We start from the raw sequence: 288358 nt of genomic DNA, 5'->3' as shown, positions 1-288358 counted from the left end.
TGTGAGCAGTTGTTGGAAGATGTAAAGCCCATCTTGAACATCCGATGACCTGTATAGTGCACTCTATGAAGTACACTCTTAAATCCTGCTACTTATTCCTGCGTCTTTTGGGATCTTACAAAGCTTCAAACGACGCGTCGACTATTAAATCAGTCGTCGACGATTTTGATAGTCGACGTAATCGTGACTAGTCGACAAATCGTGGCAGCCCTAATCATAAGTCAGAGGTGTCAAATTCAGGTTCAGCGAGGGCCAAGCTGGGAAATGAGATCCTCACCGCGGCCCAGATAAAAGGTCTACAGGCACGATTTCACTGCAAATGTAACGTCTCAACGGCGTTTTCATACAGCTTGGTGAGGATGAAGCCCGCAGCCAGTCCACATCGAGTATTTTAGCCTGTGTGACATTTAGTCCAGGAATATAATATATTCTCACTGCAGTTCCAGAGGAGGGCTGCAGACAGTCAGCTCCCAGCAGTCTGTTTCACAGACCTTTATCCGACAGCCTCTGCTCGTTTGTGGCCTTTAATAAAACCAGAAATGTCCTGAGGTAAATGCAAAGTTTTCGATCTTGACTTTTGTCCTTGAACGTACTTCCACAGGTCTCACAGAGCCCGTGTCAGGAAGTGAGCCTGTACTATAAGATAAATACAAGTAAAGCTCGGCCTTACAGCTCCATCACTGAAACGGGGCTGATTACACATGTTGTGGCGTAGCTGCGTTCTTCTCTCTGAAACCTCCGTTCACCGCTGGTGACCCCACATCGTCGTTGCTGTGTAGCTTCAAACATCACCGTGAAGACTGTGTGGTTTGAGAACGGGAATTCTCTCACGGTAATGGGTATAAGCTCAGTGACGACGCAAGATGCTCCGCCTTCCTTCTCGGCTGAAATCATCTCTCTCCCAGTTTGTTGCTTTTTGGCTCGAAGATGCTGTGAATCGGGTCACAGGCTTTCACCATGAAGCTGCAGTTTTTTTAGGAAGTACATGTCAAAGAGGTTAAAACCAAAACCAGCTCTCACTGACTTTATTAACACGTCAGTCAGGAAGTACTCAGTGAATCACAGGCTGGCTCTCTAACCAAAACTTCTGGTTATCTTTGGACTCTCGACTTCTGGGCGTTGATAAAGCTGCTGTTGATCAGATAGTGTCCGCAGAGAGCCTTCCTGTCACTTCCTGTTATTCCAGGCGAAGCTCAGACTTGAGTTTGACTTCCATTTCCTGGGAAGGAGGAAGCATTTTTAACCCTCAGTCGATGCTTGATGGTACTCGATCGTGTCTTTTTGCCGCAAGTTGAAGCTTGTTATTCGTAGTCTGGCTGCAGTGAAATCACTGAAGTAGATGCGAGAGAGAGAGGAAGTCACATGTAATCACAGGAGAAGTCGTGGAACACGAGCGGCCGACGGCATGTGGCATCGTTAGAGGATGATAGCTCCTTTTGCCTCCTCTCTGAGTAAACCGCAGCTGTACACTTGCTATTCAGAGCTGCAGGCGAGCTGGCTTTACCGCTCCCTCGGCTGGAAGCTGCTGCGTTGCTGAGCGTCTGCTTGGGTGGAGTGTCCTTGAGAGAGACGTTAAACCTCTGTCAGATCCAGCAGCGCTGATCTGCAGCCGAGCCGGGACTCTTTAACCTCCCCGCGGGGCAGCAAAGCAAAAGAAATCGATTCAGTATCACCAGTTTTTATGAGAAATGTCTAAGATAAGATAAGATAAGATAGAACTTTATTAATCCCTCGGGTGGGTTCCTCTGGGAAATTCGACTTCCAAAAAGCACAGCAACGACCGAAGTTACAGTTACAGAATTGTTATATATATATATATATATATATATATATATACACACACACACACACACACACACACACACACACACACACACACACACACACACATATATATAAATACAGAGACAAATATAAATAAAATATACAAAGGGGATAAATAGAATAAATAGGAATAAAAATAAAAATACAAGTGAATTGCACATTTCAAGTATTGAGTCTATTGCACTGTTGACTATTTACAAAAAGTATTGCACAAAAGGTATTGTACAGTGAGGTGAAGAGGCACTACAGCTTAGTTGTTCCCCCCTCCTTTGTCCTCCTGTTTCCCCTCCCTCTCCCCTCCAGAGAGGAGTTAAACAGTCTGATGGCGTGTGGGACAAAGGAGTTTTTAAGTCTGTTCTTGTCTTGGGGAGAAGCAACCTGTCACTGAACAGACTCTTCTGGTTGTTTATGGCCGTGTGCAGAGGATGCCCAGCATTGTTCATAATGTCCATCAGTTTCTTTAATGTCCTTTTCTCTGCCACTGTCACTGTCTGAAGCAACAAGAAAAAGTTTAAAGAGAAAGTTACAGAGGGAACAGGAGACGATTGAATTGCTGGTTTCACTTAAAGTCATTTTAGATCATTTGAATACGCCTGCAGTCCAGGTAGGAGCCAATCAGACGATGGAGATGGATGCACGGCGCGCCCTGTTAGGAGCAGGGGTGGCTCTGCAGCCTCAGCAGCTACAGTGAGGCTTCTGCGCTGTCAGGGTTTGAGGTTGATCTCCCAGTGGGCCGACTCAGCCAGAAAAACACGGAGGCGAGCTTCAGAGCTTCAGAGCGGCCTTGTTTATCTGCTGCTGCATTTATCCGGCAGCACCAGGCGGCGATTACAGCCAGAAAGACGTCAGAAGAAACGCAATCCATCATCAAAATATCCCAGACTCTTCATCTGGCCTGTTTCTGCAGTGCTTGCTGGGTAATTATGAGGTGGTTTCATCTGTTAGGGAATCAAATTAACTGATTCTGAAGGAGTAATTTTAGCGCTTGATGATCCATCAGCAAAGTGGTATTTTTAATAGGAAGCTGACACATCTGCACTCTAAAAGGGCTGATATGAATTGGTAATTAACCTCTACAGAGCTGCAGCTGCACATCAGCACACGGCATGAATAAAGACCAACCTTGTGTGACTTTTAAAAAGGAGATGACTGACGTGTGAGGGATCTCAGAGGGGCCGTGACGTCCCCGAGCCTCTCAGGCGCTTTCAGAGCGCGTCGACGTTTGAAGCCTTCTCTGAGACTCGCGTTTCTTTATTCCTGCACACGCAGAAGGCTCGCTGAGACAAATCTGCCCTGAAATAAAAGTAATAAAAGGATGCCTGCTCTTTCATTAAAGTATAATATCACGAGCGGTGCCCCTTGAGGTTTGCAGAAGCTGATTCATATTCCTGCACATTATGAGGAGTCTTCAGTGCCAAATTCCCAAAAGTCTAATGCATTCAGTTTGATTTGAAGAGGCGACCCGGTGTGAAAAAACACAAACATCAAGTTAAAATACCTGCTTCTAGCTGAAAGGCAGAAGAGTCGGGTATTCGGTTTGATCCAACCAGAGCTGTGCGAACATCCTTTCATTACTAGGTAATCTGCTTTTGCAGTTTGGCTTTGTCCTTTATTAGGTCCCTGCAGCCAAGGTGAGGTTCTTGAAATGTCCAGAATGGTGAATTTAAAAAATGTGACAATAAGACAAACACGTGTCTGGGCTGTGTCATATTACAGGTGGCCCTGAAAAACATGCTCACCAGCTATTTTTGGACTCTTGACTTTCAGTATCTCAGTGTCTGTTAATCAATTCTAAACTCAAAGACTCACTCCGAGCAGAGAGCCTTTTCTGCTGTACTGAAACTGGCAGCAATTTAGCGAATAGAGCTGAATTATTTCCACCTGTTTCTAGGAGGCAAAAAGCCGGCGTTGTTACCCATATGGAAAAGATATTTATAAATCTTATAAAGTTTTTATCTGTCTTGTGTGAAACTTGTATGAAAATCATACAAGAGTGAAAACACATATAAGATCCCTTGAAAAATTATATAATGAAACTTGTATGTTTTGTATACATACTAAAAAATATATATGAAAGTAATGAGAAAGTGGCCACTTTCATGAGTAAATCATAGAAGTTTTTACTATTTCTTTTCCATATGGGTAGTTTAAACTTAAATTCTAGTGCGTGTGAAATAAGATGCAAACCAATTGACCCAAACAGTAAACAGATGTTAGAAGTTAAAGCTCGACAGAAACATCCTTCCTTGTTGAAAAGCAGCTCGTCGCGGTGTTTGAAGGTAGAGCCAGACCAGTTTATCCGTTCAGCTGTTTGTATGTATCTGCATTTGTAACGGCCGGTACATGATTACACTCTGTCGTAGGCTCGGACAGCTGGAATACTTATTATCGTTAAACTTCTTTAAGTCTGATTGAAGTCTGTTGCCTGGGACACATGCATCGCCTGTAGTAAATACAGGCGGACAGATGGACATCCTCACAGCACTCACTCACTGTCTGACGACAAAATTAACGTCACTGGGACCCAGTGTTGGTCAAGTTACTTGAAAAAAGTAATCAGTAACTAATTACTGATTACTTCCCCAAAAAAGTAATCCCGTTACTTTACTGATTACTTATTTTCAAAAGTAATTAATTACTTAGTTACTTAGTTACTTTTTAAAAACACGATTTACAACCTGAAGAGGTGATAAAGTGATAGATCTTTCAGCCCAATTCTACTTTTTCTGCATAATCATCATACAAAATGTAATCAGATGGAAAAGTCTCTTTTTAAAACTTGTTTTATTAGTTTTAATCTTTTAACTTTATGCATCAAGCAAAACATTTAATTATATGCAACATTCTCTGACTTGAATAAATTAGTTTAACATTTAAACCTATTTTCTGCACATTCCAGCACATAAAATAAAATATTTTTTGTGTTTACACTCAGTCTTTCAAATAGATGCAAGTAAAACACAGCAGAAAATAAATAAAGTCAAAGACTCAGCGGTCCTGTTGCTCTATTTTCACCTGTAAAGCAGGAGTGGGGTAGGCGGAGGTTTACCCTGGTGCAGGTGTGCCGCGGTCAGTGGAAGAATCCGCGAGTTTCTCTGAGTTTCCCATTACGTCGTAGCTACTCGGTGCTTGCTTGGAAGTTTAGGGGTTTTTTTCGTTGTAAAAAGAAGTTTTCTTCCCACGCACAGCGGACGCTAATGTTTTTGTCACTTTTTATGGAATCAAACTCAAAGTAAGGTCAGTACTTCCACGCTTTAAACGCTGCACGCTCATACTCTCTCCGCACTCGATATATGATCCACTGTTGATCTGCACACAGCTGTTGTCAAGAACGTTGCACTCGCCTACGTCACTGTCATGAGACACTCTCGCAAAAAAAAAATCACGGTTTTAGTAACGCAGTAACGCAGCGTTCCTATGGGAAAGTAACGGTAATCTAATTACCGTTTTTGCAATAGTAATCCCTTACTTTACTCGTTACTTGAAAAAAGTAATACCCATCTCTGCTGGGACCTGAGCAGACTTGACCTGGCTTATAGGAGAGACCGGAGAAACACCCTTCAACCATGTTCTGAGTGTTGACTTTGCAGAGATTTTCCACTAGAACAACTGATGTTCACTCCTGGAGGTGATATTTTGTTGTAATGTTCTCCTTGATGTGCGAAGCCCTCCAACCTGGCCCATCACTGTGCATATATTTCCTGTATTTTGATGAACTGCTTGTGGTTTGGTAAGCTCAAAGTGCAACACTAATATTCGAAACCAAAGGCTTCACCCTCACTCTGTGTTGAATAAGTGATGTGTTTAATCTTTGCCTCAACTCAACATTTCCATGCGTTTGCAAACATTAACAGCTCTGCGGTCTGCCTGCAGGAGGAAGAGGAGCGTGGGAAGCGCCAGATCCTGGTACTCGGTCTGGACGGGGCCGGGAAGAGCAGCATGCTACAGGGTTTGACCCCCGGGGATTCAGGGGCTAAGAGAGGCCGGTGCCGGCCCACCCGCGGCTTCAACTTTATGAGTCTCAACGCCCCCGCCTGTCAGCTCGACTTCCTGGAGAGTAAGGCTCCTTTTATCCGTCCTAATCAAACACTGCTCTGTGTGGAGTCTAGCGAGCATTGATGTTTTATCAAACAGCATGAAATGGAGAAATGGAAAGAGCACAACTGTTCAGTTCAGTTGGCCATTTGTTTCATAAAACTGCCTCGAATCAAACAGCTCTGCAGACATGCCGGAGACGCACTGTGGAAAACCGGATTCATAAAATGTTAGCATGAAGTTGTTTTTTTTTTCAGTCACGTTATTCAGCTCCTGCTCAAACTGCACGATTGACTCGCAGGGGTTAGAAGTTCATAGGTCACGATGCAGGTCTCACACTATACGGCCCGATGCTCTGATGCGACCTGAGTGCTCACACTGTGCCTCCATAACATGAAGGTTATAACAGAAAATCTGTCGCTCGCTCTCTGTCTTTCACTCACACAGACACACCACCACCATCAACTTTGCTAAATTGCTAATGAAAAACATGATCAGGCAGCTGTGATTGAGCAGCATGTAAATCCAACTATTTTCACGGTTGTTGTGGTCGTGATAATTTTGTGATGCCACATCGAAAAGGCTCGGATGAGCTTTTCAAAGTTCTACAGTTGTGCCTCCATCGCTTGTGTCCAGATCACACGCTGCACAGCCGTGCTGCTCCGTCTTTTTCACCGACGTTTACGTGTTTGCGCGTGAGCAGTGTGAGCGGCTGCGGCGACACCCTCACGAGCGATTGATGATCGGGAGCTGCTCGAGGTGTTAATCGCTTCTCGTTACCCCACGTATACTACACGACGCACGACGAAGGCCAAAAAACGGTCCGATCACCAAAACGGTCGCACGACTCAAAAATCGGCTCAAAATGGGCCTAAAACCGCACAGTGTGAGCCCAGCATTAGAGCAGCAATGTTTGTTCCCCTCAGAGAAAGAAAAAAAAAGGCTGCAAAAGTACAGGGAGGAATGGGAAAAGGAAAACACCTGGCTGGAAAACGTTAATATGGGCATGTGCAGTGAATATCAGCGCTATGTGGCCAGAAGTGTGATAATATCATTTATTTTGTGTAATAAACAACTGCAAGGATAGATGATTACAACAAATAGATGACTAATACATAAAAGTAATACATAGATGAATAATAATGATGAGTTATGATGCGTAATCATGGGAACAAGCGGGTTTACAAACAGGAGCAGCTGATTAGCATCAGAAAAGCTGAAATAATACCTCAGCTGAAGCCAATTGTACTAAATGCACTAAATGTGCACTGTTACAAGAATATTTTTCATTCTATTGTTTTCTATTATTTTAAGTTAAGCAGGACAGAGTTCTTTTAAAGAAAGATTTACTTATATTCTCAAAAGTTAAGCATGACAGGCTTCTGTTTAAGAAAGAGACCTGTTTTACTGTGTTAATGTTGTCATTTTGAGCTAAAACTAAATGGCTAAATGATCATTTGTTTCCCATGTGTTCATATCACAAAGAATAGAATAGGATTTAAGTAGAACATATCTACTTAAATCAACTTCAAGTCAAATGGTTAAAAAAAAGAGCTAGAAAATTCACCACACTGGGAAGGGTGAAGACAACTGGGTCGCCTGGCCCTGGCCACGAGGTGTCCCTTATTTATTTTTCAGGAAGTTGGCAACCCTATCCATCACTGCCAACACAAAGGCAATCACAAGGCAATCTCTGGCAATGGCTCTTGTTATATTGTTATTTGTTCAGCGACTGAAACGTTCAGTATCAAGGTATCACGAAAGTTGACTGTGACAAAGAAGCCTGGAAAGTGTATTTCTGTTTAATTTCACACTATGGTGGTAAAGTGAGATTGCATTACGTTTGCTGGCAGGATCAATAAATCCATCACATTAGTGCTCCACAGCACTAATAATAACCTGAATGACTTCTCTTTGCATTCAGCCAACATGCGTGGTCAGCCGTGATTGGCCGATGTATTTAGAGGAATGTGTCACGCTCACTGATCTGAACACTGCTATCGGTGGGCGCCACTAATCTTTTTCTCATCCGCGAAAGTAAGAAGAGCTCACGCCGCCACCCACACAGCACAATACTTCAGCGGGTCTGTGCATTAAATGTCTCAAGTGTCTTTGTGTCGGTGACGTTGACTCAGAGGCATGCTGACAGGTGAGACGCAGTACGATGCACGGATCTCTTTATGGAGTCCTCGGGGGAATTATAAATAAAAGAACTAACACCAGATCAGATGGAGAAGTAGTTTTAGGCTTTGAGCTGATGATGAGATTTGGTTTTGTGTAAAAGGGAAGTGAAACTGTCAGTGGTGAGGCCCTAAATCCTCAGCTTTTTCCTTCAGCATGGCATGTCCACTTTACAAGCTTTGATAAACAAATTGTGTTGCCATGTGCTGGAATTTAATCACTTAAAAAATAGTGTCCGATCAGAGGTAACAAAGGCAAAGAAGCAAAGGAACGAAGAAACGGAGAAGACGGGGCAGGCGGAAAATATGAGAGAGCAGACGAAGAAATGAAGTAAAAGCACAGGAAATGAGATTATCCAAAACAAACAGGGATGATAAAGGCAAGAAGAAGACAGAGGAAGGCGAAGGCATGGAAACTCTGGGGAGACTGAAAGAAGAATAAAATCAAAACAAACATCACAAAAACCCGAGACCGCGATACAGATACAGCGGTCTGTGATACACGTATAACAGATATATAGCTTTGAGAAGCTGGTCCGCAGACACATCACAGCAGCCCTGCCCCGCAGCCTGGATCCACACCAGTTTGCCTACAGAGCAAACCGATCCACGGAAGACGCTGTAGCCACAGCACTCCATGCTGCATTAACTCACCTGGAAGAGCATGGTAGCTATGTGCGGATGCTCTTCGTGGATTACTGCTCAGCTTTTAACACCATCCTTCCACACAAACTGGTGGCCAAGCTACAAGACCTGGGGCTTCCATACAGCACCTGCATGTGGATCAATAGCTTCCTCTCGGGCTGTAGACAGAGAGTCAGAGTTGGCCATCACACATCCTCAGCCCTGAGTCTCAGCACTGGCTCACCCCAGGGCTGTGTGCTCAGTCCACTGCTCTACTCTCTCTACACACACGACTGCACTCCTCGCCACCACAGCAACATCTTTGTGAAATTTGCAGATGACACCACAGTGGTGGGGCTCATTTCCAAGGGAGACGAGTCTACGTATAGAGACGAGGTGGAGCAGCTGACGTCATGGTGTAAGGCCAATAACCTCCTCCTCAACACTTCAAAAACCAAAGAACTCATAATAGACTTCAGAAGGAAAAAGGCAGAGATCCAACCACTATTCATAAATGGGGACTGTGTAGAAAGGGTGGCAAGCTTCCGCTTCCTGGGAGTCAATATAGAGGAGAACCTTTCCTGGAGTGTGAACACCTCCGAGCTGCTGAAAAAGGCCCAACAGAGACTGTACTTCCTGAGAATTCTCAGGAGGAATAACATCACACAGAGACTGCTGGTGTCCTTCTACAGAGCCACCATTGAGAGTGTTCTAACTTACTGCATATGCATCTGGTACACTAGCTGCACAGGGGCTCAGAGGAAAGCACTCCAAGGGATCATTAACACCGCCCAAAAGATCACTGGCTGCCCTCTCCCCACACTGGAAGTTCTACACAACGCCCACTGTTTTAAAAAGGCCCAAAACATCATAAAAGACACCTCACATCCTGGCCACTCCCTGTTCGAACTGTTGCCCTCAGGCAGACGGTACAGGGCAATCAGAGCAAGGACTAATAGACTCAAACACAGCTGTTATCCAACTGCAATAACACATCTGAATACTACAAAAAAATGTCCATCACGCCACTCTTGTGTTAATCTATGCACGGTCTGAAGCATGTGTGTGGGAATGTATGTGAATGTTTTACTGTTACATCTTATTAGTATTTTAAGTATTCTATCTATTTTATTTATTGAATTTTATTGTTTTATTTATATTTTGATATTGCTAGGGATGATGCAATGATCGGGGACCATTCTTAATTTCGTTGTTCTCATGACAATGACAATAAAGTTTCTGATTCTGATTCTGACATCCCAACATCTGAGGGAAAAAAACCCCAAAATGCTAAAAATTACCAAAATAACCAAAAAGCATTTATGGTTCTTTGCACAGTTGTGTTGTCAGTGGGTTTGTGTTTTATCATTATTACAGTGCTGTCTGCACTATCCACCATTTCCTCGTTCTTCCCCCTAAGCTTGAACTTTACGTTACCCTCGGTCATAAGCGCTGCTATGAGCGCTCATAACGTAGTCGTCATACCGACGGGGACTTTCAGCACCTGTATGGTTTGATGAAAATATTGATGGGTTTTTGTAATGGTACAAAGAGTTTAACGAGCATCACCGCACTGTCAGTATGGTTTTTTTATTCTTAGCTTTGAGCAGCTGTTTGTGAGTCAACATTTGTCCGACAATGTCATTAGAAATGCTAAAAAACCAACTTACCAACTAAATGTGTCAGAGGTCCAGTTAAATTGAATTAGTTCATGACTGGTGGCCGTTAGGACTGTGTTATTAATTTTATTCCAATTGCAATTACAACCTTACCTTCTATTAATTAAAAAAAAATAGATAATTAGGGTAATCCTCTTTTCTAATAGCTAATATTTCCTCTGCACACATCCCTGTTCTTTACTTTTGCTGCCAGATGAATTCCCAAACTAGCCATGGCATGCTCAGTTCATTTCATATATATTTATTTACTAGGTTAAATAATAGTTAAAGTTTTTGGAAATCCATTTAATAAACTCACTATTTTTCTAATGTCTGTGAGTCATTATGTAGATTTTTGACATGAACGAGGAGCCGCAGTGACAGTCAAGGTGAATGTTTGATGGTATTCATGTTCAGACAGTAAATCGGTGCTCTGCTAATTTAAATCAAGCCTAGGTCCACTAATTAGTGTTTATTTTAAAATTTACGCTACCACAGTCTACTTACTGTCCCGTGGACGTGGTGCACGCCTGTGAGAGTGAAGACAGCGGTGCAACAACGGGTCAAAATCTGGATTCAAGTCAAAGTTTTGAGTTGAACTTTGGCTGCGTTAGCAGGCATGAAGCATGCCCACGTGCATCTGTGAGGCTTTAAAGAGGCAAACTTTAAAGACCTTTTGGAGAATAACAGGTTAAAAGGTTCTGTACTTAAACACCAAGTTTTGAACTGAGATATCATGTGACAAGGTATCAACACGACGAATCTGGGTGGGACAGTCGAACTTTGGCTGTAAAATCAGGTGTAAATTCCTCGTCGGCGCTGCTGCACAGAGGCCTGCAGCTGAAGCAGTTAGGTGGGTACAGACACACGCCCACATCATTCACACCTATGTGACTCAGTGTTGACTGCGCGCACACGTGTGGGAGGGTGTTTAATAAGGTGGCCTGTAGAGCAGCAGGACCAGCATCCCTTTGAGATCGCCGTGACAATAAAACACAAGCTGCTCACGCCGCCGAGCGCCGGGTCCGGCCTCCATACTGCATCGGGTAAACAGGTATTTATTGCTGCCACATCACATCAGCTTATAGTACAGCACTCCCCAGTTTCCTAGCAACATTTCCCATTAGGTCCAGCACTAATGAATTCTTGCTACTCTCTTGGATTCAGAGGCAGTTAGGACCTAAAGTCTTACTCGCCGCTGTGAGCAGTGATTCGTTTGGCCGTCGAGCACCACTGGTTCCTGCAGCCGGAGGTCACTTCTGCTGCAGACTTTCCAAACCACTGAAGCTGGAAACTGATTTTCTAGCAAATGTGACCTGTGACTGTGTTTGGTACAAGCAGTGTTGGTACTGAAATGCTGTAGATGGCTGTTTTTATTCTTCTTACTTTGTACTTTACCTTATGAAGGGTTTTTATATTACAATTGGTCTCATTGCTCCAGGTTTAAATCACGCTGCAACAAATACAAGAATCTTGTACATCAGTAGATTTAAAAATGAGATGTGTCCCCGATTACTCTTATTACTCAGTTCCACTCAAAACAATGGAAATAAAAACAAATCAATACTGAGTTGTTTCCTCTGTGATCCCAGAAAGCAGGAAAACCAAATAAAAGGAAAACTTCATGCTCAGGTTGATGGATTACACAACGTAGCTGAGTATTCTGGTTGATTTATAGGTCTTATGGAAACAAATGGAAATCAATGACTGCCTGGGGAGTGCAGAAAAACAGCATTTTCTTACAAATGTAAAACAGATCTACAACTCTTAAGTTTTCTCATTGATTTACTGATGATATGTAAATTAATGGAAGTGAATGGCTGCTTATAACGGTTTAAAAATACAACCAAAGTCTAAAAGTGCACAGGATGCATTTAAGCATAGGAACATGTGAAATACATGTGAATGTGCGTTCATATGTAAAATCTATTAACGTTCTTAATAGATTTTTTAGATCACTAGTCATAAAAACAAGAAACACTCCCTCCCCCCCAGAAATATGTAAAGAAGAAGAAAAAGCAACCCCTAAATTGTTATTTATGAGTGAAAAAACTAACTGAATTCAGGATTTTATATTCAAGTTAGAGCCAGCAAATTATTCAAGCATAACATTCAACCACTAAAACAAAGTTTTCTGTTCAGGAAAGTAAAAAACTGTAATTTACATCTTGACCACAAAATAATGATGTCCTTAATTTTTTCTGCTGTTTTGTAAAACAGCAAATTTGAAAATTCAATAATTTTATTTAAGGATAAAAAAATATTCAGATTAGAGAGTTTTCCCATACTGGTGTATTAACCGTTACTGTACTTTAAAATGACCAACACTGGTAATTAGCTGTGGGATTAAATCACATGGATGGAGTCCAGTGAGGTCTAAACGTTTCAGAGCACAGCTAAATGTTTTCCAAAGCACTGGACATTTGGAGCTACATTTCTAGGCAACGTTTGATGTTTGTTCATTTCTATAGTTTAGTATCAATTTACGTTTATTGATTTAGATAATAATAATGGATTGCATTGATATAGCGCTTTTCGAGAACCTCAAAGCGCTTTACAATTCATTCACACACTGGTGGAGGCAGCTACAGGTGTAGCCACAGCTGCCCTGGGGCAGACTGACAGAAGCGAGGCTGCCATATCGCGCCATCGGCCCCTCTGGCCATCACCAGTAGGCGGTAGGTGAAGTGTCTCGCCCAAGGACACAACGGCCGAGACTGTCCGAGCCGGGGCTCGAACCGGCAACCTTTCGATTACAAGATGAACTGCCAACTCTTGAGCCACGATCGCCCCCAGATTGTACAGAAGTTAATGGAAGTCAGTGGTGGCCTAGTAAGAGTATTTTCACACCTGCACCTTTTAGGCCGTCCAAGTCAAACTCTGGTTCAGCCCAGTTTGGAGGACTCGATCTGGTTTGTTTATGAAGAGAATGTGATCCAACCTCAAACCGACCAAACTACCAGTTGTAAGATAGAAGTTAGAGCTGAAAGCCTTTGGGCTTGACTTGCAGTTCACTCTGTGTGCAAGGAAATCAAAGTGTGAGGAAAAGCTAAAGTTTATAGACTCATCAACTGAATCTGGTCAACGTAACTGAACTACAAGTGTTAAAATGGCCCAAAACTCCAAATTACGCCATTAAAAATGTTACACTTTGATGTTGCTCTATAACCAACCACTGACTTCCATTATTTACTGTGTAAAAATGTGAATGGATTAAACAGCCTAATCAAAATGAATCCTCACATTCCTCAATGTTTAAATCATGATGACTGAGCTGCTGCTGTTTCATGCAGCCAAACTAATCCAAGAAGCCTGCACACATTATAAATGAGATGTGTCCTCAATTATTTATAGTGTCTCTGGAAAAGAACACAAGGAAAGGAAAACAAATAAGAAAAAGTTTCAAGAAGGGGACAAAATATAAAGTTAAACCAAAACCACATCAATACTAATGTATTTCCCCCAAAACTAAGAATAAACTGAGCCTCTGGGCTGCAGGAAAACAAGAAAAACTGAATAAATTCCATGAAATAAAACCCAATTCAGACCCATTAAATGAAGAGAAATCGCTGCTGCACTGTCATATTTTACCCTGAGCCTCTTTAACATATCATGTCTGGAGGCAACAAGATGGAAAAAATGAATCAGACTAATTTGCCCAGGAGCGAACTGTGGATATAAATAATGCCTGAGTGCCGTCTCAGCCTGTTTCATCCCTCGGTGAAAATCAGATTGCATTCAGTCCGGTGCAGATGTGAAATTAATCTGTGGCCAATTTGTTTAAAGTGGGGATGCCAACAGCGCATCTAATTCTGCGTATCGATCTGTCCTTTTATTTAACCGAAAGCCTTCCTCCAGTGAAATGGCCTTGAGCATGGCGGTCAGTCGGGGTGTGTGGGGATACTGTGTTTCTTTGGCTGACAATTGTTTTGTCGTTGTTGTTGTTTTTTGGTTTTTTTGTATTAATCAATGGACAAACAGCCTCCTTTTCTCTGAACGCAGTGTTATGTGTGCTGGTACACACTTAAAAATAAACCCTTTTTATTTTGGGCAAACAGATCCCCTCTAGGGAGCGACAGTAAAACAATGTCTCGTCCTTGTTTGTTAATTATGAGAACTCCTGCTGAGGAGAATCGTGTATCGCTTCAGGAGCTGAATCCTCCACAGATACTGAAGCCTGCAGGCCGGGTGTTGCTCAACAACAACCAGTTTTTATTATGTGTTGTCCAGTAATTTCTAAAGACTAGCCAAGCTTGAAGATCACGTAGAGAAGTCCAAGTCCTGCCAACCGTCTGGTAGATGACTCGCGCACCTCAGGTGGAAAATGAGATCGCCAACGCAGTCAAAAATGTCTGCGGTGTGTTTTCTGTGCTGCAGTTGGTGGTGGTGAGGATCTGCGGCGCTACTGGTCAGATTACCTGAGACGGACTCACGTTCTGGTGTACGTGGTGGACTCGTCTGACAGAAGCCGCCTCCCTTTGGCTAAAGCTGAACTGCACCGCCTCCTGAGGGTGGAGCCCCAGCTGCCTGTGGTCGTCCTGGGAAACAAGCAGGTAAACCATAAAACAGACGTCTTTTTATGTTTTTATCATTTTAAGCAACCGTTGATTTCCATTAATGCTGTGTTGAATAAAAGATAGTAACTTATAAAGTTTTAGGGGACATGAAAATTATGGTTTCAGACATTAAACCTCAAGTTTCAAACTATATTATGTCCTTAAAAACTAAAGCAAAGACCAGTATTTAATTCAGTTTTAATTACACAGCGCCAAATCACAACAACATTCACCTCAAAGCGCTTTATATTGTGAGGTAGACCCTACAGTAATGCATAAAGAGAAGAATCCAACAATCATGTGACCCCCTATGAGCAGCACTTTGGCGACAGTGGGAAGGAAAAACTCCCTTTTAACAGGAAGAAACCTCCAGCAGAACCAGGCTCGGGGAGGGGCGGGGCCATCTGGCCGGTTGGGGAGAGAGAAGGAAAACAGGATGCTGTGGAAGAGAGACAGAGATGATCTAATTTTTTTATGGATTATATGGAAATTAATGGAAATCAATAGCAACCCAGAAGAACAAAAAAATAATCAATTAAAAATCTGTGTAGCAGACATTTATAACCAGGATGGTGCTCAAGTTATTTGACAAACTTGTTATATACAGAATATGATGCCTTTTATTTCTTTTCTTTTTTATATGTAGACACATTTTTCACATAAGTATACAAAATGTAATTCAGTTTTCTAAGTCATTTATGGATTATATGGAAATGTATAGAGATCAATGTAAAAATACCCCAGAAGGCTACGTGCACACAGACACCAGTATTCTAGAAAACTCAGCTTTTTCTATGCCTTTACACCTTTCGTCCACATGTAAACGGCGGTTTGGGTCACTGAAAACTGATATTTTTAAAAACTCCTGCCAGGGTGGAGATTTTCGAAAACTCTTTTTTTGCGTCTACGTGTGGAAGAGGAAAAGACTTAGTCATGCAACGTCAAAGGTGTGCGCCGTTTTTGACGTCACGCTGCGCGCCACGTTATTGTTTATGTCAGATGAATTTCTACAATGCCGAAAAGAGACAAAATACTGTTGCTGTTTCAAACGCAGGTACAACCAAATCCTGACGCCAACGTCATCATCGGTTTTGAATAAATTTAATCTTTTTAAAATGTAATTAATGTATGCTGTGTGCATTTTGTCCATTCCTAAGTTGTGAGTCTACACCAGTCACATTTCAGAGCGCTGCGACTTGTGATTATGAATCACTCAGACTAATGTAAAATTTTCCGTTTCTTTCTTTATCGAATAAACTTTGACCAAGAGAGCCAGTGAGGCAAAATCCAAAATACTGTCTTTAGTTATGAACATTTGAAATGATGAAGACATTAGAAAAGTAACACAAAATTAGATGCCTTTCCAGGAAAACTTAAGGTTTGGTGAGGGCACAAAACTCTGTTTACGCGTTCCCTCCCAGGCCTCTAGATTTCTGATTGGCCAACATTTCCACATGGTTAGGATGTGGCATGTTCTTCACAGCGTTTGACTTTGATTTTTGCATTTACATGTGGACGGAGATATGTTTCACTGCACGCGTGGATGGGATTTCTTTTTTTTTTTAAACAAAAACGGAAGGTGTCGGTGTGTTGGTGGTTCTTTGTGTCTGGGGGTGGGCGTCCGGGTACACACCGGCTCACTCCTTGGCGGCCGCTTGTCGGGGCCTGGGGCCTGGGGCTCGCTCGGGCCCCTTTGGAGGTGGGGTGCCCCCGGCCTCTCGGCCTGGGGCTCGGTCACTCAGGCACAGCTGGGGGCCGGCGGAGCTCACGGGCGCGTCACTGCAACTCCCCCTGACTTCTGCTCCGCGGCTGCTGGGCGAGCCCTCATCTGGGACTCTCCTCAGCTCTTACTGGGACAGTGGCGCGGCTGCCCCTCTGTTGGTCTTCCATGGTCTCTTGTGTTCTGGGGGCCTCTGGATGTCTGGAGTTTTGATCTCCTCCATACCCGCTTCACACCCTGGAGGACAGGGCTGTGGCCCCCCCACACTCCCTAGCAGATCATTACATGGAGAAACCTTTGGAATGCAAGCATGCTGATCCACACAGGTATGCACACATGGGTATTCACAGACGCGGACTAAAGCTTTCTTGGCTGCTGCCTCAAAGCACACTGTGCGCTGTCTATCTTGCGTGCTGCACAATATCGTTTATTATTTAGTAAATATTGATATCTATGGCTAGCTAGTTTATTGTGATGGTGCTTTGTTTTCTCTATTATTATGTTGCTCTTTGTTGTTTGCTGTCTCCTCTGTTTGTTTTTTTTTGTTTGTTTCTTTTTTTCTCCATACAGGTGACCCAGGAGTTCTTTTTTTTTTCTCTCTCTTCCCCCCCTTCTCACCGTCTCTTCTCCCCTTTGGTTTTCTTTCTTTCTCTCCCCCTCTTTCTCTCATTCATTCCCCCTGTCCTATTTATTTAAAAAAAAAAAAAAAATGACAAAGGATGAACTGAAGCTCTGCCATCACGTAATGTCGCATACTGCTGTTTCTGATGTCATTTAGAAAGAAAAAAAAACAAACAAACAAAAAAAAAAAAACAAAAACGGAAAATCTCAGTTCTCAAAAATCCCCGTGTACGTAATGAAACGTGAATTATTTTTTTCCTTCAAAAATAACAGTTAGCTGAACGCAGCCATGCAGAGGTTGAAATTTGCATGCAGTTAAGTTCATAACCAGAAGAAGAAGATCCATCAGAGTCCTGAAATACATTTCCTCCTCAGTTCATATTTCCTTTCACAGTGTGTGGAATTATGCATGACACCGCAGGGAAAAAGGAATATTAGTCACATTTAATGTTGGATCACTGCGGCTCGATCCTCACAGTGCTGTCAGGTTTTTTTGAGTACTAAGAAGAAAAACGTACCTGAAACCTCGCAGAGCAGCCGCAGTCCGGTTACATCAGGTCACGTCATGTTTAAAAGATCAAGAGGCTCTACAGGTGTAAAATGAGCAGACTTTTACTGCTTTCATCTGTGAAATTAATAAGGAAATTTGGATCATCAAACAGAATGGAGAATAGACCTATTAATTAACCTGTTGATACGAACGTGTACAAGAATTCAGATTTTTCATCAGGTTGAACTGCAAAGCTTTGAAGTTTTACATCAGCAAGTACAACAAATTCAACAATTCCCAGCAGTTTGGGTGATTTGCAGATCAAACGATGTGTAAGCTCCAGTTAAAAGGTTTAGTTGAATGATAAAAGGCCGTTAGATGTTTGGATGACATATAACCGTGTCATTTTCGGGAGGAGCGTGTTTCACGTGAGAATATAGCAAAGTATATTTAAAAGTCTGTACTGTTCAAATCATTCCCTGTTTTTAGAGTTAAACCACTTATGCACGATTGATTATTACCCGTGTTCGATGTTATGGCTTCATTAGTTTTCATATTCACAAATAAGGTAATATCTTATGTTACTTATCAGACACTTGGAGTGTCCATATTTATTTATTTATGTCCTAAAAATAATAACCAAATCTGTCAAAAAGTTGTTTAAGCTAAAAATGACATTGTTATTTATCATGCAGACTTTTCTCAGAAGTCAAAAATTATTCAATCAGAACTTTTTGTGTTCAGGAATATAAACTAATAAATGTAATTTATGGTCTTAATCACAAAATTAGTTTTTTTCAGGTTTTTGGTAAATGCATATTTTTAGCATTAAAGGTATTTTCATTAAAGAGCTTGTGCATACAGAAACATTAAAAGTTATTTTGGTAATTACCAATATCGTTAATTTTAGGGCAACTGTGGTGGTTTAATGCTCCTGTTGAGGTGTTTGCTAACTAAACCTTTGGCTGTACCGTGACATGGGCTACATAAAGGAGCTCTTTCTGACAGTGATACTGGCGTTCGCCCACCAAGCCTCTGTTCTCTGCCTCGGCTCTCGCTTAGTTTGAACAGCACAGAGATCGTTTCCCACAGAACTCGTGTGCTGGGAAAGACGTGGTGCCAAGAAACGAGGCGGACATCTATAGAGTCGCACCGGGGTTGAATGGTTTGTGTAGGAAGGTGGTTTTAAATTCACTCGCTGCACACGTGAGTTGTGATCACAACAGAGACAACCAGCATTTAAACAGTGTGACATGTAGTAATTTGTAATGACACACTGTGAAGATTTCTGGAAGTTAATGGGAAGGTGTTTTATTCAAATCAGCAATTTTTTTTTGTGGAGGCGAACTCGACGGTATATTTGTTGATAGATACTTTGATTGAAACCTGGGTGGATTTCTAATGTAACTGCTCAGATTTTTGGGTAAATTAGATATAATTTAAGTTTAACCATATTTTACTGGAGTGCTGCGTTAACAAACTTCATACCAGAGATGATGCTTACACAGTTAGATGTTACACAGTTCTTAATTAAAGGTGAGAAACTGGGTTCATTTGCCACAATTAGAAGGTACAAAGCAATAGTGAGATTGTAATAAAAACTCAACCTTTTTTCCCTCCTCTTCGCAGGATAAGCCGAACGCTGTGAGTGTGTCGGAGCTCCACGAAGCCTTGTCTCTGGGCTCCGTGACCGAAGACAGAAAGCTGTTTCTCTTGGCCGCCCAGCTGGACTCTGATGGAGCCCTGAGGAAGTCCTGCAAGTGCCTGGATGCAGTCCAGGACCTGCTGCTCCAGCTAGTCTGATCAAGGATCCTTCCCACAGAGCAGAAGAGTAGGCATGGAAGCAAAGGGGTGGCTTGAGGACACCCTCCTCCTCCTCCTCCTCTCTGGTTTTCTTGTTTAAGCTCAGAGGCAGAGGAGGAGGACGGCGGGAGAGTGAAAAGATGCCAAAACAGAGTGCTGTTTTTTTCAGCACCTCTTCTTCTTTTCTTCTGGTCCTTTTTTTATTAGTTGGCTTTAGAAACAGTAACTTCTCAAGCATCTTACACTTTCCCTCTAACTCATCTGTTCTTGCTCAGTGGAGAAGAGGAAGTGCAGACTGAGGAGGATGAAGACAGAAGGTGGCCCTGAAGTGACTCAGATCTTACAGAGATCACCTTCTGCTGCTGACTCAGACTCTTATTTAATGTCGGCCTGTTACAGGTTTATTTAAGCATGTAGTTTGCGTGTATATAAAATGTGTGCTGTTGGGTGTCAGGTTTGTAGAAACAGATTTTTGTCAGGTTTTCATGTTTTATGAAATGTTTTTGTGTAAAGTCAGATCAGGGCGTTGGCCGAGCAGAACGGTTGGTGTTTGGGGATTGGTTGAGTTTGCTTCAGAGGATGACTTCTGCACTGCAGCTTCTCTGAGATCTGGTGGGACATCGTGTGGAAATTCAAAGGGAAGTCCGAGACTTTAAAAAAGAGTAAAAAATGCAGCATTTTTACTTCTTGCAGGTTTTGTCATTATCAGGGGAACAAAGATTAGAGACTCCAAAGGTCGTAAGGTGAGAATAACTCCTTGCTTATTAAACAGTTTGTCGTTTCCTAGGAAACACTTTTAACAAAACGATGTACAGACACTGGGCGTTAGCTGCTTTTCATTGTTAGCTTAACAGGCTAACAAACATGAACAGCTACTCTTTTTTTCTTCTCTTTCTCTAAACTGTGGCTGAAAGCCTACGTATTCAAATGCTTCATGTTTGAGGTGTGCTGTAATTACTTTAATACAGATACTTAATGTGGCTGCTGTACTTTAAAATAAGTGAAAACAAGCAGGAGTCGTACATTTATTAGTCGGCACAACGTTAGCTAGTCTAGTTCTACTACTGGCAGCTGCAATATAAAAAACCTGTGTGCATATTAATCAGTGATAAATCCATGCACTACCAAAATAATGTCACGCTAACACCATAATGAATTACAGATGTTTATGTTTTCGGTACAAACTCAATGTCTGTCAACTTGGGAGAAGAAGAAACATTCAAAAGTCACAAATCCGTTTCTCGCAGTTCTTCCAGCTCAGTCGTACAAGAAAGTGGAAAAAGTCGCCAAAAAAAAGAGTTCATGTTAATAGGATCGAATTGTCAATTGTTTTTGAAACAGCACGACTTTGTAAGTATATTTAGTGTCTGGAGCATGAATCAGCTTTATAAGACGTGGCACCGTGACGTTTTAAACCTAACCCAGTGTTTTAAATTCAACCAATTTTACATATTTGAAATGTGACCTCTGAAATAATTAACTCTACATTCAGAACAAAGTGATGGCGGACTTTGTTGCTCTGCAAAAGTGGAAAATATGAACTATATGTACACAGATATGAGACTGGATGGGTAAAACAAAAAAGACACAGTTGGAACTTTGTGTTCAGGAAGGTGAAGAAAAACAAATCAACTTATTTGTGTTCCCAATACAGTTTAATATAATGGCTGTGAGTATTTTAAAAACTCCTGTGAAACTGCATTTAAAAAAAAAAAAAAGTGTTTATGGTCATAAAAGTCTTACTGAAGAAACAACACAATGGGCTGCTGCGACATGGTCGTGAAATACTGTTTATGTCGTGCATTTGCCTGACAAACTTGTGTCTCAGATGGGACATCACTGCTTCTGAGAAATTGGGCTTTTAGATCAATAGAGGCTCTTTGTGATTTTAGATGTCCCGTTAATTCAGAAAACAGGGCAATTGATTTTGTGAACTGAACCCATCGTGCTTCTGTAAACCCTCAAACAATTTCCCAGTTGTCTACCCTCAGATTCTCTAGTTATGGGCAGTAATAGTCAGCAGTGGCTCTAAAATCAATTCTTCGTCTTTATTTTTCCCGTGCAGTCTGGACATCATCCCATTTATAAGCTCATACTTCCAGTCCCATTTCAGTAGCTGCGTAGGAATCGGTTATCCCGTAAATACACGTCTCCGAATGTGTAAATGCAGTATTTGACTTTTAAGCTCTGTGTAAGATGAAATGGAATTAGCTAGATCTTGAAATGCTGTGTGTGTGCAGCAATGTTCGCTTCCGACGCACAGTTTTACTTTTTAATGAATGTGAAGTTTTATTCCTTGTGATGTAATTCAGAAATGTTTTCACTTTAAAGTTGAGTGGATTTGCTGTTTGAACACTGTTTTATAACCAGTCACTGCATTTCCTGTTTTATGTCTTCTGTTAGATATACATTCATGCATGTCTACATGGATTTTTATCACCAAACCTGAAGGGGACCTTTTCAGTTCATTTCCAGCTCAGTGGGTTTATTCTTGAATTCTACTAGAGTTGCTTTGCATGATTTACGGTTTAAAATAATGCTTATTAATCTAATTACTGGCTGTTAGTGCAACTTGAGAGATGTTTTAGTTCCTTTCCTATCACTTTTCAATCCAACTTTATTCTGAGAATGTGGTTCCCTGGAGAGCCAGGTGGGCGGAGCTTCTGTGCATAGCAAAAAGCTGCTTGAAGCATGCTGACTCAGTCTGAAGCCTGAACTTGTGACTCACGTGTTTAATATGCAGATCCACCTTTGTAAATGCTGTGACAAAATGTGGAGAAAGATAAAGAAGACATAATCGAGTCATCTCAAACGGAAAATTGGTTTAAGTTTGTTTTGCTTGGTTTTTTTTCCGTGTGATAAGAGTGACACAAAGTCTCATGTTTGTCAAGTATTTACTTTACTGTCTGGGTCTAAACTCCGCTGCAGGTCCATATATCAAACGATCACTATGGCATTACTGAGAGTTGAAAACTGTCTAAAGTCTTTCATCTTTAATAAAATGATCAGCGTTCTGCTCTACCAGGTGTAACAATTGAGTTTAACATCCAGGCATCCATGAAAATGGAATTTATGACATTTAACGGAGTTAGAAGTTAGCAGGAAGTTAGCTCTCTAGCTTCTATCTAAATACAATATAGCATGTCCTGACTGCGGGGTTTTAGAAACAAATTAAAACGTACAGCTCTGCTATCACTTCCAGCATAAATGAAGACAGAAAACTAAACAGCAGTGACGTTTGTAGGGTTACTGAAGTTGGGCTAGCTGGTATATAATGATGTGCTACGTGACCGCTAGCGACACAGCTATGTTAGCATAATATAAACAAGCTAACCTTTTTTCCACGGTGGTCAGGAACAAATGTAATCGCATGGCAGGATGCTGGAAAAGGACCAAACTTCAGCCAGGAGAACAACTGAGATAATCCATCCACAATACGAGGTTAGTCATTCATATACTGCTGCATGGGCTGGGCTGTAGTTACATCCTAAGGTTTTAAAAACTGAGCTTAAATAAATGATTAGCGGTAATAAAAGCCGAGGGAGGTCAACAGTGATCACTGACTGTTTTAGGAGCTTTTTGAGATCAAATAGAAGAAAATACAAAACATTAAACATGTTAACAACACAAAAGCCACATTAAACGCAGACTACTTTAGACCCGGAAGTAGGATTCGTCGCGTCATCACTTAACGACCGGATTTGCCATCCTGTGATAGTATTTCAGGGGTCAAAATGATCCTCCCTGAAATTATTGCACAACCAGCCCAGAGACATAATCTCTTCAGCATGTCCTGGATCTGCTCCAGGCCTCCATTACATGTACGAAGCACCTCACTTAGGAGGAGGTGCCCATGAGGCACCGGGGTCAGATGCTGAACCACTTCAACTGCCTCCTTTTGATGTGGAAGAATAATGGCTCTACTTTGAGCCCCTCTCAATTGAGCCTATTTCTACGGCTGAGCACAGACAACCTTCAGATGCTTCATTTCTGCTGCTGATCTTATTCTTTCTATCTATAGGTCGCGATCATAGGAGAGGGTAGGAACATAGATCAGCCAGTTAATCAACACGTGTCCTTTTACACTCAGTTCTGTCATCACCACAACAGACCAGTACAGCATCTGCATCACTGCCAGGACCACACTAATCTGTCAGTCCATCTCACGCTCCACTCTTCCCAAAATACTAAAACTCTTCCACCTGGGAGAGGACCTCATTCCCAGTCCAGCTGTTCCTGGTTGAGAACCATGGCTTCAGACTACAAGGTGCTAACTCTCATTTCAAGTGCTTCACACTTGCAAACAGCCCTGGTGCAAGCTGAAGTCAACAGAATCACATCGTCTGCATAAAGCAGGAACAAGATCCTGAGACGATCAAACCTTTCAAACTATGGCTGTGCTTGGAAATTCTGTCCATAAATATTATGAACAGAATCAGTGACAGATGGCAGACCAGCGCTCACTGAGAGCGAGCCAAGCTCTCAAGCCTCTCAGTTTGTACAGGAACCCAAAACAACTATAGCTCAACACAGTTATAGACCACAGTTTGCCTCATGCTTTGCACAGGTCGTGCATGAGGCACCGCCTCTCGCCAATGACAGGAAGAGCAAACAGTTGCTACCTTACTGTCCGTCTTGGTTTTAGCGTTGCAGGCCTCACCTCGTTCAAACAGAGTTTTAAAGCCAAGAGTTGGAAAGTGTCATCGATGGTGGAGTTTTCCTCTCCTTTGAGTATCATGGACATGATACAGATCAGATTAGCAAATCTAACCTCAATGTACAGGACGTTACTTCTAATTGGATGATTTACAAACTCATCCCGCCTTACTACACAGCTTACTTACCCATATGGAAAAGATTTATATAAATCTTATAAAGTTTTTATCTGTTTTGTGTGAAACTTGCATGAAAAGCATACAAGAGTGAAAACAGATATAAGATCCCTCAAAAAATTATATAAATGAAACTTGTATGTTTTGGATACTTACTAAAAGAATATATGAAAGTGGCCACTTTCATGAGTGAATCATATAAGCCTTCTATGATTCACTATATGAAGTAGGCCACATCTGATGCAAGTCTTTTTTTTCTATTTCTTTTCCATATGGGTAGTTCTGATTGGTTCTCATCTCTCAATATTTGTTTTGTTTTTATTTTTTTATGAAGTTGTAAATACATTTTATGACAGTTTTGTCCTGCATTACTTTTTATTAAGTAATCTTACTTTTAAAGAAAGAAAACCAAGGTCGCTGACAAAAATGCAGTTATTGAGGAGCAAACATCTTTTTTAATTTGTACCCTCAGTTGTGAAAAAGCTGATGGGGTTTTGTCGTCGCCCTGCCGTGTGGAAAGGCTGGCAGTGTGGACACCTAAGTGTGTGGGCACTGGGCACAGGGTTAATTCTTTTTATCTGTAGTTCATTTGTTTTGATTTCCCAGAAACAACCGATGGTTAAAGAATTACCAAGAGAGGATTTCATGTCATTCAAAGCCATCAAACCTTGTCGCTCGGCTTAAACAGAGATGAATCCCATGTAAATGAGTTGCTAAAGTACAAGTGGGGAAACATGCAGAGTAGACATGCCATAAACACAGGCTTGCACTCAGCTTGTAAGTATCCTGTTATATCACCCGTTGAGTGGAGCTCTGAGATATCCCCTAACAAATATCCTATTTGCTTGCTTGCCTTATCACCCTTGCGTCTGCTGTCTGAGCAATTCACTGCAAACACTGACAATACGAACCAAATCTATAAGTGTCCGGACTTGTTTCTTGGGTGAAGTTCCCCAGCCGGCAGAGCAGGACTTTTATGAATTTGCTGAGACGTCACTCTGGCTCAGTTTCACTCTGTTTTCACGGCAGACTGCTACGAGTGTGACTCAGTCAGCATAAGCCTCACAGCAGGTACGACTCAGGCATAAAACACCCCAAATGACCACTGGCTTGTAACGATACATAACATCTAAAGAATGAAGTGATTCATGAGGGAAAGAGAGAAGGCTGTGCGATATGACCAAAACCTCATATCCCGATATAAGAATTCTATCGTCCGATAACGATATAAATCACACAAATGTAACATTTTCTGTAAACTCTGTGAATCTCTGGCAGCTCGACTTGTGTGAAGTGTTTCCAGCTGCGCGTCGTGTACCTGGAGTCGAGTGTTTTAACCGATGCATGAAACGACACATTTTTAGACATAAGTTGAAACGGCCGCCGTTTTCTTTGTGAGTATTTATTACACGGCGTGCTGCGGGGAAAAGCCTGTTCTAACGTTTGAGTCTAAGGTTTATTTTTTAGCACCTGGCGGCTCTTTTTTTACTTCTCATCCGTAAATAATCTGCATCTTTCACATGATTCAGTTTATTTTGAAAAGTCTCAACAGGATCTTGAGCTTTATTGTGAAAGGTTTATGTGGAACATAAACAAGCGGACACGCGATGCTGTTACCGTCGTTGTTGCTAACGACAACGCATACACACAGGCGCTCGTCCGTCCGTAGTGTGGTTATATTACATATAAGAGAAAGAGAGAACTTTAAGACATTAATAAAGCCACGACAGTGACCATCAAAACCATGAAAAAATGTTGCCGTAAACAGTTTATTTTGCGACACCACGAAACAAACGATAGCGTAAAATGAAACGATAGATGTTTTTATATCGTCATCTGATATATATCGTTATATTGAACAGCCCTAGAAAGAGATGCACCATGGGTGAAACCTGACTTCCATGAATGTCATTTTAGTACATGACGTAACTTCCAGGAAACTGCACCTGCCAAAACAGTTATATAACAGATACAAGACTGTCCTTGCATGCTAGTGTATATACAGAATGCACAAGAATGAGTATAACGCCAAAAGAAACCCCCCAAACCTTATCAAGGTAGCCTTATCAAATCCAAGGCACAGAGTTGCTCTTATTGATTGCATTGATTGATTGCACAGGCCCAGCAGCCACCATTCCCTAACCAGTTAGCAAGTGGTTGCTGGAAGTTGCTGTCACTGGTGGTGGGCTGGTTGCAAAGAGTGTGCTCCAGTCAAAAACTTCCTTGAAATGATGTTAGTCGCCCACAGATTGCTGTGGTAGCCCAACATTCGCCATTTACTCTGAGCTGTGCTGAAACTGTGAATTTCAAAAGACAGTTTTTACTTAGAAGCCAAACGACCTCAGTTTAGTTGCAGAGTGTTTACAGGTAATCTGCGAGCTTTGGGGTCTTTCTCACCTGGTGATTTCCAGCAACCACTCGCCAACCAGCGGATGCTGGTGGTTGCAAACCGGGGAAATACAAATATTTCCTCAGCACACACTGTACACAAATATGAAGTAATGTCTTAAACCAAACTTGGTAAAAAAAAACCCCCACAAAGGTCCTGAATTTTCACGCTGAACGACTCTGTTAATAATTCACAAGCAGCGGTGTTTATTTATAAACTGAGCAATCACGCCCGACATTCCTTCAGTACGACCTCAGATAAGAACTTCCTGCTCTCACGCCAAAGATCTTTTTCTTGGCTGTAAATGATTGATGAGAGCTCAGAAGGTGAAACAGCTGATGAAGAGTTTGTCAAGATGTTGTTTAGCTGCCGTGCAGGAGATAATCTAACAACAACCAAAGACGATAAAGGTACAAACCAGATGTTACCTAGTCTATCAGTTTAACAGACGGGGTCATAAAAACTTGCCATGATTTCATAATCAGTTATTTTTTGCTGAATAAAAGGAATCACGCCAGTTTTATGCACATATATATATATATATGTGCATAAAACTGGCGTGATATATATATATGAACACAAAACGTAAGCGTTTGATCGATTCGTTCAGAAATGATCACAATAGAAACACTTTTCCTTGTTATATCTGAATTATTAGATGTTACAGCAGATCTGCCATCAGTGTTTCACACAGGGAGGGAAATGACTTGGATTCATAGGCACGTGTGGATTGAACAGGACTGATTGGTTAACATCACCTTCATGGTCCAACCAGGATGTGTCCCAATCATTTTATTTAATCTTGGATTTATTTGGTTTTGTTTCTTATCATGATAATTTGACATTTTACCATGAACTCTGGGACAGATGTTCAGTGTTCCCACAGCATGAATTTAAGATTTTAAGCGAGGGGTGTCAAACATAAGCCCCAGGAGCAGAACTCGACCCGGCAAAGACTCACAGCTTTAGAATAAGAAGGAGTGCATAGATCCTTAATTTTAACTGTATTTTCATGACTTTTACAGCTTTTCTTATTGACAAAGACCACCCAGCCACCCTTAACCACCATTTTTGCAACTCTTGGGTTGATTGTCGTGAAGAGCGAGAGGCGGGCTGTGAAACTGAGGGACGCTGAACGTTCATTGGTTAGCCAGTGAGTAAATTATTTTACCTTGGTTTATCTGCCTTTCTGACTAATGGAGACCATAATCTACATCATCAGTATCACAACGTAGTCATGAAGACAAGAAACTAGAAGCTGAGCCCTTGAACTCATCATGGCTCAGCGGGGCCATCGTCTCACAGTCGCCGCCCCCTTGTGGTCATTAAAATAACTGCGTTTTGTCTCCTTTGTTCAAACCCCCCAGCCCTGTAAAATAAAACTCTTCATGAGAGCACCTTTTAAAAAGAAATCATTAGGACGACGTGGAGGTCTGTTAATGGGATTCACTGAATACAGGCTGATTCATTAGACCTAGCCTGTCTTCAGAGGAGCTCACGGACGGGTGTTTCCCTTTCTTCAAAAGGACATCACGACCTGTCTGTTATCACGCATCTCCCGTTCGCCTCAGGGTCATCGTGTCTGTCCTCACTTCCATCTCCACTGATTAAACTGTCGTCTCCTGCAGGTTTTTCAAAGACGGTGAAGCACTTCGAGCGTCCGATTAAAACATGTTTTTAAATTTAAGACATCCTGATTCGGCTTCTCCTGCAGAATTAATCTCGTATCAAACACTCAAATTAACGTGTACGTTTATATTAAACACTTGCGTGTTCAGTAAAAGAGTAAAACCAGACTCTAATGAGGTTTCTACCTAAACACAGTGAACAAACTTCCTCTGCATTTGAACACAATTAAAGCAAAGACTGAAGCTGAACTCCACTGCAACGAGAATTTAGTTTACAATACACATTGTGCACAAAAAATAAATAAATCACAAAATATTTTTCCGGTGCGCTCCCTTATTGGTGGAATTTTTAAAGCCTTTCAACAAGTTGTTTGAATCAGCTCGAGAGCTGTTTAAAGACTTGTTTCAAATCTCCATGTTTCTACTATTGGACTCTGCTTAAGGAGCTTTGCATGATTGACAGTTTGAAATAATCCTTACGTAGTTCCCATCAGAGGTGGGACCAAGTCATTGTTTTGCAAGTCTCAAGTAAGTCTCAAGTCTTTATCCTCAAGTCTCAAGTCAAGTCTCAAGTAATGTCAGGCAAGTCAGAGTCGAGTCTCAAGTCACTGGTGTAAAAGTCCGAGTCAAGTCACAAGTCTGAAACTTTGAATTTCAAGTCCTTTCGAGTCGTTAAAAAAAACAAAAAAATAATGTTGCAGTTATGCTAAATGTAAATATTAGACCATGTAATTTTTAAATCTGTGTTTTTCTCAACACATGACAAAATAGTGAACTTAGAAAATATACACAAATTGTGAAATTGCACCTCTTTAAAATGCAGCTCAATTAAACCTAGCTCCAAGAATAATTTTCACCGACAGTTCTGAGATACGCTGCATGTTATTCTTGGATGCGGTTGTAGGACCAGCTTTAAAATCGCATGACAAAAATATCATACACATTAAAAAAAAACTGCATCACCAACGTAGCCTGGAAAACATTTGCTAGTTAGATGAAGTCAGCTATCTCATCGTAGCATATTTATATGCATATTTATAATCATACGGTTCTTGGAGTGAGTGCATACACTCATGAAGTTTAGTAACTTCAGGTCACTGCAACAAGCCCAGGTACAGTTTACCGACGGATGGGTACAGGACCTTGAAATGCACCGTGTAGAACGAAAGACCATCGTACGTATCATAAGTTTACCAGTCTCACAAATCGTCGTCATAAATACACATTCCTTAACCGTTTATTAATATAACCTTTGAGCTCAACGGTAATTAATTAGTAGTGGAAATAATTTCTGGTAGCGTCACAGAAATGTAGCAGTGACAATAATATGTATGCTGTAATCGTGATACAAAAAACCTGTTTTATCCTGTGAATAAAAGTATATGTTTTTGTCAATGTACCATAATAACAGAAGCGAAACGCAATATTGTGTCAGGACAATTTACTATTTATGCACAATAAACAAAGGAGCATAGCGCGACAATTTCTGTTCAGCGCCAGACTTGCTTGTAACCTATATCACCAGTTATGTTATGAAAATGACGCATTAACTACTAAAAAACACTGACCTTCGTGTAAATGCTTGGAGCAGACTAACCTGTGAGCTGGAGGGTTCTGGGACGTTATATTTGACCTTTGAATGGCTGCAATCCAGGCCATCCGTCGCCTCTTTGTTACTTCGGAAACATGGCTCGAACAATTTCTCTTCAACGACGTAATCCGATAACAACCGATCTCTTTACCCGTCGGCTTCCAGTGGCTGTCATGCGACCGGCTATTGCAGTTAATAATACAACGGCTTCTTGACATTTTTATCGCTGTGTGACTGATTTTAATTGAAAGCCTGCGTGCGCTAGTACCGCTTGCCACGAGTTCCCAGAATCCTTTGCGGTTCTACCCGTGAATGACGTCACATTTTCAATCTCTATATAATATGCATGTTAAATTTTATATTTGGGGTAAAATATCAAGTCTTTTCAAGTAAACCGGTTCAAGTCCAATTCAAGTCCCAAGTCATTGGTGTAAAAGTCCAAGTCAAGTCACAAGTCTTAGAACATTTTTTCAAGTCAAGTCTAAAGTCATAAAATTAATGACTCGAGTCTGACTCGAGTCCAAGTCATGTGACTCGAGTCCACACCTCTGGTTCCCATCACTTAAAGAAGAATTGCTTAAAACAGAGCTGTGCAATGTAATTTTAGGTCTTTAGAGCCACGCCAAAAGCAAGATCTGGGTCACGCTTTCACACGGCGTTAACATTTTTGTAGAGCTCTCCTCCAAATCAGCAAAAATATTTTGATCTGTCGCTTCTGGTCACATCCAGAAACTCTTTGAGCGTCCCAACAATCATCCCGACTTTTATTTCTGGCTCAAAAAACGCTCACATATTTGCTATTTATCAGTAAAAACATTCACCAACTTCTTTATTTTAGCACCTCACTTGATATTCGATCTCTGCACAGATCATTCTTGTCTCGTGGTTTCGGACTTTGGTTTGCTTGGGAATAAAAACAGAAATCAATTAACACACCAATAAAAATAGATCCATTTTTCATGATTTTACTTGGATGTTCGGGTCCTCCTGTGGTTTATGAGGATTATGGAGGAAACTGAAATGCTTTTATCCCAGAGAGGGAAAAAACCCACACCTGCTGGACGAGTTTCAAGGGGTTTAAATGATTAAAAATCTCATTTCAGTCATGTTTGACTTTCACAAGAAGGAACGAATAAATCCTGAAACAAAATGACTCAATTAAAAATACAACAGGAGAGAGAAACGTCCCAGAACATGGACGTGTTTCCTCGGCACTCGCCGACAGCTCCGGTATTTTACTCTCCGTCCAAACACTTGACCTCAGTCTGAATGTCCACAGTCCACTTCCTCAGACCCACAGCAGATCTTCTACTGGACCATCGGCTCTGGAGCTGCGAGCGAGCTGACGAAGGCCTCGTAGTGCTGCGGGTGGCAGCGTTTATACTCGCTGATTTTCCTCTTGATCTGTTTGGGCGTGTCCTGGTAGTAGTTCTTCTCGTCTCTGGCCATCGCCTGCAGAGCGGGGAAGGAAGGGACAGCAGCGTGAGAGAGCCTTCCTCTGTGAACATTAACATTTTTACTGTCAGCATCTTGCTCTTGTTTTCCACTGACTGATGGGTCTTAGTTTAAATAATGGATCCATGCTGTATTAGAAAACAAGTGGTCAGTTTAACTCTCAGCATTTCCCACCTGCTACGTGCTGATCTTTAATTTTTATTCCTCCATGATCGCCTGTAAGATAACCTTCTTGTTCAGCTAACCAGCTTGTGCTTTCAGACACCAGCTAACTTGCTGTCCAAGTTGTTTTCAACATTTTTCAGCTTCCTTTCCAGTGAGTCTCTCATCCTTTGGACCGACTCCAGCTCCCCCATCCACTCGACTACAGCTGTCAACTGAAGTCTTTCTTCTGCGGAAAATTAAAGGATCTCCCTAAAAAGATCTGCAACCAGTGGAGGACTGGTTCATGTGCAGCCCGACTGCGCCCAGGAAGGTGGAGCTGGAGTCAGTCTTTGGATGAATGACTCACTGGAGAGGCAGCCAAAAGTCCCTCCTAATGAGAATCTGTGATGAACGCCTTGTATGAAATATTATTATACAAAGAGCCGGGAGATGACTGCTGTTCTGCACCAGGACTTTTCTTTTTCAATTTTGTTTACACATAATCCCAACAAAATTCCTCTCAACGTGGTTCATACTGTAAGCCAAAGACCCTACAGCAGGGTCGGCAACCTGCGGCTCCTCAGTCCTTATAGTGCGGCTCCGCGTGGTTTGGGAAAATAAATTAGTTTTTTTAAGTATTTAACTGAAGTGCATTTTATTTATGTCAGTTCTTTTTTAACTTGTAGTTCTAAACTGGAAGATTATTGTGATATTGAAATATAAAAAGAAAATTATATTCTATTATTTTTTCATCACTCAAAATAAGCGTCACACTCGCAGAAGCCGGTGTACCCGCCGAAACGCCGTGCATTTATCGAGACTTTCAACTCCAGGTAGGCCAGTTATGGATCTTCGGATCCACATTATGTCGGCAGCTGTTCTCCACCGCGAACTATGTTAAAGACAAACACGCTCACGCCTCACAGACGACAGCTTACAGCCCTGATCTGCAGACGCTGTGCGCAGAGGTTCAGGAGCAGAAGTCCCGTTGTAAACATATCACAGCAGACCCGACGATGTTTGCATGAACTCGCTTTTCAACATCTCTTTATTGACCACTTTTCACACACGGTTGCTGTACGCACACAGCCGGCTGTAGCTTTGCAGCTCACAGCCCGACACACAACAGCACAGACGTTAAGGCGGCGAGGCGTGATTGCGGGTGCCGCTCAGGTGCGTCCGCCTCCCCTGTAGCGGCGCTGCAGACCACGCCCCGCCACACACATTAACCAGGTAAAATACATATTTATGCAGAATTCTGCAAAGATCTATTTTTCATTTTTTAGCAGCATAGTGCTTTTTTTCCAATTATTTTTTAAAAGTCAGGTGAAGGCTCCAAAAGGCGATATGAGGGTGGCAGCACAACAGTTTTTGTTTGCTGGATCATTTTCGTTCAGCTTTCCTTTTGTTATATTTCTTTAAGAGTTCAAATGTGTTCATTACATAAATAAAATGTAATTTTCTCTGTAGCACTTCATGGATTTCATAAGCAGCACACCTTAGTTGTTCACACAAAGCATAAAGGTAAAAAACAATATACAGTGTTATCTTCATTCTAGATGTCAAAAAGTATTTGCGGCTCCCAGCGTTTTCTTTGACGTTGAACCCGGGTCCAAATGGCTCTTTGGGTGTTAAAGCTTGCTGACCCCTGACCTACAGTAATACAGAGAAAACCCCAACAATCCAACAACCACCTAATGATGTAGCGCTTGATGACACCGGGAAGAAACCTCCAGCATGAGCGGTGTTAGGGGCAATGAGTGTTTCCTACATATTAATTATACCTGGGCGGTGATCAGGTGTAATAACCACCAAGTATATTCAGCACCTGATTTTAAAGTTTATTAAAAAAAGTTTCCATTACATTTTATTTTGAAAGTTCAGTCGTTCCTAGCCAGAGAGGCCTCAGCCTTCCCTTCAACCTGCTGTTGAGATGATCCTCGATGTCATTCAGCCGACTCACAGCTGGAACACAGCTAGTGACGGCTGTCAGCACCTACAGCTACAATCCAAGATGGCGGAGTCTGATGGGATCAGTGGGACGAGTGAGTCGCCGGAGAGCCAGCTGATCACATCGCTCTGACTGATGAAGTACTGCTACAGTTCAAGCAGTTATTCCATCTGCTGGTAATTCGATGGTTGACCTCGGTCTGAATGTTCTTCTGTGTTTTGATTTGTAAAATAAAAAAAGCATCACTTTGATGCGAGCAGAAGTATACACCCGGGTCTGAACTGCAATAAAACCCTTGAATCTGCCGACACGTTCTCAGTGCGAAGCTCCAGCTGACACATTCGGCTCAAAAAGTCGAGGGTGGAAAATTTCTCTGTGAAGGACGTTTCATTGTACAGAGAAAAATCCACACTCTCACAATATCCCCTCTTATTGACTGACTCTGGCTTGGCAGCGCTCCCGGCGGTGACTCAGTCTCATCTAAAGCAACTGTTGAAAATTCATTTTAATGAGTCATTTTTCTAATAAAAACTCGGTTTAAACCTCTGCCACACACTGCTCTGTTTATCCAAGTCACTTCAGGGTTATTCCAAGTATAAAAAACTACAACAATCAATGCCTCTGATCCGACCCCCTCAGAATCAGATGATTTTTCTGTGCAATAACTGCAGTATATTTAATATTTATCCTCACAACGTGATTATTTTCTGAGTTACAGGCTCATGAAACACAAAGATGACACATGCTCCGGCCTATCTCCCCCTTAAATAAGATAAAGCAGGCCCTGACGTGCTTCGAGGCTGTTACAGGTGCAGATATGGGATGCCTCTTGCAGAGACCATGGGTGACGCACATGAGTAACGGTCACTTGGGGGTTTCTGACCTTTTACTGTCAGTACCTGCTTATTTTTGTGAAACTTTCATGAATAACTCAGGAAATTGGCCGTAAAATGAAGGAGCTGTAATTTACTGTTAAATCCAGATGAAAGTCACTGTGGTCCAAGCTTGGTCGTTCTTACCTTGTAGTCCTGGTTGTGCTCTCGGATCATGTACTGAACGTATTCGATCAGGTCGGTCGATAACGTCTTGGTGTCTTTGCCGGGGAGGCTGGCCTCTGCCTCCAGCTCTGCTCACACAAACCAAAGAAGAAGAACAAAAACACTCTTCTCAGGTTTAACAGGAAGAAGGTAAATATGCAAACTGAAATAAGGTTGCCGACGCAGACGAGCGTTTCTGAGCTGCGACCTTGCCACAGGTTGGAAATAAAAACGGTGAATCTGCAGCTGCTGCTTCTATAACATCACAACAAACACACAGAAGTGAAACACGGCTTCATTTTAATTGGTTTAGTTAGGCTGCATTCACAGAGCGCGCAACGTGAAAAGACTTTTGGAAGTGAAGTGAAGAAGCCGTCATTAAAAACACTGACATGTCATTAAGCAGCAGCAGCCGAGGACGATTTATCCTGACTCCGCCCCCACCCCAGCGCCACGGTAACGGTCAACTCACCATGCTCGTGTATTTCCAAAGTGTCTGTCCGCTCAAAGTGCTTCACACTACAAGTCACATTGTTAACCATGTGCTTTATATTGTAAGGTGACGACCACAACGCTACTGAGAAATGCCAACAATCAGAAGACCCCCTATATCAGAGGGGTCCAACATAAGGCCCGTGGGCCAGGATCCGGCCCACTGGACAAACTCTCGACGTTTAACTGTTTTTCATGAACTGTACAGTTGTCCCGTTGATAAAGACCTCTCCACAGCCGCTCATACTGAAGGAATAAAAACTAGATAAACGATTAAATGGCAGTAAAGTTGTTTTTTTTCACTATTATGGAAAAATCCCCCAATCTGGACGACGAGCTAACAGAACTTTTTCTGTAATTTTACAGATTTGCTACCCACTCTGGCTGCCTCGTGGTCGAGCTCACGAGCTGAACCGGACAGACCGGTGTACGGATGAAGTGTTTGGGAATATTTGCTAAATCCTAGAAGCACAGCCTGGTTGGCATCCACGAGCAGGCTTTAAACGAGCCGTGGTGACCAGCATCCAGCCAACTCTGACCACAACAAACCCTCCTCGGGCTCTGTGCAGCGGCCGGCTCAGTGGCCTCTGTTGGGCTACGTTAGTGACGGAGACGAGCGCCGATCTACGTTCCTGCCCTCACCTGCACCTCAGAAAGGTGAATAGACTCAGACTCAGGGTGGAGACATCAGACCCTCAGACGGAGTCCAGAGTCGGGACAATAACCCTCCACATCTGAGTGAGCAGGCCGGGATGCCTCTGCTGAGGTCACCGACCTTTCTGTTGTTCTCTTATTGTCATTTATCAACCTTGGCATCGCCCTGTAAACTTACTGCTTCTCCATCGACTTATTGTCTTTATAAGATCACATCTTATTCTCACGTTGATCGGAGCCAATGAACTAGAAATCATCCCTAAATCATAGAAGTGTGACAGAAAAACATGCTGACATCATGGACACACAGCTCCTGGCTCCAGATAAAAGAAGAATAAATGAGCAGGTGGGGTTTAGTTTAGCGTTTCCTGTCACCTGCAGGATGAAGTGAAGCAGACATTCATGTACATGAGGAGGAGACACTCACGCTGTACGATGAAGGGTTTGGTGACGACAGCAGGCTTCTTGTCTTCCCGGGGGAGCTGCACACGTGGAAGAAAAACACAATGAAGGTCATCAGGCAGCCTGTTTGGACTCTGGGTTAATAAACATAATCATCCGTCTTCCACCGTAATGCGACGCGATGACAGCTGTGAAATGTGCTTTATCTCATCTGCGACGACGTTTCGGGAGACAAAACCGTTTAAGTGTCCTCGCCGCCGAGCCCGGGGGGAAGACACGAATTCATCATTTAGTCGCCGTCACAGGAGAACAAAATGAAAACGTCTGAATGTCTGAAGGCTGCTGGAAAACAAAGTGCAGCCCGCAGGCCGGCATTCACTCGGTTTAGCCCCGGGTTGAAACGGCAGCGGTGATTAATTAAAAACACGAGCAGCTGTAAAACATCAGCCGGGATAAATTCAGGAGGTAGCATCTCTGTTTCTGTCTGAAACCTGGAGCAATCAAACATCTCAGGCTGAGTGCAGACTTCATAATTAACACTCTGTCGCCCCCTTCAGGCTCAAACTAACATTTGCAGGAGGTCAACACAAACATGCTGCAAGTTTAATGTGCTGGTTGTTTTTAACATTAACAGAATTTATAGCAAAAACTTGAGGTCATTCCTTCATTTCAGGTGTTTGCAGTTGCTATAAATATGACTGATTTAATCACTTTCATCTTTAGCTCTACACTCACAGACCACTTCATTAGGTACACCACCTCAGCTGCTCGTTAACACAAATATCTAATGAGCCAAAAACCACTCATTACAGCCAAGGTAGGCGGAGGAACATCTCTGGGTGCATACTGCTTGAAGCAGATGTGCTACAGCGGCAGAAGACCACGCCGGTGCCAGTCCTGTCAGCTAAGACCTGAGGCTAATTCACACAGGCTCACCAAAACTGAATGACAGATGATTAGAAAGATTGGATAGAAGACCTGAATAAAATATAAACATTCACAACCAGAATTTATGAATAAATTCATATTTATGTTTCGAAACTGACTTTGCATCTAAAACATGTTTTTAGAGCAAATTAAGCGCAGCTAAAGAGATCCGAGACCTAAACTGTGCGCAGTCTCTTACCTTCTGCTGTTTTATGGGCAGAGAGCGGTTAGGATCAAAAGCCAGACCCATCTCCTGCAGGTTCCTGGCGACGGACTTGTTGTCGTCCCACGCATTTCGAATCTGAGATCTGACAACGACAACATGTTAGACATGAGAACAGCTCATCTACTGCAGCCTAACACGTGACCAAGAGCACAACTTTGTCTGTAGAATCGAGTCTTTAATGCACAGGAACAGTTATTCACCAGATTTATTACTAATAAATGAAACCCTTAGTCCTCCAACACAGCCTGTATTTTCTTTAAGAGGTCTTCAGGAATACTTCGCCAAGCTTTCTGAGGACATTCAAAGCTCTTCTTTTGTTCCTTTCACTTTCATGACCCCACAGTGCTTCAATAACGTCGAGGTCTTGGCTCGGGGAGGCCGATCCATGACTGATGCTGTTCTATCCAGATATGCTTTTACTGCACCGACACTGAGATCACTGTCATGCTGACAAATGCAACCGTTGCCAATCAGATGCTTTCCAGATGATTTGTGTGGTGGATCAAAATCTAATGGTACTTTTTAACGGTGTTGCCAAGATACCCAGCTCCACTGGCTGAAATGCAGCTCCAAACCATCACAGAGGCTCCTCTGATGGAGTGATGATGGGGAATAATCCCTCCATCAGATCTGCTGCCACTGATTTTCAGTCCAGTGTTTGGATAATTGGCAAACCTCAGCCCAATCTTCCTGTTTCCCTCCGTTAACAATGACTTCCTGACAGCCAGTAAACCGCAGATCCATCTCTCAGGCCCTGTGTCAGGTCTTTGCGGGATTTATTTTCCTTCCATTTCTTAAGGACATGACTTGTCCAGTTTTCTCAGCATTTTTAAAGACACCCTGCACATCTGCTGCAACATTTCAGTTGTTGGTTCACATAAAAGAGGACATTTTAGTGCCTGTCACCGTCACTAATGATCATTTCCATCCTCCGTCTGTGTATCACTCAAACAACTGCATTAAAAACAGCAGGTGAGGTTTTAGTGGGCCTCTGTACATTCATCCTCTAACATCAAACAGCTGATTTCATGACAAATATTCAGTTCACACTCAGATACTTGTGTTAAAAGTATAAAATACTCTCTTTTATGAAGACTTTATCCAAATGGAACAAATGGGACCAACAATCAACTTTCTCGGGGCACTGATATGTTTTGGCTGCAGCTTTAACAACGTGTTTTTGCATCATTCCTACTAATATTAGCACACATGCTAACACTCACTGCTCGATCCTCGGGTTCGACTTCTTCTTGTTCTTCGTCTTCACGTTCTTCCGGTTCCGGTTGTAGTCAAACTTCTTCCTCCGGGCTGACTGCTTGGCTCGCGGCATTTTAGAGATTTTCCTCCGTTTTCAGAGCCGCAAACTTTGTATTGCTCTTACTGTGGCTCAAAAAATCAGAAAGGAACAGCCAACGTGCGGGCAGCAACAGGAAGCACGTGTTTGGTTTGTGCAGGTCATGTGACGACTAGGCCACACCCCTCCAACCCAACCGCTTTTCTTTTCTCATTTTTTTCAGAATGTACAGAGTCCACCTGCAAAAACAAAACAAAATAAAATAAAAAAGAATATAGTACAGGAGAAAATAAACACATTTTAATATTTACAAAATAATGTGACATAAAAAATAAAAATATAAACGAATAAATTATTTTCTCTGCTTAAAGCAATTATTTTATAAATCAAATAATTCAAATAATTTTGCGGGAAAAACTTAAAAAATAGAAAGTTTTAAGTTTACTGTATGTTATGCCAAATTGCTAAGATATTAACAGAGGTGAGTCCAGAAGGGGACATGTGGGTCTCCCATCCCAACAAGCCGCTGGATCAGAGTATTGTTAATCTTACAGTGGTACAGTGGTACAGGTACACACCGGCTCACTCCTTGGCGGCCGCTTATCGGGGCCTGGAGCCTGGGGCTTGCTCGGGCCACTTCGGAGGTGGGGTGCCCCCGGCCTCTCGGCCTGGGGCTCGGTCACTCAGGCACGGCTGGCTGCCGGCGGAGCTCACGGGCGCGTCACTGCAACCCCCCCTGGCTTCTGCTCCGCGGCTGCTGAGTGAGCCCTCATCTGGGACTCTCCTCAGCTCTTTCTGGGACAGTGGCGCGGCTGCCCCTCTGTTGGTCTTCCTTGGTCTCTTGTGTTCTGGGGGCCTCTGGATGTCTGGAGTTTTGATCTCCTCCACACCTGCTTCACGCCCTGGAGGACGGGGCTGTGGCCCCCCCACACCCTCTAGCAGATTATTACATGAAGGAACCTTTTAAAAAACAAAAAACAAGCGCGTCCATGCTCACAGGTGTACACACGGGTGATCACACCCACAAACTACACCCTTTTTGGCTCCTACCTCAAAGCACACTGTGTTCTGTTGATCTTATGTGCTGCACAATAATGTTTAATATTTAGTATTTACTGTCATATTCCCATATATCATTGTGATGTTGTTTATTCTATTACTCTTGTTCTCTTCTGCTTGCTTTCTTTTTTCTTTCTCAGCAGGTGACCCAGGTGATTGATATATGCATTTTTTTTCTTCTTTTTTTTTTCTCTGCTCATTCTGTTGGTTTTTGGTTTTTGCCCTTCTCCCCCGTCCCTCTTCTCAGCTGTTTCTCTTTCCCTCTTTCTTTCTCCCCTTCTTCCCCCCAGTCAAGTCTGTCCCGTATTCAGTAAGTGAAAATAAAAGAAACAATAAAAGGTGAATCAAATGGACCATTACGGCAAGGCTGGGATGGTCAATTTGGTAAAGTAAATCCGTTGGGCATCTTTCTTTGCCTTTAGACAACAATTCTGATGGCAAAAGAGCCAAACGGGACAGGCAAAAAAAAAAAAAAAAAAGTACAGTGGATGAGAGCAGAAAGAAGGTACAACCATTCACTCACTGTAACATTGTAACATATTCCCATGTTATGCTGTTTTCTTCTACTCTCCTGTATGTTGGATGCAAATAATGCATCATTTATTTGAAACCTTTATCTTATCTTGCAGATAAATTGCATTAGCAAGCTACCCAACAACAATATACGTCATGAATATATCAAAGGCTTCAGCATTAAATTGGTTTACACGTCGATCAATCTATAATTTTCATCCATGTCATGTATGTGACTGTGAACATGCCATGAATAATTCATTCATGAATACTTTGATTATAAATCAGAATTACAACTTCCAGCTTTTTTATCCACTGCTAAAAGTCAAAATCCTGTTTTTCACTTGACAAAACAATTATCCAACACAAACTGATCTTTAAACACGAGCAGTATCGTTCATTACACCACCATGTAACAAACCTGTAATAGCATCTAAAAACAAGCCCGGTGTTTTCTACGTCATTTTTCTGTGGTGATTTGAGGGGATCTTTATTTTTAAATGAGATGCTTGACATCATGTTTTTCTGAGCTGCTGAGTCAGAGCTGAGAACCTGCAGCTGATGACTGAAACATCCAGAGGTCAGTGTGATCTAACCTACTCCACACCTGCTCAGAGACTCACAGCGCTGAAATCCAGACATCCTCAGAGTCGTCATTATTCATTATTGATCAGATATAAATAAATTCTGCACTTAAACCCTCCTGCCTGTTTGCTTAAAGGTTAAAACCCTGCTGATGATCTGAGTTTCTTCTCATAGTTTTCTTTGTGAGAAACACCAAAGTAGAAATACTGACACAATCCTCCTGAAATCTAATATATATCAGACTTTAGTGCCAAACCTGAGGAGCAGCCTACAGTCTCTTTAAATACCAGTCGCTTGGGTGTTTTGTATTGTTCTACTGGATTCAGGTGATTATCTCACCATTTTTAATACGTTTCTAAAGCACTTTTTGACATGTCCTCATCTTAAAAAGCACTATATCAATAAACTTTACATATTAATAAAGCAAGTTTACCTGCACAATATTACCACTTAAATTCACAAATAGCTAAATGACATATGATAACAAAGAAACATCAATAAATATATGCAAATAGTACCACAAGCAGTAGATCTACTAGCAGTTACAGTAGTAGACACATATTTCCTGTACAGTTCACACAAACACACACTGTCTTCAATATTACAGGAAACAATAAAAGTTCAGATGACTTATGAAAGTTTAAATTTCCCACAGCGGTGGAATTTCAATTCATACATTGTAAGCTGGAGCTCCTGGAGGCTCTTCTGATTCTAAGAAACGAGTCCAAACTGAACTGAATGGGTTTAATAAGTAAAAGTAGAAAAAAGAAAAAAGTAATTTTAGTTATTTTCAATAGGATTTGCACAAATGTTTGCAGTTAAATTGTGTTAAACTTACCTAAATCTTAAATTGATTTAGGTAAGCTGATTGAACTGAAAGGCTCAACTCTGTGGGGGTCAAAGTTTGCAGAACTACAGAGGCAGCTGGAGCCACAGCTGTGCGTGTTCATGGAGCTGCAGTTATTATTTAGATAAATGTAATAAAGACTTAGCTAAATATAATAAATACAACAGGTAGTAAAAAAGTAATAAACTATTAATGTAAAGTAACAAATGAAACAGTTAGCTAAATGTAATAAACAGCTAACTAAAAATAATAAATAACACAGGTAGCAAAAAATTAATAAAATGCTAATGTAAAGAAAGGAACGAAACAGCTAAAAATAACAGATTACACGGTCAGCTAAAGGTAATACACTGTTAACTAAAAATAAAAGACAGTTAACCAAATGAATTAAAAGTAATAACCTGTTATAAATGGCTAAAAGTACTGAACGGTGAACCAAAGGTAATTAAATGCTTAGCTAACAGTACTAAATGATTAAATGGTTAAACGGTTAGCTTAAAGTCACAAAGCGCTATCAGAGACCAGTTCCGTCTCTGGTAAAGCGTCCATTATAAATTATGCCACTCGGTCTTTTTTAAATTGATGTTTAAGTAAAGTTTGTTGTAATATAACTCAAACTCTAATGGTATGGTTGCTAGCATGTTCTAATACCTTTAAATTGCTTCTTTAACTAACACACACTTCGGGGCTCAAAACCGAAGCATTAGATATGAGCAGAGTGAGCTATCTGCCTTTGATATTATGATGCTTATTTCCTTAAACGCGCCTTTGTAACAGAGTGAGAAGTCTGCTTTATTTCCTCCTCTCTGACAGCAGCTTCAGGGCGGAGTGATGGAGCGAGGAGGAGGAGTAACAGGAGGAGAAAGAGGAGAGGAGGGGCGCGGACTGTCACCGGACGGGTCTGCGCGAAAGCAGAACGGAGTTTTTCCTCCTTGGCTGGGCGGTGGGAGGAGGTGGTGGCGGTGGACGGTGCTTGGCAGAGGATAACTGTGATTGAAGCCGCCGGGGGGGACCTGGAGCTCGGTGTGCTGCCGCTGCTGTAAGCCCGCACAGCATTAACATGGAGCTCGAGAACATCGTGGCCAACACTGTGCTGCTCAAAGCACGGGAAGGTAAGGATGGGGAAGGCGGTGTGACAGCTCCTCTCCACCGGTGTGTTACAGTCACAGCACCGGAGGGATGCCCCGGACTCAGGCGGCACGAACTGTTCCTGCACTTCCTGACAAATCTTCTGATTATGCGCGCAGGGTGTTACCGTAAATACAGTTCGTACGAGTAGATAGAAACGACCAACCGAACTCCGTTTATAATTCGAGCGGTATAAAGCTTTGTTTCATATCCGTGGTCCTACGCTGAATGTCAACTTAATGAGGACTTTATTCAAGAATTTAACAAACAGTGTCCACTTCGGCGTGGAATATGTTTAAACAAATCTCTTAATTACCGTGAAATCTCTGTCTTCCTTGTTCATTGTGCCGACTACATTGTAAAGTCAATAACTGTGTTATGCTACCTACACAGGGCATGTATGAATGTTTACTATATGCCAGTATACGCTGCATCAAAGAGTATGACCTAAAGCCTGGGAAAACGTTACAAGTAGCAAATGTTTAAAATTATTTTTGGCGTGGCTTTGATAGTGTACCTAAAAAGGTTGTCCGGAAAGGGTTGTAACCGTGAACTGTGGCTGCAGCAATACATCGGGTTTCCCTTGCTGATCTTGCAGCATCGTCCTGTAGTTTGCGAAACAGGATGTTGTGGCAGAGCAGCTGTGCTGTGCACGGCTTTGTGCACACAATTGATTTTACTGTTCCTGCCAAAGATCATCATCATTAAAACGGCCCTCATTAATCAGCTACAACCAGGAAGCTGTGATATCTGTGGGTAAGGGTCCAGGTGAGAAGGTTGGCTCGTAGGACACTCTACTGGCACAGTTTGTCCAATAACTCTTAACACTTTTGAATACCTAATGCAACATAAACGGCCCTCCTGCGATCAAAGGCCTTTGTTATTGTTCCAGTAAACAGGAGACAAAGGTTTGAGTGGCTCACAGCCGACATGATCCTAATGCCGTGTGCACAGGCACCTGAGAAGATGTTTCATGAGTTTATCAGCTGTGCTCATACATAACCAGGACCTGAGGCTCTGTGCTGGCATCCAGCCGAAGCGCCCTTGAGAAAGGCACCGTATCTCTGGGCCCGTCAGGCCTTGACTCTGACCTCTCTGGAGCTGAGACTTATCTAAACTCTTGAGTTTCAGTTCAACACAAAGTGTGAGCCCGGCGCTTTTAATTTCCTGCGATCTGCAGAATTTTCTGCACCAGTTTGCACCTTTTCTCGTTGCTTAATATGTAACACATAATTGCTGTTTAATGATCGTTCTCAGTTTTCCTCATATAGCACTGTCCCCACTGAGTCATCACACATGCAGCCGTGACTCTTCTGACCTCACTGGGGTTTGCCTGGTTTTGGATGTGAGAGTCATCTGATATCGGGATAATTCCCCGGCCTTTTGTTTGGGGATGAATGAATAATTTGTTTAATTTAATTTAAGACGTGTTTCAGTAAACAGGGCACTCATTCATCGAAACAAGGGCTGGCAGTGTTATTCTTCAGCATGTGTTGGACAACTTTTCACTTTCTTTAACTCAAACTGGGATTTTTTTCCTCTAAATATCTGCATGTAGTTTTAAATAATAATTTATGAGGTGTTTTGGATCAGTAGTGTATTTAAAATAACACAAATTGATGTAAAAGCTGAGTGAAGTGATTCGCTCTAACAACGATGATCCCTGCTTTTAAAATTGGAAAAATATTCATGTCATGTGCACCAATGAAGAGTCCAGCGACACTTACATTAATAGGGAACAACTTCAGGAAGTGACCAACGTGTTTCAGCTTGGCCGAATGACCCCGAGGAACGCCACGAGCCGAAACGCATCAGTCACTTCATAAAGTTGTTTCCTCTCAATGTAAGTGTCGCTGTACTCTTCTGTTTGTTACATAGTGTTAGTGGAGCGATAAATACAGTCAATAAACTGTGATAATGCAGTGAACAACACCGACATATCACAGCGGGTCTTTACTCAAACTAAACCACTGTGTGACAAACAGTGACTGTTTAGCAGGAGTAATTTAAACTGACTTTATTCATCTCTGATATGGTTGTGGAGGATTTTTCATTCACTCTTCTTTACAATGTTGCTTCAGCTCATTGAGGTTTGTGGGCACTTGTTTATGCACAACTCTGTGAATGTCCAACCGCAGCATTTCAGGCGTGGCGAGGACCCTGAATCCTTTCTTTTTCAGTCGTTCTGTTTGCTGCTTCGGATCGTTGCCCTGTTGCACGACCCAGTTTAGTTCAAGCGTTAGCTGTCAGACAGATGGCCTCACGTTTGAGTCTTGGTACACAGACGAGTTCATGGTCGACTCAACGGCTGCCAGGTGCCCAAATCATCATCCATCCACCAACATGCTGAAAGTTGGTATGAGGTGTTCTTGCTGATCTGCTGTGTTTGGTTTTCTCCAGAGGTGGCGCTGTGCATTTCCACTCTGTCTGTCCAAAAGACATTGTTCTAGAGGTCTTGTAGTTTGTTGAGATTTGCAAACCTAAGCCGTGCAGCCATGTCGTTTCTAGAGAGACCTTTTTCCTGGAAACCTTTCCAAAAAGGATGTACTTGTGCAGTCTTTATCTAAGTGTGCTGACATGAACTTTAACCTTTAATAAGCTGACTGAGGTCCGTAGAGTCTGAGGCTTTTCTGCAGTTTCCCAGACGTTTGGACGTCTTTGCTGTTCACTCCTGAGAAGATTGTAGTATGCTTCTGCTGGAGGTTTCTTCCTGTTGAAATGGAGTTTTTCCTTGCCACTGTCACCAAGCGCTTGCTCACAGGGGTCGTCTGATTGTTGGGGATCATTGAAAGGTCTTTACCTCAAAATACGAAGCACCTTGAGGTGACAGTTGTTGTGATTTGTGCTATAAAAATAAAATATAATTGAATTGTGTTATCACACACCTGAATGAGTCAATAGAGGTGGTCATGCTTTCCGATGATAAATGAATTAACTGCATTTGATTATCAGCATCTGGCTGATACTTAACCTCTAAGTCTCTACGGATGCATGGGGTGCACTTCGTTTTGCCCACACTGTTTCTACATTTTGCTTTGGTTTTGTTACAAAGTGTGATGATACATATGTTAGATTTTGTATTTTATTACAGGTTGTGTTGACCTAATTTTACAACCTACAAAGAACCTGATTAATTCGTGTTTGTGTACTTTCTTTGTAACTGCACATGAGTCCTAAAGGTAATCCTGTAATCTAAATGCAGGTTTTCAAAGAGCATATAACTTCGGTGCAGAGGAGGTATTCAGCCAGACGATGATAAACTCAGCTCATCAGCAGCTCTGTTTTTGCATCCGTAAACCTTTTAGAGGGGCAGCACCTTGATTTTCAACATCTTTGTGTCCTTCAGGTGTGTTATGGAAATTTCAGAAGGAAGCATTTTTGGGAGTTTCATCTGTAGTTGACCTGTTTTACTCTGCAGTTGGATTATTCAGAGTGCTGTACTGTATACCGTCTTCAGCTTTGCCCAAGGATGTGATTTTAGCCCATTTCCTCACTTCTGTTAAGCAATTAGTGCCAGTTAATTTCAGTGTGCCTTGGAAATCGAATTGGTTCGTGAAGAGTCTCAAAAGTTCCCCGAAAGGCATGTGCAGCGTGACGGCTCTTCAGTATTACTCCAAACAAAGAGTCAGGGGGTTCAGGCCTCTGAGCTGCAGGTTTCTTCATGATGGCACGCTAAGAAACACTGAATGTGTCAGTGACCTAAAATCATGCAGCGCGACGTGAACGCTGGAGCACGAACGGAGGAGAGAGGCCGACATGACACGCTCTCTGCCGTGCAAAAGTTCCAGTCGTGACCTTTTGTGTCACTTCCTGTGTGCAGAGACACTCATGCCCTGCAGATGTCTGCTTTTGTGCTGCAGGGCCGATCGGTGATTTAGGCCAGCGCTGAGGAGCGATTTTACACGACGTCAAAACCAAACATAGAATTATTTTTTCATATTTTAGACGTGCAGTAAAACACAATATACACGCCCCAGTCCACTTTCAGTTTTCACTATGATATTGGTGTAATTAGCTGCTACACTGTTACTACACGGTTAGCCATCTAGTTAGCTGTATTAGATTAGATGTGTTTCCATGTTAGCTTAATACGTTCTTTAACTTCCTGTGTGATTTCTGTCCATGTTTTAGATGCTCTAACGAATATTAAGCTAACACTTAGCTTAGGTGCTTCTTTGGCATCTAAAGCCCCGCAGTAAACCCTGTTAGCACGTGGTCACACCTGCCACCGTTTAGGTTTCAAAATCTGGGAGGTTATCCTGGATGTTGCACAGAGAATGATGCAATTAAGCACATAAAACGGGCACAAAGACGGCATCATGCGTATGCAACAGCACGACCAAACTGAACTGCTGCACGCAATCAAAAAGTCTGGTGAGGCAATAAACTGATGTAAACGTCCAACCGACTTTAAGTTCATTCTGTCTACTCTTCGTCTAAGTCCACTAAGACAGCATCATCAGTCCCAATATCATGTCAGTGTAAACTTACTCAGATCTCAGTCGCATACATGAGGTATTACTCGAGGCAGTAGATATGGCTGGTACTTGGTAACAGTGTCCTGTTGTGGATAATTTGCTTTCTGTTCAAAGCATTAAAAATAGTTTTTCATTTATTTTATTTCCAAACCACTATTATTAACTCGTTGACTTGCTAAACAAGCAAAATCCAGCAGCACCAACGAGCCCGTTAAGCTCCAGAAATGCTGACGGTGCACTAACGAAGGCTGCGGCCAGGACAGAGTCCTCATGAAAGCAACTCTCACCATTTCTGAAATATCTTTTGACTTTGTTTGTGTGGTTATTGTTTATAATCACCAAAGGTTGTTTAAATTTAACCCTAAATATGGTTTAAAAAAACCTTTATGGTCAACTTCTGCCTCCTACCAAATAAACTCCCGTTGATTTGAGTGCAGGATTGTTTCTGTCACCCGAGTCTCTCTTATAAGATCTCTGGCAATAATGTTGTTAATCAATAATTATAAACCAGCTAACTATAGATGGATGAGAAAGATATGGTTTGTGCCACAGCTGCAACTAACAATCTGTTGTAAAGTTTTACGTTTGAAATAAAGAATTAGCGTCCTGCTACAGAAGGATGAAAGACTCTGAGGAAACAAGTCAAACAAAGTCCTCCAAGAACAGAGGGGCTAAAGTCAGTCCAGTCTGATGGAAGACGATTACCTAAAAATCTTCTTGAAAATGTTAACATTTAATGAACCATCTGTGTGTAAAAGTGATAATAAACAGCCAAGAGTTAGAGCCCAAGTGCAGTTTCAGCAGGACGTTACAAAGAAATGCTGCTGGTGTAAATCAGAGAAATTCATCAGTGCAACAAATCTGTAAAACAAACAAACAAACAACACAAATACATGAAACAAATTGTCGGGTTCATCTAGAGTTAAAGAAGAAAAGAAGTCTTCTGTCATTTAATGGTTCTTCTGCAGTGAGAAGACTTTTCCATTATCTAATTGTAAAGACATTATCAATAGTGAAAAGGCAGGAATGTTTCTGAGAAAGCGGAACATGTTATGGTTCATGGTTTATCTGTAGTACAGCCGGGCACAGCTAATGTATTTCTCAGGAAGACTGAGAGAGCATAGACTGATGATGACGTCTCTAATCCAGGAGCAGGTGTCAGCACTTGAAGCGGTTCACTAATCAAAGCTGACAAAAACACCAATAAAGTTTGCTTTAAAAACCTTCAAGCCCCGCCTTTACTCCCAGGCTCTGTCTTTTATGAGATTCCCTCTGCTTCAGGCTGTAAGTAGCCAGGTCGTATTGACCGACTGCATGTCATTGACAATCTGTCATCTTGGGTAAGAGGAGGCGGCCTTAAAATATACGAGTGTTGGCCCGGGACTCGAACACATCAGTAAAAACCCTGCACACTCTAATACTGCCATATTACACGTATAGTAATGTTAGTTGGTATATAGACACAAATATCCTCCTTTAATGTAGGAAACCACAGTCTGAATGCACAGCACAAAGGAAACAGGCCTTCTCACAGGAAGTACCATGAAAAGCCGCATCTGAACCTGACTTGATTGTCACCGCCTCCTCTCTTTTTTTGCGTTCCAGTTCTCACCTTATGCTATGTGATTTCGGTCCCTGATGTCACTTCCTCTCTCACTGCTGTTTACAGCAATTAAAATCTGGGAAATCGTGAGCTTTAAAGCGAAGCACAAACACCTTAAAATAACGCCTTTTAAAAATAAACATGTAAGCGGAACGAAGTCGCAGAGACAAATAAAAAACAACTTTTAGTTTGCTTTGCTGAAAAAGCTGCGAATCGGCATGTTTGAGGCCGGTTTTCTGTCCACTCGATGTAAGCACTTGCCTCGGTTTACATGTTGGTTGAACCACCAAAGTTGTAATGACCTGTTCAGCATTTTAATCCGGTGCCCTGACATACAGAAAAACATCATTGAAAGAAGCATTTCTGGACCTAGCTGATAAACTGATTTGATAAATCTGTATTAAATCAGAATGTGTGTGGCCTCTGCAGAAGACACAGTCAGTCTGCGTCTGTATTCTCTACCTACAGTGTCCTGAGATGGTCCTACCGGGGCCTTCGATGTTAACATTTTATTGCAAAGAGGAGCTTCCTGGTTGTGGTGCCTTGCTTCACAAATTATACACAATGCATACACCACCACAGTGGATTTTAGGTCAGATAATCAAGATGCAAAGACGTGCAGACCTTCAGCTTTGTTGCAGAGTGTTTTTGCAACATCAGAACTTACAGTCTTTTTTAAAGAAGGTGTCCCATTTCCAGAGACTTAAAAGTAATCGGACAGGAAACTGATAAAAGATCTAGAAATGATTCAGAGACCAGTCAAATCAACAATCTTGTTCATTCTTTGAAAGCATGGATGCACTGACCAGCGTACCAACACCTAAAGTGGATGATCACAGAATTATTTCCATGGTTCAGAAAAACACCACCCAACACCGAACCAAGTCAAAGTCATTGTGAAGGCCTGAAATCAGCAGACGTCTTCATGAATGGAAATACAGAGTTTAAGGTGTTCCACTGCCTGCTGATTGGTCAGCTGATTGGTCAGCAGGCAGTGGTTTCCTTCCTGGACTTGCTTCAGACCATGGTTAAACCTGAACTCACCTTGCTTAGCTCATAAGCCAGCCTCATAATGGCCTCCAGGGTCATGTTTGGCCTTCAAGTGTAACCTTTGAACTGCCTAATGACTTTGAGAGTGCGGGATGAATTGGGCTGCTTTCATCTTAATTACATCGGTGTATCGCTCAGTCTGTCTTTCATTGGCTTCCCATCCGTGTACTCATGCTGTTTGTCTTGATTTACATTTTCACTAATGCACACAGCGGGCGCGGGGCATCAGTCAGCTTATCTGTAATTCTGATATCATCGCCCATTTTTCAGGCACAAACACAACATCTTGTTTGCAGTGTCTCTATGACAGTAATTGATTTTCAAAGCAGCTGCCTGGAAGTATTTGAATAGCAAATCCTGAAGCGTGGACTGCCTTCCTTCAGGATCAGGGATGCTGAAGGCTGGACGCCTCAAGGCTGCTGCTGTATTTACAACAACGCCGTGTTATCAGTGAAAGCCTGGATGGTGCAGGTTCACGATATTTCACGTAAGAGTGTGCTTACAGACAGCAGATGGGGGGACTCCCTCTCCTTTATTTTTTATTCTTTAAATCGGACTTTCTGTCCCAGTTTTTTGTAGCAAAGGGCCAGAAAATAGCAACACGATGATGAGACCACAGACACTGATGTCCATTTATGAACCTGCAGTTTGATTAGATTTATTGCAGCTGTCCTGTTGGGTTTTTGGAAGCAGAAGAGAATATATTACTTATCAGATATTCCATTAAAAATGCTCCCAAATGCATGATGGGAACAAGCCCAATCCACTTCTACTAGAGCTGCAATCCAATATTAATCACTGCAGCCCAACTTTAAGCCTCGGAAGGATCGAGATGGATCAGTTATAAACAAATTTACCCACCACACTGAAGCTGAGTTAAAGGGAGAAACTGTCCCAATGTGTTTATTCTTAGCTGGTTGATTTCTTCTGTAAAGTGGGATTTTTTTTAACATGGGAGTCAATGAGGAACGAGTCACTTTTTGTGAACTGGCTGTTAGAGAAACTGCAGTCGATGCTACCAAAACATTTCTCCATCACTGCTTTGCTCCACTTTTAGAGATCGTCTGAATTCCCGACTTTTACTGATGAGCATCAATATTAAATGCAGATTCTTAAAAGACTTTATTCTTGTTTTTGTAGCGCGATGATCCAATAGCTCTAAAAATGGATGTTTGTCATCAGATTAAATGTTAAGAAACTCTGGAGCAGATATATACGGAGCATGGTGACAGGATCCGATCTCTTTCCTAAAGTTGCAAAGGGAGGATGGTTGGCGTTCGAGGCTCAGACATGAGCTCACAGAGTGCGCTGGTCCTGCTTATTGCTGCGTCTTGAATGAAGCTCTATCAGAAACGAGAGTGCCGCCTGGCTCTGAGAAACCGCCCAAACACAGAGAGGACAGGAACTTCCTCTGGTTTCTCTTTGTTCTGCAGCTCTTTGTCTTCACCCTGCTCGACGGCTTCTATGAAAACGGTTCATCGGCTGCAGGGTTGCCATGACTTTTAACCTCATCGCATTTCAAACACGGAGCCTCGAATAAAAGATCCCTCCTCTGACCACAGCATGTGCTCTTAACTGAGATAAACAAAGAGGATTCAGGAGTGGTTCAGGCTTGGGTGCAGAGACAGTCTGCTTTTGTCCACAGAGAAAAATGCTTCATGTTCAAAAGCTTTAAACAGACTTCCAGGACCTGTTTGCTAAATTGATTATTGATTTAGAAACTACTTCCCTCTGTTTTTCTCAGTGTCTGTGATTATTCAGACTGTCCTTCAAAACATCCCAGAAACCCTAAAACAAACAATCCTCAGATGCAGACCAGCAGGTCACAGCTTTACAAAGATCCTCTTTTAGAGAGCGATATCACTTCTGAGTAAATTCAAAGGACCAAATTTAATCAGATTTCACTCACTGGTTTCGTCTTGTTTGAATACGACTCTGGAGGAAGGAGGGAAAAACAGGCAGACCTTTGTCCGGCTCTCGGTTTCATTTTCCTTTGTGCATTGCAGCTCGTGTGTGCACAGCTGGATTGGTGAGGAGCCGGCTCATCGCTGGGGATCATTTGTTGTAACGAGCCCTTTGGCCTTGCCTGCCACCTACGACCGACAACAGCAGAGGTGTTACTGAACATGTGTAAGCCTCAAACCCTCAAAATTAGAGATAGAGGGTGAAGCTGCAAAATTAGTGATTGTGGGTATGAGTGTTGGGTTTCCTGCTGCTTGTTTAAAGCGCATGGGAGCCACATCTGCTCAGATCAGCACCTCTGGTCACATCACCCCCACAGATCGAGCCTGCGCTTCCTACTAAAACCACAACATGCTGCTTTTCTCTCTTCTGTTCTCACGTTTGGACCGATCGAACCAACTTCCAGCAGGGGGCGACTCTTCTGGTTTCAAACAGATCTGATTGAATAGACGTCTATGAGAAAGCGACCCTGCTTCGTACTCAGTTTACGACCTTCGTGGAGCTCATGGTCGCAAGTTGTGTTTACCACGTGATGTTTACTTTGTAAACTGTGGTTGTTATGGTGGCGTTTTCAGATGAAACATGAAGAACAGTGATTTTGGGAACCCAAGAATATTCAGCCATGACCACCAACAGGAGGACTACTTATGTGGAATTACATCATGGCCATCAAAAGAATCTCATCACAGCAACAACAAAGCTTTAAAACCACACAGACATCACCTGCTGCAGCTTCTATTGTATTATAGTCTGGTCTGCTTAGTGTGAACCACCATCGGAGTAAAATAATGTTACCTTGTGATTGGCGTATTGGCGTGTGTTCCCTTAGAATAAAAATCCAAAATGGAGTTTCCTGGCGTTTGCTTCGTCCACCAGTATGGAAGACGTCGACTTGCAAACACTCAAACTACTCTACAAATATAGTGTCCCTTCAAAGTAAAAGCTGTACCTTTTGAAACGTGTTGGTTGCAACAGTAAGGCGTAACTTTTACTTGGAAGGGAAACGCTCTCTGTTTCCAGGTTATATGTTGGCAGATAGGTTGGTGTGTTTCGTGCAAACTATGAGTGACTAAAGCAGTCGCAGGGAAGCTTTTAAGCTGGCAACCTCCAGAAACTACTTGACAACCAGTTGGAGAATAACATTTTTCCCAAATGACTGCTGGACGCTCTCAGTCCTAAGATTGAAAAAAACCCGACTTCATCGAACCAACGAGTTTCCTGGTTTCTAACACACAAACAGACCATCGTTTATATGTGATCTGTGGTGAGCAGTCAGGCTAACGCAGACTGTCCCTGCAATGAATTTACTTGTTGTTTAAGCACAGGAAAAACATCCAGCGCTCAGAAAATATCTGCATGTCTGCTTTTTCAGTGCAGCTTTTCACACTGATGATGTGATTTCACTGGGCGAATTTGCAACATTAATGTTTTCAAACCAAGTTAGATTTTTTGGATCTGAATAAGCAGATCTGACCAATCAGATCACTGCATCGATCGGGTCGATCGGCTCTCTGAAATGATTTTTTCTCCACCGCCTCAGAAATGGTCTCAAAATCCAACCTGGAAACCAGAATTTGCGTTTCTTACTTTGCTTGTTCAGAAGCATCAGGGCGCGGCTCGTCAGGGCTCGACGCTGTGCTGTTTTTTAATATGCACTCGACACATATTTAAGTCTTAAAAACCTCAGTCAGGTTCTCAGTATCAACGGTATGACGACATCCTGCTGATTTACTTTTGAATGTTTCTTCTCCTTCAAACCCAAAATACAATAAAAAATGTGTATGTCATTCACAGGAGGGGGCGGGAACAGAAAAGGAAAGAGCAAGAAGTGGAAGCAGATGCTGCAGTTCCCACACATAAGTTTGTGCGAGGAGCTTCGACAAACCATAGGTGAGCTAACGCCGCTCTCTCTCTCAGAGCAGCACCTTTATCTCATTTGACGTGGACGCCTTTGAAACACATCGTATCCATGGCACCCTTTGAATACCCCCTCAGTCATCACCGCTGGTACCTCAAACTCGACATGATTAGACTTGCACAAAAAAACATCGAATTAAGAAATAGAGGAGATAAAGGAACTATTACCATGGAAAACACAGTCTGTGATCATGCAAAACACAAGAAATTATTTAAGTGGGTAATTGTGCAATAATATATTAAGAACTGAAAGGGAAGAATCTGTAGCTGTGCAGGTGGATTATTTACGATGTTTTTAACATCATGTCATTCTTTGATTTTGATTTTTCACTGTTATCATGATTACCGGCGTGTCCTCGTCCTCCGAAGGATGCAAATTATTGATTTATAAATAAAGTTTCATCTGTGGGGAAACGAGCAGTAACCAGCTGGGCTGAAACACAAACTGCAGTTCCACCAACGCCCACTTGGCGTGACACAATCCCTCATTGACTGTATTTAAAAGATGGACGTAGCCATCGTTAAGTCACTTATCGGGTGTGGACTTTTCAGTCGTTAACATCAACATTTAATCAGCAGCTACAGGCCGTGTCAGAGGCCACGCCCCTACCCTAAAGCCCTCCCAGTATAGCTCCAGGGTCATAAAAAAGTCTCCTGCTGCAGTCATTATGAAAACTGTCCACAGAGACCTAACTGTGTCTGCACCGGGCTGTTTGTTAAAGAATTGTGTGGGAGTTATATCTTAAAATGTCTTTAGTGAGAAGCAGATGACTCCGCTTTACTGGGGAAAAACCCCTAAAAGACGTCCAGTTTTAGATATTAATTTATGAATTGCTGCACAGCACGGCTCTGTGTGTTTCTCAGTTTTGTGGCTCATCTAAAGCCTGAATTCAATCCCCTCATTGTTTCAGAAGATGTTATGCTTTCTAGTGTCTCTCTCCGTGTCTTTGCACTCTGGTATGGTGGCCCCGAGGCTCAAAACTCTTTAAGAAAGCAAATAAAGTAGAGAACACACTGTCAGACACACGGCTGCAGTGAAACATGAGCTACTCATCCTCAGTATTAAACATGACATTTCACTGAGGGAATATGATCAGTGTTGATTTTTCATTTCCTCTGTATACAGCAGCAGCGGTGGTGGCAGCTTCCTAATTCTGTACAGAAATAGACTCTCATTCATCCACATGGCTGATATTATCACCAGCAGACCTCAGGTTGTGTACAAAACGGCAGAAAATGGATGGCACACTGTCCTGTGATCACAAAACTGTTGCTCATCAACAATTAGTTGCAACACATAAACCTCCATAAATCACAAATGATTGAATAAATGAGTTGTTGCATGTGAATAACAAACTTTAACAGTATTAAGGCTAAGTTTTAGTTTTTAAATGCGAGATATCTCTGCTGTGAGAACTGATCGGAGTGGATATGCTGAGGAAGAAGTTTATTGTGAGAGGGAAACGACTCTTTCCAAGGTCAACAGTGACCCTTCACACTCCAACATCTCACTTCCAACCACTTTGGATATGATCCATGACATTGTGCTTGCATTAACCTCATTTGTAGCAATAACTGTGACTTTGTCTCACAGTTTTTAACCGGACGGTTGGGAAATTGCTTAATGCTGATTAATGTAGAATAGAATAGAATAGAATAGAATAATCCTTTAATTGTCCCACAACGGGGAAATTTGGTTGTAACAGCAGCCAAAAAGACACATATACAAACAAACAGGACACAGAACAGAAACGTACACAATTTTCTTACATATTTACATTAAGGACAATGGTCACTATAAACAGAGAGTACTGTACAGTTATTAAATAAAATAAAAATAGCTACAGATAAGATGTGTCTGGCAGAACTTTCATGCCGAGCGTAACACTGAAGTGTTTGCTGTCGTTGCTCTTCATTTTCATACATTTCCATTTGTGTAGAAAACATTTCCCTCCTACAGGAACTAGACTAGTTTAAATTTAGACCAGTTATCAAATAAAAGTTATATGAGCTCCATGGAGCCCGTCGATCGACCTGCAACTTTTATAAGCAGAAGGCTCTCGATGATTTGAGATGACCCCCCCATCTCCGCCACACGTTCATGCCGATGTCAATAATTAGGATTTTAGGGTTCATCTACTTGCCCAAACCCCACTTTAGCCCCACGCTGACCCCCACTTTATCCACATGCACATGGTAGTGGTCAGGTTGTTGTGCATGAACCTCATGATTGTTGTATATTTTGTTGGAGTTGTGAACTTTGTAACCATGTTATATGGAAGGTTTTGGAAACTGTTGCAGAATAAACTGAGAATGAAAAACAGTTGCCCTCCAGTCCCCCAAACCAAGACTCACTTTTGAGATGACAGTTGACGTCTTTTGTAATCGCCAGGCTGTCACTGCTTCCTGTCCAAAACACCGAGACTGTGGATCAAGCGTTGCTACAACTTCTGTTTTTATGCGTCCTTTACTTTTTGAAGTTGTGTTCTCAGAGCTGCAGCTGCCATGTTATAAAAATGTCTTTTACATTCAGGCAACAAGCAGCGACAATCTGCGCGAACTTTAATAGCATGCTGTTCATTGAAAAGTCAAACCTGCGATGGGTCTGAAAGTGTGTGGGTGGTATGAAGACAAAACGCTAGTGTTGCTCAAGTACTACCACAGAGGAAACTGTGGCGCCTGCAGAAAGAGGAAGCAGCCTGTTTTTTTTCTACTGTTTCAACCAACTGATTACTTTCATTTTAACTGGTGACTGGTTGGAGAAATAAAATTTAGACTCACTCAGGAAAAGATCTGATCTCTACCTGAGACCAGACTCAGAGATAATCGTTGTTGTGCTTTGTCATTGGTTGCACTTAGTTTTTTACAAAATAAAATTAAAGGTCAAAGCAGCGAGCATGTTTTTCTCTACGCCTGGCTGGTTTTCTCCGGGTGCTCAGGTTTCCTCTTCAATCTGAAGTCGTGCATGTTAGGTCATCTATCTGCAATCATGTAGATTACAGATAGATAAAACTCGCACACAGTAGTTTTTTCTAAAGAATAAAGTCCTGTGTGAATGAATGACGGTGGTTTGTGGTGTAAAGAGCTTTGAGTCAGCTCAAAAAAGTGCAGGTCCACTGACTGTCTCACATTTTTGGGGGTAAGAAGCCTGTGTGCATGTTTACTTCAGAAAGCATGAAGTAGAATGATGCAGGCACTGTAACGTCACTGAAACCTCGGTGTTTGCACTGTCATGTTGGATTGTTGCACCCAGAAGTGACCATATTTGGGCAACTGTGCAACACAGACAAAGACATCTGCTAATTAGCGCCAGCTAATAATCGTCTACAAATTCACTCACTTATATTATTGGTTCAGTAACTTGTTTGAAAAGCCCCAAAAGACACGATGAGCTCAAACATGGTTCCTGTCAAACTTTAAGCTTTTATAAAACTTCGCCCACAGTAACCTGTCATTGACTGGGAAATACCCAAACTTGTATCAGGCTGTAAACACGTTCGTTTCCTTGTTAAAGTTGAACATTTTAACATGCGACTCTATGAAGACGTTGAAATGCGACGTCAGAGGAACTGCAGTTTCTGGCACATGTGCGCCTCGTGCTTTGTGTTTATGTCAACTTGTTTATGAGTTTTGCTTCACAAAATTGGATGGAAATGTCCAGATGTGACGGTCAGAAGATATGTGACCAAAGCATGAACTGTGGTTTACTTGGTTTGGTTCTCATGACTTTGTTTCCTTAAATAGTAACCATATGCCATATTTATCTTAGCTGCAGGAGGCCACTGTCCAGCATCAGAGACAGGCTTTTATTTCAAAGTCGTCCCTGATGTTTGATTAGAATAAATAACCGAGGTCATGTGCATAAAAACAATTGCTTTAAGTTGCTGCCTAACAGCAGCAGCAGCAGCATTTGATATCAGTGTGATTTGTGTACAGAGGCATGGTTGCATCCATGGTACCCAGGCGGGGCAAGTCAAACACATAGGACACATTGTGAGGAAGAAAGAAGAGGAAGAAGCAGTGGAGCTGGGCTGATGACTTGTTATAAAACTTAATATGGCTCGAGGCACAGAGCGGCGACAGGTGGGCAAGCTGGACTAAAGTACAGCACATGTTTGTTACTGGTAAACCAAAGTTCACCAAAGAAGTCAAGGACTACACATACGCTCAAGTCTTACAGGTTTCTATTGCTTAATACATCCATTCACCAGCTCCCGGGGGCATGCTTCCAGGGTCGTGTTCAGTTTACTGTTACTGTTTTGGGAAGTTCGTGGAGCAGTTCAAAAAGACAATGAAAGCACATGAAGCTAACTGAGCTAAAATGTCAGGACATTTTCCAAAGCTGTACTTTGCTCACATGTATCAGGAAACAGTCTGATCCAGATGTGTTTTCACTACTGGAAATACTCAATTTGGTTAAAGCCAGGGTGGCACCTGAGTAGAGCGTGCAAGAGACAGAAAACATATTTATTTTGCTTGTAGGGATGGTCATGATTTTTGAATATTCAAATAGTCATTCAAGACGTCTCCGGACTCAAAATGGGCCTTTGTTTATGCACGTAAGCACAATCGGTCCGATAGTTGAGCCATTTGGTAAACAAAACTCTGCATGATTCAGCAACAGCAACGACAATGTGACACGTTTCATCACTCAGGTTTCCCCAAGCGTATACCACAGGTTCCAGTCCAGAAACATCCCTGTCTCAATAACGTGTTCGGGCTTACCCCATTTACTAATCACAGCGTGGACTCTTCATCTTTTCTTTTTACCAGATTAACATTCCCGTCCACACAGATACGTTCACACTGTGTTTAACACCGGAAATGCCAAGGCGGTCGTTTTAAACCCTGTTTAACTCTCATCGTCAAAAGGAAGAGAAAGTATAGCTAGAGCTGCAGAGGGCGTCGTTTTGACCCCTACACATTCATATAAAACCACTAGAGCAGGGAGTGCGAGACTGAGTGGGTGGAGGACCGGTGCAGAGCTGAAGTAGCTGAAGTCCAGAGTGTGGAGAACTAAACGGAGCAAATCCAGAGCGGCACCCAAACGTATGTCAGGCCTGAAGAGGTGAAGCTGAGACGATCAGAGGCAGATGATAAACTTTGACTGTTCTGCTTTTACAGTAATTATTTAAAATGTGTTGAAGCAGCTCTGAGGTCAGCTCTGTTTTTACACCACCTTCATTTTAATACAGCTAACCCCACAATTCATGTTCTTCTTCTTTCATAACTCCATTTGTAGTTACTGTGCTTTGTTTAACTCTTTGTAGTTTAGTCGAACGTGTTTGTGTTAAATCATTGATGAAACCTTTAAAATCAACCTTAAATAATTATTTGGCCGAATCTTACTTAAAATTAGAAAAACAGTTGAAAGGTAACAACTTGTCTTTAGCATCCGTGCTGTTGTTACAGGACAGGCTCAGAACGGCCCTCCTGGCACTTCCAGTGTGGTAACCTCGGTGGGTAATCAACTCATGCAGCTCTTCCATATCATTGTCCAAACACCTCACATTCCACGTGACGATGGCAGGAACAGACTTCCTTTTAGCTGCGAGTAGCCTCTGCTCGGGGACTACGGGCCATCGTTGGGTGACGACACTCTGCCTCCAGAGTAAACTGGAAAAACACCAACAGGAGCAGCTGTAACGGCCGTCAGGCTCAGAGCAGCACCAGGACATTATTGATATTATTAATAGAGCAGTTGCCGATATTTCAAATGAAATAGAGGCTAATATGAATATATCTGAAGCGGTGGCGTTCCCTTTGGTTAGGCTGTGGCAGGAGAGGCAGCAGCTTATTGAATAACGTGACCACTCTGTTTCCAGCTCATCTGCTGATTTTCCTAATCATCACTGCATCTGGCTTCTTTTAGACACGTACTTAACATAATTAAAGACTTCCTGCTGATGTGAAAATATAAGGAAATAAAGATGAGCCGTTTCACACTCGAGGTGCTGCTGCTGCTTCTTTTGTTTCCCTGGAAGGGCCGATGCAAATAAGTTTGGATTTGAATGAGTTCAGTCAAACACACACAGGAAGTTAGAAGCTCAGCACTAAAACCACATACAGTACGGTTTGAAATGCTGATGTCCCACAGAGGGGAGCAGAGGTGCTGCAGGGCTGATAGGCCAGAAGGAGGAAAGTAAAAACAGAGGATGAGAACGTGAGCCGACAGACGAAGAAGGAAGTCACGATTCATCCTCGAGACTTTTTTGTAACCAGAAGAACGAAGACGAGTGGGAGGAAGATATTCAGGAGACTCTTTTTCCTCTCATCCCCTGATACGAACATCATTTATTGTTATGTAATTATGCCGCAAGCAACGTGAGACATTTCTATGTTGCACAACAGAGATCTTACAGATGTTCTCCCTTTGTTACAACACATTTCACCAGCACCAATGAAAAACAAAAAACTGAAGATTGGCCCTGCACTGCACTCGGACATGTGCTTTCTTGTTGTGTGCAGTGCATTCGCAGGCTGGTCTGAAATGCAGCAAAACACAAAGTGTGTTTTTCTGTCTGTTTGTGCCCCGGTGACTCTGCTGTTCGCTGAACCTGAGAAACACGTGCAGGGAGTTTCACCGCACGGCCTCCTCTGCACAAATGAAAGCATCTGTAGTCTCGATTGATGCTTTCTCCTCCGCCTCCCCCTTCCCCTCCTCCTCAGTCCTCATAAGAGGCCATTAGAGTAACATGATATTACAGTAAAGTAGGTCCACACTGGTTTCAGTGTTCAGCTGCTGAATCATAGGAATATGTTTATGGTTTAAATAGAACCGAGCAACCCAGAGAGAGGAAGAGGGAACCGGCTGCTTCGTCAGGGTGGTGATGCTGTAATCATGCAGCAACTTCCAGGGCGATAAAATAAAGTATGGTAACTGCTCTGGTTCTTTTAAAGCACTTTTCTACTCGTCAAAGCACTTTGCACAACTTGCACAACCAGCACTTTTCTATGTAAGTGCTAATATCTAAGATTCATAGACATTGATAATCAGGGGTTAAGTAGGATTTAATGAAAATAATATTTTTTATTGTGCTGCTGCTGCTCTGAGGTTTACTGCTTCCTTTTACCAAATACATCCTACAATATATACACTCACCATCCACTTGTTCAACTGGTCATTAACACAGACATCCAATCACACGGAGCTCAAGATGACCTGCTGAAGTTCAGTCTGAGCCCCACAATGAGGAAGATTTCCCTGACTTTGAAGACGAGCTGGTTTGAGTATTTCAGACGCTGCTAATCTGCTTGGATTTTCCTACCAAGCTGGTTTGAAAGGAAGGAAACAGTAACTCTGGCTTTTTCTGCTGACCTTTCCTCCTGTTGGTTATTGATAGTTGTTCAGCTCGTTCTAGAACAAACTGGTGCACTTAATATCAGTGTGACGCTGCATAAAGTGATGGAGGCACTCTGTCGTGCTTTGGTCTGGATGGAAACTCACTTTCACTGCAGGGCCTTCGAAGCCAACAGGACACCCGACAGAGGCCTCTTTGTTTTCTGCGTGTTAATGTACAGCATGTTCTCTACAGCCCTGGATCTCCATTCATGTATATCACAACTCCTATCATGTCTCAAAACGTCCGTAATCAGCCATAATGAGATAATGATTATTCGGAGAATTCCCAGAACTTTGAGATGCAAGCGTCTGATACTGCCTAAGTAACTTTATGAACTGTAATGAAGTAATTTATGTCCCTTTTGTAAAGAAAACAGTGGGTTTGTAGATATGAAGACTTGGAACGGTCTTTTTCTCGTCTTTCTCTCTTTCGTGTCCTTTGTCATCCACAGATTTATTCCCTTTGCCGCACACTTAGCGTCTCTGTTCTCTCTGCAGCGGGACTTAAGTGGAACATCAGAGAGAGAAGAGATCATTAGAGGAGAGGAGAGCGGGACAAAGGGCAGAGCAGAGACAACTAGAGCAGAAAATCTCAAAGTAGGATGAAACAGAGGAGAACCTGACGGAACAAGGCATCAGTAACCATCAGTCAGTGGGTCATCAAAAGGAAATGACTCAGCAGAGTAACAATCGAAGGGGCGCGCCACCCGAGTTATGTTCATCTACTGAGCCGGGCAGGGAGACAAAAAGATGACACGGACTACATCACCCACAAAGCAAACAGCATCTTTTTACTCCTGCAGCTGGTTTTATGAATGAAACTTCAGTCTGTTGGTGTAACTTGGCGATTAAATCGACAACCCTGACACGACGCCTCTGTCAGATAAAACTCAGGTTTAGAGTAAGCCAGTAGTTTGGATTAAAACGCTTCACAGCAGTAACAACGCTCACTGACAAATGTCGACACAAGAGGCTGAAATCTAACAAGCTTTATTATTATATATGCAGATGACACCCTGCTGTAGCTCGGCATCTATTGAAGTCAGTGTGTGATGCACTGGGTTAAGGATTCAGTTGAACTGGGCCAGTGTTTGGGCCTGACAGCGATACAATATTCTGTCCGTTTGTAACGATTTGATTTTGGTCTCAGTTGCTGAATGGTTACAGTTCAAAGAGTCGCAACTTTACGTTATCGTGTCTTTTATTCCATATTCACTGTGGAACCAGAAGAGAATGATTCCAGTAACACTGATGTCTGTTTACGTGAGCCGTTCGAGGCTGTGCTGCTGTTGTAGCGACAGTCACATGTACACCAAAAACAAAAACATACTCGCATGAGGAGGCTTTAGATTGATATCTGGGGTCGTTTCAGTTCATCTGTCCAGCTGTGTTTGAGGGGAAAAATAGAAACGCTAACAAGGAAACGTGGATTTGCATCTGAGACTCGTACAGATGCAAAACAACCCAGGAAGCTTCACGCACAAGCAAATGTGATTCACTGACGATCGGGGCGGTCGGCGTGAGAGACGAGGAAAAGAGCGAAAAGGTCAGACTGATCAATGCGACACTTCAGCAAGAGAGGTGTACTCCTCCGTCAGTCACAGGATCTCCAGTGCTCACTGAGGGAGGCCTGCTCCTTTATTCCTATAAGAAAGTGTGCTGCCTCTTTAGCATTTACATTCAGTCTTTCACAACAGTTCCTGCCTCACAAATGTGCTGAGCATGTTTCCTTCCTCAGAAAACATTTTATAACCTCCATTCTCTACATGGAGAAATAAGCGTCCATCTGACTTTCATTTTCTAGAGCCTTCTAATAATGCAGTACATCAGAAACAACAGTAATAATAAGATAATAAGAGCACGTTTGGTGCCGGCTCACAGCATAACAGGGAACGACACTGATCCATGGAATAATCAAATACCAGCATATTTGCATAAACCTGCAGTTTTGCTTGCAGGAACTTTATTATTTATGTTATAAAAAGTCAGCTTTTATTTAGAAGGAAGTAAAAATGTTTGGGAAAGAAAAACTGTGTCGAAAGCAAATTTCATCTGATGAATTTTCTACGTTGTAAATAGTCACAGGGTATAAGGCGTGCTTAAGGTTGCGTGCGACTTTGTACTTCCTGTGAGGGTCTGATTTAATTTGAAGCTTGAAGTTTGTTATAGAAAAGAACCCAGAGTTTGTGTTTAGATTGTGACCTTTGGAGTGGGTGTTGGATGGATCTGGTTGCAGTTTTTAACAGAACTCTGAAAGTTGCTTCCTGAGCTTCTGAAGCTCTGAGGATTAAAAATGATGGAAAAAGATGTTAAAAAGCACCAAAGTTAAACTCATCCCTGTCCTTCAGGGGCCTCAAAGACCTCTACACACCAAACATCTTTCCTGCATTTGGACTCGCCTATTCTTAATCCAGCCTTTTACTCCACCGGAGTTTGCTGGATGAAGCTCGATTGATCAGATCCGATAAACAGATCCGATCAATCAGACATCAGTGTGCTCGCTTTGAGGTTTATTTTCTGCATAAAGGCGTTTATGTTACGCAATCAGTTTGCATCTGAAAAGTTTTGCGTTGCTCCTTCGCAGCACGCTCAGTGTGCAATGGGCTTAACCTGAGAGCATTCACAGACTGATTCTGGATTAAATAACGTGCACGTTTGTGTCCAGATAAACGAAGTATGTGAGAATTGTTTCTTCCATCAGTGTAGGCAGGCCTCCTGTAAAACAGTGCCGGCGGTTTGATTCAGATCTGTGTAACGATGACCTCGCTTGCCTCCGTGTCTCTGCAGAGAAGGACTACAGCAGCCTCTGCGAGCGGCAGCCAATCGGACGGCTGCTCTTCAGGCAGTTCTGCGAGACTCGAGCCGAGCTGAAGCGCTGCGTCAAGTTCCTGGACGCCGTGGTAAGCAGAGCCGTCTTCGTCTGACCTCTTCTCTTTGTGTGCCTCAGCATCTTTCTCTGCAGGGTTCAGACTGTCCTGTAAGCCCAGGGTTTATCAGCCTCCCACGTACGCATTAACGTGAAAACAACGTGACCAATCAGAGACGGAGAGGTCAGCTGACAGCAGAGAGGAACAGACACGATTAAACTGTATTATTAGAAAACTGTTTCTGAGTTTAAACAATACAGACTGAAAGTATCATCTGAGGGTTTGTGTGGCAGGAAAAGTGTGATACAGCTGTTTATTAATGAGTGTTTGCTTTAAGCTGTGAGGTCAGTATGACTGCAACAGTGAAAGAGGCTGACTGAGTTAGTACACTTATCAGTGTGTGCAAGGATCTGACATTTAACTACAGCTTGTAATTAATCAGTTAGATTAATGTGTTGTTTAGATGTGCTTCAGGCAGTTTGAAGACCTCATTGTTCAGTGCTGTGTGAGGAGGTGGAGGAGGCGCTCCTGTAAGAAACCCTGGGTCATTCCTGTCATTGATGCTGTTAGGGAACGAGGCAGTGATTTCTGTACTGCTCTCTAAACTGCACCGGGTGTAACATCGTTATTTAGTAGCTTTAATACAAGCATATGACAGGAAATGAGGTAGAATATACAGCAGGCCTTTAACAGGAAACAAACACTTTGACATTTAAACGCTGTGATTATAGCACTACATGCACAATATTCACTCACTTTTAGCTGATTTTTGGCCTCCAGCGACTCACATTGATAAAGGAAGTTAGCTCATTATCAGCTAAATGCTGCTCTCAGTTTACAGCAGGAAGTAACACACAGTAACAGGGCACGGTAAAGTGGCCTATTTATGCTTTTTTTCTGCTGTGATACATAAACAGTTTTTTCAGGATTCGAGTCGCCCAAAATAAATGCACATGTGCCCCAACTGTCCAAGCAGGCCAACGCCGAGCTGTGGGAAAATGTTCTTTTTTTCTCCGGGTGAACGGACCCTTCCAAAAGCTGATTGGCGAGTTTAATTACCCTGAATGCCCAAATGGAGCACTTGAAGATGAGGAGGAGGAAGTAGGGTTTAATATCTGTTTAATGAAATACCGGAACTCTTGACTTCTGGGAACAATCTGCGTCACTGAGTCGCTCTTTCCTACCTCCCATGCTGTGTCCCCGTCACACACACACTCCGGTGGGAATGAAACAAAGTGTGAGGGAAGCATTCCTGAAGTGAGCGGAGCGAGTTACGACTCGTTTACTGCAGCAGATGGGGTCACACAGTGTGTTTCTGTATCTAAAACCATTACAGTGGGGACATTTCTGCTTTATGAGGACATTCAGAGTGGTCCTCACAACTTCAGGGACCAGACGCAGTTTAAAGAGCCAGGTTCGTCAGGGGGAAGGTTTGAATTAAGGGTTTAGCCGGGAATCCTGATGTTCAGGTTTTTTAGTCATGAATTTGTTGATGATTTTTTTGAACGAGGACTTTCTGGGGACCACGACTTTCTTGGTGCCTCTGTGTATTACTTCATCACTGTCATCTATGTTTATCCTCTGGGGATATGCATACAAATTGAATATTAATCTACCAAATTATACTGGAAATATTTTGGTTTGAACCACTCAAAAGATGAAAAGGAGCACAAATCAGCATCAGGAAGTTGTTTTGAAGTTTAAAGAATTGAGGGGTCGTCCTCCGGAGACCACAGATTTGTAGATGTCCCTACGTGTTAAATATCAGTAATTCATCACTGTCATCTGTGATTATCCTCTCGGGATGTGTTTACAAAAATCCAGTCCGTGTGATTACACTCAAGATATTTCAGTTTTATAGAGCCGCTGCATGTTGTCTTGAGTTGAGGGTTCATTCCCTGGGAAATCTATCCAGTCAGTGCAATAACAAGTTTGAACAAGTCCAAAATCTTAAAATCTGATCTGAAACCACCTGCTGGTGATACGGTAAAGTCAGAGGATAATCAGTGTTTGTAGGGTTCACTCTGCAGAGACCATGAATCTCTGTGCAAAAGTTCATAACAAATGAGGGTTTGAAGCATAAAGAGCTCTTTGACCTGTCAGACAGTATCACACTCAGAACAAAAACAAACATTATTCAGACAGGAAGTGTGGGATTATTTTATATTAACTGTCCTGGTTCATGGCTAATCCTGTCTGAGCTTAGGTAAGGGCAAGGGTAAGTCAAATTTCACCTGCTAATATGGGAAAGTAGTAAAAACAAATGAAAGCTGTCAGGTTGTAACTGCGGAGGCTCATCAGGTTGAGGTAATGTCAGATTAACCGTTTAAGCCTGCATTTCTTTAAGTTTTGCCAATTTGGTGTTATTAACAGTAGAAATGATTTGTTAAAGTGGATCAGGTAATGGTTGCAGTCCTATCTGCTGAGGTAGAGGAGGTTAATGAAGGCAGTCTGCTCTGCTCAGCTGACTCCAGTCTGATGGCTTTGCAGTTTTCAACTCGCATTCGAAGCAATTATGCTCCCTTTTACCCCACAACCGCTTCCCGTCTCGTCTCTGAGAGCCCTGCGAGAGGACGAGATGGAGAGGGGAAAATGAGATTTGAACCGTCTCCGCTGTCACTTAGCATTAGTTTACAGGCTCTCGCTGCCAGAGGGGAGAGGAAGCACTTTGGGGTTTTCCAGTCAGGCTCAGTTTACTGCAGGTCATTCACAGGGAGGAGTAGATGCAATCGGTTCGGGTGTGGGGGAGGAGGGCTACAAAAAGTCTTCAATTAACTCATAAAGTGGGTTTTCTGAAGCCGAGAGGAGGCTGCAGGGGACACACACGAAGCTGGTAGTTCAGCTGAGCAATCATTCAATAGTATGGGCTTTCAATACTGTCATCATATATTCACAGTTTCATCAGATCCAAATTAATGACTGAGTTATGTTTTTAAATGAAATGACATCTAGTGGTCATATGCAGAAATGCATGTAAAAATGAGCTTATGTGGAAAAAAAAAAGAAAAAAAAAAGAGTTCACTTTAACCCAAACACTTCTCTAACTCTGTTTAGATAGCGCTATATAAATGCAATCCATTATTATTAGTCAGGTGTTTTGATGACAGGATGCTAAAAAAAATACAGCTAGCAGCAACATGGTAAAACCCAAATAAAATAAATGTTTTTAACCACATTTTTCTGGCAATGCTGAAACTGAAAACCACATCCTGGTACTCTTCTCTTTGTGAAGGTCTGGCAGTGTCACATTGTAGTGCAGAAATTCTCAAAACTCCTTAGTTAGCTTGAGATGCCAGAAACTACCTTGTTTGTCTTAAGTGCTAAAAACTCTTTAGTTAGTTTAAAATGCTAAAAGCTACCCAGTTAGCATCAATTGCTAAAAACTACTTAGCCTCAGAAGCTAAAAGCAACCCGGTTAGCATCAATTGCTAAAAACTACTTAGCCTCAAATGCTAAAAGCAACCTGTTTCGCGTCAATTGCTAAATGCTACTTGGTTAGCATCAATTGCTAAAAACTACTTGGTTAGCATCAGTAGCTAAAAGCTAATTGATTATTGTTAATTGCTAAGAATTACTTGGTTAACCCTAATTACGAAAACGACTTTATTTCAAGTGATTAAAACATACTCAGCAATAATTGATAAGTTACTGAGTTTGCCTCAAACATTAAAATTGACTTGCTTGGATTTAATGCTAAAAGCTACCTGTGTAGGTTCAGGCGCTAAAGCCTTCTTGGTTAAACTTTCTTCGTACTAAGAAATACAAAGGCCCTAGAACATAATGTCACAAACAAAAAGTAAACTCAGGTCATGGCAGTAAATGAATTCACTGAGATAAGTTGAGCACAGTTTTGTCCTCAGATTGTGTTATTTGAGTATTAGCGCCTGCTGACAGCATGCTGATGTGTGCGTTTCTCTGCAGGCGGATTACGAGGTGACGCCGGATGAGAAGAGGAAGGAGTGCGGACAGGAGCTCATCGAAAAATACTTCAACCCAAAGGTACTTTCTGATGTTTCCTGTCAGGTCTGACATGGTTTTATTTTTATTAGGATGATATCTGTTAGTATTTTTGTTTATTGCCCACATGTACAGGATCAGAGATAGCTCAAAGCTCATTTCCCTCTGAAGCAGGAAGATATAGAAACAAGCCCAAACTGAAGACCAACGACCATCAAATGACCAAAAGGTTTCCACTGGCTTTTGGTCATTAAATGTGTCACAAACATAAAATATCTACAAAAATCACCTGAAAAGTGTCCAAACTGTGATGTTTAAAGAAAATTATTGCATTGGACGATCTTGAATTTGACAACAAAACTGATGTTTTGTTGTCAAAGTAGCAGAGGAGCTCTGTCGGAGTGATTTAAACTTTTATTAATGATGCATTCATTGACAAAAATATCAGACCAAAAGTCGTCAAATCTTTTCCATGTTTTACATTGTTTCTGTCTGTCGGTACCAGTGTGCTGTGACAGTGTGCACTATAGATTTATTTTATAATTTTATTCAAAATACATGTAAATTATTAAATTAATAAAACTCGTCATCACAGCAGACTGAATAGAGTCACTGAGTTTTGGACAAAGTGCTAAATTTATTTGTATTTTTTAGTTTTTTACTGTTATTATTTTTTCAGCCAGTTTTGTAGCAGACGGTTCGACTGTCTTCTGTTAAATGCCCCCACTGTGGTTGAATTTTAAAAACACCTGCCTCTAGAGCGTCCCTGAACGCATCACTCAGGAGGAAGCGCTCAGTCCGGCTCGTCAAGAAGGAAATCTGATGGAAAATCAGATTTAATCAGCTGATGATGGATGATGATGGGAGCAGAGCCGCTCATTGGCTGACCTTATGATGATGTAACTACCTGCAGTCCTGAGGCCTGAACTATGAAGGAGGGTTTGTGAGGTTCAGGATAATCCTGAAGTTTCAGTGTCATGAAGGTGGTTCACTTCTCAGCAGGCGAAGGTTATATTTGACATAAGAGATCACCGCCTGCTGACCAATCAGATCTCTGTGTTTGATAGTAAGAGGGTCAAAAGTCTTTTCTCTCTACCTCAGGTGTTTCCAGGCCAGGTGAGATAGGTAGTCTGATGCCTGACCAGCATCTGTGCTTCTGATACTCTGATTGGTCATTGCCTGTGTCAGGATCAGTGAAGCCAGATAACAGAAAGAAATCCTGGCCTCGCCTCGTAGTTCAGGCCTCGGTTCAGGCTGAAGCTCCGCCCTGATGTTTCCTGCTAATTCTGTGTGAGCGCGAACGTGCAGGTCTGAACCTGCAGACGAACACAAACACCTCCCAGCTCCGTCTCAAACCTCATCCGTCCGGCTCTCTCTGTCAGAGTTACAGTCGGAGCTGATTCACTGTTTTCACCTGGATTTCATGTGTTTTTTTCCCTGTGCAGTCAGAGGACCACGTGCCTGAGGTGGAGGAGGCCATGATGGCTCAGTGCACAGAGAGGCTGCAGCAGGAGGCCTGCAAAGACCTCTTCAAAGACTGTACCAAGTAAGATTGCAGGGTTTTTAAGGATTTGTTTGCTGTTCTTTTGGATATATTTCCCCAGTTTAATCAGATCAGCTTTTTTAAGGTTTGATTAATGTGCTTGTTCAGACTCTCGCTCACCTTGGACCCCAGGAACATTAAAGTTGAGAGGTTTTCACTGGGCAAGGGGATACTACCAAAAAACACACATAAACAAAAAGTGACTTGTAACACAAATGTAAAACCTAAGCTGTTAGATAAATCAAAGAAATTAAATCTGAGACCCCCCCACACACCTTACAGTCCGGAGTAAGCAGCCCTGAGGCTGAAACAAGAATCCTCAGTCAGTTTCAGACCAGTGAAACCAGTCCATAACAAACTGTTTTCAAAGAAAATCAGAAAAGGAAACATTCAGAGCTGAGACCATTCGCCAACCAAAGACGTCACCAGATATTATTATTAGGAAACCCATGAACAGGCCGAGGTGCTATTTCCTGACTCTAATGTACATCTAATGACATCAGAGTTTACAAACCACAGTGGAAACCCATAAAACCAAAATAATATGGTTGTTGACTCAATCAGTACTTTTAACCTTCCCTTTCACTGCAGTTGAGTAAAGCTGGGATCCCCACAGCACCATTTACAAACTGGAGTAAGAAACAGTTTCCGTTTCAGGGTAAATAAATTAAATCAGCTGAGTCAAATGTATTCTTTTACCTCGAAATATTTAAACTACAACAGCTGCTCTCTTTGTTCATGCTTTCTCACAAAAAGCCTTTGAACTCTAGGACTCGTTTGTGGCGTCAGCATTTACCTGATGATGGTCAAACACACGAGTAACGGCACCAACAGCTGACTCCAACAAAATAAGACGAGCAGCGTCAGACAGAAAGATGAATGTGCCGCATCCAGATCCTATCTCAAGTCCAAGCTGCTTCACTTTACTGGGAATATCACAAGATCTGGAATATTCTGCTTCACCTGCTGCGGCTTTAACCCGACTCTGTGGATGGGCAGTGATGTGCGTTTTGTCTCTGCATCACAAAAAAAGATTTCCCCCAGAATCTTCCCACTCAGACGCTTCATTTTATGGACACATGAAGGAAAATGTGATTACATCTACGTTTGAGAAGCTGCAGGTTTTCCGAGCGTGTGATGAGCTTGGAAACGAATCGGCGTTTGTTTGAACAATGCCCTGTTTGTGTAGGCGCGGCAGAGTAATTGCCACTTAATGTCAAATATAAGAGATTCAGTTGTGCAGATATGACAGACTTTATCCATTCTGCGTGAAATAAAACATCCCTTTGTGTCGAGGGTGTCGGCGTTAGCGCTTATCCAGAAATATCTCTGGTAAACATCGAGGGCCCTGCAGAGAAACCGGCAGCCGGGCTTTGATGTCGGCCCCGTGCGAAGTCTTTAAAAGTCACAAGGCTCGAGTCCAACTGAAGTCAGAGTTCAGAGCAGCGTCGATTTTTAGAAGGTGATAAAGTCAACGGTTTTTTCAAACTTGTGTCCTGAGTGTTGTGTGTGTGAGGGGTTATGATTGGCCCAGAGGAGGACCAAACGTCCGAAGAGTTCTCCGTCTAATAACGTTTGCTGGAGTGTTTCTGGGGTTTTTGTTACGCAACAATAATTCAATTCAGTTTTATTTATATCACACCAAACCACAACAACAGTCGCCTCACGGTGCTTCAGAATGTGAGGCAAAGAGCCGACAGCACTACAGAGAGATGCGTGACAATGAAATTCCAATAATCACAGGTTCATTTTAAAGCCCTGAGTCTTTGTAACGTCTCCAGTATCGGTGGCTGTTTGTCAGGCTGCAGATGACGTAAAACAAAACTAACTAAAAAGTTTGACTTGAGCAGGTTGTAAAAATAATATGAATACATTTAATGCTGCTTCTCTGATGCGGTGTGCTAACAACACTCACATGTTGAGTAACGTCCTCTTCACCGCTGCGTAGGCGTGATGCAGCGCAGAGAGGCAAAATCAACACCGCGATCTCTGAACTGCAAATGTAAAGCAGCCATCGTGCGTCAACTTACAGCTGACAGTAGACCATTCAAAGCTCTGTGTGGGTCACTCTGTGGCTGCCCACCTGAGGGTAACCTGCAGTTCCTCTAACGTCCACCGGAGGCTTCCTGCAGGATGCATACAGGGCACCCAAGGATGAAACATTTATGGCTAACGCTGTAATTTAAAAAGCCTGTGCATCGAAGCAAAGTCTCATTGAGGACACTGATGACCGAAGAAGAGGTGTGTGCAAGAGAGGAGGTTTACTGGCAGACCTGCAGGATTTCAGGAGCATCCAAAACAGGAAATAAGCAAACGGGTTTGTGATAAAACCACGACAGACCCAGCGATGTTTGCATGCTTTGCAGCATCTTATTAACGGTTGCTGTACACTCAAACACCTTGGCTGCAGCTCACAGCCGGACACATACCAACAACAACAAAACTAATGACAACAGCACAGCCTTTTGCACTGGCGAGGTGATTGCAGATGCCGTGCAGGTGCGTCCATCTCACCTGCAGCAGCATCACAGACCACGCCTCGCCACAGAGTTAGTCTGCACTGTACCTTTTTTTTGTCTGGCTTTTAGATGACTCGACTAGTCTGAGATCTCTCCGTTGTCCAGCCATCCGTCCATATTGCTTATCTGAGTGCAGGATGGAGCAGCACCTCCACCAGCTCCTCCGCAGAGACAGTGTGGGACTCTGAAGCCAGACATGTTATATCATCTCTGCAGCATGTCCCTCCTCCTAGTAGGGGTCTGCTGGGAGGTGTCCTACTCAGTGTCCTGAGCATGGACTGACTTCTTTCGATGTGGAGGACCATTAGCTCTGCTCTGAGCCCCTCTGAGTCGTTTAATCACTAATAAAGTGTCACCAGGAACATCCCAACTCACAACAAAGTCATGTTCAACTCGGCGGGTTTGTGTCCACATGAAGGGAATAAAATACCCGAAAATCCTTCATTTTCCTGAGTCCAGTGTGAGGTTCACCTTAACCCAACGAGACCAGTGAGGTCACAGCAAACAGGAGACGCAGAAATAATTAGATTGTTGACTTAAATGACTTAAATGATCGGAGATCTCTCAGTGATGAAGCTGAATTCAGTGTGAAACTGACAGCTGTTGTGTTGTGTGTTTTCCAGACTGATCCACGACTACCTGAGCATGGCGCCCTTCGCAGACTACCTCGACAGCATGTACTACAACAGGTTCCTCCAGTGGAAATGGCTGGAGAGGTAACATTTAAGCATAAACACCGACTTTCTCCTTCTTTCTTTCTGCTCTCTGTGTGCAGCAACTTTTTCAACTTAAAAAAAATAACTCAGGCACATTCAGAGGCACTAAATCCTCCACAGGACCAGTACGAACACGCTCAGCTGCTTCATCAGTGTCCTTCAATCTCCCCGGGGGGGTGAGAACAGTCTTTACAAACAAAATCACCGTCACACGTTTAAAAATCTGATTTGGAAATTGCTCAATGGGGATGTTTCACTTTGCTGCTGAATACTATGGGGTAGCTACTCGAACAGACAGCCTACAGGGGGTTCTGCAGAATTTCAAGCAACACCCGAGGGCGTTTGCTCAATCATGCAGTGTGACCGAGCAGTGTCTAATCACGTCTAATCACGTCTTCAGAAATAAGAGATAAACGCTTCCACAGAGCTGTGCTGAGCGATAACAGGTTTACAGAAAAACAAAGGATGACAATCTCTCCAAACAGCTCCAACGTGTCCTGCAAACAACTCCTAAATACCTGAAGCAAGAGCAGCGATTCACCTTCAGCTACACTTTTCTATTCCTGGATTCTTTGAGGTTTGAAGGTGGGTGTGGCTTCTGTGACATCGTACACATCCTAGAGCAGAAAAAACCCAACTGCTCCTGGCACAGGGAGTACTTAAACAATTGGACTTCCTATAAAAATCAAGCAGTCGGCCCCTGCTGGTTGGCTGAAAGAGACGTCCATGTTTTTATACACAGCAGATGGCGCTGTAGATCGTTTTTAAATCACACCAGAAAATAGACACAGCAGGGTGTCTCAAATAGGGGTGGGTTTTTATAATCGATTCATCGATTAAAATCAATTCTGGCTTGGATAACGTAAAATCGATTCATTAAAATCCTGAATCGATTTTTTAATATAAATTTATTTTGCCCGAAATGCCAGAATCTCTGGTGACATCTCACAAAATTTCAAGAACCACCAAACAGTTAAGACAGTAAATGAGAGCAGGTACAGGGATTCTGCACAAAGACTTAAACACACAGCGCGACCCGCGGATCAGAATCAGTTAGATGTCGCCTTTCTCACGGTCGGGGCTGAAAGCCGACAGCTCGCTGATTCTGATCTGTCGGCGGGTCCGCGCTTTGTGTTCACGCCCTTTATGCGCCGATTCTAAAGCTGTTAGTTTGATCTCTCTCCAAACAATATTGACCGAACCAGCAGCTAAAGAAGATCCAAACGCTTCACATAAACATCGTCATGAATTCACTCTGACTTTTACTGTTTTGCTTCCACCGCGATGCACAGCTCTCTCTCTCCCTCCCTCTCTCCCTCTCTCCCTCTCTCTGTACTTCATTCATTTCATTTCATTTATTTATTCATTTTCAGGCACAACAAATACCTATATTGAACATAAAATACACAAAACTTCAAGAACAGTTTCCCTTTCTTCATTATTCGCTTGCTTGTTACGCACAAGTCTACTGTTGCTTACAGCGCTGTCGGCTGCTGTTTTTTTCCCTTTTACATTCTTCCGAAAAGAAAACCTCATTTCTGCTGTTCAATACTGAACAAATTTAAACTATTATTAATTATTCAAAATGCAAAATGCTTAGCCGTGTCTCTAATAAAACCACTGTAACGTCAGAGGTAATGTTCATTAATTAATGGTTTTCTTTCGTTTTTGATGTACTGCAGAATATTTGTATAAAATCCCAGGCCAGGAAAATCACCTACATGTTTTTCTGTGTTTTAATCTCAGCTACTTTGACACAAAGGCCTCTGCTGTGATGCTCACACCTGTGATAAAGTCTTGCGTGTGTCAGCTTCCTTTTTATTGATACAAAAATATGTAAATGTACTGATCTGAATTATATTTCTGACTGTCAAAATTTCCCAGATTTAAATCGAATCGAATCGAATTAAATCGAATCGATTCAGGACCTTGTGAATCGGAATTGAATTGATTCTAGAAATCAGTGACGATACCCAGCCCTAGTCTCAAAGTGTGGGCCACAGCCCCCTGGTGGTCTATGAACGAACTGCAGTTTGGCAAAAAGAAACATTTGACAATAAAAAATTACTTTTTTTTCCACTAACCAGTTCATGTTTTGGGAGGGCTGCAGCCTATCACAGCAGCCATACTGGACAAGTCTGTGGCAGGGCTCACACATTTGTATTTAATTAATTTGTTATCGCTCATTTGCAAGAAAAGTAAAAGGGAAGCTGTTTATAGAGAATTGAGATCAAGCAAATCTTTGTGAACCAGCAATGAAAGAAGTTCTTCTTCTTTAGTCTTGTGTGTCACACTTGTTTTTTTTAAGATTTCAGTGTGGCTTCCTTAGAAATGTTTGGTTAATTATGAAGCGACCTGCAGCTGCTCGAAGGACGCAGTGAAACCACTCAAGGTCACATCTGGCGACCTTAACTTTTCCCTTAGGATATTCTGTCACATGACTGCGCTGCCACTTTAACACACAGAGTAATTGGAAGAAATAGTTTCTTCTTTCAACACTGAGAAAAATATCCACAAGCCAAAATCCAGACTTCCCACAGGGACTTCTCCTGATGAGGATTCCCAGGAAACACCAGGGTCCTGATTCCTGGTATTCAGCTGTAAGCACGCTCTGATGAGTGCTTTGTTAATTTGTTTGTGGTGGAGTAAGCCGACACACAATGGCATAATGGCAGTTTTGTCAGGTTTGTTTGCTTCTCTGATGGTTCCCAGTCTCCACTTTGAAAACTTCAGCGATGCCGCAAACAAACTCTGGATCCTGCAGACTGTTTTGCTTTCATTGTTTAAACTTCTGCTCATGATGGATTAGCAGAAACAACACTCTTGGGAAACCAGGGAATCTTACAGGGATCCACGTTTAGCAGATATAAAACACAAGTCTCGTTTGTTCCAGCCTCACATGCCGTTTAACAGTTTTTTAAAGGGTTTAGCGTGATCGGTTTTCCGGGAACTGCGGAGGGTTGTTGACCTCAAACTTCTCAGTTCATCGACTGAAGTTTCAAGGACTAGCTCTGAATTCCTTCCTTTAAATGAGGCAAAATCATGAGAAATGAGCATCATAAGTGGAAGTTCTCTTTTAGCAGTAAAGCCAGGCTGCCGTGCTGATGACTGACAGAGATTAAAGTCGTGGTCATTCAAGATGTCTCCACGCAGTTATCAGAGAGACAGCTTGAGCCAAGAAATTGTTTTACATAAAGCTGCATGTCATTTTTAGTCACTCTAAGAGGGCAGTAGAAAATTTAGCTCATTTATAGTTCGGAAATATAATTCACTGATTTGCTCAGTGTAGTCAAAAAATTTACCTGAAGTTGTTTTGCTCAGCAAGGCTAAAAGAATTATAGTCAGGTTTGTGCTCAAAAGATCAGCGTTGCTGCTTTACCAGGTGTAACAATTAAGCTTAACATCCAGGCATCCATGAAAACAGGATTTATGAAATTTAACGGAGTTAGAAGTTAGCAGGAAGTTAGCTCGCTAGTTTGCACCTAAACATGAGATAGCATGCTCTGACTGAGAGATTTCTGAAACATTCAAACGTACAGCTCTGCTATCACTTCCAACATAAATGAAGACAGAAAACTAAACAGCAGTGACGTTTGTAGGGTTACTGAAGTTGGACGAGCTGGTATATAATGTTGTGCTACCTGGTGGCTAGCGACACAGCTATGTTAGCATAACATAAACACAGTTAAGCTGGAATGCTTTTTTCCACTTGATAAAAGTTAACGTGAGAGTTCCCGATGGTTAGGGACAAATGCAATCGCATGGCAGGATGCTGTAAACGGACCAAACTTCAGCCAGGAGAACAACTGAGATAATCCATCCACAATACGAGGTTAGTCATTCATATACTGCTGCATGGGCTGGAGTTACATCGTAAGGTTTTAAAAACTGAGCTTTAAAAACACAACAGCCTTAATAAACACAGAGTAATTTGGGCCTGGAAGCAGGATTCATCACGTCATCACTTAAAGATAGCGTGTGGGGTCCCACAGGGCTTAGACCTTGGACCTCTTTATAGAAATAAACTAATGACTGCCAGTTATGTCTCATTTAGTCCTGAAAAGAAAGAGTCCTCCCTGTACTTCTGTCTGCCTGGCATTAAAAACTCAATGACTTCTTGCAGTTTAACTCAGAAATATGATCAGAACAAAAACAAGGATTATAGTCTTATCCAACAGGGACACTCCCCATCTTGGACTGCTAAGAACCAAAGTAAAGCAATCTAAACTTTATTCAGATAGAAAATAATTAAATGCCTAATGGAGATTATGGTATTTTCATCTTGCCTTTGGTCTCCAACAAGATTATAAAACATAATACCTCAATTTCTTCCAGCCTGATCAGAGGCCAGAAACTGATAAATAAGCCTAAATTTGAGTAAATGTTCAACTAAAGCTACCAAGTCACAATCTGAATAAACCTCAGAATCTCTGCCTTTTATTAACTTAGGCAAAAAGACACAAAGGGACAAAACAAATCTGACATTTGGATTTAATTGGTGAACTTAAAGATGAACAAAATCTTTGTGCTTCAAGTAAGGAGAGAAAAGTGTCAGACGTGACGACAAGAAGGAAAGTAATTTTTCCCTGTCAGTACTTCTTAAAAGCTTCTCTCATGCAGGCAGATTGCTCTCTTGCTGGAAAAACGAGACAGACTGACTAACTCAAGAGAAGAATACGCCCGCAGACTAATGGGGCTGATTTAGCAGGGCTGGGTAATGGCTGATAGTAAGCAGCTGATGATGCAGGAGTGCAGTCAGAGAGAGTGAAGAAACCTAAACGGGGAAACTGGCTCTCAAAGTAATGTCAATAATTTATTATTTGCTTCCCACCCTGTTAGCTAGCTGTGTCTCAATTTAAATCAGAAGCTGGATCTGTGATTGTTTTTCGCCTGTATGTGGAGTTGTGTTGTTTGTAAGCTAATGCTAGCTAGTGTTGCTCATTGTTGATGCTGGGAAATTAGGAAAGGGAATTGGACGTAAGCATCAGTGTGACTTTATCAACCTATCACATAGAAATCAGTCCACACGCTATTAAAGCCTAAAGAGAAAGATGGAGAAAATCTTTGAGTTTCATTAGAGTCTGTTCCAACACTGTCAATAAAAAGATATTAACACATTAAAAGTGAGGGCTACTGCACGTTTTAATATGCAGGGCAGCAGAGAGAGTGGTGCTTTTGTTGCTAGTAACTTTCCATATTCCTTGTGATTTCCATTTGAATACATCAGATGATTGTTGGCAGAGAAATTTGCCAATAAAAGCACGAAGGATGTCACATGTGCTTAATGCAAATATACAAAACCAATGCCAATTATTAAAAAATGCAAATGTGAAAAAAGAAATAGGAGAATTTTCATCCCATGGCTCATTAAGCAGTAAATGAGTCATCAGGTTTAATGAGCCTGTGCCCCAGGGTCCATTTAAATTACCCGGTTGGATGACCAAAATGCCCAAAAGGGCTGATGAGATGAGAGTGTTGATCCCAGGAGGGTCCAGATCAGTGGTGCTGGTTTACAACAGTGTGCGGTTCTCTGCAATCCATTTACCAACGACTGTCTGTCAACAGAAAAACTGTATTTCAAACCACTGCATTGTTCAAACAGGTGGCATGCAGAGCTGCTGGTATCTTATAGTTTTCACACAATAAGTCATTATTAAAGTAACGGTCACCTGAAGATCAAAACAAGACACTTAGGCTACGTTCACACTGCATGTCTTAATGCTCACATCCGATTTTTTGATCAAATCCGATTTTTTTTGTCTGCTCGTTCACACTACAAATGCGACAGCCAACGCGCTCTAGTGTGAACGCTCAAAGCGGCGCATGCGCAAAAGAAGACGTCACACACAACGCGCTCTGTTTAGACCCAGAGCAAACAGTATTGTTTGACTGATAGCCTTAATATAAAGACTTGTTTCTGACTTTACGTTTCACAATTTTGCTTTAAGTTATAAAGATATTTTGTTATTTACATTTGGCCTAATAATGATCCTTATTGCTGTTTTAGAGGAGCGGTGCTTCAAAGGATAGTTGCAGATTTCTGTCAGAATCTGCAGATTATACAGTACAAATGAAATGTTCACGTTTCTCCAACGTTTTCTTCTAAACAGTTTCACTGGATGGCCAGGAAGTGTTCACGATGTCTTCTCGGGCGCTGATAATTGGCGTCTGTCCTGTGTCAGTGACGTAAAAGACGGATTTAATGCGACTTGACCGTTCAAATAGCAGTCGCTTTCTAAAACAAATATGTATCGATTCAGTACCACATATGAAAGTGGCCCAGGTCGGATTTGTGCCGTTCACAATGTCATAGCATGATCGGATATGGGTCGCATAGGGTCAAAAAAGTCCGATTTGATGCGCTTTCGCCTGCAGTGTGAACGTAGCCTTATTTAATCTACTTTTATTAAACCAAAGTAATGGATTATTGTTAAATCAGATGTATTAAGTAGACACTCAGTGTTGATCACTTCTAACAAAGTTTAGATGATAGCTGTTAATTCAAGTTATCAATGGGTGATTAAAACCAAATATCAGTGGTTTTCTCTACTCCCCAGGAAAACTGACTATATAGCTAACTGATAGCTAGCATCTGATGTCAAGCTAATAGCTAATTAGCATTACCTTTGACAAAGAGACTATGAGGACAAAAAAAATCAAACAAAAAAATTATTGACACATCCAATTAGAAAACAAATGAAATTTTAGCAATTTATCTATATAAGCACTCATGCTAGCATTAGCCAACATTGGCTAGACAAAGACGAAAAGTTAAAATTGGTCCATAAAACCAAACAAAGAATCTCCACGACTTGAACATCTGACCAAACAGTTTTCTCCTCATAGTCAATTTCCTAACAGGCTAGCGAGGCTCTAATAGATAAAACTGGGTTTCTTTTAACTAATGATAGCCGATATGCTAATAGTAGCCTACAAACTGTTTGATAACCATAGTAGCAGTTAGCTGGCTACCTCTCTAATTTTATCTCTTAACAAATAATAAAAAAAATAAAGTAATAAAAGAAACATGGCTGTTTTTCGTGTAACATGTATACGGCTCGTATGTGTCTGAAGTTAAAGTTTGTTTGCAATTCTTTGTTTTTCTTGATTGGAGACAAACAAACAAACAAAGGGAAAATGAGCAGACTTAACACTGCTTTTCTTTCAAGTTTTAAACTGGTTTTAAACTGGTTCAGCTATATCATCATTATAGCTTTCCTAAACATCCTTTTTTCATGTCATTTCATTTCTAAACACGTGTACATTGGTTTTTAAACTGGACGTTTATTAAAGTGAGTTTCTCTCTTTGTCAAACAGGCAACCAGTGACGAAAAATACATTCAGACAGTACAGAGTTTTAGGAAAAGGTGGTTTTGGAGAGGTGAGTACTGAAAGTTTTTGTTACTTTAATTATAATGTGTTATGTTGCCATAATGTCATTAAAACAATCTTTCTTGGGCAGCTACAGTATATACAGGTAAAGTTACAAGAGTTAAAAGTTCAGAGGCTCTGCCCTCATTTGAGGTCAGTGAAGATTTGAATGAAAAGTTATGCATTGGTAAGTCAGAAAGTTCTAGACTTTAAGACATGTTTTTATTGGATTTAATCTCAAGCGTTAAGAAATCAGAGGCTGTAGATGAGTTTGTGGATCCTAACACTGGCCAAAGAAACACAGGGCAGAAGGAAAAATTGTCAGTTACGTTCCAGTCATTTAGATTCAGAGAAATGTGTGCTGTTCACTGAGGTCAGACTAAAACAAATGCATTAAAACCTTTAAACGGTCTAATCGTGCAGAAGAGTTCAGTGTTCCTAACACAATCTTTTCTTTGGCCCCTGAAATGAAGGACTTTATCGGAGGCATCTAAATCCTGTTACACACCACTGAATGGTGTCTCTGTGCCCTCTGTTCGTCTAATGAGACGAGTCTTTTTTAATTCCAAACACTGATAGCTGATTAGGCGTATACGCATCAGGTCATGAGATAACAGGGGACATTAAGTCAGGGTCAGTTTTGTCGGTTCAGATCACGGTGAGTCGAATTTACTGGAACCACAAGGAAGGTCGTGGTGAGGAGAAAACAGGGGACACCTTTAAGTGATACACAACGGCAATTCGGAGTGCTAACATTTTCTGACCGTCTTTGACCTGCATGAGGGGCTCTGGGGTCGTTCAGTGCCTCCCATCTGACCCCCTCAGAGTCAGCTGATTGCTTTTGTACAGTAACTTCAGTATATTTAATGAAACCATGCAAATCTTACCTCCAGGCTCAGAGGATGATCTGAGCACTGATACTACCAGAAGGAGGAGGACACTGCACACAGCTGGATGCTCTCCTCTGAAGTTTGTACAAGTTAATAAAAGGGACAAGCAGAGCAGACAATGAAGCAACAAACCGCAAAGATCCCACCACCCTCCGCGCATTCTCCAGAAAGAAAAACAATGTTTGATCCGCGTCCAAGCTCCATGAAGCATGTCTGATTTAAATCCATTCCTCTGGTACAGTTTGGCAAAATCTGAACAAAACCCGGGGTTTGTTTCGGTTCTTCTGCGTCGAACAGTTTCACTCTGAATGATGTTGGATAAGATAACCATCATGTGTGTATTGTCACTGTAACAAATACAACATAATTGTATTTGCAGTGTCAAAAAGAAAAAGCTTAAATGTGGTTGTTTTACCACAGCTTGTGTTTCTCAGCCTGTCAGTAGTGAGTTGTTTCTTTACCTTAACACTGCTGCTGCCTCACAAAAGTCACTACAGCTGAAACATTAAGTTTCCTTTAACTGTGTGTTTATGTGATAGAATCCAACGTGAACTCGTTTCCTCCTCATTTGCTGCAGTTAATAGTTTGATTTTTTTTAGTTTTCATGATTTTTTCAGTCAGTTTCCAGCGAGGTTTTGTAATGAAGCCCGTTTCCACCACTAAAAAAAAATGTATCCATAACTCAAAATTTCAAGTTATTTTCTCAAAATTTTGAGTTAATAAGTTGAAATTTTGAGAAAATAACTCGAAATTTCGAGTTATAGATACTTTTTTGTGTGTGGTGGAAACGGGCTTCCATAGTTTTGTTGGTTTAAATTTTTCTTTTTTAAATGATGATGTTTTCAGGGATCCTAACGTGTCCTTTTTCTTCCACCCCGTCCTCTGCAGGTGTGTGCCTGTCAGGTACGAGCCACGGGGAAAATGTACGCCTGCAAGAAGCTGGAGAAGAAGAGGATAAAGAAGAGGAAAGGAGAGTCTATGGCCCTCAACGAGAAGCAGATCCTGGAGAAAGTCAACAGCAGATTTGTAGTAAGTATCTCATCTCAGCTTCAGATCGAGGGATCGTCGCGGTGGCAGTAATTAAAAGGCAGCGCTGAGGTTTGCAGCGTCTCTGCTGTGGTTTGATTCTCCACCAGATGGACTTCGTTCAGCTGTTATATGATTTGGACGGCCGTCAGTCGGCTCGTCCGGGCTCTCGGGCCTACACCGTCTCCCGGGGTTTAATGCGAAAACTCACAGACGGCTTTAATTAACACATCTTAATCAGTTTGGAAATCTTTGGCACGAGGTTTTTGTGTTTATGTGTGCAGAACAGAACATGCTGAACTAAACTTAAAAGGATTACAGTTTTCAAAAGAAAACAGTCGACGGCGCCGACAAACTCAGAATCTCTGCAGCACGGCATCTGAGGACAGTGCGCACATTTTTGATGCAATTCAACGTCCTCGTTGCAAATACGTTTAAATCCTAAATGAAAACCAGCCACAGCATTTCCCCTGCATCAGTCAGTCGACCTCTCAGTGTCAGAGATCTTATTGGCTGCCTACAGATTCCACATATTAACATCCACATGTGTGTATGAAGAGCCGGAGCCTCGGTGAGCATGTTGGCAGTGTGTGTGTAAGCAGCTGCAGCATACTGCTTAACAACCTCAGGGCTTTAGAGCAGCTCTCAGATCAGCTCGTCGATTTAGTCACAAACGGCTGAAAGTTGTGTGAATCATGCAAAGCCGCCCTAGAAGAGTCCATGAATCACTCCCAGCTCCAAATGCTTAAACACACGACTCCTGTCCATCTCCAGGTGAGTTTAGCGTACGCCTACGAGACCAAGGACGCCCTGTGCCTCGTGCTGACTCTCATGAACGGCGGCGATTTAAAGTTTCACATCTATCACATGGGTGACGCGGGTTTCGATGAGAAGAGAGCCATCTTCTACACCGCGGAGATCTGCTGCGGCCTGGAGGACCTCCACCGGGAGCGGATCGTCTACAGGTGAGCACCCGGACACCTTCCTCTCGTCTCATTGGCTCCTGCCTTTCTGCTCACTCTCCGTGTCTTTATCTTCTGCGTAGGGACCTAAAGCCAGAAAACATCCTGCTGGACGACCACGGTGAGTCCGATTACCGAGGAGGAGATATCGCCACCACAAACATCATCAAATCTTTAATTCTGCACGTCTTTCAGTAACATTGCACGATGAACTTTTGCAGTAATTCCAGTCAGTGTTTGGAAAAATAAAAATATGGCAGGTGGGGGGGAGGAGGGTGAAAATGAGGCCTTGTTAAAGATCTCCGGGAAGCAGCAAGTCATATTTATCTGACTCAAATACAGATTAAAAAGCATTTATGGTTAACGCGAGCTCCGCTTCCACTCCAAGATTCACTTTTGCAGTTTCAGTGTTTGCTGTTAAACACCAGAGGGCGCTCTGACTCCAGGAAACTCTCCTCAGGCAGCGCCAGTCTCTGCTGACATCACTAACAGAGTGACTGAAGCTAAAGACAAACGCCATGAAAGTCTAAATCTGAGATTCTCCGTTTGCAAAAACTTGATGATTGATGGTTTGTTCGATGAATCTGAGCCTTCAATGGGAATGATTTCTAAACACAGTCCTGAGCCACCCCTCCTTTCTTTACAGTGAGCCAGACTCTGTTGTCACTTTCAAAGTTTTTTAAACAATAGTTCTCCAGCTCGCTGAGAGTCGCTCAGACCTGGACCACTTTAACTCTGACTTTTCAATAATTCAATCTTAAAAAGAGCTCAAGGGATGAACCAGTGTTGTGTCCACATAACAGACACGTTTGCAAAGAACTCGCAGTTTGTTACTAACACAAAAACATAATTTGTTTCCATTTATTTAGATAAAGCAATAAAAATGACAGTCTGGAAGGTATTTAATGCCATTTTGAAGCAAGGCGCTTTTCATAGAGCTGTTAGCTGAAAACTGATCTCAGCATGCTAACATATACTGAGATATGCTGGACAAGTGGAGGAAAAAAGAAGCGGCAGGCCCACAAAACTGTCTACAGTTGAATCACCAGTGACTGAAAGTCTCAAGAAGTCAGAAACAGGGGCCTGTGTAGAGCGAGTGGACCACAGGAGGGAGCTTTGAGCAGATGGGTAGATGGAGTAAATCTTTAATTAGCCGATTATCCTCATGGTTGCTAACATTTGTGTCTTCAGGTCACATCAGGATATCAGACCTGGGTCTAGCGGTTCATGTGCCAGAGGGAGAAACCATCAAAGGACGAGTGGGAACAGTGGGATACATGTGTAAGTGACCTCTGACCTTTACTGAGCAAGTACATTTATGTGAGCACTGCACTAGAGTATGAAGTGCTTTCACATCAAACACATTTCAAAGGAACGTTAAATGTTTTTACCAACTTTAATTTAACACTGAGACGTTTCACAGTAACAAAGCTTTTACACTTAACACTCGAGTGTTGGGAAACATTTGGTTCCTGTGTATTTGTACTCAGTTTATCTAGTTCAGGACTTTTACAAAGTGGTAATTGTACTTTTACTGTAGTACAAACATCCACCTTACGATCCAGATTTCTAATTTCTCTCCCACCGCCTCCTCGCTCCCCTCCAGCTCCAGAGGTGGTGAAAAACGAGCGGTACACCCTCAGCCCTGACTGGTGGGCGCTGGGCTGCCTGCTGTACGAGATGATCGAGGGCCAGTCGCCTTTCCAGCAGAGGAAGAAGAAGATCAAGAGGGAGGAAGTGGAGCGGCTGGTGAGGGAGGTGGAGGAGGAATATTCCAGCAAGTTCTCCGAGGACGCCAAGTCCCTCTGTAAAATGGTGGGTGGAACTTCTTTCTCTTCGGCGTCTTTAGCTCCCATCTGCCACCTCAGTCACGCCATCGTATAGCTGACTGATGTTTTCGTACTCCGGTTTTTAGACTCAGCTTTTCAGAGTGGCTGAAACGTTGCGGCGAGATCTCCCTGCTCCCCGCGATTATTCGTAATCGTCCAATATTCCTGGATCCAGGAGGACGTGTGGATCCAGATTAGCTGTACCCAGATACATTCATCCCATTCATCCAGACTCAGAACCGAACATAAGACAACGTCAGCTCATAACTCCACGAGGCTGGGGGTGTGTCTCCCCCCAGAATCCAGCCTTCTTTGGCGTGAAAGGCAAACATTTTAAAACGCTGCACCACGTCATGGTCGAGGGCCAAATCACAAACCTCGTTATAAACATCGTCCCAGATTTTGGTGAATGGACGAAACAAATGACCGAATTCTCACGCAGAGAAACGTCCAGGGACACGACGCAGACGTGTGCGTTTGCCGTCTTCGCGGCGAATCGTCCGTCTGCGGTTCAGCCATGTTTGCTGAGTCTGCTAACAAACAGAAGACGGAATAACCTCCCAACAGGAAATACTGCAGTTTGTTTTTGGTCATTGGTCAGATCTCCACCTGCATCTTGTTTTAAATGAAAGTCAGGTGGGAGGTTGATTAAGGTGAGATCTGTGGTTCACCTGTAGTCTGAGTTTATCCTGACTCATAATTGGACACCTGGAGGGCGAGTGCACACGGCTCAAAGATGGGAAATTATTGTCATCTCACTGCAGGGTTTCAGGAAAACCTGTTCCATGCTTAGGAAAACAAGCTTTAGACGAGGGAACTTCCTCCTGAAGATCAGAGTCACGATGCGTGAGACTGTGGAGGCCAGACAAGCAAAGCTGGTCACTGGCACTGTGTCTGCTTCGTTTTAATAAAGAGGGTAGCAAACATCCAGAAGTCTTTGCCTTTGGCTGCTTTTCGCAGACACGTCATGCTTTGAATACAAACACACAGCTTCCTGCTAAAACTCTGAAAAACTGGTGGAAAATGAAACCCGGCTCAACTTTTGTCTGAGGCGTAACCGCTGATGCTTTAACGCCTGACCTGAAGCAGCAACTCTCCACCTTCTCTAAAGCTCTGCTGTGTTTTTAACCCCTCAGCTGCTGGCCAAAGATCCCACCGAGAGGCTGGGCTGCCTGGGGGGCGGAGCCACTGAGGTCAAAGCTCATCCCATCTTCCGCTCCATCAACTTCAAACGGCTGGAGGCCGGCATGCTGCAGACACCCTTCATCCCTGATGTAAGTCCAGAGCGAGCACACCGACCTTAAAAAGATTTTAATTTTTATCATGTAGATACTCGAAACTCAAAACTCGGCTTCTGAAGAGTCGTTGACAAGTTTGTGACTTGACGTTCAGGTACGAGCCTGAAAACAGGTTTGTTGGTGACCCGAGATGAAGTCTGAGACTCTTCATCCGTCACACATTCATTTTTGTTTCCCCGAGTGAAGACAAATGATGAGATCTGTATCTGTCAGTGCGTACAGAGTTTGCCTTTATTTTGGAAGGTTCAAAAGTACAAAGTCACAAAGTTCAAAGGTTGGAAAAAAACCCTGAAATCCAAAAATAAACACGAGAAATCAGGAAGGACGCAGCGAGCAAATCAGGGATCATAAACAGAAGTCTTAACAAACAAGACTATTTATAGATGAGGGAGTGATGACACAACGAGGCGCATGAGGGAGCAAAGCACACAGCAGCTGACAACAGTCAGCGACAGGTGAAGACGAGGGGGAGGGGCAAGAAAATGTAAAAACTAGACTCGACAGCGTCTAACCAATCAAAAGGTGTTTCATACATCACATGACTCAAGCGCCACCTACTCCACAGATGGTGATTAAAAATCTATAAAAACATAAAACCGTTATAGAAGGACTTGTGATTCTTGTGAGTTAGTGCAAAATAAACATTTAATTCCACCCGTGATACTAAATACACAAGAAGAAACAAAACATTAAATATCACAAAAATACCAAACTCAGTAACATCTCTGGGGTCACGTCATGTGGCTCGCTGGGATCAACGATGATTCTGTGATTCTGCCGTTAAAACTATCAGAGCTGTCTGTGCATCGTCAGCCAACGTCACAGTCTAAGGCTACGTTCACACTGCAGGCGAAAGCGCATCAAAGCCGATTATGCGACCCATATCCGACCATGGTGTGACAGTGTGAACGGCACAAATCCGATCTGGGTCACTTTCGTATGTGGTGCTGAAACCGATACATATCTGATGTTTCAGAAAGCGACTGCTGTTTGATGGTCAAGTCCCATTAAATCCGTCTTTTACGTCACTGACACAAGACAGACGCCGATTATCAGCGCCGGAGAAGACATCGCGAACGCTTCCTGTTCATCCAGTGTAGATGTCAGTGAAACTGTTGGAAAGACAACGTTGGAGAAACGTGAACATTTTATTTGTTCTGTATAATCTGCAGATTCTGACAGAAATCTGCAGCTATCCTTTGAAGCAGCGCTCCTCTAAAACAGCAATAAGGATCATTATTAGGTTATTTACATTATTATGTCAATAACAAAATAACTTAAAGCAAAAATTGGGAAACGTGAAGTCCGAACTCTTTATATTAAGGCCATCAGTGAAACAATATGGTTTGCTCTGGGTGTACAGAGCGCGTTGTGTGTGAGGTCTTCTTTTGCGCATGCGCCGCTTTGAGCGTTCACACTAGAGCGCGTTGGCTGTCGCATTTTATTTGTAGTGTGAACGAGCAGACAAAAAAATCGGATTTGAGCATTAAGACCTGCAGTGTGAACGTAGCCTTAGCCCGGCGTGAGCCACGCTCACTTTATTCAGGCAGCAAAAAGCCTCCAATCACGTCACCGATCCAAACAAAGACAAAGGTCCGTCTTAAAGCCAGGCTGCACTAACTTAAGTAATAAAATCAATTTAATCACTTAAGTCTGGATGGTTTTGAGGTTTTCTGTGTCGTTACTTGATCTGATTCAAATGGCTGAATCACCTCCTCAACAAGTTCTCCAGACGCCTGGTAACGAACCAATCATGTGACTCAGGTGTGTTGACCCAGGGTGAGATCTAAAACCTGCAGGACACCGGCCCTCGAGGCCTGGAGTTGGACACATCTGGCATAAAAGATCAACCGGATCCTGATCCGACCCTCAGAATCAGCTGATGCATTTTTATGAAAGAAAGGAGGAACTGCAGATGCTCGGTGTGACTGAGGAGGATGAAATGGAGGCAGATGATCCTCAGTGGTGACCTCTAAAGGAAGCTGCTTAAAAAAGAAGATTCAGTTATTTTTTTATTCTGCATTTTTGAACCCTCATAGCTTCATAGGCAGTTTTCATGTAGATGTAAAAATGGATTAAGTGACTTAAAAAGCACCAAATGTTTGACCCACTCTGCCTGCTCTGAGGACCAACGCTTAGAAAACCTCCAGCGTGTGATGTCAGATACTGGCTCTATTAATGGAGCTGATTCTGAGGGGGTCAGGTGGGACGACCTCGCTGATTTTGTGCGTTAGCCGATAATGCGAGAGCCAAGTATCTAATAATAACTCTGAGTGAGAGGCTGTACAATGAGAGCACTCCACAGCTCCGTGAGTGAGTGCGTCTCCGAGGCCCTGGCGTGATTTCTGTGAAGCTGCTGCACGGCGTCTGTAACAGGAAGGATCCATACAGCAGGTTTCGTGTTGGGCGGGTACAGAGCGAGCTTGCATCTAATCAAAGAGACGCAGAGTTTGGTTTCAAGGTGTTTTTCCCCTTCAGGTGTGCCTCCAAAAGAGGCCACCGACGAGGCAAACTGGCAGGTTGCAAAACATAAAAAGGAACTCAAAAGACTGAAGGCGCTGTCAGGGTGAAGCAGGAGCTTCCCAATAAAAGCCAAAGAAGACTGAAAAGGTAAACGCAGACTTGTGCTGGAGGTAAGCTGACGAGGGGAGGGCGAAGACACGGGGTGATGCACGTGGAAACGATGGCAAAGGCAGGAAGCCAACGTGGGGTCAGATAACTGGAGATGTTTGGACTTGTCTCTGCTGAGACTGACGACCTTATCGGCTGTGTGTGTTTGTGTGTTTCAGCCTCAGGCCATCTACTGTAAAGACGTGTTGGACATCGAGCAGTTCTCCACAGTTAAAGGGGTGGAGCTGGAGCCCAAGGACGAGTCTTTCTACAGTAAAGTGTCCACGGGCAGCGTTTCCATTCCCTGGCAAAACGAGGTTAGAGACTCACACTCGGCACACTCCTGCTGTAAAAAATGCAGGAAAAGGAATTTGTTCTCCTGATGATGTTATCATCCGCATCATGATATTTAGAGGTTTTGACATTTATGACTAACAGCAGTGAGAAAATGTTAAACATGCTGCTGCTGCTCCATCTCCGTAGGAGGAGGATAAAAATACCTAATTGGAAAAGCACAGTCCTCACTTTGTCGTTGCGCACACTGTTCACCCGAGAAAATGGTGACTGTTAGGAAAGTCGCCTGACCTTTAGAGCAGATTTCAGTTTAAAACATAAATAACAGATGGAACAAAACATAAAAAGGAACTCAAAAGACTGAAGATGGGACTAATTAAATTATAATTGATATAAGATTACATTTTTTTAAGTACAGGAAAGTACATTCAACAAGCCAAAAGCACCAGCACACGAGTTCTTGCAAAGACAGGAAGTTACAGGATGGTTCACACTCCCCCAGTAATTAGATGCAGTGCTCAATTTCCAGAGAACCGTGGTTACACGAGTAACCAAACATTATATTTGTTCTTTCGAAAAACAGTCTTAAATGTAAAACATGTTACAGAAATCAAGCACAGCTTTAATCAGGGAGGCCATAAAGTCAGTCCAGGCTGCTTTGCAACCCACCTTCATCCCTTTTTCATGCCATGTCAAACCTGCCAGATCTGTCGCCACCTGCTTCACTAACGGCTGCTGTCCAGAACAAGTCGAGCCTTTTGACCATGTTAGTGGTAAAAAGAACAAACTCCTAACTGCCCCGTGTTTTTGCACAGGTTCTGAGATTTTTGTGTTTTTCTCGGCAGATGATCGAGACAGAGTGTTTCACAGAGCTCAACGTTTTCTACCAGGACGGGGCGGTTCCTCCTGACCTGGACTGGAGAGGACAGCCGTCTCCGACACCCAAACAGGGACTCCTGCAGCGACTGTTCGGCAGAAATGTGAGCAACCTCCCTCACCTCCAGAACATCACCGCTCTTTTATTTACCAGCATACATCAACACACACGAGCTGTGAGCTAGCACAAAGTACACTAAACTGTGTAGTGTAAGCTAACTCGACAGACGGACGTCGGTAAGGCGGAGTTAATATGGTAAAACAGCAAGATGGTAAAAAACAAAAAAGACCAGTAAATACATACAATACAAATACATGAATAAAATTTAGTCGATAGAAAAATGATCTGCATTCATCTGTGAATGACAGTAACATCGGTGCTCTCTTCCTCCCCCTGCAGGAGTGCTGTGGTAACTGCAGCGACAGTGACGAGGAGCCCACCAGGCTGTGACAAACCACACACATACCATCTGATTTGTTTACAACTTTTGCACATTTGTATTTTTACGGTAGTCCTATCTAAATGTCAGAATGTAAATTTTCATCATAGCCATAATGTTTAATGTTATTTAAAAGTGTGAAATATCTGCTGTTTCAAATCAGGAGGCGGAGACAGAAAATGAACTCTGGTTTTTTTGGTTTTTTGTCTTTTATTTTTAGTTTGTTGTTGTCATTTGTCCAGGGAAGACTTTGCTTTTGTTTTCATCCACTCACACACTGAACTGAGGGCTGCTTCTGGCTGCGAAGCAGCTCCACTGGAACAAGCGCCTGCTGTAGAAGTGCCTTGCTTGAGGGCACTGTGAAGTGAGGACCGAACATTCCTCCATGTCTTTGTCCAGGGAAACTTTCAGCCTGTGAACTGTGACCACTTCTTCTGCCCTCCATCCTGCTGAGACGAACCTCACCGCTTTTTTATTCTCTTGTTTGCGAGCTGGGACATTCAGGGTTTGAACATTTGGGTTTTTTTCAGAATTTTTCCGATGGATTTCATGAGACAATCGACTCCTCGTGTGTGTCAGCGCAGCTTCAGTCACTCTTGTCAGTAAAATATCAGTTTTCAGATGTGATGGGAGATGAGCCGTCCAGTTTTAACAGAAACTCTGAGATAGAAATGATCACCCTTAATCACTTCTGGTCACTCAGAGCTGCATTGACCAACACACCTTATTGTGCCTTCATTTCACTCACTCTGGTTTATCCTGGCGAGGTTTGGAAAGCAGCTATGATTACGTACTGGCTGAAATTCAGAGCAGCAGCAAAGAAAACTGTTACACCAGCTCTGGTAGTTTCCAAACTGCCACCTTTAACCCCTGATAATAACAACATCAGCCCGGGTTTCGTTTACCCACCAAGACATCTGGTTGTCCAAAGGTTTTTGTTTTTCTTCAGTGGCATAAATGTTGTGTTTCAATCACAAGAGTCAGCATGAATGAAACTCAACATGTCACAAAGATCTACAATGATTGTGATTGATTATCTAAATAAAAGATGAAAGTATATGACTGAAGACACAAATCTGAATTAGTTGGTAAAAATTAAACTACAAAATTATGACACAAATAGTTACTACTTATTTTGTTGCATATCGCGAGACAAGAGAAGGCTTGTGTGATTGTGAAGGAAACTAAAATCATCATGTAGGCCAATGACACACTGATCTACGTGCACCGGGTCATGTTACAAACCGGCTGTGCTGGCAGCCGGTGCAAGCTGCTTTGCAACCCCCCGCCAAACCCAGATCCTGTCACTGATGCTGTAGCTCCCAGACCAGACTCATACTGCCAAATATAAAGCGCTGCAGATAAAACAATGAGGCTTTTTTCTTTTCGTCCCAGTGTTTAGTGCTGCACACTGCGTTTCTCTCAGGGTTTCTGCTGCCTCCAGTTGCTCTGGGTTCTTTCTACTCAGTCCAGACTCTCTCAGTCACTCTGAAACTGAAACGACAAGAATAACTGAAGCTTTGGGGTCAAACCCTGAGACTGAAGTTGGACGGTTACAGTCAATGGTTTTCTATCTCTAAGCTATTAAAATGAAATACCTCTGAATGTACAGACTGGCTGCCATGTTGTTTCTGCAGAACGACCTTTAGGACAACAGATGCAACTAGACGCCAAAGTCTCACAAACATCCGTTTGTTTCTGCTGTTATGTTAATCCTCCGTAGCGGATGATTTTGGAAACCCTCCTCTTGACTTACAGGCTCCAGAATTAAAGCTGTACCATAAAATACGGTCACTTTTTAAGACTTTCTTCACCAAGTTTTATAAAAGAAAACATGATTTGACACTTTGCTCTAGTCGTGTTTCTCAGTCTGATGCTTGTCTGTATTTGGAGCACTGAGCTGTTATAATTATGGCTCCGTAAGTATCCCAGCAGACCAGACAGGAAGTGCTCTGTGATGGGATGGACCTCCATGACCCCTGACCCGCTGACCTTTTAGTGCGCCTGATATCTCTAATGTTAAAAAATAAATGGAATTTTCCTTTAGCCAGTCAGATAGTGAGATTGATCACTGAGGTGAATCATGACCTTATCGTGTATTAAATGCAGCTAAGTTTGCCCACTGTGCAGGAAAGGCAAACATGAGCGTGACTGATGGTTTCTTCCATAAATCTCAGACTTCAGTGGGATCCTGCTTACACGACAGCAGGAAAAACTGCTGCTTTTAGCGTTCGAGGACAAATGATCCAGTTTTTTAAAAAGTTAACGTGATGTCAAAGGTTCTGAGCCACTGAGGTCAGGAATCCTCCAGGCTTCCTGAAGGTGTTTTAAAGTTTTTCTTTGGACATCGGCTGCTTTGTCACCTGACTATTGCAGATGATTGTTGTTTTGTTTCTTAAGTCAGTTAACACTGACCTATGAATCATTAAGCATAAAGTATGCACCCAACTCAAGGGATTAACCAGCATTTTGTCTACATTTAACAGACAACTTAGCAAACATCCGATTTTAAATCGTATCTTTAAGCACTTACTAGCATCCAATTGCAAAAACATCATTTGTTCCCATTTCTTTAGTTAAGTCTGTGCAAAATCACAAAGGTAACACGGTTTGACAGACAGAATCATATTTTTCCACCAACGAGGTGATTCTCAAAGAGTGATTAGCTGAAATTAGTACGTTAAGAAAGGGGAAAATCCAGGCCTCTATGTGACCTTCAGCTGATCCAGCTACTGTTTTATGAAGCGTCATCAGCAGGAGTCTCAGTGACACCAGAGCTGGACTGAAAATCAGTGGTGACAAGGCTGATGAATCCAAATGTAACTCTTTTCCTTGAAATATGTACAGAAGAGAAGAGACGAACAGCAGTGAGTATCTGCAGCCATCTGTAAAACACACTGTGTGACAGTTTTGGGCTTCATTGTCGCAGTAATTGTCAAAACCGATGAAATTTTGACCCCAAAATGTAACATCAGATTTTAATACCAATATCATCTGAAAAGGATCCGATTGGCAGCAGCCTGTATTTTCAGCGCACCTTTAAAAACACACTATCAGTGCAGTAAAAGCATACCTGGATACCTGGATCGGCTTCCCCAGAGCCCGGACGCTGACCAAGGATAGAACAAAACGCAGAAACATCACAAGAAGAGCTTTAAATGTCTTTCAGGGAGCCTTGAGAAGGATTCCTGAAGACTGCTGAAAGAAATTCTGCCAAAGAAAGTTCAGACTGTGCTGAAGAACACAGGCGATCATACCAAATATTGACTTTTGCCTTACATGCTGTATTTCCATGTATATTTGCACGTTTCAGTAAATCGCTGCATCTATTTTACATTTTCCAAGCAAAATAGAAACAAAAGACTCAACCCTGTGAGGTACAGCACTGTGCAAAAGTCTTACGTTTTTAGTTTCTGGCCCAAACTACCAGTATTGTTCCTCCTGCTCTGCAGTTTTGAAATGCTTCGATGACAGACAGAGTTTGGAAACGTCAGTGTCACAGTGAACACCAGCATCTGTCGTCACTGTGATTTATATAATAATATTATTGTCTCTAAATGACAGGATGAAACCTGATGTCAACCACATCATTAACAGGGGTCTGAGGATCTGAAGTTTAGTTACACAGACTCACTGGAAGAAGGAAGCACATCACCTCCACTGAATGTAGCCAGAGCCGATCTGCACATGCGACAAGTTTTATTTATACCAGTTTTAGACAAAAATATCCATAAAGCCCCAGAAACTAAGAAGTCTCCAATCTGAAATAAAACAACACTTTTGTTCTCTAGTTTTTCTTGAAGCAAAGCTGAGTTTTTCCCCCTGAAACACAGCCACTCTGCTAATGCGTGCTGATTGGTCGGTTAAGGACAGACTCAGTGGCGTCCAGCTCCAAATGATAGCCACACATTAGAAGGTAAACCACAGCAGAAACTTTGCGTGTAGAAGAGACGTCTGATTGTTGTGCTGCTTGCTTCACGCTCAAAATAAAAATGGAGGATGCCCCAAAGCAGCTTGTGGTGCTGCGACGTCCTGCATACTCACAGAAATGCATTTAAAATCCGGGTGTTTGGAACTTTGTACGCTCTCTCACCCAGAACAAAAGAGTTTATCCACCGGATTTATATTTTTCAGCTCCACAGAGTCCCGTTCTGGACTACCGCAAATATTTCCATGACACAGGAAGTCCAGCGTGCTGAAGTGATCCGTTAGAGGCTGTCTGACTTTGACTGACCACAATCAGTTTGAGTGAGCTGCTAAGAGTCCCAGGAAGGAGATGCTAATCTTAAGTATCAGTTCAGGAAGTTCAGCTCACCTGCAGATCAGATGATCTCAGAGCCCACCCACATCAGGTTCAGCTGACACCAATAATTGTGCAAACCGCTTTGCAACCCACCTCCACCACAGCTCCTCGTTTCATCCGCTGCCTGACTTGATCAGTGTCACAGAAATGGATGGAAATAATCTCATGAGCAACAAATCTCAACTGTCTCAATCTGAAAGTATTTACAGGAGCTTTTGTTGTGCATCTGAAAGCCACTCGGCAACCCCACCCCTTCTTCTTATTTGATACTGGCTCTGTTCTGTTGTGGAAGGAGCGTCATCACCAAATCTAATATTTGGTGTCTGCATGTTCCTCATTCCTCTGTAGAGGAAATGGGTTAAAATAATAAAGAATTAGCCTTTGACAACGGCAAGAAAGCTGGGCCAGCTGTCTAGAAGCTTTACTGCCGTTTGGTAAAAGAAAGTTACTGAACTGCGAGTGAGCTGTTGATCAAACGTTCTAGCCTGAGTTGAAAAACAGATCTTACCTTTAAAAAATGTATTTTTCTCATCAGTCCACTCTTTGATTCTGAGCTGTGTTTCAGTTTTCTTTGTGTAAATCAAGTCAAGGTGTGCCTGCTGTTCTCAGCCAGGTCGTTTTAACCAAACACGTCACGTACAGAAAATCACAGATCCCATCCTAAGTGTCGTTTGGTGTTTGAAGGTCCTCTACGACATTCACAGTATGTTTGAAGCCTGCTGCTGTTTCCTCCCGTCACTGGTGTGTTTTTCATGTGTGAGGAGGTTCTCAGTCACCCAGCTCATGTCACGGTGGTCTAAAGTTATTTTTTATGTTATTCAAGATGTTTGACCATCTCATCCATACAGACATATTGAGTTATAAGAGCTGATGGGGATTCATCGCAGGTACATTGAATGAAATGACAGGATGAAGGTTGAATCACCTGTGAGGCCCTCAGCTGAACTCCTTCCAGGTGGACATCGACGCCTCCGTCGCTCCTCTCTCAAACCTTCGATCTATTAGGTGCAGATGTGAAGCTGAGTGGCGCCTTGACGACAGGGCGTCTCCGGATTGGTTGCTGGGTTTCACTGCAAACACCGTCTGCCACCTCGGTTCTTTTCTGACGTGTCAGATATGACCGTAACCAGCTGTGAGGTCACTCAGGTCTGGACCTCACTCATCTTTATCAAAACAAAAGACAAAAAAATCATCATGAATCAACGTGCGATGCTCTAGATCACTTTTACTTTGAAAAGCCTCTACAAAATTCTGCGACACTACGGCCCGCCCTAGATGCCTGTGATTGGGTAGAGTTTAGGTTGATGCACGACTCACGAAGAACAATAATTGATTAATTTAAGCTTTTTGTTTCATATTATAGTTTTACACACACACAACCTGCAAAATGAAACCTGATTCATTTGTAAAACCTGGTTATAGCTCAACACCTGGACAGGTTAGGACATGTTTGTGAGTTTGACCCGGCGATACTGTGTGTCAATGAGGATGTTACGCTTGGAGAAGAATCTTCAAGGGCATGTTTGCGAGTGGTTGCCCCGTCGTCCTGTCCTGTGAGTCACTGAGGACGCTGTGCTTGGATAGGAATGACTCACAGGAGACCAGACACAGATACAGGCCACAAAAACACAGCTACCCATCAACACTAAATGGATAAAGGACTCTTTCAAAGAAACTGTTTCACATTATGGACTTCAAAGTCAGGCTCTTTGAGAGAAAAGCTCAACTTGCATCCAGACCTCGATCTGCTGCAGGTTGAATAGCCAGAATTTTAAGTTGCAGTCAACTTCTCCAGTCCGATCCTGTGATTCCTACAGGAACAAAACTGACTGTAGTTTTGGTTTGAGGAGACCGAACCTGTTTGATTTTAACCTTTAAGCTTTTTCAGAAACTCCCACTATCCCAGCCACTGACAAAATATCCCAGCAGTCAGAGTAACTTTATCCATCAAGCAAAAATAAATGATATGTCTCTGACTTGAAGAAATTTGTTTAACATTTAAACCTATTTTCTGTATATTCCAGCACATAAAATAAAATATTTTTTGTGTTTACACTCACAAATAGATCCAAGTGAAACACAGCAGAAAATAAATAAAATCAAAGACTTTGTGCTCCTGTTGCTCTATTGTGCTCACAGCAGTCGCACTTTCTGCACCTGCTGCAAGATGGCAGCAGCATGTCTCCTTGTTGAACGTCTGCTTTGAATTTGTGGGGTATTTTTTTGTTTTTTACTATTTTAAATGGGTTTTCGTTTTTTCCACCAAGCTTTTTTAAGACTATTTTAAAGTATTCTCTAAATTCTTGGAAAGTAGTCTATTTATTGGGCCTGTGCTGCCGGCTGAACCAACTGCATCTGTGTTGCTAGTGGAAGACATCAGCACCACACCAGGGCCTGTGCTGCTAGAAAAAGCTCATCTGCATCACATCACGTCACTGTCATGAGACATTCTTGCAAAAAAAATCACGGTTTTAGTAACGCAGTAACGCAGCGTTCCTACGGGAAAGTAACAGTAATCTAATTACCTTTACTTGAAAAAAGTAATCAGATTACACGCGTTACTGCCCATCTCTGCCTACGAGTCATATGTTCATCATCTGAAGGCAGAATACGCCTACAAACAGATTAAATGTCTTGATGCTCATCCAGGTAAGTAAATCCCAAAAGGTTGATTCTGTTCGTCTTGGGACTTCCAGAACAACGTGGCCTTTATGGAGGAGAAAAAGAAGAGAGCAAAGACTGGGTTGGACTGAGGAGCTCTTTAAAAATGTATCTTCAAATCCCAAAGTTACTAAATCCAGCTCGAGTTATCCTGAATTAAATGACCTACATGAGGACAGCAGGTGTGTTAATGGTCTGTTAGTTTCTCGCCGCTGGCGTGGTTCAAGGATTCAGGCGGTGCAGCTCTGAATGTGTCCGTCATTGTTTCTGCTCTCCTGCTGACAGACTATTCATTACCCCGGAGAGCCTTTCACTGAGGAACACGCTGACGTCATTCATTCATTTATAGTGAAAACTGCTCCGGCTGCTTTCACGCTGTTATAGCTTCATAGATTATAAAAGCACTTTTCTGTGAACCATCGCCTGTAAACCCTGAAAAGCTTTAACAAAACATAATACAGACTGAAATAAAAGCTCTCGTCCTGGCTGTGGAGCGACCTCAGCACACATTCAGACGAGTCAAATAATCGTTAGAAACATGACGTCTCTCCAACTCTTTTTTTTGACCTCGATAAAAAATATGATGGTTTCAAGGAAAGCGGTGACGGAGACTTAGAAGAGAAGTCCTTCGGGAATCCGACTGCATGTAGACGAGACTATGAAATCTGCTGAAGAGGTGCTCGTCTTTTTTACGTAACACGAGCCTAAAGAATTTATCAGTCGTCATTCTCAGTCTCTGACCCTCAACATGAAGCTTTATTAAGAACAAACAAATCCTCCATCATCTCTGTGCCAGTGTGTTTATATCAGCCGGACCACAGTCTGCAGTCAGCTACACCCATTCACATCTTACTAATGCAAATTTCTAATCAGCCAATCACATGGCAGCAACTCAGATCTAGAGTTCAAAGTGAGCATCAAAACGAGAAACTGAGATTTAAGTTACTTTAAACGTGGTTGTTGGGTGTTTCAGAAACTGATGATCTGCTGGGATTGTCCCTGATAACAATCTGTAAAGTTTATGGAGAATAAAAGCAGACAATGGCCTCTTTAAACAAGCTGATGAGACAGCAACAGGAAGTCAAGGAACCAGTCTCTGCAGCCACGGTCTGCAGAAGAGCATCTCTGACTGCACAGCAGAAGACCACACTCAGACTGTCACTCCTGTCAGCTAACAACAGGAAGCCGAGGCTGGAAAAACATTGTTTGGTGACATGAGTCTTCCTGCTGTGACATTCAGATTGCTTTGTCAGTATTTGGTGTAAACAGCATGAAAGCATGGATCCATCCTGGCTTACATCAGTTCAGACTGGTGGTGGTGTAACGGTGTGTGGGGTATTGTCGGCCATATCTGTGGTCGATTAGCAGCAGCTGAGCATCATTTAAACACCGCAGTCTACCTGAGTGTTGTTATTGACCACATCCATCCCATTAAGACCACAGAGTATCCATCCTCTGATGGCTGCTTCCAGCAAGTAATATTCCATCATTTCAAACTGGTTTGTCCAACTCAAATGGCTGGTCACCAGATCTCAGCCCAGTAGATCACCTTTGAGTTGCGGTGAAACGCAGGTCCAACCCAGTACTTGGACCTGCAGGTTAGTACTGGTTTGAAACCTGCGTTTCAACCCAGTACTAACCTGCAAACGTGGCTGATGTTTAGTTTTCTGGAGTGATTGATCGAAGGAGTGCAGAACGTTTTTAGATATAAACTAGTTAGCTAACATCCTGCTAACCCTTGACTCGGTTAAACCTTTGATACTCCGATGAAGGGTTAGCTAACATTTCATTTCGTTTGATGATGTGAAACATGTAAATGTGACAAACATTAAAAACTCAAAACTGGGAAAATACTTTTTACTGTAGAGCTTTTTCCACTAACTCACTGAGTCAGGCTAAAAAAATGTTTTATTACATTCTGCTCATTTCGTGCATTCAGATATTCGCTGTAATAAACACGTAGAAACCAGATTGAGATGAAAACACCACCAACCAGGATTTTGCGACCTGCCAGAAGTCCAGCATAAGAAGATTCATCAGGCGTCCTACCCTCATGGCTCATACCTGTGATTTAGCCGCCGCGCCCAAAAACTAATCTTCACCAAACAGCACAAGTATGTAAAATATGAACAGCTTGTCCTTGGAAATAATGGCTGCAGATTATTTCAGAGATGCGGCGGTGTCGGCGAGTCCTGCTGGGCCTCGTCTCACCATCTAATCAGTGACAGTCACTCCCCAGGTGAGTAAAATTAACTGTAATAAGCTAGCAGGGCAGAGATCCGGCTGAGTGAATCATTTTCATGTATAAAAAAGAAAGAAGTCAGTTTGAGTCAGACTGCAGTGACGTCTGTCCGTGACACTGCTGTGAATGCTTTTACAGCGTTGATACATTCCCCGTCCACATTTCTCTGATCCTCCTATTGAACCAAGCCTGTTATTTTACTCTCTGAACTCCTCTTTGTTCCTTCAAACCATTTTTCGTCCCTCCTGATAACAAAAGTCCCTCTGCTAATGCCAAAGCAAAAGAAGCCTGCAGCTATAAGCTGTGGAAATGTTAAGCCCAAGTTATTAAAGGCTTACAGCGCAGCGTTTGGTGAAATTAGTGTGAAACATGTAATTTTCTCCAACACAAAATGGTCAATATTGTCTCATTAATTCCTCCACATGCTGCTCTAAGTGCGACACCGATATTTGTCATCAATATTCTCATTTAATGTGAAACAGGAGCTTTCTCACTTTAAGGATTCTGGGAACCTTATTCACAGATTTTAACGCGTTTTTGCTGCTGTCAGAACCAGATGTGATTATATTTGGGAGACACGGTGCGTATAACAGACACAGAACACTTTGTAACAGGAAGCCGAAGGATTTGAATACTGCTGTTTGTTGAATGTATGCTGAAATGTGGTGTTCCACAGGGAGCTGTTCTTGGACCTTTATCACTTCTGTTATGCTTGTTGGTGTTATTGAAGAACACAGTGTGAATTTCTATTTCAGTGCTGACGACAATTAATTATATTTCTCCTACGACACCAAATTACCAGTTAAACAAATTAGCACATGGCTGCTGCAAATATTAATGACTTGTACTAGTTCCTGCATTAACCACTGAAATTATAACCAACATAAATATGACGCACATTCCTGTTTTTAAAAGATTTCCCAGCAAACATTTCAACACAGGCTGGCTGTTAGCCCGACTTCTTGAACATTTCCTGGACGTCCTTCTTAGATTTTCCAGCAAAGAAAGCTTATGTTCAAGAATCTTTTAATATGTTGGTTAATTACAACAAAATTAAATCAAACAGACTCGTTCTTCTGAGCTGAATGTGAACCGCTGACATCATAGGTCCATATTAATGCCGGCAGAGGCGATGGTTATGCTGGTTTGACATGTTACTGTCAAAATAAAACCTCTTTAGAACTGGGAAAGATTGGCAGGTGAATAAATTTTTTTTTTCATATTTGGTGAACATTCAGTTGCAGCGCCCTGCTCGTCATCCAGAGGATCAGCAGGCAACACCACCAACCTGTGGATCACCACATTCAGGAAACTCAACTGGTTGTAGTTCTAACTTCATTTAACTTCATCACAAACAGGTTGCATATAATTGGTGACTTGATTCAGCCACAGACTGATAGCAGGCTGACTGCGTCTTATCAGAATCAAAGTCAAAATCCTTTATTGATCCCTAGAGAAATTATGTTGGTTACAACATTGCTGGCCTTGCAGATCAGTCTATTGAGTCTGTTAGCAGCAGCAACCTTCAACCTGCTGCCCCAGCATGCAACAGGGTAGAGGATAGCACTGGCCACAACAGACTCGTAGAAAAGTTATTGCTGTGTAACTGCCGTCTTGTCTCACCAAAGCTGTCCTGAAGATCACGGTTGACAGCGACTGGCTGAAGATGCAGTCCCCGAGATGCACCGAGGCCGTAAGCTCATCGCACGGAGTTTTGGTCGTGCCGCTGTCGAGTCGACTCGAGCATTAAGCTCATCAAATGTCTTACATTTTGTTTCTACCCATCAGGCTCTGGTGATACTGCTCTGAGATCTTGGGGCGGTTGTTATGTGACCGTGTGCAAGTTATCAATCAAATGTCACCTGATTAAAAACCAAAGACAGCTGCATTTATTTTCTGACCCATATTACTTATTTCATGGTTCAGTTTTTGCCCAGTTTGGACCCGCAGGCTCAGAACAATAATTAACGCACTCAATTCACGGAGGTGGGTCTGCTGCTGCAGACAGGCTGATAACAAAACCCACATCTGACACGTTTGCCATCTCATCTCATTATATTCCATCATAACAGTTTACTAATCGTTCCTTATTGGCTGACATTGCTCCACATAATGAAAGTTAATCATGAGAGAGGGCAGATATCCACGTCTTAGGAGAGAAGTGGGATCTTTTTTCAGAAAATGAGAATGTCTTTCTCGATCACACGGGGAGAAATTAAAGCCCCATAAAGTAAAATTAGAAAATGAAATTGGTGCAGAAACAAGCAGCATGCACGAGTGTCAACATCTCCCATCCATCCTCCGTTTTAACCCGCGTTACCACGGCAACTCGGAATCAGGAAGGATTTCAATGAAGCGATTATACTGTAAGTAGACACACGCCCACACGTGTTGTCACCCACGCAGACACCCGTAGCGTACGCTCGCCGCCGCTCTCTGCATTCGTCTCTTTGTGGCAGGCAGAGGAGGAAAAGATGATTGCTCGCATATTTCATGATTGCAGCCACTTTGTCTTTCATGAAGATACAAACGAGGAGAAGGAGGCAGAGCAGGAGAGGCGCCGTGTCCTCTCAGCAATCAGGTCGTGAGCTGTGTGAAGAGTCCTCAAACTCGAGCGGCGGGGAGGAGCGCCTCATATCTCACTGTCACTTCAAAACCCTGAAAATCTACCTGCGAGCAACCTGTGATTAAAGCACGACGCGAAGCTCAGCAGTCTCGGCTGGAAAGCCAGCCCATCACCTCAGAGACAAGATAAATGTAGGCTGTTGACTTTAAATATCATTAAACTTTATTTTTAGAGCACTTTTTCCTCAGGAAGATACAGAGCGGGTTTCAGAGAAGGAAATTAAAAATGCTCAAACAGCGAAATGAAAAGAAGCACAAATGCTGAGGAGAAAGAAATGTTCAGAAAATAAGAAAGGCCTCATCACCATAATCACATCCTGCTCTTTGGGAACTCGAGCAGCTGCTTTCTTTGCTCGCTAAGACTTGGTTGGAGACGGTGGCACAAACAAACTGTTGTGTTGAATATAGGGCACAGCTCTGCAACTACTTGCAATCTAGTTGCTGTATTGAGAGGTGCAGCCAAACGACTATAAGACGGAGTCAGCTCAACTGGGTCATGGTCAGCATGTTAATCTGAGAGACATTAGCGAAAACCACAAACATGAACTATCCAGACAGAACTTCAGAGACATGAAACAGAAACTGCTCCACAAATAGTGATGTAGTTGCTGCACTGCAGCAATTTAACCGCACAGTGACGAAGGTGCATCATCTTATATCCAGTACAAACACCTGAGTCGAGTTACAAAGAGATGTGCCGCAGACCGACTCAGACTGGCTGCTTCAAACTTTAGACGACAGTTATTTGCAAACCTGCTGCAGAGTGACTGCAGTCAGTCGTGTTTACCTGAGGTCTGCAGTGGGCGGGTCATCCACCCTCACATGCACAGTGAAGCCTGATACTAGTTAATGAAGGAAACTATACATGGGACATCACGGCGATGATGGGTTCATGTGAGCGATGGCTGCTCGATCAAACCTTCATGCTGAGGGAAGAACCGGAAACTTCCTGTGCAAAGGCTTCGGGTCATCATCAGCCAGGCTCGGTAGCAGTCTGCAGCCTGTCAGACTTTAAATAATCCAACTGAGCTTCTGTTCTTTGCAGGTTAATGTCCAAACATGACTCCAAGTAAAAGAAAGGCCAGAACGGTTCAAGTTCATCGTGTTTCTTGATCTCAGGACAGTGTGTGAAACAGAGACTTGATCGAGTTTGAGTTTATCTCTGTTTTGTTGCATAGGTGTTCCAGGAAAGTCCAGGCAGCCGAGAAAAAGTTCTGAAACTTGAGTTAGCAAGAGGTTATATTTAAAGATGATATACTAAAAAAACATGTAGCACTGCTATAACTCTGGATGTAAACTAGTCGCAGCGATATTTTTAAGGGTCTCAAATTCAGGTGAGTTCATGTTGAGGATCCTCAATGGCATCATCTGGCAGGAAGTAGACACCAAGATCTGACCAAACTTGAGCTCAGAGAACGTCTGTGACGTCCATCCACACCCCGAGGTTTATTATGTCACTGTGTGGTTTTGGATTGACTGCACTGAGAACACACTGATCCTTAGTTAATATAAAATGCCGTCATGTAGCGTCTTCCAGAAAAGTCACGGGATGGGACGCGTCCAGCACAAAGACTCCACTGTGTGTACAGTCAGTGTGTGTGTGTGTGTCACTTCTGGATCGGACGTCATACCGTCACACTTTCACCCCCGCACGCACACACTTGTCAGCGCTGTGTGTCACTGGATCAAACACAGTTTCTCCTGCAGACTCAGCGCAGCAACGTCAGCCCGAACCCACTCAGACCGACACTTTTGTCTTTTCTGTCGTTGTTGTCTTGCTTCCCTGTCCTGTGGGTCGGATCCCACGCTGGATCATCACTGTGCCATTGTTTATTTCCTACGTTTTCCTTCATGAGTCAGTAGGCTGGATGACTCGATCGGCTCAGATCCCGGGACAATTTTGGTGTCTGAGTGAAGCGTCTCTTTTTTATTTACACCTGTGACGCAGCACTGAAACATCCAAGCATCAGATTAACAGTTTTGCAGTGAGATTTGCACAGACGTTCATGATTCTGTAACTTTATAATGCACACTGGCTTAATGAGCACGAGCACTACACGAAATATTGAAAACATTTCATTTAGGTTCCTGAGCTCCATCTTTGAGGTCATCCAGTTCTACCTGGAGGGTCCTGTTCTGCTCATTACCACCTTTATATCATTATTCATGGACACTGCAGTCATTTTACTTCATAGTTATTCATAGTTCCAATTAACCATCACTTAAGTGCACAAACAAATATTAAAAAACTTAAAAGCTTGGCACTCTACAGGACAGTTCCACAACAGAAAACTTGGGAAACATGAAAAAACAAGAAAAGTTTGGCAGAGTTTCAGCATTTTTATTGATTCTGTATAAGCAGCTTTTATGTCCTTGTTCATGTTTAGTTAATATCAGACACACAGGTGACCAGAGGACCTCTGGGTGAAATCAGTCGCAAAGGGACGCTATGTGTGAGAAAGTATTAGAGCAGGTGGCATGTTTCAGTTCCCCTCTGACGTGCAGAGATAAGCAGTAGGTTGTAAAGAAGAAGAGAAAAGCAGGAACAGACTGAGGAACTGCTCCTCGGATCCACTTGGTGCTTGCTGTGGCTGCATGTAGTGTGATCGCCCAATGCGCATTGGTAACAAAGCTTTGATGAGAGGATACTTCAGCCTCATCTGACGCTCCTTCTCCAGGTGCGACATTAAAGGATCGGTGAGGTCGAGAATTGAACCTCAGCATATGCCAAAAACCTCCTTGCTGTGGTCACATGTAGTTCGTGTCAAAATTTTAACTTGTCTGCATCACAAGCATTCACTTTCAAAATAAAAGCTGTGCCTTACCGCTGCAGCAACACTTAAACAAGTGCAGCTTTAAACTTTGAAAGCAAACGGTCTCCGTTTCCTGTTTGTACTTTTGTACGTTTGACTTCTACTTGCTGAGCAGTCTTCAACTGTTTGCAGACAAGTTGGCACCAGCCATGCAAACAATGGGTAACAGCAGCAACCTGCTAGCAACCAAAGCACCTGCAAAGAAGTTTGTAGTGAAGCCTCTTTGGAAATAAGTTCATGCTATCAGGAACCTCCAGCAACTGCTCACCAACCGGGTGCAGACTTTTTTTTTCCAGGGTGTCGCTCATCAGTGTGACTGATAATAATGCTTCACAATGTCCGAGATGGCCACGTTGCCAAGACGCTACTAACTGAGGAAACCTGTTTAAACAAGGACAACTTTGGCGATGCTTTTAGATCTCAGTTAAGTTTGTATGAATTTTGTAGCATCACCAGATTAGAAATAGCAGTCCATTTTATTTTTCATACAAACCATAAACCATAATTCGGCGCTCTTTTTCTCAGCATATCGTACACGAGAGTGAAAAACTGAGTGTTTACAGTATTTTGAAGCTTTCTGGTCATGTTTAATGTAAAAATCCACCACATCGACAGCACACACACACGAAGGGAAACACAAAGTATAAGTGAATAACTGTTAGTGTGTCAGGGGAAACCACCGTGGACGTGATTAGGGTGACTCAAACTGTTTGTAATTGCTTTCCTGCTCCCTCATATAAAACCCACTCCTCTCCCTCCCTCTCTGACACTCAGCGGCTCAGTGTGGGTGGAAACCACGTCAGCTGTAAAACCACTGAAGGAGTTTCCACTCAGAGCGTCTATCCACCCGCTGGGAGCTGCAGAAACAGCCCGGTCCATTTATAGACCGTCAGCGGGGCTAAAAACAAACTGTTACTACATCGTTTCTCCTCTCAGCCGGAGGGAAACGACCACCGGCTCAAACCAAATCACACGCCAGCAGTAATAATCAGCGTATTGTAGAGGTGACTGTGACATCGATGATGTTGGTGTTTACCTTTAAGCTCTTTGAAGGGAAACCCTTTATTCAATATCTGTGATTAATGGTTTAAATTTTTCTATTCAGCAAACCAAAGATAAAAGCTGTGTGCAAACCCCAAAGCTGCAATGAAATGAGCCTCACAGCAGGTTCTTACATCATCACGACCTCCGTTTTCATTCATCGTTTCTGATAAAAACGCCACATTTGGGTTCAAACATGCTTGATAAAGAACGATGTGCTTGAAATTTATTAAGAATAAACCAAAAACCCACTGAGATGTTTGGGAAATCAACCCGAGAGGCAGCAGACGGCGCCCGCTTCGGCGATCTGGTGCTCCAACACAGTTTACCGCAGAAACGTTGTACAAAGTAAAAACAGTTCACCAAGATTTCTGACTAAATTCATTAAATCTATTTTCAGGCCATAGTTTACATTTTATGGTGATAGTTTGAGATGTTCCTGGCTCTCACACTGAGAGATTATTTATTCTGTAACAAATCAGATTTTCTTCTCTGTGATTTGCCAAAACAGCCGGTGATTAGGAACGGCTCACAGCTTGAGCCTGGTTCAGTCAGGGCTCTGTGTGCGGCAGGCGGAGGTGAGGATCCAAACGCAGGACTCGTGAAGCCAAATGTCAACAGAAAACCACAGCGTTATTGCTGACAACGAACAAAACATGAATAGAACAATGAATACTGAGAACCGGAAACACACAGGCAGAATCTGAGGTTACGACGCGACCAGAGATGGGCAGTAACTTTGGGATTTGAAGATACATTTTTAAAGACCCAGTCTTTGCTCTCTTCTTTTTCTCCTCCATAAAGGCCACGTTGTTCTGGAAGTCCCAAGACGAACAGAATCAACCTTTTGGGATTTACTTACCTGGATGAGCATCAAGACATTTAATCTGTTTGTAGGCGTATTCTGCCTTCAGATGATGAACATATGACTCGTAGGCAGAGATGGGCAGTAATGCGTTACTGTATTCTGATTACTTTTTTCAAGTAACGAGTAAAGTAAGGGGTTACTATTGCAAAAACGGTAATTAGATTACCGTTACTTTCCCATAGGAACGCTGCGTTACTGCGTTACTAAAACCGTGATTTTTTTGCGAGAGTGTCTCATGACAGTGACGTAAGCGAGTGCGCCGTTAGTGACGACAGCTGTGTGCAGATCAACAGTGGATCATATATCGAGTGCAGAGAGAGTATGAGCGTGCAGCGTTTAAAGCGTGGAAGTACTGACCTTACTTTGAGTTTGATTCCATAAAAAGTGACAAAAACATTAGCGTCCGCTGTGCGTGGGAAGAAAACTTCTTTTTACAGCGAAAAAAACCCTAAACTTCCAACAAGCACCGAGTAGCTACGAGGTAATGGGAACCTCACAGAGAAACTCGCGGATTCTTCCACTGACCGCGGCACACCTGCACCAGGGTAACCCTCCGCCTGCCCCACTCCTGCTTTACAGGTGAAAATAGAGCAACAGGACCGCTGAGTCTTTGACTTTATTTATTTTCTGCTGTGTTTTACTTGCATCTATTTGAAAGACTGAGTGTAAACACACACAAAAAAAATTATGTGCTGGAATGTGCAGAAAATAAGTTTAAATGTTAAACCACTATCCCCAGCAAGCTGCCTCAAAGCCTCATGGGAACGCAGGAGAGCTTCTGGGCTGCAAGCATCCAAAAGAGAAACAAGGCTGATTATCTTTTAGTCGCGGCATTAATGAAATCACCTCCAGGGGATCTTCAAAACTGACATTTCATAAGGAAACTTTTACCAAACTCACATAACAGACGTTATTAATTCAGTGACTCGAGCTTTAATATGCACGACTTTCACACTCACGAGTTCCTCCAGTGAAGGTCGACTACTTTAATGAAAACTGCAGAAGTGAAGGAAGCTGAGCAGCTAAAATAATCGTTTACACCTGCTCCTAGACAAAAACGTACGTTTTGCAAATGCAGCGCAGATTTGGTTCTAACTGAAATAAGTCAGTGTTCATGTCCTTTAGTTTTCCTCACAGAGAAGCTGATTTATGAAGCCTTGTGCTGATGGCCTGGCGCCCATTTCAAAGCGATGACCAGATATCAAGAGATGAATCTCAATGGAAACCTCGATGAACGTGTTTTCTCCAAAGACAGAGTAAAACGAGCTTTTGTTAAAGGCTTCTAACAGAGAACTGGAAGGAGAGTCGTGCCCCTGAAACATTTCTGTTTCCCAGCAGGCGAGCCTCTTAATTCCTTGATCCAGAGCAATCAGATTTACTTGCTGAGAAAATAGGAAAGACCAAGCAGCAGTTTGGCTCCAACCAGCATTTTTATTGCTTTCAAGAAAAGAAACAGAGAATAAAAAGCCATGAGAGCAGTAGTGTGGTGTGTTAACCTCTGAAAGCCTACAAAAAATATAAAAACTTACAACAGGAAGAGCGGGCTGTTAATACACTAAAGACTAATTACTGAACAAAGACCAGGAGGGAGAAGAGCTGACAGTAACACAGGGGAGAAAAATCAGGGACTAAAAACAAACAACTTACTTTCATAGTAAAAAGAGGAAATAACGTAAAGGCCAAAACGAAACACACACAGAAGAAGACACGACTGCATTAAACATGATGTTGAGCCCGAGCAAGGGACAGTCAGGGACATGAACTCTAAACAAAGCTCGTCACTAGAGTGATGACAAAGGAAACACTGGAATCAAAGCCATGATGCTAGCAGTCAGGTTACAGGAGAAGAACAACAGGTGGACGAGCCCATTGGTCTTTTTATTTATCAGGCGCTCTTTGTTATCACTTTTCTCAGGATTCATCCAAAGAGTTGATTTTCTTTCCACTCCATCTGACTTCCAATGGAGGGGGGTGATTTTCGCTACCCAGTGACTAAAGACCAGCGGTCTCCAACTCCAAGCCTCGTGTCTGGTGTCCTGCAGGTTTTAGATGTGTCTTTGATCCAACACAGCTGATTTGAATGTATAAATGACCTCCTCAACATGTCTTGAAGTTCTCCAGAGGCCTGGTAATAAACTAATCATTTGATTCAGGTGTGATGGGTGAGATCTAAAACCTGCAGGACACCGGCCCTCGAGGCCTGGAGTTGCACACCCCTGCTAAAGACCAATATATTCTCCCAGAAAGCTCCCAGAGCTATTACTCAAGGCCAGTTTTTAAAAATGATCAGAAACTCTGGGTCCTTGGAAGCAAAATGCAAAGAAATGAGGAGCAGCTCACAACTTTACTACATTAAGAAATACAAACCACAGGACACAACAAAATATGGACGGGACAAACTGCAGTACAATGGAGCAGCAGATTGTTCATTAGTCCAAGACTGACTCTCTAATTACGGTCTCACACGGTTCAGTTTGACTTGTGTAGGTGATGAAATCCACGTGTTGATACCCAAACAGAAAGTGTTGTTTGTCATAATGAGGATTTGCATAATGAAACCTTAGTGTTTGCAACAGATCCTCCACACATTACCCAACCCAAAGCTTTAAGAGGAACCACCAGCTTACACAGTCCTATAAAATACTTTGTAACCAGAACTGTAAACTAACTAAATCTAATAAAACTATAAAAATTTTGCATATTCAGTGGTGAGATTGTATCATGTCTCTATCCAAACTTTCAGTTGGCCAATTGTATATGATCATGGGAGGCTTGATTTAGTTCTGCCAGTGGATTAGTGCCTGGTTAATCATTAGTGTTGTCATGGTGCTCATTGGACAGCTCATTCAACTGAGAAACCTCAGCTGAAGAGTTACATACCATGCAAAAGTCTGGGTCCAGGAAACCTCTACAGCAGGAATGTCAAACTCATTTCACATCCGGAGCCGGACCATTAAAAATCCCCTTTCTCTCAGTGTAAGCTTACCTGCACATTCAATCCCTACGATATTCCTATTCAAGAAAAAGAAACACAATGTCAACAGCACGTCTCAATTTTAGCACATGATAAAGAAATGCTGCTGTAGTAAATGAAAAAAGTCTGTCAGCACGACCTTTTGGGCTTAAATTATAAAAAATAAACATGTAAAATTACAGAAGAAGTCCTAAACTGTCCTTTTATTATACAGGAGAAAGTTTTTGTTAATTCCCCCAAAAATCTACACAAATACTATTGTAGTTAGTAAAAAACAAATATGTAATTGTTTATTTATTACTCCGGTATACTATGAGGGAGGTCGCCGTCAGTAGGACAAAATGTCTTGCAAATGTGTAGAAGAGCAGAACAGTCATGAAGTTTAAGAAGAAGGCGACTTCACTTCTTCTGTTCTAAAATGTTTTAGAGCTGTTGAAGCCTCTTGGCTGAGAGGTGAACCATCTTCAACAAAACTGAAGTCCAGTCGCTTTCTTTTAAAGCTCCTAAGACTGCGTGACCTGGATGAGCCTACACAAACATGTGGAGATGTTTTACCTTTGTAAACGTGAGTTACAGCTAAAGGGGAGAGACCGAAACATGGAAGTGTCTAAACAAGCGGCGTTAAAAGTGTTGAGGGTCCAAGAACAGCGCCCTGTGGAACACCATGTTTTAAGCAGTATAGTCAGCAAATAACCACATGGAAGTGAAGTACGTAAAAAACTGCAGTTCCTTTAATATCCACTAGAGGCTGGCTTCAGAAGTGACTGAGTCTCTGTGAAAATGTCCAACTTTAAAGCATTAATACGTTCTTACAGCAACACTTTTTAACTACTGAGTGAGGTGAACTTTTTCATGACTCGCCTGGATACCTGAGCACGGCTGCTTGGACTGACTGCTGCGCCAACCCAAGCAGGTGTAGCATCTGCTAGGCCTTTTGTGCTATTGGAGCATTTTTAATTGGCTATCTGACCAATAACACAGCCTGCTGTTTGGTAAAGACCATCACTGCTTGGTGATTAAAACTCCAGTATGTTCTCTGAGTTTCAGAAAGAAGAGGCCGTTACAGATCAGCTGCCAAACATGTAGCTGACGTGCCATATAGTTGAAAATACCTCATAAACAGACAGGTCTGAGCTTAACTCTAAACAGGTCACTGGTTTCTTGGTGGATATTAACAGGTTTCTATGACAGACTTTTTTAGTTCCTTTGTGTCTCAGAGTGTGGCCTCCAGGCTCTTTGCCCACTGGAGCGACAGGTCGTTGAACTACATGCCATCAGGCCTCGGTTCGGTTTAGAAACAGAAAAAATGACAACAATAGCAATAAAAAAACCTCCTACTACTCCGAGTGCTGATGGCAGGAAACAAAAGCAAACTGAAATGTGCTGGAAAACGCACTCCTACGCACACGCAGACTGTCTTACAGATACGTGTGTTTGTAAGAAAACAGTGAAACAAAGCACGCTGATCGTCTCCTGCTAACAGCAGCTGGAAAAGACGCGCGACACCTCTGCAAAGACTTTAACTGGATCAGAAATGCTCTGCTCCCAGAAAAGACTGAGGATTTCTGCTATGAGAGGGTCAGTGTGTGTGTGTGTGTGTGTGTGTGTGTGTGTGTGTGTGTGTGTGTGTGTGTGTGTGTGTGTGTGAGAGAGATGAACAGCTTGATCTTTATGACGAAGGAAGCGATGAAGACAACAGGCTCAGTGTTCATCTGAAAAGCCTCTTGAAGGGACCAGCTGGAGGAAAGTTACTCATCAAAGGCTGTGTTTTTATCTGTGTGTGTGTGTGTGTGTGTGTGTGTGTGTGTGTGTGTGTGTGTGTGTGTGTGTGTGTGTGTGTCACGCCTGCAGATTGGTGCTGATTGTAGGACTCTTGATTCTGATTGGATGATTTGTACTTTTATGAACCAATCAGCTGCTATGTGTTTCAGCTCCACTTTGACAGGAAGTAATAGAAAGAAATGAAGCAACAAGCAAGTCTAAAATAATCGACTAATCAGTGACACGGTTGATTAAATGCTAACAAGATGGTTTCAAATTTGCAAGATATTGTGCTGAAACCTCACATTAAAATTTTTAAGTAACACTATTGTTGTTTATCACCTTTGACCTGCTTATGGAAATGAGTGCAACCAGCAAAGGAGCAGTCACTGAATCCAGTCTCAGAGCAGATGATTCCCTCTTTTCCTGGTTTCCTAGAGAGTCTAAACTCATCCAGGAGTTCAGGGAAAACACAACAGACGGAGCCATCGAGCGATGTTTCAACTAATACATCCACAAAGAACGAAGGACTGGAAACATACGGGGACAAAACAATCAGGGATATAAAACTCCAGCCGCAGGACCATGACAATCATCAACGCTGCAGAAGTGAGACTAGACAAAAAAATACATGGTAAAGGCAGGACATCTAAACAGGAGCAAAAACCGATATGAGGGGCCGTTTGGGCTGCACAAAGCCTCAAATATCTGAGCACGTGGAAGCAGGAACGTAGGAGCTGTGCATTTCTTCTGGTGTTTACACGTTTCAAAGATCAATCACCAGGACCTCAAAGACGCTTCTTTTTCCTTTCTTCTGCAACAGAAGGTCTGTGATGGGTTTGAAGGTTTCTTGAAAGTCACTGCCTTTAACTTGTTGTGCAACTCTCCTCATCTTTAATCCACCTCCATCCTTACCTTCGCACATAAAGGACTTCTCAGCACCTCCTTTGGAAAGTCTACGTGAGGAAACTTTACTCACTGCAACCCAAAATAAAAAGAAGCTAAACTCAAATCATTAAGAGGAAAACCAGACGTAAGCAGGCTTTTTTATTGCCTATAACCCAGAAATCAGTCTCTGTACAGAATACTGAAAGGTATTTGCAGGGGAGAGGAGGTTTGATGAAGGACGTGTAGTCAGGAGGCACAGGTGGAGGGAAACGATGGAGGGAGGACGAATCTTTAATTTGATTCAATTTGACTGCAGTGGGCCCGATAAGACCTCTGCTCACATCTGTGGTGGGAAGCAGTGGAGATTCTAGAGTCTGCAGGGACCCTGGGCAAAAATGAACAGGGGGCCCCTCCCTGCAGTGGATGCTGGGTGCACATCTAGTAGGATCAATTAAAAGTGGAAGTTTGAACTGATCATGTGGAGAGGGGGCCCCTTACCCTTCACGTTGCTGCTGGTGCCAGAAAGTAATGATTCTGACAAAATGTAATAAAGGAATGTTCAAGACACTTTCTGATAACATAAAATTAAAAAATGTTGTAGAGTTGAAATTGTATCGTAATAGTTCCAATCTAGAGAATTAAACGGACGTCCCTGGAGTCTAGCACGTAATAAAATACACACCGCACATAATTTACATAATTTACACCAACACACCTCAGAGTAACTTAGTCAAAAGCTTCTTTCAGCTGCTCCTTTATTCATAACAGATCTCCAAAGCGATTTGTTTCTCCTCCTGGGATCAGCCCTGCCTTTCATCTCTGGTGGGGACGAAATTTATAACAGAGGAAAAAGAAAGGCATGAAATTTCACTAAAATCCAACAAAGGCAGCAATGTAGCGAGACTGAAAAGACTGCTATGAATAATTATTTGGGCCTCTTGGTGCAGCAGTTGGGTATATCCCCTCTCTGACATCACATAGGTGCAATGATAGAAAACAAACTGTGTAAAGCTGGGTATTTAGAGCAGTGTAAGGCCTGGCCTTTAGCTCACAGGGATTACTTGTGCACAAACTAACCTCGGTATTAGAAACTTTGCCCATATTTAACATGAACAGCCACCACTGGAACAGGAGATGCATGACAGGAAATAAGGAAAGCTCGTTGTTCAGCAGGAAAACTAGCACAAAACACTTTCTCAGAAGCTGGAAATTTGTAACTAGAGATGCAGCATGCTATATGTGATTTGAATCTAGTGTAATGAAGAAGTTTGAAAGTCAAATGAGCTGCAGGTAGTCTGAGCTCAGCCCCTGAAATCTGACCACTGATGCAGAGCCTTTTATATATGGACTCGGACGGCACACTGATGCCTTACAGGTAAGTTTACCACTAATGACAGTGTAAATATTTAATGTTCAGGAGGTGCAGGTGTGTTAAACAGTCACCTGATACGAACTCACTGGTTTGTAGCATCGTGTTAAATATTAAAAGCAGGAAACCACAACTGAGTTAATGTAAGTTACTGCTCAGCTCACAGGAGACTGCTTTGAAAATGCAAGCCTCAGAAACACTGGGGACTACATTTCCCATAACACGTTACTTTGAAACAGCCTTGTTTGTAGTAAATCAGACTTTATGCTACCTTGATGTAATGACAAAGCTTATCAGGTACACCTTGTGTAGCTGAGTTACAGCTAGCTGGCTAACTGTCTCCGTGTTCACTGTTGCTACAGAAGTTATGTTAGCCATACAACTGTACTTACATGACTTACTGATGGCTAAAATAAAAACTGTTTGATTATCCATCAGTTTGACATTATAAATAAATGTTGGATCATGTTATCTGGTGAGTTATTTTTTGGCAAGCTAGCCAGTTAACATTTCACTTAGGTATGAGTTTGCTAGCAATAATATTAGCAAGGAAGCTATGGTTAGCTTGCTAGTTATACGCTGCAGAGAGGGTTAGTTTGTGATGTAACCTTTCAAATTAGATCATTAGCTAAGTTAGCATCAGCCCCTAATAGTTAGGACGGATTAGCTGACCTTATTACCTCTTGCTAAGTGACGTAGCTAACAAATGAGAAAGGGCAATGGCGTTAGCTACCACTGGCTAGAATAAACAAGATGAAATGGCTGGAAATGCACAGGTAGGACACCTGACGTCTTATTTTAATTCATCTTTTATTCAAAGCCTGTGGTTCATTATGCACTGTGTGCTAGAGCCTCGGCATAGGATTTTTCAGACTAATACCGATATTTGGTGATTTAGCTATCCGATATATCAGCCGATATTTTTTCTTTCATACACATGAAACATGAACAGATTTCCTTAACATTTATGTGCCGTTATTTACGACTTCTCGCTCAGATAACATGATAGTGCAGTTTAAAAGAAATTTAGTTTCAATGTCAAAATAAGTTGTAGATCACGCTCAGCCTGACTCAATTCAGTTTAAATTTAGTTTTACTAATATGTGGGGATAGGTTAATTAAAAAATGTAAATTGCCCATAGGTGTGAATGCGGGACTGAATGTGAGTGTGAATGGTTGTCTGTCCCAGTGTGTTGGCCCTGCCACAGACTGGCGACCTGTCCAGGGTGTACCCCGCCTCTCACCCTATGACAGCTGGGTTAGGCTCCAGCACCCCGCGACCCTGAAAAGGATAAGCAGAAGCGAATGGATGGATGGATGGATGGATGGATGATATAGCAACAGCAACAGCAGTCTCCTCGAGTCGCTGTATAATATTTCTCTCATAAGCCAGCATGAGAGAAATATGCTTTCTTTCTCAGACTCTGCTCAGATCAGCTGGTTTTCATATTTGGGGCAGCAAACACCTGTTATTTGTCCACCTGGTGGACAAACTATGCAACAACAACCCTCGCACTGGTTGAAGGGTGTTTCTCTTTCACATGTTTAGTTTTAATATAGTTATCAGCTATTATATCAGCAGATATATGTTGCATATATCTGCTGATATATCAGTCTGGCTCCGTGGCATGCTGTGAGGAACTTGAACTTATTTTAAGCAGCTTGTGTTTTATTTGCTTCCACTCCTCCAGCTGGATCTCAGGTGCAGTGAGGAAGACTTCCTCAGAAATCCCCACAGCAGTAAAATCCACCCAGTTTAAACTGTCTGACATGGAAACATCTCTCATCGCTTTACGCCTCTCTGCCTTCCTTCCTTCCTTCCTTTCCTCCTTCTGTCTTCCTTTGCCAGTTCGTGCGTCCTTGGAAAAACCCGGCAGCTTGATTTGTATTCTCATCATTCAGACAGACAGACAGACAGACTGCTGGGCCGAGAGTCACGAAACACTCCTGCTGCTGCTCCGCTGATGGAGAGGAGGGGAGGGACTGAGTGAAGGAGAGACAGAGGGAGAGAGAGGAAGAGGGAGGAGCCAGGCTGTCAAGGTGAAAACCTCTTTTTTTTATCAGCCTGACGTCCAAAACACGACGCGCAGCGCTGCCGGGAGGAGGCAGAGGAGAGAGGAGCTCCCATCTTTACCGAGGAGAAACTGTGTTTACCTTTTTGGTTTTTAAATTGTGGACTCTAAGTTGAATGGCTCAGTGAGCGGAGCCCGTCGGAACCAGCGCAGGAATTAAAGGTGAGTTTGTTTTTTTCGATAACGTGGAGTTGTTACCTGCGCTGTCACGTTATCCTGGCGTGTCTGTGCGCAGACACTCCCGTGTTTTTGGCATCGGTGCTCCTCGGAGCTGCTCTGCAAAGGTCCCTCCTGCTGCTGGGGAATTAAAGGAGAGACCTTTGGAGAGCAGCAGTGCGTCTGAGCGGTTGCGTAATGTGGAAACCGATCAGCGCGTTTTGGGGACGATTTCACAGACACGACTCCGCTTAACGCAGAGTCACTAAACACAAAACAAACACTTTCCCGCGCACTTTTAGCGCCAGCTGCGCGCTCTGAGCCTCTTTAGCGACACATGGTTGCACCTGACGCACAGGTAGCTCTGAGTGTGGACTGCTTCGGATCAGCCGCAGCTCCACCTAACACGGCCTCGATGTCAGGGGTGACAGCTGGAACACATCTGGCCCACTGAACACTTTGGAGTGCGCAAAGTGAGTCATAAACGCCAAAAGTGGCCAAGAAGAAGCAGGTGCAGTTACTTACTGACACCTACACCTGCTGCCGTAAAACGTGTCCTCTGTTTGAGAGGAAGGTCCAATTTAGGGGCCCTAGAGGTCACGTGGGTGCAGTGATTTATAAGCAGATGAATAAACGATTGTGAAGATTTATTTGGCCAAACTTCAGGTGTGTTGTGACACCTGGGCTACATCCACAGAGCCCTTCCTGGTGCTGTAGCTGTGCTATAAATGACCCAGACTGACGTCAGATGTGTCCATTATCGGGGAATAAATTCCAGTGCAGAGAGCTGAAAGTGAAGCTTGAGCAGCGACTGATGGACGAACACTTGAATGAAGAAGAAGAATTAGATTTGTAAGTTGGTATGCATTTAGTTTCCCTCAGTTTATTGAGAAACAATAAAGCGTTGATCACAGGGCAGGAACCTTTCAGCAGCTGAGTGGACTCAGTGCTGATATTTACTGACCAGCTTTGTTGTAGTAGGACTGTCATGATAGACATGATATTATTACTGCACTGTTTAAATGACTTTCACTGACATTTCTCTTGGTCTCAACACCACAGACTGTATATAAATTTGGACCTTGCCACAGTTGTTGTGTTTATAACCAGAGGTAACAGGTGTGACTGAGACACCAGCTCTGCTCGCTCACAGTTTGAGGGGAGCAACGATCAGAAACAAACTCTGCTTTATTATTGGCTTTACTCTGAAGTTTAATTCAGTTCAGTTGAATTCATGTAGTGACAGATCAAATGAACAGTCAGTATCAGAGAGAAAACAATCAGGTGGTCCACTCTGAGGAAGCACTTGGAGACTCTGGGGAGGAAGAAGTCTTTTTTTAACAGGAAGAGGACAATAATAGAAGCAGGATCAGGGAGAGGCACCCATCGGGGGTGGAGTCAGGGAGACAGAAAAAAAACACAAACTAAACAACCAGCACTCTGAGCCAATAGCAGCAGGGCTCCGGGTCACCTGATCCAGCCCGACCTAAAAGGAAAGCTTCAATCGTAGTGTGAACAGTAACGAGGGTGTCTCTGTCTGCTGAACCCAGACTGGGAGCTGCTTCCACACAGCGACCTGAAGCTGAAGGCTCTGCCTCCCATTCTACTTTTAGCAACCCCAGAAATCCAAAATAAACCAGAGAAAGCAGTGATCTGTTAGGGGGATAAGCTACTGTGAGGTCTTTAAGACAGACACGGGCTGCTTGTCCCAGACTTGTCAGGAGAAGGATTTAGAATTAAATTCAGGATTTAATTAAAGAGAAGCTAGTTAGGCCCCATCAGTACTCTGCTGCAGCATTTTGGATCAACTTGAGGCTTTTCAGGGAGCAGCCTGATAATTCTTTACAACAGCTCAGCCTAGAGGTATAAATGTTTGGACTCATTTTTACTCTGGATGTTTCTAAATTTGATGGTATTGAGATGAATTTGTTTGCATTATTGTAAGAGGCAACTTCTCATTTCTGGACTTGATTGCATTCACTGACTGCACAGAGTCATTCCTCCCAACAAGCTTCCTCTCTAACACGATAAAGTCTTGACCTTGTGTTGTTGTCCTTCTGCTGCCTCTGGATAAAATGAGCCGAATGGAAACTTGCACCTTTACTAATGTGTTTCACGTCGTTTTGAGCCAGGCCTTTTGAAGTACAAATGCATCGAGCTGACACTCATCGGTATGTGAAGTTTGCTTCATTATGGACACAAAACCGGTGAGACGGGATCAAAGCAGAGCTGAGGGGCTTCAAATCGGCGCTCATTTAAATCGGTTTCAACGTGCAGCTCCTCTGCACAACAAACAGCAAGAAGGCGTCGAACAGAATACGGCAGAGACCTTCTTATCCGACCGAGGAGCTCAGGAACCTGCTGCTGAGGCCGAGACGAGGGCAACATTAGGCCTGATTGGACACACCTGTGGAGCTGCAGAGACGTAAAGTACCCCATCGCCGTGTTTAGTATGTGACGTCGGATTGTTTTGTATTCAGTGAGCATGTGAAGCATCTGCAGGTGAAGCTGCTCTGCAGCCTCAGTCGTGACTCAGACCTTTATCCTCAGGCTGGTCCTTAGAAGTGACTCAGCTGGTTTATGGCCCCAAAAAACCAAAAACAGGCCTTTTTTGTTTCAGTGGACTTACTCTGCTCACACCTCAGTGCTTTTATTCTTGGGCTCTCCTAGAATAGCTTATTATGGTTGAAAGCTCAAAATAATCATCCCTCTGTCTGAAGCAAGCTGTTTTAGCTCCTCCCCCTTAAATACAACTTACTCGTAATTCGCTGTTCTTCATAAACAGAATGTTTTAAAAGGGGGTGGGGCTTCTGTACCTAAAGTGATCTTAGGGAAAGCCCCACTCTATGACATCATGCAGATCGAAGAGCAGGTCAGTGAGCAGTCTGTGCTTTTGGCTCGCAGGGATTACTTTATTTGAAATCAACAGTTTCTGTATGACAGGAAATAAGGAAAAGCAGATAAGTGCCCTTTAACCCTGCTGAGATATTCAGATTTGATAGTGGTGATCTGTAGGGCATGAAACGGCAATAAACAGCTCTGTTTACTTGCTTACACAAATTGTAGGACAAATTTTAGGTAAAAAAAAAAAAAAGTCAGAAAATGTCTCTAAAACAGGCATGAAGCAGAAAATGTTCACCTCATAGTCACGATTTCATTTGTCCTTTCAGCCACATTCTCTCAGTGACCTTTGAGAAATGAGAGTGCTGCAGACTTTTAAAGGACACCAGCAGGAAAAACCGCTCGTTTCCAGGAAAAAGGTCTTAAGATTTTATCCGACACCCTCAGCATGTGGATCCGGTGATCATGAGGGACTTTTGAGTGAAAAGTGACGACAGATGTGTTGCTTTGAGAGGAGACGGCGTGACCCGCTGAAGCAGAAACACTGAATCCTGACAGAGATCAACCCGAGCTGGAAATCTTAAAGCTGGAAATACATGCTGGGAGGAATTTTCCATCTTAACAGGATACCTGAAGGTTTTTTTTTCTTTTATTTGTAATCGCACATGATCACTTTCATTTCTAAAACTAGACCAGATATGATTTTGCCAAATTTAGATGTTGCTTTTAGAGCATTGTCACGAACTGGGCCGTACGGTCATGACAAAGAAAACCCCAGACATGGTTAGGAATGTATCCCAAGCTGCTTTATTCTTTTAAAGCAAGTGAAACAGAAAAGAAACCCTACTGTCAAAAACAAACAGTGATGTGTGTAATCAGTACCATCAGTAGTGTGTGTGAAACATGTAATAGTGTCAAAAGCAAAAACCTAACGCAGCCAGAGTCCAACCTAAAGGCTTTTTATATAGAGTCCCGGCTCACTGGCCCAGATGTTGCCAGTGTCACTGATTGTAAACGGGAACTCCGCCTCTCCAACGCCTGCAAACAAGACACACGTGAGCCAAAAGGAAGGCAGGGTGCAGTGGGTCGTCACAGCGTAGAAATGAACTTGTGAATGTTTCAGAGTCTTTCTGTGTTCATGTGTTGAATGCCTTCATGCATTTTATGACTCGAGGAATTAAGAGTTGCTTGCAACATACATTAGTGACAAGCAATAGCCAGATGTGCTGGTGACCTGTTTCTTCACATTGTTGGACTTTGGTCAGATTCAAAACCACACCAAATGTGGCAGATCTTTACTTTTGTCCTTGCTCCAGCTCTCCAACATGATTTTCACCTGGATAGGTTTTGTGCAGTTTTGGAAAATAGATGATGACAGGATACTTGCAGCCTTAGTTTTTCTCTTTCCGATTTTAAAAAATTGCTCAATGAGTTTGGTAATTTAAAGTCTGACCTGTTGGTGGCAGTGTTGTCTCACTGTTAAGATTTCCAAGGATTTTTCCTGTCTCTCTCCCTTCAGACCCATCCGGTTGCAGCAGATGGCTGCCCATCCCAGAGACTGGTTTTGCCAGAGGTTTCTTCCTGTTAACAGGGAGTTTTTCTTTCCCACTGTCACCAAGGGTTTGCTCACAGGGGACTGTCTAAATGTTCAGGTTGTTTCTGTGTAATTGAAAGGTCTTTACTTTACAATATAAAGCACTTTGAGGTGACTGTTGTGCTATATAAATGGTGAAAGATTGAATTAAAGGCAGGCACAGTGATGCAGAAAGGTGTGCTTGCAGAGTGAAGTGATGATGGCAGCATTTGCAGATGCAGATCAGGATTGTTTTGTGTTGTTCATGTTGGGGGATGTGGTTTAAAATCTTTCCAGCTATGAAGTAGCTAAAGTGGTTTAAACTGATGTGGGATGCTCACATGCCTCAGCTGCAGTTTTCCAGGAAAGGTTTCCAGCTCCAGAAGCTAGAAAAACTCCTGGAAAGCCTTCAGCTGCTGAAATTGCCAACAAGAGCTTTTTTGGCTTTGACTATTCTCAAACAGACTGCTTGTAGTACAATTATGAGTTTGCACTTTTAAACCCTTATTGAAGTTTACATAGCTGGTTTTGATAGACGGCTAGGAATTTAGAGCAGCTTGTGACCTCTGAGGAAGTGCAAACCTTTAGTTACAGCATCCGTAGGTATTTCATAACTGTTTTTCATTAGTGTTTTGTCAGGGTAGGCAGTGAAATCTAAAAAAAGAGATATCAATTGAAACATACCTAATGCGATCTGCCTCTTTTTATCTCAAGCTGTAAAGCTTCTCTAATGCCCGTTTGAATATATTATTATACGACTGCCACAGTTTGCTATTGTCTCTGGAAGCAGAATTAATGGCGCTTGATTGCTGGGCCACTGATACCCGTATGAGGTAGGCATTCTCCAGGGAGTGTCCGTCTCCTTTTAACAATTGCTAGAGTTTGTCAATGTGAGAAGCTCGCAGCTGGTTGTTTGGACATGCACATTATGGATAAACCTGTGGTCTTTATGGGACATTAGCATGTTAGACAAGCTGCTGCTGGCTCTGAGCTCTGTCATCAAGTGTGCTTGGTGTACAAACAGAGCTAGTATTAGTGTCATTGTTCTGTTTTCTTACTCCCCAATTCAAGTGTATCATCCTACAGTGGCTAATGAAGGACAATCAACTATGGCCGCAGTTTATCTGTAGTGAATGTAGGCTGTTAGTCCACTGTTTACATCAGCCAGGTGTCAACTCCTGTTTGTTTTAGAGAAGGCTATCAAACTTCATGAAAGTCTGATACGAGTCGATAGGGTTGCCAACCGTCCCTTAAAATACGGAATCGTCCCGTATTTAGAAACAAAAGTACACGTCCCGTATTGAGCTAATAAGGGACGCACTTTGTCCCGTAATACAGTGAGAATCAAAAGTAGTCTATAAATGTTAATGGAATTAACGCTTTGTTTGAAAACATAATTCCCAGCCCCTCTCCTGCTTTGTGACCAATGAGCTGACAGCACACTTATGACAATTCGAGTATGACAATTCAGATTACCGCTTATCTCATTGGTCGAGGAAAGGTCGCTTACGGAGAAAATACCGGAAGACAACAGATGACCACAACAAGAAGCATGGCCAACAGGGGAACAAACGCTGACACTGCGGTGCAAGTCTCGGACGACAGTACACCTAAAGCTGGGCAGACACTGTGCGATTTTTTTTCAGTCACGTTATTCAGCTCCTGCTCAAACTGCATGATTGACTCGCAGGGGTTAGAAGTTGGTAGGTCACGATGCAGGTCTCACACTATACGGCCCGATGCTCTGATGCAACCTGAGTGCTCACACTGTGCCTCCATAACATGAAGGTTATAATAGAAAATCTGTCGCTCGCTCTCTCTGTCTTTCACTCACACAGACACACCACCATCAACTTTGCTAAATTGCTAATGAAAAACATGATCAGGCAGCTGTGATTGAGCAGCGATGTAGATCCAACTATTTTCACGGTTGTTGTGGTCGTGATAATTTTGTGATGCCACATCGAAAAGGCTCGGATGAGCTTTCCAAAGTTCTACAAGTTGTGCCTCCATCGCTTGTGTCCAGATCACACGCTGCACAGCCGCGCTGCTCCGTCTTTTTCACGGCGTTTACGTGTTTGCGCGCGAGCAGTGTGAGCGGCTCACGAGCGATTGATGATCGGGAGCTGGTCGTGAGGTGTTAATCACTTCTCGTTACCCCACGTATACTACACGATGCACGATGAAGATCACTCAAAAATCGGCTCAAAATGGGCCTAAAACCGCACAGTGTGAGCCCAGCGTTAGAGCAGCAATGTTTGTTCCCCTCAGAGAAAGGGAAGAATGGGAAAAGGAAAACACCTGGCTGGAAAACGTTAATATGGGCATGTGCAGTGAATATCAGCGCTATGTGGCCAGAAGTGTGATAATATAATTTATTTTGTGTAATAAACGACTGCAAGGATAGATGATTACAACAAATAGATGACTAATACATAAAAGTAATACATAGATGAATAATGATGAGTTAAGATGCGTAATCATGGGAACAAGTGGGTTTACAAACAGGAGCAGCTGATTAGCATTAGAAAAGCTGAAATAATACCTCAGCTGAAGCCAATTGTACTAAATGCACTAAATGTGCACTGTTACAAGAATATTTTTCTTTCTATTGTTTTCTATTATTTTAAGTTAAGCAGGACAGAGTTCTTTTAAAGAAAGATTTACTTATATTCTCAAAAGTTAAGCATGACAGGCTTCTGTTTAAGAAAGAGACCTGTTTTACTGTGTTAATGTTGTCATTTTGAGCTAAAACTAAATGGCTAAATGATCATTTGTTTCACATGTGTTCATATCACAAAGAATACACATCTACTTAAATCAAATTCAAGTCAAAGGGTTAAAAAAAATAATTTCACACACAAAAAAAGAGCTAGAAAATTCACCACACTGGGAAGGGTGAAGACAACTGGGTCGCCCGGCCCTGGCCACGAGGTGTCCCTTATTTATTTTTCAGGGAGTTGGCAACCCTACGAGTCGATGAGTCAGTGACACTCATGCCTGTTCACTGCTACTAGCCTCTGTTAGCTGCTGTTAGCCTCTGTTAGCTGCTGTTAGCCTCTGTTAGCCTCTGTTAGCTGCTACTAGCCTCTGTTAGCCTCTGTTAGCTGCTGTTAGTCTCTGTTAGCCTCTGTTAGCCTCTATTAGCTGCTGTTAGTATTAGTGCATTTTGTTTGACGTGGATCTAACATTGTTGTAGGTGGTGAATAAACTCTGATACAATGAGAGAATATAATCAATGTGTTTATCAGAGGGAAAGTGTGATTACTAAGACATGTGACTTTATGCCATGTGCCATTAGCTGATATAATGAATTAATAAATCTGCCCAAGGTCTTACACACAAATTGAGATTACTTTGTAAAATTATTTTATTTATGAGAAATAATAAATGTATCATTTTAAAAAATGTGGTTAAAACCACTGATATTTTTTTTGTTACTGTTATTCCTAAAATGTTTAATTTTCATGATATGACTTAAAGTTAGAGCTGGGGCTGATATACTGGCCAATAACAGCATCAGCATTTATAAGAGCTGTTTAATGGAAATGTAAAAAGTGCAGATATGAGCATCACCCTTCCACCATAGTTAGTGTTGATATTGTGTAGTTTATTAACTAGCAGCGCACTCTCCCACTTCCCTGTTAATATCGTATGTTTTGGAGCTAAAAGAGTAACTGACCTGAGCAGTCGGGCAAAGCGTAAACGAGAAATCCACAACTGGTTGAACCAATAAACTACTCAGAAATAACTACAAATAACAAGTGTTTTTATTTTCATGCGTCTGAGGAAAAAAAACAGACAATATAGTGAATATCTAAATCACCAAATATCGATATCAGTGTTTTAAATCAGATATCCATCAGGCTCTACTTAAATTGCACCACAGAAAGGCCGCGCATGTGCGGTTACCAAACCTCGACCGTGATGGAAAATGAAATATCTAATGACCTGCTTTCTTTTCCCTCGCTCTGTGAAGCACTTTGATTTGCTCGGCTTTGACGGTGCGCTCAAGTTGTCTCGTCGAGGTTGTAACAGCTTTGCAGATAAAAGCACAATTAGAACGTATTATCTGGAAACATCTCTTTAAAGAGGTGCTTTTACTACTGCCTCTCAGCTCCCGGAGATCAGCCTCATCTCAGATTGTGGTTCGAGTGAGAGCCATTAAAAGACAAAAGGAAGAGCAAATAAAAATAGAGCGAGTGTTATGTGTATTGTTGTAGGTGTAGAGGTGGAGGTCCAAGTGTGTATCGCTTCCCTTTGATGACTGTGTCGGACAGGCAGGAAGCGTGGGGAGTAAACAAAGCCTTCCTACCATATCAGCGCTCACAGCAGATTGAAATATCAGTGGCTGTGCGACCTCACCGAGCCCTCAGCTGATGAATCACCACTACTGAACAGTATTAAATTGCAACAGACACAAGGGTGTGACTCCCAAAGGTGCTGTAGGATGGAGGGAAAATACACGGCTTAAATGAAACGGTAATCTAGCACAAGTGTCCGATTCAGAGAAGAAAACACAGCCCTCAACCTTTAGCTCATTTAGATTTTTTTTCATGCAGCATGACAAAGTCAGAAATGTTTTATAATTGTAGGGAATGTTTTTCACTTTAGCTAGACTCATGAGGTAATCCCGACTGCTGAGTGTATTTCAAAGTGAGAGGAATTCACACAGGAGTCGTTCTGACTGGAGAGAAAGAAGAAGTCCCTGAGAATCGCTTTATGACTGCATAATTCTTTTCTGTTGTCTTTCTCAAGTACAACAACCACAAAAACACAACAATAAAACACGTTGAGCGACATAAGACATAATAAACATTTACAGTTGTTTAAAAAAAGAAAGAAAAACAATCTGCAGGTCCTTGAATGTCCACACAAAAGTGAGTCAGGCCCCCTGGACTCTCCCAGAAAGTTGATTCTGGTCATTTGAGCAAACACTTATAGTTGATCAGGGAGGAAATGAAAAATGACAGGCTGGCTTTCTTAGATTGTGACATTTCCATCAGTAATGTGTAAACCAGCATAAATGGAACATATTTAAGGTTTGACTCGCTTCCTCCAGTGCAGCACAAATTGGGTGTTATCAGGATGCTACAACAGAGACACAGGGGAGCAGATCATCATATCAAAAAGACCCAGAGTAAATGTAGTTATCTCAGCCGGACATTTGTCAAAGCTGGGAAGGCGCCTAAAGAAAGCTCCACAGCTGACATGCATTTTTTTCACAACATTACATCAATCCCCCCACCCCGAGCTAAATATTGGTCTGCCCAAAGGTAGATGGCACAACATAGGAAAACCACCTTGTCAGGCCAGGACTCTGCAGTCTGTTTACACCTGCAGGCCAGCATGCACTGTATTAAAGATAAGGATGTAGACGTGCTGAACGGGGAGGAACGCTGGTTTGGGGGGCGAGTCAAGGAGGCCAGTTACATGAAAAGAGAAAGACCATCACTGAACTGAGCAGGGAGCCTCACCATCTTACAATGATGTGATTGTAGCCACTCCCCAACTCTCTGTGAATGCTACTCGTGGCCGCTGATCAATACTCACGGTCCATTGTTAGTCAGTGCTGCTGGTATATATTGTTTATAAGGTTGGGGAAAGCTGCAGTCAGCTGAGCTTAAACGTTACCCCTGCTGTAAATGCAACGACCTGAATGATTGAGCGTGCATCCAGACATAGACTCTCGTGTTAAAATGCTCAAATTTACTTTAACTTCTAACTACATGATGTCAAGAGTAAAACTACAACATTTCATAATATAATGGAAAGAATGTAAGTTACAGACTTATCCCAGAAATTTGAAATTAACTGTAGAAAATTGAAATGTATCCTGTTGTTAATGACTGCAGTGCACACGTGGAGACAACAGTTTACAGATGGCATCGATTTCTTTCTTTTAAAAACATAAAGAAGTAACTTGCTCCTAAATTGCTGCCAAGTCTGTTTCACACAGTTGTAGCTGCTAGAACACAGATTAGCGAGGTGTTACCTGAGAGTCAAAGTTAAATGCACTTTGATCTCGCAACAAACAACGTGGACAAAGTGATTTCTCCTTTATTAGGCTATGGGGCAGTTTTAATGCTTTAAGGCGCAGCTGTTATGTTAAAAATAAAGAGCAGCACAGGATGGTAGATGGAGTGGTTCCTGTGTGGTGCTTTCTACTCAATTTGACCATTACTAGAAGTCTTTAAATTGGTAGACAGTTGGCCGAGTGAAAGCTGCCCTGATCTTGTGATCAAATCACCAGACAAACAACTTTCTACAGTTTTTGATTTTACTGGTATATTTTCCATTCTTTACACGCCACTCTCACCATTCCTCTGATAATGTAACTGATTGGAGTAGTTGATCAACTTTGTGTTGAAGTAGAGTGAAATGGGAGCTGATAACCACAGTCATGATGTCCCTTATATTTAACTGGGGTTTTAGGTTTTATTGAGCCAGCTAAAGCAATGAAGGCCTGGATTTGTTGAACTTCACTGACACTATAAGCCTATAAACTCTTCTTTTAAAAAAACATTCCCAAAATGTTGCATGGTAATAATTTGAAAAGATTCTCAATGCAAGGTTTTGGAAACAATTTCAGATGTCTCATGCCCTTTTAAACCCTCTAATGTCTAAATTATTGGTGGTAACTCTAACTCTGAATGTTGGATAAAGATCAAATGGACCATTTTGGAAAAATCTACAAAGATAACTAAAAAAACAAAACCACATTCTGATTGCATAGAGTCGTCAGAACTCCACTTTACAGGGATATTATTATAAATGAGAAGATCCTTCAAGAACTTTTTGATTCTTGAGCATCAGCTAACCCTGAAAATATCCAAGAAAACACTTTAAAACAAATATTCAATGACAATCGAACAAAGGTAACAAAAAGACGTATCAGGTCCTTCTTCTAGAATTAGAAACAGGAATCCGGTTGTTCAGTGATGACGCGACGATTCCTACTTCCGGGTCTAAAGTAGTCTGCGTTTAATATGGCTTTTGTGTTGTTAACATGTTTAATGTTTTGTATTTTCTTCTATTTGATCTCAAAAAGCTCCTAAAACAGTCAGTGATCACTGCTGACCTCCCTCGGCTTTTATTACCGCTAACCATTTATTTAAGCTCAGTTTTTAAAACCTTAGGATGTAGCTACAGCCCAGCCCATGCAGCAGTATATGAATGACTAACCTCGTATTGTGGATGGATTATCTCAGTTGTTCTCCTGGCTGAAGTTTGGTCCTTTTACAGCATCCTGCCATGCGATTACATTTGTTCCTGACCACCGAGAACACTCACGTTAACTTTTATCGAGTGGCAAAAAAGTTAGCTTGTTTATATTATGCTAACATAGCTGTGTCGCTAGCGGTCATGTAGCACATCATTATATACCAGCTAGCCCAACTTCAGTAACCCTACAAACGTCACTGCTGTTTAGTTTTCTGTCTTCATTTATGTTGGAAGTGATAGCAGAGCTGTACGTTTTAATTTGTTTCCAAAACCCCGCAGTCAGGACATGCTATATTGTATTTAGATAGAAGCTAGCGAGCTAACTCCCTGCTAACTTCTAACTCCGTTAAATGTCATAAATTCCGTTTTCATGGATGCCTGGATGTTAAACTCAATTGTTACACCTGGTAGAGCAGAACGCTGATCATTTTATTAAAGATGAAAGACTTTAGACAGTTTTTCAACTCTCAGTAATGCCACAGTGATCGTTTGATATATGGACCTGCAGCGGAGTTTAGGCCCAGACACGGCTAGTGACGTCAGACTGAACAACCGGATTGGGAAGAGGTGGAGTAAGATGGGATGACAAGTACAAAAGAGAGAACTTGATTACTCGGAGACACAGAAACACGAGATGCAGAAAGAAAAGCCATTACCGATCTAAAACAGGAAGTGGGCAAAAGGAAGAAGATGCAACACGGATGTAGACAGAAGGGGACAAAGAAAGCAACAGAGATGACACTGAGCGTATATCGGGAAAAAAACCCCCACAAGAAACCAAAAAGTTGGTAAAAATCAAAACTTAGCAAATCCTCCACAAGAAGCGGGGACCATGAACCAGGAAGGGGAATAAAAAGGCAGTCTTAAAAAAGCACCAGTTACCAAAATAGCCGTGAACGACTTCATCCTACCCTCATTTCATAAAGACCCTTCGCCTTTTTGATGTAACACTACTGAAAAAATGTTTCCTTAACACAGTAAAACGTTTTACATTCCTACCATCTTGCCGTACTCTCCTAGCACCATCACACTTTTCAGTATAAATTTGTGTGTCAGCATGATTCTTGAGACAAAAGTTGTGCAGAGTCAGATCTCTCCAGATGGAGGTCTGCGTCTAACGTCTGTCTGTCTGTTCGGGGTCGTTGACATGAAGCCCTGCAGGATCTTCTGTTCGCCAAGTGTGAAGTCTGAAGGAACAACATGTCCAAAGGAGTGTCTGCATCATTGTTGGGAACGACATGTTTACTTGTTCCTGTCATCGCAGTGAGGGGAAAATCATGAATTCAGTTTGCAACCTTCAGCAGCTGCAGGAATGAGCGTGGGATCGATGTGCTGGAGCTTTCACAGAAAAAATAAAGTTTTTAATGTGAGCTATAACAGATCATAAACTGTTAAAATTATAGTTTCTAAAAAAACGAATCGTGTACTGAGAGAAGTTCATCCACAGAAACCCCAATCACTCAGTTACAGTAATGCGTTTATATGTTTATATAAAAAGGTTTAAACTCGTTATTTTTAAGTTATATTTCCATGTCAAATGCCTCCCATCGACCATCAAAGACAATCCTGGAAAAACCTAGAGGGAAGACTTTCAGGTCCCTACAGTCCTACTTTATTGGCCATTTTAACACTGAATTATCTACAAATCTGCTTTTAGGTCCTTTGGATGTTTTAGGGTATATTTCTGGTACTGTGGCTCTGTGCGTATAGACTCAGGTGTGGAGCTCAGTTTAACATGGATGCTTGAATTTCCTAAAGTATCTGGATGATTGATCTCTGGCAGCAGATTTGGAGGCCTGTAGAAACAGTTTTTTACACACAGCTTCTCATACAGGGCAGGTAATGGGTCTGTGAAAGAAACCAACCAGGTGAGGGTGTCGCAGCTGTTAACGCTAAAGAATATATCACATTTTGTGATATATATACTCAGTGTTATTCCCTAGATATGACACCGTGTTAGTGATGTGCGAATCATGAACGAATCGGTCAATACTCAAGAATCACTTTACGGACTCGTGAATCATGATTCACAAGCCCAACTGACTCACTGACTCATCCCTGTTGCTGTTAGCAAGCTAATTTCATTAGTAGAAATATATCTAACTTAAAATTAAAATTGTGTGGAAAAAAACAACAGCCAGTTTCTTAACAAAACATTTCTGCTCTAAACTGGAAGAAAAAACCCTGAGTAGAAGCTCACATCAAGACTATCCGGTCGTTAAGTGATGACGTGAGTGCATCCTACTTCCGGGTCTAAAGTAGTCTGCGTTTAATATGGCTTTTGTGTTGTTAACATGTTTAATGTTTTGTATTTTCTTCTATTTAATCTCAAAAAGCTCCTAAAACAGTCAGTGATCACTGTTGACCTCCCTCGGCTTTTATTACCGCTAATCATTTATTTAAGCTCAGTTTTTAAAACCTTAGGATGTAACTACAGCCCAGCCCATGCAGCAGTATATGAATGACTAACCTCGTATTGTGGATGGATTATCTCAGTTGTTCTCCTGGCTGAAGTTTGGTCCTTTTACAGCATCCTGCCATGCGATTACATTTGTTCCTGACCACCGAGAACACTCACGTTAACTTTTATCGAGTGGCAAAAAAGTTAGCTTGTTTATATTATGCTAACATAGCTGTGTCGCTAGCGGTCACGTAGCACATCATTATATACCAGCTAGCCAAATTTCAGTAACCCTACAAACGTCACTGCTGTTTAGTTTTCTGTCTTCATTTATGCTGGAAGTGATAACAGAGCTGTACGTTTTAATTTGTTTCCAAAACCCCGCAGTCAGGACATGCTATATTGTATTTAGATAGAAGCTAGCGAGCTAACTCCCTGCTAACTTCTAACTCCGTTAAATGTCATAAATTCCGTTTTCATGGATGCCTGGATGTTAAACTCAATTGTTACACCTGGTAGAGCAGAACGCTGATCATTTTATTAAAGATGAAAGACTTTAGACAGTTTTTCAACTCTCAGTAATGCCACAGTGATCGTTTGATATATGGACCTGCAGCGGAGTTTAGGCCCAGACACGGCTAGTGACGTCAGACTTAACGAACGGATAGCTCCTTGGTTCACAGTAGCATCATGTTAGCTGAGTTACTCACCCCCTCCCTCCTGTGCTGAATCATAGCATAAACGAATCAGTGATATTATATTTGTTATTTATTATAAGATATCACTCCTGGCTCACAGCTTCTTCTTCTTCTTGGTTGGCAACCAATGTTAAGGCGCATTACCGCCCCCTGGCTCACAGCTCAAAGGACATTTAAATATGTATAAAAATATATATTTGACACATTTGAGGAAAATACAAATAAAATAAAAATAAATAAAATAAATGTTTTTTTGCTCTTTTTTGATCTATAAAAACAGTTGTTTTTCTTTTTCAATCACTCATCTTAGCCGTAGGATTTACACGAATGAGAAATAAATTAAGTTTGAGTGAAAATGTACATTTTTTTGCACTCTCTGGGCAACTGACTCAGTGACTCAAATGACTCAAAAAACCCAGTTCACTTTGGCGAGTGACTCATTCAAACTCGATTCAGTAAAAAGAATCGAATTTACCATCACTACACCGTGTGCCAAATCCAGATGAACTTTTGTGTTAATATTAAATTTGTGACGTTCTCATTTTTTTTAAATACTCATGTAGAAAGTCACCAGAATTTAAACATTTGTTTTCATGTTTATCGCTGAGGTGCTTTTGAAGGTCTGTTACAGTCTTCTGATTTACACTGAAGTAATAAATTAATTCTCTATTTGACGTGTTTATTCGACTCCCAGTGATCCTGTCTCGTTCTGCATATGTCACCTCTGTGAAAGTCTTTTCTTCTCTGAAGTGTGAAACTGATACTTGGACCCCCGATGTTGGTGTTATATCCTGCATGAACAGCTGACATTTATAACGGCCCAGCCTCAGTGCTGTTTTTCCTGCTCTCGGTTCTCACTGTGTGGAAAATGTTGCCTGATTTTGTCCTGACGAAGGCCTCCTGTGTGTCTTTGCAGGGCGGCGTGAGGCCGAGGAGTCCAGCTGTGATCTGAAGGGGAAGAAATCTGAGGACCCCCGGCCCCGAAGGGACCAGCTGTTTGACTTCACGTGAACAAAGACATTTCTTTTTGGTGCTTCTGACCGGATGTTGCCTCGGTTCTCCGCTTGGTTTAGTTCTAGAATCAGCTTCAAAATGTGACAATGACGGAACCGTTACAACTTTATCCTCCAGCAGGAACGAAGGAGAAGCTTCCTGAGAGGGTGGATTATTGAAAGCAGGCTGCTCGAGCCTTTCGGAGAATTTAAATGGAGGTTTGCTGCAGTGGAAACACCGGGGAGTTCATCTGTAGTCATTTGGAATAACAGTGTGTGACTGTGTGGGATCCACACAGATTTCCATCTAAATGAGGCGTATTTCAGGCAGCAGAGGGTTATCATCTGAAACATCTGGACGGATGGAGGAGACTCACAAACAGAGACGAAGACGGTTTTGATTACTGATGTTTATGTTCAGTATTTTTATTTTTTAAAGCACAAAGATTTATTTATACTTTTTTTTAATGACTTTGGTGCTGATGCAGAACAAAAATCTAAATTTTCCGCCTGCTTTCTTCTGTAAGTTTCTCTGATTTATTTTATCTCTAAGTGATCTTATGTAATTAGGACACTAATGTGTGCGATTATACGTCTTATTGTCGAAGCTTTTATCACCTGCCAGCCTTTTATAAGCGTAACGAGCGCGGCTAAATATTGAGCCATGTGACTGCTGTGTTTCAGAAAAGCTTCAGTTTTACTGAATTCTACTGGATTTTTCTTTTTTTAATCTTTTTTCCTCCCGTGATTTGTAACTTCTTCAGGCAGGAGCTTGAAGGGTCTTGACACACTTTTCTTTAACATTTAAATAAGAAACTTGAAGCCACCTGATGTTTGGCGAAGGATTGTGACTCGACCCGTGTTTAAGTCGCTCTCCTTTGTCTTTCTGAACGAAAGTGATCTGCTGAGTTTCAAGACGACCGCTGAACCCGCCCATCTGAAATCCTCTCTTCCTGTCTTGGGGGGAACTCGCTGCGCATCCCGTCACCGCCATGGTGATGTCGCAGGGCACTTACACCTTCCTGGCCTGTTTTGCTGGCTTCTGGTTGGTCTGGGCCCTCGTCGTCATGCTTTGCTGTTTCTGCAGCTTCCTGCAGCGCCGGCTGAAGCGCCGGCGCGAGGAGAGGCTGAGGGAGCAGTGTCTGCGTACTGTAGAGATGGAGCCGCTCAGCTGCCACCCCGCCGGGTACCCACCTGCTGCTCCTCCACCACCACCACCGCAACAGCCTCCACAGCTGCCCAGAGAGCCGCCACAGTTCAGCCCTCCTCAGACTCTGTCGCCTCCTCTTCCGCTACCTGTTCCCCATCCATTGCCTCAAGCGACCTGGGTCAGCATGCCAGGTAATCATTTTATTTCACAGGCGACAAAACGCTCGCGAGCTAAGACGCAACCTCAGGTTTCAAAAACTGCAGTTCCTCTAATGGCCACTTAAAGCAAAAGTGAGTTGATCGCCATAAAACCTCCGTGTTAGAAATCCTTAATTTACAGCCACAAACAGAGGTGTGTCTCTGACAGCTGCCTGCTCGGCCGAACCTCTGACTGTGTTTGTGATCTTGGTCTTTTCTGTAGTTTTCAGTGGTATCGAACAAATAATATGGAGTTTGGTGACATCCTAGTATTTAATCAGCTGTTAAACAAAGAGTTCATGGATGTAATTCAGTCTTCCGACTTCTCCACGCACACTGTCACAGCTTTATGAACTCTGGCCAAGCTGTCAGTGCGACTGAGACCTGCAGCAGAAACTTGCTTCACATTTATGAGAACTAATTTTAAATTGTACATCATTGAAATTAAAGTTTAGAAAATATTTAGCGCTGTCAGCGTTAATCGTGGGGCTGCACAGGGTCAACACGTTAGCGCGGTTAGCTCCTTAACGCGTTAGCGCCGTCCAGCCCCACGCACGCAGCGATCCTCGTTAACTCGCTAACGGAGATTTGCCGCGTTAATGCGGTTATGGCGTTAACGTCATTTTAACGAGATTAACTCTGACAGCACAAAAAGTTATTTGTGCAATAGATTACACAATTAATGGGGGCATGAAGTATGGAAAAGGCAGTTATAGCGAGCTAAGCATGAGAAGTTCAATGAGCATATTGTGTTGAACATTTTATAAGTGCAGTACAAATTTAAGACAAAAATGGACTTGAGGTAATCCTGCCGCAGCTTCACGATCCACAAGCTCGTGCCCATGCACCGTGTTCGTGATTTAGACATTTTACTCTCAGCCATCAGACGTCCTCACAGGAATAACCTGAAAAATCCAGCTTCAAGCTCTTCAGATCCACAACTGCTTATTAGAGTTTCCACGGAGAGCAGAGCTGCACTCAGCATTCATAATACCTCCTCCTGCATTTATTAGTCTCTTCTGTAAACTTGACTCACTTTCTGAAGCAGAACTCGTCTCTGCTGCTGAGCAAATAACCAAACCTGTCACGCCGTGTTTGATCTGTATTTACAAGCTGTTTTTCATACTTACGCCTCGTTGTTTGAGCTCAGCTCAACAGGAAAGACAAAACTGATGCGATGCAGACAGAGAAGCAAAGTGCAGGAGCGTTTCTTATAGTTCCCAGTTTAGTTCCTAGCTTCCACCTCCCTCCCTCCATGCTGGCCTGCGTTCCCCCGCATGGTGTCATGGTGACAGCTGCCGCTGAGGCGTAGGCAACAGCCGCGGAGGCCATGCGGTGACGGAGTAACAATAAAATAAGAGTGATTAGAAGGAGGAGACACTCAGAGGCCGAGAGGTGCAGCTTCGCAAAGAATCACTGTAATCACCGAGACTGTGAAACTCCCCGTTCTTAATGAAACTGCCTCGCACGGATTAAAGCCCGCACAGGAAAAATGTTGCTCAGGTCTTAATAAACCCACATACTACATGTCATTTGCAGTATGTGAGTTATGCTGCTTTATATTTCTGTCCTCTCGCTGTACCCGAGGAGCATTTCATGAGTGGCAGCTCAAAGTAATACTCTGCAGGCTACATCCACACGTACACGGGTGTTTCCACTGAAGACTGAGCTTTAAAAACTCCTGTGCAGGTAAAGATGTTAGAAAACTGTTTCTGCGTTTGCATGCGGACAAGAAAAACTGAGACCTTGATGTCAAAATCTAACATTGGGGTTAAAGCGTCACCGCTAGCTTTGGTGTGTTGTCCACAGATTATTTTGTTTTCACTCTGACATGTTTTCTAAAAAAAAAATAAAAAAAATTTTGCTTATGCCCGTCATAAGCAGAAATTTAGAACAGCAAAGGGGTGTGGCTTCTGTGCCTGATATAACCATACAAGGACTATTCACTCTGTGACATCATGCAGATCCAAGAGATGAAAAAAAGGCTAAAAGTGTTCCCTGTTCTCCCTGTGGTTGCTTCCCAGGTTTTCTCTCGAAGATGTGAATTTAACTTCCAGTTAAATTGAATATTTTTAAAATTATTTTTTTTATTTTGGCGTCATGGTTGTGTGAGAATACTCCCATTTCTGTTCTTGATTTTCTTTTCTAAGGCAGGAAAATCTCAATGGTCTATAGAGTGAAAACAATGTGCGTAATGAGCAGCTTGCTTTATGACAGAGGAACAAAACGAACAAGCATCTACAGAAGAATAGGAATTAAAGGGAAAGGGGTAAAAGAGCATCAGCTGCTCTCAAAGACGATTAATGAGCGGAGACAGACAGTACAGGATGAAACAAAAGATCGCTGGAGTCTTGGCCTCAAAGCAGACTGATGAAGAGGTTTAGTATCCAGGCAGCAGCAGGGCTGAAAGCGAAGCAGGTGCTCGGCAGCTGAGACCCGAGAGGAGCTGTTTCAGTCGACTTCACCAGCAGAGGAGGTGGTAAAAGCAGGTTTTACAGCAAAGTGGAAAGAAGCTTTTTTTAGCCTCTTTCAGCAAACAGTTTCGGTCCATTTGCAGCGCTGTGTGAAGCAGCCGCTGATAGCGTTACTGGGTATCTGCTAAAAACACAGAAGATGAGACTATGTGAGAGCAAAGCGAGCGGCAGATGGTTTTCTTAAAATGAGCTGTTATTAATCTGTGTTTGTCCAGGTGGACGAGACTCATGATGAAAACCAGTTAAGAGTTTATTTACTGGGTTAAAAATATGAACAGAAAGAGGTGCTTATGATGTTCTAGTAACAGCCTTCAAAGAAACATCTCTCCCTGACTTTCAGTTTTGTTAATAAAAATTTGGCCTTTTTCCTGCTGCATGTGGCAGGATTCCTCTCAGTCACCAGTTTTCCTTTTAAATGCAGAATTTCTCCTCTTGGATTTGACAGTTTTCCCTCACAGAATAAGCACTTTCTTCTTGGATTTGCAGATCTTCTCCGTTCTTGTAGCTTCCCCAGTGTTTGTCTTGCAAATTTACCAATTTGTTTCCCTTGAAAATTGTATTTATTCATCCTTCAATTTAGCTGGTTGATCCTTTATGAATTTACTATTTTATCACTTTAATTTTTTTCATCATAAATTTGTGGTTTTTCTTCTTAAATTTAACACTTCCTTGTAAATTTTGCAGTATTTTTTTTTTAAAGGTGTTGTTGTTGTTGTTGTTTTTCCCCATCATAAATTGCGCTTTCTCTTTTTCCCCCTTTTAAACGTTTGTTGTTTCCCATCACCCGTAAAAGGCTGATGGGGTTCAGTTGTCACCCTGCCGGGCGGGCGGTGTGAGCAGTTTGTCAATATAACTGAAGAACGAGGTCACGCGGGGTTTTTAAATCGATACCATAGATGCATCTACTAACAATCTCAGATGACTTCGAGTCCCAGTAGCTTAAAGGTCAGAGGTCAAAGGATTTTCACATTGACTAGTTTTTTTTCTTGCATTTTCTTCAGATTTTGTCTTTAAATTTGTTTTTTCATTTAAAAATCTTTTTTCCCTTTTAGGTTTTGGTTCATAAATTTAGCGTGTTCTAGTTTTGGTCTAAACGTGTCAGTTCATTCATTGATGGCGACAGTAACTAAGCTTTCTGTGGTTGTCATCATAGGGATGATGTAGACAAATCATGAATGAACCAAATGATAATTTTTGTTAAACTCACAGGATTAGTTGCAAAAATCAAAAAAGGTTTTCCATTAAAATAAACGAGGCTTTTGGGATTTTTCCTTCTTTTTTTTAAAGGGAAGCCGTGTTAAGGAAGGAAAACTACAAATCCTTCTTCCTTTTCTGACTCATTTATAATCCTCAACATCTTCCTCATTAGCTGGAAACAAAATTGTCAAAGTAAAGCTGTTGATGGAGACTCGAGTTTAACAGGAAAATCATCCAAAGATCAGAAATGAATGAATGCCCTCAGTCAAAGGTTCTTATTGTTAGCTTTGATGGTTTAGGCACAGCAGCTGAACTGGGTCAGTTTTGTCTAATGGATGCCACCGTGGTTCCCATTAGCTTAATCCTGTGAGCGCTTTCAGCTTCGGACACGTCCGACCCTCCGGTGGAAACATCAGCCCCGCGTGTTTCTGCTGACGTCCTGCTGAGCGTTCGCTGGGTATTTAAAGCCGTCCTGACAGCTGCTGGTGTTGTTTACAGCTGGCGTGTTGATAGGGGAGTTAGTGCAGAGCTGAGAAACAATAGTAACCTGATCTTGCAGGTATCTGTGAGCCATGTTTGATGGACTCTGGCCAGGTATAAACAAACACATTTGCAGTGATGAGTAAGGCCCGTTTCATGGCAACAGTTCACCAAACAGCTGCAGGTTTCCAGCGCTGCTGTTTGCTGTGGTGGCTGTAAACAGGCTGTTGGTTGGTATGTGGGTTGCTGCTGACGGGTGTGGGCGTGGGTCATTTTTCAGGCACTACAGCATAAAATGTTCTTAACGCCATCCAATAGGTTTTATCTTGCATACAGCTTCTTTTGTGTGTGTGTGTGTGTGTGTGTGTGTGTGTGTGTGTGTGTGTGTGTGTGTGTGTGTGTGTCCTGTCTGGCACTGTAGCCATCAGAATTATTGTCTGAAGGCCAAGAACAGATTTACTTTCCCAAGTGGGCCTTTTGCTATACTGGTCCACTTGATTGTCATAGTTTATTTGATCTTTATTAGTTATTTTTATTCTAAGTTATTGTAATCAGGCCAGACTGGACTCGGGGACGGGAAAGAAAAACAAGAAGAAAAGTTCAGAAGAAAGTTAACAGAAGGAGAGGGAAAGAAAAAGGAGAAAAGAGAATGAAAATCTGCTTCATCACCTTTGTCTTTGTCTTTTCCCTCTTTGTCTTTTCCTGGATCACCTGTTGAGAAAAAAAGAAAACAAGCAGAAGAAGACAAGAGCAACACAATAAACAACATCACGATGATCTATGGGAATATGACAGTAAATACTAAATGTTAAACATTATTGTGCAGCACGTAAGATCAACAGCACACAGTGTGCTTTGAGGTAGGAGCCAAAAAGGGTGTAGTTTGTGTGTGTGTGTGGGGGGGGGACTGAGATGTCCCCAGAGAGGTGGCGTCTGACACCCAACCTGACATATGGACACAGACATACAGGCACACACAGATACAAACATCCATTCCCACACTCATGCTCTCATATGCACTTACTCCACACTCAACCAACGTGGAGACAGACATAAAGAGACGCTGTACACACGATCACACTCCCCAAGCGTACTCTACGAACCGGGTCTAGGTGCCCCCGCCCCTGGAGGGGGAAACTGCACCAGACCCAGGTGGTGTTACCCTTTTCCCTGCGGTGGGGATCTTGCATACAGCTGCTGTTACCTCTCAGGGTGATGCCTACAAACCCAAATTAGCGGTACACTCGTCAGTGATCGCAGTACAACACTCGCGTGGTGGACAGATTTTGGAGGACTTTCCAGCTGAAGCGGTTCTCTCAGAGCCTTCGTCAGCTTTTTCTGGCCCTGCCTCCTCCTCTCTTCCTTTCTCTGATTAGTGTATTTATGGCAGCATTTCTTGTCAGTTCTCACTTCTTGTGGAAAAGTAATTGGATGTGTTTTGACCCCTGGCTGTTAGATTGTGACAAAAAAAACAAAAAACCAATTAATCATTCCTATTTTAGTCACTTTTCATGTCATGGTTCGTCACTGGCTTACAGATTGAGCCAGTTTCACAGAAAAAGTCTTTTTAACTTCATGAACTTCAAATTCACCCCTGAAAGTTTATTTTTTCCCCTCTGTTGCTCTAATATGAGATGATTTAAGCAACACGGTGTGTTATCCCAGCTGAAGCACCCATCAGATGATGGATGTGGTCAGCTAAGCTGTGGTGCTTAAACAATGCTCAGCATTGAGGGCTCGAAAACAAGTCAGGATACCTTCATGCTTTCATGATGTTTACACCAAATTCAGACAATGCCATCTGAATGTTGGATGAAATCTAGACTCACCCGAACAGGAAACGTCTCTCCAGCCATCTGTTGTGCGATTTTTGTGAGCTCGTGTGACTCGTAGCATCAGTTTGCTGTTCTTATCTGACAGGACTGACGCCCGGCGTGCTCTTCTGCCGCTGTAGCCCATCTGCTTCGTAGGTTGTGGATTCAGGGATTCTCTTCTGTAGACTGTGGTTCAAACCAGTGATTGTCAAAGTTACTGTTGCAATCTTGCCATTCTTCTCTGACTCCTGCCATCAACAATCTATTGTCACCCGAAGAACTGCCGCCATTCTCTAAAAAACCTTACAGACTCAGACCAGCTCGTCTGACAAAGTCGATCAAATCACCTTTTTGATTTTGATGTTTCCATTTGAACTTCAGCAACTTGTCTTGATCGTGTCTACATGATTAAACAGACTGAGCGATCCCAAACATAACACGTGTGTGTGTGTGTGTGTGTGTGTGTGTGTGTGTGTGTGTGTGTGTGTGTGTGTGTGTGTGAGAGAGAATATAGTTGATTTCTTGGCTAAAGAAGTCGCACAGTTGCTTTTGGTGCAGCAGTCTGAAGAGCCGAGTTTCTTCCGTGTTTGAAAGAGGAGGACGGCAGCTTGTGCAACATTCGACAGATATTGATCACGATCTGGCAACATTCATCAGCTTGGATATAAAAATGGCTTTCAGCTCCAGAAATCTGCTGTTCGACTGATGTGTGTTTGCAGCCTGAGGGTTAGATTGTTCCTGACGATTCATTGAAACATAGACTCGGCTCTCGCCGGCTGCCGGTCAGGTTTTCCTGAATCGTACCCTTTGCTGTGCTCTCTGCAGGAGAACCACCTCCAGTTGCTTCTTTCTCGAATGTCAGAAAATGTCAAAGTAATCTGTGTCAGGTAGCAGACACGCCGCTTAAAAGCCACAACAGTTCAGCACTTTGTTTTCTGTTGTTTCAGCCGCACTGCAGACACAGCTGCTCCCTTCACTTATCTCACACGTCGGCTGAAACCATTCAGCCGAGTGTTGACCGTGATTAATGTCCCAGCGTTCCCTGAAAGCAGCACAGCAGAAACCTGTGCAGGTGCTTCTGCTGAACCTGCGTGTCAACATTTCACTGCAGAGATTTGAGATTCTCGCAAATGTAAAACAGACGAGTCCATCAGTGCAATTAGTAGCAGGTGTGAACGAGCCAATTAGGAGCGAGAACAATGTGGAAAAACGAACCTGTTGCTGCAAAGCGTGAACCGACAGAGACGTTCTCAACTCCATCTAAAAGCTCGCTTTCCTGTTGTGCAGCATAATCAGAGCGCATCCTGCAAGAAAGGAAATCAGGAGGAGAATAGCAAATTACGGTATTTCAGACAATTTCACCAAATTACAATCATCTCCACGGATCCACAGGCAGCTTCTCATCCTCGGTGATTAAATCTCTGCAGGCTCAGACGAGTGTCAGACGTCTTCCAAAGTGCAGCCTCGTGATTACTTCAGTTTGTGGACTTCTAAACCTTAAATAAATATATTCAGTGCAGGAGCCAGAATCAGTTTTGATGCCTGTAATGGTCAAAGTGACGCTCTAGCAACAAGTAACAAGTAACTCCCCTTAGTTTGTTTCAGCTGTGAAAAACATTGTGTTGTGTTGGAAGTATGAACTTTTCACATCGGTTTGACCTAATGACCGCTGCGCTGCTGTTTTTCTGAGGCTTACTTGATGTGTTTACTTAGACTTAGACTTAGATCCTCCCGCGCCGATCGGGCGACAAGAGAACGCCATCGAACTCGGTCTATCGCGGCAGTTGTTGCTTCATCCCATGACAGTTCGACTGAACGTAAATCTTCAAGGAAAGTCCTCCTCCATGTTATTTTAGGTCTTCCTCGCCGTCTCTTTCCATTCTTCGGGTTCCACAGAACTGCGACACGGGCAGGTCTCGGGTCCGGTAGCCGAAGGATGTGACCGGCAAATCTGAACCGACGCTTGGTGACTTGGACATGGAGCGGCTCTACTCCCGCACAGCGATATACTTCTTCATTGGTAACGCGATCCCGATATGTGATTTTGAGCAGCCGTCGAAGACAACGTTGTTGGAAGACGTCAAGATGGCGGTTGATCTTTGCAGTTGATTTCCAAGTCTCCGCTGCATACAGTGCCGTCGGTATAACGATGGTCTTCAGGAGCCGCACTTGATGTGTTTACACTTATTTTTTTTCCTTTCTATCTGCTCGGCTTGCAGATTAACTAATGAGCCTTTGTGATGTATTGAAATGTAATTTCCTGACTGTTAATCCAGGAATCTGTGCAGCCGCCAGCCGCCAACCTCTTTTTCAGGGCGTTGCACATCGTCTGTGAAGGTTCTCAGTCATCCAGGTCATCGTAGTCTGAGAGCTCGGAAAGAAAAGCGTCTGGACTTGTTTGTTATAGATGTTTCGTCCAAGAAGCTTCTTCAGTTTTAAGAGCAACTGGTGGATTTAAGCCCTGTGGGAGTGTCTCCGAGAGGGTCACGGACCTCCTAATGATCCTCTACATGTGAAGACAGGTGTGAGTCACAGTCAGCCAGCGTTTCAGGTGAACCCATTGTGAGACCTAGCCCCACCCTGTCATGTGATGTGAGTGGGCGTTAAGGCGTCTGGGAAGGATCTCAGACGTTGCACATCTGAAAACTGCAGGAACGCTAAAGGACACCTCGCATGATGTAACGGCAAAACAGGAGGCGTCTGACAAATGCGCCTCTGTGTTGGTGATCTATAATCTTTCCAGCGAGTTCTGGGTCTACATCAGGGCCGCCCGTGCTGAATAGGCTCTACTCCGAGCTCCCTCTGGGCTGAATGAGAAACTTTAACTCAGTTTTCCACAGATGAACTGAAATGGCTCCATGTTTCCCTCACTCAGCACTGCCAAGTGTACATAAGCAACACGCAGTGTTTCCTCTGTAGTAAATAGTAAATTGAAATCTCAGACGGATGAATCATCGCTGCTTTCCTCATCTGACATTTGTGTTTCCTGACTGGTTTGTTGTGAGTTTTTTGGCATTTTGTAGCATTGGGGGAATATCTGAGTGCGCTCTGATTTATCAAAGAGAGAGTGGTTTTAAATCTTAATGTATACAAACTTCAGACCATTGACACCAGCCCGGAGAATCATCACCTCTTCTTTCTCTGTGTGCCATCAGCTCGTGTTTCTCTTGTTGCACAACGTGCTGCAATGCAGTTTCTCCGCTCGAACTCATGAAGTCTTGAGAGGGAGGCGGAAAGCTGGAGAACAAGCGGACCTGAAATAGGAGTGAGTGATGTAAGAGAGACGGAAAGAGATTTGGTAAAACAAGAAAGAAACGCAAACTCGGAGCAGAAGTCCTGTGATGGCTTTTGTTCCTGCCGCCGAGCACAGTCACAGGTGTCGCAGCGGGCGTGCGGTAATCACGTGTGTGTGTGTGTGTGTGTGTGTGTGTGTGTGTGTATGTGTGTGTGTGTGTGTGCTGCACATTGGCTTTATTCCAGTGTATCACACTGCATCAGGCATGTATTATGATAAATGGATGCTGTGTTGCAGTGAAAGCTGAGGTTTCCCTCTGGTCTGCTTCAGGGAAGAAGCTCATTAGTGTTTTTCTTCCTGGTCCTACAGACTTCACTTTGGGATGACAACAAACACACAACACAAAATAACTGAGCTCATCACAATGGTGTTAATTAATAGCTGTGATCTAAAAGTTTCTGCCTGTTACTTAAATGTGAACAGTGTTAGTTCAGGCAGCTGATTCCCTTTTACGACAGGTGCTATTGCACTGCAAGCCACCAGGTTTCGATTAAATGATTCAGTTGGAAAACAAAGACTACTACTAATACTAATACTCCATTACCTGCTGTTTAGTTCAGCTCCACCCAAGAGGAATGGAGCTAAACTAAAAGACTGAAGAAGAGCTTTGATTAAGTAATTCTTAGATTAATCCATAACGATGCTGAATAAAAATAATTAAAACTATGCTGTGGGTATAATTAAGCAGCTCTGGCCTGAGATTGGACATTTTAAAGTGGGAGTCTATAAGGATTGACTCCTTTTTGGAAACAGCCTCCAGTGGCCATTAGGGGAACTGCAGTTTATAGCTTATCGGTCCGTAATGCTAACTCCCATTTTCTCGTTCTTGCAGACACGGATGTGTTCGGGAAGCCGCCTTGTTACGAGGAGGCAGTTCTGATGGATGATCCTCCTCCACCTTACTGCGAGGTCTTGGCTGACCCGCGGGGGGGAACGTACCTGAAGCCCGCCCCTCTCCGAGCCGCACCGCCGTCTTTAAGGGAACCTCACGATCGCGCCCCGGTGTTCACATCCGAGACCAGCAAGCCTCCTGCGGCTACCGTGTTCCCCGACCGAGGCTACTCCTCCCTGATACGCCTGCCTTCGTCTCAGCGCTGGGACTCTTTGGGTCACCTCCTGTCCAACATGGATCTGAACCACAATAACCTCACCCCACCTGCAACCCGATCCCTTCAGGCTACAGCCGCGATGGCTACCATGCCCCGCAGAGACCCGAGGACTCATAATGACGGACTTAGAGGTGGAATACAGGGACTTCAAGGAGGGATTCAGGGGTTCCAAGGAGGGTTGCAAGGGCTTCAGGGGGTCCATGGACTCAGGGGGTTGGAGCCCAGCTGTGGCATGCCAACAGCCTTCCCCTTGCTGGGCCGGAGCACTGCTGTTTAGGCTCGAATCCTGTCAGAAAAAGGATAAACATCTAAAAAGCTGGACATTTGGTATCATAACGCTGCTACAAGTAGAGATTTAATTGCCCAAAGAGGGTTTTAGGGCTGGAGAGGCGTCAGGAGTTAATTTCCCCCTTGCAGCTCAGTGGGCAAAAGCTGCCACTTAACTCTGCCAGGACCGAGGCTTTCAGCTATGTAGGCATATTACACACTGTTTCAAAGCGCTGTTGTCGAGTCAGAGGAATTCTGCTGTCACATTGAAGTCAACACCAGGAGGAAAGGAAAGGAGGCAGAGGATGAGAATCCAAACGAGCAGTAAGCACAGCGGCTGCCCTGCCTTTCATGCAGACTTACTATCGCCTTCATTTCCAGCCCTAACTACCCTCTCTCGTGGCGCACTTTCATTCATCCCCGATCTCTCCTCCTCTCGCTGCACTCGAACAACCTATTGTACGAGGCTGCTGTTGCCATGGCTCCGGGAAACTGTCTGTAGCCCACGACGACCTCTCTTCTTTTATCCTGTTCACAGCTTGCCTCCTCCTCGAGGACTGTGAGCATTAACGCTTACAAAAGAGCACACGGTGACCTTCGGCCAGCACGTCTCTGATATTAGAGGCGAAATGCTGAAGGTCAGTTTACCTTCAGAGTTGTTTGGATTCCGCTGTGCAGAGTACAAGAAAGCCACAGAGACGAGCACGCTTGGATTCATTTTGTAACGCGCTGTTTTGTTGTTTTCAGTGTCGTCTTTACCGCAAACTGCTGGCACTGCCCTTTTGATGGTCACCGGCTGACGTCAGCTGGGTCTCTGATATGAAAAAGAAAAGATTTTTCCATGTAAAAACTTCCAATCATTCTTTTAAACTTTGTGACAAATGCCTTGTGAAATAAAAACATCTTCATCTGTGACGCGTCTTCCTGTGCTTTGTGAAAAGATCCAAAAAATAAACGTTTATTAATATAACACAGATGGAAGGATTACTGAGGCAGGGCGTAAACAAACAGGAGTGAACCTTTTTTCCAGGCCAGAGGCTGAATTCCAAATAAAATCCACAACCGGAAACAGACTAAGGAGAAGGATAGGAATAGGGTTGGGTATTGTTTAGGTTTTATCTGATACCAGTACCAAACCGGTACTTTTGAAACGGTGCTCGAACCAGTGCTTAAAGAATAGAGAACACAAACTTTGTCCAAAAACCTCTCATGTTCAGCTGTTTTTTTGTAAAAAGATAACAATGTTAGCCTTTTCTGCAGCTATGGGGCATATATGGTATCACTCTTGGCTGGAAGCAGTGCTTAAACAATGGAAAAAACACAAACTTTGTCCAAAAACCTCTCATGTTTAACTGTTTTCCACTTTTTCTTTGGTCATTTTAGCCTTTTTGGCCAGGGTGAAGGGAGCATCTGCCATCAAACAAGAAGACAGCCGCATGTAGCTATGATGATGTTTGCTAGTTCACCTTACATGCATTAATGTAATAACGTGGTTAGCCTACTCAACGTAAATTACACACAAACAACATTAAGCTGCCCACGCAGAGAAGAACGGCTGCTGCTGCATCATCATCCTCATCATTCCTGCTACACTGGCAGGGCTAGGGGCCAGGACTCTCCTCTTCGGGTTTTTGGGGGATGTTGCTAACTCCGGGTCCAATATGTGCACGGTGTGAGGTCTCGCAGCAAGCTATCAAATACGGCGCATTTCTTGGCTTTTAAAAAAACGCTATGCGTCGCCAGGTGTTTCATCGGATTTGAGGTGTTACCTCCTTTGACAGTATCACAGTATCAGCTTAAAGCACTTGTTGCTGCTGAGTTTGCATCTTTTGCTGTGAAGTACAGCCAGACGTTTGACCGCTTCGCCTTGGGCATTTTTAATCTGTAGCTCTGCTCTAAAAGAACGTACGTACCTGGACCCGCCTACTATCCTCGGAAACGTAAAATGATTGGCTAGAATTCAAAGTGCATGACATCTCAGGAAAATAAAGCACCGAAATGTGCGCTGCTTTTCGGTCTGGTTACGACCGTTTATGTCAGAACTGGTGCCATCATGGCACCGGATACCGGTACCCATCCCTAGATAGGACTACAAATTGATACACACCGAGGGCTAAATGGAGACATGAGGGAACCAAGGTACAGCTGAAAGTATGAAAATGGAGGAAAGGAAGAAATAAACCTCTAAGAAAATTCGGCAGACTTACTATCAAATTAAAACAGGCAAAGGAAGACGAGTAGGTACAATGAGTGTAACGGTGTAACCAAATTAAACGGTAATAATATCACAGAACTGAAAAAGCCTTGTACAAGAATTCTACTCTCTTTACCCTGAAGTATTTAAACTCCTCCCACCTCTGCTCCTCCTATCTTCACTGTTGTACCTGTCTCCCTCTCACACCTGTGTTCTAACTTCTACTGACTTACGTTCTCTCTGAAGCATACCTCCACCTCTCCAGGCTCTCCTCCACCTGCTCCCTACTCTCACTGCAGATCATGACGTTGCCTTCACAGATACAGATCCACATGACCCCTCACCCCCTCACCTGTCCATCACCCCTGCAAACAAGGGGCTCAGATCCCTGATGTAATCCCACCCCCATTTCAAACCCATCTGTCCCTCCTACTGCACACCTCCCGGCTCTCTGTCCTCACACAGTGCTCTGAAAAAGTGTTTGTCGTCTTCCTCATTTCTTCATCTTTTGCTTATTTATCACATTAAATACAACAGCGAATACTAAATGAAATTTTAAAACTATTTCATCTTTTAAGCTGCAAAAAAAGCTACCAAACCTGCCTGACTCTGCGGAAAAGTACGTGAAAATCCTGTGAATGTGATAACTTGAGAACAAGGTGATGTAGGAACAGTGGTGAACCTTCCCAGGAGTAGCCGGCCTACCACATATACTCATCCAGGAGGTCACAAGAAACCCAGAACAACATCTAAAGAACTGCAGGCTTCACAGCTAAGGTCAGAGGTCACGAGTCAACAAAAACAAAGAGTTCAGGGAGAGAACCACCGCTGACTAAAACAAAGGCTCGTCTCACATTTGGCAAAATACAACTTGATGATCACTGAGAGTTTTGGGGAAAAACTCTGTGGAGCGACGAGACAAAAGCTTAAGTTTTCAGAAGGTTTGAGTCGCGTTACATCTGGAATCAAAACGGTCATCACCCCAACAGTGAAACATGGTGGTCGTGATGGTCCGAGGTGTTTCGCTGCTTCTGGACGACTCGCTGTAACTGATGGAAACATGAATTCTGTTCTCAAACAGAAAATCTTGCAGGACAACATCCGGCTATGTGCTAAGAGCACTCAGGTTCTGCAGCAGGACGACGATCCAAAGCACAGAGCACGTCCATCTGAAGGGATGGAAAAACAAAATGAAGGTTTTGGTTTGGCCGAGTCAAAGTTGGGACTTAAATCCGACCGAGATGCTTTGGTGTGACCTTAAACACACAGTTCATGCTCAATCCTGCAAAAAATATCCTCCACAGTGAAAGTCATTACAGATGCTCGACTGCGATCGGTTATTAGGTTTTACTTTTTCACACAGGGGCAGGAAGGTTTGGATGGTTTTTCCCTTTAATAAATGAAATCAGTTGAAAAATGTGTTTTGCATTTACACAGAGGACTCTGACCTTTTCTATGCATCTCCATCAAAACTGTAAGATCTCCCTGAGCTGCTCCCTCAGAGCCCGTGAAACTCCTTTTCTGTTTAATAATATTCCTTCTCTTCTACCTCGACATCCCGGCTGAACACGTGTCCTCATCCGAATATTCTTATTTCTTGGGGTGTCAGACGAAGTGAGAGATGTGGAAATGAAATCTGCTGTAATGACAAATCCATCACCTCAGCCTCACGTCTTCTCTTTTCTTTACGAGCTCACAGCGAGTCTGTTTCATCTCCTCGCCTCAGCCTCGTGCAGCGGAGATGAGTTTCTGTGAAATATTTTGTGATTAAAAAAAGTCAGATGTCCTCAGATTCTTCAACTACGATGCGTAAAATTACCGAGAGCTGCTTCTTAAAAGACTCACAGAGGAGCCTTTGGCTGTGACCGATTTGGTGGTTTGTTTTATACATCAAAGCCTCAGGAAACGCACCTCGCCGGTGATGTTTAGTGAAAATTCAAAGAGTCGTTTAGGCTCAAAACATTCCTGCTGTTTGTAGACGTGCTGCTAATATGAAGTTTGTATCGCTGGCAAATGTAAATAAGAGCCTGTTCAGACTGAACGTAATTACTCTGCCATTAAGTTGTCAGTTGGTGCTCCTGGCTAACAATTTTAACAGCTCCAGGGCACAAACGCTACTTCCTGCCAACCATCACACATTTAATGAAAACTGACTGACCTAACAGCTGTCAGTAAATCTAAATGTACCGTTTAGTGTTGACTGAACTACTAAAGTCCAGCAGCTGGACAGTAAGTCTGAAGGTCAAAGATCTGAGATCTGCAGTCGTTGCCCGTTTGATCAGTAAACAAGTTTCAAGCATACAACAGGATTTCTGTTCCCAAAAACAGATTCGTCATCAAAAATCAAGGAAACTGCAAAAATCTTCTGCAGATGATTCGTATCTGAAAGTCACGTCCTTAAGAATCCGAGGACGCAAGACCTGAGTCTACATCTGGACCTTCAGCTGATCCGTGTACTGTTCACTGAAGCCAGAAATGGTTTCAGTGGAAGGGAAACTGGGAGGACAGGTGAGGCAAACTACAGAAGAGTGGACAGAAGGTCTGACGATGCGAGCGAGGAGTCCAAATGAGACATTTTTGGCTCAAATCTTCATCAGTATGTACCGTCAGGAGAGAGGTACAGCTGTAACACAGGTGGAGGTGTGTCGTGGTTCAAGGCCAGTGGAGTTTATTAGACCACCTTCCATAACAACAACAAAACACACTTTTTTATGCTATTATTTAATAGCCACATAAAAAACTGAATTCACCTTTGTTATATATAAAAAAGCTATTTTTCATGAATGCAAGTAAATAATTTCTTAATCAGAAACTAATATTGTGCTTTACAATTTTTTCAGCTTTTTCTCTAAAATTAAATAAGAAAATGTGTCGATAACTAAAATAATTTTAAAATTAAAAGTATGGTTTTCCTTAAGGAGCTTGCACTCACTGGTCGATTAACATTATAGAAATTTTAAAAACCCACTTTGGTAAAAACCAGTACTGTTCATTTAGAGCAGCTGAACACGTTTGCCTGAAGCGCGTACTCAGGAAACACTCGTCCCAGTGTCAGCCGGTCACAACCAGCAGCTGTAAAGTTTCTAATGAGAAATCATCAGTAGATTAGTGTATGTAGACTCTGAGGAAGCCACAGAGTAGAGTGGAGTCTAAGGAGGCGCTGTGGAGCTGTGGATACGGAGGGGTAATAACTCCACATGGTTTCATGCTTTTCATCATACTTTATTCTTACGGTTGGTGTTTCAACAATACTCGGCTGCAGCTTTGCAGCTCACAGCCTCACTATCAACAACAGTTCAGTTCTTTCTTCTTTTCAGCAGGTGAGGCGTGATTGCTCGTGCTGCTCAGGTGTGTCTGCCTTCCCTGCAGCCGCGCCACAGGTAGATATGTTGGAGCAGAGAGGGGAGCTGAGATCGGGTGGTCGACAGAAGGCAGGAAAATGATTGGACCAAAGTGATGACAGCAGAATCGAGTGTGACAGAGCGACAAAATGGAACGTAAAAAATAGACCATCAGGCCAAACGACCAAGAATCAGGACACAGGAGTGAATACAGATCTTTCTTATTGAACATCCAAGTAAGTTTAATTTTTTCGATTTGCAGACTTTTATTTTTTAGCGACGACTGCAACAGACTGCTCATCTGTCCAGGACACGTCTCACCTCATGATAGCCGGAGTAGGCTCCAGCACGGTGACCCTGACCTGCACAACAGGAAGAAGATGAATGGATGCTTCTTGATCCAGGTCATGTTACGGGACTGCAAGAAATACCAATTCTTACCCAGATTTTGGCACCATAAGGATGTTTCAAGGTAAAACAGCAATTCTATCAAGCTAACATCAGACAGCAGCTAAAGTTAGCATCATAAGACAAACCAGAACCCTGACAGTGATTTGAAAAAGGCTTGTAGAGTTAAGGTGTTTTGGTTCAGGTGTGTATCCCTGAGTCTTTCCTTTAAAGAAGGAATATCAATTATGAACGACACTTATTAAACCACAAAGGCTCATTTGATTAAAGAGCCTCAGCCAGACAGGGACAAATGGAGCAATTTGTTTAAATGTCACCTTTTCTGAGCACTTCTGATTCCCTGCTGCCACAAAACAATGTTAATGATGCTTTTAACTACTAAAAGCATCATTAACTACCATAACTACCATAACTACCTCACACACAAACAGCACTTTCACGTGATCGACACTGGACGGAGGAGATCACCTTTAAGACTTTTAAACAATAATGTAGCTTCATATAAGAGTTTAATTAAGGAGTTTAATTCATGGATATAGAACTGAATAGACCTTGTACATGTTCAATGAAATTATGGAGGCTTGTTTGTGTTTGGTTTTACCATCTGACCAACCATCAGATGTATAGGTTACTTGACCTTAAATATAAAGCATCTTGAAGCGACTGCTGTTGTAATTTGATGCTAGATAAATAAAATTGAATTGAACAACAAGGACCCTCCAGCAACCATCAATGGTTACCAGGTGATCACCAAACACCTGCGCAGAGCCTTACCTTAACCTAACAGTAGTTTTTAAGGCCTACATCTGTATGTAGTCTTTAGAGTTAGAATTAGAATTCAACTTTATTGTCATTGCACATGCACAGGTACAGGGCAACGAAATGCAGTTTGCATCCATCCAGAAGTGCTTTAGTGATATAGATATATTAAAAGTATAGATGAAAATGTCCTTGTTTGTCCTTTAAAGGGGAAAGTGTTCATGCATTTACAACAGGGGTCTCGAACTCCAGTCCTCGAGGGCCGCTGTCCTGAAACCTTTCCAGGTATCCCTGCTGCAACACACCTGAATACAGTTAGTAGGTCATTAGCAAGACTCTATAGGACTTGACTGCATGCTGAGGTGGCAGTTCAGCCATTTGGTTCATGTTACAGCAGCATGACTGAATGAACACGGTGCAATAAAAGTACTGTTAGAAGTACATTTTTCCAAACACTTACATTTGCCTAAATTTACTTGAGTAGGGTTAGGGGTTGCCACCTCAGCATGCAGTCAAGTTCCATACTCTTGCTAATGCCTACTCATTTGATTCAGGTGTGTTGCAGCACATGGAAAAGTTTCAGGACACCGGCCCTCGAGGACTGGAGTCCGAGACCCCTGATTTACAAGATTCTGTGTAAAAGAGACGAGTCTGATGAACGTTTCTGTTCAGGGACACAAAAAAAGCCAGAAAACTCGTCTGGAAACACGATTCAGTGTCATAGTCGTGACTCTTCATGGTCATCACCAGTCATTATACTTTGAGCAATAAAAGGAAATGACTGCAGCTGTCTCTTAATGTTACACTTGATTTGTTGAGGACAGAAATCAATCAATCAATCAATCAAAGCTTTATTTGTCACAAGCAGGTTGCCCTGCAGTGAAAATGGGACCCCCCCCGACCCCCCGACCTTACACACGTAACACAGACATCACATGGGGTTACAAGTCGGAGATCGGTAGCGTTGCAGAAAAACACTGAAATGTACACAACAATGGGAGGGTACAAGAGGAAAAAAAGAGACCTCCACTCCATGGTAGGACAGCACGAGAACAGGAAACAAACAGCCTGGTGAGCACCTGGCTGTTTACAGCATGTTCTCACTAATGCATCACAGAGCCAGGCCTCAGTTCAGTGATGTGTTAAGCTGTCGAAGGATACTGAGGACAGAGTGCAGACTCAATAGCACTCACGTAAAATCTGCCTGAAAGCAAAACCCAACCCCGGCAGTGCTGTTGACACACGACAAAGACATTTCAGTTGAACTGTGACAGAAAATGTCTAAAGATGGAGAGGGATTGTTGGAGCTGCAGCAGAAATCAGAGCTATAAAACTCATCATAATGTCATCATCGGGAAACTAGCGGATGATACCGTGGAGACAAAGACTATCACAACGTTTCCCAACCAGAAGCCGTGGGTGGATAAAACCATCCGCGACACTCTGAGATCCCGCACCGCTGCCTACAACACGGGACTCATGACGGGGGACATGGACCCGTACAAAGCCGCGTCATATAACGTGCGGAGGGCGGTGAAAGAGGCGAAGCAGCGCTACGGGAGGAAACTAGAGTCACAACTCCAACAGAGTGACTCTAGGAGCCTGTGGCGGGGACTAAGGACAATAACGGACTATAAAGCACCAACAACCGGTATGACGAACGCGGCCGTGACTCTGGCAGACGAGCTGAACACTTTCTATGCTCGCTTCGAGGCTGCAGCTAAGGTCTCCAACAATGCTAGTGTTAGCGGCGCTAACGGCTGCAGACAGGAAGATACTGCCAGCACCGGAAACGTGCTCGTCATCTCCGAGCATGAAGTAAGGAGAGCCTTCGAAAGAGTGAACACCAGGAAAGCAGCAGGACCAGACGGCATCCCAGGTCGTATCCTAAGAGACTGCGCATACCAGCTAGCTCCTGTGTTCACTGAGATATTCAACATCTCTTTATCTCAGTCGGTGATCCCCACATGCTTCAAAGAGTCAATCATTGTTCCTGTCCCGAAGAAACCCCACCCTGCTTCTCTCAATGACTATCGCCCTGTAGCCCTCACCTCAGTAGTGATGAAGTGCTTTGAACGCCTGGTCAGAGACTTCATCATTTCACTACCAGACACACTGGACCCACTACAGTTCGCTTACCGTCCAAATCGTTCCACAGACGATGCCATCTCTCATCTCCTCCACACATCACTCACTCACTTGGACACTAGAAGGGGGAATTATGTTAAAATGCTCTTCATAGACTACAGCTCTGCATTTAACACCATAATTCCCTCCACACTCACCACCAAGCTGGAGCATCTGGGACTCAGCTCATCTATGTGTCAGTGGATCTCCAGTGGAGAGAGTGGACAGCTTCAAATACCTCGGAGTTCACATCACGCAGGACCTGTCATGGTCCTGTCACATCAACACCGTGGTGAAAAAGGCCCGACAGCGTCTCTACCACCTCAGACGCTTGAGAGACTTCCAACTGCCCTCCAAGGTGCTCAGGAACTTTTACTCCTGCACCATAGAGAGCATCCTGACGGGAAACATCTTAACCTGGTTCGGAAACAGCACCATGCAGGACAGACGAGCTCTACAGAGGGTTGTGCGTTCAGCTGAGCGCACCATCCGCTCCGAGCTCCCTGACCTGCACTCAATCTACAGCAGGCGGTGCTGGACCAAGGCCAGGAAGATCGTGAAGGACCTCAGCCATCCCAACAACAGACTGTTCTCTCTGCTGAGGTCAGGAAAGCGATTCCGCTCCCTGAAGACCAACACAGAGAGACTGAGGAGGAGCTTCTTCCCACAGGCGATACGGTCTCTCAATCACACCACCACACAGTACTGACCCACACATACAGTTCTTACACACACACTGGACTTTCTGGACATTGGTTTTGCACAACACTGGTCACTATATTCTTCATTTCCGGTTAATACTTGTACAGCTGCTGTTATTGTGTATATATTTATTTATATTTAGATTTCTTCATACATTCTTATATAGTTCTATATTGTGTATTTTGTTGTACAGTTATTTTATTTTCAACTTTAATTTATATATTTTATCTTATTCTTCCCAGTTAAATTTACCCTTCATTCTAATTTGTGTTGTACAGTTATTTCATTTTTAACCTTAATTTATATTTTATTCCTTCCTAGTTAAATTTACCCTTTTTAATTTTTCATATTTATTTCCTATCTTATTCATAGCCTTTTCCTTTTTTGTTTTCTTTAGGTCACGAGCAGTTGTCCAAGCATTTCACTACATATCGTACTGTGTATGACTGTGTATGTGACAAATAAAATTTGAATTTGAATTTGAAATTTAATTTGACACCATGTACTCCCTGTCTCTGAGAGAGTGCTTCAGACACGATGCAGGGAGTATTAAAGGAAATCAGAGCTTCAGTGACAGCTCAGACAGCCCAAAGGACATTACATAACCTTTATACAGCAGACAGCATCCAAGGGGGAAAAAGACGTTGCTTTGTCAGTTTGGCATAAAACTGCAAGATTAAAGTTTGCAGAAGAACATGAAAAAAGCCTGACGAATATGTCAAAGTGTCTCTGTGGTCAGATGAGCTTTCTGTCTAACATTCACACTCTAATGAATGCATCAGGACCAGTTCATCTTGCCCAAGGATACTTTGGCATCAAACTAAAACTGCCCAGGATCAAACCACCAACCTTCCTCGACCTCCTGAGCCACCTGACAACAGCAGCCAGCTCTCGCTCCCCATCGAGGAGACAAACCCCGGCAGTGATACTGTACAGCATAGTGGTGCAAAGTTATATAACTTTCATGTCTACACCATGAATGCATCGCAGGAATAAGGGTTCGAGGTGTAAGCGGGGCATGACATCATGACCTTCTTATTGCTGAGCCAAACTCACTCTGCAGTATTGTGTGCTAATCTGCCAATCAGCTTTAACTACTCATTTATTGAATGCCATTCTGGGTAGTTCCAGCCTACTGTAGCCTCTGGTTATTACACACTAATACTGGGGTAGTTCCAGTCCATTGTAACCCAGGTTATGAAACAGTGATACTGGCAGAAGCTGGTATAAGACAGTTGTGGTGGACAGTGTCTTGCGTTTCCTCCTATAACCACTGATATCCAGTTTTACTGGCTCGAGACCGTTTTCGTTATCACATTTACCTGCCACAGAAGACATCCCTGGTTTGACACTGGAGGAAACTCAAATCCCTGCAAGTGTTGGGTAAGAAAGAGCATCTCTGTTAGTGCCAATGTTAGCACCTGCTATGAGGTGACAGAGCTTGCCACTGCACCACCGTCCAATTATGAGTCTGGACCCTGTGTTGTTTGTTTAGCAGCACAGTACTCACTACTTTACCTGCACTGCAAAAAGAAGGCACACTCCCGCCTCTGTCGGCAGATCATTTAGAACAGATTCAGATCCACCTGAATGTCTTTTGTATTCATCCTGAGCTGCAGGCTCAGCAACATGCTGCCTGTGACCAACTCTCAGACTTTCCTCGTGTCCCGTTGAGCTCAGTCACGCCTGCAGTTTATTTGCAATCCCCGATGCCCCCGAGTGAGCGGAGAGTCAACTCGGTCACCATCTTGTTAAAGGATGATTACAGCAGTACCTCCAGGCTCAGGATTCACAAACATGACATCCTCACACCTTCAGAGAAATATTTCTTGGCCTAAAGGAAACTGAGAACATTGATTGTGTAACAGTATGAGTATGTGGCTTTTAAGACGTGCAGTTCAGCACGGAGACAAACACCTTGATGATGGAGATGATTCACCCTGTGAGGTTATATAAAGAGAGAGAGGGAGGCCATACAGTACCATCTCCACAACTACAAATGTGCTCCTGAGTAATGAAAAGACCTCTGGAGAGAGAACGAAACAGACTTCTCCAGAGCTTCACTCTTCATTTTGTTCTGTATTTTTATTTTGATGTGATATTTGGAGATATTTTTGTACCACATGCCTGGATTCTTATGAAACCATCACTGAGCATCCACTTGTTGAGCATGACTTCATTTTTTCTCCATATTACTTTTCAGAATAATGTATATAAACCAGGCTCATTTGTGATACAGAAATTTTAATAACGCTAAAATCACTCTGAAGGCAGTGAAGGACGGAGATATCAGGAAAGATTAAAACCAAAGCTGCAGAGCGAGAGGAGTCTCGATTTCTGCTGCAGCGTTTGAATGGTGGGGTCAGAACTGGGTGTAAAAGATATGAAAGCAAGCATCCATCTTGCCTTGTATTGACGGTTCAGGCTGCTGGTGGTGTAATGATGTAGAGGATATTTTCTTGGCCCCCCTGATGTCCACTGATTGTTGCTGATCATGTTCATCCCTTTATGATCACATGAAGAGATCAACTCTCAAATGCGTAAATTAAAGCAGACGACTCGTAAGCTGTTAGAAATGGCGTGTCACAGATTTAGAGGATCATCATTTAGCCTGGAGAAATAGTTTGCTGCTTTATAAGAAAGCCCTCCGCAGAGCCAGAACATCTTACTATTCATCACTGATTGAAGAAAATAAGAACAACCCCAGGTTTCTCTTCAGCTCTGTAGCCAGGCTGACAAACAGAGCTCTGTTGAGCCAACCATCCCTTTAACGTTAACTAGTAATGACTTCATGAACTTCTTCACAAATAAAATTTTAACCATTAGAGGAAAAATTACCAATAATTATCCCACAGATGTAACATTATCTACAGCTACTTTCAGCACCATTGATATTCATTTAGACTCTTTTTCTCCAATTGATCTTTCTGAGTTAACTTTGGGATGAACCGGTTTTTGTCTGAGTGTGTTGCTGGGTCTGAAGTACACTCCAAGCACGACCGAGCCACACACTCAGACAAAAACTGGTTCATCCCAAAGACAAAACTCCTAAACACAAGCTAACAACACACTGTATGCTGTGCAGTGCGGCGAGGAATGCTCAGACCTCTACACCGGAGAGACCAAACAGCCACTTCACAAGCGCATGGCACAACATAGAAGAGCCATCTCGACGGGACAAGACTCAGCGGTCCATCTGCATCTAAAGGTCAAAGGTCACTCTTTCGAGGATGCCAATGTTCACATTTTGGACAGAGAGGACGGATGGTTTGAAAGAGGAGTGAAAGAAGCATCTATGTCCACTCAGAACTCGCTATTTGTCAGATTCCTCCTGTTTCGCTGTTACATCATGCGCGGTGTCCTTTAGTGTTCCTTCAGTTTTCAGATGTGCAACATCTGAGATCCCTTTCCAGACGCCTTAACGCCCACTCACATCCTTTGACCTCAGCAAATCACATGATAGGGTGGGGCTAGGTTTCACAATGGATTCACCTGAAACCTTGGCTGATTGTGACCGATACCCGTTTAGATTAGGTAGAGGATCAAGAGGGGGTCCATTACCCTCTTGGGGGACACTGCCATACTTGTTGCCATGCTTACTTGTTCCTAGAGTATTTAAAAGTAGAACAGGAGGCGGAGCCTTCAGTTTTCAGGCCCCTCTTCTATGAACCAGCTTCCACTTTAGGATCAGGAGACAGACCGCCTCTTTACTTTTAAAATTATGCTTCAAACTTTCCTTTTTGACAAAGCATATAGTTAGCGCTGGACCAGGTCACCCTAATCAATGTGAGGTGTTTGGAGAATAAGATGGAGGAGCTCTGTGAGCTGATTGAGACCAGAGGGAATGCCATGAGTGGAGGCGACTCATGATAAGTAACCTGCAGGATATAAGACGGGTGTCTTCAGCACAAGCAATGCCGGTTGGTCTCTGTTATGACCCAGGTCATCATTTCTTGTGTTGCTTTTGCTCCTCCCACCTCAGGGGGGTGTTGTTCGTTTTCTCTGCCTTTTTTGCTTACGTAAGTTCCGGGTGGAGGCTAACCACTGGTTGAAGACTGAGGGGGGCTGGCTATAAATTGGGACCCATCAAACTCGGCATGGCCTGCCTACTTCCTGCTTCCAAACAGGCTGTGTGTTTAGCCCTGTGCTTTATGTTTAGCTGTGTGTTGAAGTTTCTGTGATCGAAGAACTAGATTGTTGTTTTTGTAAATATTGTAAATAGACCTTTTCTGATTGAGCTGGCAGTTTTAGGGATGGGAAGCCTTGTTTTTTTTTTCAAAACCTTTGTTCTAGTGATGGCCAAATGAAGCTTTTAGCATTGAAGCTTGAGTTTAAAAACTGTTCATTACTCGCTTTTCAACACGGTCATCTCTGGTGACATCTGGTGGCCAAAAGTATGAGGAACAGCTTGAATCTACACATTAAAGTGTACTGCTTGATTCTGACCGCCCACTCTACAGAGTTCACAGTTCTGTCTGATATTGGGCCGTCCTTATGTTGCTTTGAACATGTATTTTTGGGTGAAAAAATTATGTCTATTTCTTTAATAAATAAATATGATCAATAAACATTTCTTATTTAAACATGACCATGGTTTGGTATTTCTTTGCTTCTGACTTCTTGATGTTGGTAAATACAATAGATAAAAAATACATATAATATACATATAATAATGTACAACACATTATAGAGTAGCTTCTGCTGTGAGGTTCTCCCTCCAAGTACTTATGCAATTAAATCACTGGACAGGTGTGTTTATAAATAATATGATATTAGGCCAATTTTCTTATACATATTTTTGACCTGGGCTATAATTGATTGTGAACTGGAAAGTCAAAACATGGTGTATTTAAGGTTATCCTGTTTGGTGTTTATTTACGAAGAGAATTTGTTCCACTGTGCGATGGCCGAGTCTGTTTGTTGTCTTTCTCCTGCCTTAGAGAAAATCCTCTCACGTGGAACAGACGATGCTGGAGTGACTAGAAACTGGTAGAAATGCAGGTGTATATATATACACACAAAACAAAGGCAAACAACAAGAACAGAAACCTGGCAAACCCACCCAATTGACCAAAATCGCCATCTCTCGCCATCAAAACACGAGTCCCGCAAATGATTCACTTCCTTATAAACCACTGAATCAGGCACGGAAGCAGCTACGTTGTAAATAAAGCCTCGAGTTAGTGCTTCTGAAGCAGTGTGTTGGGTTTTTTTGACACTGGAGCGTCACGACATCATGACTTTTTTTCTCCTGTAGGTTAGGAAGGCCGTGTAGGTTGTACACGGTTGCTGTGTAGGTTATGAGGCCTGTGTTTTACTTTGGATTTCTCCTGATAGGTTAGTTCTGTTTCATTTCTAGAGCGTTTTGTTTCTTGTTTTGGCCACGCCCACCCCAACGTTTCTTACCTTCCAAGATTAATAAAATACTCGGTTTTTGTAAAACTGCAAACTCTGTGGCAGCATTGGTCCTTCCTTGGGAACAGGAAGCGGGGGCGTTTTTCTGTGTCGCACTCTGGTTTCGCAGTTTTCCTTGGCTCTCTGAGGACTGACTGGCATCTAAATGGGATTTTTCAAGCTGCCGTGTTACGTCTGTATTTTCTTATAATCTCTTTGCCCAAGCAAAGTGTACCAACACTCCTTTAAGGGTGACAGTGTTTACTGTAGAACTTGTGTTGCTGAGTGTGCCTGACATACACATTTCTATTCATGCATGCAGAAGCAAATAAAAGTAGAAAGTCTGAGGTGTGAAGCCTTGGCGCCTGCAGCCATCTATTAACCCGACAAGGTCAAGACAGTGACGGCATAACGATGACGTTTCCTTGGCAGAAGCGCCGGACGCCCCGGTGTGACTCCTTCTGTTGGCACTCGCTGGAAATTTTCCAGCCAAACACAAAAGCAGCTACAGAAAAAAAGCAGCATTTTCTCCTCCGTCGAGCCTGACGCAGCCTTCCACCGTCGACTGTTTGAGTGTTGCCTGGAAACCTGCTCGAGCTTGCTTACATGTAGTAAAATGGGAACATCGGCACATCCCTCCAACGCACCATCACATCGCCACAGCAACGATGGAGAACGGGCTGGCTTCGGTCCCACATTGCTGTCCTCTCATTGGAGCATCTGCCGGCGTCGTCTTGCTGGCCACGCCCACTGTTACATCGCAGCTTCAAAGCTGGAAGCAGCTGTCAGATCTAAAAGCTTCCCACACCTGGTGCCAATGTGGAGGCTGAAGAAGTGAGGCTCAAGATGTTTGAGCAGTACTGTAACTAAACACGTGTTTAAATTCTCTATTGCAAAAATGTGAAAGTTTGTTGGAACCTCTGAGATGTGGAAACACTTCAGCAGCTCTATGTTTCACTACTTTTATTCAGCTGTATTCAGTTCTCGTGTTTTATGTGAAGGGATCCTTTTTGGTTTGCATGTCTTGGTTTTTCCTCACGTTGTACACTTGGAGAACTTTCTGCAGTTGAACATGTCTGCGTTTTCACTCCGACGCTGGGATTTCATGAAGACATGGCTGACCGTGATGAGTTTTAACCCAGAAGATGTTATTGTTTCACATGTACAGTAGTTACCGTGGCCCGAATGTCTCAACAAACCTGACTGCTGGTCCATATTAGGTCCACCTGTGGGTAAAATAAGTCGAATGAAGACCAAATGCTGTCTACAGAAAACTGCACGTGGACCAAACATTCATTTGTATCTGGCAAGAACTAAAACTTAGTGTCAGAGTCCCCTGTCTACCCAGCTGGCTCAGTGAGGCTGCAGGTATTTGTTATTGTTTTTGCTTCTCGCTCGCTCGCTCGCTCTTCTCCTCGCCTGGGCGGAGCTCATTGTGGGCTCCCACTTTTGGCCAACACACCTGGAAGCAGTTACTCAGCTGCAGCTTATTATCCTCCCACTCCCTGCCACTATTTGAGGAGGCGGCTCAGTTCTTCTGATCACTCGAACGTTGTACGACACACGTCACCGTAACCTCGGGTCAACCTAATTGTGATTTCTTGTATTTTTTTTCCGGCTTTGATTTCTCGTCTGTTGTGGACTTCCGTTGGATTGCCTGAACGTGTGCAAGTTTGCACAGTAGACGGGAGCGAGTGGAGTGCAGAGAGTGGATCGTTAAGCATGGAGCCCCTGGATTCGCCTCACATTCTGCATATAGTCACTAAGTGTTTATGTGTCTAAATAAACCTTTGCCCTTTCCTTCAAATCTGCTCTTGAGTCTGTTCTGTCATTCGAGACACTTGGAGCCCAATCCGGTCTTTAAGTCCAACGTCATTAGCGGTGTCTGGGCCCAAACTCTGCTCCAGGTCCCAAAGTCAAACGAACACTGCGGGATCACTGAGAGTTGAAAAACTGTCTGAATTCTTTCATCCGTAATAAAATGATCAGTGTGGCTGCTCTGCCAGGTGTAACAATTAAGTTTAATATCCAGGTATCCATGAAAACCGAATTTATGAAATTTAACAGAGTTAGAAGTTAGGAGGGAGTTAGCTCGCTAGCTTCCATCTAAATGTAGTATAGCATGTTCTGACAGAGAGATTTTTGAAACTAATTCAAACATACAGCTCTGTTATCACTTCCAACATAAATGAAGACAGAAAACTAAACAGCAGTGACGTTTGTAGGGTTACTGAAGTTGGGCTAGCTGGTACATAATGATGTGCTATGTGATCGCTAGCTACACAGCTATGTTAGCATAATAAGCTTCTGGGCCCAGGATACTCTACGTTTATTAAGGTTGTTGTGTTTTTTACATGTTTTAATGCTTTGTATCTTGTTCTATTTAATCTCAGCAAGACCCTAAAAACAGTCAGTGATCACTGTCGGCCTCTCTCGGTTTTTATTACCGTTAATCATTTTAAAGCTGTTTTTAAAACCTTAGGATGTAACTACAGCCCAGCCCATGCAGCAGTACATTAATGACTAACCTCGTATTGTGGATGGATTATCTCAGTTGTTCTCCTGGCTGAAGTTTGGTCCTTTTACAGCATCCTGCCATGCGATTACATTTGTCCCGAAAAATGCAATCCTTTTTCGTTGGGCTTTTTTCCCCTGAACTTTATTAAGCAACAGTATACAGAGAATGTACACAAATTGGAACATAGTTAACATATGCCAGGGGTGTAATGTAAAAAGTTACATACATTCAAATAATTTGTAATTAACACAAATAGTAATTATTTTATAGCCTTTTTATTAAGTGATCTACTAATCAATTTTATGTAAGATAGAGTATCATTATAGTAGTGTTTAAAATTAGGCTTTTGGCTACTGTATTTGCATTTGTGGAAATAGAATTTAGCTAAGACAATTAACAAGTTTATTACAAAGTATAGATTTTTTTGCCTTCGAAAGAAACAAAATACAACATTTTCCATTTCAGAGTAAAGTCCTTGTAGAGCGAGTCTACTGAAGTCTGTCCAAAACGTTCTAGCATGTGAACAGATCCAGAAGATCATTTTGGCTTCCACAAAATCCACAGATCACATTTATGTCCCTTTTGAACTTTGTCATATAATGATTAGCAGGATAATATTTATGAAGTATTTTGAATGAAACTTCTTTTGCTTTATTCCTCACAAGATACTTGTTAGGAGTGGTTCATACTCTTTTCCAAGTAATGTCACCGACAAAGGAATTGCAATAAGAAATCACCTGTGGAACAGAGATTCTCTCTGGAAGCATTTGGAGCAGCCTTCCTCGCGTCGCTGTGACGTAATCGCCCTTCAAATGCGGCCCTGAATGGGAACGCAGCTTATGAATGCGCTTTTATCCACGTTCACCTGCCGCTGATCACGTCATCCACCGGTCCCAATTCCTAGACCGCATCCTTCGGAGACCGCATTTGAAGGTCTAAAACGTCACAGCCAGGCGACGAAGGCTGCTCCATTTCCCCGGATCCTATCCCAGAATTCATAGCGCGGCCCAGCCAGTAGCAGCTTCCAACAATGGCGGCAGATACAGGGTCGGTAGAGATGGCATCGGAGGAAAGCTACATTTTTAAATGTAAGGTATTCTTGAAGTAGCGATACAAATGTTAAGATGTTAAAGTTAATGTGAGTTTAATTTTAAATGTTAAGGTGAAGTTGTTGTTTTTTACAGTCGTTGAACATACGTGACTGTAGATGACAGTCCCGCTCTTTTTTAACATAAAGGTTAGTTTGAATATTACTCTTTCTGGGTCACAAAATAAACTTAGATTTGAGCTGTGTCCAAAGTCAGGATCTGCATCCTTCGGAGGACCCGGCTTTCGCGGTCCATGTGGGCCGGGTCCTCCGAAGACCGAGAAGGCCGCAAGTGCGATGCTGTGAAATTGGACTGTCTGGTCTTTACATCTGCGTCACCAGCTGTCTCGGTGGAGTTTAATATAACGTGTTTATTAACCCGAGGAGCGAAAGACCGCGAGGCGTTTGAAAACGATGTGCCGGGAGCTCGCTTTCCTCTCCGGCTCTACTGAGGCGGCTAGCTATCGAGCTGGGTCGTAACAGACGTCTCCGAAAACGTCGGAGCACGTTTGCAGATTTGTGCTGTCTTAATAAATCGAGTAGATATTTGAAGTGTACACGGCTACATTCTCACCGTAACTTATCTTAAAAGTTTATTTTGTGACCCAGAAAGCGTAATGTTGAAACTATTAAAACGCATCGTTTTCAAACTCAGGTTAAACATGATGTACAAGTCACTTAGATCAGCGGTCCCCAACCCCCGGGCCTCGGACCGGTACCGGTCCGTGACTCGTTTGGTACCGGGCCGCGAGAGTTGAGGCTCAGGTGTGAAATGTATGATTTTCAGGGTTTTTATCGGTCTTTTCACGTGTGTTATGAATAAATTTTCTTTTTTTCGGTACCGGTACTAGTTTTATTTTGTTGTATTTATCCGCGACACCTTAAAGGCCGGTCCGTGGCGCAAAAAAGGTTGGGGACCGCTGACTTAGATAACGTAAAAATGTTATTGTTTGGCTTTATCAGTGTTTTATTTGTTCCTGAGTAAGTCGGTTTGGATTACAGTTATAGTTTCACACAGCTGAATAAACGTTAAACAGTAACGTGAGATGCTCGAGAATTTACTCCTTTTATATTTCAGGGAGCAAAGAGCAGACGGCTGAGTTTATTAAACTCCGCGGAGACAACGAGCACCTTTTCACCGGTGCTAAACACTCAGCCGCTCTGGGTTGGAGGTACAGTAACAGTATGCAGTTTTTAATCTGTTAGGCATGCGAGTGCTTTTTAGTTCGTACATTTTGTTGTTGCTGTTCAGGGATTAACGTGATTGACATGTTCCTGTGCTTTCTGTCTGTTAGGGCAGTTCTTGAGAAGATGGGCCTGCTGGGAAAAATCACCCCGTTGCAGGCCAAAAAAAAATGGGACAATTTAAAAAAAAAATACAAAGTATGTACAGTCGTATTCAAATATGGATTTTTAACTATAAGTTATTAAACGTGTTCATGTAAACGTGTACTGATGCTGTTTTTCTCAACACCACTTTTGATTTCCTCTGCCTTTAGGATTGCAAGTATCCAGGGTCAGGCGAGGGAGGGATTGAGAAGCCCACTGCTGCTACATGGCCCTGGTTTGCCCTTATGGATGAAGTGTTAGGACAGAGGCCTTCCACCAGGCCTCAAGTCCTAATTACCTCTATCCAGGACAGCACTCCAGGTCCCAGTTCAGCCGTAGGACACCAAGCGTGGGATCAGGAAGAGCAGGAGGATGATGGCCAGCTGGAGCCAAGAAGGGAAAAGAGAAAGAGGAACTGGGAGAGCGAGTTGTTGGATTTGATCAGAGAGGATATGAGATTGCAGAGGGAACTTGAGGAAAGAAGAGCAGAGGAAGCACGACAGAGAATGGACAGGCTGTTTGGGTTATTGGAAAAACTTGTTGAAAAAAAATGTGTAAAGTTCTGTAAATAAAAATCGCTGTGAATGCTTCAACTTTGAGTTATTTTTTTCAAACTATGTACAACATTTTAACTTGATTATTAACATGTATAAACAGAGTAAATAACATGAAAAAACTCAACACATTTTGTAATTATTATTAAAGCCCAGGATTAACCTGAGTGTCCCAATATGCACAGGTACTTTTAACCTTTGGCTGAGCAGGAAGTCTGGCAGTGCTGCTGAATGTGCTGGACCAGGACCAGAGAGATGGAGGTGCCACAAGTGAGACCCAGTCAGTAAGTGGAGCATCATACAGGGTGGTGTCCAGAAGGTGTTTAGGGATGCTTGTTTCCACTGTCCACCGCATCATCTGGGTTTACAGGCTGATGTAATCGATGGCTGCCATGTCTCTAAGATTTATTCAGAAAAATGCAAAACAGTGGTGCGAACAGTCATGTTAATAAAGCTGTAACAAGTAGTGTTGTACAAGCAGATTACTTACCTGTTCACAATCATCGTGGTCCAGGGGTGGTACCTTCAGGGCAGATCGCTGGTCCTGCCAGAGAGCACCACTGACTGCCTCCAAACCTTTCTCCCCCTCATCTGGCACAGCATCTTCGGGCTCGTACACCGGGGCCACGACATCGCCAGCACCGAGATGTTGTACAAAAGAGCACATGCTGTTATGACCTGAAACAGATGTTTAAGGTGTTTATAGATGTACGTACGCTAAAGTTCCCATTATGTCATTTTAATTAATCAAAAAAACAATGGCACTACATTTTAATGACTTAGAAGGTGTGGTGCACCTCCAGCGCTTGAGGGAAGATGGCCCAGAACCTCGTCTTCATCATTCTAAAAGCACTCCGCTGGACTCCCACACCTTGGAATGGGACATGACTCCAAGATCTTCTGGGGTCTGAGGGAGGTGGATGACCTGATGGCGAACAGCCACCTCCTCTGTGACCCTGTGGAAGATGCGGTGAACAGTGGCACGAGGTGTTGCAAACACTCTGGAAACACCTCTGTAGGACGCTCCACTTGCCAGCCAGAAAAGAAAAACAAGGACCCCAACCATGTCTCTGATTCTGGTTAATCAGATTCAGCAGCACTTTCAGAGACTCCCTGCTCAGGCGAGAATCAGGTTTAGTGTCCTCATTATTAAATAACCTGTCCATGACTGAGACACTCAGGTTAATCCTGCAGTACAGGGCTCTGCTCTGGTGAAGGAAAATATCAGAAATTGTTTTATTCTTGTCACTATTATGAATGTTGCTGTTCTTTAAAAAAAGATTTCACATGTCAAAACATTTTGATTAAAATGTACTGATTCACTGTAAAAGATAAAAGAGCGAATAGTCCAATAGAAAATCACACTGCGATTTTCTATCATAGCAAATATATTTAATTAGCTTTTAATTAGCTAGCAAATCTGAAGGCTAGATCATCCCATTTCACAGCCTCGCAATTCGGTCCTCAGTCTTCGAAGGACCCGGCCCACGTAGACCGTGAAGCCGGGTCCCTCAGAGGATGCAGCCTGGGAACTGGGACACTGTGTTTTGTATGTTTTAAGTGTAATGTGCTCAAGCGAATCTTGAGCACATTACTGCTTTGGCAGTTAAAATGACAAGTTTACAGAGCTGGACCTTTGTGTGAACCTGCTGCTTCACAGAGAGGATGAGACTGAATCAGGCTGTACAGGTTTTATACTTCGACCATAACAAAGATTATTATGGCTATCTTCTCCCAACACGAACGTGGCAGTTTAGAGCGAATCCTCCCCGCTCAGTCCGACCTCACCTCGTATCTGCTTCTCCTGGAATCAGAAAGAAAAGAAAAACAACCCCTCCATAGCCTTGGCTATCTTCTTCTTATTAAGGCCCAGTTCAGGACATCTTGCTTGGACTTCCTGACCCAGAGACTTATTCTAACCATCATCAGCGTATGTGTAAGCATGCAGCAAAAATACCCACTGCACTCTACATACCTGCAATATTTCAAATCTACACAATAAAGCTGAATGAAGCTCTTGATCTATGTGCAGATGTCAGGTGTAAATTATAGAATTAGCCTCCTTGAATGGTTTCATTCAACTCTAATATCAAACATCCTTGAAAGTGACTGGCATCTAAATGGGATTTTTCAAGCTGCCGTGTTACGTCTGTATTTTCTTATAATCTCTTTGCCCAAGCAAAGTGTACCAACACTCCTTTAAGGGTGACAGTGTTTACTGTAGAACTTGTGTTGCTGAGTGTGCCTGACATACACATTTCTATTCATGCATGCAGAAGCAAATAAAAGTAGAAAGTCTGAGGTGTGAAGCCTTGGCGCCTGCAGCCATCTATTAACCCGACAAGGTCAAGACAGTGACGGCATAACGATGACGTTTCCTTGGCAGAAGCGCCGGACGCCCCGGTGTGACTCCTTCTGTTGGCACTCGCTGGAAATTTTCCAGCCAAACACAAAAGCAGCTACAGAAAAAAAGCAGCATTTTCTCCTCCGTCGAGCCTGACGCAGCCTTCCACCGTCGACTGTTTGAGTGTTGCCTGGAAACCTGCTCGAGCTTGCTTACATGTAGTAAAATGGGAACATCGGCACATCCCTCCAACGCACCATCACATCGCCACAGCAACGATGGAGAACGGGCTGGCTTCGGTCCCACATTGCTGTCCTCTCATTGGAGCATCTGCCGGCGTCGTCTTGCTGGCCACGCCCACTGTTACATCGCAGCTTCAAAGCTGGAAGCAGCTGTCAGATCTAAAAGCTTCCCACACCTGGTGCCAATGTGGAGGCTGAAGAAGTGAGGCTCAAGATGTTTGAGCAGTACTGTAACTAAACACGTGTTTAAATTCTCTATTGCAAAAATGTGAAAGTTTGTTGGAACCTCTGAGATGTGGAAACACTTCAGCAGCTCTATGTTTCACTACTTTTATTCAGCTGTATTCAGTTCTCGTGTTTTATGTGAAGGGATCCTTTTTGGTTTGCACGTCTTGGTTTTTCCTCACGTTGTACACTTGGAGAACTTTCTGCAGTTGAACATGTCTGCGTTTTCACTCCGACGCTGGGATTTCATGAAGACATGGCTGACCGTGATGAGTTTTAACCCAGAAGATGTTATTGTTTCACATGTACAGTAGTTACCGTGGCCCGAATGTCTCAACAAACCTGACTGCTGGTCCATATTAGGTCCACCTGTGGGTAAAATAAGTCGAATGTTTGTCCTCTGTAAGCTGCTGGATAGCGTAGTGGTAACACTACACGCCTTTGGACTGGCAGTTGCACGTTCGATTCCTGCCTGTGAGGCGTCTGTATCCAGACACTAACAAGAGAGATATGAAGGCAACACACATGGTCTGGCAAAGGGGGAGGGAGGATGTCAGGGCAGGGGGGAAATATCATCACCCTCATTATGGACGATACTGCCAAATATCAGGAGGGGCTACAGATCAAGGGAGTAATAGATGCCTGAGACTCTGCATGGAGACAGCTGCTTCTTCTTTATTTGATCTTATGTAAATAAAAGGCTAAAAATTCTGGATTTATCATATTTACGATATGCTATGACTTCCTCCCTGCACTTCTTGTTGCTCATCCTGCAGATATCTTTGGTATATTTGACTCCACGCAAACGCAGAGCTAAACTGCTGGCTTAATTCATCTCATTACGAGCAGGCAGAGAAACACCTGTGAAGATTTGTGTCTCCTAACTTCATCATGTTGAAGCGTTCCCTTCCATCTATTCGGTGTCAGAGACACCCTGTTGCTGACATTTTTCCATGTTATCATTTATCTCTCCGACTGTTTTGTACTCTGAAGAGCTTCCTTCCTGTTCGCTAATAAAGATCTCATTTTCTGTGCTCTGAATTTAATTTCCAGCTTTCTGAGCAACAGCTACAATTACAGATTTACTTGTTTTACTTAGACAATAGTCACTATTCCATTGAACACACCAAATGTCTGTTTGTGCCTGCTTGTCTTTGTCTGCTGTGATAACAAACCAACGATTTCCTTTCGTTTTGGTCTGTGGGTTGTACAAAAAGAGCTATTTACAGACAGCACTGTGGGAGAAAAAGACTGGTAGTGAAAAATTATTGGCAGTCGCATTTATCTACACAAAGCAATTAACTGCAGACAGGCAAACTCCAAAAAACAGAAAAGCTTCATCTGACAAAAGGAGATGATGAGACTGAGGACATCGTGTGCTGGACTGAGGACGATGAGATTTACCTCCACAGAGTGGGGAGCAGTCCCACGTAGCCGCTCTGCTGTTTTGTGTCTTTGAAAGATAAAAGTTTCACATTTTTGAACAGTGGAGCTGCTGCTCTCCTAAATGAAACCTGGAAACCACATCAATTATTTCTGCAGCCTCACAGGTTTTGTTGCCACTCGAAGAGTTGCCATCAGAGCGTAATCAAAACTCATTCCCATCGATTAATACATGATTAGAGGAAGTTGTTCACCAACTGGCTTTACCAGCTAATGGTGACCCACCCTCCTCCCCAGATCCAAACCAAAAAGCTAAAACGTGATTTTTCCTGTCAAACATCGTCACACAAATTTAAATGTGCTTTACTGTTTTTGTGAAAATCATCAGATGTTAGCCCAGAACAAGGAGGACACATCCAGGGCCTCGTATTAGCATACCTGCTAATTACTAGCTGCAAACATAACAGTTAGCTTAATAACCATAACTTTGCTTTGTTTTTACTAAAATGATCAAAACCAGTATCTATTTGATGTCTTTCTTTTTTGTCCTGATAAGAAATTTGAGTTGGGCTGATGATTTGATTATTGATTACCAATATGTAATAACTGCACTCTTTTGGCTAATGTTAGCAAGCACTGCTACTGCTAATGCTGGACAGACAGGTTTCCTCTGTAGGAACAACAGAAATGTTTTAAACTGAGGAAATGATGACCTGTGACTCCTGCAAACGTCGCCCTTCAGTGTTTGTGTGCAGCTGAGCGTTTCCTCACTCTGCAGCAGTGAAGTCACGAGGTCGAGGCATTAGAGACTCTTATTCTGCTGAAAAATAAAACACTCATTTAGTTCGTCTTATATTTCCTCACACTGATCATATTTTTAAAAAGAACATCCATTTCTACTTCTCCCTGGAATTTTATTAAACAGTCTGTTATAATTGAGCTCACATTTCAGTGTTTTAATGTCTGCCGGACATCAGCAATAAGATTAAACAGAGCGAGCTTGTTGCTGTGAGACTCTCGAGACAAGAAGAACAGTCTGACGTCATGTTTCGGGACGGGTGGACTTAAAACATCTGTTGCAAACATCAGCAGAAGGCGAGCAGCTGCAGACGTGATGGGATCTCACCTCAAACCGAATGAAACAGAGCGAGGAAGACAAGAGGAGGACAAACATCCTCTTAGTTCAGGGGCCCCAGAGGAGGCCCAGCAGGGTAAAAGAAGTGCAGCACTGCCATCTAGTGATGGATATATGACCTGCAAGTCAGAGTGTAGATGAGTGCTAACCCTAACCCAAATATGGTCAGAAGGACATACTCTGACATCTAAAGCTGCACTTTTAATGATTCCAAACTAAAAATATTTAGATTCAAATTAGAAAGTGAAGTTCCCACACATCCTGTATCAATTAATGATTCACAAATAAGCTCAAATATTTGTGTTGTATTATAACTCTTATTGGAACATTGACCCTCTGACTTTCACAGGTTACATCAGGAAGAGCAGGAAGTGCGTGAAGTACACGTCTATCTTCATAAAGTTTCAGAAAGGATTCATAAACACACGACAAACTCCTGAATTTGAAAAAAAGGTAATTGTGTAATTCAGAAACAGATGAGTGATGGACAAAGTCTCAGGAATGGTTTCAGCACCTTGTTGAATATCAAAAACTTTCAGCCCACTTTAACCTGAACATTAAGACTTCCTGAAGTCAGCTGCTTCACGACAGGTCAACATACACACACATAGAGTTGTTCTTATTGCCTCTGAGTTTTTATTTCCTACAGGGATGTACAGCAAAAGGACTAACACTGTCAGTGCTAATATCCAAAAAGGTCCTGAAAATCAACTCTAGCACACTTTTTTAACAGGTATTAAAAACACACACGCCTCCGGTCTCAGCGTGCCCCGTCTCAGACTCCAAACAGCTTCCAAAACAACACATCAATAAAAAAAATAAAAAAAACAACCAAAGACATTACCATACTGCATGAAATGGCACAGAAGAAAAGCAGAAGGGCAGTAGACATGGGTTAGAGAACGTCTCAAAGTCATCTTCAGGGATTTAAGCTGCTTCAGACATCAGGAAGGTTTCCACACAAATCCTGAATCTTGTTCAGAATGAGAATAAACTACTGCGCTGGCTTCATTTCCAAAACATCTATGCACTGTGTTCAAGAGATATCAACTGAAGGTGAACCAGGACTGCGCTGCACTTTTGTGTAATACCACTTTGTACCACAAGAGAGTGCAGTGAGTTAGCGTAACCTTTTATTTATTTGTTTATTTAAAGCAGCAGGCAGTGATGTAAAATTTTGGAGCTTTAGCTCAGCACATGGAGGAAGTGTTTATGACTGAGGAGCGTAAGTCATATTATGTTTGAGTCTGTCTGGACTGACTTGCGGGCTTTGCTCCATTCATTCGCTAATCAAACAAGGTCAGGTCGGGTGTGTATAATTATTATATTATTATAATTATCTGTACTCTCAATAAGAAGGTGACATAATCTGTGCTTGTTGAGCCAAATTAATCAGCTGTTTAATTTGGCCCTCCTGTGATTGCCCTTGAGGTCCTGTAACACCTAACTGCCTGAAATCAATTTTAATATTACGGTTAAAATTAATTAAAAGTAAGGAATCAATCCAATAATGCATTTACAATCTAGTGCTTTTTACCTAGCCTTAGCTAACATTAGTCATTAAGAGCTGGCTGTGAGTCATTTTTGAACCCTAAAAAGTCTCATTTATATCTGATTTTGGGCTGACTGTGGTCAGTTACCTACTAACTTACTGGCCACCGAACTGTTAGCTGAAGAACCTTTTCTTTTCTTACTTTGCTACTAAAATGGTCAAATTCAGTATGTATTTTTTGTCTTTCTTTTTTGTTCTAATTTCAAATTACAGTTGCGCTGGGAGCCGATGATTTGATTACCGATTACCAATATTAAATAAGTCTACTTATTTGGCTAAGGTTAGCAAGCACTGCTATCGTTGATGCTGAAAAAAAAGGAATCCATCAAATAATGTATGCTAAGCTATCTAGCATTTGCACTCAAATGTCGTTTAGTTAATAGTAGCATTAGCAAGCAAGCTATAACTTAGATATGCTACACAAACCATTACCACAGTTCGATAGAAATGTTAGCTAAATAAAAATTTAAGGTAGGCCAGGTATTTCTTATTTCTTAGGCTACTCTGTCCTCAATGTTTATTTGAACTATCAACTGAAAATAGTGTTCTTCTAACGTCATTAGCCTGCAGCAGGGAATTATTAGCAGGCAAGCTAGAGCCCCAAACCATTATGTTATCTCTAGTTTTGGCTCAACTTCAGTCTCATTAATGTTTCGCTAGAATTTTTTTTTTGTTAAAGTAGCAGTAACAGTTAGTTAGCTACTTCCTTGCTAACTTTTTTATACTAAAATCCTATCTTAAGTCACCATCAGTGTTTATTTTTTTCATCCTCAAGTGAAACTTTGTTGTGCAATTTGATTATTGATTGAAAATACACGACTCCTTGACTCTTCAGCTAATGTTAGCTAGCACTGCTCACTGTTGATACTGTTTTTTTTACAAAAATGAATTAAAGCATCCATCCCGACTTCTCTTACACCTAAAAACGTCTCATTTTTAAGATTTTGGGAGAATATTCTAGAGAATGAAAATCATACAAATTCACACCTTAAAGCCAAACGCTCCTAAAAAACCTGGAAAAATAGCAACAGTAAATTTCTCTAGATTAGCTGCAAAAACTGCTCGGTTTTTTTGCTGTGTAAATATATAAGTGAGATAAAAATACAAAGCTTTATAGAATCAGAGGGGACGGCTGATAGTCGAGCTGTAGATCTTCAACAAGGTCACGAAAGAAGAAAAGTGCACTGAAAAAAGCAATCAGATTCACAAGCCATTTAATCTTGAATTCATTCAGTAAAATCATACAAAAGGTGTGGAAAAAGGTCAAAAAGGAGCCACAGTTTGACTTTGAGAACAGATTGCAGCTGAGAAACACCAGAATAAATAAAATATTTCACCTTGTTTCTGTAAAGTGAGCTCTAAATACAAGATTAACTGACTTGCAGAGGTGAATATTTTCAGGAAGGAAGGGAAGGAGGGTGGTGAAAACGAGGTAAGAAGAGAACAGAGTGAAGCTATACATGGCAGCTGTATTGATTGGCTGTATTAGTTTTATAGGGTGTTATTGAAGTACTACAGACTAAGCGTGTCGGCCACACGCCAGGCTTCATTGTCTCTAAAATGCAGCAGTGCGCTACGTGTAATTATCATGTACACAAACAAAAAAAAATCCCCCCACTCCCAGCTAATACATCTGCATAGCAAAAAAAAAAAGAAAAAAAGAAAAAAAGAAAAGAAAGAAAGAAAGAAAGAAAAGAAAGAAAGAAAACAGCAAATAAATAAAATAAACACAGAAAAGAAAATCATTCCAAACCGTCAACAACCCTGTCTTTTTTCTGTGGCTACTGATTCTAAAAGATAATACAGAAGTAGTTTTGATGCAAGACTTGTTATTATTACTTTTTTTGTTTGTTTCTTTTTATTTTTTAGAAAAAAATTCTGTTTCTTCATGAAGCACACTTCCTACTTCCTCTTGGTCCGGTGGCGGTGGTGTGGGTGTCATATAGGCCGGTTAGTCATCTTCATCGTCAACCACGGGGTCCGTGTCCCAGCACGTGATGTCAATCTCTGAGTAAACACACACACACGGATGTTTACACACACATCAAACTTGTGTTTAGCAAAACTAGGAGGCTTATTTTAGCCTGATATGAGTTTTTGGTGCTTTAAGCAAAAACAAATGTTAGTGATTCTCCTGCCAAACCGACCAATTAGAAAAGGAGCTCAATTCACTGACCAATCGAGCCCAAAAAGGCTGTGAAGTCTCAGGATATCCATCCTGTCAAGACTCAAAGAGTCACTCAGACTTTGAGACTGGTTGGCAACCTCGTGTTTCGAGGGAAAAATGTGTTTTCCAAACTAGCTGAGTCTCAGTAGAAAACAAATCCCTTTATGGTTGTTTTCACTAAGGGTGTTAAAAATCTACCAAATCTAACATGCTGAGGCAATAAGGACGTGTCCAAAAGCAGCTTTATTTCAGCTGATCGTCTCACCTGGTGGCTTGTTATAAAAGACCGGTGCGGGTTTAGCCGAGGACTCCTCTGTTGTCCCGAATTCCTCCTCCTGTGATTGGCTGAAGTAGCCCTCGCTCGCCTGAAACACCAACAGAGAGATAGAAGATGAGCGAAACGACGACCAATCAACCGAGAATCTGATCTTTTGTTTCTGGAGAGCATCAGGAGCATCACCTGGCTCACCTGAGTGCCTTCTTTCAGCAGAGCCTCCCCATTGGTCATCAGCAGCTGTCCGTCATCCAGCTCCTGGCCCTCCCCAGATGCATGCTGCAGTGCATGCTGGTAGCTGAGGGTCATCTGATCAGAGCCCGTCACGTCCACCAAACTGGACGGGTCGTCTTCGGCGCCAGTACCCGAGCAGAAAGTCCCGTCCATCATGTCGTCAAAGCTGAGGAGCGGCTGAGGCCGGCCGCTGGCGGCAGCGGTGCTGGGCGGGAGGTTGTCATGGAGGACATCTCCCATTAGGTCCACCAGATTGGAGGACTGGGAGGACTGGGCGGGCTGGGCGACGTTGGCTGGAGGGGCGGAGCTGCCGCCCCACAGATCAACCAGGCTGTCTGTGCCAGACTCGCACGCAGAGACAGCGGAGGAGTCGCGGGCCTGCGGGGCGACGCTCTGCACGGGCTTGGTGGGCGTCGACTCCTGGACCGGGGGTTTCTGCTCCTGCTTTGGCACCAAATCTGAAGGAAACAAGAACAATTTCATTTAAAAAACTGAGTCACTTTTAATGATAATCAGTTTCTTTCTAATTACCAAAAAACAGATTCTTAGTGGATTTCTGTTTTGGAAAAAGACCCAATGGAGCACCGTGGAGGAGGCTAACAAAAATAAACTAAAACCAGTGTTCGTCAGGTTCTGGGGACTCTTAGATTTTATAAATGGTCAGAATAGTTATTTATATTTATTTATATTGAACCCGAAATATTTCCGACCTCTAATCCGTGGATATATTTCCCTTTTTTAAAGGGTGAAAATGTCAACATTTGGAGTTTGGAGGGATGAAATTTAAATTTTGTTATTTTGTGGAAATCTGGCAACGCCATGGTCTGTCGTCTGATTGGTCGACAGAAGTCTTACCCCACTCGTCTGCGTGGTCTTCCTTCTCATCCCTGCTGTAGTCATCTTTGATGGGCGTGGTGACTATTTTAGGAATGGGTGACACGGTGGCCATGTTGCGCTCTGTGCTCACTTCATCGTCATTGTCCGCTGAAGGGTCAAAAAGAAAGATTATTGAAGGAAAACTTTGGCAGCCGTCACCAAAAATCCTCCAAGACTTTTACCCACGAGCAGGTGTGTCGAACTAACACAGAATCTGATGCTTTTATCTGAAGTTCACACTTTGTATAAGGCTTAGTTCAGCTAAATGAGGGTAACAGGTGATTGTGACCAGGTGAACTCCACAGTCACATCCTGTGTTACTTCAACACGTTAAACATTGCACAAGATCGCAGCAGCCACATGAATTTTGTTGTCACATGACCAACAGACAGGCAGATTCAGTCACTGCGCCCGGTTTCAGACCCATCGTCTGTTCTGTCAACAAACTGACATCATCAGCTGAGCCAATCAGATTTGAACCTGTTGTCGGGTAAACAGTAAGCTTCTCCAAAACTTTGTTTTCAGTCAGCTCCCTCACTGTGTTATGTTTAATGTACAGGCAGCATCACGCACTCAGTTGTGAATGCCATTATTTCAGTGAGACGTCCACAGAGATAGCTCAGTGTGTCTGAAAGTTTTAACGAAAAGTGAATAGACAGTGAGTGGAAAACACTGACGGAGTGGTCTTTTTTCCTTGAGGCCGAGTGCTTCCTCTTTGCGGTGTTTAATATCTTATAATGCGGCTGTTTAATGCCAGAAGCGTGAGACAGAAGCAGTTGGGGTGCAGCAATGAGGCACTTACAAACTCAGGCAACAAAGTGACCAAATGCTGCTTCTCTGGACAGCTGAAGCAAATGAGGAGTGAGGACCTCTGTCAGAAACCAAGACACAGTCACAATGATCCAATGGGTCATGAAACAGAAGCAGGTATCTAACAAAAACTCACTGATATGTCATTACAACATACCAACACATTGTGGGTGAGTCACAGCTACATCAGGTACACACATCCAACAACAAACACCATCACAGTGTCAGTTAGAATCACGAGAATCACTTCCACAATGCCATTTCTCCAGATGTTTGATGATGTTGAGCTTCATGTTGTGTTCAAATACCAGAACGAGACTTCCCACAAGCACAACAACGAGGAACGAGAATTAGAGAGGTAATAAATGACTGAGTCCTAAATGGGTTGGTTCTCAATTCACCTGGAGGTAGAAAACCTGATGAACAACCCCTGATGACGATATTATCAGCTGTATTTTTATTCCTATGTTCAGCACTTCGGTCAGCGGTTACCTTTTTTCCAAGCTCTTATAAATAAAGTTGCCTTGGCTAGTAACTATTTGCTGTTTTACTGGTATCAGGTATTTATAACGACCAATAAACAAAAAGACACATGGAAAGAATTCAACCATACTGCACAGTTTATTCACCAGAGGGCACTCTGCAAATTCTCTGCTGGCAAAACACTTTTGAAACGCCACAAACAAGAACCATCAGAGTCGGGCAGAATATAAAAACTACACGTAACAAAAAGTTAGACAAATCTGTTCATGTTTTGTGTCTGAATGAAAAAATAAATCTGTACCTACAGTATAATATTAAACCAAATAACTGCCATCAGTGTTGTATTTAAAAATCCTGTCCTTCTTTTTGATTTTCATCTAGCAACAGCCAGCAACTACTTGCTAACCTGTCAGGTAAAACACACTTTTCCATAGCAACCAGTGGTTGTTGACCAGTTTCTTGCCCTGTGTGACTGAGGTCTTAGTCAAAAGTTAGCAGGTCAGCTGGCTAGCTGATATGTAAACATGATAGGTACAGCATGGAGATGAAAACCTAAATACCAACAAACTGTGTTAGTGTTAGCAAAGTTAGGCTGCACAGTTTTTAAACCAAATGACCAATTATGCTGTGTGTAAATGACCGATGATGTGTCTTCAGCAAATAGCCAGTGTTAGCTCGCTAACTAGCTAACAGCTAGCTAGGTTGTTTTTTTAGACATTGCTGCCTAATTTTTTTATCTTGTATGAAAAATTAAGTATTTTCCTGAAGTCACAGCCAATGACAAAATGCTGTAGCTAGCTCTACAGTCACTGCTAAACACTATAAATGTAATTTCCACTCAGTGCAGATACATCTAAAACACGGCTATCCTGCTGACATTTGTGTAATATACACTTCACCTCATCTCCGTGGTGTGCACAGCGTACACGATTATGGCGAGGCTAATATAAATACATTGGCACAGTTAGGATGGAGAATGAGGGTTAAATAAAATAAAAGTTCATGTGGAGGCTCTCCGATGGGCGCCATCCTGTGACAGGAAGAAGACGCCAAAAACAGAACAAACTTCAGCCAAGAGAATGCCTGAGATGATCTGTCAACACCACAAGATCATTAACACAATGCTGCGTGATTTGGATTACTCATTGGGATGTTAATGCCCACACTGAGCTGAACGACGTGCTGCACATGATGCTAATAAAAATTCTCAGAGGCAGAGAATGACGACCGAATAAAAAATCTGCCTGTTAAAAGACGAGAACTCCAGCTTAGACCTGCAAACTGCATCATCAGAGGTTTGATGTGTCATCGCTTTACAGGCGGGAGGTAAACAGTGTTTTACTTTCACTGAGCATAATAACGTACACATGCAACTACACACACACAGTGAAGATCATGAAGGTGGTCTGCATGATTTTATTTCTAATATCAACTAAACAGGTGAATCGACTTTATCTTTCATGTGTTCTTGTAGGCCTGGTACTCTGAGGGTCCATTATTGAAATATCTGAGTTTTATTTGTGATGTACTGATGATGACACTGGTAAAGCCAACCAGCAGCGAAGGGATTTGCTGCTTTTAAGGAGGACCTCCAATGATTTTCCTTATTTCCTGTTCCTGTGGTGGACGCTCATATTAGAGTTTCCAAAGCTGTGCTGAAATAGCCTCGCGCCCTCTGCAAAATCAAAGGTTTCTGGACTAAACTTAAGATGTTAAAAGGCTCTCTGGAAGTCTGGCTCTGCCATATAAAAACCACCGTTATGGTCTTTAACCTGAATGACATCGAAGTTCAACATTCAAGCATTCACAGGCCGACTGATGGCAATGGCGACCGAGTGACGGCTCGATGGTGTTACACACACACATACGCACTCAAACACTCACAGTCGGTCAGTCGGGATTAAAGATGGCAGCAGGAGTGTGTTTATGAGTGTGTTTGTGTGCAGTCCAGGATCAGAGGCAGAGGAGGAAGGTGGAAGGAGAGAACCTGTCAGATCCCTGAGATTCAGCTCTCGAGAGAAGTGAAATCACTTTTACAAGCGTAAAACATCAGAAGTAGAAAAATTAAATACAGAAACATTTACAGAAAAAAAAAATCAGCAGCCGACTGGACGACATCTAAAGGATGAAGACTGGAGGGGACGACAGACTCGACATCTACCACACAAAGCAACAAACAGCTTTGCTTTGAAACAGGTTTCACTGTTTCCACAAGTTAGTGCAAACCTGCTGTGTGAGAGTCAGCCTGCAGGGGGGGTTAAAGTGCACGAGGCGAAGAGGAAGGTGGGAGGGCGGCCTCGTCATCCTACAGCTAACGCCGCCAGCATGCACGATACAGTGAACGCAAACCAAACTCCAGCTTCTGTCGCTTTTCATGATGCTTGGATGCTCTTGTCTCCGTTATCGCCTTAATCAGCCGATAGTAAAAGGTAAAAACGAAGGAACTGGGGAATTTTTAGACGCTCTCGTTCAGTACCAGGAAGTGGAAGGAGGAAAGAGTTCGGGGGGTATTTAAAGTGGGAGGTGATGGGGAAGTTTAATGGGTTGGTGCTGAGATGTGTGGGGCGTCACAGTGTGTGCTAAAACTAAGTGCTGAACATCATCCTCTCATGTTGGCTTTGCTGCAGTGTTTCTGTGTTTGTGGAGGGGACTCATGTGTCGGGAGAGATGCTCGACCAGGCTGCTGGTTTCCTCTTTAACTTCTTCTTCTGCTGTACCTACCGGCTGCAGCGGTGGGCTGCGTCCATGCATGTGGCGGGGTGCGGAGGGGCGACATGCCCCGGTGCGGGGGGGTCGGACTGGGGCTGCTGGGACTGTGCTGCTGCCTCAAGAACGGGCTGTCCAAACGGCCTGGCGGTCGGGACGACACAAAAGCGAAGACGGGAACACACAACAAACGAGAAAGAAAAAAAAAACAGCGACGCACCACAACAGAGACGTGAGGAAGACAGAAAAACAGAGGGAGGAGAGGATTGTGGGAAGAAGATGAAAGAGACGGGTGTCAAAAAAAATCCACCAAATTTCACAGAGTGGAGAAATGAAAGAAAAAGGAGAGGAGGAATGAAGTAAGGAGGTGAGGAGGAGGAGGAGGCAGAAAATGGAGAGAAAGAAGAGAAAGGTTAGTGTGGTTTAAACACACCGCCTGCAGACAGCATGCTGTTAGGCAGAAAGGAAAAGCTGATGGCGACTTTCTCTGAACCAGAAAGTGTCGGAATAATTCAAACCAGAAAACAGTCTTTGGGATCTGTGGACGAGTCTTTGATTGTTATAAATAACACATCGTGTTGAAATCCTGCAGTCGTTTACAGCCCGTGCACGCTTCAGTCACGCTCCTGTACTTTAATGTGTCGGGGCCTCGGTGCGGGGCTGCGTTGGCAGTCTTAAGTTGTAACCAATCATCGTCCCAGCCCAAACTGCAGCTCCTCTAGTGGCCACTAGATGCCATAAGTGAGCACCCGCAGACTCCCAGCTGGCTACACGAGCTAACGTCACTGTGAAAATGAGACAGACTTACAAAAAAGGTCTCAAATTAAACGTTTGCTATTCAGGTTTGTCTGTGTTTGTTCTAACCAATGCCGCGCCAAACCCTGCAGACAAACAACATAAAATGATGCAAGCACGCAAAGGGTCAAAGGTCACGCAGAAGGGCTGTGGTTTGCTGTGATTTCAGCAAAGAAACCCGATTAAAACCTTTCTAGAATAAAACAGTCCAGTTTAACAGCTGGATGGACGACGCACAGCAGCAAACTGACAGTGAAGCGTCACTTACATGAAAACTGAGCTTCTTTTTCAAAGGTTCATTTCTATCATTTATCTGAATGAAAAGAAAACCTTTGGAAACTCTGAGAAAACGGCACAAACGGGAAAGCTGGAAAGCACATTTGTATATTTGGCAGGAGAAGCTGTGCTGATTTGAGGAGCTGACGTAATTATCTGGGGATGGAAAGATGAACTTACTACTATTGTTGCTGTAATTAAAATATGTTTATCTGCAACTACATACATAAACAAATGTAAAATATTACAATATTATTACAGCTTGAACTTTGTGGATCACTTTGAAGATTGTGTGGTTAATTTATATTTTGTTCATGTATCCACCTCTGCACGCTCTACCGCTGTTGAAGAAGCAGCAGTGCTGCAGAAAACATCATTTTATAAAACATTTTAAATATGAATAAAGATTATAAACAAAACCAAATGATTGGTCCTGTAGAGGCTGTGGGGGGGCGTACCTCTGAAACATATACAATCAGACATGCTGGGGCTCCACAGCTGGCTCAAGCCGGTTAACAGAAGTAATCCACCAATCAGAGAGCGAGGTGAATCAAATCCACCAGTAAGAATGCTCCAAACCTTACGAGCTGATCTCACTGACATTAACTGCCCCTGTCACTACCTGATCCGTACCGGAACGCCATCGGTACCCCGCATGCGCGAAAGGTGTCTACTTCCAATAATGAAACATTTTAATATAATGTAGACAAAAACGAAAAAAAAAGAGAGTTACGGATCAGGACTCCCCGATCCGTACCGCGCATGTGCAGGGGTTTTCTTCTTCTGTTCGTTTAATGGCAGTTTACTCCCCAGTGTACAACTATTTAGTGATAGTCGAGTGTGTTTATGCTTGTCTGTGTGGAGAGGATTGATTGGAATAGTGATGATGATGTCCGCTATCACTGTCAATTGTCAGTAAACACTTCATCTGGCTGATGAATCTTCACGTGACATATTACAAAGTCTGTATTATTAACTCTGTAATTAGGCGCCATTCTTCTTATTTTACGGCGCTGTTGTTCAATCGGGGAACGCTCTGTGTTGAGGAGTAAAGCATGAATTTGTTTGTATACGGAGGTATCCATAGTTTAAATGTCCCGGTGGTTGAAAAGGAGGCAGAGCTGTTGAGAAATGCTAGGAGCTAACTGGGCGCTAACCCTATCATTCAAATATATTGAACGTCGCAATGCTGGCAAAGAGAGGAAGTGACGTAAGATTTGCGCATGCGGGGTACGGATCGGGTAGCGACAGCCCACACCTGTTTCAGTGAAGCAGCACCTAACGTTGCCATGGTGATGGAATTCTGTAGCTAACTGTAACTGTGGCCGCTCTAAAACCCAGAGCCGTTGGATGGAAGAGTTGCGTCATCTCCATTCACTGTAATGGACCATCTTTGTACAGCAATGGTGGATCATGGAGCAGTAATATTGTAAGTTAGCAACATAGGCTAGCTGTGGCATAGAGGTATAGCAGCACGGAAGTTTGAGATGAATTTGTCAAAGGTAAGAAGTTAAACACCAGTCTGTATGTTATCAGCACGCAGTCCAACTGTCCACAGGAACTATTTGAAGACTGCACGACCCACGTAACCACCCCGAATTCTGAACCCCTGCTGACAGGACTCTCACTTACTCAACAGCTCTGCTAAAATCGAGAGCATAGCTGCTATCGACACAGTTTATGGACCGCGGGCGTCCCAACAAGGTGCTCCACATATGAGTGTGTTTTTGTTTTTTTGCTTCTAAAAGTGACACTGTGACAGGGAAAACTAATAAAGTAAAAAATGTGCGTTCACCAGCAGGTTAAAGAGAAACATCTGTCTAGCTTCTCCCACTCTGTCAGTTCTGCAAACATCTGATCGATTTGAACAGGCTGCATCTGTGACAAATGATGCTACAGGCCAAACAAGGAAGAGTAATTATCCAGTAACAACATGTGGTGGGAGGCAGTTGCTGGGTGATGTAATCAACAGTTCCTTAACTGTCAGAGTCCACAGATCGAGGACGATGTTCTGAAAGACTGAAACATCTGAGGCTGTTTCCCATCAAGGACGGTTTGCTTCACCAGTTTCAAAGTCAAATATTAGTAAATCATTTTTTAGAATAAAAAACATTTGCCGTTTCAAAGATACTGTATCATATTTTCCACGAGTCTCTCGAGTGCTTCTCTAGCTCAGCACGAGAACAAAGGTCAGGTGAAGTTTTGAAGTGTTTACCACTCCGGTGGATGGAGACGGGCGAGGTGTCCACACTGATGGTCATGGCTCTCTCCTTCTGCTTGAAAAACTCTCGAGGGTTTCCTGACCGCTGAGCGATGATGGCCTTCGCCTCCTGGAAACACAAAATAAATACAGAGTGCTGAATTTTCTTCCTCTTAAATGTTCTGCGGCCGTTTCTGGAGACGCTCTCTTTCATCATTCTCCAAACTGACCTCTACCTCAGATTCCTTCTTGTCCAGATTGAGGTCCTCGATGCTCGGCTCTGCTACCTGAGGAGAAGAATCCAGTGATTCATATGTAACACAAAGCAGAGAGAAACTCGTTCACCTGTGAATAAATCAGTCAGACGTCCTGAAACAGCAGACAAATGAGCTGCACGCTCCCACCAGCAGGGGGCGACACAGACTGTGTTTGTATCCACTGATACTTTCTACTATTTGCAATCTTGCACTCAAAGAAAGGTGTTTAGATTTTACTGTGCCACACAGACTCGGATTAAGATGTTCGGAGGCCAGGAGCCATCAGGCAGCTGATTGGGAGATATTCTGAAAAGTAACACACGTCTAATCACTCGCTTCAAAAACTGAACACGCTGTCACACAAATTAGCCTCATATCTGTGTGGCTGTGGACTCGGGCAGTGCGAGGCTCTGTTTGGAGGCAGAAATAATAACAGAAACCAACTGGAGATGTGTTTTTAATCAGAAAGTCCACCAAGAAGCAGAAGCTGGCTGGTAATTACTGGTTTCACTTAGCAAATACTTACTACGGGGGTCTGATTCCGCAACCTCTCTTTGGCCTCTTCCTCCTCCTGCATCTTCTTTCTGTTCACACACAAACACAGATTATAGATCATGAAAAGACGATGTAGCGTCATCCTGTCATTCGTGCACACGTGAACCTTTTGACCAAAAATGATTGTGTTCATTGTTTGTTTGATGATTGCTGTGCCGTCGCTCCTCACCTGTGCTCCTCGATCTGCTGCTCCCTCTCGCGGTACCTCTTCTCTCGGTTCTCCTGCTCTTTCCTCTCCAGCTCCATTCGCTCCTCCTCGAAGCGCTGCCGCTCCTCTGCCAACTTCTTCTTCTCCTCCTCCTTCCTCATCTCCTCTTCACGCTGGAGACCGGACACACACAAATGACCTCTTTCAGAGTTGTAATAAATCTCTCGATCAGTTAATTAATGAAGCCAGATCTGGTTCTGGGCGTTTATCTGAGTGTCTGAAACAGTGAAGGGCAAATCTGGCAAACATCCCGCGGCTCGGTGACGCTCGCTGTCATTTCGTGTTTAACTTGAATGAGACAATAGCGACACAGCCGGAGGATGCAGCGACATCTGACTTCGTTTCTCACGTCTACCCAAATATATCTGTGATTCACATTATACTAAATAACTGTCACATATAAGGACACAGTTTATTAAATACAGTGTGAGATAAAGTTTCGTTTTACAGGTATTCTCAGCACCTTTGAGAGTATTTCAGCAAAACATATATGCGCTTATCTTTTAGCTTAGTAGCCTGGCTTAGCTTGAATCAGCTTGCAAACTGACACCTTCGGTCTTGATTCACAACCAGGGGTAGAAAAACCCCAGAAGCTATGTGGAAAATAACTACAACAATTACATTTAATTAAAGAACTAAACATGTTTGATCAGAAAAGTTGGCAAAAGTAATGAATACGTAAGAAAACTATTGAAATCGCTATATACTATATATAATATAAGTGCTTATATACCTGCTAGCTTAGCAGGTTAGCTTAGCTTTAATCAGCTGGCAAGTAAAATAACTGTCAAGCAACAGAAAAAAATGGTTGAAACAAATATATAACTAAACAAATACAGTTGTTAGCTAAAAAAAAAAATCACCAAATGTAAATGTGATTCGCATTATATTGAAATTATGGTTGTTAAATGCTACATAAAATACCATGTCTGGATAATGAATATAAAGGTTAGCCTAGCAGGTTAGCTAACTCCCCACAGGGGTACAAGTAAATGGTAAATGGCCTGTATTTATATAGCGCTTTACTAGTCCCTATGACCCCAAAGCGCTTTACACGTTCAGTCATCCACCCATTCACACACACATTCACACACTGGTGATGGCAGCTACATTGTAGCCACAGCCATCCTGGGGCGCACTGACAGAGGCGAGGCTGCCAGACACTGGCGCCACCGGGCCCTCTGACCACCACCAGTAGGCAACGGGTGAAGTGTCTTGCCCAAGGACACAACGACCGAGACTGTCGGAGCCGGGGCTCGAACCGGCAACCTTCCAATTACAAGGCGAACTCCCAACTCTTGAGCCACAACAGTAAGATTAGCACAAAAAATACAGTCAAATAACTGAACATGAAGGTAAAACCTGACTAAAGAAACAAGCTAAAACAAAAACAAACCGCTGAAATACAGTCGCTAGTTAGCACACATAAAGAGCTGTGAATTAGTTTTCTTGATTTTGAATTATTCACTAACTCAATGAATTAGATATATGGAAAAACAAATACTGTGAGCCAGAAAGAATGACAAAATATTATAAATGCAGTAGCTAGCTAATATATGAGTGAAATGCTGTGAATTTTGCTGAAAGCATAGCTAACAGCTCAATTGCTAGCTAACAATATACTCGAGTTGAAAGAACGTGAAACTTTTTAAAGTCTTAGTCTTTCTGTTTGGGTTTGGGAACTGAAGAAGCATTTGTACATGGAAATAGCTAAGGATATCCGACCTAATGAGGGATTGTTGTGAGCAATGTGCTAAAGTGCCGTGTGCAGATCTCTGAAATGCCACCAGCTTTGGCAGCGCCCTGTAATAATGAGGACAGTCTGTTTGTGAAATCTGTCAATAAAACTTAGTCTAAGGCCATCAAAGACCTCAAATGGGATGCCAAAAGGTTCTTTACAAGCGTCATCATTGCTATAAATCTGTAGCATCTCAGCACCAATTCAAAGGACGCCTTTTGGCATCTATGAGCTGTCATCAGCTAAAAGAAAACACAGCATCTGACCCCCTGGGCTGGAAGCTCTCATCTTATGAGTTGTAATAAATGAGCATTATATCTCCTTTTTTTTCCCTTCCCGTCTTTGTTTTTCCACTCACTCCCCCCTCCTCGCCTTCTTTACCTTGGCTTGCTCCCAAAACTCCTGTCTATTGATTTTCTTCATCTCCACCTCTGCGTTGGTCTTCTCGTACACCGTGCCCTGCACCAGGACAGACAGGGGAACGGGTCAAAGCTCTCGTCACGAGAGAAACGTTGTTTTTATAAGAGATAAAGTGTGCAAGTCTCTCTTTCTACCACGTCTGCGTGCTCTTCATCTCGGGTCTTCAGACGGCTCAGGACCGGGCTCGCCACCGCTGCCGTCCCATTGGTCAGGCGCTGCCCGATGGCCATGGGGTCGATGTCCTCCAGACTGCTGGCATTGATGATGACCTCCACCCCCTGCAGAGAGACAGAAACACGATGATCAGTCAAGTCTTCATGAAAGCTCTGAGAGTTTGTGGAAACATTCATTACAATTCATTCATAGCAGTGAGGACGTTCTGAGGAAATGAATCTAAATCAATTTAATGTCCTCTGAAGTGATGGAAACACAGCCGTGTGTGTGTGTGTGTGTGTGTGTGTGTGTGTGTGTGACTAAAAGGGTCATTTAAAGCCCGTCGGTGTGATGAAGTCGACGCTGTGTGGGAGAGAGAACCGCCACTTAGAATAATGACACTCCACACACACACACACACACACACACACACACACACACACACGGAGAAATATATAAATAAAACATCACCTCCGCTTTAATCTCAATCTTTTTATCTACACTATAAATCCAAAAATACACACTGAGCCAGCTGTGAACACACTGCTGTGTGACACACACACACACCTCGGCTCAGAGCTGGTGTTCGTCACACACACCTGTTCCTCCTCTGTGATCCTCCTACAGGTTTTAAGCGTCTTTTCCAACCGAGCGTTGGGAAAACATTTAAACGGTCCTTACGTGACACAATTTAAAAAAACAACAAAACCTCAAAAACACTGAAGCAGGTTACGAAACGAACATGACATCACTTCACACACGATTGCCGTGATCGGGGTTTGAGATCATTTCCCTCTCAGTGGATGTCAGGCCTCTTAGACTGAACAGCTCTGGTGCTTCTGACGCTGTTGCATCCACAGAATCACGCACAGTGAAATAACTGAGCTTTTAATAAACTAATCTGAGCAGAAATCTAACAGACTGAAAGTAAAAGATGGACCTACAGATGTGGCCAGACGTTTCCATTCACATCGAGTTTATTTAGGATTCATTTAAATTGGCTGGTTTCCTGTTATTGGCCTGGCTTTGAATAAAGCCTACGAAGTTCCAACAGGGTTGAAGCTGTTGATTTGTGAAGTTCATTGTAGAAGCTCAATGTTGTCCTGCTTTCTCCATTCCTGAACCAGCCACGATGGGATCATTGTCCTGCTGGAACATGTTTGGTCCAAGTATAAACCGTCAAGCTGCTGGTATAAGATGAACTTGGTGCGATGTACCAATACTACTGGCATCAAAACAGCCCGACATCATGATGCTTCACAGTTCGGTAGGTTTGAAATTCTCACCCTTGTTCTTCCAAACTAGTTTTTGTCATTGCAGCCAAACAGCTCGATCTTTGTCTCATTGGACCATAAACCTTTTCTTTAGAAGGTGTTCGGCTCGTCCATGTGGGCAGCTGCAAATTTCAGTCGAGTCTGAAGGTGTCGATTCTGAAGCAGTCAGCAAGCTCTCGGTCCATGGTGATGTAAGACCCACTTCACTGTGGATGATGGTGTTCTACCAGTTTCCAGTTCATCGCCTTGGTGGTTCCTGGTTGTTCCTGAACATCCTAACACCTTCCCTCTATTCTGAGGGTGATAGTTGGGGTCTTCTTCCAGACCTCAGTACTATTGTATAGTGTTATTAGTTTTTAATTATCTTGATATTCACAGTTGTGTAGATAACGCACTCAGCAACGCTCCCAACTCGTGCCTTGGACTTTCCCATTGTTTACACTAAGTGTTGGTCAATCCAATGAATCATTTTTATACTGCCAACAGAAACTAGCAGCTGTAGCCAATCAAGATCACTATCCTCTATGCATAGTTCTGACCCTGTTTGGATTATAGGAAATCTAGAATAAATTCAAATTTGCACCAATTCTTGTTTCTTAAGAAGAGTTCAAAGAAATCATTAAAAGCTCAAAATTATTACGACATTCATGCCCATGATGAAAACGGCAGAGGAGCCGCCCCCTGGTGGACGTTGAAAAGAGTGCAGCTTTAAGGCACTTTTACACTGGTTTCCTATTTCAGATGTTCAACTTTTATAAAATACATGTCTTACACACAAGATGAATATGAACTGTCGTGTTTATGGTTTCTTTCTGGGACTATGTACGACTGCGGTGCTGGGTCTGACCTGGAAGAAGTCTGCGATGGTGGCGACATGGCTGGCACAGGCACACTTCCTGGCATCTGGCACATCATCTCCAACCTGAAAGAGAACAAGAGACGGTGTAACAACAAAAACGAGAGTAAAAAGGACGGCGTGAAGAAGAGTTGGATGAAGAAACTGGTAAAAAAGAAGCAAAAGGATGCTAAATCAACCAATCAGGATACACATGCTAATTTCTTTTGTGCTTTTTGTTACATTTAGTCAAATATCCACTAATTATTTTGTCTTCCAAGTGACCAAACTGAAGGGCAGTTTCTCCCTCCCTTTGGTCTCATTAGGGCTTTTGTTTAGCCGTGGTCATGTTCGGTTATTGCAGCAGTTGTATTATAACAGGATGTGATTCAGTAATCACAGCTAATTCATTCCCACACAATACAAACGCAGTGCACAGCAATTACACAGGAAAACAGCCCCGTCTCAGCTGCATTCACAGCCATTCATCTCTTATCTGTCTGTGAGTGAGCGTCGGATGAAGGAAGAGAGAAGGAGCTGCTGCTTGGATGCTTTCGCAGCATTTTTGAAGAAGAACATTTCGAAGACCTTTTATTCCCATTTTGGGACGTTTTTTGGCACCGTTGAGCCTGGTTTGGCCCGGTTAGCCACAGTCTGGTGCTCTTTTGGCTGCTAATGTTGCTCTGTTATATTGTGATGGACTCCAGTGGCTCCTCTCCCAGTCTCATTTAACCATTAAATACCTTTTTGTTTCTCTCTCAGTCTCGGTTTGCTGCATTAATGACCATATCTCTTATTTTCCTTCCATTTACCTCTGGAATTGTGTTATGGGGGGAAAAAGCAGCAATTATAGCTAATTTCTGGAGGACGGATTGTTTCAGTCTGCCTCTCGCTGCACTGTGTCATTAAGCTCCAGCTCAGGGCGCCCCTGCTGTTGTCAGGTTCAGAAAAGAAAGCATCCATCATGAGGCTCTCAGACTTTGTTTAAATGCTTTCAGCGCACGTCGCTGGAGACTCTCAGTGTGTATAACTAACCTTAACATCACAAATTATTCATCCCTTCCTGCTACACTTCCTTTTCATCATGAATTAAACGGTAACTGCTCCGTTAGCATGCCTGGTGCTACGACTCCATTTCCTTCCTCTCTGGTTTGGCCCGCACTTTAACTGGAGGTTTTCACTTATTACAGCGTGAGGAAGAAAAGTCCACATCCTGCTTTCCTATTAAAACCACAACATGAAGCGCTTTAAAGACAGTGTTTAAGATTTTCATCATCATTTTACCTGCAGGTCTCTTTAGTTAAAAAACAATAAAAACAGTCAATTTTTATAATTCCAAACATACATCTTGTTCCTATTCTTGCTGACTCCGAAATGCCAAATACGTGCTTAAAGTTAAAGCTTCTAGAATATGTTTAGCGCCACCTTGTGTCAGGACAGAACGTGATGTCACTGGGTCGGTTACTTGTAGAAGGTAACCAAAAAAAGAAAGTGACCCATGTCTAAGAAAAAAAATATCTATAATATATAGGGCTGTGCGATATGACCAAAATCTCATATCCCGATAAAAGACATCTATCGTCCGATAACGATATAAATCACAAAAATGTAACATTTTCTGTAAATTCTGTGAATCTCGGGCAGCTCGACTTGCGTGAAGTGTTTCCAGCTGTCATGTAGCGGGAGTCGAGTGTTTTAACGATGCATGAAACGATACATTTTTAGACATAGGTTGAAACGGCCGCCGTTTTCTTTGTGAGTATTTATTACACGGCGTGCTGCGGGGAAAAGCCTGTTCTAACGTTTGAGTCTAAGGTTCATTTTTAGCACCTGGCGGCTCTTTTTTACTTCTCATCCGTAAATAATCTGCTCTTTCATGTGATTCAGTTTATTTTGAAAAGTCTCAACAGGATCTTGAGCTTTATTGTGAAAGGTTTATGTGGAACATAAACAAGCGGACACGCGATGGTGTTACCGTCGTTGTTGCTAACGACAAAGCATAAAAACAGGCGCTTGTCTGTCCGTAGTGTGGTTATATTAAATATAAGAGAAAGAGAGAAAGAAGAAATTAATATAGCCACTACAGTGACCATCAGAACCATGAAAAAATATTGCCGTAAAGAGTTTATTTTGCGACACCACGAAACAAACGATAGCGTAAAATGAAACGACAGACGTTTTTATATCGTCATCTGATATATATCGTTATATCGAACAGCCCTAATAATATAGCAAAATAAACACCTTCTGATTCATGGATACACCTAAGTTTGTTTTAGGTTTAGCTAATTTAGAAAGAATCAGCTTCACTGCTAATGAGAAAAATTGCTAGGTACGTAATTTAGCAACATGTTTAATAGCTAGCAGACAGCAGATAAAAGTTCACATAGCACAATGGATAACAACAGCTATTATGATATATCTCTTTTTAGAACGTTACTTTTTCAGCTAAAATTAAGGAGTAACTAACAGCACATTCATGCTCATAGAGATGCTACAGCTAGCTGACCAACGTTAGCCAAAGTCCTAGCTTGTGACCTGGCCTAGCTTGTGTGCTTGCAAACTTTTTGCAGAAGCCAGACAGTTTTTTGTCGTTACAGAATAAATAAAAACATATTAAGTAAGCTAACATTTACCCTACAGAAAGATATTTTTATATAAAGACCGTTTGCTTTGAAGAAATTAAAACAGTTAAGCTTAACATAACTTCTAATGTGACAATCTGCTAGCTATTTGACGTATCAAAGTTCTACCTAAAGTGCGTAACGTAAGCTAAATCTTCTAATTAGCATAATTATAATGTTTTATCATTTCTTCATATGATCTGTGTTTAAAACTATTAATTTTTGAAGTAACGAAAGCTCAGATTCAGATAAAGTAGAAGTAGAGAGAGGCTTAAAAGACTAAAGTACATCTGACACAGAATATAAAAAGCACACTTTGTTTCATACACAGACTGATTATCTAAATCATGAATATAACATTTTCTGCCAAAGTAAGAGCATTTCTGGATATTTCATTAAGTGATTTTTGTAACTCTGTCTTTTACACATTTTAATGGACTAAGCTCAAATGGAAAAACATGATGCCTCAGTGAACTCCTGTCCAACCAGTGATTGATTCAGAATGTGAAGACAGTTGGTGGGCTGGTTGGCCACTGCTAAACAAATCTGGTACATTAATCGAGTTTCAGAGCTTCTCACACTTTCACTACAATCGCAGCATTTGGTGACATCAGCGTGTCTACGACCGCTGCCGATGCCACTCTTCTTCCAGCTGCTGAGGCTGCAGCGACGACGAGTTTTAGATCGCTCTCATCGGCGCGTCCTTGTCAAATAAACGACTAAATTGAAAATGTGCAGCGACCCTCGATGACTCTGATATTCTCATTTATAGCATTGAAGGACATTTCAGAGCATGCCCCCTCCCGTTTCCCCCTCGTCCCAGCGACTCACCCAGTTGATGAGGATGTATCGTGGCAGAGCGGCGGTGGGCTCCTTCAGGCCGCAGAAGCCGTACATCACCCTGCCGCTGTCAAAGGTCAGCGTGATCTCTGCCAGGCCGCCTCCTGCAGCACAGAACAAGAGTTCATTATGACTGCAGCACAGTCGCAGCCATGCCTGCTTTTTCAGCTTCTGCTGACTCGCTCTCCACGGGACACCAGCGTCACCGCTCAGACACCTGAGAATAAAACTTTTTAATCTACACTTCCAGTGCAAGTACAAGTTAGTCACAGATTATTAAGGTGATTACTCACATTAAGAATAATATTTTCTGTATTAAAAGTGTGCAGAAATTTTTAACTGAGGCCTTTTTGATCTAAAAGTGTTTATATTTGTTCTCTTTCCAGAAACGAATCCACAGATTATCCACTAATCTATGGATTCGTTTCTGAAATAATAACTTAGAGATTATAAGAAACGGTCAACTTTCCAGCATAAAATGTCAGATAAGTCAGACTCTGAGAAAACCTCCCAGTATAAACTGGAAATACTGAACTAGAGATTTCTGTCACAGTAAACCAGAAAATTCACTTTTAAACAGCCTCAAAAGTTTCAAAAGGTTCTTATTGAGTAGAAAATAGTACTTAAGTAACATATCACCATAAAACTTAGCCATTAGACAGACAGCTACTTTTTGTATTGCAAATTTTGTTTAATTTGACCTTTAAATATGTAAATGAGATATTAGACGTGCAGTATTTGCATAAATATCCCACAGACAAAGTGCAGTGAAATAACAGCTAATTCTGACTTTTGGACCTTTTCTCTCGATTAAAAAAACAAAAAAAAACATGTTATGAAAGCAAAACAGATTAAATTCTCTAAAGTGACGAGTGCATAAAAAACTAGAGTCGTTCCTTGAAATTAAATCTCCAACATAATGAAGTTTTCAGTGAAGTGAATCACTCTCTCTGTACTTCTAGATTAGCATAACAATGTGAACGCTCAATGGAAATAAGCAGATCCTGTCTGGGAACATTCAGGTGATGACTCATCATCACACAGGACCATTCAGATTATTGTCAACTTCACATCAGCAAACACAAAACATCTGGAGTTCACAATGCTACATAAACGTCTTTAAACTTCCGTGTTAAAACAGATCACACGTACTGCATAATTCATTTAGGAACAAGATCTTTCTTGGGGGGTCACCACAGCTCATCATCTGCCTCCTTCTCACCCTATCCCAGCATCCTCCTCTGTCACACCTGCATGTCCACTACATAGTCCCCACATTAAGTGTCCCGCCTCCACCCTCCCGCTGCCTGCTAACATGCCATCCCCCTCTCTGCTTCCTCTCTCTTTGGCCAGCAGCAGTGACAGTTTCTACCAGCTGTGTTGGCTAATCTGGACCCCAATGATTCGTGATGGAAATCTCATTCTTGATGATCCACATGTTTGATTAAGAACAAGATGAAACTGCAAAGAATGGAGATTTCATCATCTTTGGCAGCATAATTCAAAGATTCGGAGAAATCTCAGCACAGACTAACGGACACTTCTGTCAGTGAGCACAGCTCATCACTACATCCAGCAGTTTTGGTTAAATCTCTACTGTGCAGAGAAAACAACAGACTGAAGCCACCACCATCTCTCAGGAGATGAACCAGCCCGCGTGGAAATCCATCCTGTGGTCTGACCAATCAGAACCAGTACAGAATTAAAAACCAGCATCCACAATGATGTAAGAACAAACAGCATAGGTTACTATCACAGCAGTGACGGCGCCATTAATGCTGAATGATATAATGTTTTGAGATTTTAGAGTATAATGGTGCAAACATCCTTTTAATTGAAGGTCCTGCTTGTTTCACAGAGAAAATCTCCACATACTCCAACACTTCCACTCCAGAACATTCATCTACGGAAAACAGGTGGAAAACTATGAGACTTCGCTCTCATCCAGACAGCACCCTGTCCTGTGGTCTGAACCAATCCGTGAGATAGATTAGCCTGCTGGGGCAGCCAATCAGAAGAGAGTTGGCGTGAATAAAGCTAAACCTGCTTGTTTCGGTTTAGGATAAATAAGAATGACTTTGAACTGTGAGTCATGCAAAGCTATGCTGAACAAATGCAAGAACTAAAACATGGAGCTTAAAAAATGGTTAATCTGGGTTAATTTTACTGGTTTTATTCCACAGCTTATAGGTTTGTTTAGGTTTGAAGGTTTCCTGGGTAGAAGTGTCTTCAAGCATCATCATCATCATCGTCCCTGCAGCATTTGTGATGCAAACACTTCACTTTAGCACTTCTTTTTATACACTGATGATTACATTAGGCTTGTAGAGGGTTATTCAGATGAGACGTTCACAGATAAAACTTTATTTTTATGTATGTTTGAGCTCTTCCTGTTTGAGCTCAGCGACAGAGTGAAACAGAGCAGCAGGAGGTTACCGGGTCTCACGTAGATTATGACTGAAATTCAGATTCATCCTTTAAACCACTGTCAGTTTCTTTAAGTATTTATTAATTTAAATGATTTTTCCTTCTTTACATGTATTTACTTTGTATCAAATTCCCAGTCAGGCAAACTAAGGACAGCCTGTAGTGTTATTTGGTCTTATCTGGGTCCTCAGCTGTGCTTTAAGCAGACGTTTAGCTACATTCAAAAGATCAGTTTTTATTACCTAACTGTAGCCTACTCTCTGCTTGTGGGGTGAGTGTGTAGACCAAAACCAGTGTAAACAAATCCAATCAGCAATGGGCTCAAACTACCCCCCACCCCCAGCCCCGCATATGTGAACGTTTTCCTCTTTGCTTTGTGCACAAGGACACACATCAGTGGGTTTTTCAGTTTATTTAACTGAGAATAAAGAAGCATTTTCGTGCCCAAGAATATGAAAAAATTAAAATAAGATAAAATGGTGAGTATTTCACAAACTGCTGAGTCTGTGTTGCCAGAGTAAACGTGCACACAGGTCAAAGCTTCAGCTTCAGCTTCACTACTGGAACTTTAACATTATGCACTCCATACTGTACAGTAATGCCACTGTTTTGCACATGTCTCACTCTGTATATTTTATTTTATTTATTTCATATATTCTATTTATTGTTTACTCTATTTAATTTGTAAAATATGTGTACACACACACACACACACACACACGTAGAAAAATATTTAGTATACACATCCAGAAATGCATATACTATTATATATTGTACATATATTTATTAGTTTCAGATGTAGCCATTCTTGTATTTTGCTTGTTTACATTATTGTATTTTGCACAACTCTGTTGCTTGTGAAGCTCGCACACAAGAATTTCACTCACATGTGCTGTACCAATGTACCTGCACATGTGATGTGACAATAAAAGTGATTTGATTTGATTTGAAGCTGTCTCTGAACGGATGCGTGTGAATCGAGCCAGATTTGGACTTTCACTCTGCTTCTGATGTTTAACATTAACCACCGTGCGCACATTTGCTAAATCCTGGCTAACAAACGACACACAACACACACAGTGACAGCGAGCATCGAATCAGGAGGGGTGCCATTACTCTGTAATGATCCTGCAGCGCATCATTAGCAGAAATGATAATGAATCTCTCTGATGGCTCAGTAACAATCAGGAGACAAAGAGCATGATTGCTTTTACCCCCAAAGCTGCAGCAGACGCTGCTCATCGTGATTTACAGCCGCCGGTCTGCAGAAGCAAATTGGAGCCAATCTGAACGCTCGCCATTAAAACCTTTTTCATTAAAAACACAGAAATGATGTCAGCGACGGGACAGGAGAGGGAGTCACATCAGCAGAGACTTACCTCCGGACGCCGCCAGCGTCAGGTCGTTGCTTTCATCCTCGTATGTGTACAAGGCCCTGTTAGAAACACAGACAGAGTGCTAATTAGACACAAGTAACGAGGTACAAATACTTTGTTACTCCACTTAAGACAATGTTCAGGTATTTTACTCGAGTATTTATTTTTGCTTTTCCTGCTGTGCACGCTCGGTGAAGTTTCTCCAGGAGAACAGAGAAGAAAAACCCACAGTTTGAGTCCCGCCTTTCTGTTCTCTGTGCAACGTTAAAGCTCGAGTTTTTCATTTGTTCTTTGCTTAAGTCTGAGCCCCAGAAACTTCTCGACGCAACGACTGAAACTCTTTGTTTGGGTTTGTAAAAACAATGAGACCTCGGCGTCCGGTCTCTTCACAGCTCTGTTTACTGGCCGCTGTGCTCACGTGCACGCAGACACTCGTGCTGCTTTTCAGCCTGTTGTTATGGAGCAACACTTTCTTTCCAAAACAACTCACAGCACAAACCTCCAGCCACTGCATGAACCAGAGAGTGCTCTTAGAAACTCCCATCAGCCTTCTCTGTGGCGAGTCCTGTCAGACAGGCCCCATCCCCCGAAACAGTTTTGCAGCAGATAACAGACGAGCTGCTGCACGACGAGGGAGGTTCACAGGCCGGCGACTCCAGCCGTCAGCACAGCTTCAAAGACCGTCCTGATTATTTGGTTTGACTGAAGGAGGAGCCGCCCTTTGAAGAACTGAGATAATGCATCTTCTGACTGTCTGCTTCTAAAACTGTGCTTTCCTCAAATACACACCGACACACACAGGAGCTGCAGAGACACGAACGTGCACTGAGCACTCCCCGAATTATGAAAAACAAATTAAACTGGTGCCTCCTCACAGCCACCTCTGACCTCTCTGCTGAGGCTGAATGAAGGTGACAGAGATTACAGCTTAGCCTGCATCTCCAGATTGAAAGTCCTGCTGTAACCCTGCAGCGAAGCAAATAAAATAAAACCCAGTAATCTGCACGAAAGGTCAGAAAGAACCAACTGCATAAAACACAGCCACACTGCTGTTTCCACGACGCTGCGATTTGTTTCAATTTATCTTTGAGCAGAGCGCCACAGCAGTGCTAGTGGCCAATCACGGTACTGCATCTACAAACATCCATGTGCTACACGCCCCTGTTAAAAATACGATAACAACAGAGAAAATAACTGCAGTGAAACATGTTTGACAAATAAAAAGGAAGCAGGCGTGTAGACATCAAGGACCTGTTTCAGTGGGCGGAGCTTATACTCTAATGAGGCAAGTCCAAAGAATCACAGTGAGCCAAACACTCAGGCTCCTCCAAACGCCGAGTTTTTTCTTACTCTACTCACTGCCTGATGTCACAGAGGGGTTAATGTCCCAAATGTGGCCGTTTTGTGCACAGAAGCCCCGCCTACCTGCTGTTCAGACTGTTTATGAGGGGCAACCAATCAGAAGAAAGTCACTTTAAAGATGGGACTCAAAACAGCTTGTTTGGACAGAGGATGAACTGAGGGGCCGAGTGTCAGATAAAGAAGGATTTTTTTGAACTGTGAGTCATGCAAAGCTGCTGAGTTACATGCCCGACCACTTCCAGCTAACCTGTGCGTGAGGCGAACAAACTGGGAACCAGCAGGAAGCAGCAGAAACAGATTATTGAAGGATATGAGATGCTGGGCTGAGAAATTTATCAGGAGATTATAAACCAGACAGCAACACACGGGATTGCTACAGACTTCTTTTAAATCATAGAAGTGACTAACTCAGAAGCTGATTATTGTCTTATTTATCAGGTTTCCTTAATCAAAAATAATAGCAACATATGACACAGATTAAATAGTTTTAATTTTACTTTTCCTCAGGATTAAGAGCCTGATCTCGTCAGTTTGTGAGCCGCACTCACCTGCCTGAATGTGAGATACTTTTAGTTTGATTGGTGGATTTGCAGCTGCCTTGGTGAGTGTGTGTTCTGTTACAGTGTGTGTGTGGATGTTTGGGATTACCACGAGGGCTCAGTCCACATGACATCATGCTGTTTCAGCCCAAAGCTTTAGTCTGGCCAGCGTCTGACTTCCTGCTGACCTCAGCTCCCCGCCCGCCATCCTGTCTGTTTCTGCAGAGTCACTCTCTGCTTCCTGTTTCTTTCTCTGTTTATGCATCACCACATCTCCTCACTGCTACATTTTCACTTTCCTCACAGATTAACAGATTACAGCTCCTGTCAGCAGATCTTCCAGCTGTAAGACTGCTTCTTTAAACTTGTGCCAGTCGGAGCGTGACCTCGTAGGACTCCAGATTTATTTTGGAAGGTCAGTTTTTCCATCTTCCATCCATACAGGGCCAGCTCTGCCGATACCAATACCGATGACTTTTACCCTATAAGGGCAGCAACTTAGGGGAGAGCAGTGTGTCATGATTTATAAGATGAGTCATCATCGGTTTGTCAAATTCTGAACACTAAATCGCTGGTTTTTACTTTCCACAATAATCATTTAACCCAATAAAACACATCATTCGGCTTTTCATGGATTTTGAAACTGAGCCCATCTCTGACGTTTTTGGGTCAGCTTTGTTTAAATGTGCTGTAGGCTTTAAATAGACGTGACAGTCAACACAGCAAGGTGTGAGGTACATTTTTTCATTTCTAAAAAAAATATTTAAACACAGTTCAGACGGCTACATGCTAAACTTGCTGAACAGAAACAAAGTATCGGTCCTATGGCACCAGTATCGATCTGATACCGATACCAATACTAATATCGATACTGGGATCGATCCAACCCCAGTGCCTGCTGAGTTCATGATTATACAAACAGAAATAACCATCAGAGGCAGATTAGATTCAACTAAAACCCGCAGTTCCTCTAACGTCCACTGGAGACACTTTACAGCATAAATAAACATGTTTTTTGCATGTTGTGATGCAACCACCAGTCGGTCAAGAGGGGAAAATGAGTTTCGCTAATTATGAATGACTGCAGACTCTGATGTATGTGTTAATGTGGCGCTCTCTCGCTGTAAACTGGGGAGTCAGCATCTCGGCACGGATTCAGCTCTCGGCGACGTGGCTGGCTGATATTAATTGACTCCGACACTAATTTTTTCCTCCACTTGTTGTTCGATGCTGCTGGGGTTAACATTTTATCTTCTCATAACTGCCGGGCTGTGTATGGCCTGGATACTCAGGTCTGAACCAGGAAATCCAGATGAAAAACAGATGGAAGGTGTAAGAACACAGTCTGATACTACAGCTACTACTACTACAGCTTCCTGTATATGACAGGTACAGCAGTATCAGCATCAGAGAGAATTCCTGGAGGCAGAAACAAACACGGCGAGGCCGGGAAATAAAGCGATAACAGATAATGAAGACAACAATACGGAGAAAGTCGAGGAGGAGGCGTTTAAGGTGGAGAGAAAGCGATGAAGAGTGTGTATGTCGCTCATTCAAGGCCTCTATAAATAATTCTCTTTAAAGCAGACAGCTGTTTATTATTCATATAAGCCCTCGTGACCTAGAAACAGCTCCGCGTGTGTTTGTGTGTGAGCAGTTTATCACGCACGAGGACGGGAGAGGAAAGGAGAAGATGTTTGATGAAGAGGCAGCAGGGGATGAATGACGAGAGGACTGATGAAGCTCATCAAGTAATCACATTCAATCCAGAACATCAGTTTCCTCTGCGTGTCCAATCAGGAGAAAGCTCTCGTCTCATCATGGAAATTTCAATGCACAGGGAAGGAAGAGTGTGAAGGACAAACAGACCTTTCATAGCCTGAAATCAACCAGCGTCCCGGCTTCACAAGCTAATGACAGCAAAGCCGTTACTTTTTAAGCCTAATTTCCAAGTTCTCAACTGGAACTTTAAACTGGAACTGAAAATAGACTTCCCTCTCCGAGTGTTGGAGCAGCCCCACCAACCCCGACTTCACAATCCAAGATGGCGGCAGTGCACGTAAACATTAGCAAAACTGTAAAACATGTAACCCGTGCTGCCACTGTTGTGTATTTGTGGCTGTGTGAGACATACGCAGAGTGTGGGTCAGGGTGTTTCCCTGAATGTGCTGCAGCAGCGGTTTTTACTGATAAACATTAAAAAAACAAACAAAAAAAAACATCACCAGCATTGCTAGTGAACTATCACTGGATTGCTAGCGATGCACAAATGGTTGCACATCGCTTAGGAGCAAAATAAATCCTGCTTTTCTGACTTTACTAGTGGAGACACTCAACTTGGGATTGCCATCACTCCAAGCTCTGAAGTCTGGCTTCCAAGAAAAATAGAACGTAGCATTTGAACCCGGCTAACTGCTGCTTTGGGTATCAAGCAAACATTAGCTAGCATTAGCTAACATGCCAAAATAAATCCAGCTTTGTCTGATGCAGCCCGCTTAGCCAAATGGGAATTAGCTGTCAGGGAAAACTCCCGTTATTTGGCCAGGCTTGGACTTCTGGAGGGATTTTTTGGTTTGAGGATCAACTTTTTAAACAGTTTATCAGAAAGCACACGTAAAGAACCAGAGCTCTTAAAAACAGTCACTGTTTTTCCCTACAGAGCTAATCATTTGTTATATCCCATCAGAATTTTCAAAAATGGCCATCATTTTCCAAGATGGATTTTGAAAAAAAGAGACTGCTAAAAATAAAAACATAAGAGGTTTTTGGACAAAGTTTGTGTTCTCCATTCTTTAAGCACCGGCACCTTTTCAAAAGTACCGGTTTGGCACCGGTATCTGATAAAACCTAAACAATACCCATCCCTAATCAGAGTACATTAGCCAGGTGTTGGCAGTAGTTTCTACTTGTGAAAGAGTTTCCTAAAATAACTGAATATATAGATATATAACATATTTTATACCTGGCAAACAGTATATATTATATGATACAGGGTATATATGCTGCACAGGACACATGTCCATGTCCTAGCTCTTGTAAAGACTGACATATATGAGATGTTATACTGCAAACATGAAGCCCAGGCTGATCACGGTCTTTCACTGAAGAGCCACGGCTGTCATTAACAACAGTGGGGTTATGCAGTGCTCCGTTAACATGTTTAAAACAGGAAGAAGCTCCAGAGGAGGCGCCGTCTCCATCCGATTAGCACAGATGCTCACATGAAGCTAAAACCCTGACGACATGTGGGGGAAGATAAATGATCAGGATCAGGGAGGAGGTGCAGTACAGGTGTGTGACATGGTCCAGTAAACACAGGGTGATGTGACAGCGCACCTTTGTTTGTTTCACAGGTAAAAAAAAAGGAAAAGAGCACGAAGCTCTGAGAGGACGCCGCTGTTTCCATTATTCTGTCCAGCAGCTCGGTTGCTCAGACTGTAACACACACACACACACACACACACACACACACACACACACACACACACAAAGAGGTTGCCAAGACAAATCTCTCTCTCTCCCTCTAACAAACACACATACCCCCAATGTGAGTATCACCATGGCAACCAGGCAGCATCCCCCATCATTATGTGAGTAACAGCAGTTAGTGACCTGAGGGGGGCATCGATGTAAAGACAGCAGCGGCAGGAAGGAAGGAGGGGGGTGAAGGAGAGCTGAAGGGCAAAACACACACACACACACACACACACACACACACACGCGCATGTACAGACACACACACACACACACACACACACACACACGCATGTACAGACACACACACACACACACACACACACACACACGCATGTAAAGACACACACACACACACACACACACACACACACACACGCGCATGTACAGACACGCACACACACACACACACACGCATGTACAGACACACACACACACACACACACACGTACAGACACACACACACACACGCACACACGCATGTACAGACACACACACACACACACACACGCACACACGCATGTACAGACACACACACACACACACGCATGTACACACACACACACACACACACGCATGTACACACACACACACACACACGCACACCAAGTGTAGAGTCAGTGTGTGTGTTTCCGTGACGACTTCAGAAGAAGACTCTCCTCCCCACAGAGAGCCGCGGCTGCACGACTATCACCAATATCCTGAGGTCACATGATTATTTTTTTTACTGGTTTCAGTGACAGGCACGTTTCCACAGCACTGTGACGCAACCATTATGCTGCTTTCACCTTCACTTCCCATCATTTAACCTCTGCAGACACTAAAGGTGTTCGTTCTCCGACCTGTAAGTGCATCGCTGTGAGTTTTGTTCTCGCCCTTCGTGCTGATACGATGAGTGAAAGACTTTAGAGCGTTCAGCAGCTGTGAGCCGTCTGTGACGTCTGCTTCTAAAACCAAAAACACCTTTTGTCCACTATGGTGACTGTTTTCCTGAAGACGTTGTTACTTGTGTTTACCGGTATTTTTTTTAGCGTGAGACTAACAGACGGACTGCAGATATGAGCGGCGCAATGAGCTTTGTCTGAAGGGTGGCTGACCTCTCTCTTAGAAATAGGATCAGCAGTGGAGTGGCTCCTCCTCCACATCGAAAGGAGGCAGTTAGGGTGGCTTGGGCATCTGACTAGGATACCTCCTGGATGCCTTGTTGGTGAGGTATTCAGGCATGTCGTACCAGGAGGAGGCCCCAGGGCAGACTCTTTATGTCTGTCGACTGGGCTGGAAACATCCTAATGAGCTGTAGGAGGTGGTGGGGTGAGGAACATCTGGGCTTCTCTGCTCAGATTGCTGCCCCAGTGAGCTGAACCCAGATGTAGCTACCGTAACCTCATCCTCTAGTGTCTTAAGTCCTGTTTTTAAGCCTCAAGACGAGCATTTATGCCAACCCCATCTTGGCCGCATGGAACAAATGTGACCAAATCTACCTATGAAACAACTTTGTGATATGTGATAGGTAAGACGTTAGTCAATAAGTGAATGGAAATGACCACAGCTAATCCTGTGTGAAACGTGGAACAATGAAGATTTACAAAGTATTTCTTTTTTTATTCAGTTTGACCCAAAACAAATGATTCAGTCCATGAACTCAGGACAGACAGAAAGCGGTTTCCTCATAGATGTCTATCCGGTTGTTCAGTGATGACGCGACGAATCCTACTTCCGGGTCTAAAGTAGTCTGCGTTTAATATGGCATTTGTGTTGTTAACATGTTTAATGTTTTGTATTTTCTTCTATTTGATCTCAAAAAGCTCCTAAAACAGTCAGTGATCACTGCTGACCTCCCTCGGCTTTTATTACCGCTAATCATTTATTTAAGCTCAGTTTTTAAAACCTTAGGATGTAACTACAGCCCAGCCCATGCAGCAGTATATGAATGACTAACCTCGTATTGTGGATGGATTATCTCAGTTGTTCTCCTGGCTGAAGTTTGGTCCTTTTACAGCATCCTGCCATGCGATTACATTTGTTCCTGACCACCGAGAACACTCACGGTAACTTTTATCGAGTGGAAAAAAGTTAGCTTGTTTATATTATGCTAACATAGCTGTGTCGCTAGCGGTCACGTAGCACATCATTATATACCAGCTAGCCCAACTTCAGTAACCCTACAAACGTCACTGCTGTTTAGTTTTCTGTCTTCATTTATGTTGGAAGTGATAACAGAGCTGTACGTTTTAATTTGTTTCCAAAACCCCGCAGTCAGGACATGCTATATTGTATTTAGATAGAAGCTAGTGAGCTAACTCCCTGCTAACTTCTAACTCCGTTAAATGTCATAAATTCCGTTTTCATGGATGCCTGGATGTTAAACTCAATTGTTACACCTGGTAGAGCAGAACGCTGATCATTTTATTAAAGATGAAAGACTTTAGACAGTTTTTCAACTCTCAGTAATGCCATAGTGATCGTTTGATATATGGACCTGCAGCGGAGTTTAGACCCAGACACGGCTAGTGACGTCAGACTGAACAACCGGATAGTTTATTTGCAATCGCCCCCTGGTGGGCTACAAGTAGAATGCAGGTTTTTAAGCACTTCCACGTTTTATTTGTGCGACCTGATTGTGGAACAGTGTGACATCCAAGCATGTTACTCAGCGCTGCTGGCAGAGAAAGCCTGGGTTTGTTTTTTATTGTGAAGCATGCTGATGTGTCAGAGTCACATTTGTATCATCTTATCAGCACCATTAAATAGCTGAATGTCATTAAACATAACACTAAACAACTCGTGTTAAATGAGTAACCACCGGAGTAGTGAGTCGAATTTCACAAAAACAATTAGCCAAAAGCAAAAAGAGGAGGCGTTTGCAGAGCAACACGATGCGCGAGAGCTTCAAAACGGGAAGAAGCTGTGATTTAACGACATTTGATACCAAAAATATCTCAGCAAATTCTCCTCCACAGTCAATTCCCAGTTAAAGCGGTCCAGAGCGAGCACAGAGCAGGGCCATAAAACTGCCACGGACAGTTAACACTTCAGTCCTCTGAAAGGATCCAGCCGGGCGGTGAGAAACCAAAGGGATCGTGTACTCTCACACTTCCTGGACTTCATGATCAGCGGACGTCAGAGCGCTCTGTGCTGCTCTGAGAGGAAAAACACCAGAGAGGAACCGATGGTTATACACGGCAACAGACTGAGCAATGTCCAAATCCAATACAGGTGCGAGTCCATGTGTCAGGATTAACAGTTTTCAGCTTTGTCTCCTCTATTATATAACAACGTAAACACAAAAGTAAAGTGGGTAACGTGTTCTCCCTCTGTGGGGGACGATGGGCTTATATAGAGCATGTTACCTGCAGCAGGTGGCAGTCAGCCATGTCCTCAGGTAGAGGCAGAAAGACCTAAAGGACTCAATATCACCGTATCTTCCTGACAGAGATATGAAGCCACCACCCTGCACCAGACTCCATTGAAAAAAGCAGTAATTTTACCTCTTAAAACAAAGGTGTGGTTAGCATTTGTGTTACCGAGGTGTTGTCAACAGTGTTTTTTTTCTGAATGTCTTTTTGTGAAGAGAGGGGCGGGGCTTCCGAAAGGGGCGGGACTTTGGAAAGGGGCGGGGGTTTCAGAGGGAGAATGAGGGTGGGGCTGAGACATTGCAATGAGAGAAAAACTTCATCATTGTTAGTATTATTATCGTATGGAGTGGGGGCGGGGCTTCGATTAGGGGGAAGGGGGCGGGGCTTACATTGATACACATCAATCAGCCCAAACAGAGCTGAGCTGAGAGCAGTGTTCAAAGACACTGTGTGGGTTCTTTTCCAAACAAAAATCTCTCTTTGCGGTAAAAAGAAGAATTTTTGTACAGAAGTAAGAACAAGGTTAGTCTGATGGTAAACAAGTAACAGTAACTAGAAACAAATAAATTCAAAGAGTAGAAACACAAGAATCTGATATTTATATATGAGGTTTGAGAGTCATGGATTCCTGTGGGAGTTTTTTAATGGCCACGGGGAGAGAAAAATATGTGTGGTGAGAGAAGAAGACAGAACAGAGAGACTTTAAATACTGACGACGAGCCGTAAAGACAGAAGCAGGCAGACAGAGTATGCTGGCGAGAGCTGTTATTCCTGTGGTCGGACAGCGCAGCGTGATTTATTGAGCATGAACCCTACATGGTGACTCAATGTGAAAAAAATGAGGCAGACAGACACGAGGACAAAGAATTATGGGTAATGTTTCAGAGGGAATGAAGGAGGGCATTAGGAAGCAGCTGTGACTCACATATCTGTCGGTCTGGAAATGCAGAGATCGGCACGCTGACCCGCTGAGTAAGACGAAGGCGAGGTGGGAAAATGAGGTGTAGGTCCGGCACCACCACGAGACTCTTTACATCCGGCTAAACGCACGGAACAACAGCCGGAGCGGCTCCGCACTCACTCGGCCTTTAACTGTTCTCGGTTTGTGCAGATTGTGACTCCACTTGTCATAAATCCAGCGGTGTAGGTGTGTTAGCTCACAAATGCCCTCTCTCAGAAGCTAAACGCTGCTCGTAGCTCTGAAGCGCTTCCATTTCAGAGAAAAACTGCCCACACACTGACACAAAAACCTAAAAGCAGCTCTTTAGATGCAAAAGGAAGCTGTTTATTTCATGAGTGAAGGGTGGCATGAAGTGAAAAAGGGGCTGTTTAGACAGACATTAGCCTAGCAGCAATGAATAAAGAGCGAGGAGGGGAAGGGAGGGAGATAAAACAACAGTTTTCCTCTAAAAATAGTCTACATCAACCTGACGCCATCTTTTAACGCTGATTTCAAGAACGCTAACGATAGACTGTATATAAAAGACAGACGCTGCCCTTGTGATTGGTCAGTGAAGTCCAGTTTTGAAGTTTCAAACTTTGAAACCAGCTGTGATGAGCGAGGCGTGGATACTCAGTTACAGGACTCCAAATAGGTTCACCATTTACAACCTGAACATCACGCTTGATTAGACGGTGCTCCCAGGTCAGCTGACATAAATAATCTACCCCGGGGTTTCCTCCTAGGTGGGCATGCCCAGAAAAGCCTCCATCCATCCTAACAGGACGTCTGAACCACGTCAGCCGGCTGCTCTCAACATGAAGGAGCGGATCGCCCCGACTCTTAGGCTGAGCCCGGCGCCTGTGCAGGGGAAAATAAAAAGCTCTATACAACATAACATACATCTGAGTCATGTGATCAAACACATGAAACCCAGAGCAGCGGCGAGAACATGAACGAGGAGAAAAGAAGGAAAGTGGAGAAAAATGGCAGCTCGAACATGAGTCTGCATCTCTCTGCACTTCAATTAAATTATAATGAGGAAAAGATGGATTCCCTGGTAATGGCTCCCCCGGAGGAAAGCATAATTGCAGTGTGTGTGTGTGTGTGTGTGTGTGTGTGTGTGTGTGTGTGGTGCAGAGGTGGGACAGAGTAATTGTCACATTGCGGTTATTTACAGCTTTGAGGTGAAGAAAAGAAAAACAGAAAGAGAAAAAGTCTTTTTATGTCTGACGTTACATCAAATATCAGAGTAAATACAGCAGGACCTCTTATTCTGTTTCAGGGTTTAAAACAGAGTTTTAGCCTCAATCTTAGCTGATATTTTACTTCCTCTACATAAATGTCACTTTAATTTAGTCATTACTGAAGTCCAGACACACAAAAATGAAATACTGTCTTTCAGGCAGGAGGATACGGAGGGTGAACACTGCCAAAATGATTAAACAATTTACAAAAAGTAAGTGTAAATAAATGAATTTATTATTTTGTACTTTACTTCTCTATTTATTACGTTTTATACTGACGGCCCAAATCATTTCCTTTCACATTTCTTTATTTACTTCTTATTCATTTAATAACCCATAGCTTGAAGACTCAAACAGACATATAAAATAGAACAGGTGGTCATATTTTAGGTAATCAGGGGCATGTAAAAGTTAAATAGTATAGAATTTAAAAAAACATTACAGGGATTACAGACGTAGCTACAATGATGTAACCCATTGAGTCTGTGACTACATTTGTACAACAGGGTGGAAACTAAGACATCAGTAATGCTTTATTCAAGGGTCTTTACTGTGTAATATAAAGCACCTTTAGGCAACTGTTGTTGTTATTTGGTGCTTTATAAATAGAAACTGAATTAACTTGAATCAGCTCAAACCACCTGTGTCAAGACACCGCTCAATCAAAGAAGCCAAACCTCATAATTTAAATTGAACAGTTTCCAGTCGAGTTATAAACAAATGCAACAGCTGTCCAAACTACTCTCTGTTTAATAAGGCTGTTGTGTTTTTAACGTGTTTTAATGCTTTGTATGTTGTTCCATTTAATCTCAACAAGCCCCTAAAAACAGTCAGTGATCACTGTCGGCCTCTCTCGGTTTTTATTATCACTTTTCATTTTAAAGCTCAGTGTTTAAAACCTTACGATGTAACTACAGCCCAGCAGCAGTATATTAATGAGTAACCTCTTAGTGTGGATGGATTATCTCAGTTGTTCTCCTGACTGAAGTTTGGTCCGTTTACAGCATCCTGCCATGCGATTGCATTTGTCCCTAACCATCAGGAACCCTCACGTTAACTTTTATCAAGTGGAAAAAAAGTTAGCATTATGCTAACATAGCTGTGTCACTAGCGATCACGTAGCACATCATTATACACCATCTAGCCCAACTTCAGTAACGTTACAAATGTCACTGCTGCTTAGTTTTGCTTTCATTTATGTCGGAAGTGACAGCAGAGCTGTGCGTTTTAATCTTTCAGAAATCTCTCAGTCAGAACATGCTATATCATGTTAGCGAGCTAACTCCCTGCTAACTTCTAATTCCATTAAACTTCATTAATCCTGTATTGGTTGATATCTGGATGTTTAACCTAATTGTTGGTAAAAACAGCAACACTGATTACTTTATTTCAGATGAAAGAATTTAGACAGTTTTTAACTCTCAGCGATGCCGCAGTGTTCGTTTGACTTTGGGACCTGAAGCGGCGTTTGGACCCGGAAATGGCTAATGATGTCAGACTTAAAGACCGGGTTGTTATGGAGGAGGAAACTACCCTTAGAAATAAAATAAGTGTGAGGTTTTTGTATCAGGCTGTAAACGTGTTTATTTCTGTCTGTAACGTCTGATATTTTAACATGGGAGTCTATGGGAAGTGACTAACTGCTGGAGCCTCTAGTGGATGTGAGAGGAACTGCAGGTTTGGCTTCATCATTAAATCCACACAGAAGCAAATTTGGAAACTAAAACAGCAAATCGCGTAAAAAAAATTTTTAATGATTATTTTGCTATGTTTAATGGTTATCAATGAATTTATTGAGTCATGTATTTATTTTTATTTATTTTCCTGTACAAAATGACACATGAGGTCTAAATACCATCAGAAGGGTGGATGTGACCAGACAAACGTGCCTCACACGCTGGAATCCATTCAAGCACACTTTTACATTCCTTCTCTTCCTTCCGACACACAGATAATTTCTGCTCTCGGAAAGGTCACTGAGCGGCCATATGTCGCACAGAATCAGCGTTAACACGATGACACACATGCTTTTAACCAGCAACAGAAAGTAAGCAGCAACCTATTCTGAAAGCAGATGTGACCTAAATGCTGGAACGGGTTCCTGAATAAAAATATTTCACATTATCTGAGAGAATGGCGTTCATTCCTGCAGCGCAGCAGCTATTGTCCTCATGTGTGCTCATGCTAGAAAACAGAAGCGCGGTGCAGCCCGGACTCTTAGCCTGACACTACAAAAGTGAATCCAAATGCCTGGGTCTTTATCCCGACATCTATATCTCCACATCTGTTCCTGATGTGTCCCACCACACTTCCAGTACACATCCTACATGTTCCTGGCCAATAATGGATTCACCACATGGAAAATCATTTCCCCGAACCAGTAACTGCCGAGGCACTGAAATCACTGAGGGAACATTTTCCATCAATGCGCAAGAATTTGGTGAGCAAACCGGCCGGCTTACCACTCGCCTCCCTGTCTGTCTCCGTGTTTGGCAGGGCGCTCTTTGTAATCGGGAAAAGGCTGACTTGCATTTAATTTTCAGGAGGAATTTGGTTTACATCAGCATTTCTTCTAAATCATTTCAATGATGTAAAACAACCTATCCTAGAAATCTGGGACAGCACAGATTAAACAAACGAGGATTTCTGTAAATAATAACCTGGACTTGGAGCCTGGAAAGGATTGGAAAACAAAAGCTTCAGGTTCTAAGAAGAAAGAAAAAACACGAGCTTGTGCTTCCTACAGGATGTTCGGTTAAATGATTGAGGAATCAGAGAAAATGTTTACAGGCCTCGAACCCTAAACACAGAAATGAAACCAGCACAAATAAAACACGGAAGTTAGACGTGACCGTTATAAGAGGAAATTAATTTTAGTCCCCAAACAATCGTTTTCATTTCTCTTTTGGGCCTCAGGCTGAGAATGGGCATCCATAATGTGATCCTATTTTACCAAAAGTAGGGAAATAAGTTAAGAGGAATGTGGAGCGACACATCAGCAGTGAAGCTGGAAGCTGAATCCGGGTCGCCTCAGAGGATTTCCTGAACCTGACTTCTGTGCGGTCAACATTAAGAAATACTGAAAAAAATCCAGCCAGTGTCACAGTGTGACTCGCTTCTCGAGCTCGACTGATACACGACTGTTTAAGGCCGATACCAACGTGCTGAAATACGTCGGCTGATATTTGTTTTCTTTCAGACGAATCACAGCTTTTACTAATATTTCTCATGTGCACTGATTTACTTGTTCACGCTCTTTCCGACTCTGGGTAACGGTTGGCATTCCGAACACATATTGCCAACGGGGAAGTTGCAGAGCGCCCTCTGGTGGATAAACTATGCAACAACAACATTCGTAACACGGTTGAATTTCTTTGTTATTTTTTTCTGTTTTCATTTAACAGACGTTATCAATGCCGATACAACAAATCAGCGAACATATAATATTGCAGATAATTATTGTCCCACCAATAAACTGGTCGCTCTGTCAAATCAAATCAAATCACTTTTTTATTGTCACATCACATGTGCAGGCACACTGGCACAGCACATGCGAGTGAAATTCTTGTGTGCGAGCCCCACAAGCAACAGAGATGTGCAAACACAACAACACAAACGAGCAAAATACAAGAATGGCCAACCTGAAACTAATAAATATATGTACAATATATAATAGTGTATGCATTTCTGGATGTGTATACTAAATATTTTCCTACGTGTGTGTGTGTGTGTGTGTGTGTGTGTGTGTGTGTGTGTGTGTGTGTATACACATTTTTGGAAATTAAATAGTAAAAAAAAAAAAAAAAAAAATTAATAATAATAATAATAAAATATATAAAATATACAGAGTTGAATATGTGCAAAACAGTGGCATTTATATACAGTGTGGAGTGCATAATGTTGAAGTTCCAGTAGTGAAGCTGAGGTGTCTATGACGTGTTCAGCAGTCTGATGGCCTGATGGAAGAAGCTGTCTCTCAGTCTGCTGGTACGGGACCGGATGCTGCAGAACCTCCTTCCTGATGGAAGCAGTCTGAACAGTTTATGGCTGGGGTGACTGGAGTCCTTGATGATCCTCCCCGCTTTCCTCAGGCAGCGCTTCCTGTAGATGTCTTGGAGGGAGGGAAGCTCACCTCCAATTATCCGTTCAGAGCACCGCACTACTTGCTGGAGAGCTTTGCAGTTGTAGGCGGTGCTGTTGCCATACCAGGTGGTGATGCATCCAGTGAGGATGCTCTCAATGGCACAGCGATAGAAGGTCCTGAGGATGCGGGGGCTCATGCCGAATCTTTTCAGTCTCCTGAGAAAGAAGAGGCGCTGCTGCGCCTTCTTCACTGTTTTGTTTGTGTGTACTGACCACGTAAGATCCTCAGCCAGATGTACGCCAAGGAACCGGAAGCTGCTCACTCTCTCCACAGCAGCGCCGTTGATGGTGATGGGGGTGTGTACTTCTCTGCACCTCCGGAAGTCCACTATCAACTCCTTTGTCTTTGCGACGTTGAGGGTGAGATGGTTGTCTTGACACCAGTGGGTCAGGGCGCTGACCTCCTCCCTGTAAGCCGTCTCATCACCGTTGGTGATAAGACCCACCACTGTAGTGTCGTCCGCAAACTTCACAATGATGTTGGAGCTGTTAGTGGCTGTGCAGTCGTAGGTGTAGAGTGAGTACAGGAGAGGGCTCAGTACACACCCCTGTGGAGCACCAGTGTTCAGTGTGACGGGGGATGAGGTGATGCTGCCCAGTCTGTTTGTTTCATGTTTAAAATCTGTTTATTTAAGAGATCTTCTTTTAAGCTGCCTAATGTAAAAACAGTTTCTCAAACGCTTCTGAGGTTTGCAGATGAGGTTAGTCTCATAAAGTCTTCAATGAGGGAAGCTGACTATGTTTGTAATTTCGTCTTAGTGTTATTTATGCTACTACTGAGTGCAGTTGTTCTAATATTACATTAAACAGCTCCAAGCTAACAGGTAAAGGATAAGCTAACAGCTACTTTATGTGTGTCTTGTATTGAGCCTTCTGTATAATTCAGCTGAGAAAGTTGCCCTACACTTTCAAAACTGTATCATATTGTGGCTTTTAGACCAAAGAATTAAACGGGAGAAACACTGTTAAATGTCACATTAATGATTTTCAACCATGTGAATAAGTTCCTGAGCCTTCAGGTTGGCTTTCTTATCCAGGAATGTGGGGAAAGCAGAAGCTGGGATCAACTTTTACAGCATTTCCATCCGGCCCTTCTGTTTCCATCTGACTCACATGATGATGCAGTGATGCTGCTATTTGACAATGACAACAATTCTAAATACAGCAGCAGTTTTTACCCCGTCCCTCCAAAACAGACCATATAGAGATCCTAAAGACCTCCCCTGAGTTTCTGAGTAATAACATCATCAACTTTTCTGTGGGTGAAACTACATCATTTACACCATCCATCCATTCACTTCCGCTTATCCTTTTCAGGGTCGCGGGGGGCGCTGGAGCCTATCCCAGCTGTCATATATACATAAAAAAAAACATGAAATATAAACTAGAGTAGAAACTACAATTATATTCAGCGGGGCACTAAAAAGGTTAACGCCCTGAATGGTTAGTCAACATCACAGGTTACAAACTACTGTGGCAGCCACGTCAGTCACGTCTCAGCACATTTCCTTACAGTGTGCGCTCCTTTAATCTCTGTATTTTCTATTTTCAGGTGAGTTTTTTCCCCCACACTGCAGCTCGTTGAAGTTTCGTGCCAAAAAAACCCCAAACCCCACCCCCCAAAAAAAAACCCCAAAAAGAGTTCCTCAAAAGATTTCCACTGTGGAAATGTGCCTAAAATCTATTTACTAGAAAGGTCCCAAATGTTACTCAAATGCAAGAATATGAGGGAGAGTTCGTCCCCCATCCAGACAGGAGTCCACTCTGTCCTGGGAGTCTCGGATGCATCAGAGACACGGAGAAGGACAGACAGTCGAAGCAGCCTCAGCTGTGACCTAAACTCTGTCACAAAAACTTAGTCAGCAGAACTGAGGCCACACACACACACACACACACACACACCACCTCTTCCTGGGTCCTTGTACACTCACCCTAATCAGCTCCCTAGGGACAAGAATGAGGAAGGCAAGTAAGTGTGTGTGTGTGTGTGTGTGTGTGTGTGTGTGTGTGTGTGTGTGTGTGTGTGTGTGTGTGTGTGTGTGTGTGTGTGTGTGTGTTCCTCCCAGGACTGATAGGTATGGTTGATTCAGCAGGACAGACAGCATTACAGCTACTCACAGCTCCCTGCTTCTCTGACAGAGATGCTGGATTGTTTCCAGGGTTTCATTGAAAAATGCAAAAGTGCCTGAGGGAGAAGTAAAGCTACTGGTCCATTATTCCCCAAAAAACAAGCAAATATATCCTGACAGATGAGTGCAGACTCTGTTTAAGATTCAGCTCAGGGCTCAGCAGTAAGAGCCTGACTCTGAATACAGCTCAACAAATATTTCAGCCAATGAGTATGGATACAGGTAACAATGCCGGGAAGAAACTCGAGGCAAAGCAGTGGATGCTGACAAAATTAATGAGAAACTGTTTAAAATATTGAGCTTCAAGAAAAGTTTGTTCTCTTCAGAAAGTAGAACGCTGTTCGATTTCCAAAGACAGGACGTCTTAAACGAAGAATGGAGCCAGATTTTCTCACGGCTCTGTTAGTAGTAGTATGCTGTACTCTCGTAGGTACCTAAACGATCTTGTAGAGACTGCATACAGATCATATGAGGCAAAAAAGAAAAAGACTCTTGAATTGACACATAAAAACTAGATTATAGACTGTTGGCACGGTGAAGATGCTGACATCCTGTAGCTGTACTGTAGCACTGCACAGCTCGACCATGAAGCTAATACCACCAACACTCGATCTTCGAAGATCTGGAATTGTATCCTATTCTGATTCAGTAAGTTTGTTAGAACAACTAATTCTTCCAAATGAATTCAATTTTATTTTATTTATCTAGTATCAAATCACAACAACAGTCGCCTCAAGGTGCTTTATATTGTAAGGTAGACCCTACAATAATACATACAGAGGAAAACCCAACAATCATATGACCCCCTATGAGCAAGCACTTTGGCGACAGTAGGAAAGACAAACTTCCTTTTAACAGGAAGAAACCTCCAACCAGGCTCAGGGAGGGGCGGGGCCATAGTGTTTACATGACTGATATCTTTACTGAGGAACAAGGTAACATTCTGTGTGGCGAGAGGTACAAATAGTTTCATACGTTCAGACGATGCAGAGGCTAGCACAACATCACTACTAGTAAGTGAACAACTCATGTTTGAGTTCAGACAGCACGGCCTGATCAAAGATCACACATTACACAACTATGCAGGGTACAGAGCAGAAAGACTCCAAATAGGAATATCTGACATATGAGGCATTTTTATCGCCCTGATAGTCGACGGGATGGATTGTGATTAAACTGTGTGCAGATTGTGACGGTGGTTTAAGCCTCGGCTCAGTTACACTGTTTCTTTGGACTGACGACAACAGAACTGACAAACAAAGCAAAGCTGAAAGTCCAGAAGAAAACTACAAAAGCTCTCAGCTCATTTTCTGTAATCAGCGTGAAACGTAATATGAGGAACAGCGCAGTCGCACAGCTGGAAGAAGTGTTCTCCGTGCAGACACTGGACCTGTTTTTGTTTTTTTTAATAAATGTGGACGTTAGGTGGCACAGACAGGTCAGTCTTGTCCCTGCGAGGAGCCCTCACAGCCCCGCTTTGTGTGCTGCAAGGGTTACAATAGACTTCCTGTGGCTGTGGAGCCGCCGTCTCATCTGAACCAATCAGATGTCGGCACTGGCCGACACAGCGTCCGGCACAATGTTGGGCCGCTGCCACGAGAGGTGGGAGAGTGTAAACAGGAGGGGAAAACAAAGTGTTTAAACAGACGAGAGGACGTTTCACTGGGACCTGATGGTCTGCAAAGATAACCGAGGCCTCTAAAACAACAAACCCACAGCTTTTTCTGCTCGCTCACTTTTCCTCATAAATCAGTCTGTTTCTCCTGCTTCCCGTCCTCACTCGGATACAACGCCATTTTATGGGTTAAATAAGCCACATCCAGTGACGGGAACAGCAGAGGAGACAAAAAAACAGTGAAAGCTTTGGCTTATGAAATACTACGAGTGTGGATATCGGGATCAGATCTCTACAGAACCCACTGAGGTGTTTCGAGTTCGAGTCTGTTGCAGACTTTTGATTGGCGCTGCAGATAAACCTTCATAAGCTGAAGCTGCTACATGCTGATAACAGTCCTTTTTCCCTTTTGTCCTCACACCCTCGACGGAGCGTGAAGCCACTCGGCACTAATGGCCTCTTCTCCCTACACTTCCCGTTTGACCTGTTGGGGCTCAGAAAAAAGGGTACCCTGTCAGCGACATAGGTGCCCTTCGCTGCTGGAGCAGGAAGGTGACGGCCAGTCCTGACCCGCGGTACTGCAGCGAAATGTCAAACATTTCTCCCGCTGAGCCTCTTTGTCCTGTAAATGTCGTTCAGATGTCCTCCCTCTGTTTCAGCGACACATCGCCCTTGGCATCAAACCTCACGGTCACACAGCAGTTTACGTCTGGATCTACCATGTTTTAAACGAGCAGAACACCATCATCTATGTGACATGTGTGAAAACGTGGTGACTGAAGTGTGGCGCCTGAGCACTGACTCTAATATTTTAATGGACAGATTAGACAGGTGAGCTAATCACACCTCAAAGCGTTTGACTTTGTGAATTTTATCTCACGTGGTGTTCCCCAGGGTTCACTTCTAGGACCACTATACTTTAACTTGTAGGAGAAGCACAACCAACAACCCTGATGTTTTAAACCATAATTAAGGCATCATCACTAACAAGAAGATGGAGCTTGTGATCACTGCAGCTAAACCCGAGTCTGAAATGATCACAGCCGTCTGTGGAAAGTGTCAGAGAGATTACAAACCTTTGACCCATCAGCAGCACAACCACAACTTAAAACCATTTTTTATCATTTAAGAAATATTTATTCACAAAAGTGAAACAAAGTGTGTTAATCAAATCCAGGTATTCCAGGACTGTCAGAGCTTTATGGACATTTAAAAACCGTACCGAGGTCATTGTCTCTCAGAAGCTATAGAGCAGATAGCTCTCTGTGGTCATCTGGACTGGGGTGCCTGGTTATTCCCCAGGTTTCTGGCTTTTCCCATCCTACGTGAGGTGTCCTCCAACACCGTCAGTGAGTCAGTGAACTGGATCTCTCCACAGTATTTGTTGTACTTTGCACTGAAGTCATTTGTGTAAATGTGAGATCCCAGCAGACTCCACAAGTTCGGCCTCCTCTCCGCCCTCTCGCATCTACCTCCTGTGTGGTTACCTTCTCCGTCCTCAAGTGTTTCACCTTCGTATAATTGCCTCCCCGGTGTATTAAAGTTGTGTGTTTTCCAGAGTTTCCCCCGCTGTCATCACAGAGTTGCTGTATTTTTCTTACAGTAGTCTCTTAGTGTTTCTGATCTCAGTCAGTGTCACAGTTTTTGTCTCCATGATTGGACCATTTACCGACTGTTAGGCTCGTTAGACCTGTACAAACTCTGTTTCTAACTTATTTCTATGATCACTGCACATTTTTCCTGTTTTCCTTGCAGAATATACAGACATGAGGACTGGCTCCAGACTTTTCACAGAGCTGCAGCATATTTAATGAAGTTACAGATGCACAGGTGCCCCGCGCCCTCCTTCAGCTGCATGACTTGGGGTTTTTTGCGCCGACTTCTGCCTCTGTTCATTCACATGTTCATTCACGCTCCTCTGGCTGAGCGTAGTAGCCTCTCAGAACAGAGGCGTCTGTGTCGATGAGGCTGAGCTTAAAACAAAACGAAGCATTTCAAAGGACATCGCGCGCACACACAGACCTCTGTGAGCTGTGATCGAACCGTCTCTGACGGTGGGTCGCTGTGGGCCGGCAGCCAGAGAAGCCTTTCATCCTTCCTCCCTCTCACTCTCACACAAACTCCACGTCTCTCTGCCTTTGTCTCACTCTACATCTCCATCTCACTCCCTCCTCCCTCTCTCTCTCCTCATCTAATTTCCTCTGAATGTGAGGACGAGCGGCGACTTGCCAAACGACCCATACATCACAACATCTCGCACAATTACGCATACATACCCCCCACACACAACGCACACTACAGCTGAATGTGAAGTAGGTCGGATTCACACGCCGGGCAGGAGGGGCGCATTAAACATTTGAATTAAACGTGGCGTAGACGTTTAACTGGAGCGCGAGGCTGGAAAATGTCACGCAGGCCGTGTGCGAGTTCCCTCCTGAATAGGATTTCTTGGTCAAATGGATAAAACTGCTGAAAAACACGATTATGTCATGAGACTCGAGCGCTCCGCTGAGGACGGCTTTATTTATAGAAAAGCTTTATTTCTCACAGCACATTTGCATTTGAAAGGTGGCCTGTTGTGCTGTTTTCCTCTCTTCTCTTAATTAAGGAATAGCAGCGTCAGACTGCTGGTTGTTCCAGGCTAAAATCTCCCGAAATCAAAAGGTTGGATTTTCATATTGTGTCCCCACTTTCGTGACCCTCGAGCTCCTCGGGGAGGTTTTACTGAAATATCTCTGACATACTGAAGACCTACAGACTCCCCACAGACAAAGAGGGTCATGTTTCTGCTAATTATCAAACGTTAGCATGCTAACATACTAAATAACATGTGCACATGGCAAACGTGAGTCTTTAAGGCTCGCACACTCTGACCTGCGTCACATTTTTCATGCAAGCCTTCGTAATTAACTGGCTGTGAACCGATTCATGTTCTGAAATGAATCCAACAGCTATAAAAACGTCATTAGCATGCTCACACCACTGCGTTTGGATCACTGCGTGCATACAGAGGAAATATACTGGTGGCTGGTTTCAGTCTCTGAGCTCTGTCCTCTAAACATAATGACTCCGTCACTGAGATTAAAAGTGGGGAGCAACCTCGTTGCAACTAGGAATAATCTGCCTGGTGTTAGCACTGAATTTTTTTTCTCTACTGGTTGCACCACACCCTTAACCTCTGGGCGACCACTTTCACCCACAAGGTGATTTCACAGGTCGCGTGCTGGGAGGCAACCTGTCTCCAAACAATCTGTAATCACACTGCAGTCACATGACAGCTCAGCGAACATTTGCAAATAACTGAGACTGACTGCAACGTGTTGGCGATCTGTCTGCGTTTATAAATTAGCTGCAGTCTCCACCGCCGAGCACAACTCATCTGCAACAGGTCTCTGCAACAGGGGACTCGTCTCAACTGGTTGCCAACTGATTATATTTTAGTTACAATGCAATATGAAAACAAGGTTGTCGCCCCGCAGCAACTACGTCACCATTTATGGAGACATTTCTGTATTTTTAATGTGAATCTCTGCGTATGGTGAAAGAAACACATTCCCAATTTCCATTTTTCTCACATTTAATAATAATAACGTAATATTTTAGCAGACAGACCATTTTATCGCCACCCTGAGGCATCAAAGTTGCTCTGAAGACTGAAAGTGTTCGCAGACCTGAAGCAACCATTTCAAAGGCAACAGGTTTCGTGCTCAGTTACTTTTCTACTCGCCATGTTCTCCAACCACTGGGCTAATGTTTTGGCTATATCAGATGAATACGTCACACTTTATCTGAGCTGATGCTTCAAACAGAGCCCTGATTGCTGTGCAGCTTCCGTTTCATGATACTGGAGGTGCAACTACAAATCCATCTTTTCTGCTCTTTGCTTCCTTTTTTTACTGTTATTTCAAGCCCATCAGCACAAACACGTTCCTGCATCGGTCCATCGTGACATGGGCCATGACTTAATCGCTCACTCCTTCTCAGAAACCACCCAGTGAAATGATGTCATGCTCCAGAGAGCCATTGCCAACCCCTACACACACTTATAATGGGATTCTGCAGTTTCACATCCTCAACATGAGCTCATCCCCAAACACAAAGAACGAGCAGAAATTCACTTTAAGGGTTCTTTTGAAGACATATTTTGTTTAGTTTGTCTCAGAAAAGGAACTTTATTTCCTAAAAGTTGATCCTCTTGGCTGCCTGACAACATCTGACAGGAACTATTATAAAGGGTGGGTGTATGTGCATTCCTGCTCGGCTGTTTGAGTTGTGTGATTTGTCCTATTTGCCCAAATGAAATGTCTGGGACCCGTGGGAAATCTCTCTGCAGACAGGAGTGACAAATGGAAAGTTAAGTCCGAGCAAACTAACTTTCAGCCCCACGAAGAACGGAGCAGCAGGGGTAAAAGAGGACATGAAGTGGGTATTTAAAGAGCATTGGGGTAATTTTATTTCTAAGGTGAACTGCAGTTTATCAAAGCGCGCCTTTTTAAAGCTCTGCTCACTGATTTTTGCTAAAAATGCAGAACCTGCCTGATAATAAACACATTTTTATATTTTCTTCAACATCACTGTAACCTATCAGAGATGCCAACATAAATCCACCAGCACATAAAGGAAAAACAAAACAAAAAAACGAGTCAGTTAAATGAAATATATAAACATTGTTTCATATGACATTTTATACAATCAGTCTTTTCTTTCTCTTTTTTGTTACAAAGTTGGTCTTTGGGGTATTTGGAGGATGGTGACAGTAATTCAGAACTACAGGAAACTGATAATAATCACACACACAATAAAAAAACTAAACAGGAAGTTCAAAAGCTTTAAGGGAAGTTTGAAACAGAAGGACCTTCAAGGACAAATTTGGTTAAAAATACCAATAAATCAAGAAATGAAAGCAGCATTTTTATGAAGTTTGTTCTTTCTTGGAGCTGGTTACAAGAATATATTAGCTTCAGTAAAGATAAGATCTTGGAAGGTCTAAAGAGATGACATGTTTTGTACACAATCACCCAGAAAAACCTCGTCTTTAATCAGTGATGTCAGAGTTACAATAAATAAACATGGGCTGAGTATTGACTGCTGCTGCTGATTGAAATCAGTTGTGAGGATGTTGCTGCATTAAAAAAAAAAACTTCCTTTTGATTCTTTGGTTGTTGGCATATTACTGCAATCACCTGTTGTTTAAAGGTCCGTGTCTATGCAAGACTGTTACTTGTTACTCCCCAACCACCGAGTGTCAGTAAAATTCGGAAAAGGTGCTATGGAAACCTGAAACCATTTGTCTTCAAAGTTAAAGTCCTGTCGCTAAAACCAGCAAGTTTGAAAAGACACGTTTACTTCTGATTCCTCCTTCAACCAGTCACCAACCAGTCGTCATCCAGTCACCAACCAGTCACCAGTCGTCATCCAGTAACCAACCAGTCGTCATCCAGTAACCAACCAGTCGTCAACCAGTCACCAACGAGTCATCATCCAGTAACCAACCAGTCACCATCCAGTCGTCATCCAGTCACCAACGAGTCAATATCCAGTAACCAACCAGTCGTCAACCAGTCACCAACGAGTCATCATCCAGTAACCAACCAGTCACCAACCAGTCGTCATCCAGTCACCAACCAGTCGTCATCCAGTAACCAACCAGGCACCAACCAGTAACCAACCAGGCACCAACCAGTCGTCATCCAGTCACCAACCAGTCGTCATCCAGTCACCAACCAGTCGTCATCCAGTCACCAACGAGTCATCATCCAGTAACCAACCAGTCACCAACCAGTCGTCATCCAGTAACCAACCAGTCACCAACCAGTCGTCATCCAGTCACCAACCAGTCGTCATCCAGTAACCAACCAGTCGTCATCCAGTAACCAACCAGTCACCATCCAGTCGTCATCCAGTCACCAACGAGTCAATATCCAGTAACCGACCAGTCACCAACCAGTCGTCATCCAGTAACCAACCAGTCACCAACCAGTCACCATCCAGTCACCATCCAGTCACCAACGAGTCATCATCCAGTAACCGACCAGTCACCAACCAGTCGTCATCCAGTAACCAACCAGTCACCAACCAGTCGTCATCCAGTAACCAACCAGTCACCAACCAGTCGTCATCCAGTCACCAACCAGTCGTCATCCAGTAACCAACCAGGCACCAACCAGTAACCAACCAGGCACCAACCAGTCGTCATCCAGTCACCAACCAGTCGTCATCCAGTCACCAACCAGTCGTCATCCAGTCACCAACGAGTCATCATCCAGTAACCAACCAGTCACCAACCAGTCGTCATCCAGTAACCAACCAGTCACCAACCAGTCGTCATCCAGTCACCAACCAGTCGTCATCCAGTAACCAACCAGTCGTCATCCAGTAACCAACCAGTCACCATCCAGTCGTCATCCAGTCACCAACGAGTCAATATCCAGTAACCGACCAGTCACCAACCAGTCGTCATCCAGTAACCAACCAGTCACCAACCAGTCACCATCCAGTCACCATCCAGTCACCAACGAGTCGTCATCCAGTAACCGACCAGTCGTCATCCAGTCACCAACCAGTCACCAACCAGTCGTCATCCAGTTACCAACCAGTCAGAGAGTAAACATTTTTCCTGAGCAACTTGTAACCTACAGAGCACAGAGTAACAAAAACAAGACGACTTCACGTCCACCTCAGACCACATGTTTTATATCAGACTGGACGTTTTTCCATCCGTAGCACGTCTTCTGTCACGCCAGCGACTCTGGCGATATAACCCTAACCATTTACAGCCTACAAACAATAACACAGTCTGACAACAAAAAAACAAAAAGGAGATAGAGGTGCACACCTTTGATATCACAAACTAAAATCTGTTTTCCTTATCCATGCGCACACGTAGTGGCTTTTTCCAAAAACACCCGTCCATGTGTGGACAGGGCCGTTCAGCCTACTGGTCCTGCTGGGTACGATTTAAATTAGCACTATGAAGAAAACGAGGAACATTTAGAAGAAGGTGAGGAAATAAACACGTAAAAACATTCAAATTCTGAAAAATCTATCACATGCCGATCTGAAAATTCACCTGCAAGTCAGTTTGGTCCACATTTTAAATTACTCTTCAGATAACCCACAAAGATAATAAGGTTTCATTTCAGATGATGCACAGCAGCACAGAAAGCTAAATAAAGCACAGAACCAACTACACAACACAGCAAAGCCGTGGTGAATATCTTTTACGTAAGACAACTGTGTGAACATTACTGTGATGTTTCCTGTGGCACATCGGTGGACTAAAAGCCGAGCTGGTGGTCTAACTTCCCACTGATGTGATTTTACCTGCAGCTCGAGCGGCGATGAAATCAGCGCGTTTCTAAATATAAACCAGCAGCAGCTGGACCACACGAGGCCGCGCTGCTCTCGTGTGAGTGGCTCACAAATGAACCTACACATGTGCCTGCATGGAAATGAATACAGCTGCCATGCAAGACTGTGTGTGTGTGTGTGTGTGTGTGTGTGTGTGTGGGAGGTAGCTACATATGGAAAACAGAGGAGGTGGAAGGAGAACGGGTGTTTGTTTTACATGGCTGACATGTCTTGTAACACCTTTTTCTTTTATTCTCGACGCTCGTTCTCGATATTCCCTCAACCCCCGACTTCGGGACAGGGTCTAATCGTCTCCTGATGTTCCCAAATTCCCAATACAGCCAGTAGCTAAGCTTCAAAACATCAGCTTGGAGTTTTGCGGAGATTAAGGCTTTATAATGCAGCTCTGCCAAAACTATTCTACACAGCACATCAAAGCTAGTTTAGGTGGACCACAGGGGGTTAATACTTCTGCAGTATTAACCAGGGGCTGCATGGAAAGATGAGCTATTACAGTTAATTAAAGAACTGAGCAGACATAAAGTAGATGAGTTTGAGCAGAAAGGTTAACGGTTAAACGCAGCCATGAGGGAGGCCGAGAGCCAGTGCAGTAGTCCTAGTCCCAATGGAGACGGTTGCATCAGGAAAGGAATCCGGCATTAAATCTTTGGAAATGTGGATCGTCAGGAATGGGATTTCATGAGTCCTGACCAGGATGGACAGGATTAGAGGCGGGAACATCAGGGACAGCTGATAAACAAAGTTAGAGAAAGAGATACTTGAAGCTGCTGGTTACTGTTAGCAGCTAACACTGGTGTGGACAAACCAGCGAAACTACAGCTAAACATAAACATGGATAACAGGTGACATTAAACAGTGAAACTGATCTAAAATGTGTGTGTCAGATTAAATTATGTATAAAATGTGACCTGTGGTTAAATGCAAATAAGATTTACGACAGGTGCACGCCACCTCTGCAGCTCGACGGAGGCCCCGTTAGCTGCTCCAAGCTCCACAGGGTTTGTTTCTAGCTCTGACAGGAAAGCGTCCAAGCGGCGTGTTCGAAACATCTCAGACAACAGCGATCGCTATCGAATCAGAAATCGCCCGTTTCCCTCCCAGCTTGCTCAGGCGGCAGGAAGGCCGGGCGAGCCGTGGCGGCCTGTCAGCTCGCTGGCTTGTTGTCCTGAAGTGACGGAGACGGTGAAGAGCGGTAATTAAAGGCTGGAGAACGCGAGCTCTGACACATACACTGACAAATACACGGGGCACTGCCACCTGCTTCACCCAGCCTCCAATTACTAAACTCAGCTGGAGGCTCAGCCACCCGCCTGGAGGTGTGACTGAGAGCTCCAGTACATTTTGGACTTGTAGTCTCTGAGCGCGCTCAGTGTAGGAGATATTCTACATTCAGGACAAAGGCGACGGGTCCAGACCTGGGCTGGATTTGCTGTTGCTGGATATCCTCCCAGTGCAGGAACCATCTGGGATTCAGGTATTTTAACTGGTTTCCTGGAAACTGTGAATCATGAGTGATGCTACGAATGAGCCACGATCTACAACTGTGGGAGGGTTTTGGTCCAGCTGTGGCTTCAGCACAGCCGACTCCAGAGTCCTGTTTTTATTATATCTGCTGGAACATCAGTGGAAACACTTTGGGAAAAATATTATTGACGAAGTCAGCAACAGGATGACTTCAGAACCAATCAGCAAAGTAAGAATCTCGACTAGTTCTGGTCCAGTTTTATTTTTAACTACCCAAAAAGGCTAAAGCCATCTTATTTTATCACAGCAGAGAACAGCAAAGGTTTAGACCCTCAGTGTTGGTCTGCTTAGTTGAAATGACAAAGGATAAAAGACCTCATTTAAAATGTCAATTCTTCCAGTAATGGTGAAGATTGAACCTTTGGATGGTCGAGGTCCTGGTCTACGCATACTTACATAGATTGGATAGGTTTTATTCATTTTTAGCCCTGCTGCTCATGAAAAGGTCATCTGTGGGAATTAATTTTATTTGTAGCTCAGGATGAATGCGAGGCAATCAGTGGTGACGAGATTAAACCTCGGGGTCAATCCAGGCGTATTTTAATGGATCACATGTGAAAAGCCGCTTTCACAAACACACCAGCACGGCCTCGACGATGCTGCGGCGTTATTTAAAGCTGCAGAAAAATATTGGCATTTCAAGAATTTAAAGAAACATTACTGAAACCTGAAGGACTGAAAGGGTGATTCCAATATTCACAATATTATATCTTCATGACATCATTCAGGGAACACATGAACTAACAATACATGAGAATAATCTAGTTTATTTCTATTTGTGATCCAATCCTGACCGAGTGATGTTCATCCCCCAAACTTTGGACCAAAATCGTGATTCTGGAAAATGATGTGCCAAGAATTTTTGTAAAGAATGAAGAACCATCAAAGAAAAGTCAAAAACCATCTAAATTAATTTGGTAATTTATCAAATACAAATGAAACAGGTCTGTGACACAGAACCGTAACCCTTCATCTAAACATGTGAAAGACAGATGGAGCAGGACCGTCCTCTTGTTTGGGATGATGCTGGATAGAAATAGAAACGTCAGCACCTGACACCGTCCTGGCAGCGTCAGGTGAAGGTGGGGAATGGAAGTCCTGTTTCAACATTTAGCCTGACATGCAAGCTTACGAGAAGCAAAGAAGGGAAGGAAGACAGCAGGGAAATCAGTGGAAGATAAAAATAGTGCTTCACTGGAGCATATTTCAAGTCCTCTAGTGTTTGAAGGCTTCCTGAACACTGTCTCTCTCTGCAATACTGACAGAATCAGAAACAGAGTTACAGGCAGATACTGTACCACCTGCTGTTCCTGTAAAACGGCTTATTCTGCATTACAGTATTTAGTGAGACAGATATTAGCTCATCTCTCTCCTAACCATTTTCCCTTTAAGTGAATTATCCAGATCCAGAGTCTTTGGATGTACACGAATTATCCTTTATTTTGATATTAGGCAACAACTCTAAAAGCCTATGGACACACTAGTAAGAGCACATCTGTAACTTCATTAGGAATATAAGCCATCTGAGAAACACCCGTTTTTACAGTGGGAAGTTTAAAACTGCACATAAGACCAAGATCAACTTAACTCAAGTAACTTTTCGTTATTAATTTACTACATGTCACTTAAGTACTTTTGATTATTTCTACAGTTATCAACAATTTCAACTATTGTAACAGCACCATCATATGATTTCAAACTTGTTAATGATAATTTTAGCTAGCAAGCTAACAGCTTCATTTGTTTATCTATACTGTCAGCAACTACTTATCCATATTTATAAGTTTATTTTGGTCATATTGTTTACAGTTTCAAATATTAGTCATAATTTTAGCTAATAATTTTACCTGTTAGCCATATTTTAGCTAACAATTTCAGCTGTTAGCTGTATTTTTAGCTAACAGTTCTTTAACTATAAAATGTAGCTACTCAGCTAGCCTTTTTAGGCTAAGATTTTATTGGTTAGCCAAACTGTTAGCTAAAAAAATATATAATTACATATTTAGAATTTAGATTGGTAATTAAACCAAAATTTAATCTGTTTAACTATACTGTTAGATTAAAGAAAACGAATCCAGAATTTCAATATTTTTTTATACTATTAAGCATTTCAAGCACTACAAATACTTTTAGCTAATATTTTCCACTGGCTATGCACTACTCTAGCTAATAACTTCTAATTTTGTGCTTACAAAGGTATCTAGACAGAAATATGGATAAAACAGGAATCCATTTCCACATATTTTACAATTTAGTTAATTGATAACATTAATAAAAATTTTTTAGTAATATCAATTCATCTGGAATGAATTAAGTATTCTTATTTTGATCGATTTTAGCTAACACCTTTAACTGCTAGCTAATAACTTCTACCTACACGTTAGGAATTTTATGTAGAAACTAGATATAATTTCACTTTATCCTGACTGAAGGAGACTAAAATAAATGGCTTATCTATAGATTTGATTAATTAATTTTACTGTTTTTATTACCTCAATCTAGCCATTTCAGCCAATTGTATATATCCACTACCTTTTCATTTCTTTTTTGTTTTTTAGGTTTTTCGTTGTTTAAATATATGCATGCAGAAGTGGGATAAGTACTTGAACCCAGGTTGGAAATCATTGAGATAGTAATTTTACAGCACAGCAGGGAAACAACATCACTTCATCCATCCTAAAGAACACTTTGTTTTCCAGCAGATTATTTCAGGCAACATAATTTACTCTGCTTAAACGTCACACAGGGAAAACAAACAAAACCATATTATTGTTGTCGTTAATGTAATTTCTCAAGTAGTGCTAAAGATCTAAGAGCAGCACAGAGTCTGTCCTTCTTTTCTTTTCATCCCTCCAACAGTTTTCTTTTTGCAGAGTTAAACAGCAGAGGTGTGAAAACATTGAGCCTGAACTTTGTGGCTCCGTGTGAACCTTTTCTCTCTGAGCCAGACTCAGCTGCAGTCCAGTTTGTATGACGCAGGCCGAATGAAAAGAGTTTGGGAGTTGTTTTTGTGCAGTCATGTTTTCTAAAAGCTGCCGCTGGTGTTGAACTCCATTTCCTCTGCTCAGCAGCATGGCGGACAGCACGGCAACAGAGGCAGGCAGACCACCCGTAGCCTTTACTTTGAGCTGGACTTAAAAGCTTTTGTACAGGTAGAGAGTTTATCCACATGCTGCACTCTGCTGCCTCCTCAATCACTTCTGGTCTATCTGCCACCCTTTTCTAAGTCCTTCATTTGTTGAGCTATTTGTCATCCTGTGTTCTGGATAACAAGCACCAACCGAAGGCGCATTAACTTCACCCCCAAGATCTATTTTAAGGATCTATTATAAGGAAAACAGATGAACAAGAGACCGAATATTCCCACCAATAATGGCTTGTTGTTATATCAGCACTAAGGCCCCTCTCAGAGTTCGGAGGCTGCCCGGTTGTTTTGCTGCAGACATTACTGATCATTACTGTCCAAGTCCTCCTGATATACAGTTCAGACCCAGCCGTACTATCAAAATAGACTCACCTGAGGTTTTTAAAGCTACAGGTACTTCCTGTCTGCATTTAGCTTTCAAGCACTTGGACACTGTTCCCTTGTAGGCTTCCAGAAGTCAACCAATCATAACAAACTGATAAATCTGTTTTTTGGTATTTATCCATGTCATGAAAAATACTTTTGCCTAATATATTAGCCCACAATTAAGCAATTAACCTCCATCCTAACTACACACATGCACATCTGCCTACATGTTGTATCCTGTGTATAATGCATGTTATATATGTAAGTGATGCATGATCTGAGGTGATTAGAGAGTTTAGTGAAAGCTTAAAAACTACGTTTCCCATGATTCAACTGAAATATGGCATTTTTTACTGTTATTGATCCCAGAATGCATAAATGATGGACACAACCCATGTTTGAAAACTAAAGCCAACACACTGTTCACTGTAATGGACACCAGGGGGCGCTCTCTCTGCCTGTTCTTCCAAATTAAGTGACACATACAGAAAAGTTCAACTAGTTTGGAGCACAGGTTTCTCAAACTGAAGGCCGTGTGCGGTGAAGCAGGGGTGGTGTTCAGGTGAGATGATGAAGCTGTTGTTCATGAACAGGATCCAGCGTTTCAGAGCTGCTGACAGGTTTAGAGAGACAGACTAGAGCGCCGTCTGTTCTCATGCGTCTTCCTGAAATCGGCACAAAGAGATGACATCCCTGGTCTCATGTCCACATTAGCTGCCCCTGTCCGCGGCTCAGTGCAGAGTGTTATTGATTGGCCCTGTCGATGCAGGCCTGCCTTTAACTCACTTTACTTTGTTTATGGCTCGGCTTAAATGCCTGAAACTGCTGCTGCTGCTCAGAGCACACAAACAGCAGAGGACATCTGTGTCCTCGCCTTTCTATAAATTGGAAACTTTCAATTTATTAAAGGGCCCAGCAGACAAAAAGCTGAGCTGTAGGCTACAATTCTGACATGAGATATTGTCCATGTGGGAAAACAGAAGCTCGAGAAGAAGGCAAAAGACATCTGCTTTTTGCAGATGATGTGTTCCTGTTGTCTTCATGGAGCAATGACCTTCAGCTCACACTGGGCAGCCTGCAGCTGAGTTTCAATTAGCACCTCCAAGTCTGAGCCCACGGTTCTCAGTCTGAAATCAGTGGAGGGACCCCACCGAAGATATATTTGGATTTCTGATTAGGACGTGTCCTGGATGCCTCTAGGTGAGGTGCTTTGGGCATGTCCCTCTTGGGAGAGACCCCTGGGCACCATCCTGGACAGATTATGTCTCTCAGCTGGTTCAGGAACACCTTGGCGTTCCCCATAACTCGACAGAGTAAGGTGTGGGCATGTCTGTGGCCCAGACCTGCTTAGATGGTGGAAACGTGATAAACTGATGGAAGGAAGTCAAAGTTTAGCCTCTCCAGTTTGGCTGCTTGGAAAAAATATAAACTGTCTTACTCTATTTAAAGTTTTCTCGTGACCTTTTCTCAGCTCACATTTTGCACGTGCACGACGTCATCAAAAGTAAAACAAATGTAGTTAGGTGCCCCCCCCACCATTCGCTTCTCCGTGAGTCAGACGCCTGCAGCTATACTTTACAGTGACATTCAGCCTCTTACTGTTTCTATCTGATCTATTATATGAACTTGTTTTCCAGTGCTCCCAGCAGGGCTGCAGACTGGACCCATCACAGCAATAAAGACACTCTTGCTTCTAAAGGCACAGAATCTGAAAACAGCTGGACGTGTTTCTTCTGGTCGATACTGGTGAACAGATCTGCAGTTTAATAACACGGCACTGCAGGAGGGACGGGTCCTTAAAGACACTGCAACACACACTTAGAGTGCAAACGAGGAAATCTCACAGAGCAACACAAACACTAAAAGAACAACAGCAGCAAACCGGACAGATCTAAGAGCTCGTGTGAACCTTCCAGCTGCAGTCAGCCTAAACGTGAGCTACGCCAGTCATTTTTTAAATATAGCTGGTTTGATGCAATGAATGATATCTCTGTGCTGCATTTATCCAGTAACATCCAGTTTGGTGTTCAGGAGCACTGCCTGGAAATGAAACTGAACTGAGATATTCGACAGAAAGCAAAGGCGAGCACAAAAATAGTCTAAAGGGAAACAGAGGATAGAGAAACTGTAAATTAAAAAGTCAAAGGCTCACGACTGACTCACTCATACAGCTCAGTAGGCAACAGCAGTGCTCACTGAAAAACCGCATCACAACCAGCATAAAAAGAAAGAACAAGCTAAACAGTGACGAAATACAACCTGAGAGCCCTATGTATTAGCTAGCATTAGCTGCACTTATGTAAAGCTAATACTTTCTAATCCAGCGATTATTTATTCACAAGTATATGTTTCCATTTTCAGTTGAACTGCTGTGTTGACACAACTGTGCGATCAATCTGGAGACAACACTATGTGCTGCTGCTGACCATCTATCTGGCCTATACCCTCACTACAACAGTGCCGTCCTTTGTGACAATGTTGTGATCATACATCCTAAGAGGTCTATACACAAGAGATGACTACCATAACCATCTAGCAACCAGAGACTTACACGATGAATTCAATGAACTCACATCAGTTATGCAAATACAGACAAAATAAATGACCGAGCTAAACCAATCAACTTACAGATCAGATCTAGAATCTTTGAGCCATTGAGATTAAAGTGATAATCTATGTAGCCAAAGGTACTGCTGACCGATATGTGACGGGGTTGAAACTATACAGACGGGTTATCTACACCAGATAACTAGAGTCTGGAAAGTCCACCAGCAACCAAGTGTCAGATACAGTGATGGTAACAACCAAATTTCAAAGTGTTAAACTGTTGCAGATATCAGTTAACACGCTTTGATTTGTGGCCATGTTCTACAAGTTTGCCTTTTACTAATGTCTAGAAATCTTTTCCATCTTCATAAAAGTTCTAGAATCTCATCGTTGATTAAACTCGGATAACATTCTAGACTTTTGCTTTCTAGAGTTTTTTGCCTTCCACTTCTCTTTAGCATCTTGCTTTTGAACTTATGCACTTATACATTCAAGAGTACTGCCCTTAATGTTTCTCTTATAACTTTCGAGTCAGTTTTATTTATATAGCGCTGAATCACACCAACAGTCTAGAGTCAACAACTCCGACCTGCTTTAAACTCGACTGTATACTTCCTTGGAAGCTCAGCAATAAACCTGCCGAGTGCGTCAGAAATAAGACGTTAGAATAGTTTCTAAGAACAGAACAGCTGATTCGTCCACATTAGAAACAGTTCTCACTAAGAACAAACTGCCACCTCCAAAAAGGGCCATGAAGCTAAATCAATGGGTATGTTAAATAGTTTCAACTCAAACATTACAACCCCCACAAAAGCCGAACTGACTGCAGTACTGTAGTAAAAGACTCCATTAGTTAGCTAGCTAGTAGCTAGTTGCTAACATTAGGCCTACTTCTTAACACCCACGATCTAATGTTAAGAGCAAGTCAGATGAACATCGACCACTTTCAGAGGATCTTTGCTCTGGAACACCGGACTAAAGCAGCTCTGCCAAAATAAAAGTGCAGGACTTTGCTGGAAAGTCGTTCAGTTTCTGAATGCCTGTTTAGCATCCGACCGCTAACAGTAGAAGAGTTGACTTGATGGACGTTAAAAAGTTTTTCATGTGTTTTATTTTTCATTCTCATGGTTCATTTTGTCCTATAACTCAACAACCTGCAGGGTTTCTGTGAATGAAAAGTCAGGCCTTTATTTGCCACAAACTCTGTCTTTCACATATAAGTTTCACACATACTGTTGAAGCCCTTCAGCCATGTTTTGCTGGTAATGCTGGTTTGGATTTGCATTATGAGCTCACTACCACTGGTGGTGCCACAGGTTTATTTTTTATATAATTCCCCGGGAAGAATAGCTCCTGTCAAGTAGCACTGATGCAAGAAAACAAAATAAGGTATGTTATTAAGAGTTATAAATAAATTCGGATCTGTAATCACTGTCTGCTTGAGTAGGCAGGTAAACACACCTTTGAATGACAGCTTAATTAATGTTCACAACCTATAATAATAATAACCTGAAAATTAGATTTGAGCAGCAGCAGAACATGACATTTAACCCCCCGTAGTCCAACAGAAAAAAGGAAAAGCACCTGGGTCTGGTATGTTTCCTGAAAATATTTCCATTACGTAACATTTCTCGATCACACGACAGCAGCTCGAGCAGAACGCGATAAAAGACCTACAGAAATCTGTCCAAACATTTTCCCAAATAACTCCACACCCTCAGCTTTCACTGGAATTCAACGGACTTCAAAGAGCCTCGGATGTAATCGTCAGCGATAAGATTTTGGCCCAGCTCCATCCAAACACACACACAAGGACGGCCGGCCTCTCGATCACTTTTTGTGGACGTTTTGGTGTTTTTTAGCAAATAAATAAAAGTTTCTTACCTGAAGGGATGAACGGCACGACAGGAACAGAGCAGACATGGAAGAGAAGAGAGAAGAGGAGGATTAGTCCAGTTAATGGAGCTAAACAGAGATTTTTGACATTGACAGGTTGAAGGAACAGTTCCCAGTCATCTTAAATCTGAGAACGGACTCTGGTCTGTGGAATAACATCAGAAAAAATAACCAAGTTTTGCGTCTAAGTATGACTTCCTTATCCTGTAATTACCATTTTCCACCTTATTAATTGTGACTCTTGTAATAATGAGAGCTTATCTACACGGCCGGATTAACCTCGTAATTAGCCAAAGACAAAACGTTTGTGACAGAGTCCTACTGACCTCAAACACACATTTCGACCATTATTTCTGAAGGTACCCAGAAACCAGCCAGCTCTACAGAGATGAAACTAACAGCTCATTAACTGACGGGGATTGTAAACTGCGCCGAGTCAGTCCTCAAATTACAAAGTACTGAAAATCCACCGGTATTAGATTGTATTGAATAATTTCCAGTTTTGGAGACAGAATAAAATATTTTTTGTAACACATTCTGATATTTGATGCACTGAATAATCAGTTTGAACACTTTATCCAAAAGCAGCTTGTTGTCTTTATCTGCAGTGCTTCATGTTTAAGTTTGGTGGGCGGTGGGTTGCAAAGCAGGCTGCAGAGGCAGCAGCAGCTGAAACAGGCTGAAGGAAATCAGAGCGGTTAACAGTTTCAAACATGTTAGATGTCGTGATGGTCAAGATAATTGTTGGTTCCAGCCTTCCGACTCCTCTCCAATGGAGCAACGCTACTCGTGAACATACGTTTTCAGTTTGCTACCTAATAATAATGCTGAGACTTGAAATGTCATGAAAGCAATATGCTTTAAAATCCCAACAAAAAGACTTGTTCATTAGAAACTGAGTCACAGTTTGATTCTTCTGTTGGTTCATCCACGACTTTTACAATCTTTAGAAACATTTTAAATAAAGCATCTAATCGACTTCCTGTCAGTAACAGAGTAAGAGGCCAAAACAGAGGCGGCCATCTGCAGTCGTTTCAGTGGAATTAACTGACTGTAGATTAACTTTGTACCCGTAATAAGACAGGAAAAAACAGCTTTCTTGCCAAGGTTGTGGGTTTGATTCTCAGTGGAGCGATTCAGACTAAACATCCAGGATTTAGTCAGAGAAAATTACGGTTGTAAAAATCTTTAAGTCGTCCTGACAGCAGCGACAGTAAAAGGAAGAGTCTGCTACGCTGAGAGGAGCAGTCATCACAGCGACTCGTTTCACTCTGACTTTCCTTTGTCGAGCAGCCAAGAAGCAATATTGTGCTCTCCAGAAATAATGCAGCAGCAGCAGCAGCAACGCTGGCTCGCTCCTAAAGGAAATCTGGAAATAAGCTGCACCGACTCCCAGAGTTAATGTGGGTGGATCATTTAGCAGCAGTGGGGCCTGCTGAGTGGGAGGAACTGCTCGAAAATTACAATATCTGTCTTAAATCGGCTTTTGTTCTGCCTCTTCATCCACCACAAGAGACGCACTGCAGGCCTGTATTAGCCCGCTTCTTCTCAAAACCTTAACTTCTTACTGTGGCACTTAAAATAAGCTGAACCTGATTATAACGTCCCAACCATCACACGGTTTAATGAAGCTAAACCAGAGCGACTAGAACTACAGCTGGACAGCAGCAGCACACGTTTGGCACTGATGTCGATAAAGTTCAGCAGATTAAGACTTTTTAAAGAAATGAAGAAACAGCTGGATTTTTGATGACATTCATTAAACTGAACAGCGAACTTTCTCTCTCGAGCTGCAGAGTCTGAAACAGGGAAACCTTCTTGTAGATGTGTTGTTTGACTAAACAAATGTTTTCATGCGATTATGAGACAAAATTCAACGCTGCAAACATGAAGTGAGCCTGTTGGAGACGACTACATGCATCTGCAGAAACAACTGTGTGTAGTCGTCTGCATACATCAGCACAGCTCCAGAACTACTTTTTCTTCACCCTCAAACATGAAATTCAGATTTTGAGTAAAAAAGCAACAAAAATATATAAAATTAAAGGTTTATTTATTCAAATAAATATTTTTGTTTTAAACTGAATATATACCAGTTAAGTCAGTGGTTCCCAAACTTTTTTAGCTGGGCTCCCCTTTGTTTTACAAACCCCCCCCCAAAAAAAAAAACAAAAAACAAAAAAAAAAAACGTTCGCCCCCCCGCACACACTAACACATCCTCCAACCACACACGCCCATATTTTGCTCCATTGCGGTTTATTGCACACCTCAAACATTTAGTAAAAAATTAAGCAAATCCAAGTAATCTGCAGGTAGTAATAAAATTAACTAAAAATTCGTCCACGTAAACGGCGTTTCGAAACGAAGATTTTTTTAAAACTCCTTTTTTGCGTTTATGTGTGGACGAGGAATACAGAGTTCGTCACGCAACGTCAAAGGTATGCGCCTTTTTCCACGTCACGCTGTGGCCACGTTATTGTTTACATGAGATGAATTGCAGAATAGCAGATAGAGACGAAATACTGTTAATCTGACTGTCTGCAGGTTTTACACGCAGTTACTGTCCCTCTATTTACAAAGGCAGAGGCGTCACGGTGTAGTTTTACATGTAGTTGTTTTTTCCTGTGTAATAATATTCAACATTGCTATCAATACATTTTTCAAAAAATGCCTCTCTGTGCAAAGTCAACTTCACTCAGTGTAGCTATTTACATTTTTATTATGTAACAAATTGACATGAAACATTTACATTTTAATTAGTTAAAATCAACATTTTGGGGAAATTTACTCCAAACCCGCTGCCCGTGTCCATCTTTTATATACAGTCTGTGTCCAGGACCCAGTTTTATTTGTCAACAGCTGCGTCACGTTGCTTTACAGGCAGGTGAACCCCGACTAACATACTAATCAGTGTGGTGTCGTGTTTCTACAGAGGGAAAGTGCGACCAATCAGACGACTGCCTGTGATCAGACCCATCGTTCGTCATCAGCCTGCTGTTTGACATTCACAGCCTTGAAGGTGACACGGACACACTCACAGCCTGATGACTGTTACAGACGTATGTTTGCTGCTCCGCCTGCCGCTCAGTTAGAAACATTAAACAAAGAAATCAGCATCAGCAGAGGAAGGAAAGCCCCGTTATTCCCTCCACAGGGCAGAGTACAGTGGAGCAGAGCTGGTGACCAGGAAAACCAGAAAGTGTGTCGAGATGTTTTTAGCCGGCACACAAAGAATGAGTCAGACGGCGCTCGGCCTGCTGGGACGTCTGCAGACACAGATACGAGGAGAGAGGGACGGGAGGAGGAGGAGTCCAGCTTTGTTTTCCCTGCGCCAATACCGATTACACCCTTCAGCGCTGCCCCGCAGCATCATCATCATCATCATCTTCTAATGGAAAAATAAGTATTTTTATCTTATTGTGGACCAGAAGCTGTCATCAGACGGCGTGGCTGCGCTCCACGCCAGGGCGCCACACGGGGTCCCAGCATGCCGTTTCCCTGCAGGCAGATCTCGGTTCCTCACAGAGGACAGTGCGTTTGCTGCCTCCACGTCTGTAACTGCAGCTTGTCTGCATCGTGTACTCTATTCCTGCTCAGTGTTACTGACCACAGCAGCAGGACAGCTGTACACAGCACAGACTGACAGAGCAGGCTCAGCTGGTCATTAAACTGACAGCTGCTCCAGTTCTTCCTTCCACAACAGTTAATGGAGTAAAGGAAGTCCTTGCAGCCTCTTCAGTCCTCTCATAATCAAATATTGAAGCCACCGCTCCGCCCGACTGTCACTGTCCTATTTAGCATTCATGGCAGCAGGTCAAACCCCGACACGAGCGAGCCGCTGTTAAAGAGAAAACACGGCCACGATGCATTAGCGACCTAGCTATTACCTGTAGTGTTACAGTTATGCAGTTAAGTATAGACTACATAGTTCTTCCTGGACAACTCTTCAGATGTTTCTTGGACCTCTGCGAGGTGGTGTTGACTTTTTGATACCAAGCAGGAACCTGAAGAGCTGCAAAATGCAGGGGAAAAGAAAAAGTACTAAAAACTGCAGTTCCTCTAACTCCCACTAGAGGCTCCAGCAGCGAGTCACTCCCCGTACACCGCCATGTTTGAAGCAGAAATAAACATGTTTACAGCCTGATTCAGACCCTGTTTTGGTCTCCAGGTAAATTTCCTCTTCATAAAAAGTTGCTCACTGTAGAGTTATTTAAAATGAGGCATCTTTGACAGAAAGGGGGAGCAACAGCTATTAGCTATCTTAGCCTACAGTGTATGGCATACCTGGGATGTGTCGCCAATCTATTAACATCCGTGCATGCTAACGCCAGCTAATATTTGGATGGTGGGAGGAATTTAAAATAAAAGTTAGCACAGAAAGAACATGGAAACGTAGCTGCAGTGACGTCGCAGAAAAGCCGTCTGAAGCCAGTCAGGAAATGCCGCAGCTCGTCCTCATGTATACCACAGATACATCAGGAGGTGCTGAGCCTCTGACGACAAACTTCCCATCAACTTTAACGTCACCTAATGTGACATAATTTATCGTAAATGGTTAAAAAAAGAAAGAAAAAAAAAGGCAGAAAACTACTCGAGTCCCATTCGCGTCATATAAAAGCATCATTAACACAGACGTCTGATATTTTTCCGACATCTGGGCCGAGTCGGCCGCTCGCTGACAGACAGCGGGAGTTTTCAGGTCTTCATATTCCAGTTGTGGCAGGAAAATTCAGCTCTGTGTATGAATCTGAAACGTTCTCCGAGTTCTTACATATTGCTTTACACAAGACATTCAGCAGTTAAATGTGCTGCTATGCAGTCGACTGACAGTTCATTTATATAGAGCCAAACCACAACAATGTGCTTTATGCTGTAACGTAAAACCCAAACTGTCAGACGACCCTCTATGAGCAAGCGCTTGGCAACAGTGGGAAGGAAAAACTCCCGGCAGAATCCGTCTCGGGGAGCGGGGTCATCCGCTGCGACCGGTTAGAGGAGCGGAAACAGAAAGTTGGGAAGATGTTCGGTGATGTTTCTGTACAGCAGATTTAGCACATCTGATGAAGTCGTGCAAAGTTTGCCTTCACTCTGGATGTTTTCCACATTTCAGGCCTTTGAAGTGAACGAGGGCGAGTTGGAGTTTGGTGCTTTTTCAATAATTTTCCTTGAAATTTTTGGGGCTTAAAAACATTGAAGTTGCAGAATCTAAAGCATCATGGCATGTGTCAGAGTTCATCACAGGACCTTCAGCTGAGGAACCAGCAGAGAGAAAGCAGTGCATACTTTCTTGTGTTCGGAGGGTTTGTCCAGAGGCTGAAAATAGTTCCCTCGTTCACTCTCACAATCGTTCTGCTGTTTGGTTCCCAGACGTGTTTCCAGCTGCGCTGATGCGATTGCACTGACCTGTTACTGTCAGGACAAGAGCTTCATTTCACCGAGGATTTGGTCTAATAAGTGATAAAAATATGTTCTTAATGCTTCATATTATCCAGGTTATGATCAGTGACACGACTGCCGAGGCCCGTGAGACCGACTAACATCATTATTATAGTTTTCAAAGAGAAAACAACGTTTTTACCAAATCTGGGGTAATGTGGTCTCATCTTATAGGTCCCATCAACTCATTGGTGCTGTAATTTGGACCAGATGAAGCTTTTTACAGCGTGCAGGATACAGTCTAATCAACTGAACTAATAAAAATGGAGATAGAAAAGAAATAATGTGATTTTAGAGACACGTCTGATTAAAAACAATCAGTCTGTTATTGATCCACTGAGTTTTATGACATAATGCAGTGTGTGAGAATAAATGTGACAGAGCTGCGACCTGATTGGCCCGTGATCTGCACACATCATTAGTGCTGCTGCCTGCTCTAACATGCAACACAACGTGTGCATGCGTGTGTGTGTGTGTGTGTGTGTGCGTTCCCAGCTTATCTCGTGTTGCGTGTGATTGAGTCACGGTGACACATTTCTATATGTATGAAAGGCGTGAAATCGGAGCGAGACGCCGCACTATACGCTGGCAGCTGTAATGGAAGCGGCTTCAGTGTGTTTTATATTCGCTGTAGTCGAGCAGACAGAGACGAGAAAAAGGAAACAGCAGGAAAAACCAACAAAGCAAATCAAAACCAGGCCGACCCAAACTCTGACAGCAGCCGAGCGTGATGATACCGAGCCTTCCTTATCGCTGTGCCGCAGGCCTCAGACATCTACCAGATCTTTAAAAAAAAAAACGTCTTTGATGATGCTCGCACTGCTGCTTAAACTCCAACATGTGCTCATCATCTTCTCAGCGTGGCTGCAGGGTCAGAGCACAGAGAGAAGTAGGGCAGCAGAAACCCTGCAGCTCCAGACTGTATATAAAAGATGGCCATCACAAGCTCATTGGAGCCTTAGAGTTCAGGTTTTGGGTGGTAACATGTTGGTTCTTTAGGCTGCACTACTAAGCTGTCAACTACAGCTAGCTAGTTAGCTTGGTTAGCAAGTGATGAGCTGTCCTGGTGTAACGTCCAAATCCTTTAACTTACCTCACCAAAACTAAAGCACAGACTTCTTGGTTGGTGTTTGTGCATTAAAAGCACAAACACTGTTCACAGGTCCAGTTCAGGGACTCCAGTTAACCACAGTGAGGTGTATCAGAGAGCTACAGCTACTAGAGCACTATTACTTCAAACTTTAAGCATTTGGTTAAAAAGGAAACTAAGAAAAGCAAGCTGCTCCTTTTACCATGTAAACATTTATTTCTGCTGTACAGTTTCGTGTCTGCTGGACTGATGTTTTTTTGCATTCGCCTCTTGTGGATATAAAGGAACTGCAGCTTTTGGAACATTGTATTTATTTTTGCTGCTTGTATGGATCGATATAATTTCAGCAGCATTTAAGGTGGCTTACTTTAAAAGTGGGACAGTGCACAGGATTTTACATTTGCGGCTGGGCTATCATGTAAAGGTTTTCACATTTAGGCACACAGGCTAATTTTAATAGTCTTTAACGCCATTTAAAAAAACAATAAAAGAAAACCGGAGATGTAAAAGCATCTAAACTGAGATTAAAGCCAAAACCACAACCTTATAAAAGAAAGATCAACGCACAAACATCCAAGAAGCTCACAAAGATGAAAAGCACATAAACACAAGCGCTAACACACAAAAACTTCAAATCAACACAGCATGTTTGATTATCAACTGAACACTATTTTACACATTTGGAGTGAGATTTGAGCAACGTTATGTTTTGTTTACATTGTTTGTGCTTAATATTGAATAAAAGAGGACCGAGAACAGAGCCCTGAGGAACACCTGCAGTATTTGGAAACCTACAGTCAGAATTACATCAGAAAGGTAGGTATACAATCGTTTAGTGGACTGAATCAAATACTTTTGGTAGGTTACTACAGTTTGACTACCAGAGGGCTCACTGAGTGAAACAGGGATTCATCATCCTGAATATAGTTCCCAGTAAATGCCCGTTTCCCCTGTGGGTTCGGCTGCCTGTGGGTATTAAAGGATTTAGAGCTGAGCTTTCTCATTTACTGCATCCAGACAGTCTTTTGTGATGTTAGTATTACAGTAAAATGGAACATTTAACCTCTACATGTCGTATTTCTCTCACTCCCCCCCCCCATCTTCCTCTCTCGACCTCCAGCCCTCTCAGATCCGATCGATGGTGATTCGCTGAATAGAGCGGTTATTAATCCCTGAGGGGGAAACTGGAGCCATTACAGCATCAAATAAAAGGCTGGAGATGGAGCTACATTAAAGAGCAGAGGGGTGACACAGCATTTGCCCTTCAAACAGAATCAGCCAAAGTGCCTGTGAGCAAGGCACCGGGTTTCACGGCTGATTTGTACCACTGACAACCTCATCTCACTCGTTAAAAACACGAGGATTATTTCTGCGGACTGGAAGCGAAACGCCAACTTATAAAAGTAATGAGCCGCCGGATGAGTGGGATTACCAGACGTCTTCACATCAGCTGCTTTAACAGAGAGCTCCTGTCTGCTAATCCCTCCAATCTGTGATTCCACGCTGATAATTAGATTAATGGACCGACGTTCTGCACCGCCTGCTTCCACTGAAGCAACTCCACCCGACATAGAGCGAGACCTTTTCCCCTAAAGTGGGATTTTACATAAATCAGAAAACATGACTGAACTACCTCAAAAATTTAAATATATAAAATTATACTAGTACAATATTGCTGCATGTCCTCGTTGTTCCTCTGTATGCTTTTTGCTATTTTAGTCTTAATATCTGGTAATTTTCCATGCATAATATAATATGATAACTTCTATTATTGCAGATGCTTCCAGTACGTCTCATTAACACAGCAGACTGTTATAACCTGGTTTTGCACCTTCGGTTTGTCAGCGGGAGTCTGACAGAAATAAACTGAAGTGTGGCAGCCTCCTGCGGTCTGATGTTGCCTGTCACGTCAGACCTGTTCGGAGGGTTTTATTGGAGCTGTGCACTGTTTACCGCTCTGCTCGGCTTCATATGTCCAGGTGAGAACAGAGGTGAGAATACGCACCTCCTGCACCTTAATACGCAGTGCAGCACACAACACAACACAACACACAGGTTCACTGATGAGAGGGTCTCATATCAGGATAATGTGACGAATCCATCATCGCTCACAGATACTGGCCCTGCGTGCACTTTACATTTGAATACATGGTTTCTTTTGTCAAGGTATTGTTGAAGTCCAGAGCTCGATTATATGAGCTTATTGTGAGAAAAGTTCAGGGGTCTGAAACATTTAACAGTGTTATAAAAGCTTTACTGCAAACCACCCATAAAGAAACGTATTAACGTCACCATCTCTGAGCTGATAATCAAATATGGCATCACGCTAACCAACAGACAGACGTCCACCAACTAAGTGACTCAAACATTACTGGAACATGCAGTTATCAGAGAACTCCATTAGTTAATCCAATAACTGCACTTTAAAGTCTCCGTCAGCCTCGTGATGAACACGTTCTTTAAAAAGAAAAATCACCGACGTTACAGATAACGTGACTCAACCGCCGAGTTTGGAGCTTCCAGCGCGCTGTGATTAAAAACACCAGTTTTCAAAGCAAATGTTATCCGAGGACGTCACTGTGTTTGTCAAAAACGAGCACAGTGACGACGTGAAAATGGACAAAGTGTTTTCATGCAAATGGTGTAATTTCATCAAAAAAAACCAAAAAAAACAAACCCACAGTTTAAAGTTACAACAACCCAACTTTACAAAGAGATTTATGGCCTATAAAAACTTGGAGCTTGGCATCGATTTAGTCAGTACATAAAAATACAAGAACGCAGCCAACACACCACAACACGCTAGGCTAATGCATATCAGTGGCCTTGGAGTACAGCTCCACATGCTGCTAGCAGGAAATTGGTAAGAATGCATTTTATTAGTAACCTCCAGATTAGATTCAGCTACTGGAAGATGCTAGTGCTTATAACACCACATGTGTAAGAATAACCAACACTGTGCTGGAATGAGGCAAAATAAAAGAGCTTCCCACCGACCCCTCCATCGACCCTCACCTCCTCACCCTTATTCTACCTCAGCTCCTTCAGCCACGTCAGATTTAACACAGTAATGTTACAGGAAGTAATTTGAGTATTTTTCAGTAAAATTATCAAGGAAAAACAAAAAAACTTTATCACATCTAAAAGCGTTTTCAGCTTTTAAGATGTCGTTTTCACATCCTGCCTTTGTCTGCCTCCTCCTCTGTCTTTGTCCCTCCTCCTCTCTGAGAGGAGGAAAAAGGGCAGACACAAAAGAAGATAACACGAAAAAACCCTTTTCTGCTCCGTTCCACCTCATCCGTTTTCAATTACAGGTGCCGTCCTGTTGGGTTATTTTTGGCCTGCGGTGGATATCTATAGCCTCACTGCTACATACATCTGTGACAGCGGCTGCTGCTGGTCCTTCACCTTTTCTATAATTTACATTTATATTTGAGCTTTTTACTGAGACACTGAGAGTACAGTTATGATTTTTCCAGCAGATGAAAAGATTTCAGCAGAAGCTGCAGTTAGCTGTGACGACTGTTCCCATGATATCTGAGTGCTTACGTGGGTGTGAAGAGGTGTAGGTGCAGAACGGAGAGAAATAAGAGAAATTAGGGCTCAGGCGGGAGGTGTTTTACTGTAAAACGGGAGGTTATTAAAGGAGCCGAGCAGGAGGGATTCAGAGGGTAAAGTTAGTAGCGTTTGTATAATGTTGGGGAAAATTATGTGGAAAATGCCACCGTGATGAAAATATTCAGCTGGTCCTGAAAAACACTCATTTGGATGTTTTTCCACCCAAAGCAGCTTCAGTGATGGTCCTGTAATCAAATCCCAGCAGCCGGTGTGCTGCCGAGTGGAAAACTGGAAGTCTATAAACACTGTTAAATTATAAAGGTGGGGTTTGGTAGAAAGCAACCCTCTTCATGTATGAGAGAAACCATCTCTCAGCGAAGGTGTGAGTGCACGGCACAATAAAGTTTAACTTAAGGACATGAAGCCAAGTGAAGATGCTGCTTTAAATTATTCTAACAGGAAATCTAGAAAAAAGATGGATTTCAACCCTTATTTCCAAACGAACAACAAACGTATGTATTTATGAAGAAAATCACCTACAACACACTCACATAATATTAATATTTAATTCTGTACAGTTGATTAATAGAAATGTGCTTCAAATTTTGTTTTTATTATTTACACATTGAGTTTTTATTGCACGTGTCAATACATACTAAGCATGTATTCATAATAACTATGTTGAGAAAATAACAGTATTTTACTGTAAAGCTTACAGCCTGTGCATCATAATACTATTAAAACTGCTGTAAAGCAGTAAAGTCTATGAATACAATAAATGTAAATGTTATGCTACAGTATTACACCACATTTTCTAAAGTACCTGCATACAGTAAAACACCAGCCTGAGTTCAGGACGTCGAGTGAAACAGTTACTAAAGTAATTATCATCATTACTTTTAATTATGTAAATAAACAGTGAATAAACAACAACAACAAAACAAGATCCACTGAGCGACCAATGCTAAGCTGAAGCTTACTTTACAACAGAATATTTGTTTGGAGGAGATCGGAGACTAAACCATTTCTTAAAAACATCACATCACCACCATCGGCCTGCAGACTGATCCCAAACAGGTTACACATGCAGCTTGCTAACCAAGCCTGCTAGCTTTTGCTGATAACTCCACCCCTTCCTCCTTTTTCTAATAACTTTAGCTCAACCTCGCTGAAAATCATCACGAGGCCAAAACCTGAAGCTTGGCGCTGCATTCCTGCTAAACATCATAATAAAAGGAAGAACTGAAGCAACTTTTGCTAATATTTAGAAAATCAAACTCAGAAACCTTCATGAGAAAAACTGACTGTTAAGCTGTCTCCATGGTTACACCCGCCTCCAAAAAACCAACATGGCAGCGACTAAAATGCTAATGCTAATGTCCAAAACCTAATTTTAGCTACAGCCAGATTTCCATAACATTTAGTCACAAAAGCTAAATGAACTTTTTCTTACAGAGATCCTGTCATATTAGTTTCTCTTTAATGTTGTTCTGAACACTTTTTGGGGGTTAAAGTTAGCGATGCATTACTGGGAAACTTTATTTCACTTCATTAACGGCATCCATCATCCTTCTGTCTCTGCAAAAGCTCAAATAAAGCCTCTTTGTTCTCATCCCTGCAGAGCAGCTAATGCTATCAGATTTTAGAGTCAATACTTTCGGTCTATTTTAGTCGTCTCTGCCTGATATCCAACACCCGCACATCCAGCTGCACCGTCCTAAAAACCATCCAGGATGTCCTTGTTTTTCATCTAGAAGAACAGAATTTCTGGAATGAGAGTTAAAGTTGAAGAAATTCATGATATCCTACTTGCCAGTGAAGTAAAACACCCAGCGAGCAGAGATGTAGAAAAATGCCTGGAGTGACCTTTAAAATGCTGCAGATACCTCATCATGCAGTGTCAGGAAATCAGGCACAAACTGTACCAGAGTGCAGAGTAAGCTTCATATTTTACATAATAGTATTTCTCCAGCCCCACGCTTTGCCAAAGTGAAAAAATATAAGCATAATCCTTCTCTGCAGAGTGGGAGTTAGTGTGCCAACAAGCAGAGAAGACCGAGCCACCTTAAATGACACGGACAGAGAAACGAAGCAGCTTGGTTTGAACGTTAAACCCGCATTTCACCTCTCCAGAGTAAATTAGTTAAATAAATTAATCTCATTACTGACCAGAATAATTTTCTGTTAGAGCGCTCAGAATCAGGCCCAGGAAATTTAAGGGGAAAGTAATACTGAGTATCATTTAAAACCAATAAAATTTAGAAAAATTCCGCAAGAAAAGTTTTACAATTTTCAAAACTGTGACTAGAGTTTGGTAAGTTTGCCAAAGTGACAGCAGCTCGGGGATTATGGGGAAAATAAATTGTTACACAGAATCATCTTTAAATAAATCTCCTTAATGAACAGATTCTGGTGATTCGAGTCATTTCTTTACACATAACTAGTTTGCTAATGAACCTGCTGCTTTTGCAGAGAAATACTGACAACCGTCATTTAAACTGAAAACTTATAACTGGTTTCTGCACAGACGTGAGATCAGCAGCTATCTTTTTCTTTTTTTCCTAGGACAGTAAGTGAGCACGTTTGACAAAATGCCTGTTTAGTCAAAATGTGAAGAGTTCAGGTAGAATTTTCCCTGGTGATCCAAACCATGTGACGCTTACGTTCTCTCAACAGCAACAGTGAGCAACATTGGCTAACATTAGCTTAGAAATGGCATCACAAACTGACCACCACAACACCGACTGTAACACAACCGCCACATTAGGACAAAAATAGATCCACAGATGTAGCTTTACGTAGCATTTAGACAGATGTAGCATTAGTAAAATAGCAAGCTAAGGTTAGCCAGCTAATTGGTATTTTATGTAACGTTAGCTAATATTAGGTAGTATTTAACATTTTGTTAAGTAAAGTCCATTTGGCTGGTGAAACAGCCAAAACAACAGTTTTGGGATCAGATTCTGGCGATGCTAAAGCGAATGAACGGCACTGAATGATGGCTGCAGTTCACTGAAGCCCTGAGTCAGAGCACTCGCAGTCCTGCTCACACTTCCGTCTGCTTTATGTCGAGAAACAGGCCTACTGGACAGAGCGTGAGCGTCACTTGTCATCGCCGCTGCAGCGGAGGAAGTGACACGCTGACAGCTGAGGGACCCACTGACCACACACGGTGGAGGAAAACTGACCCAGAGTTTGCTCTAAATACAGACAGACGACTGAAGCCAGAGTTTACCACATTCATTCAAATGGCATAAAAATAAATTTATTTTTTATGCAGTTACTGTAAAATTATTTCTAGTTATTCTGTATTTTACAACACAATGACGTTTAAAACAGGATATAAAGGACACTATTCAAATGTAATGTAAAGGCTAATATGAAGCTATAAGTGTTTAGCTTAAGCTAATCTGTTTGCCGCTCTTTTTTCAAAAGCACTGACTCACTTTTGAAGATAGCCTTTAGTGGCCACTAGAGGAACTGCAGCTTCTGGCATTTTTGCTATAGATGCAAAATCCTCAGACAAAAAGTGAACTGGAACTCCTAAAGATCCAAGAGAGCTTTAAAAAAAAAAAAAAGTTATAGTGTGACAGATGGTAAAGTGCACAAATATCGCATTGACTTCATTGTAAATAAAAAGTTAAAGAATGCACAACTCAGACTGAATGACACATAAAATTCCTATTCACAGGGAACAATTAGTCAAACTTTTTACAGGGACAACCACAGAGTGTGGGGGACTCCAGGCAGAAATGGTCCTAACAGATGAATTAACAGCAACTGTAAAATTATGATGGTAACCCGACAGCTGTGGCTGAGCATGCACGGCCGTGCTGCAGTTTGCTTAAATGCTGTGCAGCTCTGCAGAGTATTTGTCTCTGATGTCAGCTCACGGCTGAGACTTTAATGGCTGTGTACTGTTGTCAGGCATAAGGAGAGAGCGGCAGCAGGGTTAGCTGTGCCCCGCCAGCACCCAGATGGTCTGAGAAGGATGTGTGAAGCGTGAAGGAAAGAATATTTAAAAGGATATCATCAGTCCTCGCTCTGTTTCTGGTTCCTTGTTGGTTCCCAGTATGTCAAAGAGCCTCTGAATGTGCTCACAAAAGTCATCTCAGTGTCTAGAACTTAAAAGATTAAAGACTACAGAGGCTTCTGTAACAAAGGAGCCGCTATCACGCTCAAATATCCGTGAGGCATCGAGCGTCAGGGGCTGATTTATTGGAAGCAAACAGTCGGGGAAAGCTAATCCCGACTGTGAGGAGCTGCAGACCAAGACGTCTTCCTCTGCACAGCGAACAGGAAGACGAAAACACGAGCAGGTCTTCCACCCAGCTGTTTCCTGCCTTGTTTTTCACAGCCGAACAAAAGCACAAAAACTAATTAAGCATCAACTGTGCAGCTGATCGATGCAGACTCACGAGCAGTGCCAAAACATTTTCACGCTTGTATGAAGCAGAAAATGTTTCTAAATCACGACGAATCCAGTTGTCAATGAATCCTAATGTGAGGTATTAATATTTACCTCGAGCGACTGCTGATCATGACCTCACCATCGTGGACAGGACGGAAGTCCGGCGAGCCAAGTGGTGCAGATGTTTGCTGATGCTGACATCAGCGTTTACAACATTTTTAGTGAGTCAACATTTCTCAGCTGAGTTCAAGACAGCATACATATTAAACTACAGCAATAGTTCCTGCCCACAGTTATTCTAGCAAATGGATGGAAATAAGACAAGAAGTGAGAAAGTTCACTTTAAAGGTAAATTATTAATTACTGTATTTGTTGTAAAGGTTGGAGTTCATATTGAGATGGAAGACTGAAAGAAATATAATCACGATTTAGTTTAGACATGAATGCAAACAGAGTTAGTAAAGCTGGGCGACTGGACGACTATACCGTCTCTAAGTCCATCGTCAGTTGTTTTTTCTAATGTTATTCATCCATTTTTTACCTCTTAATGTTTTTTATTTTACTTTGGTAAAGTGGAAATGAGTTTCCTTTGTCTATGGCCTGGACGGCCTTTCTTCGGCTGGGTCAGGAATACCTCGGTGACCCTGCAGAAGAGACTGTTCTGGAGAGGAAGACCATTTTTGATGATCTGCTGGATGGACGGATGATGATTCTTATTCATGACACTGAAACTGGATATTTGAAGGTCGAAACAAAACAAAGCTGGAGACTTGGTGACTATCACAGAGACTTGCTGGGTAATCGCAAACAGACTAGTTTTTAGTTACTGGATGTGCCAGCTCATCAACTTTCCAACTTTGATTATAGTTGGAAACTCCAAGGTGTCCTTAATCTGACTAGTTTGTCAGGTTTTCTGTGACTATTAACAAACTGCCCAAACCAAGCTGGTCTCAGATTATTTTGCATCTTTGAAGAAATAAAAAACAACCACGTAGATGTGTTTCTATTCAAATCAGCAGATTGTAAAGTTAATCGAGGCTTCATTTTGCAGGATCTCTTGTACCTGGTTGCAGGTGAGTTAGCGCAGTGAAAGTGAGAATCCATTACTCTGCAACAAAAAACTGCCTATATAAACACAAAACTGGCTGGTTTTCTATCCAAACGCAGCAGAAGAAACTGAATATAAAGACAATCAGCCACAGAGATGTCTTACACAGCAGATGAAGCTGTTCCAAAAATGCACTTTAGTGTTCTCAGATGAAATAATCAGATATAGCCAACGGAGCGGACGCTGGAGAGCATGAGCAGCTTGACATACGCGGTGAAAGGAAGGGAAAAGACAGAGGGAAGTGCTGCACTGCTTGTATCCAGGCAGAGGAAGAAAAGCTGTGAGGCAACTACCCACAATGCCCCTGTGGAGTCACATTGGCTGCCACCCTCCCTCCCCTAAAACACACACATTTGCACACACACACAAACACTCCAATAAGGCAGAGTGCTTAACTCAGCAAACTGCAGGCCTCACTGCTATCACTCATGTTTGTCTCCTGGCTCGCTCTTTGTTTTTCCAGCGATTTTCTGCTCCTCTCCGTTTCTGAGGCCGTTTGTGTAACCGTGTTTACAACTTGATCACAAACACTTCGAGCATCAGAGTATCCAGCTTTAAACGGCTCGTATTGCTTAAATCCAAACATTTGTCTGCTGGTGTGTCTTTATTTCAGGCTAAATGAATGGAAACAGCACAGCCTTCCACAGGTACTACAGCTGTGGACTGGTTAGAAACAGTCTCATGTCATCGGAGACGCTTTGGGTGATGGAGAAAACCATCTGGAAAACATCTGCAGTGTTTAGTTCTTGGCACCAATGACTGCACACAGTACAATTAGCTTAATTATTGCCCAAAAAGATAAAATAAATAACTAAATATGACTGAAATGAAGACAAAACTAGAAACTCAGAACCAAACAAGCTACAACCTGGAGCAAAACAAGCATTTCCTGTATTTTACATTTCTATTTTAAACGTTCACCTCGGGTCGTTTGAACTGCAAATTAAATAAAGCTAAACTTCAGATTTGGAAGCTCTTCAGGCCTTAGTTTGTACAGGACCTCAGTGACTTTGGGAATTCATATCTGACTTTTGGGAATATCTTTGATAATTCCTTCGTTACTCCAATGAAGTCAAAAATCTAAGTGACTAAAAGATGACATTAAGAACTTTGGTGACCTGAACACGATCTCAGGAACATGAACATGGTTTTGGTCATTTGGACGTAACTTGACCCAAACTACAGATTAAGAACTTGAAACTTTTGCCGTTATCCTGTCTGACACGACTTTCAAATGCGACTTTGATGACTTAACCTTGGCAGGCACAGACTTTATTTTGGTGACTCCTTAGTGACTTGCCCTTGACTTGGGTTTTAGTGGCAGTAACGACTTTGTTAACTACTAACTTGTTACTTACGTAGATATTTCCAATTTTTTAGGAAAGTTTTGTTTTGGCAACTATTAAACATACTTGGCATCTATGAAAGACTTCAAACACTCTGACATACAAACCTACCTTGAGTTTACTTTGTGACTTAAAATTATATTAACAATTTGGTAACCGTGCCAACATGGTAGCAAGGATGCTGGGTTAATCCCGGTGGTACTGGTGGCTTTGACTCTGGTGACTCAGACCTACAGAAGTTACTTGAACCTGACTTTATGAACTCCTACGTTATTCTGGCAACTTAGAACCGTCATCTGTTGAATTTTATATCTCAGCCAACTTTGTTGACTCAGTGTTAGATTTCTGACTTCTACAAAACTTGATAAACATTGGTGACTTTGACTTTGCCGATTGTTTTGCTACAATAACAACTTGACTATGGCTTTACAATATTGAGGAATGACTTTGGTTGATGTCGAAGGACCTTGGAAAGAAAAGCATCTGGACTTCTTTAAGTCAGACTTTGGTTGATTTTCATGACAAAAGCCAAGACTTTGGTAGACTTAATATAAGATTAGATAATTTGTCAAGGATCTTGGGATCCTACCTAACTTTGGGAAGTTAGTGCCTCTTCCTGCTTTTGACCATTTAATGAATTAATTTGTGTTTACACTTTGAAAGCTTGGGTCACAAAATCACAGATCTGTTACTTGAACTATGATACATGACGTTTTTGACTGTGAAATAATTCGGCCAACATGGACACAACATTGACTTTGATGACTCAGATGTTTCACTGGTGACTGGAAGAAGATTTTCATGAATAAAAACTTGACTGCATTTGATTATTGACTTGAACCTGATTAGAACAGGACTGGTGACAGACTCAGACACGATCTCTGGGCATTACTTTTCCCAAATCTGGGTTATCGTTGACCTCGCTCTTTTAAGTTAACGTTACACTTGAGACTAAACTTTTGCCTAAACCATGAAACCAGTGCACAGTTTTTTTGCTCAGTGGGGACATATACCCAGTGCAGTGCATCAAACCATCAACATCGCAGCTAATGCCTAACACCTGTGGGGTTTTTGGTGGTTTTCTGGCAGAGCCTACTTCTTCTTCCAGAAAACCACTCATTGGTCACTTCCATGTGGTATTGGCACTGACATCAAAACGTTGGTCTGGCAGCAGCATTATGGATAAAAGCAGGAGAGGGAAGTTATCCCTCTCATCAGGCAGACAAACTGTTCTCTTCTCTGCTCGACTGCAAACCACACAGAAACAAAACTGGGCCGCTGGGAGCAAACAAGCGTACAGAATACAGAGCGGCAGAGGCTGGAAGACAAGGTGAAGGTGAGAGTGGAGGGAGGGTTCACCATATCGAGTACAAGCAGGGAGGTGATATCTGAAATAAACAACAGAGGGAGGTAGGTGGACTGCAGGTTAAGACTGCAGGTCCTTTTCTTTATGAAAAACAGAGATATGACTGCGGTGAAGGACAACAAAGCACAGCGGCATTTCTCAGTTTTTCACTTTAACTGGAGTCGAAAGCGAATTTCAAGAACTCCTGGCTCATAATAAAAACTGCGAGAAAGCAGTTATATTTGAAATATGCAGCAGTCAAGGTCCATTTGTGACTGCTCGTATACAGCAGTGTAATACAATGAACGGGTATGACACGTGTATTTTATGTCTTTCCTGCTGATAAAAGAAGATGAAATGTCAGTGTAATGCAAAATTACTGCATAATAAAAGGTTTGATAACCTCTTCCATCCAAAGAAGAAAAGGTGTGTTTAACATTTGTGCTGAATCTGGTGAGTATGTAGTCTACTTTCTGTTTCAGCTGCAGCTTTACTTGCTTTAGTTTGAGTTTTAGGGGTTTGGGAACATTTCATTCTGGAAGCGCTTCCTTTTACTGCCCAAATGAGCCCCTGGTTATGTTTAACTTTTTCAGATTTGTTGCATTTTTCATTCCCTGCAGTCACACGGACACTTTTAAAAACACACTGCTTCATATACACACACAGCACAGTGTGGTTAGTTTCATTTAAATCTGTTAAATTGTTTTTGAGGAGGTGAGAAAGTGGCTTAAATTTGACAACCAGAAGGAGGCGACTCTTCAGAAGTCTGTGAGAAAACCGCTGATCACTCGATCTGTGACCTCAGTAAATACTCTACTGGTGATTTTATGGTCTTAATCACTACTTTTAAGTCTGATTAATGTTCAAAATTATATTCATTTTGATAATTATGCTCCCAGATAGAGAAAAACAGATAAGTGACCTTATGTAAGCTCATTACAGCTGCTGCCACTCCCAAGCAGTCAGCGCTGAACTGGACTGTACATCCTGAGCTCCTCGGTCTGTTATGAACTTACTGTGTAATAATATGGAAGGAGCACCGGCTGCATTTTAGCATCTTTCACCTTGTTTTGGGCAGCAGGAAATTTGTTCTTGTGTCCTCGGATGAGGCCACCGTGCACTGATTCCTCAGCAAACAGCAGAGTGAAACAGTTTACGGCTGTTAACCGTTAATAAGCCGTGGACACAGAATGTTTAGCAGCTAAATAGCGAAGTTTTGGTTAGCATCTCGCGACTTGTCAATCACAAAGTAGGCCTGATCCCAACCATACCTGGATTTACTGAAGACGATTCCATCAGGAGTCTGTTTCATGAAACCAGAACGAGCGAGCACTGAGCATCAGAGGAGTCGCCCCCTGCTGGCCACTAGAAAGAGTGCAGGTTTAAGGCACTGCTGCGTCAGCTTCACTTTCCAGACTTTATAGTCTCTGAGAGCAGCCAGACTGAGAAGATGTTCTGCTTCACTGTCCACATAAATCCCTCCTGTCAGCTCTCAGGCAGCAGCAGTCCGGAGAATAAAGCTCCTCTCAGTCTCCCGTCCTCTGGGGCTCAGAGCCGAAGCGCTCACCCCTGCTGGGACCGGGCATGTACAGCCAAATCCTGTGCTGCAGACACGCTCCTGCCATCCAAATCCCCGTTTAATACCAGGATGTGACAGACTAATGGAGAGGAGGGAGAGGCTGAAAGACACAGACTCCCCCTGAACACACTCTGATGGAAATTCTCAGAATAACAAACAGTGCAGCAGAAAATCTCAGGGAACGCTGTGTGAGAAGACATCTTTATAACATAATGTTACCTGATTATGGTACACCTGGATACATTTTAGCCTAATATTGTAGACCGACAGCTGGTCGCAGCTGTCTGTTGCAGCTTCATTGTTCAGCTCCGGTGAGATCTTCACGCTCTCTAGCTGAAAATTTTATGTTATTTAAACCAGTTTAAATGCAGAAAAATCTCATTTGACTCAACTCTGAAGTCTTTGTTAAAGAAAAATAAACTGTTGGTGACACTCTGCACGAGCCAGCTGTCACTGCTTCTGCTTGTTTTTTCTGTCACATTTAACGATATGGAAACGATCCACAACTATCAACCCCCCTAATATACATACCAGCTGTGGAAGACTGATTACTGTGTGTATGCAATGTTTACATTATGCTTATGATCTTTAAAGTGGAGCTATTCTACTCATTTCCAGCTATGTGCTTTTATTTATCATGCAAAGCTTAAGTATCAAAAGCTGCAGTTCCTCTCATGTCCACCAGAGGCTGCAGCAGTCAGTCTTCATAGACTTCCATATTAAAATGTCTGATGTTATAGCAAAAACCAAATATGTTTACAGGCTGATGCAAAAACTATTTTCTTCTCTCAAGTGAGTATATTTATAAGGCATAAAATTGGGGGCGTGGCCACTTTGACAACAGGCTGTACCTGCTAGCTGTTTGCTAGCCTTCACGTCAGCTAACTGGAGTAGCTAAAGTGGACCTTTGAGCGCTCGTGGTGCCTTCAGGGGCAGTTTTAATGCAGACAGTCTCAGAAATCTAAGTTCTGCTGACTGAAATTCTAAAATTCTAGGATTTTAATACCACTGTGCCCCAGTTAGCATCGAATTAACAAAGCTATCTAAGCTCATAACTTAACACTCCGCCCGTCATCCAAATAAGGTCCCTTCAAGCTCAAAAAAAAGAAAAAAGAAAAAGAACAACATGTTGGCAGCTAAATCACCAGTGTTTAAAACAGCACTCTGATGTCACGGTGGATTTGTCCATCTTTTATATACAGTCTGTGATTTAGAGCAGCTTTTAGCTCACGGAGATTACGTAAACATACACTGACCTCATTATTTAGAAACTCTGAGTGTTTAATGTGAACATCCATCAGTAGAGCAGAACATATATGACAGAAACAGCTTATTAGGACCTCTTTACAGTTTAAAAGCATCATATTTCAGTTTGGTCTTCAAGTGAAGCTGCAATCGTTACCTGAGACGACTCGCCTGCAGCTGAATCCACCGAGAGGGAAACGGGGAGCCTTCAAAGGCTCAGAACAACAAAACCAACCATCACAGCACATGTGTGCACACACGCAAGCCTCTGGGTGCTTTGAAAAATGTGTGTGTGCGCTCATGTTGAAAAGCAAACACACACCAACACCATTTCATCCGTCCTCCCTGCGTGAGTTTTCCCGTGCTACCTGAGCCCTCAGGAAGACTCTGGAGGAGTGATTCCTGCCGGTCTGCAGGGAGAGAGGAGTCTCAGCCTGCAGGCACAGAATAACAAGCGTGATGAAAATGCAGCCTTTGTTTCAGGATCCGTGGAATCTGTTCACCATCAAATCAAATAAGTCAAATCTTAAAATCAAATCTTAAAGCACACTCTGAACGATCTGCAAGCTCAAACACAGCATCTTTCTTTTTTTTCTAGTCTCTGCAGCATAGATGGACAGACGTGACGACGGGCAGACATGCGGGGCATCAGCTGTCTCGATGCACAAAGAGGCAAAAACAAATCGGGGCCATGTTTCCTCTCCAAGAGGCAGCATAAGCTAAATCATGCAGATTCAGTCAACAAACTGGAAGCCAAACTGGCGCTTACGTGCCCCAAATACTGAACCGGACGACCTCCTGTCTGCTGAAACTCAACATTTACCAACCACTAATTGTCTGGCCAAATGCGTGCTGGTGAAAGCATAATTGCCTGCTGCGTTGGCCACATTTGTTTGTTTGTAGGGTTTTTTATGCAGGAGTTGCTGCATTTGTTTACAGTATGGAGGAGTTGGGGGCGGCTGCTGAGGGCATGGTGGCCACACTGCTTACATGTACGTCTAACGCTGACCTCTACTTCACTTAGTCTGCACAGTCCTCATATTTTATAATTAAAATTAAAGTTTCCAGGATCTGCTCATTTTTGGAAACGCCTGAAACGTCCCTTAATTTGTTGATTCAGAATAAAAACAAATCCATTTCCTTCCTTCCTCTACTCACATTTACTGGAAGTGTTCAGAGACGATCGGGGCTTTTCTTTTTTCTTTTAAATTGATCGATATCAGCTGCACTAATCCTTTCTTAGCTGTGCTTGGCTCTGTTCATGCGCCTCAGCTCGCTGCTGCTGCAAAGCTTCTTTAAGACAGCCAGCCGGCGAGCTTTCTGCCACATGAGGCAGTTAAAGTGAAAGCGAAGATGCGCAGATAAATTAAACATCGAGGTCCATTTCATCCAGAACACAGTGTCACTTACTCCAGACACTTCAGAAGTCACGCTCACATGTGTTAAGATTTAGCTGTCTGTTTAACTGTTAATGCGTTGATGTAACGATGAATCGAGGTTCAGAATTGTCTTCGGTGTAGCTCATTATGTAATGACATGCTAATTAGCAGTGTGCTAGCATGCTAACCTGGTCACCGCTGAAATTTTGAGTGAACTGGAAATTCATCGGGCCTTTGTGACGTTACTGCCAACTTTATTGGTTGATGTAAAGGGAGGAAGAAAAATCAAGCGATTGACTCGGCTACAGAAAACAGTTAAAACTGAGCAGAATCTATTGGGTGTGGCTAATCATTCTCTTAACCCAGTTCAAGCTAACTGTATTGCAGTGTTGTTTGGTCTGTTCGAGCTTTTGGAAAATTGATATAATGAACCACAATGAGGAGAAAAAAAGTGTGGTAGATGAGATTTACAAATGGGTTGTTTGAACATGTTGCTACGTGGTTGCTAGGCAACGTGATGACATCATCATATGTCAGTGTTTGCTGATATAGATGTGACATTACTGTCATGAAATTAAAATGATTGAAATAATTCTTTCATAAAGGTCCATTTATGCTAAAAACAGGCCATTTCAGCCCATTGCTAGGTGGTTGCTAAGATACATGATGACATCAAACTGATATAGATGAGAACCTTCAGAGGTCAGAGATGTGCTGAACTCCTGATTGTGTGGGAAAGAGAGAGAGTTTGTGTATCATTCAGATCCTTTCAAATAAAGACTGCAGCTACTGCTACAGACAGACGCTACATCGTGACAAACTGTCTCATGTTTTAAGTTAAAGATTCTTAAAAAGCCTGTGTCGAGGCTGCGGAGTGGAAAGGAGGCAGATCGACTCTTTGAAATCATTTTATGTATCTACAGGAAGTGGTCAGGCGGACCATCAGTGCGATTGTTGGGCTGCAGCCGTTACAGAGAGGAGTGCTGACTCTTTGTGGACACCACTCCAAGTCTGACGAGTCGAGCTGCGCTCAGCTGCATGGGTGCCAGCTCACCCGTCGGGGCTTATGGGATTGGATGGAGAGAGACGCACAGAAAGAGAGTTTATGACGCCGACATTTACACTGATGTTGCAGCTGCATTCATTTAAAACGCTGAGTGCATCAAAACCATCAGGAGAGAAAACTCCAACCACTCTAAGGAAGCTCAAGCTGCAAAATCATCGACTCCAACTCTTCATAAAAACTCAAAGTACCCTCATGTTCTTCATTTCCAGACAAAAACATGAAGGGAGGAAGAACTAGCACGGCTCAAAGACCCCGAGACCATCGAGGTGACTGTGCCTCCGAATTCAGTCCGTCAAAGCTTATAACAGAGCTCAACACTGTAAAGTCAAACTGAAAGTTTTTAAACTGGTTCTTCATGTGAAGAATCACAAACCAGAACGTCAGGAGAACACAGGCTGTGCTACACTCAGTGCTGCAGGTATAAACTACAATAACCACCTTTAAACAGCTGAATGTATGAGTGCAACAGAAGGCATCCCTTTAGTTTTCTAACTCTAATAAAGACAGGTGACGGTGCAAAACTACACACCAACACCATTTCATGTGAAACTAAACGGCTGCACGCTCCACTTCCACGCTGCCACTATAACCCACATTGTTGAGAAAACACCCGATAAGATGAAAACAGTATCTGTGCAGGGCGGGGAACATAACGATTTAATTTTAGTGCAGAAGATTTTAGCACATGTCTACCCTTTACTCACCGTTACCTGCAGGTGATTTCATAATCTGGCTCACAGTGTTTTTGAAACGTGACTTTTAATCATCCCAAATCTTTTATCTGTGGGCTTCGTTTGTGCTAGCTTAATAAAGATATTGGTGCTTTCTTTAAACCCTGAGTGTCTCCAGTGTAATTTGGTATGTTTGGTATGAAGTGCAGCTTTCAGTCCCAGTAATAATAAAAAAAAAAAATCATGCTGCTGCTATAAAAACCAAACAAAAACACACCAGGACATGTCAGCTTCATAACACGACTCAGATGTATTTATGCACAATACACCAAATTAGACGGTGTTTTAATCTGTTCTCATGGAGGCCGCTAAGGCTTTAAATCATCCATCACTGTGTGAGCTCTGGTCATGGTGGCAGCAGGCTTTGTAGGTTTTCAGACGTTCTTCTCTCCCGCCACACTTCCCAGTTCCTCCTTGGGGATCCTGAGGCGTCCCCAGCCAGACGTGATATATAACCGGGTCTAAACGTGGTCTGGAAAACCTTCAAAGGGAGGTTCCCAGGAGGCAACCCAACCAGAAGCCCGAACCAACTCAGCTGGCCCCGCTCGATAGTTGACTGTTGGGATGTTTCATTGTTGGGTAGCTGTGTGGTTTACAGTGAAATCTGTTTAAAAAAAAATCCAAACTTTATAAAAAAGGGCCGTGAAGAACCATCAGTGCGAGTTCACCAGGTTTAACCCCAGTTTCTTCTGAACGCTGGCCCCAAATGACCATTAGCACAGAGATGAGCGCACATGTAGAAACATTAAAGCTCAATTTTGTATGCAGAGGATGACGTTGTGTGTCTTTTTGTTCATAGTCGTTAATTAAATGCTGTCGTATCAAATGAAGACGTGCAGAGACAAAGGAACAAAAAAAAAAGTCCAAGTCTTTCATCTGAAACAGGAAGTGGGTCCAAAAATCCAAGTAAGGAAAAAGGGTCGCACACACAGGAAGTAGAAGCAGCTTCACTGCAAAGAGCTAAGAATGACAAAATAAAAACCAAGCGCACACCTGTCTGTCCACAGGTGCGTTTCAGCTCACGTTGGGGTGTTTTCTTCCTATTGGAACTCACTCGAGTGTAAAATTCAGGAGAGGGCGCCGTGGACGAGCTCCTGGACTGTTACAACTAAATCTGTTTGTTTCCCTTCGCGACTCCCACTCGCCAGGTGTGTCATTCATCACACGGGGCTGAATCACCTGCTGCCACGTCACCCCGCTGAGCCACAGCGGCGCTGCTCCTCCTCAGCGCCTGAGCCACAAAAACGGGGAAAACACGATGAAATTACTCGCCGCCTCCACCGCCTCCGCACATCTGTGAGCCTCTCCGACACACCCCGCTCTCACTTCACAATAAGAGTCTGTAAAACTCAATAAAAATGAGAAAGATGCCTCCCTGCACTCTGTAACAAGCTGCCCTGTGTTCTGTCACTTGACGTCTTGTGTAAATCCGCAAGCCTCAGCCATCATCCATAGAGCGAGGCCTCGGCAGCAGCGAGGCTTCAGCGGCGGGGAGATGGCAGCATGAATACTGTTTTTTTCAGAGGATTAGAGCACATTTTTCCACCTGGAGCTCACATGCAGACAAGTATGAGGGAGGCCTCCTCTGCAAAAACATATCCAGGGAGAGGGAGACAGAAATGGAGCAAATCTGACTAAATTACAGAGAAAATGAAGCCAGAAAAGGAGCTGACGAGGGAAGGAGCAGATGGATAATGACCAAGAAAAGGAGCTTGTGAGGTCTGTAAACCTGCGAGGGCATTTCCTCCACACGGCTGAGAAACAGGAAGCTAAAACCCGACACCTGTATCGCCTCTGCAGGGTAACCTCGTCTCAGCATCCGTCTGATGCACCAAAACCTGCAGTTCCTCCAATGTCCTCTAGGGGCTGCCTCCAGCAGTGAGTCAGTCTCCATAGACTTCCAGGTTAAAATGTGCGACTTTACAGCAGAAATAAACACATTTAAGGCCTGATAGAAAAAACTGTTTTGGTCTCTAAAGATAATTGAATCCTCTGTAACGACTGTAAGGACGGTCGATTTCTATAGAAGTTTTTATTGAAGCATTTTAAAGTAACTGTCTTATAAATAATGAGGTTTTTGTGCCGTAAGCTGCAATAATGAATGATCTGAGAAGTCTGGAAGAAAGAGCCTTAAAAACAAAATGATGTGATGTTTATAGATTACTGCAGAAAGCAGGCTCTATGGGAAATAAATGTTTCTGATTCACTTCAGCGAGATGATCTTTACAAACCGACACTTCTCTCGTGGTCCTTGAAGCATGAATGAGTAACGTGCTAATGTCAGAAACTTTATGGTGCTGAAGTCATAAAACAGTCAATCAATCAGCGCTGAGCGTAACGCTGAGCTTCAGCAGCAACTTTCTCACTTTAGGAGACATTTCTTCCTTCTTTCTGAAACTCCTCCTCCTCCTGCTGTGGACGACAGAGATAAAGGCGCGGACAGACAGGTGAGGAGTATTTTTAGACATCCTCAGATAAATCGTGCTGAATTCGGCGGCGTCTGAAAGACTCCGATTTCTAAATAAACCTGCTGCCCGCTCTCAGGCTTGGCTTTGAGTCCGACGGCGTTCAAAGCCACAGCTTCCTCCAGCAAACAGCAGCAGCTTCACTCAGCTCCACAACAGGCGTCCAGCCACTCTCTCACACAGCAAGAAACATCAATCAGAATAAAGAAATCACATGTTTTTACTGTTACTGCATTCGACAGGTAATTTGGGAAAGTGGTTCTGATCAGAAGGCCTCAAAGCAACCAATCAGGTAACAGAGCGAGAGGTCCCTTTCTTATTCTTCCCAAAGGTGGGAATGTTTAGCTTGTTTAATTTTGTCTTAATGGTAAAATGACCACATGCAACTATTTCTTTACTTTGATCCGCCATAAAGACGACATTTGATGACCTCACCCGTAACCTTAACGACGAGCACCTCAGTTTACGTCAATAAAGTCTTTGTTTGACGACCAGACGACACTTCAAGGTTTACGTCTTTTAGGCTTTCAGGGAGTAAAGAGTTGAGACAAACTTCCCCTTGGAGAAGAGTTCAGCTTTTTGTTCAGAACACCTGACGTTGAGTTAAAGTTGACCTCTGCTCATTTGGTTGACTTTCTTGAATGAAGGTGGATTTTTCTGTATATCAAAGTCTTTCACAAGCAGCGTTGAATTTATCCATCAGTCCATCCACTTGACACAAATCCAGATCTGGGGCAACATGTGAAGCAGATGCCCAGACCTCCATCCCTTACAGCCTCCTTCTCTGGGACTTCTATTTGAAAACTGAGGCATTGCAATCTCACCTCACAGGAGGCATCTGACTAGGATATTAAAAAAAAAAAAAAAAAAAACTATTTGGCTATAAAATAAACCACCCAGGTCACCGTACCTGAGTCAGCATTACTGCCCCCCATCATGGAGCCGGGCCTCTGGTAGGTGGCTGAGCGCAGGAGACGTCGTGGGGTTCAGAGCTTTGTGGACTGGGCAGCGGTTAAAGATGGAGGCCCTGCTGGTTCGATCCCAGGCTGCCTGCAGGTCGAATTCATTCAACATAATATACATTTGTTTATCAAATCAAATCATCACCGAATCATCTGATAAGCAAAGTAACTGTTCATATGTGCCTTTAACTGAAGGCCCGTTCTGAGGCCGGATATTTCATGATATTTAATGACTTCCAGGTAAATCTCACTGTAAGAGGTCCTGCATGGACAAAGGTCAGTGCCTGAAGTGTGACGCTAATATGATGAAACCCAGTAGAGACTGGTGGATTATTCCCATTGGTCTGACTGGTGAAAGCATGCTGCAAATGGATTTTCTCCATTTTTACCTCAGATTTTTATTTCACCAAAACCTGCAGAGAGTGTGAATCTCCAGACTCCATGAAAATACCTTTTTTCTCTACTTTCAAAGCAAAACCTGATGTCAAACATCACTCGATAGTTACAGCCTGATAACTGGGAAATCCAGACGACTGTGCAGTTCCAGGAAGAAAAATTAGGCGGTCGTTTAAAGGAGCGGGCGATCGCGATCAATGGGACCAGCTCGTCCTGCGTTATCGCTGCAGTTAAAGAAGGTTCAGCTGGAAAGAGACGCTGCGAGAAAGTAAACAGCCCTGCAGTAATCGTTACCACGGCTCAGTCAGCAGGACAAAAAGGCTGTTCCAGGAAGGAAGTCAGTCACACAAACTGTGGACGCGCTTACGATCACAACAACGCTGGGTAAACCACACCCATGTAAGGCCATCACTGTCCTCCTCTAACTGAACAAACAGGAGCAGTTTGTGGTCAAAGCATCAGAATAGGACTGAAGACAGATTCACTTTCTTCCCATTTATTAAAAAGACTTTGAGAGGAAATTTCCAGCTTTTCTTTTCCTCCCTGGCTGTTAGTTTTTATTGATCACTGTTACACAAGCTGATTAAACATGTTTAAAGTCCATCCATCCATTTAGATCCAGCCTGCTGATATACTCAGCTTCATTAAGCCGGTGTTTATCTCAATCATTTTCTCTTTCCAATTAAAGAAGATGAAGAACAAACATCAGGACAATTTAACGAACGAGTTGAGCGAGCTTCATAAACAAACACGAGCTCACCCCATTATTCATGACAAACACAAAACACTTCAAACCAGTTAAAGTCATATTTTATGTGTGGACTGGGCGATCTTTGAACCATCCAGGTCCTCGTGGAGTGTTTAAAGGCGTCTCTTTCTCTCACAGCTCTTTGGAGCTTCTCAGTTGTGTCGACTGACTTTCACCAAAGTTCTTATTCAAGTCAAAAACAAGCACAGCAGCATGAAACACTCTCGCAAACAGACGGCGGTTAGCATTTATGACTCAACTGGTTTGATGTCATCAGTGTTTGGGTCGTTACTCTAAAAAAGTAATAGATTACACTTTACTGTTCTTAAAAGTAATGGAGTGTATTGTTTAATTACTTACCGAAGAAAGTAATTTGTTACATTAACCACTAACCTATGGGCTACAGACCCTAATGAGGACACACAACCTTTCTTTGAGTTTTCACATATGAACACAAAGCAAAGCTGAACGCCGGCATTCAAAGACGCTGCAAAGCGACCGCCACACTGACCCTACTGCAGAAACATGAACAGGTACAAACTGCAGCCTGACAGCTCGTCAGTTTGTTACCTGTTGAAGTTCAGGCTCTGGCTGCTGGGCGGAGTCTGCATACGCTCAGAACATCACTCTGGGTTCTTGGTTAGCTTAGCGTTAGCATGCTGTTGGAAAAGTTGTGCTAGCAGCATGCTGCTTCCACTTTATGCTCTCGTCCTTTTGTGCCATAAAAATGAAAGTGATGTCCATATCTCCAATCCTGAAGAGTTTAAGACTGCTCCACCATGTTTCACCTTCACATGAACTAAAATCAGCTTATTGTCACGAAGAAACAAAACATAAAACAAACACGTTTGTTTGACATTTTTTGAACTTCCACCCGATGTGCAGACAACTGAAGGATGTTTATAAAGCAACTGTCACTGTTATGTCATTACTGACTTTACTGCATTAACACGCTACATTACGGCATTACTGAAAAATGTAATATGATTACAGTAACATGCTATTTAGTTACTTTGTTACTTTGGTGTAACGTCTTACAAAATTGCAAACACACAGTGTAGCTCTTTGGGTCAGAGTGACAGCCAATCCAAACTCATAAGGCTTTAGTGGATCACTGCACTCTTACTCTGCCAGGAGATCCCGTGAATGTCAAAGACAAATTCCACAAGGATCCATGTTGTTATCCGTCCACACGGAGCCCTTTACAGTCTGATATTAGACGTTTCCGCTGCACTAAGAGTACATCAGGATTTTTACACAGTAGTCCACATCGTCTATCAGGTTCTCGCTCGGCGAATGCACAAGCTGTTCTCTCTTTTTGACTTTGTTTAATATTTTGAAGCCTTGGAAATCAGCCAGCGATGCAGGGGAAGCATTCATACACTCACAGTAAGACAGCTTGGATTAAATTTGAAGAAGAGCATGAACAGGAAGGCAGTAGCTGTCTTTCATAAGTCCAAACTCAGCCTACGTGGAAATGAGTCAGAATGCACTCGGGGTACAGTAAAGCATGAAGGCAGGAACGTTTAACCAGGTTTTCTCACACGGCTGTGCGTGAGCCCAGATTCAGTCAGAGCCTGCTGCCCTGTTTCCTATGTGAGCGTGAACATTTTCAGCCACTCAAAGTGAACTGTAGCAACGTCCATCTGATATTCTCATTAAAATTAGAGCCAATATATTCAGTAACATCATAACATCAACACCATTACATTTTACTGTTTAACACAGTTTCATTATTATCAACTAATCTAGCCTTTATTCAGAGACAACGCTAATTATTTTATTCATTGGAAAATCCTTACTTAAATATAATCGATATTTTTGTTTATCAAACAGACAGAAACCGCAGATTTCTGAGACTCGAACCTTAACTCTACGTGAACCGAATAACACCCCCAAATCCCTGAATACATCTATAATCCAGTCCTTATGTACAAAGCTGCAGATACAACGGAGGAAGTCCACAGTCCAAAAATGAAAACCACAAGTCCAGACAGGGTGCAAAGAAACTAGATGTGAGAACTAGCTGGCAAAGATCGAGGGAGTGCACATCCACAGAGACGGAAAGGATAATGGGGTACAGGTGACCTCAACCAGACACTAATGAGGGCAGGAAAATGTTTTTAAGGAGTCCAGTGATAAAGTAAAAGCAGAAAACAGAAGCACATGGACACATTTTCTTTTATCAGCACGCTGTCCTCTAGTTTTCTTTCCCTGGATGGTGCTAACATTAATCACTAACATTAAAGCGATGCGCTGACGTTCCGCCGGTTTGGACGAGCATCGTCGATCTGCAGCCAAACCTCGTATCTAACGTAAACATGTGAGGAGCTGATTCAGCTGCTGAGCGTCTCCCTCGTGCAGCATCCCTTCAGGTCCTCTCAGGACAATAAAAGCCGTTCCTCCACATGTGTTTGCTCTTGTCTCATCCACACATGTGGAAGGAATAACGGCTGCAGGCTGAAGAGGCGGGGTGGGTCTCCCTGAACAATCCACAGCTGGGACCGCTCCTCCACTTCCACACTCCCATTTAAGTTTTATAAACAATTCGCTCTGGCCATTTAGCAGCCGGCAGCTTTGAATAGCTCAACACTGAAGGTCAGGCCAGGTCAAACACACACACACACACACACACACACACACACACACGCACACACACACACACACACACGCACGCACGCGCGCGCACACGCGCGCGCACACGCGCGCACACACGTCTCAGTTTTATGTCGCGTTCACATCACGAAATAATAGGATGGAAAATTAATGCTTTTTTTAGTCATGATAATCGTCAATAGTCAGTTTGCTCCTTTCTTCAGAGCTACATGAGCAGATTATGGATGATGTCACTGTTTAAAAAGGCGTGCAGTCCCTTTATTTCAGTGCCCAAAACAAGCCAAACGTAGCTCGAGTCCTGGAATTAAGGTGTTTTTAAATAAACATTTCAAACTGTTTACAGAACAATCAGCTGTTCTGCATCAAATCTGATGCCACACAAATTATTTGCGCCACTCCTCCGTCACTCCTAAAACTTCCCCCGTTTCTTAACAACTAGATGCCACGTTGCCTTATCATTTTTTGATTGGTCGACATGGTACTTTTTTGGACAAATAGGAAAGGGAGAGGGGGGTGGAGTTTGTTTTTGCTCACAGGCTTTCGAGCCTTTTTTCTTATAAAACGCCGTTTTTACCGTTTCTTCCCGCAGTAAATATGAACAACGACAGTATTCAGGAAGAAAACCAAACATTGCAGATATTTTTATCATAACTCTGGTTTTACGTGGCCGATCAACACAATTTAAAAACTGGTATAAAGTCCACACTTTTTCCGTTATGGGATAAGGTGGCATCGTTCTAATCCTACACAGGAGCAGCCAGTCACTGACTAACACTGCAAAACAGGATTGTTAAAGTATTCATTTTAATTTCAATTCAGGTTAGATTTTTTTTTGTGCGCAACGCAGATTTTCTGTGCGCAGAGACGTGCCAGCAGTGCGCAGCTTAGAGGGCACATTGGCTCTGTACTTATTAAACTCTGACTTTCGTCTGAGTCAGGGCAACAATAAGACATACAGCCTGTGTGCTGCAGCCAGGCTTTAGTAACCCTGGACTGTCAGAGTCTCACTGAGTCACTGAGGTTTAAATCTTAACTCCATGCTGGCAGACACGGTAACGTTTCTCATGCTCAGACAATAAATTCTCGACAGCCTCCTGCAGCCTCTGCTCTGAGCTGTACACGCTTTGTCTTCCAGTCAAAGAAGATCTCAGAGTCTGAGTCCCACAGGACAGAAAACTGAACATCACAAAGATACAGTCCTTGAGCCACAGCACAAAAATCCCGGTCTAATCTTCACAGCCAGGGGTGAAAGGTTTTAGAAGATCTCCAGTGTGAGCCCGGCACAGAGATTTGGCCATTAAACCAAATCCAGCGGTCCCTGAAGTCGTCACCAAAGACGAGTCGCTGGTTATCTTCCCAATCATGTCTGAAAGGCAATTTAAAAAGGCCAAAAAAGAGAGGGCTACGCTACAGAGCTCTGCCTTCTTTTTATTTGGTCCGTTTACATTTTAAAACGGTTCCATTATTTCACAGTTGTAGCTACACCGGCTAAGCTAACAGTGTTCAGTTTAAGTGTTGGAGCAACAATGAAAATGTCATTTTTTTTTTTATCTCAAACAAAAGCAGGAAAGCAAACTGGAGGAAATTACAGCATGCTGTTTCTACAGGCTTCAGCCTGAGTCTCACTCTGTCTGTATTTACTGTAGCAGTTACCCGACGCATCACTGTGACGCTTGAGCAAAGTTAGAAGCTTCACGACTCTTGTTCATGAGTAAAGGCGAGCACAGATGTGTGAGTGTGGGTCACAGAGTGCACACTGTAAGTCGCTCTGAATCTATAAATACGCGAATCACATCAGCGTGGTCGAGTTTGACTCACTGAAGGTCGGCAGTTTTTGAAGTGAACCGCGTCAGTCGAGCGCTGAGAGCCGAGCTGTGTCACTGCACAGCTGAGTGAAATACTTCAATAAGACAAGTCAACAATCAAAGCTGACAGAAAAGCCAACCTTTATATTCTTTGGAATAAATTATAGGTAAAACCACCAACCTTTGCAGTGTAAAACCTTTTAAATGACAAAAAGTTTGCTTAACTAATCACATTCGATGAGTAAAGTGGACCTACCATGTTGCCCATCACGTACAAACCGCTCCAAAGGTGGACTTTAAAATTAAACATGGCTGAGGTTCAAAAAAAAAAAAAAAAAAAAAGTACAACTAATAACTTTGAACTGAAAGCTTCACACAGTTTTAAACACTCAGAGTCACAGTTTTTTTCTACTCTTGGACTTGGATGATGACACAGAGATGGAATATCCCTTATATGGTCATTTCAGGCACAGACGCCCCACCCACCTTCTGCTAAAAGTGTTTATGAGGGGCAGCCAATCAGAAGAGCTTAAACATAAGGATTATTATAAACTGTGAATCATGCAAAGCTACTCTGGCAGAGACACTTTGGATTTGGTGGCCGATTCGTTCCCACAGCGTTTCTGTTTTAACTTCTCGGCTACTGTTTAAAATACCTGAATTTAGAACAACAGCTGCAGACTGTGAAACATCCACAGTCTTGCCTCTAAAATCCTTTTTTGCTTGTTATCCAGGGAGGGATCTGAAAATCTGCAGAAATATTCACAAGATACAAAAACTGGAAACGAAACGACCCTGAAACAATGAGCCAGGAACACAGATGTTACTGAACCTGTTTAAAGACTCTCACTTGCACTTCTACTGAGTTTGAATGGACAGAAATGAGGAACAACCACCACACATCCTTTCAGTCCTAGTTTTAGTAGTAGCTGCCTCTTCAGTGAAGGGGCCGTGCGTGGCAGCCTTTAAAAATGGTGTCAGATACTTTTTTATAAGAATGTAACCTTTTAAAAGATGCAATATTTATTAATAAAGTGGTTAAAGTACACCCACTCTAAAAAATTGCCCATGTTGACAAAATATTAGGATAGGATTAACTGAAGACATTTCTGGGTGCGTGTAAAATCAGCCAATTTTAAAGTTGACTTCTGTTAGCAGCCGTTATTCCCCCTCATGCACGCTCACTTAGTCCGATTAGTCCCCTCGTCAGCAGGCCTTCAGTATTTACACCCCCCTCCCTCCACTGACCTCTTTAGCTACCAGTTTCAGTTTCTATCCCTTCCCAAATCCTCATGAGCTCCCTCTAAAGCTCTCTCCTCCCATCCCCCATCACCGCTAACTGCCTCCATCTGTAATTCTGCTTTCATTTCTTTATTTTCCTTTGATTTATTCATGTATGCAGGAGCTGCTTCACACACCGACAGGCTGCTAAAACAACGACTTCGTCAATCAGGAGTTCTTAAAAAACAAAAAAAGTAACCCATCTCTTACAAATTTAGCCGTTAAAGGCAGTTTCCTGCTTGGTGCATCAATGTCGTGTCAGTTTACAGTCAAAGCCGTGCTGTTTATTGTGGTTAATGCTCCTTATTTGTCAGGCCTAAATACCTGGTTAAGCGCCTCGTGTGTTTAGTGCCGCTGCAGGATGATAAATGTGGATCTCCAATGTAATTTTTCACATTTTGAAGCTACAGCTGACCTGCAGGTGTGTTCCACCACACTGAGGCTCAGGTCAGCTACCAACAATAATAACCATCAATGGTAATTCAGACCATGAGTTTGAGCTGTTATAAACTATAAAATCAAATAAAACAGACAACAAGTGCAACAAACTTCCACACGTCCGGCTGTAAGTCTCATATATGACGTGCAACTTTAAGCAGCTTTGAGATGCCTGCACTCGACACTGATGCTGCAAGCCACTTGGCAACCTTCCTCCACTTAATGTCATGTTTATTTGACATGACATTCAAGTGGGATGATTGATGCCTGTTGTGTCTGCCTTTTGGTTTTCCATTTTAGCCAAACAACCACATAATTACCGCAATAATTGATGCAGATAAAGTGGTCCTGATATAGCTGGAAAGCCGTGCTGCACAAAGTAATGCCGTACTTCTTTCTGTTTGACTGTGAAGTGCTAAAAGCCGAATTTCCTCGGATTTTAGGAGCTTTTAAACATGATCAGAAAGGCTCAGGGTTCATTAAAAGCTGTTTCCACAGACCTGTGAAGCAAATTTGAAAATGACGTCCCCTGTTTTGCTGAAGCATCAACATCTGGAGCTAAAAAAATGAAGCCAAAGCAGAAGCACCGAAAAACAAGTCACTGCCCACAGACTGATGTCCAAAATAAACCTGTTTACAGCCTGCTGAAAAAGAGTTTGGGTTCCTGCTAAAGACAAGATATTTTCTTCTAACCCTGAAGTTTAAATAGTATTTAAGCCACGTATACTTAATGTTATGGCTACTTTGATTGGACCTTGCATGATGCCGTTGCCACTCCACTAGCATATACCTCGCCTCCATCAGCTTATCAGACACTTCATACAATCCAACAAACAGTCTTCCTGCCTGCTGGTTCAGATCCAGATCTCTGTTGAAGAAGATGCTATTATAATTCACGCCATCTGGCCAATGTGTGAGCGACTGGGGTTTTCTTTCTTTGGCCAAAGCGTTTTATTTTTAGGTGAAATTAGTGTGTATCTGTGGCAGACTGGCTATCAGGAGAACCGGGACATTTCCCGGTGGCCTGAGGATGGTTCTGCACCGGCACACATTTGACACGCCCTCCAGAATCCACGCATCAGTTGCGAGTCTGTCACGCTCACCTGCACTCTCACCACAGCATCACCAGTTGCCACAACAGTCGCCTAAAAGCTGCTTATATTGTGAGGTAAAGACCCTACAACAACAGAGAGAAAACCCAACAATCAAATGACCTCTTATTAGCAAGCAGATGGCAACACTGGGAAGGAAAAACTCCTTTTTAAGAGGAAGAAACTTCCGGCAGAACCAGGCTCAGGTTGTAGCGACCATCTGCCACAACTGGAATAGAGTCAGATTCCGACCTTTCCCACATCCCACAGCCATAAAACATGGATACCAGTTTTCTCTACATTTAGTTAGTTTAAATGAACTTTGTTGCGTTTCCATTTCAGGTGCTGTTGATGTTCTAAAGTGTGGTTCTTACAGGGCTTCCCTTTATTTATGCTGCTCAGTTTCAGATCAGATGCAACACTTGCATCCTTCACCCGAGAGAACTCTGCAGATATCCACTGACATATGAGCTTAGGCCTGTGAAGCCAAACTGTGGTGAGTCTGTGGTTTGTCTTCGAGGTGAAGGTCCGGACATGCTGACCACAGCAGCCGTCCAGCTGCCAGCAAACGCCGCGCAGCGACCCTGCTGTCATCGACGCTGCCCATGAGCTCTGACACAGAAAAACAAACAGAGATAACAGCGATGTATCTGTCTCTGTCAGGCCTGTACTGTCCCAGGCAGTGTCGGTGTGACTCAGACGTCCACAGAGCACAAACGCTGGCCTCCATCCATCCATCGCACAGAGAAAGGGATGAACTGTGTTTCTGCATCTGCAGTTTCATGAGCAGAGGAAGATGAGGAGAGCTCTTCTTTTTGTTGTTGTTGGCAGGAACAGAGACACAGAGCAACAACAAAAAGTTTCCAAAAATACGGATCCATCTTTCCGACAGCTCAGAATAAAAAAGGCTGAAATAAAGCAGAGGGGTGTGGACTTAAAAAAGATCTGCTGAATGATGAAGAGGAGGTGGAGGAAGCTTCAGAAAACCTAAAATTACAGCTGCTCTCACAAAAACAACAATCCATTGATAACACGATAGTCATATTTTTTAGTTGTGACCTTTGATCAGTATGTGCTGTTTGATGAGGATGACAGTCACAATCCATAGACGAAGAGCCCTGAACAGTTACAGTCAAACTCGCCTCGTTCAAAGGTTAACCGGTTTAAAAAGCCATTACATCGGCCCATAGGTCGAAGAATGAGCCCTGTAAGCTGCATTGACTTCCAATCTGAATCCAGCCGGAGCGCCGACTGGCAGTGGTGGTGGCTTCAGGTCTGATGGCTTTTTATTCAATAAAACGGGGCAAAGAGGCATTAGGGCTCACAGAGTTTAAAAACAGGAGGAACTGCAGCGAGTTTCACCAACAATAACCTCTGCACAGGCTAAGGAAGTGATGTGCTGGTGAAGTTTTATACTTTATCTGGGTTGCCCAACAATTTTGCTTCTATATCGTTAGCCAACCCCAAACCCAACTTTTATACCACAGCAAACCATTTTAAGGACATTTCATGGGTCATTTCACAACATCTTTGACAAGAGGCAAGTTTTAGGCTGTACATAGTTCACAGGGGTTAATCCTGCAACTGTCCAAAGATAGAAAGGGGTTATCTTAAGCAGGACTGTTGTGAGATTATTAGGAAAAGGTCTGTTTGTGTAAATTCTGCAGACTGTCCAAAGTTTATTGCCTTCTTTATTCAAACAATCTTGAAAACTTTGTCAGTTGAGTCTTATCTCTGCAACAAAGACTGAAACAGCCATGGTGACTTCTACTTTGAAGTCTCAACCTGAGCAGTTTCATAAGGTAGCCTCACTGTAATTCAGCCCTGGCTTTATCACCACAATTTAGACAATGAAAATGATTTTGTATAAATTTAAACTAAAATTTCATACTGTAAACCATTTCCAGGTTCAAACATTTCTTCAGATCATAAATCAAGTAAATACTGATGCAACACAGAGTTAGAACCAGTCCAAATTCTTTCAGAGTCAAAATGATCGGTGTCTCTGTTCTACCAGCTGCTACAGTAAAGTTCATCCAGGATTTATGAGATTTACCCAAGTTAGAAGGACATTAGCTAGCTAGTGTCCGTCTAGCTAGCTAACCACACGGATGTTAAATTATAAACATCCATGTGATATCTTAAAACTAAAAGATACAGCTCTTCTATAAATTTGGCACATGAGCGAAGACGGAAAACAAAGTACAGACAACGTTTGGAGGGTTAGTGAAGCTGGGTTAGTTGACATGTAACAATGCTACCTAGAGGCTAGCAACAACAATATAGTTATGCTAATATAAACACATAAGCAGGGAGATAGAGGGTAAGGGTTAAAACTGTTCTCAATAAAAGTTCATGTTAAGGAAAAACAAACACTATCAAGCTACCTACAGAAGAAGACACTGAAAATGGACCAAAAACTTAAGATAAGAGAACGTCTGAGATGATGCATCCTTAACACGAGGTTAGTCTTTAATATGTCGTTGCGTGGTTTCTCAATATGAACCTGCTCTAACCTCGATGTCTACAGTGAAATTTGTCTGGCCTGAAAGTGATTCTGCTCTGAAACGTTATCAGATATCAGCATCTGGGCTGCAGTTACACTGTGAGATTTTAAAAACGGAGCTTAAAGACGAGCAACACATGAACAGCAGAGTGCATTTAAACGACAAACGCCTCAAAACACAGGAGGTGGGAGCTGATACATTATCAGGTAACAAGATTAACATACTTATAAACAGAGTTAATTATTTACCAGTTATAATACTAAAATTAGGCTAAATACTGCACCAAACCAGCCACCAACAGGTGATAGCTAACATTTTAGTACAGAATAAGATCTGATGTAGGTGTAGAAACATCACCAGTGACGTCACAATACAGACCATCTGAGAGTAAATGGGACTAAAATCTCAGATTGCAGTTTTTACTGCATTAGACAGATAACAGGAGGGGAATAAAGTGGTTTAAAGTAATTACCATTCAGTGGACTAAAGAGTCTAAAAAGCTAAAACTCTCCTTAACATGAGCTCTTTGTCTGGCTTATAATAAGAACATTAACGTAATTAAAGGATGGCATTTTCATGGGCTTTATCTTACATTCATTACTACTTTCATCCCATTATAACTGAATTATTAAGAGTTCATGTAAAAGTACAGCAGTGTCAGTGGAGGCAGAGGCTGCACATCTGGTGCTACAAAGATAAAAGTTTGGGCAAATAAAAAAATGGGAAAGAGCAACCTTTAATAAGCATGCTTGATTCTTTTCTTGTTTCGGGCCTTTATTTGCCAACAGCCTCGAATCTGTCAAACAACGAGGCTGAGAAAATCGTGACATGCTCTAGAATCACTTAAACAACCTAAAAACTCTTGTAATCATGGCGTTCTTTCACTCCACGAGGTAAAAAGGCTGAGCCGGCCACAAACACCCGGACAGACAAGAGCTGAGATAACTCCATCATTGAATTCTGCAGTAGAAGTTTGTGCCTTGTTTTACTACCACAGTATTTTACTGCCATATGTGTGCAAGTCTGTGTGAGTGATCTCGAGTATCGTACTACACTTGGCAGATGTCTCGATTAACTTGAACAGGCTGTTCATCTAAATCAGACTCGAGTCGTGATTTATTTTTTTCCACTCAGAGCTCCAAAGAAAAGAAAAGTGACATTTCCAGCTCTGAGCTGACGACAGGAATCAGGCTCAGAGCAGCAAATACAGACCAGAGGAAACGGGCACGTCTAGTCTGTAATGGTGAATGGTCAAAAACCACCACAGGGAAGATCAGCATCTCGGTGACGAATGAATGCTGATGTTGGACACACTCGATGACTGGTTAGTTTATTAAAAAACAACCCCTGCGCATATTTACAAAGTCATCCACCACGCCTACAACTTATCCATCCACCCTCCATCTGTTCGACCAGGTCCAGTCTAAGCTCAGACCTTCTCTCCAGCTCTTCTTAAGGGACGCCCCGATCCAACCGAGAGACACCTCTCGAGCGTGTTCTGGCATTTCCTCCCGACATATTCAAAGCACTTTATCAAAAACGCTCAGGAGGCATCACGGTCAGATGCCCGAGCCACCTCAGCCAGTTCCTTTAGGACTCATCACAGTAAATCATTTCTGCTGCTTATGTCCTTACTCTTTCCATCACGACCCACAAGTTGTGACCACAAGTGAAGGTAGGAACTTAGACTGACCAGTAAATGAATGACATTCCTATTCCCTCTTCACCACAACAGGTCGTTACAGCATCCTCATCACTGTAGATGCTACATCAACTCTCCTCCAAGACCCAGAGATCCTTGAACAGCTCCACCCCTTTCCAGCTGAGAAACGTGGCCTCAAACTTCCATGATGGATGGAGGCCATCAGTCGATGAAGCCAACAGAAACACATCGGGACGAGATCCTGAACTCGATTCCTGAAAATTCTTTCCATAAAGACATTATCTTCTATTAAAGTAGATGGATGACGGGTCTGGAGTGAACCATCGAGCAGTAATTAAAGATTAAAACCCCCCACGACTCCAATCGTCCAAACAATCCACTGACACGAATCATTAAACTACAGAAACCACACTGGATATTTATTAGAAGAGTGCCTATTTTTAGACGTTTGTGAGGAAACGTTTGCACAAACCTGCTCTTTTATTGCACGTAATTCAAAACTAGGCCATGACTTCATTCCCAGCTCAGGTTCTGATTCCAGCAGGATTTCCACAGCTTCAGCTGCTACGATTTGAATTAGAAACTGACCAGCAGAGCAGCGTTACACTCAGATCTATGAGGGATGTAAGGACGTATCTGCACAACGAAACAAAGAAAGTCTCTCAAATCATATCTGGCTGCTTTCTAACTGCACGAGCCAGCTGAGCTCTGCAAGTTCGGTTGGAATTTCGATGTGTGAAAGCAAAGCTAAAAATATGAGCCGATTTCTCTTTTCTGGCCAATTTAATCTCGCTCTCCTTCTTCTTCGTTGCCTTCTGCTACCAAACTGCGAGGGCAAAGTGCAAATGACTCACAGAGAGGAAAGTATTTCAGAGAAGCTCCGAGGTTACGATCTGCAGGCTCTCTCTCCTGTACCTCGACGCTCCCTCGTTGAACTCACTTTCAGACGACAGCCCGACGCTCGCCTGGAGTTTCATTTCACTCTACTGACACTCAACGCTTTTCTAAAGTGGCCTCAGCGCTGCTCATTTAACAGAAACCCGGCTTTCAGCTCAGCGGGGTGTAGCAGATGTAGACACCAATGTTCACTCGTGGTTTAAAACATGTTCCTTCTATTCCCCCTGCTCCATATTCATGTTCACACAAAAGAAAACTAATTATTCAAGAATCAGCTGGTTACCTCTAAGGTCTCTTTTACAAGCTGCACAAAAAGCTTAACAATTGTTCATTTTGGTTTTTCATATATCAGTTTGCTGCTTTTCTCTGCTGTTTTGCTTTTTTGTCCATGTGAAATGAATATTTTTATGTTTGGGTACCAAAGAAACAACACAGGGACACCACGCTGGGCTCAGGGAAACAGCAGTTTCTATGTTACAGACTTCTTAGGTAAGATTTAATAATTAGCAGCTGCAGATCTAGTAGCAGTACCACGCATTCGAAACTAAATATCTGTGGTTTTAATATTAAAGGTCAATTGTGCCTATTTTGATAGCTAGCAGCCTTAGGGTGAGGATGTAATGGAACGCCTCCCAGCATGCAGCAGTCCAGTGGTCATGAACATCAGCTTAACATTTTGTTCTAGCGTGTTCCCCCAGTTCTGGCAGTTTAATCTGTGCTTATTTCAGCCAATTATGTTCTCTAATAAACGGAATGAACCTCTCTGTTGGAGAGGAAATCGTAGCTAACCATTTTTGGGTGTTGATGGAGAGTTTTTCTCTGCTCAAAATCAGCCTTTAAGAGGAGCACGTGCACAAGTTTTGTCCATATATCTAAGGCACAGAAAAACGAATGTTTATATACTTTTAATACAATCATGGTGGTTTTCCTTTAGGGGCCAACAGCTCTTTCTACAGATGCAATTGAATCCCGTTGATGTAATCTGGCAGTATTAATATTGCATACACGTTTTATCCACGTGTGTGTATTCACAGACTGCTAATATAAAAAGGATACTTTTAATGACCAGTAGGGGGAGCCTGCACCAAGTTCTGACAGAAGCCAAATTACATAAAAGTCAATCAGAAACCTGTTTAACGCTTGTTTTATTACTTCGATAAACTGTGTTTATGATCTTCATTATTAGTTGCAAGTCTCTTTCACTGCAGCATGATGCTGTAAATTAAGTTTCCATTTTGGGGTAAAATAAATGATAAAGCAGGTTATAATTTAAGCTGTGGCTGTTAATGGAGTGATCTGCCAATCAGGACAGGGCATAACACTGCCAATTATTTCATGTTGAAGTTTTATTGGACAGTGTTTATTTGTTCTAAAAGACTCTCAAGGGCAAAAGTAGCTGAGCTGTAAGAAAAACTATTTAAACAATCAATACGATTACATTTTAAATTCTGTGATTAAAATGAAACAAAGCCTCCTCGTGGAGATCATACCCATCTGTGTCATGCTCTGTAGATCTGACAGAAAAAGGCAAAACCTAAACCAGAAATATCAGTCAGTGAGGAGGGCAGATCAGCAGGGAGGTACCAGGGGGAATTTAACACTGACGGAGCACAATACACTCCCATAAATCTCATCTCATCTGAGGCACATCCCTTTGAAAACACCCAAATCCAGTCACCACTGATATCAACTTTAATCTGACTGGAGACCTTCCCTGGCTTCCAGATAAAAAAAAAAAAAAAAAAAAAATACAGGTGAAGGACTCTCAAGCATCAGTACAGCTCTCAAAAATGTCCAATAAGAACAGAAACCCCCTCTACTTGTTAGCATAGCGAATGCCTGGGGTCAAACACAGCCTTCAGCACCAAATGCCCTAATTGGTTTACTCTGCAACCCAAATCAGCCTCAAGCCTGTTTGCTTTCAGTCTCCACATACCAACAGCCTGTCAAATAAATAAATAACAAACTTTAAGAATTACATTTAGCTTCATTTCCAGTCCACAAATGAGAATATAACACATTTCTTCAGGATTCATTGATTGATGAATCAATGAAACATTGATGAAACATTTCGTCTATAAAAGGATCAGTCCACCAACCCTTCATCGAGGCTCCAGGAAAAGCAAACACTGCAAAGAGACCTTGAGTCCTTGTTTGCTTTTGCAGACCCACTTTTACCACCAAATGCACCCCCCAACGGGAAGATACAATCATGACATCCCTCTCTTCTCAGACATACAGACAAATCTGCCTTTTGTTTTCCATAAAAGTGGAGAAATTTGTCTTTCAAACCACCCAAAATTGCTAATCCTGATCTGCAGAAATGCTAATAACACCAGTAAGGCTTTTCCCCCCATACATCTGGCAAGTGAAACATCATCTGAGTGTCAGATTATCCCCGTAAGCCCTGAAGTCTGTCTGCCTTTGATTTGCTTGTCTTCTGGACTGCGACGTAACGTTACTCTCGACTGCCCTCTCGACCCCGCACTCATTAACCCTTTAAGACCTACCATAGAACCAAGTCTGCCAGAGCTTATATTATATTTTTACATGCTGTGGAGCCATTTTTGGGAGCATTTCAAGTTGCTATACATCAATACAACCATTACAGCCTAAATTTTAATAATATGTATGCATTAAGTGCATAGTAATTACATAAATTGCAAAAAAGTGAAATAAACTACAAATAAAATTTAAAATCGTTTTTGCTTTCTTAACATATATTTCTAGTTAGAGAAATTTAAGAGGCTTATCCCTCAAAAGGGTAAATAAAAAAAAAGTTGCACAAAATAGTTTCCCACCACAGGAAATTTATTTTGAGTGTCTTCATAGTTTTATTTTTGAAATACACCAATTTTTATACACTGCAGGAAAAACGAAATATTATACTGCAAATTTGCAAAAAAAAGCAGCATGTGCATCAAAATAAACTATTTCCAGCAGTGCAATATGAAGCATCCCAGAAACGACACAGAAAGTCATAAAGTCAAACATAACTTTTAAAAACACCAGTATAGGCTCATGAGGCCCTGATGGTAAAAAAAACTACATTTCCGCAAAAATGACGTCACTTCCGGTTTCGGGCAGGTCATGGCGGACATGCGATAGTTCGTGCTGATGGACATAGGAAGTGTTATGAACAGCTGACCGGATCGGCAAAGCGTGTTTCTGGAATATTATGTTTTTGTTGCTGCAAGCGCTTTTTATGCAGTTTTTGCAAAGCTATATGTGGAAGGAAACTGTGACCGAGGACAAGCTGAAATTATTGCGCTAGCTTATGTGGTTGCAGTGCTGCCGGGATTTAAAAATAGTTACGCAAAGCAGAGCATGCCCACTCCGACCGGTTTTAAAGGGTTAAAGCTTTCAATATTCATGGACAAGTCTAAAAAGCTTTAAAAACGTACTTGGGAATTCTTAAACAGAATCGTGGCTTGGTTCTTTCCGAAATAACTTCCTGTTGCCAAGATGGCTGACGACAGAAGGACTCCGAGGATGATTCCAATAAGTACGAAACAAGCGTATCAAATCATTTGTTAATTTTTTTTAATCTGTTAAATAATTTTACACTTTCAGTTTACTATATACTCTTAGCATAACATTATGTTTACCATTCACAGGTTATGCTTTTGCCATTTAATTAACCTTTCAGCTATTCAATATAATAGCTGTTAATTACTTTACATGAACCAAAGGTAACTGTTCGGCTATGTTTATGTTACATAACTATTCTACTTGTTACCTGTTAATTTTAGCTAACAAAATTAACAAATAAAATAGCAGCTCTTAACTGGTAGCTAACCAGAACATTCCCTGATCAGTTTTATATAGACGTCACAATAATTAAGACGAAGAAGAATTAGCAATCATCGCTGTTAACTTTAGAAGGATGTTTATTTTGTTGACATAATGGGAAAATGCACTAATCGAAGGACACTGGGACATTTGTTCCCTGAATTTATCCTTATGGCAGAGAGAGTGCTTATGCTACCCGGGGGAAGGTGCTCCCTTAAAGTAAACACCACAGATATGACAAACTGCAATATGGCTGACTTCCGAGCTGGGAATAAAGTAAATCTCCCTGCACGGAGATGGTTACACTTTAGAGGTGTAGCTACACCTCTGCATAGGCTCCTGTTACATAACACTCTGCACATCATCCCTTCTTTGTGGAGCAGCTTGCACTCGAGCACGCCAGGCTTACATAAAACAAACAGCGCTACCAGCTTCCTCTATTCTGGACACTGTCAAGAGGCCTCGCTACAACCCACTCTTCAAAATTTACATAATTAACCCTATGAAAATGATTCATCCATGAAAGCAAACCCACTGAAATTAATTGATTTCTTCATTAAACTAACACCAATTAAAAGGGTCAGGCCTCTTTTCTATGTTTTTTTTCTCCACTTTCTTCTCATATCTTGAGGCAGCATTCCTGCTTTTCAGTTCCATCATCGCCTCCCTTTCCCTCGCTGCTCACACTCCTCACTGCTGGCTGCCTCGAACATCACTGACATGATTTATTTAAGCTGATTCTAGTGAAGCAGCCATCAAATCTCACTCGACTTCACAGCATCAGCTAAGTTCCTAAATATAAATGTCAACTGTTAGAGGAGGGGGAGGAATCAGAAGTAAGAGAGTGAGAAGAAGATGAGAGGAAGGAAGAAGAGGCACCGGCCAACTATAAAAACACCTACATCGTTAAATGACAGAATTAGTGGTTTCCAGCCTTTTTCATTTGTAATGCCGCCATCAACACCAACCTTTATGACTAAATAAGATAAGAAGTTCAAACTAGATTAACAATACTTGGATTATAAATGGTAATCTGAATAAAACTGCTCTCTTTAGCTGACTATCTTAACTTCTGAATATTAGCTTAAAATACATCTGCCATTAAACAGCTCCTCATTACATTATAGTGACCATTATAGTGAACTTCTTAAATGTGGTTGTTAACCAACAATTTCACTTCTACATTTTCAGTTAAACATTTCAGCTGCTAGCAATACTTTTAAGAATTATCCATGACATTAAGCTAACAACTGCGCTTGTTTATTCATACCATTAATTTACAATCTTAGTTTTTATCCACATGTTTAGCCAATAATTTCTCTTTTTTAACATACATTTTATTGATCTATTTCAACAGTTCAACAGCAGCTGTTAAGATAAACATAAGATAATTGTTACAGCTGCCATTGTTAGCTAAACATTTCAACAGTTTATATATACGCTTTTAGCTGAAACTGGTAGCTATACTTTTAGCTAACAATTCCTTTAATTAACATTTTTTGGCTAACTGTTTCAACTGCCTTAGCACTCCAAACACTTGTGCTTGTTAGCTAACAGTTGTTTAGCCAGATTTTTAGTTGCTACTTAACTATAAAGAATATTTTTCTCTAATATTTTAAACTTTTACATTAGCATTTTTGCTAGTTATTGTTTAGCTAAACACTGAGCTTGCTAGCTAAAACCTCATTAGTTTATTTGCCCTATTAGCTAAAATATAAACTCTTGGTAATTAACAGTTTAGCTAAATTTAAACTGTTTTAACCATCATGTTTTAAAAAAAATCTTAACAGTTGAGCTTGATAACTGAACATTTCAACAGGTTATCCACACTTTAGCTAATTATTTAAACTGCTAGCCAGATTTTAAACTAAAATATTGATTTGAATTATTCTGATTTTAAAAGCTTGTTTTGGATATTTGAAATCAAGTCAGAACGCAAAAAATTAATAAAATTCCACTTTCTAACATGCCATGCTGGTGAAATTTATGCAGAAGTTTCCAAAGACACATATGCATATTTATAGAAGACATAAATAAAACAAAGACACATGTCTGGTTGTAAACCAGCCTTTTCTTAGCTCTGTATATTTTTGCTCCTGTAAGTGAGGAAGCTGTAAGTGAATGCTGAAGGATGATGTCGACCTGTGTTTTATAAAGCTGCTGTGATGAAAGTGAAAGCCCGTGTTTTTGCATGTTGTACCACTGACCCTGTTCTATATTAATCTGAGAGAGTGCAGAGAGAGCGGCGAGATCACGGTGAAAACACAACATGTCTACTAACTGCTCTCAAGGCACATTAATGCTCTCTCTGCTGAAAAACAGAGCAGAGCAGATGATGATGAGACAAAAAGAAAGAAGGGGCACATTCAGGAGGTCAGAGATTAAACCTCCAAATCTATTTGTCCTCAGTCAGATGATCCATTAAATGTGTTTTTGGTAGAGGGTAGGGTAACTGCTCTGGACGAATGCAGGACCAGAAACCAGCCATTTCCTGTACAGGCTGATTATTGCTGTCATGGTCGTTTGCAGAGCAAACCCCAGTTTACCTCCCAGACATGCAGCTTTCATGTTTATGCTTCCTCTCACTGACAGACTGTCCATGACCTGCATAACTCACACAGAAGCCATAAAGTACCATCTCTGAGCAGCGACATCTTTTGTGGTAATTCCCAATAAAGTCACGTCTGTAGGGAGTCATTTTCCCATGACGACACGCACACATTACCAGTAACAGTTCACATACAACTTTACTGTAATGTAGAACATGCAAAGCTAGTACAGCGCGTCGACACCCTCACTTTACGCTGCCTGGAACAAGCTGTTTTAGCTGCTGTGTCTTTAAGGGCCACCCTCTTTATTGGCCAGCTTCTGGAAGCCTGCTGAGGGGCAACAGTCTGAAGCCTGACTTCAGATGTGTGCAGCTTGGTTCAGTTTTGGTGACGTGGGAACGGCAGCGTCATCTTTTGGTATGTTCAGCTCATTCAGGTTTCTCCTTTGTCACCTGCCTGTAACAGGTAATAAGTAAGAACACCACGAGCCGTACTTATTAAACTACACGGCCTCAGGCTGTTTCCAGCAGTGTTTTGTTTCTCCTTTGACCTCGGCTCTGCTGTGAAGCATTGTTTGGTCGACCTTGAATTCAGACCTTCCTGAGGGGTAAATAAACAACTCGCGTTAAAATGATCTCAGAGAAATACGCCAAAGTGTGTGAGCAGTCCAACAAACGTCTTCTATCTGAGACCAACAGACTCAACCTGCTGCTCAGCTCTTCTCTCCACCATTTTCTTCTTTTGTCTGAGGTGACTCGTCAGGTAATGGCTTCCTCGAACAGCTGGACAGGTCAAAGGGTCATATGACAGCAGCCTGTGGCCAATCAGCAGCCACTGAAAGCAGTTTGTGGATTTTGTGATATCGGATAACCCTGATTCACCCGCTGCCCTTTTCACAGTGTCACCTTCACTGCAGTCTGACATTTATGGTTCAAGAGGTAACATTCCTTTCTTTTAGCTTCAGGGAGCGGATGAATTAATGATAAACAGGCTGGAGAGGGAATCTCATCCTAATGTTCACCCTTCAGGAGTCGCCCATTACCGCTGCCTGCAATGCTCTGAGGCAGGGAACAACCCAGTCTTATCAGTTTAAAAGCCCTCATACTTTAAAAATGATGTAACATGCTTCATATTTGCCAGAGCCTCCTCCTGCACATCACCGTCTGTTTGAGCTCTTCAGTCTTACAAATTCAGTTGTCCTCATCAGTTTTAGGCAGGTCGAGATACACAACTGGAAATTTTATTACGTTTTTGTAAGAGGAAGACAAAATTTTAAGTTACCTCAAAATTTTGAAATGCCAACCTAAAATTGTGAGTTACAGATGGCAAAAAAACCAAAAATAAATAAAATCTTCAGTTGCAACATTCAAGCTTCCATGAACATGTTTACAGCCTGCTACAAAAAACAATTTGTCTCCAGAGTTCATTTATTTACAAATTTACGACAAATATACTTGAGAGCAAAGTTTGAACTGCATCAAAGTGAATTATTAATGCTGTGAGAATGAATGCTGAAACCGTTTTGTGATGTCCAACATCTGATAAAGCGTTTTGATTAGTAGTTATCCATTTAATATCACCGTAAACTATGCTTGCTAATGAAGCTAGTTTAACAAAAAAAAAACCATTAGCTGATAAAAACATTTTATCCAGATACACTAATATTAAAACAAATGTAGGGTCTCAGAATAGAAGAACACAAACTAATGAGTGACAGGTTTTACTATATCAATTTATATACAAGTTTAATATAGTTAACACCCTATACATCAGAGTTAGCATTACAAGCTAACTCTGCTAGCATGCATTACCCGACAGGAAGCTTTAAACAAAGAAAACACTTCAGGAAATAAAAAATAATTTTGATCATTTTTACTAATTTCCACTTTTATAAAAACTGTAATTAATACATTTGTATTGATTTTCTTAAAATTTAAAGTAAGTGCTACCTTTACTTACAAGCTAACTAGCTGTTAGCTAGTCCTCAGCTAACTAGAGTCCCTGCCTGAACCTTTAGACCGTGTTTGTGCTGTTAGTTCCTTTTTATTTTAATTAAAAATAAAAATAATAGCACAGCTTGTTGTTTACAGCCCATCAATGCTTTATTTAACTTCTATATTAACAAAGTATAATTTCATTTCACTATTATTTTTCTCCATCTTCCATACAGCTGACGCATACAAACACTTATTCCTCTAATTCTGAGTTATTGGTAATACTTTTACCCAAATGCAGCACTTCTTAAATTACAAGCAGACATTACAAAGAAAGTTTTTTTTCGTTGCCTTTCGTTTTTTACTTGCAGTGTTTTTAGATGTCAGGACTGCTGGTGGATGAAAAAAAATATTTTTATAACAATAATGTTTTCTTTGGTCTTTAACATGCACTTCGGTGTCTGTTGCACCACCTCCTTAAAGCCTGATTAGATTAATCTTTGAATGAAGAAATCAAGAACTTTACACTCTAATGTAATGCCACTTTTCCCCGTGGTACTGAATACTGATTAGGGAGTGGTGCGCAGTCGTGCCAGCAGCTCTGTGAGGCTTTAATGAGCTTTCTAACATGCTCACAGTGGTGATGCTCGATTTAATCTGTCAAAAACCAAAAATAATGGCACCACATGAATCGTAAGGGGTCACTAAAGTCATCAGGGTTAATCCTGAAGGAGCTGTCTGTGGATGTGAGTCTATAGTTTCTCAGATATTTGAATTTGACTAAAACAGGAAAGTAAATTTAGATTTTTGGTAATTTTACACTTAAACAGCGCTCTCTCTGCATGTCTTTGTCCTTAGGAGGGACTGTGTTTGCTGCTCAGGATAAATCCATTTACCCTGACGCCATCATTAAACCCAAACTCATCACGCAGATGTTTCCTTTGTGTTTGACGCTCCGAGGTTCATGAAGTCTAACAGTCTGTCCTGTTATCAGCAGGGACGGAGCTTCACGCTTCTCCCCGACCGAATAAGCGATGCTGCCGACTCATCTGTCATCTGGATGCCTCCCGCACGTTATCACTTCGACTTGCTGCTCTCAGACCCTCGCGGCTGATGGCGTTCTGAAGGCCGATCCGCCTGTGACGGACGAGACCAGCCGCAGGCGATGATGAGAGCGAGGGGGAAGCTTAAAGTTCGACGGATGTTCGAGTGAGCGAGGCCGAGATAAGACCTGTTCACAGGGGGACGAGCGTGACGTGAGGGCGGCATGTAATTAACGAACAAACCTCTACAGCTTCCTGACCGAGTCCTGCCACGACAGGACGACAGAAACAAAGATTTACAAGAGACGACGACGGAGCTTTATCCAAAAATCATCGATTAGCCTGCTGAACGTTTCTTTCCCCGATTCATCATCAACATTTGAAAAACAAAAATTTCTCATTTTTATAGTCGGGTCGTTTCATGATTGATGGAAAAGGACACTGCTGCTTTCAAAATAATGTTTCTTATTAGAGCCCGAGTGACGTTCAGTTCAATCATTTTCATTATGAGGCACTCATCTCTGGGAAACCACACAGACGGATGCAGACCACAGGGAAATACGTTTAACCTGTTTAAGGTGGACTGACACAAAAATAGTCCCAAAGGTCTAAATTCCAGGAAAAAAGGTATTTCTGTTTGCAGTGAAGCTGCTGCGAGATAAATAAATGCATTATTATTTTATCGACAAAACCAGGTCAGAAGAACTCGTCTTATTTGGACTGGTGTGCCCGAAAAACCAGATTTGAGGAGGGGCTCCAGAGACTGCATTTATCCAGCTCCTAAATCCGCTCTCTGGGAAAGCAGAGTAGGGCAGAGGGCGGTGGTGTGGAGGGTGTTTGGGGGGGGTCCCGTGTTGTTTGGGGTCAGCGTGTTTGGAGGTTTCTGCCTTTGTTTGAATCCCATCAAGTGTGAAAAACGGGGGCAGGCCTGAGGCCCTCCGCATCGTCTCTCCGCCCCGCCGGATCATCCCACTAAATCCGAACGCCGTTATAGGAAACGTTAACCTTTCAACATGACAGCTCGCACGAGCAGTTCAGCTGACACAAACACGTAATTTACACTTTTACAGTTTGGTGACGCCGCGAGAGACTCGAGGGTGGAAAAAGCATCATTTCTTGCCTCCATCAACACCTGAACAGCGATGTTTCTGCACCCTCGGAGAGCTCGGTGTCAGGCTGTGACGAGCGCACATCTCCGGGAACAGAGGTGGAAATTTGTCCTCGATGTCTGTCTTTGTATCGATGACGAAATCTGCTGTAAATAAACCAAAAGCAGCCCAACAGAGACGCCTCTGTTGTTTCTGATGCTCAGTTTTTAAACAAACCTCCATATTAGTGAAACTCTGATGAACTGTTGGAGATTTCAGCTTCCAGAATCTGAAACTGTAAAAGCATTCAGATTCTGCTGAATCAGAATCTAAAATTTTGGTTCCACAGACCTTTAAATGAGATTATTAACGATCCGAACAGCAAACTTCATTCCCATCATCACGCTGGGGACACCTGGGGTCACTTCCCACACTGAGCCTTTCGGCTCTTTGATGATTCAGCCGGCGAAACTGTTTGAATGCTGGAAATCTCAAAACCTGCTCAAACAGCTGTGATGAAGTTTCTTACTTATGAAACAGAAACATTCACGTTTCCTCATGTGTTACATTTGTGACTGAAGCTCATGCTGGGGTTAGATTACCGCACATCACCTGAGCGTGTTCAGAGAGCACAAAGCGCACTTTGGCTCTGCAAATAAGCTTTGTTTGTTTTCTCACAAATAAGCGTGTTTGTTTGCAGCCACTGAAAAAGAGTTTTGGTTTTTGCTCCACATGAGTCAAAACGTTGAGTTAGTGACTGAAAACGGTGACAAAATAACTCAAAATTCAAAACAATGTCCCAGATAGTTAGCCTGAGTTGTTCTGTGTGACAATGTTTGACAAGCTACGTCCACACGTACCCGGGTATTTTTGAAAACGCAGATTTTTCTATGCGTTTGCACCTTCCGTCCACACGTAAACGGCGTTTTTGGTCACTGAAAACTGAGATTTTTAAAAACTCAGTTTTTGCATTTACGTGTGGACGAGAAAAACGCAGCGTCAAAGGTGTGCGCCTTTTTTGACGTCACACTGTGCGCCACGTTATCGTTTCGGTGAAATGAATTTCTACAAACTGTTACTGTTACTCTCTGCAGTGTTTAAATGCTTACATATACTGTCCCTCCACACCTTCAATGCCCCATCCTTGTTTACTATTTCCCACCAAGGCTTCTAGACTTCTGATTGGCCAACATTTCTACACGGTTAGGAATATATCGCCATCTGCTGCTTTGGCATGTTCCTAGCAGCGTTTTCCTTCATTTCTGCCTTTACGTGTGGACGTGGCCTCAGAGTTCAACATGCTGCCCACAGACACTTCAATATACAACTATAGAGTGGATCCTGATTGAAAGACCCTTCCTCGACCTCCTCAGCCACAGAAACCAGCGTCCACACTGGACTGTTGGTGGGTGGCTGGAATATTTTTGTCTTAACATCAGGTTGGGGTTAGGTTAACCTCCACCCTTAAGCTATAGCCTTTCTTTTTTTCTACCTTTTTGGAAAAACTGTCAGATCTAAAGGAAAAGACGGATTTCAATGAAAGGTACCCTCCATCCATTTCCCGTCACTTCAGGTTTAAGTCAGGCTGAGGCGAGTGGGCGGGTACACCTGGACAGACAAACAACCGCCAATTCAGAGTCACCAGTTAGCCCCATGAAGGATTTTGGACTGGGTGAAGAACCTGTAGAGACACCAGGCTGGATCTGGACCTGAGACCGTTGTTCCTGTGAGGCGATGGTGCTAACCGCTGGACCACAAAACCTCTAACTCCAGCCCAACCCTGCCGACGTCGCTGGGTGAGGGCAACATATTGCTCAACTGTAGCTGCAACTATACTACAACAACCAGAGCGACTCCCACCTCAGGACAACGAGCACAGCGTGTGATCACGTGGGTTTAATCATTTATCAATAATAGATCAATGATCTGCTCGGTTTGTGGTAACACTAAAAAAGCCTTCGTGTTGTTGTCGAAGCTAATCAACTAAAAAAAATATATTACCATCCATTTGCACGCCCCCTTGTGGACAGACTGAGTGAGGCGGTTAGGCTTCCTCGTGACCTCACCTGGCCTCACGACCTGCAGCAGATGGCTCAGGTTCACGTTTCAGACTCAGCGTTTGTGTCCAAACAACCTTTCACAAAGGACACCTCTGATTTTTAATCAGGGGAGCAGGTGGAGCTGTTATGACTGCTGCCTTATCGTGTTCAAGGACAGAGGCTGGAGTTTAACATTAAACCTGCAGTCCAAGTCAAATATTACCTCCTCTAAGCTAACCAGCTCCTCTACATGCTGCAGCTTCTGAAACTAAACAAATCGGCTCCTTCCCCTTTTTGTTCTGAGTCAAACACAGACAGAACAGGAAGGACGTGCCGGCACCAAAACCAGGCCGAGGTTTCTGAAATTCCTCTTTTTTCTCTGGGATTCACCTAAAACTTTGCTGCTCTGGATTCACAGGCTGCCGGGGAAATTCAGCTCGGTGACCTTCCTGCTCGGCTACGAAATGACAAACTCTAAACCTAAGAGTGTTTTTGGTGTTTCAGCACCAAAGTCCATGCAATAAACGTTTACTTTAATACATCACTGCAGCCAGTGGGGCTGTTGATCTGTGGGAGTGAGTCATTGTTAAACCAGTGAGTGCTGGTCTGTTTGCCTTCTTCATAGACAGAAAAGCTGTTATATAAAATTCCAAGATTAGAGATTAAAGCCTGATCTTTGTCTGTTAATAAATATTAATAATAATGTTTCAGTGCAGCAGCTCCAGTGTGGTGGTTTACACATCTGCCAGCAAAAGGTTGCTGGTTTGATCCCATTAGGGAGCAGCTGGGAGCAGTACTTCAAATACACATAGTTTTACTCAGGCCATGGTTTGCGGTATGGTAGCCTAGAGGTGCCAAACACAACACACCTGAAAACTGATTTTTTCATGTTTTTGATATCAGACTGATATCAGATTTTTAAGACCGATACTGATATCTGCTGATTTTACTGATCTGATATACTGGCCGATATTCTTTTCTTTAAGACATTTATTATGTATTTTTATTTACTCGTTTGCACTTTGCCCAACTCAACACTCACAACATGGCTGAAGGGCGCTTCTCCTTTCTCCTCTTTACTCTTTACATTTTTATTTATCGGCCGCAGTAACTGCCGATACTGATCGATCAACAAATAGCCAAACGTTATATTTCAGTAAACAAAATCACTTCAATCGCCTTGAAGTCAAGAGTTTTAACTCTGGGCCCGCCCACTTCTGTACTGTATACTACTATTCTGATTGTATATATTGTATATCTTATTCATCTGTTCCTCTGTCTCTCCTGCTGCTTTGAGCATGTACATGACAAAAGAATTTCCCTCGGGATAAATGAAGTTGTTCTTATTCTTATTCTATAGTTTCAGATCACCACACTGCTGTTAGTCACTTCCTGTGTTGGTCTCCTGTTCAAAAGTCATTTTTCAAAATGCTGATTTTTCCTTTTTGTGCTGTTCCTGCTTCCTGTCAGGCTTTTGTGAAATGTTATTGTTTTCTTAAATCTCATGTTTTCATTTTTTTTGGTTTAATGTTTAATCGTTTTGGGGGGTTTTCCCAATGTTGTCACATTTTTTCCTGGAATGTCATGAGATGTTTGTTTCTTTCCCTGAATGTTGACGGGGTTTTCCTACACACAACTAAAAAATTTTTTGCTTGTAATTGTGTTTTTATTTTGTTTTTTACTTTTCTGTTCTTTTGCTTCACAGTTTTACTTCTTTGTTGTATTTTTGGTTTGGTTTTTTACAAAACAAAGTCCAGTTTGGTTTCACTGTTGCGTTTTTTTGATTTGATGTTTCTAAAAAGTTGTTGCGTTTTTCTTAGTGTCGTTGTGTTTTGCACCTTTGGGCCACCGTACTGCTCGGCAGGCCAAATGAATAATTTTTTACTTCACTAACTTCCTTACTGACCCTCTTGCACCATTTCCCAGTGAAGAAACGCCACAAAGGGGGATGATGGAAGCCTCCACCCCTTCTTTCCCCTCCTCCCTCCATCCCACCCACCGGCCTCGCCCCTCTTCCTGCTGGTTTAAGGATGCAGGGTCCTCTGGACCACCTCACACACACACACACTTCTGCATCACTTTGCACAAAAGCCTGAAATTGCTTCCAGCTGGGAGTGAAGCCGGTCCCGGCGGACTGAGGGCAAACAAAGCGCATTTTACGCGCACAGTGGCGCACATTTCCCCGCTGAGTCTGCACTGCGGGGCAGCTCGGGACCCCCCCGCCCCATAAAAAAAAAAAAAAAAAGACCTGCAGCTCTCTGACACAAACTCTCTGCAGACCCGAAACAACCGCACCCCCTCCGTCTCTACTTTACACCAGCTGTACTGACGACGATGATGAAGGTGGTGGTGCCCCAGTCCTGCCCTGCGCATCCTCAGCGCGCAACAACCCGAACAACGAAACCCCGAGAGGAGCCGTGAGAGGAGCGGGAGCAGAACCAGGAGAGGACAGGAGAGCAGGGCCGCGGGACTCACCAGTCGGTGTCCGTGGTCTCGTCGATGACGTCCTGGTAGGCGGTGAGCAGGGCCAGCCGGTTATTGCCGAGATTCACAGCCATGTTTCCGTCCCTGCAAGCATCCAGCCGCTGCTGATGGAGAGAGACTCGGAGTGAGACTACAGGAGGACGACAGCAGCAGGAGGAGGAGGAGGCGCTGACTGGTGGAAACAAAGAGAGGAGCGCGGTGTCCGCGGGGTCCTAGCGCCGGAACACCAGCCGGTCAGCTGTCCGATGGGTCCTAGTGCCGACCTTTCAACTCCTGCAGCTGCACAGAAACAGTTAAAGTTTAAATTTGTCCGAAAGGAGGAAGATTTGTGTGAATGTGCGTGTCACTGTGGTAAATCATTACTTTTACATTATTGCTGTTACTGTTTAACATGCGCTGTACTCAGATCGTCTTACAGCACTTACAAAAAACAAGGAGCTCGAGCAAAGAGGAAATATCAGGTAAAGGAGGTCAATAAGTACGAAACCAGGTGTGAAAGTCAAACTTGCTGTTTTTCTGAAGGCTTGCTCGTGAACAATGCTCTGCTTTCTGCAGTGTCACTCAGTCTTTTAATTTGGTGAACCAAAGACAATCTCCCACTGATGTGGATAATAAAGTTTTTTTTCTATTCTGTTCTAATCTACTCTGGTCTTTCCCTGTGACATCACACAGGTCCAGGAGAACAAAAAAAACTATGTGAAGTGAAGCTGTTGGGCTTACAGGAGTTACTGATCTCATTATGTGAAGCATTTCCAGCTGGAACAGCACCAGGTGAGAGTGACCTGTGATGTAAGCTTTTCTGTGGGCGGGGCTTTTACTGGTAAATGGAGGGTTCCTGAGCACCCAGCATGCACCTTTCTACATCTAAGTGCTTTTGGTCTAAGATCCACACTGATGAACACATCAGGATGTTTGGCACGCAGACTGGAGCAGCCAGGAATTGGCAACCTTCTCATTAGCTGATGACCTGCAGAATGATGAGGAGTCTGTAATCTTCCTCAGAGTAACACATGAAACATTCTGTGCCTACTTTGTGTTTTCTGTAAGTTTCTCTGATCAGAGTTTGGCGAAATAATCAGGTGGAAGAAAACCTGCAGTTCCTCTGGTGGCCACCAGAGGCTCCTGTTGTAAACGTTCACATAAAAATGTTGAACTTTACAGCAGAAATAAGCACGTTTACAGAAACAGTTTGGGTCTTTGTGGATCATTTCCTCGTTTATAATTGGAGCACGGCAGGTGGTTGTTTTTAAAGCGCTTCTTTTTTAACTTGATTGAGGCTTCAGGTTTGGTGTGTGGCTCCTCTGGTTAGAGCTGGAGCTGCTAGTCTCGGCCTTGGCTGTCTGGAGTCACTGAACTCGACCTGCGGTCCAAGTTTGTGCTGCATCCTTGAAGTCTGTCCTCTAAGTTTGGGTGAATTAAAGTCTAAGAGTTTGTTAGCCTGTTATTTAGCTCTCATTATTAGAGGGTGCAGTGTCAGTGTGATGCATTAGCTTAAAAACCAGTCTTGCTAGGAGTAGCTGATCACTTCCACCCTCTTGTCCAAATATGGTCACTTCCAGCTCCAAACAAACCAAGATGGCTGCACTTAGACTTCAAACTGTGAGTGCAGTAACTAAAGGTGGCCTCCTCCTCCTCTTAGCATTCAGGGCTTCTTCTTTGACAATCTGTGGATTAAAAACCTTTTTAGGACTGTAATGGGGGCATCAACCACTTCAGAAGGAGCCTCCATCAGCTGGGTGGTGCATTAGTGAAGTCGTCTGGAGGCACGTGGGTCCCATGTTTTCTTAATAACAAGTCTCTCATGAAAACCAATAAGTGGCAGAGCTGCCTGGTAAGTTTGCCTGTTGCTATGGATTCCAGCATGGCGGTCCTGTTTTAAAAAGCAGATCAGATGATGAGCGCTGAGGAGCAGCTGAAGCTGTTTTCAACAGCTGGAACAGCTGACCTCTGTCAGCCTCTGTGGGCTGATTTGTTTGTGAGGAATAGTCAGCAGGACCCGATGGCACCGCCGCCTCCTCAGACCAATCCCTGACTCAGACCGTCTCCATTAGTGATGGGTCGGTCGCGAACGAAATGGCTCTTAGAGCCG

General features: G+C 42.7%; 6 protein-coding genes and 3 long non-coding RNA genes across 29 annotated transcripts in view; 4 read left to right on the top strand and 5 right to left on the bottom strand.

The window, feature by feature from the left end:
• Positions 1-27569, top strand: part of arl10 (ADP-ribosylation factor-like 10) — a 34423-nt gene extending 6854 nt beyond the window's left edge. Inside the window, exons 2-4 of the mRNA XM_082549744.1 lie at positions 5698-5881; positions 14699-14874; positions 19338-27569. Coding sequence (XP_082405870.1) covers positions 5698-5881; positions 14699-14874; positions 19338-19511 — 534 coding nt within the window. The 3' untranslated portion in view covers positions 19512-27569. The remainder of the gene's footprint in view (positions 1-5697; positions 5882-14698; positions 14875-19337) is intronic.
• On the bottom strand, positions 15188-22920 carry LOC309716120. Its single transcript, XR_014279372.1, has 3 exons — positions 22846-22920; positions 17737-17843; positions 15188-15316 (listed from the first exon to the last, which is right to left on the bottom strand). It is a non-coding gene; the product is annotated as an uncharacterized lncRNA (long non-coding RNA).
• A 3194-nt stretch (positions 27570-30763) lies between the features above and the next one.
• nop16 (NOP16 nucleolar protein homolog (yeast)) lies at positions 30764-38702 on the bottom strand. Its single transcript, XM_082549745.1, has 5 exons — positions 38463-38702; positions 37213-37321; positions 36112-36166; positions 34521-34627; positions 30764-31403 (listed from the first exon to the last, which is right to left on the bottom strand). Exons 1-5 carry the CDS (start codon positions 38567-38569, stop codon positions 31260-31262), a joined length of 522 nt encoding a protein of 173 aa, XP_082405871.1. The 5' UTR covers positions 38570-38702; the 3' UTR covers positions 30764-31259.
• A 3659-nt stretch (positions 38703-42361) lies between these two features.
• Positions 42362-91824, top strand: grk6 (G protein-coupled receptor kinase 6). Of its 3 annotated transcripts, XM_082549724.1 has the most exons (16): positions 42362-42649; positions 53553-53648; positions 63805-63917; positions 67806-67883; positions 69287-69387; positions 72527-72619; positions 79937-80000; positions 81769-81909; positions 82681-82871; positions 82952-82989; positions 84060-84149; positions 84475-84683; positions 85834-85971; positions 88785-88922; positions 89745-89879; positions 90176-91824. In XM_082549724.1, exons 1-16 carry the CDS (start codon positions 42598-42600, stop codon positions 90224-90226), a joined length of 1728 nt encoding a protein of 575 aa, XP_082405850.1. In that variant the 5' UTR covers positions 42362-42597; the 3' UTR covers positions 90227-91824. The 3 variants fall into 3 exon arrangements, with proteins under 3 accessions (XP_082405850.1, XP_082405851.1, XP_082405852.1); XM_082549725.1 differs by lacking the exons at positions 42362-42649; positions 53553-53648; positions 63805-63917 and adding an exon at positions 66901-67024; XM_082549726.1 differs by lacking the exons at positions 42362-42649; positions 53553-53648; positions 63805-63917 and adding an exon at positions 67094-67116.
• A 7378-nt stretch (positions 91825-99202) lies between these two features.
• On the top strand, positions 99203-144615 carry prr7 (proline rich 7 (synaptic)). Of its 12 annotated transcripts, none has more exons than XM_082549742.1 (4): positions 99203-99418; positions 115667-115800; positions 131642-133058; positions 143157-144615. In XM_082549742.1, the coding sequence occupies exons 3-4, from the start codon at positions 132710-132712 to the stop codon at positions 143708-143710; spliced, it is 903 nt and encodes a 300-aa protein (XP_082405868.1). In that variant the 5' UTR covers positions 99203-99418; positions 115667-115800; positions 131642-132709; the 3' UTR covers positions 143711-144615. The 12 variants fall into 12 exon arrangements, with proteins under 12 accessions (XP_082405868.1, XP_082405866.1, XP_082405861.1 ...); XM_082549740.1 differs by having other exon boundaries at positions 115610-115800; XM_082549741.1 differs by lacking the exon at positions 99203-99418 and adding an exon at positions 113252-113766.
• A 14032-nt stretch (positions 144616-158647) lies between these two features.
• On the bottom strand, positions 158648-161960 carry LOC309715994. Its single transcript, XR_014279349.1, has 3 exons — positions 161881-161960; positions 161154-161282; positions 158648-159851 (listed from the first exon to the last, which is right to left on the bottom strand). It is a non-coding gene; the product is annotated as an uncharacterized lncRNA (long non-coding RNA).
• Positions 161961-162086: 126 nt separating this feature from the next.
• Positions 162087-164152, top strand: LOC309715992 (uncharacterized protein). Its single transcript, XM_082549538.1, has 4 exons — positions 162087-162231; positions 163309-163402; positions 163526-163613; positions 163730-164152. Exons 1-4 carry the CDS (start codon positions 162174-162176, stop codon positions 164129-164131), a joined length of 642 nt encoding a protein of 213 aa, XP_082405664.1. The 5' UTR covers positions 162087-162173; the 3' UTR covers positions 164132-164152.
• Positions 164153-164244: 92 nt separating this feature from the next.
• Positions 164245-169505, bottom strand: LOC309715993. Of its 4 annotated transcripts, none has more exons than XR_014279345.1 (4): positions 169434-169505; positions 164911-169127; positions 164604-164791; positions 164245-164511 (listed from the first exon to the last, which is right to left on the bottom strand). It is a non-coding gene; the product is annotated as an uncharacterized lncRNA (long non-coding RNA). The 4 variants fall into 4 exon arrangements; XR_014279346.1 differs by having other exon boundaries at positions 164882-169127; positions 169253-169498; XR_014279347.1 differs by having other exon boundaries at positions 169253-169498.
• A 2686-nt stretch (positions 169506-172191) lies between these two features.
• On the bottom strand, positions 172192-286368 carry dbn1 (drebrin 1). Of its 5 annotated transcripts, none has more exons than XM_082549384.1 (15): positions 286261-286368; positions 194526-194581; positions 190711-190823; positions 187268-187342; positions 185128-185271; positions 184955-185032; positions 182797-182948; positions 182599-182656; positions 182046-182102; positions 181831-181945; positions 178560-178688; positions 174525-174653; positions 173622-174127; positions 173427-173526; positions 172192-173001 (listed from the first exon to the last, which is right to left on the bottom strand). In XM_082549384.1, the coding sequence occupies exons 1-15, from the start codon at positions 286341-286343 to the stop codon at positions 172946-172948; spliced, it is 1851 nt and encodes a 616-aa protein (XP_082405510.1). In that variant the 5' UTR covers positions 286344-286368; the 3' UTR covers positions 172192-172945. The 5 variants fall into 5 exon arrangements, with proteins under 5 accessions (XP_082405510.1, XP_082405512.1, XP_082405511.1 ...); XM_082549386.1 differs by having other exon boundaries at positions 173631-174127; XM_082549385.1 differs by having other exon boundaries at positions 182052-182102.
• Positions 286369-288358: the final 1990 nt, after the last annotated feature.

The sequence above is a fragment of the Aulonocara stuartgranti genome (assembly GCF_965226115.1).
Source record: "Aulonocara stuartgranti genome assembly, chromosome: 10".
Lineage (NCBI taxonomy): Eukaryota > Metazoa > Chordata > Actinopteri > Cichliformes > Cichlidae > Aulonocara > Aulonocara stuartgranti.
This window is presented reverse-complemented; position numbering and strand designations above follow the sequence as displayed.

Excerpts from the sequence above, each read along its gene's own strand:
- dbn1 (XM_082549384.1), bottom strand. The coding sequence starts at position 286,343 with ATGGCTGTGAATCTCGGCAATAACCGGCTGGCCCTGCTCACCGCCTAC. Across the intron at positions 185,272-187,267 it reads CCATCGCAGACTTCTTCCAG|GGGGTGGAGGTCATCATCAA; the intron begins GTCAGACCCAGC and ends GTCTCTCTGCAG. Across the intron at positions 174,128-174,524 it reads AGACCACGCAGACGAGTGGG|ATTTGGTGCCAAAGCAGGAG; the intron begins GTAAGACTTCTG and ends TGTTTCCTTCAG.
- LOC309715992 (XM_082549538.1), top strand. The coding sequence starts at position 162,174 with ATGGCGGCAGATACAGGGTCGGTAGAGATGGCATCGGAGGAAAGCTAC. Across the intron at positions 162,232-163,308 it reads GGAAAGCTACATTTTTAAAT|GGAGCAAAGAGCAGACGGCT; the intron begins GTAAGGTATTCT and ends TTTATATTTCAG. Across the intron at positions 163,403-163,525 it reads TCAGCCGCTCTGGGTTGGAG|GGCAGTTCTTGAGAAGATGG; the intron begins GTACAGTAACAG and ends TCTGTCTGTTAG.
- grk6 (XM_082549724.1), top strand. The coding sequence starts at position 42,598 with ATGGAGCTCGAGAACATCGTGGCCAACACTGTGCTGCTCAAAGCACGG. Across the intron at positions 72,620-79,936 it reads CAGTGGAAATGGCTGGAGAG|GCAACCAGTGACGAAAAATA; the intron begins GTAACATTTAAG and ends TTTGTCAAACAG. Across the intron at positions 89,880-90,175 it reads AGCGACTGTTCGGCAGAAAT|GAGTGCTGTGGTAACTGCAG; the intron begins GTGAGCAACCTC and ends CTCCCCCTGCAG.
- nop16 (XM_082549745.1), bottom strand. The coding sequence starts at position 38,569 with ATGCCGCGAGCCAAGCAGTCAGCCCGGAGGAAGAAGTTTGACTACAAC. Across the intron at positions 37,322-38,462 it reads TCGAACCCGAGGATCGAGCA|ATCTCAGATTCGAAATGCGT; the intron begins GTGAGTGTTAGC and ends TGTCGTTGTCAG. Across the intron at positions 36,167-37,212 it reads TGCCCATAAAACAGCAGAAG|CTCCCCCGGGAAGACAAGAA; the intron begins GTAAGAGACTGC and ends CCACGTGTGCAG.
- prr7 (XM_082549735.1), top strand. The coding sequence starts at position 132,710 with ATGGTGATGTCGCAGGGCACTTACACCTTCCTGGCCTGTTTTGCTGGC. Across the intron at positions 133,059-143,156 it reads GACCTGGGTCAGCATGCCAG|ACACGGATGTGTTCGGGAAG; the intron begins GTAATCATTTTA and ends TCGTTCTTGCAG.